Source organism: Paroedura picta, chromosome 4, assembly GCF_049243985.1.
Source record: "Paroedura picta isolate Pp20150507F chromosome 4, Ppicta_v3.0, whole genome shotgun sequence".
Classification (NCBI taxonomy): Eukaryota; Metazoa; Chordata; class Lepidosauria; order Squamata; family Gekkonidae; genus Paroedura; species Paroedura picta.
In genome coordinates this window covers 67,905,575-68,126,000 of record NC_135372.1, presented here as the reverse complement: position 1 = coordinate 68,126,000, position 220,426 = coordinate 67,905,575, and the positions used below count along the sequence as shown (strand labels likewise).

Below are 220,426 nucleotides of genomic sequence, written 5' to 3'. Positions count from 1 at the left end.
TATAGAAGCAGTAGCTAGACCATCTTATACCCTTATTCCCCCCCCAGGATGGGGATTGGAGGTGGGTTAGTTTAGACTATGTGTTTTTGCCGCATCTTGGTTATTTTGTTAATTATGGGTTTGGTGTTGTTGTGATTTTAATGTATGGGGTCTTTATTGTAATTCGCCTCGAGCCTCTTGGGGAGAGGTGAGTAACAAATCCAATAATAATAATAATAATAATAATAATAATAATAATAATAATAATAATAATACATTGAAATTTAAATTGGACAAAATGAAAATGGAAATCGCATCCAGTGGAGATGGCAGGGACTAAATCAACCTGGGATTGGAATAAAATTAAGCTGCCCATTCGTTCCAACTTCCGCGGGACACTCACACCTTCCAGGACATTGTACTGCGTCCCACCTGGGTCCTTTCAAGTCCCGCTTCCACCTTCTCTTGGCCATGACCCAGATGGAGCCCCCTCCCTGCCTCCCTGCCTGTTGGCTGTTGTGTGGGAAGGAGATATGGCTGCCAACTCCAGGTTGGAAAATTCTTGGACACTTGATAGGTGGAGCCTGGGAAGAGTGAGGCTTGAGGAGAAGAAGGACATCTGACAGGTATAACGCCAAACCAGCCATTTCCTCCATGAGAACTACTACTGCCAACCTCCAGGTGAGGGCTGGAGATCACCTGGAATTACAACTGCTCTCCAGATGACAGAAATCAATTCCCCTGGATAAAATGGCTGCCTTGAAGGATGAGTCTATGGCATTATACTTGCTGAGGTTGCTTCCCTCCCCAAGCTTCACAGCCCCAAGGGTCTACCCCCAAATCTCCAGGAAGCCTAAGAAAAATTGATCTTTGTAGCTAGAAAATCTATTGTGATTCCTGGAAAGTTGTCCCTGCCACTGCTACTGGGGGGGGGGAGCAGCTGGGTGCTTGGGAGCTCCACCATCACTACTGTTTTGGAGGGGGAGCAGGCAGGAGGCTGGGAGAGTGGTGGGGCAGAAAGCGAGAATGATGGGTTGGGGAAGGTAGAAAACCAAAGAGAATGATGAGGGGGCAGAAACAGAAAGGAAGTGACATGCCTGGAGGAGAGAATAATAAAAGGGGTAGCTGAAGGGAGAAAGAATGTGAGAGAGGTAGGGGTTGAGGGGAGGAAGCAAAGGTGGGGAAAATGAGATATCCTCCCTCAAGGTTTCTTGCAGGTCCCCACTTATATCCTTCTAATCCTTTGGATTTAGAAGGATGTAATTCTATCGAGGATTGCACTATTATTTCTGGTGAAACTTGAACCTTTGAGTGCAAGGTCCCTTCAACAGGTCCCTTTAATAGCACTCCTCTTCAACGTGTTGCAAGAGTTTGCAGTATTTCAACCCCATTTCATTACAGAGAATCCAAACATCTAAAATTAAGGCAAATGTTAATGAAATTAGTTTTGCATATCTTTCTAAAGGAGAATTGATTCACTTACTCACCTGGTTGGCAGCTAGTACTTTTTATTTAGAAGAAGAAATGAATTTACTTTACGTGTGGGGCAACTCTACAATGAGGTTGGATCAATCCATTTTCCTGGCAGTCAATGCTGCACAATGAGTTGCTAGATTGACAAAATTGCTCTAAGTTATTTAATATTCTGCATTCCAGCTTTCTGAAGCTTTGAACCATGTCATTTGCTCCAGTGGCTCATCAGTTCTTTGCTGAGTAATATTTCTCCTTAATTTTCTCTTTCACTCACATATCATCCATATGCCAGAAAAGCGGCACACTATGCTAATCTATTAATTGTTATCAAAATTCCTTACTTTGTTCTATAGGGTTGATCAGTAGGGATAAACCCCCTCCAAAATTGGACCAGCATTGTCTGTGTATGAACAGACACTATGGTGGACCAATCCATGTGCCAATCCAAAATGGCACCCCATGTTGCCACCATCACTGTCATATTAATAGTCTCTATTTTAAAAGCATCCACAGTTTACCTTAACAACTGCAATATCGTTCTGTCACTTGTTTCATTTGTGAGATCCTAAATCACTGCCTAGCTGCTGTGGTAAATTGGTGTAAAGAGAACAAATTGAAGCTAAACCCTGAAAAAACAGGGGTAATGCTAATTGGGGGAGGTAAAGATCTTGAAGCACATTGTGCTTCCCACTTTTAATGTTCAGCTGACCCTTACTGACTTGGCTAAGAGTCTTGGGGTTATACTAAATAAATACATAAATCATATGTATATGATGTTGATGAAATGGAAAGAGGAAAAGTAAATTGCTGAGATGCAAATTATTATGCCACTCATAACAATGGAATCCCCAGGACTCAATAGGGATATTGGTTTCTTATCTCAGTTCATGTGCTAACTTCATTCAGCTCTTATACCTGCATTCCTTGCAATCTCCTCTCCATTGTATTTCATTTGGGACAATGACACTGCATTGTGATGTAATGAAGTATGTAATATTATTTAGAATCTAACTCTCTGGTGTTAGGACAGGAGACTGAACTCAGCATGGCTTGTCACTTGTGGGGATGCTTCCAAGCTTGGGTGGGGATGGGTGGAGCTAGCGACAGGTCTCTTTTAATTACTACTTTTCACAATTGGGAAAGCATCTGTCATTAACTTTAATATTTTTATTCCTCTTATGTTTTTGAGAATGACAATTGAACCTGAAGGACTGTTGAACTCAATTTGTTACTCTAGCAAGGCATTATTTTATCTTCATTATGCTGCATATCTGTACTCTGATTATTCCTATTCCATTGTCTGAGGAAGTGTGCATGCACACAAAAGCTCACTCCTCGAATAAAACTTTGGTCTTAAAGGTGCCATTGGACTCAAATTTTGTTCTACTACTTCAGACCAACCGTCATCTGAATTTGTCAAATATCCATTATTTTTGCCCTTCCTTACTCCCTCGTTCTGTCACTTTCTTGGCCATCTTCATTCTCCTCTCTGTTGTTGTTTTTTTCTCCCTATGTACAGCAACTCCTCACACTTCATTTTCCTTTCCAATCACTCATCTCCTTCACTTGCCTCTTTTCTTCTACTTTCAGCTTTGCCTTTTTTGCAACAGGAAAGTGTGCCTCAAACCAGAGCTACATGAAAGCCCCTCCCTGCTCATTAGTTCCCAGCTTGTCTCCATAATTGTACCAGAATTGTGAATAAGCCCAGCCACACAAGACATAATAAAACATGGTGACCTGCCATGGTCCATTTTGAATGCATTCTAGCTTTGCCCGATGCTTTTGCCTTCTCCCCTAACAAAACTGGCCCAAGACATTTTTAGCGCCTGAACTGAAAATCTACACATGGTGCTATCCCTTTGTCAGCACAGGGATAAAATAAATACATTTTAAATATGCATGGATTAAACAGCCCAATTCTAAAACAGCAGACTAAAATGTGTTAACAGTGGGGAAACTCCCACTCAGTATTTATCTATGTTTGAAGTAGGGCTTGCATTCTGCAGGAGTGATTGTGAAGAAAGAACTGGGAAGGCTTAGTTATTCCATATCAATAAACACACAGGATCAAGAAAAAAGACTTGTTTAAACACTTCAGGGAATTACACAAAAGCTGATTTCAGAGAAAGATTTCCCCCAAAAAACTGATTAGAATGCAAATAGTGGAGAGTTTCGGTTTTATCAAATTAGGATACTGACAGCTTTATTTTAGGAAAAAGCATAAACATTTTTTTCAAACTATGCTTGTAATGAGAAAGAATGTACAGCATTTGCAGATATACAGCACTGTTTAAGTAGCTGTCTTATTTACACAAATTTTGCCTTCAGTACCAGAACTCCTTCTTAACACTCACCTTTTGCTTGCACAATGATGGAAGGACTCTTTGGAGTCAACGCTTTAGAACAGACTCAGTGGATAAGGCCAGCTTGACCCTGCTGAAAACATTCCCTCCTCCGACTCATGGGGAAGCTACATTCTAGAAAGGGACATACTACTTACTCTCTTGATAAGAACCAAGGGTCAAAACAGTCAAATCAATATGCAAAAATATAGTCAGTTTCTAAAAACTGCATGATCAATCAGGAAGTTGCAATCATTTTCTTTACCCCCATGCCATCAGAGGTAGGCGCTGACTGATCAAGATCAACTGAGGCTGTAGAAGATTCCATATGCTGGAACAAGAATGTGAACCATGGCTAAAGCTAACTTCTTGTGGTATTTTCCTTTTTTCTCCTTTCTTCTTGGGGTCTGCAGAAGAAGTGGAAGACTTTGAAAGAGGAAGACTTTCAAAGTGTGGGATGTGTATGAGGGACTGAATTCAACACCAAGACAGAGGGAGGGTTCTCAGCCAGCTTTGACAAAAGTGTCAACAATGAAGGCTCCACCATGTCATAGGGGGGAAGTGCCCAACCATGCCATTTCAAGTCAGAAAAACAGCATGGGCAGGGGGGGAGGAGGAGGCAGGAGCCCACAGTTTAGAGGAAGTGCCCTGGTATGCACTGCTTCAAGATGACAAGCATCCCAGGGGACACCTGTATTGTCTAGTTTGGCCCTGAGGCAAAAATCAAAGACCTGAGAGGGAAGCACAGCTATTTAGTGTGTCTGTGTTGAGGGAGGTGGGGGGTTGGCCTGCTCAAATCCTGAGAACCTAAAAAACATTGGAAAAGGATATTGTAAGGATTTCCAAACTGTTAAGTTAGATTTCCTAATTGTTTCCCACTCCTTTGATTTCTCAAGGGGCCCAACTTTTTAACACTAGTGAATAATTTTGAGTTCCTCTATACAAACTGCACTATTGGATTTTAATTTACAACTTATGCAATTATTTGCACATTAGTTCAGTGATTTAAGTGAACCAGAACAAAGGCTGAAAACCCATATAAAATTGTTTCTGGTTTAAAACCAAAACAAAATTTAATAGTAATACTGAAATCAAGTATCTGATTTAATTCTTCAACTATTGCAGTAAATACCTACAATAAGATTTTTAAAACACCAAAAGGAAATAGTTCATCAAGACAGCTATTTATAACACATTAGTGGTAATTTACCAGTACGAAAAGTGATGCAGCAACATAAAATTGACGTACTTCTAAACCTACTCTTCACTGTCATGATTAACTATAGAAACTATGAGAAACATGCCAATCAGTTCCTATTTTCTTAGCCCACATATTCCCTAGTTCAGTGGTCCCCAACCTTTATTAGGCTGGGGACCGGCAGGGCATCGGGCCGCGCCCGCGGGGACCGCGCCCGCGCGGGCCACGGCCACGCTTCGGGCCGCGCCCGCGGGCCGCGCCCGCGAGCCGCGCCCGCGCATCGAGCCGCGCCCCGGCCGCGCCCGCGATCCGCGCCCGTGGATCGGGCCGCGCCCGGAAGCCACGCCCGCGGATCGGGCCGCGCCCGCGAGCCATGCCCGCGGATCGGGCCGCGCCCGCGAGCCACGCCCGCGGATCAGGCCGCACCCGCGAGCCACGCCCGCGGATCGGGCCGCGCGGGCGCGGCCTGGACGGGCGCGGCCCGGCCCTGATTCCCTCTTCCCGCCCTCCCGCAGTAAGTAGCTTCCCGGGCCGCAAGCTTGCGGCCTGGGAAGTTTTTTACTGCGGGGGGGGCAGGGAGAGGGAGCTGCGGCCCAGCGCCATGGCCTCCGCGGCCCGGCACCGGGCCTATTTAACGCCAAGCGCAAGGCTCCTCAGCCTCTTCGTGCCGCAGCCAGCAGGACAGTGTGCTGTCTTGCTGTGCTTGAGAGTAGGCCTTGGGAGGCGCGGCTGGAGAGTAGCGGGCTTAAACGGCGGCTATTTTCAGGCATATTTAGGTGCCGCCGGTCTCGCTAGGGAAAGTTTTTTTAAAAACGCACTTTTTTCCTCAAGCGGTTAGGAGCGGCACGGAGATGCCTGGCCAGCGTGCTTCGGCCAAGAAGGGGGAGGCGGCCCAACGGGCTTCAGGGGATTCCCCCGGGCAGTCCCCTTCACCAGTTGGAAGCCGCTCCAACCAGAGGGTGGTTTCTGGGAGGCGGGCCAGTGCGTTCCGGGCGCGCGACGCCTGGGCCGGGGCAATGCCGGTTTCAAAGGCGAAGCCCAAGGTTGGGAACAAGTCAAAACCGGCCCGGGGTGGGGGTAGTGTGCCATCGAAGGCACGCACCCTGAAGGGCAGGCTGGCACCTAAGGGTGCGGATAGCGGGGCTAGGCCCAAGGAGCCTGGTAAACGGCTCGGGCTACATGCTCGCAGGGAGTCTGCCTCGCCAGTGGATACGAGTGCCTCTTCTAGCCCTGAGGTAGTGGGAGAAGGGCGTGGATCTAGGCGGGGGAGGCTGAGGGTGAGGAGGCTGGCTGGCACAGCTGGCAGCGGGTCCAGGCCCAAGGAGGCTAGAAAACGGCTCGGGCATCGGGTTCGCAGGGAATCTGCCTCGCCATCTGATAGGCCTAGCTCTGCCAGCTCTGACAATGGGGGTGGGGAGCAAGGAGCCAGGCGGGGAAGGCTGGGAACAGGAAAATCGAGATCTCCGCTTCGGCGCAAGAGATTGGGAGGTGGTGCAGGTGCGGTTGCACCTAGGGCTATTCCCCACGGGAATCGGGGGAAGAGCAGACCGGATAAGTCAAGGGGTGAGCGAAGTGGCAGGAAAAAATAGCCGTCATGGTAGACCTTCTTCATCTTCGCCCTCCTCGGGGCAGTCTAGCTCATCAAAACTGCCTGGGTATTGGGTAGGCTATTCTCGGGCGGTAGCCCATTTTGCTGCTGGGGGTCCTTCTCATTCAGCGGTGTCAGGTCAGAGCTCGTCACCATCGCTTAGTCAAGCGGGCAGTTCTGATTCTTTTGTAGTTCAGGATGAGTCGAAGCAGAAGGGGACGAGGCGTAGGAAGAAGGAGTCTGAGGCTTCAAAAAAGTGGCGACGTTCTTCCAAGAAAAGTCAGTCGTCTGGTGAGTCGTCCTCATGGGACGAGGGGAAGGACTCAATTCATGATGGCTGGTTTTGGATTGCAGGTGCTTTTGTACCAGGCCTTCCTCCATGGTTAGCAAATCGCAGAAAAGAAGCTAAACAGCTTCTCGATGAGGCTGGGATTAGCAAAAGTAGGAGGGAACCTCCTACAGGGTTTAAAACCGGCAAAGCACCACCAGGAGTGCATCTGCCACCAAGGATTCGCGAACGGGTCCTTGACGGTCATTTCGTAGATTTTTTCGAGCTGGCCGATGGGTATGCGAAAAGGGTGAACACAGGCAATCGGAGGGACAAGTTTAAACCCAAGCCTCAGTGCGAGAGGTCAATGCTCAACTGGATTAAGGGCTTTATTGAATTTCAGGGATTGATTTACGGGGCATACCCTGAGAGAGGATGGCACTTGAATCGCTATTTCAAACAAGTGGTCGGGGCATGGGAAACAGCGGGCAAGGAGGCTGCCATTGAGTATGACCGTGAGTTCAGAGAACTCGCCTCTCAAAATGCTTCCACCCGCTGGGATCTCAGGCTTCACGACGTGTGGATTGTGGAAGTTGATCCCAGTGTGAGACAGCGAAGGGACAGGGGAAAAACCAGCACTTCAGTACCGGCCAAAAAGTTGTCCGGTCTGGTGTGTTGGGATTTCAATAGGGGCAGCTGCAAGCACAGGCGGTGCCGATTTGAGCACCGTTGCAAATCTTGCGGTGGGAGCCATTCGGGAGCTAACTGCATGTCGGGTTCTGGGCAGCCCTTTCGTGGATCCTGGTCCTCTGGAAAGAAGGACAGATGATCGGGATCTGCAGCAAATTCCTCCAACAGCAAAGCAGCATAGATGCAAGGGGAATCTCGCCAGTTTGGCTCCTATACCCATCAAGCTGGGTCCCCTCCTTTGTTGGCTTAACAGTTACCCTGACAGAGCGGCCAGGGATTATTTAGCCAAGGGTTTTCTGGAAGGGTTTCGTATACCGTTCACCAGCCCTAGGGAGGCTACCATGTGCGGTAATCTAAAATCAGCGCAGGAGCTTCCGGAGGTTGTGGCAGCAAAGATCAGTAAAGAATGTCTAGCTGGTCGGGTGGCAGGCCCCTTTAAAAGCATGCCAATGAAGAACTTGAGGGTGTCCCCATTAGGAGTAGTGCCGAAAAAGACCCAAGGCCAATACAGGCTTATCCACCAGCTCATTTTTGGAGTGGGTGGTGCGGGTTAAAGGGGGGTTCACAAGTGTTTTCCATTTATTGGATGATTTCTTGATAGCAGGCCCTGGAGGTTCAGGTGTATGTGGGAGCAGACTATGTTTGCTTCAATGGGTGATGGATCAATTGGGTGTTCCTTTGGCCAATGAGAAGACAGAAGGCCCAGCCACTAGACTCACCTTTTGGGGTATTGAAATTGATTCGGTGGCTGGGACTTCCAGGCTGCCCTGGGACAAGTTGCTTACACTTAAGGAAATACTTAAAGGGTTGTTACAGAGAAAAAAATGTACGCTACGGGAATTACAAGTCGCCTTGGGCCACCTGAATTTTGCGTGTAAGGCTGTGGCTCCAGGCAGGGCTCTTTGTGCGCGCCTGGCGCACGCGACCAGAGGCATTCAAAAACCTTTTCATCACATACGGCTGACCAAGGAAATGAAGGCCGATATTAAAGTATGGGAAAACTTTTTGGAAAGCTTCAACGGTGTTGCCATTTGGCAGACACCTTATAAGCTTCGGGACATGCTCCAAGTACATTCGGACGCTGCCGGTAGCAGCGGCTTTGGAGTGTTTTTCCAAAATAGGTGGTGTGCCGAGCGATGGCCTGACAACTGGTCAGACGCCGTTCACAGGGATTTGACCATTTTGGAATTCTTCCCTATATTGGTGGCCATATAACTGTGGGGGCACGTTTTTTCTATCAAAAAGGTTTTATTTTGGTGTGACAACCAGGCCGTTGTTAGGATCCTGAATAGACAGACATCGAGGTCATGCGTTTGGTGTCATGCGTTTGGTGAGGCACATGGTTTTGGCGTGCTTGTCGCTTAATATATCCTTTTCAGCGCAGCATGTAGCGGGAGTAAAAAACGAGGTAGCCGACACCCTCTCTCGATTTCAGGTAGAGAGGTTTCATCGGCTCACCCCGGCGGCGAATCCACATCCAGACGCATGCCCCGGAGAGCTATGGAGTCTTGGTGACAAATAATCGTTGACAGGGTCTTATCATCCCTGGCGCCGTCGACTCGACGAGCATATGAAAGGGCAGCCTTTGGGTTTCTTGACTTTGCCAGGTGGGCTGGTCATCATTCTGCTTGGCCAATGGAGGAAGAATTGGCTTTGCATTACTTGGCCCATCTGAAAGAAAAAAAATTGTCGTGCAAAATATTGAAAGTGACTTTATCAGGGTTGTCATTCTGTAGTAAAGCACTGGGTAGTTGGGATCCTGGAACTTCCTTTTTAGCCAGAAGGGCAATAAAAGGATGGGGGCGGCAGAATCCCGGACTGGCCGATTCCAGAAGACCGATTACATCTTCCACTTTGGGTTCCATGTTCGGGATATTGCCAGGGATTTGTTTTTCTAAGTTTGAAGTTGCCCTGTTTAAGGCCGTATTTAGCCTGGCATTCCATGGCGCCTTTCGGATTGGGGAGATTGTGTCATCTTCAAGCGCGCCCTGGGGTTCGGGGGCACTGGCAGTTTCTGATGTTCACTTAGGTGACGGACGGATTTCCTGTTTCCTGCGGAGCTCAAAGTATGACCAGCGGGGCAGGGGTTCGTGGGTGGTGCTGGCGGCCATGGGGGATTCCCGTATTTGCCCATGCTATTGCTTGAGGCGCTATCTACAGTTTCGGCCAAATGTATCCGGCCCATTGTTCATTCATGCGGATGGGAAGTGTTTGTCCCGGTTCCAGTTTACAGCCATTATGCGTTCTTGTTTGACTAGCCTGGTCCTGCAGGCGAATGCATATGGCACTCATTCCTTCAGAATTGGAGCTGCTACAGAATCCCACATGATGGGCAGTTCCCCGAAAAAGATCAAGCAGCTGGGGAGGTAGAAGTCGGAGGCATACAGGAGTTATATTCGCCCAAAGCTTTGTGACTAACATATACTCTTTGCAGGTCTTCTTCCATCGAAGCCGGCAGTGCTGATAGTAGGGCACAGCATCCTGTATTGGGCTGGCCGATATGCCGCAAGATCGGGATGGGGGACTCACCTTGGTTTAGAGTCGGCGTGCCATATCATCTGGTCGGGACATCGGGGATTGCGATGGCAAGACGTGCTTCATGTGGTTTCCGATGAAGTTTATCGGCATGGAGCGCCTGACTTTCTCCTACTGCACGCAGGAGAGAATGACTTACCCGCAATGTCCGGACGGCACCTGGGCCTGAACATCAAGGCTGACTTACCTATTCTTCATCAACGGCTGCCGCGGACGAAACTGCTTTGGTCTGATATGTTAGATAGGCTTTCTTGGTGTTCAGCCAACAGGCTGGAAAGGGTCAACTGGGCCAAGCAAAAAGTCAACAAAGCAGCCTGTAAAGTTGTTATTGATTTGGGGGGGATGTTATTGTTCATCCTGACATTTCATTTCGTTTACCGTCCCTGTTCAGGAAGGATGGAGTACACCTTTCTGATTGGGGGTGTGATTTGTGGTTGTTCGATGTTAGGGCAGGGTTATGGAATAATTTGTTTCCTGAGGGTTGGCGGGAACGGGGCAGTGTTGCTCCCGTTCAGTGGCGTATGTCGGCCGGTAAGGAACCTGTTTGGCAGGGAGTCCCGTCTGCGTACGGGACTCCCGTCTGAAGGGGGTTTCCTTAACGAGGCCGGTCACGGAAAAGGCACAGCCTTCCTGGCTGGGGGGGCTAGGGGCCTGTGGCCAGGCAGCTGTAGATTCCAATGGAGGCGGACGCCCTTTGGTTCTCTATAGTTGCCTCCCTGCGGGGAGATACCGTGACGCAGTGTGACCCGCCCTCCCGGCTGGGAGTGTGGCGGGGACCCCGAGCGCCACGGTGGTGAATAAATTGCAGCCGGACAGCTGAATACGGTCAGGTTCCTTTCCCGGTCATAGGCCCACCCTCCGTTGAGGGTATGTTATAATAAAGGCTGCGGCCATTTTAATGCCAACAGGAGCAGTGCCTTCCTTTATAGTCACCGCCTGATAGTCAATCAAAGGCCAAGACTTACCTCGGGCCGCGGCTTGACACTGCGGCGGCGCTAGGAAGCCGCGTGCTCCTGTCGGGCTTCACAGCCCTGGTCACGTGGTGGGGGCCGAGCGCGGGCCTATTTAAGGCCGAGCGCAAGGCTCCTTGGCCTCTTCGTGCCGCAGCCAGCAGGACAGCAACCCTCTCTCCCGCCCTGTTTTATAATGCTTGTTTCTTGTTACTGATTTGTCGCAGCTGCGTATGTCGGCCAGTGAGGAACCTGTTTGGTTTGAGGGTATGTTATAATAAAGGCTGTGTCCATTTTAATGCCAACAGGAGCAGTGCCTTCCTTTATAGTCGCCACCTGATAGTCAATCCTTTCCCCCTTCCTTCCCTTGAATGTGACTAACCTATTTATTTACTTACAAAATTTATATCCTGCATTTCTTTCCTTTTAAGAGCCACCAAAGTTCTAACTAATTTCTGCTTCGGCAGCCAGTATGTCCTGTAATATTAAAACACAAATACTACGGTTGTACTTCTCCTGTGAACCAGGATTCTAACCAAGATTTAATCCAGGTCAGATATTTTATTTATATTCTTAACCTCCCCAGATAGTATAAAGCAGTTTATAGAAGAACAAATCTGGTAGTACAGTTATCATCACAAAAACAATTAAAATAAGCAGCAGCACTCCTAAAATCATTTTTAAAAACCACCAGCACACTCATCAGTAGTCACTAAAAAGCCTTGCATGATCTGCAGGAAGCAGCTAGGGAGTGCTGTGGACTTCCCTAGAAAGATGAGTCCATAAAATGAGGGGCCATAACTATAAAACTTTTATTGTTTGTTTTTTATTTATTCAAAAGAGAAGAAAATACATGTTTCATTTATATAACTATGTTAAGCCAATATGTCTTATATATTTTCCCAGTGTACCTATTGTTTCCCCGCTTAAATTTTATTATTTCCTTTGTTTACATATGCATCATATAAATAAATTATTTCTTTCCATCTCATTGTATCAATCAATATAGTTTAACATTGTTTACTAATTTGCTGCTAATTTCCTTTCTCCTTATGTATATACTCTGGGAATTTCTTTTTCACTGTCTGAAGAAGCGTGCATACACACGACAGCTCACACCTTGAATAAAATTTTGTTGTTCTTAAAGTTGCCATTGGACTCAAACTTTGTTTTGTTAGTTTTTTAAAGTAATCCTTTGCTGAAAGAGTAGTGTCTTAGAGTCTAGTCTCTGGGGGAAATTTGGCTGCTAACTGCTTTCTGCACTCCTACATTATTAACTGTAACCTTAAAAACTGATGGGCCCATCAAGTCTGTGTTGCACCTGTAAATAGTTTCTATCATGCCTTAAATCTTTGCTGGTCCTAGAGGCTGGAACCACACAGATGGGCAGAGGCAACCAAGGAGTCACAGGACCCAGGATCCCCACAATGACAAAATAGTTTAATAGAATCAATATCAAAACATATTTGTATTTATTTAATTGAAACATTTTATGGCTCCTTTCCACTTAATCAGGTCCCTAAGGCAGCAATCGTGAAAAACAGTAAAACAGTTAAACAATTAATAATATCATTATAATTATAAGAATAAATAAAATACAGGCAATTTGGGAGATATATATTATGGCAACACAATTATTCACCCCAACATTCTGTCCGCATTCTAGCACATGAAAATACCTTTATGGTTCCTTAGAACTATGATTGGTGAAATCTAAAACAGGGAGCCATCCGTTGCTATTATAACATTTCTGGTCATGAACTGGAGCATCACAGAAAAGAAACCGGAGAAGCAGAAATAATTATCATGCAAAGTATACTGTTCACATATTTTTGCCTTAAGTGACAGGCCGCACCTATTTTGCATTTTAACATTATTCCACATTCCCTCCTTCATTGATTTATTCCAACTAAACTTAGAGAGTTATACATTTGTGGTGCAGTGAGATGTTCCCCTAGAGAGAGACTCTAAGAATGCAGAAGAAAGACATCTGGCACAGGCATAGGAATTTATGTACCTAGATGGACTGGCAACAACAACAAAACCTTACAGCAGAGCGATCGTAGCTGGGATAAATTAAAATATGCAGAACTATGGCCCTGTTGGTTTTGCTAGATAGTTTTAGATTGATGGACAACAAAAACATTGGATGGTGTAAACCTGTTTTTGGAATTAGGTCCGGGTCTAGACATGGTAACTATAAATATTTGAAAGCATAGAGAGAGAATGCAACTTTTCCTCCACTGGTTCATACCTGGGACAGAAAACTTTAGAGTATTTCTAGTCATCGCGGGGACAGAGAGAAGCAGGGAGTAGGAGGCCAAACTGGTGTATTCCTCTCTGCTGTCTTAGAATATTTAACAGCACAGGAACCCTTCCAGAATACAACCCTAACAGTCATGGAAATGCATTAGCTAAGAAAGATTCTAGAACACCATTCATTCCACTGCTGAAGTCACCTTGAAATCCCATCATCTTAGTTTACCTTAGAAGGTAGCTAAAGGTAAATAAATAAACACAAGCATACAAGCTACAATAGTTTAGATACACAATGAATATGGGCCACCAAATCCTCTGCTATGTCTGAATATTTAAGGACAGCTAAAACCAATATGGACTGAGATGATGAAGAACAACTGACAGATTGACAACTACAATATTCATAGTAATGGGACAGATGGCCATGAGGATCATTCCATTCTTTTCAAGAAGGTATTTTAAAGCATTAATGACTGAGGAAATTAGCCATTTTGCTTGTATAATAGTCTATGGCTAAGGATTTAAAGGACAGCCAACAGTTTATCTTCATTTTTGAAAGATATCTCCTGTTGTTGGAGACAGGACATTATACCAAAACCATGTAGTCTAATATGGCAAATTGGCAATCACTATATTGATCTATCCATACGTCATTTGTATTGATTAGTTATCATACCTTTGGCCCCAAAACTTTGGGCCTGATTGATGTAGACTTTGAAAATGGAGAATTAAACTTGTCAAACCAGGAGAGGGAGGCATACAAGTGGAGGGAAGGAGTGTGATTAACTGGTAAATGTTCTCTGCAACGATGGAACTGAAGGATATTAAATATTGGTAGAGTTTTAATTTCCTGAAAGTTAACAGAGTGCCTTAGTACGGCTAGTAGGCACAGCAAGCTGAATGCATGTGGTGAGAAAACAACAAAGGTGGCACTTAACTAATATAGTAACTATTTATTAGAAAACTTAATTCAACATATTTAGAGGTAAAGAGAATCTAAATAGCGGGATGGAGAGAGATGCTTGGGGCATCTCTGCTCCATCATGTTGCTGGATAGAGGAATGGAGGAGAAGGGGAGGAAAGACTCATGAAACAGGGAATTGCCCTCTAGGGACAGGTCAGTGAGATCAGAGAGTGAGAGGTCAGTGTTCCTGTCTATCTCACTACCTCTATGGTTAACAGAGTTCCTGTTTGAGTCTCAAGTCAGGAGACATCACAGAGACAGCTGTTTCCAACAAGAACTGCCTACAATTTAAAGGGCAAACTTTCCATTCTGGAAGACAGGAATATATCTCTACATGTACCTAACTTAATGCTTGGTTCCAGAAAGTTGTATGGCTTTGTATTTCTGTTCATCAAGACAACCTTTAAAACAAAATTATCTGTCTTACAAAATAAGGAAAGTTTTGACCACAACTAAATAATAACAACAATTCTGCAATAGCTTCCACTCCAAGTGTGTGACATGTTAAAAACAGACTTCTTAACAACACAACACTTTACTACTTCATCCGTTTATGATATTTTATAACGGGGATATGTGGTATGGTGTCAACAATTACATGGGTGTTAATCTTGCTAAGTGGTATGCCTGTGCTAGCTATTCCCCTTAACACTACAGAATGGCTTTATGGCTCTGATTGGGAGGATAGGCAGAAAGAAAGAAGGGACCTGTGGGGGGGGAGGGCACAAGGAAGCAGAGTCATCTGAAGCTCAGCCCTGCAAAGATGGAGATCCTGTGGTTAGGTAGGAAGGGACCATGGGAGGAAACACCCCTGCCCATCCTGGATGGTGTGCAGCTCTTAGCAGTTCACTCCACCAGGAACCTTACAATGGAAGCCCAGGTCACAAAGGTTGGCATGTTACCACCATCAAGCTACAAGTGCCCTACCTGGACCCAGAGCACTTAGCCACATCAATCCATGCGACGGTCACCTCTAGACTGGACTTCTTATTCTTGATCCAGAAACTACAACTGGTACAGAACACAATGGCCAGGATTCTCACTAAGATATCATGGAGATCCCACATCTGGCCAGTACTCCAACAACTCAGCTGGCTCCCAGTTGGATTCCACATTAAGTTTAAGGTTTTGGTAATCCTCTTTAAGGCCATATACGTGGTCTGGGCCCAGTGTGTCTGAGAGACCGCCTCCATGCCTATACCCCCAAAAGAATCTTACGCTCTGCCACCTCCAACTGGCTGTGGATCCCTGGCCCCAGAGAAGTGCATCAGACCTCAACAAGGGCTAGAGCCTTCTTGGTCCTGGCCCCCACCTGGTGGAACAAGCTCCCTGAAGAGATCAGGGCCATGCCTGAACTTCCACGATTCTGCAGGGCCTGCAAAAGGGAGCTCCTCCACCAAGCATTTGCTTGAGGCCAACTGACTCAAACATCTACAGGTCTCTCCCCCTGCCCCCCCCCCCGGACTGAAAAAAGCAAACCCAGGGATTGTCAATGTTATTGTTTGGTTAAAATACTGTTTTAGTTGGCATGTTATGTCATGATTGTTATCTGTTATATTGCTATACGTTCTATGTAACTGTTCCACAACGTTTTATGTAAACCACCCAGGAAGGGCAGTATAAAAATCTAAATAAATAAAAATCTGGTGTGTGTGCAGTACAGTGGCTCCCTCAAGAGAACTGAGGAGGAGAATATCTGGCATGTGGAAAACAGAGAATACCGAAGGCAGTTCTAGCACAAGGCTCCCTCCCATGCTTGCTTGATCCTCCTTGATCCTCATGATCTTTGGAAACATTTCATAAACCATGTACTGGAAAGTGTTTGTGGATATATTTTTCTCCCTTAAATACCAATTTATTGAAGTGACAGGTCTAAGCCAGAACCCTGTGGCCTGGTAAAACACAAAGCGCAAACAAAACGTGACTGTTCCACTAACATCAGATGCAAAAACTCCATCTGGGGATCATTTCTGACTGCCCTCTGAAGTCATCAGGACAAACCTATGCTCACTTACTGAATGAACAGCTAGATTGGAGTCCAGTAGTGCAGGGATAGTTTAAGGATTCACAGGGCCTGTAGCATTAGAGTCAGTTTAAGGGGGGGGGGCTAGCAGAGTACCACTGCAGTGGGAGCAGCCAGACCCCCACACGCAGTGGAAAGGGATGTTACTCTGACTGTCAGAGGCACAAGGGAGGAGGAGACGGACTATGGCCCTGTTCCATGGGGGGAAGGCACTGCATGGCTCACGTTACACATGCTACATGGATAAACGGCCCTGCAGTAGTGCCTCAAAGACCAAGAAATTTTGAGGAGTAGGAGCTTTTGATCAAGTCTGACCAAGGAATCTTTACCTCTTAATTACTCATCTCCTGAAAAACTTGAGGGTCTCTTAAGATGCTACTGGACTTGAATATTGCTATTCTACTGAAGACCAACAGGGCAACCAGGTGTGCAGGTGAGAATGCCCAGGAAGAAGGCACAGCAACAAATCCTGTATTTCCCTAAAGCGCTTCCTTCTTAAACTTCGTGGCCGTCGAGGGTGCGTTGGGATTGGCAAGCACATCGGGTCGCCCCGTGAAGGAAAGCCAGCTATGTTTCTCCCGAACTAGAAGCTTTGCTTGAAGGCTGGGCCAGGGGCGCCACGTGTGCTTGCTTGCTGGTCCCTGGAGACACGCGTGTAAACAGGAGCGAGCTCGTGCGATTCGGAGTCACTCCTCCTCCTCCTCCTCCTCCTCCTCCTCCTTTCCCCGCTTCCTCGGCGTCTTTTCAGCAGCCACCCACTCCCCCCAGCAGCTCCCAGCTTGACTGGCAGTGCGCGGGCTGGGTGGGGAGGCTGGCTGCAGCTCGGAAGAGGAGGGGAAGGCGCTGGCTCTGCCCGCTCCCTCCGATCGCCTTTGCAAGGACGAGGACAAGAGCGGCGAGAGAGGCGGGGGCAGAGCTGGCGAGCTAGCGTGAGGCTCCTCATCGGGGAAGAAGCCCCAGCCCGCAGCCCCGGCCGCGCCGTCGCCCTCTCTCCGCCAGGCGGCATGAGCACCTGCGACGTCAAGGAGTACCTGGCCAAGAAGGACATCCCGCAGCTCTTTGAGGTAAAGGCTCTCGCCGACCGAGCGGTCCCTGCCGGCACGCGCCCCCCCCCCCCCCGGGCGGCGCAAGTTTGCATGCCCGAAGTCCGGCCATCCCCGGGGGGGCAGGGGGAAGGGCGCGGCTGGGGAAAGCGCCCCGGCAGTGGGGTCCTCGTCCGCCGCCTGCACCCGACCTCGCCCAGTCTCCCTCCGGGCACAGGGGGCGTCTTCGGGTCTGGCCCCTGTCCTCCGAGCCCCGAGCCAAAGGTGCCGTCCGCGGCACTGTCTCGCCGGACAACCCCGAAGCCCTTGCCGCTTGCCCCCGCTGGGCGAGAAGGGGCCAAGGGAGGGCGTCGGAGAATAGCTTCCCTCGCCGCCGGGCTTCTGTCCCCGAGCCTGGCTTTCGGGGTCTCGGCTGGCCACGTCGTGCCCCGGCATTTGGATCGCGGGGGCTGGACGCGCCTGGGGATTTGGTGGTCTGACCGCGGGAAGGAGCGGGACTGGCCCATGGCACGCACTCCGCCGCCGCTCGGACCAGCCGTCTCCCCCCCCCCCCACCCGAGCCTTGTTATCTGTGTGCCGGAGTGCATTTCTTGCTCAGCCTGGGGGTTGAAAAGATTTGTGTGGACATTCAGTTCAATCTTGATTTCCTTTGGCTTGGCGTGCCTGACGATGAGCAGTGTGCATTCCCAAAGACTTGTTTCCATGGTCAGGAGCCCAGTCAGGTGCTTGCCTTTGCCCACGTCGCATTTTGTCATCGACATTGTCTTCTTCTCTTAGGCGGGGAGGCTCAAAGCAAAAGCTTTTATTGGGGGTAACTGACTGCAAGGACCTATATGGGATCATGAAAGCAGCCGCTGTGATTCATCGCAAAGTTTAAATGGATTACTTATAGATAGAAATAGGAACAGTTTTGCCTGGTGGGTGGCAGGAATTATTCAGACAAATGCAAACGATTTTTGGCACCGGATAGTACAGTGTTTCTGGCAAACACTGTACAAATTATTTCAAGGTGTTTATCAAATTGTAACCCAGTTTACAGATTTAAAATGCTATTTAATTACACCGCAGTTTGGAATTCTACTTGTTGTCCTTGCAAGCATAGGTCATGGCTACTCCCATTTTAGACTGCAGTTTGAAGCAAGGGGTCCAGAACTTTCAAAGGAGGCCCTGTAGAATTGCTGCAAAAAATGGGGGGGATGTACTAAGGCAACTCAGATTGCGATTCAATAGAAGTCACATTTTCCTGTGTGTATATCTGCATATGCTTTGCATATATCTACTTATTTTGGAAATGCTTATTCTTCTAATAATGATTAATTTTCCTACTGTGTTACTGACACTTGAGGGCCCTAACCTTTGAGTACTCCGCTCAGCCACCACCACCCCTCTTCTGGGCCAGCTGTTTCATTAGGCCTTCTCAACAACTTTTAAGGCTATTTTCAAAGCTGTAAAGACTACAGACTTTTGGGGTGGGCACAGAAACCTTGGATAGTCACAGGCTGCCACAGTGAAGATTCTCTGCATGGCTTTAATCGCTGCTACCAATGCAAAGGCCTGCAGGATGGTGATGGAGTTTTCACATGAGGTGTTTCCTTTGCCCTTCCTGCATTGACACTCAAAGGCATAGTTGTCATTGCTATTATGATGACTCACCATCCCATTTTATTTCCCTTCACACATGCAGTATAGCACATCATCTGCATGTTTTCTGTCAACTGCCCTGAGCTGCATGGGATGGCGGTATATAAAGACAGACAGGCAGACAGACAGATAGAGATAGATGGATAGAAAGAATAAAGACTTAGGGGAGTCTCCCAAGTTTGCAGGAAGATCTTTTTAGTATCACTGTGGCTCCAATTTGCTAGGAGTGCCAATCCCCAAATGGGACCTGGGAATCCCCTGGAATTATAGGTAATCTCCTGAAGAAAATGGTTGCTGGACTTTAAGACAAAATGGAATTTATGGATGTAGTACATTATAAAAAAGTATAATTGCGGATTTATGACTATAGGTTATGATTTATGATTAATAAATGGAAATGAGAATGAATAGAAATTTTGAGTAGGAGACAATGATATTTTTTGTATACTCTTCAACAAATACAGTTGGAAGTTAGCATTGGCAAATGTAATATCATCTATTAACATGGTTTTCAAGATGGTTAAAGGTATTTTTATGAAATGGATTATAAATAAAATTTGAAACTATTAAAAAAAGAGAAGGAAATGGTTGCTTTGGAGGCTAGACGACATGGCATTATAGTACACTGGACTCCGTAGCATTATACAACACTCCCCGCACAAAGCACTGCCTACTCCTGGTTCCAGGTATTTCCCAATCCAGACCTGGCAACCCAGCAATTTGCAGCTATCAATAGGAGGCCACCTGTTACTATTAGATGCATAGACATGTTGAGTACATGATATGCTATAGTTAGTGCAAGAGTTAGTGCCTCATCATTTCGTTTGTACAAATGAGTAGGGATTTTGAATTTTAATGCTTCAGTTTAACCCATCTGAAGACTCTGTAGTTTGCAAGCTTATATGTACTTGCTTTTGTATAGTATTTGATATAAAGACAAAGTGTTGTGGACTGAAGAGTGAAATGGAAATTATGTAAAGTGATGATTGCCTTCTTACAAATAACACCATATTAAAAATGCAGTACTTTCCCATCTTTCATGGAACATGAAAAATGGAATATATGTATTATTAGTTAAAGTACTAATCATTAAACTATATTCAGGTTTGAATGAAAATAAAGCTCTATTTTATAGATAGTTCTGGTGCTCCACAAACATGAACTTTTAAAGCAGGCTTCTCTACTAGTACGTCAATACTCCTTTTTGCTTGTGTGGAGAAAAAAGCTGCTTTGGAAGGTGGACTCCTTCCATAGCATGATACCCCCTTGAGGACACTCTCTATACCAAATCCTGCCCATTTCTGGTTCTAACCCCAGAGACCCCAGGAATCTCAATCCAGAGATTGAGGCAACCTAGCTGCAATACGTTCACCATGGCTACCACCTGGAAACTATAGCATAGTTCATAAATTGCATTTAATATGGAACTCAAGGGTTAGAAACAGTCCAATCTCACTGTTTTGCATAGAGGCCAAGGATGAAAGGTGTTTTTCTTAGGAAAGTAATTTGTATGACAGATGTGTATGTTATCCTGGAACCTGTTCTCTGAGGAAGGACAATCCATTCATGGGAATCAAAAAGCTTTCTCTATTTTGTGGACTAGGGCAGGGGTAGTCAACCTGTGGTCCTCCAGATGTTCATGGACTACAATTCCCATGAGCCCCTGCCAGCAAATGCTGGCAGGGGCTCATGGGAATTGTAGTTCATGGACATCTGGAAAACCACAGGTTGACTACCCCTGGACTAAGGTGCAGGTAGAGGTCTGTAAGTGTAAGTGATAGTGTATTTACCAGAGACATTTATTTTCAACTTTGGTGTGTGTATGGGTGTTAAGGAACTCTGTAATATGCTGTGATAGCTTGCTGAACCCAAGTCTTCGCCATTTTTTAAAATAATACAAAATCCCTTGAAAATTAGAAGCTCAAAAATGGCTGCAAAGGAATGCTGTGTTTTAGTAAGTCACACTGTATCATTAGTAAGTCTTGTATACAAGATGTTTATGTTGTATACCTTAAATGTCTTAAATGATAATACCAGAAATTTGGATTTGTAATAAGGGTTTCATTAATCCTATTTAGTTTTCAGTTTTAATAGTCTGCAGCAGACTATAAATCATTTTGGGGCATTCTGTTTCAGAGTTTTATTAATGGATTAATGTGCTACAAACCTGATGATCCAATAGAATATCTGGAAGGATGTTTACAGAAAGTGAAGGAATTGGGAGGAGCAGAAAAAGTGAAATGGGACACTTTTGTCAGTCCAGAGAAAAGGACCCTGCCCCCACTTAATGGCAGCCAGTCAAGAAGGTCATTCTTCAGGAATGGTAAGATATTTTTATATTACTATTTCATGACTCACATTGGAATCAGATGAGTAGCTGAGGAGATGATTTCAGTTGGAAAGCCATTAGATGTTAATCTGTGTGAAGGTTTCATAGATCAGTAGTGTTGGAATTTATCTATGGAGGCAAGAAAAAAACATCAAGTATGATTAGCTTGCTCCCTTGTAGGAGATTAGCTTGCTCCCTTGTAAGTTCCATGCATCTTCAGTTGACTAACAGTGAGTGGTGTATAAATTTTACTCTTTTTAAAGTTTACATGAGCACTACAAAAACAGCATATTTAGTATAGATTAAATCAGAACTATCATATTGCCTGGAAATTCAGGACTGAGTCAAACGTATAGTTAATAATATAATATAATAATATATAATAACTAGCAAGAAAGCCCATTGCAACCAGGAATGCAATGGATGCTAGGACGCAGGGGACACCGGGAAGTATAGATCGCTGCGTGTCTCTCTCTGTCTTCCTCTCGCTGCGTGTCTCTCAGTGTGCCTCGCAGCAGGAGGCATAGCAGGTAATCAGGGCTCGTTCTTAGGAGGGAAGCAGGCAGGTCAGCAGCTTGGGGCAGCTCTCTCTGTGTCTCTCTCTACCTTCCTTGCAGCAGAAGCGATAGAAGGGAATGAGGGCTTGTGTTCAGTCTGGTAGGGCTCTGTGTGTCTCTCTTTGTCTCTGGCGTGTCTTGAGAGGAACCTGGCTAGCGTCCAAAGAGGGAGGGTAGAAGCTGTAGGGGCAGGGCCAATCAGGGTTCAGCCAGCATTGCTGACACATTCCACCCTCCAGGCTGTTTCACAAATATATAGAGGAACCATGGATAAGGATATGTAATATAGTTAGTAATACAGAATAGTATGTAATCGGTAGTAGTAAAAGGTAAAAGGTAAAGGTATCCCCTGTGCAAGCACCGGGTCATGTCTGACCCTTGGGGTGATGCCCTCTAGCATTTTCATTGCAGACTCAATACGGGGTGGTTTGCCAGTGCCTTCCCCAGTCATTACCGTTTACCCCTCAGCAAGCTGGGTACTCATTTTACCGACCTCAGAAGGATGGAAGGCTGAGTCAACCTTGAGCCGGCTGCTGGGATTGAACTCCCAGCCTCATGGGCAAAGCTGCTTTACCACTCTGCGCCACAAGAGGCTCTTAATCAGTAGTAGTAGTACAGAATAAATAGTAGAAGCTCTAGGATTAAATATAAATGTAAATTACCCAGAATTGTCTCTCCTGGACTCCATCTGAAGACTAAATCAAGCCTGTGGGTCATGTGCAGAGTCCTGCAAAGTTGCAGCCGCAGTGCTCTGGATGCTTGATAGGAAGATGGTGGGCATCATCCACCTCTGGAAGGAAATATTCAGCAATGTAAATAGTGGACATGGCAAACTGCTCACTCAAATTAATTATTATTTGCTTTAAGCAAGTGGCTAATTGCAAGTTTCATCTATTTAAATGTCTTGCTAGTGCCCATACATTTATAAAGGTTAACAATGTAACTGAAGTTTCTGTCCAGATAACATTATACTCAGTTAATAAGACTGTAATTTTGTCACATCTTGGAGTCTATTTTTGATTCAAGAAATATCAGAGGATTTTCAAAGAGCCACAGACATAACAAATGTCATGGTAGAAAAATGTCAGTTACAACTATATGACACACAATGACAACAGCAAGTACATACAATTTGACTTGGGATGTTGCATTGGTTCTTTCATAGTGTGTTCCTAAGTAAAGTTACTCCCATATAAACCCAGTTACTTCAGCTACATTAGAAGGCTGTAACAATGCTTAGAAATACACTGCAAATCTTTGGAAGCTTTGTTCTTTCCGTAGGTATAATAGTGGGAGAGATCACAGGGGAAACAGGCTGAGGTATTTGTAGGGGGGGAGAGAAGGAGGGTATGTGTGGTGGTTAGAAGAGGGACAGGGAACTGGGTACTCTCTGCCCAGGATCCCTCAAAACATGGAACCATGTTCCTCTTTCCTACTGGTGATCTGTAAACATATTGTAGTTGTAGACTGTTCTTGTGAATTATCCTCCAGGAAATTAGGTAGCTAAAGGTTTGCAGCTAAATATCTGGTTGGTTATTTCAAACAACATATAATTTCTCATTTTCTCTAGTACCTGCTCTTTTTTCTGCTCATTATCTCTCAGTTAGCCTTCTCACTTCATAATTTACCTTCTGGTATCCTGTTCTTCCTGACATTAATGAGGACCTTACCCTCTCTCTAGTTCCATCATAATTTCTTTTGGCAGCCCACTCCTTTTGGCTTTTTGACTTTTTGGTTCCTCTATCCCTCTTTCTGCCCTGCTTCTCCTTAGGATCTAAATAGACTAGAGATTGTATTTAGATTAACTGGAGTTTGATGAAAGGGCAACATAACATCTTTCTGAAACTATGTTGCTAACTCAGGTGTGGGCATTTGGGGAAGATCTGTAGACCGTGTCAGGAGATGGTAGGGTTTGGGGATATGTCAAACATACAAGTTCCTCTCTGTAGCCTAGAGATTCTGTGAGAGCTTCTGGAGAACTAACTGAAGGGTGGTAGCCCTATCTGAAGCTAGCCCAGCTTTTTCCTAGCTGTAGTGGTGTGGGGTAACATAAACTTCTTAGGACCATTTACATTTCCCAAAGCAACCAAAGATCTTTTAGCGGCATGCACATATCATTAGATACTATGCTACCACTGCACTGTACAATCATTTGCACCTGGTGGGGGATTGCCTTGTCCACTGGACAATAATACTGCAATATCCAACAACATGTGGATACAGCCCAAGTGACGTTTATGACAGCTCAACCATTCACTTCTCCAGCTACATATCACCACCGCTAAATTGCTTATTGAATTCCAGTATATGTGTATGTGTGTTTGTGTATAACTTTAAATATTTGTTGATAAAAATAAAAGCCCCTATAAGTATCAAGCAAACAGAGTCACATATAGACAGGTCTGAAATGAACTTCATTATTGATCCATTTAAAAGAGCTCTGGTTCTGATATTTCTTTTCTTATCGTTTTGCAGTGATGCCAGACAATCCCAACTTTCCTTATCGGCGGTATGATCGACTCCCTCCAATCCACCAGTTCTCTATAGAGAGTGACACTGATCTCTCAGAAACAGCTGAACTCATTGAGGAGTATGATGTCTTTGACCCTGCAAGGCCTCGACCTAAAATCATCCTTGTCATAGGTAGGAAGGCAGCCAGAGGTGGAGAAAATAACTAATTGTGATTGTATTGGATTAATTATAAAGAGAGAAATGATGAACTGCCAGAAATTGATATCTATGTATGCGATAATACTGAGACAGTTAAAAAGACATTAAAATCGGTTTTAAAAGCAGGAGATATTTAAAAACAGCAACAAACCAGGAGGGGCAGTAAGGGAATACCAGATGAAATAGGGAAAATGATGGGGGAAACCATCAGATCTCCCTGGGAAGAGGATGCCACATATCAAGACAGCCCTTTCTCAATCACCTATCTAGCCTCAGTTAATGGGGACACCCAAAGCAGGGCACCTGAAGATGAACGTGGGAATTCTTAGGATTGCATTGACAGATGGTACTGAAATATCATGTAGAAACTCTAGACCAGTGGTCCTCAACCTTTTTATCAACGGGGACCACTCAACGCCGGGGACCACTCACCGGGGACCACTCAACGCCTTTTACTGAGGCCCGGTGGGGGGGTGGTAGTTTACTCCTCTACTCTCAACCACTGCCCTAGCACTCTCTGATTGCTATGGTAATGTTTAAACATCCCTTCAAAATAAGATACAGACATGCCACAACAATGAAGTGTGTTGTAAAGGGCTGGGGGGATGAAGTAAAGGGCCGGGGGGGGGGGAGGCGTCCTTCGGGGCCCACCTCCAATTAGTTGGACCACATGTGTTCTGTGGCCCACAGAACGGGGATCGCTACTCTAGACAACTTCATGATATCTAGCACACTCATAATTTATATTTACTGAAATAAAAAAATGGGGGGAGTATGTAAGCCATGCTAATATCCTTGGAGGAATGGAGGATACAAATCAAGCACCAGCCTAACTTGCTTGAATACAAGCATCTTATTACAATAATGTAAATGTTTTCTAGTTCAGTTTATTACTATTCATTTAGCTCACTAGGATGACTATGAAGGACTAGGTGTAGTATATAGCTTGAAACTAAGAACACTGTTGAAACATACCATTGCAAACTGAGCCATGCCATTCTAAACAGAACTGGGGGCAAGAACAACTGAACTCAGAACACTGGCAGTGTCAGAACCAGTTTGGTTCTTTTAATTTATTGTGGATTTAATGTGTATCCTTCAACCTCCCCCCCCCCACCATCCTGCATAAGGTTAACACTACTGGTCTTTGAAAAGTAACAAACTGATGCGCTAATTGCCTTGCCTTCCTCTGGGGATTTGTAAATTGTGTTGGGACTCATTGATGCATTGGACTGTGAGAGCTTTGAAATCTCCAGTTCTCACCTGGAGATTCCTGCATCTACACACTGTCACAAATGATTTGTAAGAACAAACAGAATGTCCTCAGAATGCCTATGCTTTTGACCTATGCTTCATTATTGTTGTTAGATGTGTAGGTCAACTCCATTCTCACCTTCTCCATTCTCACCTCCTTCCCTCACTGTCCTTGGCCTCCCCCTGTTACCTCCCAGTTGCCTGGTTTGTTTTCTCTTTGAAGCATCCTGTATTAATTGGTTTCTCACGGGTGGGGTGAGGGAGTAGAAGGGCATATATGCTGTGTTTAATTTCCTGAACCCCAGATAAATCAAAGCTTGTGTTGAGTTAACTATCTTGCACTAGAATAACCCAATCTTTTGCTTAGTCAAAGACTGTGTTTTCTTGGCAACTGAAGAAACCTGACAGGCCGCACTATTTTGGAGCCAGTCATATTTACAACATTTGCTGCTTATTTATGTGATAGGCTGGTTTGGCATTTCAGTGACTGAAGACTGACTTTTAGCTCTGTTCTGTTTGCAGCCTCCTTTCTGTTAGATGGAACGGAGTGTTGTGCCAGCTTCTGATGTTTCACCTCTCTCATTATTAAATGGAATGAAAAATTAGCCAGCTTTTATAGCCTCAGTGACCTGCAAATTATGAAACTGTTCACAAGGGAGCCTGTGGATATTTTCCTACACTTTTCACTTTTAAACTACTGCAGTTTCAATGGATTGCAAGTGACACAGGGATAGATTAAGTCTTTATCTCCACAAGACATCTACCTTTCCCAGTTCCTTTGCTGGATTGTTGAGTTCTATTCTATACAGCTAGTAGTAGAGCACAGGATGAAGTTGCTGGTCTTTGAAGAACACTGTTTTCCTGCATTCTCAGGGAGATTTTGGCAGTCCAACATTGATGGTCAATAGTAAATCTGAGATTTTAATATGAGACCTTTTTGTTTGTTTACCTTTATCTTTAATAACAGGTGGCCCAGGAAGTGGGAAGGGAACCCAGAGTTTGAAAATAGCAGAACGTTATGGATTTGAGTACATCTCTGTTGGTGAATTGTTAAGAAAGAAGATCCACAACACAAGCAGTAATAGAAAATGGAGCCTGATTGCTAAAATAATCACCACGGGGGAATTGGCCCCACAGGTAAATCAGTACTGGGAAATTATATACCATGTTATTTTTGAGATTTGTTTACATATACTCTTAATATGTGCAGCTAAAATAATTGTTTTGTGTTTTTAAAAAATAAGGAAACAACTATTACCGAGATAAAGCAGAGATTAATGCAGATCCCCGATGAAGAAGGAATTGTTATTGATGGATTTCCAAGAGATGTGGCCCAGGCTCTTTCCTTTGAGGACCAAGTAAGAAATAGTTTTTTAGAATTCTTAGTTGTTTTGAATTTGTTGTGTTCTTCATGTTAAGACTCTGAACTCTAGAAAAACTGGCAGTGCTAGCTTAAGTGAAGTTGTCTACTAAAGTCAGTGAATTTAGAAGGGTGTGACTCAGCTGCTTAGGATGCCAAAGCAGATATAGCTATTAACTAAGCAATCAAAATGACTTTTAAATTAAAACAGGACAGTTGGCTGACAAAAGGTTATGATCTTGACATATATCTTGTCAATAGATTGATATTCATAGAATCATATAGTTGGAAGGGGCCATACAGGCCATCTAGTCCAACCCCCAGCTCAATGCAGGATCAGCCCAAAGCATCCTAAAGCATCCAAGAGAAGTGTGTATCCAACCTTTGCTTGAAGACTGCCAGTGAGGGGGAGCTCACCACCTCCTTAGACAGCCTATTCCACTGCTGAACTATGACTGTGAAAAATTGTGAAAATATTGTGGCATTGAAAGCAAATAGAGTTTGATCATATAGCCAGTCATTATAATATTTTATTGCTTCTGTTAAGAAATCCATCCCAAGCAATTTATGCTGTCAGACATCTTTTTGTAGTTTCTTGAGCAAAGACAATGGCTTTCCTGCTTGCAGAGTAGATTTCCTGGAGTGTGTCCTTCTTTTCAAGGGCTTTTGGCATAGGATGCTGACTTTGTTTATTCCAGAATAGAGATCACCTCTGAAGAAAGCCTTGAGTAATTTAGTGACATGACATTTGTTTAATGTAAAGTAATCCAAATGATTAAATTCATGTGATTGAAATTTATGTCACCTTCTGATCAAACACTGTAACAAGCTATAATGTTTTGTGAAAGCCACATGCAAACGTTAAATTTCAAAAGTGAGATTTTCTGCAATACTCTTCAAACAAATCATTTTAAAGTGCTCCATAATCACTAAAAATGTTAATAACCATTTTGAAGTAGACATTCCCACACTGATGTGTGTGCAAGATGGTAGTCTGATGAGGCAATTCAATTTTTGTTCTGTAATGGCATGTTTTTTGAGGGGTTGAAACAATTAAATATCTGTAAATCCAGCTCCATGACACCTCTTTTTCTTTGTCCTCATCCTTTGAACATAACACTTTCTCTTTATCTTCTACCGTTGAAGATAGAACTCACTCTTAGATTGTAATATTTGTATATATTCATATTTGGTTACCTAATCTAGGTTGTTGCTAAGGATCGAAAAATACATTCTGACAATTAGATAAGTTACAGCATACTTTAATGTCATTACCCTGATAACAATCATTGAATTTTTTAAATGATAAAATGGTAGGTTAGCTTCCCCACTCTTTCAGTAAATGCTTAGGAATAAAAGGAGATTTTTAAGAATTAGAAATAGGAGAAGAGTTGGTTTTTATATCCCACTTTTCAAAGTGGCTTACAATCGCCTTCCCTTCCTTTCCCCTCAACAGACATCCTGTGAGATAGGTGGGGCTGAGAGAGCTCTGATAGGACTGCTATGTGAGAACAGCTCTATTAGGACTGTGACTAGCTCAAGGTCACCTAGCAGGCTCCATGCAGAGGTGTGGGGAATAAAATCTGGCTTCCCAGATTAGAGACCCCTTCTCTTAACCAGTATAGCAACCTGGCTCTCAAACCTTTGTTAATGAAAAGTACAGAACCAGGGAATCTCAAGGAAACTTATACAAGAGAGGGGAGGGATGTACCTATACAGATTTTCCTTGTGTGGAGCAGAGCCCTACATCCCCTGAAATTTTAAATTTTGGTTTTTATGGTTATAATGTATTTTATTTTATGTGTTTTATCTATGTTGTAAGCCATCTTGAACTCTGTAAAGAAGAAATGAAGCTAATAAATGTTTTCAAATGCATTTGTGGACATAGAGGAGTGTAACTTTGATTAGGATCAAACTGTATATTTGCCAGGACCTTGGATCTAAAACAGAGGTTAAGTGCTTTATACACTAGAATATAAGTGGATATACTTGCCCCCAAGAATCACCTAGCTCCCTGACTTTTGAAACACAACTTTTTCACTGAGATTTGTTTAAAAGCTGCTCTGCCATATTTTTTATATTAAGTACCACCGAGTAATTCTGTTTTGGTTCAATGAAGCCTGTCTCTTCTAGACAGGTTTGGCTTTCCTCAGGAAGTTCCCCAGTATCTAACAAACCTAAAACATTCCTCCTGGAAGCAATTTCTTACCTACAGTTTGAGACTCCTAATCTGTGTATGACTAGTTGGCCTTGTGTGTGGTACTGGTAGCAGTTTATATGTGAATCAAAGTCTTCTGATTCTGGTAGCAGTTCTGAAAAAGTTATCTTTGAGGTTCTGGCTTTTAACTTTCTGCCTAGTGACCCAAGGATTTCCTCCAGGACCACATAACTATACTTCCCAATGACACTGGTGCCAACATGCACCATGATCCCTGACTCTTCCCCAGTGGACACCGTCCTCCTTGCTAATGTGGACCTTGTATGTACTTTTCAGGAAACTCAGACTACAGGAGTTCTCTCCCCCTTGGCCTCCATTGCTAAACTCCCTAGCTCCACTACCCTGTTAGAGCCCTGGGGTGTACGTCCTCAGGAAACCTTGTTTTATGAAGCCTAATCTCTAATACACTCTGGTTTTCAGCCGGAAGCCGGAAGCTCCACTCCCAGGAATTAAACAATAGCAGTTGGCTGACCCATCTCACTCAGTAGAATCCTAGCAGAACCATGTGCTACTAGACACTACTAGACTATATATTGAAAGATATGAGGAGATTTTCAGACAGGCACACTCAGAAACTTCTCAGGATCCATACATTCTCAATCAAATACACACATCCTGAATTTGAAGCTCAACGCCCCTTTTAGAAGTTGCTGTTAAAGACCATGGAATGCAAACTCTCAGGAAGCCAGTGTGCTTTCTACTGTAGAAGTAAAAAAGCACATTTGACAGATAAGTTAATTTAAGAAAGCCCGTGGACTCTTTGGCCTGTTTTAATCAGTCCATTTCCTAACTTCCAAAAGAAGATTGAATTTTCATTTTTTCCCTTCTTAAAACCTTTCAGATAAAATGAGGCCCCTTGTTCTCTAGTGAATACATTTCAGAGACTTAGCAAACACCAAAATATCTTTACATTCTAGACAGTCAGAGAAAAATGCTGAGAGAGAGGTCTGAATATGCTTGCCTGTCATTCAGGTGGAAAGCTATCTTCAGGGTTAGTATGTTAAAGATTATGCTTTCTAATGATATCCATCAGCTAGTAGCTTAAGTAGATGGGATGACTTTATTATTCAGTTTCTGTTCTTTTTGCTCATTTTCATACATTCCTTTCATATAGCAGGGGTTTTCAAACTGCCTTTGTATTGCATTTTAGTGGCTGGTTGCTAATGGATTTTTTCTGCAGTTTCAGTCAGACCCATGTTAGTAACCAGCTGCTAGAAGAATTTATCTACCTGTCCATACAAACCTACATGCATTGGGCTAGCAAAGCATGATAGAACCACGCTTTCTTATAGTTTGCACCCCTTCTTTGCGCTTCTGAATTGTTGTGGTGTGGTGTGTAAAATGTCTGCAGCGCTTCTGGCAATGCTGCTCACCTCCCCACCATTTTTTGCTGCACAATCTTCTTTGGAGGTTTTCATTTTAATGTTCTAAGTTGATCGTTATAGTACTAGAGCAATGTTTGTCGCACCAGTCACTGATGCATCCACAGCCCAATGAGCTGCTTCTTTTCTCTTTATTTTGAGTAACAACAGTCAATCTCATTTTGATCTCAGTGGTCACGTGATTTCAATGGGTACTCAACTTAGAACATTTTTTTTAAAAAACCCTCTGGGGAAAATTGCACAGCAAAAGTGGCAGATTTTGAAATGGCCATAGCACTTCAGAGAACTCATAAATGGAAGGAAATTTGCTACATGGCTCTTCTGTCCCTGAATTGCTTTACTTGAAATCAGGCCACCAATTAATAACATCTGGTTTATAATGCGAAAGCCCCCAGTATTACATGAATCATTTGGAACTAGTATAATAAATCTGTACATCATCATTGGCTTTAATTTTGTTTTGAGACAGGAATAATCAGAATAAATCATTGTAAAAGAAAGCCCTTTGTGGAGTACAAAGCAATAAGGTTATTTCGTAAAATAACAGATCCTAGAACTAATGGGAACAAACAAACAAGAACTTATTATCATTATTGAATTTTCTTGTCAGAAATTGCTGCAGGCAACACTGTAATAGGAGACATTTGTGAAACCTCCAGAAGGAAGAAGAGGCAGTCTGTCTATGGATGTACTCTAGTTTCCTAGTTTAACCTCTTAAGAACTAGCATGCTTCTTTAGCCATCCTTCATAAATCTGAATACCTCTCTGTTTAAGAAGCACATTTAAGAAGGACTAGATGCATCAGCAACCAACCATCCAATGCAAGACACAGTAGCTCCAAAGCAGCATTCATCAGTGCAAGCAGAGCCACCCTATTGATTCGTTTAGAGCAGTGGTCCCCAAGCCCCGGTCCGGGGACCAGAACCGGTCCGTGGATCAGTTGATACCCAGCCGCGGCTCTTCCTCGTCCTCCTCCCTGGCTGCTGCCTCGGGGGCTGCTCTGCCACTCTGTTGCCGGCTCACCTTTGATGCTCTCCAGTGGCCACCATGGCTGGGGCTTCCCCTCTGTGTGGCACTGCACAGCTGCTGCTGGCAGCGCCCCCCAGTGGGCAGCGGGAAGTCAGGGGCACCGGCAGGAAAGCAAGTGGAGCAGGGGCTCAGGCAGCAGCGACATCCCTCAGCAAAAGACTATCCCCCCCCCCCCCCCGGGCCTTAATAAAATTGTCAAACATTGACCGGTCCCTGGTGATAAAAAGGTTGGAGACCACTGGTTTAGAGTATTTGTAACCCATACTGTTAATCAGACAAACTACTGGGGTGAACAGAAGGTTGTTAATACCACCAGCCTATATGTACAAGGGCTTGTTGATCGCATTATATGTGTCCCCTGAATGGAATACTAGATAACCACCAATATGAAGTAGATTAGGCTGAATGAAAATACTGTTGGGGGTGGATACGAACCCAGGCAGAGGTGGATTTATATATATTAAGTAAACTGAGTAGTAGTGCCTCAAATTATGAGCGGCATCTAAATACAAAAAAAGCTCCTCAATAGTAAATTACCATTTTGGGGGGCAATGCTATGAGGCCTTTCAAATTTGATATAGTTTAGGGGCTTGCTGTGTTTAGTATTTAACCTTGGTGTCCTAGATCCTAGTCTGCCAGTCTAACCACTACATCACATGGGATCTCTTATCATCTAGTGCTGGGCTGGTTCTCACCTACATATTTATTGATGGCTGCCAAATATGGCAGTGAGATCAATCACTACATAGAGAATGTCTAAATTGACCCAAAGAATGCTTTTTAGTTTGATTAGTTCACATATTTTAGCTGTCAGTAATCAGGTGTAACCAAACAGTGAGAAACCAAGTTACCAGCTCACTGTCCCAGATCTCCATAATATAGAATCATAGAATCATAGAGTTGGAAGGGGCCATACAGGCCATCTAGTCCAACCCCCTGCTCAATGCAGGATCAGCCCAAAGCATCCTAAAGCAATATGAGGTGATCAGCTGTTCCATTTTTGGCAGGACAGTCCCGATTTTTAAAAATTTGTCCTGTGGCATTTTACGAAAGTCCCGATTTTTAGTCACCGTCCTTTCTACTGCTCGTGGGTAAGGAAGCCAAATCCTGGATGCGGAGTCCAACGGAAGCCTGCCTTGTACAAATCGGTTATAAAAAGCATTGCTTGCCAAACGGAGGCAAAACCCACCACTCTGCACAGTTGCTAGGGTGGCCTGTGCTGGGCCTCCCTTAGTAAAGGCAGAAAGCTGTGACCCCTTGTGAGAACAGAGGTGCCTTGTCATGCAGGCTGGGTGAAAGAATGAACAAAAGCAAGCCTTGATTGAGAATCTCATGAGACCTTGAAGGCCATGTGAAGGCGGGGCTTGCAGGCACACCCTGTGTGCTGCTAGGGCCATCCCTGGGGGAGCTATTGCGGTATTTCTTCCCTCGAGCCTTAGGCTGTGAGATGTTCTCGCGAAACTTGGGTACCTGGGTGCAGGGTTTGGGGACGTCCCTGTGAGGAGGAGAAGCCGGGCTTGGCTGCTCTTCATGGGGTGGCGCAAGACCCAGCTGAGGGCCTGGCTGAGGAGCCAGGCAACGTTGGTGACCCCAAGGTCAGTGTCAGCCCCTGAGTGGGCGGGGCCTCTCGTTTCCCCCTGCTGTGACGTCTGCGCTTGCACGTCGCTTCTTTTGCATCAATCTCCTAGTCCTCATGGGACCAAGGAAAAGGGGAGGGGGTAGCACCAGCATGCCCATGAAGGTTTACGCCTTGAATAACACCGTGTTCAAGGGAGTTGTGAGTGTCCTGCACAGTGGATGAGCGATAGGGTGGTGAGTGTCCTGCATAGTGCAGGGGGCATGTCTAGATGACCCAAGACTCTAGGTCCTATAGACCAAATTTTTAATCAAGAACCCCCGCCCCCGGTCAATGGTGTCCCGCTTTACCAATGTTAAAATCTGGCCACCTTAGCATAATTCATATATTCTTGTAGCTCTTCCTTTTCCTTCTCCCTAGTTCTAACGACACTGCTGATGTTCTGAATTGGTACTTGGAGTCAGAAATGGGATGGATGTGGGTGATCAAGCTGAAAATTCTGACAAGACAGATTCTTTGGGCAGGGTGAAAGAGAGACCAGGGACTTGAGATCTCTTGGATTGGATAATATGCATGTTGAAAGACAGGTTTGCAGCTTCAGAGTAAAGGTGTGCATTTGGCTAAACAGAGATGAAAAAAGACCTGTAAAATACCTGGTGTTTTTCAGATATTGTTTAAGCCAATTATCTGATCTGATGATTGGCTACTGGTATAGCTGAGCCCAAATAAAAGCTGGGGTTTGGGATTTTCAGCTATATCTATCAGCTAAGGCAGTGGGAGCTGCCCCAGCTGATCCTTTCAGGTTTGCATGTAGTGATGAAAGACCACCCCTGCTGTGCACAAATCCTGGGGACAGCTTCTGCAGTGGCACGGTTTAACCTGGCTGCAACAAAAGCCCTCCCTATGCTTTGAAACTTTTAAACCATGCTTCAGGAGAAGCCAAGGCAGCTCCAGTGTCAGGCTGTCTTTTAAAAATATATCTTACCCCCCCCCCCTCGCTTTCTTGAGTATATTGGACCCAACAGAATTTGGGATTTCAAAAAACACCAGATGAGGATTTTTTGGAAATACCGTTTTTTTCTGGGTACAATAGACCCAAACTGAAAAACTGGGGTTTGGGAGTGATGCTCCTCTACTTGGGAGTGATGCTTGACACAGCAGTAATCTTAGAAAGCCTGATTGCTCTGGTGGCTCAGAGTGTTTTTAATGATGTATCAGACATGCCCATTCCTGCCTCAGATCAGACAAACTGAGGTGACTAAGTTACCTCTTGACTAGACTGTTGCAATGTAGTGTAATCAGAGCTACTCTTTAAGAGTGTTTGGAGGGTGCAGCTAATATAAAATGCTGCAACTAGAATACTAGTTGGGACTCAGCTATTGGGAGCACATGACCTCACTATCACAGCAATTACACTGGCTAACAATCCGCTCCCAACTCCATTCAAGGTGTTGGATTTCACCCTTAAAACCCTACATGGTTTTGGATTGGAGTATCTTCTCCCATACGTTCCAGCCCAGGCAGATCTCAGGAAGAGGTCCTCCTGACTATCCCACCAATCAAAGAAGCTCACTTGATGGGTACACAGAGAGGCCCTTTTCAGTGGCAATTTCATGCTTATGGAACAAACTTCCCAGAGAGGTGTACCTGGCCCCCTCATTTTCTATCTTTAGGAGGAAGCTGAAATCACTTTTATTAGGATTCATTTAATGAAAGCATTTGATTAAATCATTTATAAATTGTGATTTTGAAATCTGGATTTCTGTCTTTTTACATAATTTATTTTATGTATTTCATCAATATTAATATTGCAAACCAGCTTGAGTTCTGTAAGGAAGAAAGGCAGCAAATGAATATTTTAAGTAAATTAAAGAAATATATTCTCTTGCTTTGATAACTCTGAGTGATTGTGTAGTTCGGTTTTTAAAGTATTGGAGATATGTTTTCTCATCCCGCTTTGAAGCAGTGTGAATTCTGAAAATTAACTAATTATAACTAATTGATTGCACAAACATTTTATATTTTAAAAACTGTATTAAACAATATTCCTATAACTAGGAAGAAAGCCCATTGCAAGCAGGAATGCAATGGGAGCTAGGACCCAGAGGACACCAGGAGATCGCTCTGTGTGTGTGTCTCTCCCTTTCCCCATGCGTCTCAGTGTGTCTTGCAGCAGGAGGCATAGCAAGCAATTAGAGCTCGTTCTTAGGAGGGAAGGAGGGCTGGTGTGCAGTGTGGGGCAGCTTTCTCTGTCTGTCTGTCTCCCCCCCCCCCCCGTTGCAGCAGGGGTGACTCTCTCTGTGTTGCTGTCAGCAGCTTGGGACAGCTCTTTCTGTGTTTCTCTCTGCCTCCCTTGCAGCAGGAGCAATAGGAGGGAATGAGGGCTCGTGTTCAGTCTGGCAAGGCTCTGTGTGCCTCTTTCTGTCACTGGCATGTCTGAGAGGAACATGGTTAGCATCCAGGAAGAGAGGGCGGGTGCTGTAGAAGCAGGGCCAATCAGGGTGCAGCCAACATTGCTGGCTGCACCCTGATTGGCCCTATTCCAACTTGGACAGCTGGACACGTCTCACTCCCCAGGCTGTTTCACAAATATATAAAGGAACCATGGATAAGGATTTGTATTATTATTATTATTTTTTACTAATCTTGACAATATGCTATTAGCACTATTTGATACTGGTAGCTATAGTGGGATTATCCCTGTGCTTTGAAGCTTATTTGATCTTCCTAAGGAAAATATCCGAGGTTTAAAGAACTGAAGACATGAGACTTATTTTAAATCAACTCACTGATTATGAGTTTTCTGAGGGGCAAAAATGTTATGCGAAATGTTAATCTTTGCTCAGCAAAATTTAATTTTTGCAGTAACTCCATTAATGCTATTGTTACTTCTGGAATAATTGTTCATATAAATAGAGTTAGAAGTGCTAAAGGAAATATAATACAACAGCAAGATGGATAGCAAGGTTAATTTCATTTTAAAAATGACAAAGCCAATGCTTAATTCATGTTGTTCACTTGGGAATGTGAAGCAGAGGGAGGAAAGTACTGATTTATTTAAATGCCTTATATTATTAAAGATAATATGAGATTTTTGGTGATCCCAGCAAGTATAAACTGGCCACTTCTCATCTAGTCTTTACAGAAACATAAGCATAGTGTGTCGGAAGTTATTCTAAATAAATTCACATTTTAATTATTTGATTATTTCATGATCTTCTCCACAGATCTGCACCCCAGATTTGGTAGTGTTTCTGTCCTGCTCAAATCAGCGACTGAAAGAACGGCTAATAAAACGTGCGGAGCAGCAGGGGAGGCCAGATGACAACCTCAAAGCTACACAGAGACGCCTTGTGAATTTTAAGCAGAATGCGGTTCCACTGGTTAAATATTTCCAGGAAAAGGGTCTGATCATGACTGTAAGTCTCCAATGAGCATATAAGCTTAGTAAACAGTGCTTGAATTCTACTGTGCCCCACAAAAAAAAAACACCCTGAAAATTTTGAGTCTTATGTTTACTCCTGATCCTATGATTCATCATCAGTTAGCTTAGCCTTTTTCAGTTTTGCCAAAGTCCTGTCTAGGCTGTCTGCTCAAAGATCAAGAAAGTTTGTTTCAAGGCTGCAGTGTCATTTATTTGAAAACTGACATATCCCTTGGGAAAGCATGTCTTCAGAATCTCAGAGAAAGTTTCCATTCCATTTCAGGGGTAGTGATTCATTGATCTTTAGTTGCAGTAAACTAACAAATATCCTGTTGAGTCACTCCGGATGTTTACTAAACCTGCCTGGTTAGCTTTTGCTCATATTTTAAAGTTATACCTTGCTTTGATGGAGAAATGCCATCCATTTACTGTTCTGGGGTACAAAATTATAGTTCAGTATGGTACACAGGAGCTTAGTTTAGCTGTTTTTACGAAGTTTTTTAACAGATGGCCTTTGTTAGGTTTGTAACAAGATACATATGAAGGTACCATTTCTGTTCCATGTGAATGACTACTACTATTTCCATGAAGGTAGTGGCATTTTTAACTGCCATTGTTTGGGAAATTAAGGTAGTCACAGGTATGGCTTTTACAAGGAAGTGCTCATTTACACAAACAGTGCATTCATTAACATATGACATGTCTGTTAGCCAAACTGTAACCCTGCATATTTTTAGGATGATCACATGAGGATTGTTGTTGTATAATCCTGTCTTCCCACTCTCTGTTATCAACAAGAAAACAACTCTGTATAGTTTGGGTAAAGAAAGAGATTATTTGAATTGCAATGGGACTACATACCATTTTGCAAACTTGAGTCACCCCCAATTTGCCGATAGTTTCCCTTACAGAGATTGGGCATGAGTTGGCATGAGTCAACTTTCTCCCCCTTTCCCAGAAACCTTAAGCAGTAAAGGTTGTGATTTGGCTGTTTACACAATTGAGTGCTTGAGCAAAGGACCTTAATCCCACTGTCCACCAGTGATCCTTTTCCCCCAGTATTTTTCTTCTAGTTCAAGTGATATCCCTGATAGATGCTTGATGGGAAAAAATACATTTCAAGCACCAGAGTAAGATATGGGAATTGGGCAGGGTTTAGTCCTTTTTTCTGTCTTTTATCCCTACTGTAGCAAATAGTTCTGGAGAGAGAAGGAGGATTGCTTATTTAAAACTTCTACATTAAATTACAGACACTTGGAGCTACCAGGTTCTAAATCTGCAGTTCTGTCACACGTAGATAATTTCTTTGTCATCACTGATCTCTTGCATCTCTTCTGGTTTCCCATGTGTCTCTGTGTGCCTGTGAAGCCTTAGCTTGTTTTCTTTTTGTTGTATGACTCAATCAATATTCCCCATCTGTCTCAGGGCAGGTGGGTTGCCTATTTCTGGGAGGAGGGAGAAAACCTTTGTTTCCTCCCCATTCCCTCCTGGCCTGTCTGCCAGCTCATACAAATGAAGTGTTTCTCTACCAGTGCCTGGAAAATTAAAAGCACTTAGAATAGCTGTCAAACTGAGAGGCTTGCACCTGCTTCCAAAATTTGGAAATAACTTTGATTGAATTAGGTATCTTTTCCAGCCAGATTTTGATTATTAAGTTTCCAACTTCAGATAACTAGTTTATAGTGCTGTAGAATATGCTTTGAATCGCAGAATGCATTGGATTAAATTGGTCCATTTTGCTAATTAGTATGAATCATGATTTTGCATTATTCTTGGAAAGGATAATGCAGTTTATATTCTAATGAAACTTCAAAGTGTGCTTGTCAAATATATTACTTATCTTTGACAATTATGGTATTAGAAAATGCAGTCACCAGTTTTCATTAAAAGAAAGGATCAGCAAGTATTGAACAGATACTATTTTATGTTTTGCAGCTACACAATCAGATGCAGCATTGCGGTACAAAGACGCCTTATTTAATATAGTCTTGAGAGAAGTGAAAAAATAGGTCATTTTGCAAGAAGAAAAGAATAATGGTGTCAATCCCAGGTGTAAAATCAGATTGAATTTAAGTCTCTAGTGTTAAATCAGATTCAATTTAAGTCTCTAGAATTCTAAAAAATGCAGAGCAAGCAGGTCAGCACAACACATTGACAAATTATTTCAAAAATCTTAGCATTATATCAACTACAGAAGACTTTAAACAACAAAATAAGATCGTTTGTATTAGAGTTTACAAAAGTTATATGCAACATTACATTATTTGTTTCAAAATACTTTACTGTTCTGCTATTAACTGCTTTACAAAATGCTTTATACTGTTTGAAATACAAGTTTAAAAGCCATTCCAAATAATATGCTTAAGTGTTACCTAATATTAGGGTTGCCATATACTCAATGGAGTCAGGACACCCTGTACCTCCACTGACACTCTGATAGACAACAGGAGAAAAAAAATTAAGCAACACACCATCTATGACAGCAAGACATCACTTCCAAGGAAAACCCAGAAGTGATATCATGTCTCCCTATGAATTACCAAAACCACACTGGTTTTAACATTGAGTTTCTGTCAATTCCTAACGGATGTGACATTACTTATAGGTTTTCCTGGAAGTGACATGATACCATTGTTGAAGTTCACCCCTTCTTGACCTTGCCCAAGAATGTGCCCACAGGTTCCTATTGAGTAAAGCCAAAGGAGCATAGCATGGGGACAGATCCAGCATCAGGTGACCCACCTGCCATTGAATAACTGCACTCTTCCAGCTTGTCTGCTGGGGAATAACAGTGTGGAATATTAAGACCCAGGGATCCATGTGGACATTGGCCTCTGCATAATCCCCTTACCACCTGAGGGAAGCCAGCTGGCAGCTAGGGTTAGGTGCTTCGGGCGCCGAAGCACCCAACCCTACTGGCGGCCCTGAAGCTGGGCATGTGGCTAGTGACTCCACTTACCCCTTAAGGGAGTCCCCAAACCTGGGAAAGTGAACACGTAGGCCTGGCCATAGTCTTTGCCAATATGAGTCCTTTTTGGACAGAAAGATCATTCTCACTGATTTGGATGATGACAGAATCTAGAGGGCCCTGCTGGAAAATCTGGTCCAAGATGTTTGCTAGGAGAGCTGGCCACCACATTAGTCTGTGCCTCAACCCAAATTAAGTCACTTCCCCAGCTTGACATTGAATCACAGGCACTTACCCAGAACACAATGCTGTGCCTGATGATCCACACCATTTTCCTTGAACCTACAGAAACCTACAGTGTCCCTGCACTGAAAGTATATGTAAGCATTGTAATGCCAAGAAGCATCAGGGGCTAATGGCCTGATCCGGTCAGGTGATAACCCTAGTTCCATACCAATGTGACAGCACTGATTGGAAAGGAGTGCATGCCAAAGTCCTCTTGGTAAAGGCCTAGGGCTGTGACACCGGCCCACATGACACTGATAAACTGGAATCAAGGCAGGCAAGAAATTTTAGCATATATCAGGAATGTACCGGGGGCAGCAGACCTCACTGCAGTATACTCGGTGATGCACCAGATGAGACAAGGTTGCCCAGTTGGGGCAGCATGCAAATGGATTCAAGATCCCTGACCCCGGGGATCCATTTTTGAACCTGAACAGATGAATATGAAGCTCATAGCTGTGTACTCAATTTTGAAATATCAAAGCATGGCTGCTGATTTCATGACGTGAAGCTGCCATGAGCTTACTGCACAGAAAAGCCCTGAAAAAGTCCAAAATCAGATACCTTAAAAGTGGGAAAGCCCAGAACCAGATAGCCTTAAAAGTTGGGGGAAACAACGAGGGAAAATGCCATATGAAGCCACACAATATCTCTAAAATTATAGGTTTTCATTCAACCGGCTCATAGGTTGAAGGCCTCCTCCATCCTTCAATGGCCCACTAGGCAAGGAATAAGCTGCAGGGGTCACAGGACCCTAGAGCTTTACAATGACCATTTTTGCACTGGAGGTTTCATGCTGTGCTGCAGGCTGGAGTTTTAATCATGGCAGGTTGCCCCACCTCTTTCTGTACCCACATGGGGGAGCATTTGGCCTGGTGCACCTCATCAACCCCCTATTTATGCTCCTGCATGGGAGCTGGAGCAGTGAAGTGCCCAGTGCATAAACGGTCAATAAAAGGAAATGGCTGACAAGTAGAGGTTTATAGTCCTGGGGGAGAGTCCATGTTCTCTGAGGCATGCAATGGAACCACAAGACTAATGACACAGGGACAGAAAAGGTGACAGCCTCCCCTACAGACTCAGCAAAAGGAAGGAAAGACTGGTGCCTCCACTAACAAAAACATCCCCCCCAATTTCTGGCTATGGGTCTGCTTAAAGTGGTTATACATGTGGAACAGAAGGAACAGGCACTGAATTGTTTATTATTGTGCTAGTGAAAGATCTAATAACTCTTTGTAAAAGCTACTTTGTTATATGATAAATGAGGTAATTATGTAATTTAAAAAATATAATTTAAATTAATAATAAATTATTATCCAGTCCTTCTCACCAATGGAAACCTAAAACTGCATTGTTCTCCTGCCCTCCATTTTTTTTTACAACTGCTTTGTGAGGTAGGTTTGGCTTACAGCTTCTCAATATTTTGTAATTGGATCCATATCCAGTGGCTGCCAATAGATGTGTTATTAGGACATTAACATTTAATATAAAATGTTTGTATTTATGTAAAGAAATCTGTGATAACATATGGCCCATAAGAGATCATAAGCTTGGTTTTGAAATAGTCTAACGCCTCTGTCTCTTCACAACTAAATTACTTGGGTTCCTTTTCTGTTATAAGTAATTATTTTGTGTAACAGTAATTGTATTTCACAAGCATTATCATCCTATATTATTAAGCTTTGATAACCCTTAAAGACAAAGTTATTCAAAGGATGAAGATACAGAAAGTCTTAGCCTGATTCTAAGAATTCTTTACCTTCAAGAAGGCCTATATAATTTGAGTCCCCAAGCAGAATACACACTACTAGCCACACACTGTGTCCTCCCTCTCTATTTGACTTCTTATCCTAGAATAGTCCACCATACATGGGTGGTGAGTTGCACTCAGCTTAGTGGGGAACAAAATTTACAGACTGGGTATACCATATTTAGTATCGTACATAAGATATAAGAGTTGTTTCGTATAAACTATTAAAATGATTATCAACTTGATGAGTGCTGCGTTCTTAGACAATATGAGTGAGAATTGTAGTGCTCCTTGTCTGCTACAAAAAGCTCACTTCACAAAAGCAACTTACCAGCCAGTTCATGTACTGGAAAAGAGCAATCCATAGACTTATAACTTCATGAACATCTGCCATGTTCTTACTTGTTTTAAAGACTGTTTCCAACAACCTGTGCTAAGACACAGTCATTAATACAAGCACTTGAAGCCCAGGATATGAGCCTTAGAGACATCCTAAGAAATGCCTTTCCAGTTTCAGTACGGCATCTGCTCATGTCACAGCATTTAGTTCATCTTTGTTATTTCCAGCGAGTTACTGAACCTGATGTGGTTAATTGCTTTTAGATGTTTCCAGCAAACATTCCATGTTCTTTAAAAAATAAAACTGATGCAGGGGTCTGCAAAAAACCCACATTTTATTTCAGTTTTTAAGACAACAAATTATATTTCTGAAAAATCCCAGTCAGAATACCAGTATTGTATTCAAATCTGTGACTTTTTGGAAATCCCATTTTTTTCAGGTCCAATAGACTTGAGAATTTTAAAATATATATATTTAAAAAACTAAGCTGATCCTAGGGCTGGCTTGGCTTCTCCCTGGAACTGGCTTGGCTTCTCCTGGTTTAAACCATGCTGCAGGAGAAGTTATCCCCAGGATCTGCATATAGCAGAGAGAGACTTCCCCTTTGCACACAGATCTGGCTGAGAGAGCTTCTGATATGGCTGATTTAAACTCAGCTGCAGCAGAACCTGTCCCCAGGATCTGCATGAAGCAGGAGGTCTTTCCCACCACACACAGGCCAGGCTAGGAGTATTTCTGCTGCAATCAGTTTAAACCACACTGCAGCAGAAGCTGTCCTTAGGATCAGTGTACTGTGTGGAGTTCTTTTGCTACCATATGCAGACCTGAGAGGATCAACTGGGGTGACGGGAGCTGAGAACTCTAATTTCCCACCACCTCAGCTGATCAGTATAACTAAATATCCCCAACATTTTGGCTTTTATTCGGGATCAGGACTCTGTAACTGGCTTCAATAATACCCGAAAAATACCAACACGTTATTTATCAGGTATTTTTCCAGCTCAGTTTAGCTGAATGGCCACCCTTAATTGTGTGTTTCCTCTGTGATCTGCTGGTACCACAGGCAAGAGTCATTTTCAGTGCACATAGCTGGCTCTCTTTCATTTAACATTGCCAGTTCCTCTGTTGAATCTTGGGCCCATTCCGCACAAGGTTCAATGTGGCAAATTGCTTTCGGAAAGAAAAAACTGAATTTTAAATAGTGGAATTCGTCGTAACGCATACCTGCCTTTGTAGTGGAATCCAGTTGCGTTTCAATTGTTTCCCACAGGTTTCCGGTCTCAGCGAAAATCGCTAGAAAGGAAGCGATTTTTTCCATGCTTTGTCCCGCCCTTGGCCGTCAATCAAACAAGCAGCCAATGGGCGGTTGTTACTATGCTCCAGAAAAGCCCCTTTGCCTTTAAGAACAGGTTTAAAAAAAAAAAGAAAAACACACGTTGCAACGAATATGCCTTGATTCCTTGATTCCTAACGTAGAGACCCATCTACCTGGCAGCTGGCCTGTGAGCTGTCGATTCATCGTTGCCACGCTCCCCCGAGTGAAAAAAAAATCCCCTCCCCATGCATGGGCGCAATTTTCGGCTGAAAATAAAGGGAACTTGCAAACGGGGCTGTGTTGTGCTTGCTGACTTGAGGCGAGCTTTAAAGCAGCTCTGTGGAGGGACTGCAGCCAGAGAAGCCTCGCTGGGTGAATGAAGGCTCGCCGGTTCGTTGCTCTCCGCTCGCTCTGAAAAAAAAAATGGCAATCGCTTTGCCAGAAGTTCAGAGGAGAGAGCCAGGGGGAGGGACTTTGCTGAAACCGCAACAATGGTAATGCACAGAACTTTTTCAAAACTGTTGCAGATTGTTTGCAAGAGTGTAGCGCTTTCCAGAGGGTGAATCCACTTTTTGGGATTTCCCTGGAAGCGCTACAACGAAGCGCTTTTAGCTGGACTATTTCAGGAGTGTGGCAGATTGTGTATGACGTCGTGCATAACTGCATATTAGTAGCGATTACAATTTGCCACACTCCTGCTACATTAAACTTGTGCGGAATGGACCTTGATATTCTGTCATTCTAATTTCCCCTGATAAAGTCACACCCCAAATTTCCAGGTATTATTCTCTTCAGACTCAGGGCAGTAGACATCATATTAAAAACACAACAAAGGTATAAAATATATAAATACTTACATAAATAATTAAAAATCTAAAAACAGTTCCATCTATTCTAGATTCCAGTGGCCAGCCAGAACAGAAAGGGCAGAGGAGTCTTATTGGCTCCAAATGATATATAGTTGGAGCTTTGATAGGAAGGCCAGCTCTATTCCGTGATGTTATAGGCCTCAACCATAGGCCTGGTGGAATAATCTATTTTACAAGCCCTGTGGAACCATTCAGCCATTTGGGATATCCTTCTACCAGGCTGGGGCCAGGGCCAGGAAGGCTGTAGCTCTAGTTGAGGCCAGTCTTGGGGGCAGGGACCCTAAGCAAACTTTACTAGCTTAATTGTAATTCTCGTTGGGGATATACAGGGAGGGACAGTCTTGCAGGTGAAATAGTCTCAGATCATTTAGGCTTTAAAGGTCATGACCAGGACCTTGAATCTGATTCAGTCTTCAGTCTGAAGCTAGTGCAGCTGGGAGAAAACAGGTGTATATGTGCCCTCCATAGTGTCCCCATAAGGATTCACAGAGCTGCATTCTAGACCACTTGGAGTTTCTGGAGCAACTTGAAGGGTAGCCCTGCACAGAGAGAGTTGTAATAATCTAGTCTAAAAGTGGCCATTGCATGGATCACAGCAGCTAGTTCAGGTGTTCAGGCACTAACTGTTGTGCCTAGTGGAGATGGTAAAAAGCTAGGCACACACCATTTGTGACTTGGGCCTCCGTAGACTACAAGGTATCCAGAGTATACCCAGACTCGGTTTCTGATGGTGTTAAGTAAACACCTTCAAGATTTGGGAATTATAGTGTCCCATTTAAGACATGGTGGCCCAGACAGAGGACCTCTGTCTTAGCTGGATTCAATTTCAGCTGACTCCACTTAAGACAATCTGCCACAGCCTCCAAACATCTGGCCAGAGAGTCTGGGAGTATCAACAGATGACCATCCATCAACAAATATAACTTTGTGTCATCAGCATACTGATGACACTCCAGCACTAAACTCCAGATCAATTGGGTGAGGGGATGCATGTAGATGTTAAATACCAAGGAGAGAACAGCAGCCTGTGGAACCCCATGCACCAGGACATGCCACTGGGAGGCTTTCTCCCCTAGTGTCACCCTGTGTCCCCAACCTTGGAGAACAGATTGCAGCCATTTAAGGGCTGTATATTGAACCCCAATGTCAACTAGGTATTGGGCATTTCTCAGTCCAGAGCTGCCAACCCTATATTCTGACTTTTGGTGTAAACTTCCAGCCAAAACTACCTACAATGACCTCCTCTGATCAGCAAAACTAGTCACAGATAAGAATGGAACCCATGTCTCTTCTTTAGGGTTACTCATTCTGCAGTTCTTGAATGCTTTGAAGTCTACATCAACACTGGAGCTGCAGGATAATGCACTGTCACTAGTTTTTTTTGTTAAATTGTAAATGTTATTTGGGAGGCTCTGGTTGGTTCTCTGTGTGCATTCTTTTTAGCAACTAATCAAATGAAGCTGAAACCAATCAGTCCATGAAACACAGTATTAAAATAAGATGTAAGAGAGGCAAGGGCTTTATTCATTAATGGGTGGATTTTAAAGGGCAAACTGAGGTGCATATTCATACTCCACAAGCTGCCTGTGTTATCTCATCTGTCTTTTTACCTATCTATATGAGACAATATAATGAAGTTCAGAGGAACAGACGGGTCTACTGCCAAGAAACTGGAAACTGAGCAGTCCAATTTTTTTTTCTTTTGGTCTATGGATATAAATGTTGAATAACAGGAAGAAAAAGAACTTTTGTAGTTATCTGCTAATTAGCATCAAACAAATTTATTTGCTGTCAGCTGTCACAAAAGAATTTCCAACAGAGAACAATTATGTAAGATTCTTGCCATGATGCCATAGAAAACGATTTAGTTCTTTGTATTTTTAGCAGATTTTTGTCATTTCTACTTTGTCTCCTTGCCCTTTTGAATTGTGCCACTTCCCTCCTACTGTTCCAGAGGCGTAACCATGTTAGTCTACCACAACAGCAACAACAAAACACATGGAACTTCTTGCAATTTAAAGACTAAAAACATTCGATCCCAGCATAAACTGAGTCCATTCTTTGCAATACTTTAAAATTGCAATACTTTAAAATTACAACATTTAAAAAGCAAAGCATCAACTAGAATAAAATTTTGTTAGTTGACAAGATGCCACAAGACTCCTGTTCATTTTCACTCTCATTGGTATTCTCAAGAGCAAGTCCTCTATTCCTATAAAGCATATTTTATATAAATCTTAGTAGTGAGATTGACACAAGCAATTATTAAATTCTGAAATTCTACTTTTTATGGCACTGTGTTAAACATATGTATGGTCTCCCTCCAAATATTTATTTTTATTTTTATTTTTCACATTTATATACCGCCCTCCCCAAAGGTTCAGATAGAAATAGATTGTAGTCTATACCTCTTCCCAATCTATAGACAACATCCCAAATTTCACTTGTTTTAATATTATGGATGCTTATTCCCAAAAGGCTATAACAAGGGCCTACCATCTCTCAACTCAGAAGAAAAACACACTCTCCTGGAGCTGAAGCAAAGTTTGAGGAGCAAATGGAATGGTATTGAACTGCTAAACTCCAAAAAGCAAGAAACATCCATACTTTTATACAGTTATTCATTTACTGATACTGGATCAAATAGCTTTTCTTAACATCTGATCCAATTCCAGTAGTTGGATAACTAGGCAAATGGATGGTTGTATATATCTCATTGTTGGAGGAAGATCACTAATTCCAGCCTAATTTGCTAGTTTAAACAAGACTCAGAAGCTCAAACTCAAAACTCAAAATACCTTTAATGGTATCATAAAAAAAAATTAAGAAAGATGGTTCATTGCGAGTCATATAATCCAATCCCCACAACACAGGAAATTCACAGCTAACCCCACTTCCCAGTGACCCCTGCTCTATGCGCAGAGAAAGGCAAAAATCATCTAGGATTGCTGGCCATTTTGGCCCAGAAGAAAATTCTTTCCTGACAGCAAAGAGCTGAGCACCAATTCATTCATTCCTGTTTTCTCCGCTCACAAACTGCGTAAATTTAGACCATAGGTTTTGCTGTTGGATATAGCCTCTGCTTGAAAGCTTCCAAAGAAGGAGATCTCAGTACCTCCCAAGCAAACCTGTTCCACTGAGGGACTGTTCTGTCATGTTAAATATGCTCAACTACTTCAACCTTTCCTCTAAGACTTGGTCTCCAGACCACTCACTATCTTCATTGTCCTCCTCTGGACACACTCCAGCTTGTCAACATCCTTCTTAGACTGTGATGCACAAAACTGAATACAATACTCCAAGTGAGGTCTAACCACGGCAGAGTAAAGTGATATATAATTTTGTGTTATCTGGACACCATACTTACATGGATGCAGCTCAAAATCACATTTGCCTTTTTAGTTATTGCCTCACACTGCTGACTCATGTTCAGTCAATGATCTACAAAAACCACTAGATCCTTTTCACAAGTACTAATGCCAAAACATGTCTTTCCATCCTCTAATCATGCTTTTTATTTTTCCTACCTAAATGCAGAAATTTGCATTTATCCCTGTTGAAATTCATTTTGTTAGTTTTAGATTAGTTTTCCAGCCTGTCAAGATCATCCTGTATGTTGACTTCAGCTGTATTTTGTAGCCCTCTCATTTTAGTAAAATGAATTTTTAATGAACTGTTCCTTTATCCAAGTCATTTATAAAGATGTTGAACTTGTCCAGGATAAGGTAGTTTTTAAACTAAGGTTCAGTTAGCTGATGATTATTCGAATTCTGGTTTTTTCAACAAATGCTGATTGTATTGCCTTCACCATGTAGCAGGAAAGGGCTGCTGGGCACAAGCCATGATTTCTGTATTCAGACATCTCATGAAACCATAGTTTAAACTAACTGTAATTAATAAAACTAACTTCAGACTATGAGTTCAGATCCTGGGTATAGTTTGAATGTGGCTTTTTACCCAATCCCAGTTCAAATGAATTCCTCCCATCTGCACTGAATTTGATTTGTATTTCAATTTTGGGCACTTTAAATTTTCCCTCTGCAACATGCATGATTGATCTGTGGTGACCCTACCTTTCCGCCACGATATCCTGGAGTGGATATAAGCCTCGATGTTTCAAAAAACTGCCATGAGTAAATGTGTAGCTCTCTGGTTTTTGCAAATTAACTTGCTGCCTCATGCCTCAAGCCTCCAACACTATAGCAAAGCAGTCTTCCTTGACTGGCCAGGGCATCAGTTCAAAGACTTCCTGGTTTCAAGGCTTGTCTTGAAGTGACTGTGCTTCAGAAGCCCTAACTTCTCTCAGCAGAGATTTCTCTTGGTTTTTCCCCCCTCCTCTGCTGTCTCTAATCCTCTTCCCCCCCCCTCCATTCAAGAAAAGAGGCTCCTGCTGAGCTTGCCCCCCCCCCAATTCTGAGCTTCCCTAATTGAGTGCAGTACACTTTCTGTTTCAATTGGCGGGGGGATAGAGGATGACCCAAGTTCAAATTGATCTGAATTCAGCAGGATCCACAATGGAATAAATAAAGTAAGTGCAGAAACAGCCTGGATTAAGACAGGCTGTGAGGGTGTGCTTTGAGAGGATAATAGAAAGAAATAAAACATATGACAAGAAAAGATGAGCAAGAGTCCAGTATGGGGACAGTTGATGAAAAACAGGTTCTAAGGATGAAGTTCCAGGGTTCAAAAGTAGGTAAAATCCAATTATTCCAACCAAAGAGTAGGGATATGGAAAGTGAATCAATTATAAGGTTTGGGTCCAAAAATCAGCTTATAAGAGGGTGGGTTTTATATACCTGTAATGTAATTATAATAATGATATCAACAGGGCAAGACTGGCTTCACTGAGATGGAATTGGATTAAGAATAGGAACTTGAAATCTTATTGGAGAGTTGGAAAATAACTGCTAAAGTCATCCTATGAGGGTAACTTGGATGTTGAGACTGGTGATGGAGTTATAAAATGAAGCTGAGATGCACTATAAAATGAAGTTGGGATGTTGGTGACATATTTTCAGGCTGATGATGTCTGAGGAAGGACAGGAGGTTCTGCTTATACCTTGCCACAAAGAGATAAGCTCAGAGTTAGTTCATTTTAAAAGGTTCAGCATGCACCTAGCTGTTTTCTCTTTGCATAACAAGCTTTAAAGTTGAACATGGTAGCATGCTGACTGACACAGTAACAAATTGTGTAGTCATTTCTATCATGAGGTTATCACCTAACACTGAAAACAAAAATGGTAATTCCAGTACCTGCTTCTACTCTGCATTGACATGACCTTCAACTTCAGGACTATTTTGTCACACTGATAAAGTGATAAAAGCATCAGTTATGCCATTTAGAAAAATCTCAGTGTTTGTAAAAGTTTACATAACCCCAAATCATGACATAGAAAATAGCATGCAAAGTATAAATTCCAGAGAGATAGCCATGTTAGTCTATTGCAGTAGTATTGTGGCACTTAAAGAACAACAGATTAATTGAAGTGTTAGTTTTCTAGGGTTAAAGTATACTTCATTTCTGGAGGCCTCACTTCAAGAAGGACGTCGATAAAATTGAAAGGGTACAGAGGAGAGCGACGAAGATGATCTGGGGCCAAGGGACCAAGCCCTATGAAGATAGGTTGAGGGACTTGGGAATGTTCAGCCTGGAGAAAAGGAGGTTGAGAGGGGACATGATAGCCCTCTTTAAATATTTGAAAGGTTGTCACTTGGAGGAGGGCAGGATGCTGTTTCTGCTGGCTGCAGAGGAGAGGACACGCAGTAATGGGTTTAAACTTCAAGTACAACGATATAGGCTAGATGTCAGGAAAAAGTTTTTCACAGTCAGAGTAGTTCAGCAGTGGAATAGGCTGCCTAAGGAGGTGGTGAGCTCCCCCTCACTGGAAGTCTTCAAGCAAAGGTTGGATACACACTTTTCTTGGATGCTTTAGGATGCTTAGGGCTGATCCTGCGTTGAGCCGGGGGTTGGACTAGATGGCCTGTATGGCCCCTTCCAACTCTATGATTCTATGATTCATGAAATGTTTGGATTTAAGCCTTATATATATATAGCACAGTATAGTGTGTAGCACTCCTATGCCAAATACAAAAGACATGTGTATCTACAACAGCTGATACATGAAAAATCATACATGTCTTACCCTGAGTCATATCACTGATTTATTAAGATCTGTATTACCTACTTGAACTAGCATAAAAACCATCTCTTCTGACAGTAGCTTTCCATGGTTTCAGTTAACAGTCTTTCGCATCACTTATTGCCTGATCCTTTTAAGGTTAAGGAAGCTAGCAGATCTAATAAAGTCTACTACTACAACCAAACCAATTGATCCATTCTGATTCAGCAATTTCTTTTGGGAGTCTCCCTTTGAAATTCTTCTGTTGAAAACTGGTAACTCTCAGTCTTGGAAGACTGAAATGTCCTACCCCAGGTTTCTTTATATTTCCAGTTAATTGAATGAACTTTTACTTCCTGTATCAGATTGGTCCACAATCTTAAATCTGTCGCAAATTTGGCTAGTTTATGCCCCACACAAACCCCCAAACATTACCCAGACCTTTTGTCCAGTTGGGTTCAGGGTTCAGGCCATTTAAACCCTCCATTTTGCTTTCCCCACCATTCCAAACAGAGGGAAGTAAAATGGAGGTTTTGGCTGGCAGCTATTTTGGCCTTACAGTGAACAAGCTATTTCAGGGATTGATTGCAGCCATTTCAGCTTCACAGTGGGGCATGAATACCTGTCTACTGTGAGGCTGAATTGGTTGCCAGCCATTATGGCACTCTGTTTCACTTAACCCCTACTTTTAAATGAATTAGAATGTTCTGGTTTGAGCCCATCCTTACTCTTTGCTTTTCTTGGTGTCGTCATGCAGTATTCATTTTTCTTCTTCAGCTGCTTGCTTAACTTTCAGGCATCTCATTCCTCTAAAAAGACAACCTGGCATCCCATAGGAAATATTACTACCCTACTTTTCTACCCATTAGGGACCCAAAGTGGCTTACATTGTTTTTCTGTTCCACATTTTATTGTCTCAGAAACCTAAAAAATTAGGTTAGGCTGAGAATGTGTGACTGGACCAAAGTCACTGAGCAACTTCCACAATAGACAGGGGATTGGAACTTGATCAGATCCTACTTTGATCAAAAGATGTTGCTTTTTTGAGAATATTTTTCTCTTCTCTTTTGTTTCACTTCCTTATTATAACCACTGTAAACCAATACAATTATTATTTTTTAAAAACCTCCAAAGTGAGGCCAGCTACAGAAAGAGAAGGTTTGCAGAAAATTGCAATAGAAGCAATAAAACTAAAAGTCTTATAATGCCAAGCTTTTGTGAGTTCACTGGATAAGCACAGATAACATCACTAGTGTTGCTTGTGATTGCCTATGTAATTCAAAATATGCATCACTGTGCTTTGATTTTAATTTAGATACAAGGAAATCCAGAATAATGTAAAACCTGAAAATTTAAAACAATAATCAATTTTAAAATAACAGTAGCAAAAACAAATAGACATGTGTATCAATGTAGTACTTTTGCTTCCAAAAATAACTGTTCTCATTTCATACCCCACTTTCCTATTGGTTTTGTCTGTCACTTAGCAAGCAGAATCTTAAATTGTTTAAGAGTAGAGTACTATTCAGACAATACTAAAACCGTTGAATGTCAGTAGTCCAAACTGTGTATAGTCAACATGACTATATAGATCTGTACACAGAGAGAATTAATTATACACAGTTTGGACTACTGATAGTCAGCAGTTTTAATATTGCCTGAATAGTACTCTTAAACAATTTAAGATTTTGCTTGCTAAGTGACAGACAAAACCAATAGGAAAGTGGGGTATGAAATGAGAACAGTTATTTTTGGAAGCAAAAGTACTACATTGATACATATGTCTATTTTTTCTTTGCTACTGTTATTTTGCTAAATGACCCAGGACTTCTAAACTTTTCTTACATTTGGTAGATCACAGTAGCTAAATTTATGCTCAGTATGAGACTACCTACTAGATATTCAGAATCTGTACACCGCCTGTGGCGCCGCGGGCGCCACGGACTAAATAATTCGTTAAGGGGCCTTGAGGTGGGCTTTGTCCGTGATGAGGAAGGGTCCGGATTGGACCCTTCCTCACGACAGACAATCGGAGGGACCAATCGGCAGGTGCGAAGCGCCTGCCGATTGGTCCCTCCGATTCCCAGCCCCAGCAACTGCGAGCCGCGCGCAGCGCGCCTCGCAGTTGCTCCCGGCCTGACGCGGCGAGAGGCGCAAAGCGCCTCTCACCGCGTCAGGCCGGACCCCAAGGGAGCCGCCGACGCAAACACAAGACTCCAGCCACCGAGAAGCTGGAGAGAAAAAAAAAACACCCCCAGAGGAGCCTTTCGCAGCTCCAAGCCGGCGCCCACGAGAGCCAGCAGACAAAAACAAACTCCTGTAGGAGCCCTTCGCAGCTCCAAGCCGGCGCCCAGGAGAGCCAGCAGAAAAAAAAACTCCTGTAGGAGCCCTTCGCAGCTCCAAGCCAGCACGCCCACGAGAGCCAGCAGAAAAACATTAACCCTGTGGGAGCCTTTCGCAGCTCCAAGCCGGCACGCCCACGAGAGCCAGCAGAAAAAAAAACTCCTGTAAGAGCCCTTCGCAGCTCTAAGCCGGCGTCCACGAGAGCCAGCAGAAAAAAAAAACCCTGTAGGAGCCTTTTGCAGCTCCAAGCCGGCACGCCCACGAGAGCCAGCAGAAAAAAAAACTCCTGTAAGAGCCCTTCGCAGCTCTAAGCCGGCGTCCACGAGAGCCAGCAGAAAAAAAAAACCCTGTGGGAGCCTTTCGCAGCTCCAAGCCGGCACGCCCACGAGAGCCAGCAGAAAAAAAAACTCCTGTAAGAGCCCTTCGCAGCTCTAAGCCGGCGTCCACGAGAGCCAGCAGAAAAACATTAACCCTGTAGGAGCCTTTCGCAGCTCCAAGCCGCCGCCCAGGAGACCCAGCAGAAAAAAAAACTCCTGTAGGAGCCTTTCGCAACTCCAAGCCGGCACGCCCAAGAGAGCCAGCAGAAAAACATTAACCCTGTAGGAGCCTTTCGCAGCTCCAAGCCGGCGCCCAGGAGAGCCAGCAGAAAAAAAAACTCCTGTAGGAGCCCTTCGCAGCTCCAAGCCAGCACGCCCACGAGAGCCAGCAGAAAAACATTAACCCTGTGGGAGCCTTTCGCAGCTCCAAGCCGGCACGCCCACGAGAGCCAGCAGAAAAAACAACTCCTGTAAGAGCCCTTCGCAGCTCTAAGCCGGCGTCCACGAGAGCCAGCAGAAAAAAAAACCCCTGTAGGAGCCCTTCGCAGCTCCAAGCCGCCGCCCAGGAGACCCAGCAGAAAAAAAAACTCCTGTAGGAGCCTTTCGCAACTCCAAGCCGGCACGCCCAAGAGAGCCAGCAGAAAAAAAAATCCCCTGGAGGAGCCTTTCGCCGCTTCAAGCCGGCGCCCTGGGAGCCCCGGCAGCCGCCCACAGCGCAGCTGCTGGGTGCTCCCTGCCCTCATGGCCCCAGAACACAATGGAGCCGCCGGGAAAGCCGCAGAAGAACAAAAAAATGCAGAGGAGACGCCGCCCGCCTCCTCTTTCAGGTAGCCTGTCCCTCGCTCTGTCCCTCGCCTGCCGCTCGCTCTGGTCCCCACCTGCTAGCGCCCATTGTCTTCTTCAAACAATGGGCTTTTTTACTAGTCTAATTATATTATGAAGGGAACTTGGATATGTCCAGAACACTCAGATTTCATTTAATTGCACTTATGCAAAGATTTGTGTTTGTATAGCAAGGGGGAGATTTTCTTTGTATTGAACCTCAGACTTTAGTTTGCTAAAAGAATATACTATTTGCATAACTGTATCCATAAATTATATGTTGTATTCCGCAAAAAAATGATAAGAGAAAACCCAGTACAGATTTCAGAAAGAATTAGGCTTCAGAATGATAAAATAGCCAGTTTTAGCTTCTAGTAAAAAAAAATAATATGGAAATCTGGTTCATTTTTTTTTAAAACAAGAAAAACAGATACGCAATGTCATTGGTAAGGCAAAGATAGCAAGAGAAGAGGGACTTTTCAAAGCCTCTATCCAGCTCAATCATGGCAGATTTTACACCTCTTTAATTAGATACAAGTTTTCATCCCCCACACAACTGGAACATTTACTAGGAACAAAAATAACATTACACAGGATCTAGCAATCTATGCAATCTTTTCATACAATTCTAAATTCCACTACATTTCATTCTACTACCTCATCCAGCTGCATATGTTGATCCAGATTTGGACACAGAACTCCTACATTGCCATAGTCATAATATAATCATAATGGACAAGTCATTTTGTGTTTTAAAGACAAAACTTATTTTTATCTTGGATCCTTGGGGCCATTTTGCACGGCTTCAAAATAGCACAATGGTTGCTAATTGAAAAGGCTACTAATTTGCCTTAACGCACGACGTCGCAGACAATCTGCAACACTCCTGAAACCAATCAGCAAAAAACGCTTCGTTGTAGCGCTTTTAGGGGAATCCAGAAAAGTGGATTCACCCTCCGGATAGCGATACACTCCTGCAACCAATCTGCAACACTAGCGCTAAAGACCTGTGCGTTACCATTGTTGCGGGTTCTTCAAAGTCCCTCCTCCTGAGCCTGTCCTCCAAACTTCCAGCGAAGCGATCGCCATTTTTTTTTCTCCGAGCGAGCGGGGATAAACGCACCAGCGAGCCTCTTTCTGTTTAGAGGCTTCCCTGGCTTCAGTCCTTCACCTTTAGTCACTAAGCACAAACCACATAAAAGCCCGTTTGCTGAAATAAAGTCCCTTTATTTTTTACACATTAATTCAGCCGAAAATCGGGCCCGTGAGAGGGGGGGGGGATTTTTTTTTATCACTCGAGGCAGCGTGCCAACGATCATACAATCAAACGACAGCTCACATTAGGCAGCTGGATGGGTCTCTCCGTTGCAACGAATCTACCTAGATTCGTTGCTATGGGTCTGTTTTTTTTTTTTTTTAAACCTTTCTTAAAGGGAAAGGGGCTGTTTGGGAGCATGCTAACGGCTGCCCATTGGCTGCTTGACGGCCAGGGGCGGGACGAGCTTGGCAATAGCGCTTCCTTTCTAGCGATTTCTGCCGAGACCGGAAGCCTGTGGGAAACGCTAAAAAACGCAACTGATTCCACTACAAAGGCAGGTATGCATAACGACGAATTCCACTATTTTAAATGGCGATTTTTCATTCCGCAAACAATTTGCAACAAAGATCCCCGTGCGTAAAGGCCCATAGTATTGGAGAAATTATGCTCGTTTCTAAAGAAACTATTCACTGTGCTGGAACACAGAAGCAGGTGTCATGGTGAACAGTGATCAGAAGAGTCACATCTGTCTGCCAAGGCATTGAGAGTGAAGCTAAACATGAGGGAGAACTCGGGGCTACTGCATGTTCACCCTTGCCATTTTAAAGTGATCTTAAAATGCTGCAAGGGCCTCAGCACGGAGTACTTTCCCGCTCCACCCATGCTTTTTCAAGGGCAAAATGGGGATGTGTGCAGACTCCCTGTGGCTCTTCTGGAACTTTAAAAGACATAGGGGATAGTACTCCATGCCACAGAAGCCCTTGTGTATTTTAAATTCATTTTAAAATAACGGTGATGATGAACTTGTGGCATCTGTGAGTTTTCCATCATCTTTAGTTTGGCTCCGAGTGAGCTTGTATGTCAGTTTATTTCTCATAATGGCCTATCATGTGTGTTTTAATGCTGTCTTTTTAATTGCTGTCCTGTCTCTAAGGTTACTAGTTCTGAAGATTTTGGGAATAGAGACAGGAGTGGATGGAATATGGAGGGCAAGGAAGGAAATGAAGCATAATGCTATGGGGTCTACCCTTCAAAGCAGCCACTTTCTCCAAGGGAACTGACCTCTGTTGCCTGAAGATGAGCTGTAAAATCAGGGGATACCCAGGTCCTACCTGGGGACTGGCATATCTACCTGCTCCAAAGCTCCCAATAGAGTTGGAAGAATTCAGTCAAAGCTACCTGTTCAGAGAACAGCCTAAGGGGACTTACCAGCAGTGGAGAGGCATAACCCAGCATTGCAGTGGTGCTGTTGGCAACAAAGTAGCATCACTCCTTGTGTGCACTGGTAGTGATGTCACTGCATCACCAGTTAAGTGAGAACACTTTGGTATTTGGTTAAAAACTGTACAGTAGTAAACATTATTACTTCGGTATTTGGGCAAAAACTCTATAGTTGTAGCCATTTTTACCATAGAGTTTTTTGCCCAAATACCAGAGAATCCAACACTGCTGGTAATGTCAGTGGAATGCCAGCCAGCCACCCTCCCACTGCCAGTAAGTTCCCTTGCTGTCCAAGATCATCATCGGCATAGGTGGGAATATCCTATCCTAGTGGGGCCTGATAGACGTAGAACAGCCCCTCACCCAAGACTTGCCATAGACAGGTCCCTTTGGGCCAAGAGGCATAATAACAGACTGAGCAATGGGAGGTGGGCTGACAACTTAGGTTTGCCAACCTCCGGGTGGCACTGGAAATCTCCCACTAATATAATTGATATCCAGACAAACAAGATTAGTTTCCCTGGAGAAAACATCTGCTTTGGAAGGTGGATTGTATGGCATTATACCTCCTGAAGTTCCTTCCTCCACCAACTTTATTCTCCCCACACTTCACTTCCAGAATCTCAGGTATTTCCCAACTCAAACACCACTGGGGGCCCTAGAGGAGTCCTTCTACCAGGAAGGGCGGGGGGGGGGATGTTGGCTCCATTAGGTTCCCTTGGGCTAAAAACAGGACTTTTTAGAAACACCCAGGAAGATGAGGCTTTGGGAGGGAACCCAAGCTGCGAATCCATTGGAACTGCCTTCTTTCAAGCTCTAAGACCTGGCCCCTGAATGTGGGAGGGTGTGGGACACTGGGATGCCCTGCCCCAGAATACCTTTTACAAGCTTGGTCAAGGAATGACCAAGGAGGAAGAGCCAGGCTTCTCCCTGGGCTACAGTTGAAAGGGAAAACTAAAAATAGATCTCTCTTCCTCCTGACATATCTGAGGCTGTTCTAGAGTTCAGCCAGAAAAAGGAGAATTTTTGAAGTGCCAGAGACCTAGAATCTGTCTCTGTGGTGGAGACAAAGTCCTACATGTAGGGTATGAAAGCCAAAGCCTTTTAATCCCTTTAACCCACTTAGTTATTGAAATCTACTTTTTATCTTATGTGTCATAATATGAGTCCATGGGGTCATTCAAGCTTTGATGATAATGGTTCATGTTAGATCAAAATGTCAATTGTGCAGTCCTTATACAGGGTTTGATGCATGATACATCCCTCTTAGATACCTGGTATGAAATAGCCGTCTTTGGCAGCGAGGTTTGATGGCTTTAGACGGCTCTCTTCTTCCGAAGTGGACAAGTTGCTGGGGTCGGTCAGGGCGACCACCTGCCCCCTTGATCCCTGTCCCTCTTGGCTTCTCAAGGGGAGCGGAGAGGGGATAGGAGGCCAACTCAGGGATATTATCAACCTTTCCCTGGGTTCCGGGGAATTCCCCGAGCGGCTGAAGGAGGTGGTGGTTCGCCCTCTCCTGAAAAAATCAACTCTGGACCCACAGGACCCTGCCAACTACCGCCCGGTGTCGCACCTAGCGTTCCTGGGCAAGGTGGTGGAAAGGGCTGCGGTGGACCAGCTCCTAGCTTTCTTGGATGAAACTTCGGCACTCAATCCATATCAGTCTGGCTTCCGCCCTGGCCACGGGGTGGAGACGGTGTTGGTCGCCCTGCTGGATGATCTCCGTCGCCAGCTGGATAAAGGCGGGTCAGCCGTGCTGGTCCTTCTGGATCTGTCGGCTGCTTTCGACATCGTGGACCATGAGATATTGGTCCACCGCCTCGCTGATATGGGGATACGGGGTACAGCCTTGTGCTGGATACGCTCCTTCCTCCAGAACCGGACCCAGAGGGTTGCAGTGGGGGGTGAGGTCTCGTGCCCTTATGGACTACCTTGTGGGGTCCCACAGGGCGCGGTCTCTCCCCCACACTATTTAACATCTTCATGCACCCTCTGGCCCAGCTGGTATGGAGTTTTGGGTTGGGCTGCCATCAGTACGCTGACGACACCCATCTCTATCTCCTCATGGACGGCCACCCAGACTCCCCCCCGGAACCATTCGCCAGATGTTTGGAAGCGGTGACAGAATGGTTTGAGCAGAAACGCCTGAAACTCAACCCCTCCAAGACGGAGGTCCTGTGGCTGGGAAGTAGGGGGCAGGAACAGGAAGCGCATTTACCCACCCTGGCAGGGGCGCATCTTACCATCGTGTCCCAGGCCAGAAACTTGGGTGTGACCATTGATGCCTCCCTGACTATGGAGGCGCAGGTCAGGAAAGTAGCCGGCCAGGCATTTTTCCATCTTCGCCAAGCTCGGCTACTAGCGCCCTACCTGTCCCCCGAACACCTGGCCACTGTGATCCATGCAACGGTCACCTCCAGATTAGATTTCTGTAACTCGCTCTACGCGGGCCTATCCCTGTCTCTGATCCGGAAACTCCAACTAGTACAAAATGCAGCTGCTAGGGTCCTCACCGGCACACCTTGGAGGGCCTACATCCAGCCTGTGCTGAGGCAGCTGCACTGGTTAGCAATTGCTGTCCGGATCCGGTTCAAGGTTCTGGTTCTAACCTTTAAGGCTTTACGCGGGCTGGGACCCACATACCTGAGGGACCGCCTAGTGCCGTATGCCCCCCGCAGGGCTCTGCGCTCTGCGAGTGAGAATCTTCTGGTCGTTCCTGGCCCTAGGGAAGCACGCCTAGCCTCGACCAGGGCCAGGGCCTTTTCGGTCCTGGCCCCCACCTGGTGGAATGAGCTGCGGGCCCTGCAGGACCCTTCAACGTCCCGCAGGGCCTGCAAGACAGAGCTCTTCCGCCAGGTCTATGGTTGAGGCTGGGGCTGCTGGGGTACATCGACTGCTCTCTCCCGGGCTTCTTGAACATCGTTCAAAGATCATGGCATCCGGCCCTCTAAATTCATGGCAAATAGATGGGGAAGAAATGGAGATAGTGACAGATTTTATTTTCCTGGGCTCCAAGATCACTGCAGATGGGGACTGCAGCAAAGAAATTAAAAGACGCTTGCTCCTGGGGAGGAAAGCTATGGCAAATCTAGACAGCATCCTAAAAAGCAGAGACATCACCCTGCCAACAAAAGTGCATTTAGTCAAGGCTATGGTATTCCCAGTTGCAATGTATGGCTGCGAAAGTTGGACCATAAGGAAGGCCGAGCGTCAAAGAATTGAGGCTTTTGAACTCTGGTGCTGGAGAAGACTCTTGCGAGTCCCTTGGACTGCAAGGCGAACAAACCGGTCAGTCCTAGAGGAGATCAGCCCTGACTGCTCTTTAGAAGGCCAGATCCTGAAGATGAAACTCAAATACTTTGGCCACCTCATGAGAAGGAAGGACTTCCTGGAGAAGAGCCTAATGCTGGGAGCGATCGAGGGCAAAAGAAGAAGGGGACGACAGAGAATGAGGTGGCTGGATGGAGTCACTGAAGCAGTAGGTGCAAACTTAAATGGACTCCAGGGAATGGTAGAGGACAGGAAGGCCTGGAGGATCATTGTCCATGGGGTCGCGATGGGTCGGACACGACTTCGCACATAACAACAACAACAATGGGAGTTTTAATGGGGTTTTTAAGACACTGTAACCCGCCACGAGCCATCTGGGAGTGGCGGGAAATAAAAATAATAATAATAATGGTGGGCTATGGCTTTGCCCTATCCCAGGCCAAGGTCTGTTCTCAGCCTTCTGATTATCTTATATTCTTCCTCAGCAACCATGTCAACTTGATATGGGTACTTTACCCATTTCTTTGGAAGATGTTAATTTAGAAGAAAAGGCACAGTTAAATATACAAGTCACATCCTTCCCCAGCAACAGAATAGGGAAGAGTGCACCCATTCTTTACATGCTGTACATTGTACATGCTGAGAAGGCTTTACAAAGAAATTCTTAGCAAATCTTCTTTCCCCTGAATTTCAGGAACAAATGCAAGATGACATTCCTTTTGATTTCTAGGCATTATATTTAAAGCTACATCATGGCTGTCAAACCACTGAGAAATTATGCAGTTTTCCACCTTTACAATAACAATGGTAAGAAATACTGTTTTAAATACTTCACTAGCATTTACTGCAAACTCCCCATACCTCTTTCCCTGTTTTTAATGCATAGGGGTGGGGAACAATATTCAGGGGCTTTCCGCACTCCTTCAAAATCGCACAATGGTTGCCAATTGAAAACGCTACTGATTTGCCATTATGCACAACGTCGTTGACAATCTGCCACACACCTGAAACCGATCCGCAAAAAGCGCTTCGTTGTAGCGCTTTCAGGGAAATCCCCAAAAGTGGATTCACTTTCCGGAAAGCGCTACACTCCTGCAACCAATCTGCAACACTAGCGGGAAAGTTCTGTGCATTACCATTGTTGTGGTTTCTACAAAGTCCCTCCCCCTGGCTCTCTCCTCTGATCTTCCGGCGAAGCGATCGCCATTTTTTTTTCTTCGAGCGAGCGGGGATCAACGCACCGGCGAGCCTCCGTTTAGAGGCTTCCCTGGCTTCAGTCCCTCCCCAGAGCTGTTTAGTCACTAAGCACAAACAACAGAGAAGCCCATTTGCTGATGTATTTTCCCTTTATTTTTCACACTGTTTTCGGCCGAAAATCGCACCCGTGAGGGGGGGGGGATTTTTTTTTCCACTCGGGAGGAGCGTGGCAACAATGAAACGGCAGCTCAAACACACCTGCAAGCTGGATGGGTCTCTCGGTTGCAACGAATCAACACAGATTCGTTGCAACGTGTGTGTGTGTGTGTGTTTTTTTTTAACTTTCTTAAAGGGAAAGGGGCTGTTTGGGAGCATGCTAACGGCCGCCCATTGGCTGCTTGGCAGCCAAAGGCGGGACGAGCTTGGCAATAGCGCTTCCTTTCTAGCGATTTTTGCCGAGACCGGAAGCCTGTGGGAAACGATACAAAACGCAACTGGATTCCACTATAAAGGCAGGTATGCATAATGACGAATTCCACTATTTTAAATAGCGATTTTTCGTTCAGCAAACAATTTGCTACAAGGATCCCGGTGCGGAAAGCCCCTCAGTATCTTGCCACTTTTCATTTATTTGAAAGTAAAATGTTAAGAGCATGCTTAATTTTCTAATTGTAAAATCAGTTAATAGGATTTGATGTGATTATACCCAATGTATATTTTTTAAGATAAATAAGAAAAAACTACTCACAACAGAGCATGATGGGACCCTTGGTTTACCAACTCCATGCAAATACAAAGGCTGGGGAACTTACATTGGTTGGATGTGAAGGAGCTTAAATGCCCTTCTGTGCCCCCAGCTTTGTTTTGAAACTAGAAATAAGCTAAGCTGGTTGAAAATAGTTTGGGGCATGGACAAGTGAAAACATCAAGTATGATAGGAATTTTTAACTTTTCTCTTTGGGAAAGACATATAACTTAAGAAGGGGAGGCAGAAGCTAAAAAGGCAGAACAAGAGTAACATAAAAATATTATAGCTTTCTATCAGCATAGGTTGTCTGCACAGATTGGGGGTTCCCCATTAATTTAAATTATTTTTAGTATAGTCTCAGAAATAAACATTTGGTGAAACTCATTAAATTAAAACTATAGGGAAACAAATCCAGTTTTCCAACTCCATTAATGCTTAAAATACCTATAATCTTACTGTATTTATTATTCAAAAACCAATATGACAGACTAGCTTAACTTGATTATTTGATGAAATAATATATTACTCAACTTGAATTAAATTATGTCCAATGTATTTGGGGACATCAAAAACAAACACTAAAAAACTTTATAAATTGTCTGGGTACCAGTTTCTAATTGGTTTGGATAAACAATGCCTGAATACAATTCCTATTTGCAATCAATATTTAATGTTATTTACTTCACTTGTACCCCACTATTTCCCCCAATGGGAACCCAAAGTGGCTTACAACATTCTCCCTTTCTCCATTTTATCCTCACAACAATTTGATAAGGCTGAGAATGTAATCCGGGGCATAAATGGATTTAAATCTGGTTATTTTACCATTGTTATCTTACCATTACACCATACTGAATCTCTGTTTCCAAAATTAAACTGCTTCACTTAAAAATATTTTATTATATATCTTAATTAAAATTGGTCTCTCTAAAAGGATACAATATGAAGAATGAATTTGATTATGCCATTCATTATAAGGATGTTTCCCAAATTACAGGTAGTAACAGATATTAATTTGTAGCAGAATGGCTAGCAATAACGTGTTTTAATTTTAAAAAGACTGTAGTTTCTTATGGAGAAGCATTGGCACATGAGCAATAGAGGCCAGTATGTTAGGTGCCTCACTTAAATTGCTTTGTAAGGCAAAATATTTCTGTGGCTTGTCGTAATACAACAACGTGATAATATGGTAAATCATTTTCAAATGTGCTCCCTATGTGATCATGCTTCAAACAATTATATGGTCATCTTAGCTAACCCCACAGAGACTTCAAGAAAAGTATTATATATTTTTATTCTGCTTCCTTTCTCTGTGGAGCTCCAAAGAGAGTGTGATTCTTCCCTCCTTCATTTTATTGTCACAACTTTTCCTGTAAGATGTCACAGGTAGTGTTCAAGTAAATGACTGGCCAGTTAACATCATGCCTGTGTGAGCATTTGAATCCAGTTCCCCAAAATCCTATTTCTCCATTATGTCCCACAGTCCTTGTGACTCTTTGGTTTGAAAGAACATATGTAAAATTTCCTAGAGGAATGCATATCTCTGGTCATTTGTGATGGTATTCTCTCTTGTTGCATTTTTTGTAGTCCTAGTTATAACTGAAATTACTGGTGACAAGTGAGGGATAATTACAGTGTTGAATTTTTAATTTATAAGGAACCTCTAACCAACTATTTCTCTGTTATTATTTTGGAGTAGGGAGGCTGAACCCATCACAGCTGTCTGACGGCATCTGGAAGCAATAACTAAACTCTGTTGGACCATATCAGATAGATTAAATCTGTCTTGCAAATAATTTACAGAATTAAATAGCTATATTTTTAACTAGGCTATCTGAAACTGTTACACATTTAGCCTTAAAACACCCAAACAAATAAACATTTTTATATTTGGTCGTCTGGTAGCAGTTTTTACTAGGTATAGACAATCAAACAATTAGCTAAGTAAAAGCCTGAATCAGTCTATTTGTTTTGAAGACTGGTTCTGCTACCTTAGTTGTTTATGTAGGGCCTTGCAGAAAGTTGAGTCTTGATCCCTAATGGTGCTAAGTTATGCTAAATTTTTTGATAGCATTTATACATTAATCATGCTTAATTAATCACAATTTCATTTATCAAATGGTAGATGAACCCACAAGAGGTTCAGCCATACTGGACTTAATACTGACCAACAGGCAAGAGTTGGTGGATGAAATGAAGGAGGTGGGGACCCTAGGGGGAAGTGACCATGTCCTCATAGAATTCCTTTTGAGATGGGGAGCCAAGGAAGCTTGTAGCCAGAAGTGGATGTTGGATTTTCGTAGGGCAAACTTTAATAAACTCAGAGACATGATGAGTGTCATACCATGGACGAGAATGCTGGAAGGGAAGGGAGCATGTAAAGGGTGGGCGCTACTCAAACAAGAGCTATTGCATGCTCAATCAATGACTATCCCAGAAAGACGAAAACACTGCAGGAGCTCTAAGAAGCCTATTTGGATGAACAGAGAACTTCAAGAGGAACTAAGAAAGAAAAGGAAAATGTTCAGGAAATGGAGGGAAGGACAGAGCTCTAAAGAAGAGTACCTACAGCTTACTAGGCACTGTAGATCAATCATCAGAAAGGCCAAAGCTGAGAGTGAGCTAAGATTGGCCGGGGAAGCCCATTGTAACAAGAAAAGATTTTTCAGTTATGTGAGGAGCAAACGTAAAGTAAAGGAGGCCATAGGCCCACTGTTGGGTGCGGATGGACAAACTCTAACGAAAGATGCAGAGAAAGCAGAAAGGCTTAGTGCCTATTTTACATCTGTTTTTTCCCACAGGTCAAAGTGTTTAGGCACATCTAGAGATGGCCATAGCCAAAGGATAGTGTCTGGGTGGTAGGTTAACATGGATAGAGAGGTTGTCGAGAGGCATTTAGCTGCACTGGATGAGTTCAAATCCCCTGGTCCGGAAGAAATGCACCCGAGAGTACTCAAAGAACTTTCCAGAGAACTTGCACAGCCCTTGTCCATCATCTTCGGAACCTCTTTAAGGACTGGAGATGTCCCGGAGGACTGGAAAAGAGCAAACGTTATTCTGATCTTCAAAAAAGGGAGGAAGGATGACCCAGGAAACTACAGACCAGTGAGTCTGACCTCTGTTGTGGGGAAGATAATGGAGCAGATATTAAAGGGAGCGATCTGCAAACATCTGGAGGACAATTTGGTGATCCAAGGAAGTCAGCATGGATTTGTCTCCAACAGGTCCTGCCAGACCAACCCAGTTTCCTTTTTTGACCAAGTAACAGGTTTGCTGGATCGGAGAAATTCGGTTGATGTCATTTACTTGGATTTTAGTAAAGCTTTTGACAAGGTTCCCCATGATGTTCTGATGGATAAGTTGAAGGACTGCAATCTGGATTTTCAGATAATTAGGTGGATAGGGAATTGGTTAGAGAACCGCACTCAAAGAGTTGTTGTCAATGGTGTTTCATCAGACTGGAGAGAGGTGAGTAGCGGGGTACCTCAGGGCTCGGTGCTCGGCCCGATACTTTTAAACATATTTATTAATGATCTAGATGAAGGGGTGGAGGGACTACTCATCAAGTTCGCAGATGACACCAAATTGGGAGGACTGGCAAATACTCCGGAAGATAGAGACAGAGTTCAACGAGATCTGAACACAATGGGAAAATGGGAAAATGAGAACAAGATGCAATTTAATAAAGATATAAGTGTAAGGTTCTGCATCTGGGTCAGAAAAATGAAAAGCATGCCTACTGGATGGGGGATACGCTTCTAGGTAGCACTGTGTGTGAGCGAGACCTTGGGGTACTTGTGGATTGTAAACTAAACATGAGCAGCAGTGTGATGCAGCGGTAAAAAAGGCAAATGCCCTTTTGGGCTGTATCAACAGGGGCATCACATCAAAATCACAAGATGTCATAGTCCCATTGTATACGGCACTGGTCAGACCACACCTGGAGTACTGTGTGCAGTTCTGGAGGCCTCACTTCAAGAAGGACGTCGATAAAATTGAAAGGGTACAGAGGAGAGCGACGAAGATGATCTGGGGCCAAGGGACCAAGCCCTATGAAGATAGGTTGAGGGACTTGGGAATGTTCAGCCTGGAGAAAAGGAGGTTGAGAGGGGACATAATAACCCTCTTTAAGTATTTGAAAGGTTGTCACTTGGAGGAGGGCAGGATGCTGTTTCTGCTGGCTGCAGAGGAGAGGACACGCAGTAATGGGTTTAAACTTCAAGTACAACGATATAGGCTAGATATCAGGAAAAAGTTTTTCACAGTCAGAGTAGTTCAGCAGTGGAATAGGCTGCCTAAGGAGGTGGTGAGCTCCCCCTCACTGGAAGTCTTCAAGCAAAGGTTGGATACACACTTTTCTTGGATGCTTTAGGATGCTTAGGGCTAATCCTGCGTTGAGCAGGGGGTTGGACTTGATGGCCTGTATGGCCCCTTCCAACTCTATGATTCTATGATTCATGCTAATTATGTTTATGCTTAGCAAAATGTCAGTCAATTAACATCTGAAGAAGGTTGATTTATAGTTTTAATTGACTTGGGGCAGGTTTAAGACCCTAATAATAAAGAGCCCTGTTAATCTCTCCTTTGCTTATTTAAAATACTAGCTTGACTGGTCTCAGGGCAAGCAGTGACATCAGAACTGCAAGTCTGAGCTGTCTCAGGCAGGCCCCCAGATATACTGGGGAGCTATACAAAAAGAAGTGGGAACTGAGATGATTCAAGTGAGTTTAGAGGAAGACTCGTGATGAAGCATCAAGACCATCTCATAAGACTCATGATTGCCTGTGAGATAGCAGTGAAAGTGACAAACAGAGAATAATTTGCCATTTCCATTGTATCCACTGGCTCTTGGCTGGCTCAATTATTTGAAATAATTCAGTCACTAACAACCCTGGAAGAAGGACAACCAGAATGTACTCAATTGGGAATTCTCTGTGAGGCATTTGTGAGCTTTTTTGCAGAAAAAATCTTGATACTCCACCACAACCTCCCCCCCCCCAATTATTGATACAGTGGATGAACTAGAGGCCCCTTGGCCATCTCTAAAGGGGGAAGTGGTATAACCACTATTGAAGAAACCGTTGCTCGATTCATGAGACCCCGTCAGCTACTGCCCAGTCTCACATGTAGAGTGCCACAGGGTGTGATTGCCTCCCTGATGTTATTCAACATCCTTATGCACCTTCTTGTTTAGCTGGTTTGGGGATATGCGCTTGGCTGCTATCAATAAGCAGATGATACCTGACTCTGTTAATGAGCAACCAGCCAGATTTACCCCCAGAGTCACTGGTCAGGTGTCTGGAGGCTGTGATGGGATAGTTCCAACAGAGTCGCCTGAAGCTCAACCCCATGAAGACGGAAGCCCTATAGTTAGGTAAGAAAGGACCAGATAAGGAAGTGTGCCTTTTCTGCCTGGATGGAGTAAATTAAGAGCTTTGTGCTCCATCAGGAATTGGGGTGTGATCTTTTATGCTTCCCTTACAATGAAGACACAGATCACAAATTTAGCTTGCTAGACATTCTACCATCTCAGACCGGTGAAGCTACTAATGCTCTACGTGGTTCAAGAAAAACTAGCCATAGTGAGCCATGTGATGGTCACCTCTAGATTAGATTACTGTAACTTGCTCTACATGTGTCTACCCTCGATTCTGACCCAGAAGTTACAGTTGGTACAAAATGAGGCTCCTTGGATCCTGATGAGGATCCCCTGGAGGGCCCATATTCAACCAGCCAGAGTGGTTCAGTATTACATCGGGTCTTCCTCTTTTCCCCCACCCATCCCATCCCCCACTAGATCCCTTCGGATTACCATCAGAAGACCCAAAAATCACATGCAAGATTATAGCAACCAGAATGAGATGGCGGAAGGGTGGGGTATTTTAGAATTTATAGATTTTTAACATTTTACTGTAGTTCATTATATTTTATGGAGAATTTAAATGATAAATTTTGTTGTAAATTGTCCCTGGCCTGCTTGTGGAGAGTCAAGAAATCAAATTATATATATCTATAAATAAATATACCCATGGGTATAAATATCGGGCTAAAATTGCCCTGTACATGTTTAACAATTAGCACTTCTAAATATCATAATATTTATATTTAAATATATTGTTATTATTAGGTGCGAAGTCATGTCCAACCCATCACGACCCCATGGACAATGATCCTCCAGGCCTTCCTGTCCTCTACCATTCCCTGGAGTCCATTTAAGTTTGCCCCTACTGCTTCAGTGACTCCATCCAGCCACCTCATTCTCTGTCGTCCCCTTCTTCTTTTGCCCTCAATCGCTCCCAGCATTATATATATGGATATACATATTCATACAAAATCTTACATTCATTTGGGGAAATTGATAGTCTTTTTTTGCCATCAAGTTACAACTGACTTATGGCAACCCCACAGGGTTTTAAAAGCATGAGATGTTCCAAGGTTGGTTGTCATTGTCTGCTTCTACATAGTGTTAAATGGTGCAAAATGCATAGTAGGATACCAGTTTCTGAAAGCTATACGCTGGAGTATAGCCCAGTCTATAATAATTTTTCCAAGTAACTTTGTGAATAATTTAATACAGTGCAAGTATACTGCCTGCATAGAAAAGACCGCTTGAATAATTCACAGCCTGGCCATTCCACAAAGTGGGGCCTACAACAGAGATGGCACATATGCAGGCAATATGGCCCAAGATAAGTTCCTGTATATGAACAGGATATCTTTGTCCAGCTTTTTGATGAAAGTTTCACAGGAAAGACAGAAGAACCTATGTATTACAGTCTTCCATCTTAAATCCTTTGCATTAGCAGAAGTCATTTTTTAAGCAATTAAAATGCAGTCAGAAACCAAACTGACAGCATGGCCATTCTCCTTCATTTATCACATATCTCCACTTGGCACCCATCAGCATGCAAACCTTCTCATTACTCCCATCTTAACCTCATGGCAAGAAGATTTTCAATTAAATAAGGTTTTCAATTGAAATAAGTGAGTTTCACTCTGTGGTTAGTTGATAAAAACTAGGCCAACAAACTTTAATTGACGTAATCAATATCTCAGCTAGAGTTGCGCAGTCCATTCCTGAGCACATTTTCTTGGAACTAAGTCCCATTGTGCTCTGGGGGACATACTTCCAAATAAACTGTACATCTATATATACCTTGAAACCGAGTCACATGCAGTTATTGTGCCCATTCATTTCCATTTGCTAAACTGAGCCTCTAATTCAGCTTCTCTCAACTTTTTTACCATTGAGAACCCCCTGAAACACCCTTCAGGCTTTGAGAAACCTCAGAAATGGTGCAATCATGCAGAATATGGTTGGGAAGCATAGCTGTATACACACTCACCTGGGGCCACTCCCCTTACCAGCCCTTCTAGGCCCATCTTTGGTCATTTTGGGAGGGGTGGGTCAACATGACCATATATGAAGAAGAAGAAGAAGAGTTGGTTCTTATATGCCGCTTTTCCCTACCCGAAGGAGGCTCAAAGCGGCTTACAGTCGCCTTCCCATTCCTCTCCCCACAACAGACACCCTGTGGGGTGGGTGAGGCTGAGAGAGCCCTGATATCACTGCTCGGTCAGAACAGCTTTATCAGTGCCGTGGCGAGCCCAAGGTCACCCAGCTGGTTGCATGTGGGGGAGCGCAGAATCGAACCTGGCATGCCAGATTACAAGTCCGCACTCCTAACCACTACACCAAACTGGCTCTCATATGGTCATATGTTGTTAAATATGTTGATAAATGTTAAAATACGTTAAAGTTAATTAACACCCACTCATTCAAGAAAGTCTTGCAGGGCTGTCAAGAAACCCCAGTGTTTCATGAAATACTGCTCTAATTGGAATGGCAGTAAGGCAACAAACCTCTGCACAACAGAAAACACTAAGATTTACTTCCAAGTAAACAACTGTGGAATTGAGCTGCTAGAGTGAGCAAATTTTACTCTGTGAGGATACAGACTTATTTATGTTTTGAAATAATTTATCTTGTTCAGTTGGAAACCTTAAAAAGGAAATATTTACAATAATTTTTCTGCTAATTATTAATGTCATACTTAAAAAGGAGCTCTGCAGGTCCAAAATTTGAAGTCCTGCATTGCCGTAACTTGCTCCCTAGAGACTGCGTTACAACACTTCAGTTTGTCAAAGTTCTGGTGATATACAAACGTTTTTTAAGTTTAAACAGGTAAAACAATTAAAACTGTGTGTTTAACAATTTTAGTAAAAAGATTCAATATGATCTGTTCACTTGGAGGTAGTTTCCAATAAGATTGGTGCGGTTTAGTTCTCAGTATGTTTACACAGGTTTGCAACCTTTCAATCCAGCTCTATAAGTAAATTTCACTTTGTCTAGTAGAACTTACTTACAAGAACTCATGCATGTGAACACAGCCCTAACATCTAATCCTCTCCACATGGGCTTGGGAGCAGGTTCCATACATATGGGGCTGTTAGTTTGGGCAATGTTACTGTCAGGTTTGTACAAGACTTTCCTTGCTCAGTTGTTGTTATTATTAATAATTATTAATTAATAATTGTTATTATTAATAAGATTTCTTACCTGCCACTTTCAGCACCCCAGCTCGTGGTGTGTTACAACATAAAAAATCCCACAACAATAAACCCCATTAAAACCACAAAACAATACAAAACCCCAACATGGTGGAAAAATAGTCCTGCCTACCACCCAGATGGTCACAGGGTGGTGTACTTCCTGATGGGAGGGCCCAGCCAGATCTCTCCATCTGCTTTACAATCTATTAATTTGTAATTCCAACCACAGTTTCTTGCTACTTTTTGATTATCATTTTCTTCAGGAATTGGTCATTTGTTTCTGAGTGACAAAAATCTTGATTCTTATTATTAAAGCATATGATCATTACTGTGTCATTGATTAGAGCACTTTATTGATTATAGTAATTCATTTTATCCTGCTAGCCTCTTGTTTGGTTGTAATATCAGGCTTTCAGTTTTGATCTCAAATTATAGCTACAAATGAAGGATGCACTTGTTAAGCATGCATTACAAGAGACCCTTCATTTCCAGTTAACAACAGGTTCGTCAGGATTTTCATTTGTACTTTGAATTGACCTAATGTTTAATATACAAAAGGACTGCAATTTCAGATGAAAGGCAATTACATTAAACTGGGAGTAGATTGTGTTAAATTCTATTATCGTATATACTCAGATAAGTGGATTAAATACCCAAATAGTTGTGAAAGAGCAAATATCTGCAAAATTAAAAAGATACATCAAGAGAATTAAATGAGAAAAATATTTTTAGAGTTTCCCCACAATATGTGATTAGACATCATTATGTCAAATACACCATGGCTGAAAAATGGCTTTTGTTAAAGCATACTTTCATATATAGTTGCCAGATTAAAGAATGATTATGAAAGCCACATTCAGGTATCATAATAACAACCTCCTTTCAAGCAATGCCTAACAGTACAATCACTCAGTCTAACCTATCTTGCAGGTTGTTGTGAAGACACTATAGGTAAGAATGATGTAAGCTGCTTTGTGTCCTCATAGACCGTTTATGCACTGGAGGTTTCATGCCAGGCTGCAAGCTGGAGTTTCAGTCGTGGCAAATTGCCCCCACACAGGGGAGCATTTGGCCCAGTGCACCTCATCTGCCCCCGATTTGTACTCATGCAAGAGAGCTGGGGCAGTGAAGTTCCCAGTGCATAAACGGTCATAGTGAAGAAAGATGGGATATAAATGAAGTAAATGGATAGTAAATTTAGCGAAAGATGGGGGACAGGTTGTTTGGAGATTGATAAGGAAAGAAGGAAGCAAGGAAAGTTGAGGATATGGAGTTGTCAGGAGGAGGGTAAGGGGAAGCAGTATGGAGAGGGGGATACTGGGGAAAGTTAAGCATCCCCTGAAAGTTATTTCAGGTTTCCCATTGTGCAGTAAATAAATTGTGCAACTGGGCCCTGCCTGGCAGCTGGCAACATGCATCTCGGCCAGACTTTTCCCATGGAGAGGTTGCCAGGGGAAGGAAAGCAGGGAAACTGAAGACAGGTAGGTTGGGTGGTGGGTGAGAAGGAGAAAAAGGAAGTAGTAAAAAGGGAGAGGCTATGGTGGCTTTCAGGAAAGGGAAATCCTACAGTAGATGGTCTGTATGGCCTCTGTGAAAGAGGAAATATTGGGAGGTGTCATCCACAATTCTTCACAAATCCCCTGCTTGTCTTTCTCTAGTATTATACACATTAAAATGTTCATATTGTACAACTCTAGCATTAGAAATGTATTAAGAATGCAGTCACTATTGTCAAACAAAACATATTCATTCCTCTTCAATAGTGATATCATAATTCATGAGGAAAAAACCCTGAACATGCCATGTATCAGTTAAAGCATTTGGATTTTAGAAGTATTGATCTGAATAGTGTAGTACTTCCAGTTGCACTTATAAGTAAATATTTCTAAGGGAAACAAATTTATGAGTGAATAATAAATGTTCCAAATGGTCATAGTGAAATAGTCTGTACAATTTTTGCCTCTTGATTTAGGTACCACATTTGGAAATATTAAAAGAATGCTACATATCAAACTAGTAAGGAATAAAAAATGGTGCAGGAATTTAAATTCATTTGAGTACTTAATCTGAGAATGGGAAATTATTCCTCTTGTGTTATAAAATACCATTAAAAACATTTGTGTGCCTTCCTACCTTAATGGAATTTTACAAAATCTTACATTCATTTGGGTGACTGGGCATATTAGAAAGTTCTGATGGAATTATATACACATGATGAAAGTAACATTATGCCCATACAATTTTGACTAATTGTTTTAGCAAGGTTTGTAGTTTAACACTTGGAACATCACAAAACTGAGTTATGTTTTGTCAGTTTGTATTCCTTCTCTAGCTTACAAAAAGTTAACAATTTCATCCAGAAAAATTCTACAGCTTAAGTTACCAGTTCCCACTCATTCTTGCTAGACATGTGCTGTCATTTCTGAATATTACAACTCAGGCTCTTCAAATAGATGCAGAAAGTTGTTATAATTGAAAGTTGTATCCTTCGTTTCTTCAGTATGATATATTATCAGTTTCTAGTATTACAAAAAAAATGTCATGTACCAAACCATGAATCAAATTGGTACCTGCTATTTCATATTAACAATCAGTACCGCAAACAACTATATTTATTTTCAGTTATCATGATTAAATTTGTTATGGCATTCAGCAAGTGTAATTTGCCTTTCCCACTTATGCCAACAATAATTTGGATTAGTATAAAATATTTAAGTTGCTTAACAATCCATAGTAATTATTCTTAATGAAAAATTTTTCCTCACATTTGTAAACCACCCATTATTTATATAAATTGGACTTTATGCATAGGTTTTACCTGGAAGAACAGGGATATAGATGGTCTGTGTCCTGCCATAAGTTCAACAAATTCCTCATGTGGTATCATGAGGATGCCAGGGATGCCAGACCCCCACTGGGGTTGGGGATATCCCTGCTTTGTCAGCTCCCCTTGTTTTAGAAATTTAATAAAACATGGGAATCCCCACAATCCTCCCACCCAGAACTTGCAGAGCAGTGTTTGTGGCTTTGCTGCAGATGCCACCCATTGCCATTGTGTGTGCCTGATCCTCCCACATGGAGCTCACAGAGGTGGTGTTTGTGAGAGGCGCAGTGAATGAACACCCACGATGGCAGCATGTGGTGTCTTGGCAGAGCTGCAAACTCCAGCTTTGCACATTTTGGGGGGAGGGGGGAGGAGCACATAATGATTACAGCTCTGCTGCAAACACCAGTTCTGCAAATTCTCATCTGGGGAAGCAGCCACATGGCTACCATAGAATTTTGCCCAAAAGTCAAAGCATCACCTCGCTTATGTCATTTCTGTGTGAGGTCATCTGGTCAGGGAACTCCCAACAATGCCCCCAGATCCCCCACCCACTTCCACCAGCAACCCTCGTCAGATCCAGTAAACCACAAGTGGAACTCAGTTCTTGAAACAGATCTTTCCTGCTGCAGATCACTATGCCCCTCAAAGTTGTTCTTGAAGTTTAGAGGCCTAGAGAATGAGGCACAGTGCAGGTTGTTGAAGCTCAACAGGAAAATCCATACAAGTAATCCACCACCTAAAGACATATTTTGAATCTATATCAATGTTTCACCTTAACTTCCATTAATGGTATCTGTGCTTTCCAGTACTGGCTAATGCCCCAACAATCCTTGTGGAAGGGAACTATCCCATATATTCTTCTCTACAGAAGAGCAAGAATTGTAGTACAGTCCCTTCCTTACTCTAGAAATACACATAGTTCAAAGATGTATTGTAATAAATATCACCAACATTAGGCCATTTTTTTAAAAATGGAGGGCATTGTTTCGAACAGAGTTTGCTGCCTCTTTGACAAAGCCAAACATAAAAGAACTGGGCTTCAGGGCTATATGAAGCTGCTCAGTGGCACATTAAGAAGAAAAGGCCTCTAAAAGCTAAATGAGCTCACAGTCACAGTTTAACAACCACTGTGAGCTCATTTAGATTTTAGAGGCCTTTTCTTCTTAACTGTTATATTTCAACAGTTGTATTTCTGTTGTATTTCAATCAAGTAACACCCTAGAGACCAACAAGATTTTGAGTCAGAGCTTGCCTTATCCAGGTATGAGCTTTGATCTTTGAAAGCTTATATCCCAGATACCTTGTTGGCCTCTAAGATCTAGTGGATTTGAATCCAGTTGTTCAATTGCAAACCAACATGGCTATCCTCTGAAACTGTCTTCACAGTTTAGAACTATTTACCATTTGGATTAATTGTTAAAGGAAAGCAATATCAGGAGGTTATGTCAGAATGAGCCAGTTGGAATCAAAACTGCTCCAAGCTCAGTAACTGAGCCAACCAAGGCACTTACAAATGTGCACTCAAAACACAGTCTCACCATTGCTTACATATAAGGAAATTTAGATTCAAGTGGATAGCCGGGTCGGTCTGAAGCATCATGACAAAACAAAATCAGAGTCCAGCGGCACGTTTAAGACCAACAAAGATTTATTCAGGGCATGAGCTTTCGAGTGCAAGCTACTCTACCTCAGACTTAAAAGTAACAGTCTGGCACAAGAAACAATCACTGTGCAACTGTGTCTGATTTAGCCTGGTTGTGTGGGCCACCACACAATTGAAAGGGCCTTTTCGCACGGGGATCTTTGTTGCAAATTGTTTGCGGAATGAAAAATCGCCATTTAAAATAGTGGAATTCGTCGTTATGCATACCTGCCTTTGTAGTGGAATCAGTTGCGTTTTTTAGCGTTTCCCACAGGCTTCCGGTCTCGGCAGAAATCACTAGAAAGGAAGCGCTATTGCCAAGCTCGTCCCGCCCCTGGCCGTCAAGCAGCCAATGGGCAGCCGTTAGTATGCTCCCAAACAGCCCCTTTCCGTTTAAGAAAGGTTTAAAAAAAAAAAAACAGACCCATAGCAACGAATCTAGGTAGATTCGTTGCTACGGAGAGACCCATCCAGCTGCCTAATGTGAGCTGTCGTTTGATTGTATGATTGTTGGCACGCTGCCTCGAGTGATAAAAAAAAAATCCCCCCCCCTCTCACGGGCCCGATTTTCGGGCTGAATTTATGTGTAAAAAATAAAGGGACTTTATTTCAGCAAACGGGCTTTTATGTGGTTTGTGCTTAGTGACTAAAGGTGAAAGACTGAAGCCAGGGAAGCCTCTAAACAGAAAGAGGCTCGCTGGTGCGTTTATCCCCGCTCGCTCGGAGAAAAAAAAATGGCGATCGCTTCGCCGGAAGTTTGGAGGAGAGAGCCAGGGGGAGGGACTTTGAAAAACCAGCAACAATGGTAACGCACAGGTCTTTAGCGCTACTGTTGCAGATTGGTTGCAGGAGTGTATCGCTATCCGGAGGGTGAATCCACTTTTCTGGATTCCCCTGAAAGCGCTACAATGAAGCGCTTTTTGCGGGTCGGTTTCAGGATTGTTGCAGATTGTCTACGACGTCGTGGGTTATGGCAAATTAGTAGCGTTTCCAATTAGCAACCATTGTGCTATTTTGAAGCCGTGCGAAATGGCCCAGAGTCTCAGCACTTGAGGTTGTCATGGAATTCAGCAAGACTTTTGCAGGGAGGGGTTGTCAGATTAACATGGTCAGCTCTTCTTCTATGTAATGCTTCATTCTGACAACTTTTGTTTATTACAGTTTCATTTATCCACACTTTCTGGTCACATACATTCCTTTTTGTCTGTAGCCCACCTTGAGTCACAATGAGAAAGAGGGGCTATAAAGTAAATAAGTAAGTAAATTTTTGCAGGAATAAATGTGTTGGTTTGTTTTAGTACAAACAATTAAATGGGTAAGGGATGGTTACCCATAAAGTATGTCACCTGTCAGCAACAGGAGGATATACAGTATTTGCTGGTGTATAAGACTATTTTCCCCCCTGAAAAACATGCCTCCAAGTGGGGGGGTCGTCCTATACGCCGGGTGCACTTCAGTTGGGATAGACATAGCTGCCCATAGTACTGTAATGTAATATAACAAACTCTATATTTTGAGTGGAAATGTTGGGGGGTCGTCTTATACGCCCAGTTGTCTTATACGCCGGCAAATACGGTAGTTGTTATAAAGGATAAGTTTAGTATTAGTTTAAGTGTGAAGTGAAGTGTGACATACTTTATGAATTGTCTATATTTTGTATGCAGCAATGAGTCAAATGATGATGCTATTTCACGAACTGTTATTTCATGTTTAACTGTGCTTCATGGATTTTACTGTAACTCCCCATAGAAGTCCCCTGGTGAGAGCTAGTGTCATGTAGTGGATAGTGACCTGGATTTTAATTAGGAAGACTTGAGTTCAAAGATCCAGTCAGCTATAAAATCTCCCAGTTGACCACAGTGTCTCAGCATAGCCTGCCTCAATAAGATGTTAAAATAAGCAATGAGGTTACTGTGCCATATGCCAACATAAGCTTCTTGGAGGAAAAGTAGGTTAGTGGTGGTAGAAAGTGCCACCAAGTCACAGCCAATTTATAGCAACCCCAGAGAGGTTTCCAAGGAATTATACATTCAGAGGTTGTTTGTCATTGCTTGCCTCTGCATAGCAACCCTAGTATTCCTTGGTCTCCCATCTAAATACCAGCCAGGGCCAACCTTGTTTATCTTCTGAGATCTGATGAGATCAAGCTAGCCTGGCCTATCCAAGTCAGGGCAAAGGGTAAGTTACAATTACAAGTATGAAAAATAACACGGTAGAATTATATTTCAGCATTTATATTTGGGGAAATAATACTGTGCATAATGAAGGGCAGTATTTTAGTGCTACTGCAACCGCAATATCAGTAAGACAAAACGGGAGATGCTGAACTGGTTTTCATGTAATTAAAAACTGAACAGCCTGAAGAGAAGAAGGTGTAAGATACAGAGAGAGGCCTGTTCAGTCTAGTAATGTGAGAAAGAACAGGCAGTACAGATGGTAGCAGTAGAAGGGTAACTGCAGTAAGCTCCAAGTTGAATGGAATGCTGTCATTTACTGCCATAAGCATGATACACTGTATGTCTTTTTACCCTTATTTCGCATTGGGTCTTTTTTGCATAAGCACAGCACTAATTAACTGTAGTACAACAGAAAAGTATGAAATAGGAAATACATGAAGAAATCACAGTTTGTTACTATTAAGTCTGCGGGTTCAGTGATCACAGAGTCCAATTCTTCAGAACAGCTCTTTTTATTTAGCAACTCCAGCATCAGACTACAACTACTGAACAGAGAAAACAGGCAAACTCATGCAATTTTATACCTTTCAGGCAGGCAGCTGCTGCCTCTGATTGGCACTAAGCAGAGCAATCGGATTGGCCCCTAAGCAGAGCAATCGGATTGGCTCTAGCACAGCGATCAGGTTCCTTTCATTGTTAGTTCCTTGGCTGGCTGGAGCCCTCATTTGCATCAGTGGCAAATTGCCTACAGACATAACAGTTACCTTTACATAAATTCATCTTACAGAAATATAGGGTTGGATCCGAGGGAATACTTTCCACTGATACAAGGAATTTCCATCAGGAGGCTGAAATCTCTTTTTCTCACTACTCTGCTGTAGCAGCTCAAAATCCCCTTAGAAATGCTACTCCAGAGGGCAGAGGACCTCCAGAAATAGCATGAAAGAGGAGATGGAGGTCTGTCGAGGCAGGAGGGAATAATCTAATTATAACCCCCCCCCCCCGATTTTCATCAGTGGAAATTTCCTGTGGGATCCAACCCCGTTGTGTTATTAGGTTTCAGATAAAATCTGCATGGCCCCAGCATAATTTCATTGGGCCTGGTCTAAACTTGTATCTCTCCCCACAAAAATTCTGTTTTTGAAATGGTATGTTATTTTAAAGGGTCCCTGGTTAAGTGCATCTGTCCTCCTGACATCTTGCTTGATCCTGTATTACACTATAACACATGAATTTTGCTTCAGATTATCTGACTGCCTTTTATTTTATTGCAGTTTGATGCTGATAGAGATGAAGAAGAAGTATTCCATGACATAAGCATGGCTGTTGACAATAAACTGCTTCCCCCCAAAGACCATGTGGCAGGTGGGTTAATGATTACAAAACCTTTGATAGGGTCTCTCTGGGTTACTTGAGAATTTCATGTTCTTGATATTCTAGAAAGTTAATGTTTAGACACAGTCATTCAGAGCAAGATCAATAAAACTGATTTATTCAGTACTATTGATGCAGTGCTATATGGAACATTGGATAGGGCCATGTTATGTGCCTCCAGCTTTATCTCACTTACCATGAATCTTCCTTCTTGGTAGTCTTGGGGTAAGGCAGTCTCTACATCTGGGAAGAAGCTCCTCCCTGGAGGCAGGCAGGTTTGCTCAAATTTTGCAATTCCTGGAGTAGTGGATCTTCTTTCCAAAGCTTCAGTTGGGACCTGAAGCAGTAGAATTCCCTCTCCAAATGGGAGTAAAACCAAAGACCTCTAACTAATAGTTGGAAAAAACAGCAAAACCATGAGGAGAAAAAACAAAATGGAGAACTCCCAGACAGCTTACCAGGGACACTAGGATCCAGAAGGAGAAACAGGAGAAGCCCTGGGTCATACTAGCAAACTTATTGTAGTCCAAGAGCCAAGCAAGAAATGAAATCCTACCCACACGGCCATAAACACGCATGCATGGCACTTTAGCGCATGCACGTTTGCGGCCGCGCATGGCGCAAACACGCATGTGCGGACCTGTTGCGCATGCACATTTGTGCATGGGCTGCCACTCATGCGCAACTCCCACATCACCCTCCCCCCCACTGGGACGCAGCCTAAAAAAGGTTGTGGACCACTGCTCTAACCCATCTACTAATGGTAGAGATTGAAACCCTGTGTCCTAGTGAAGTCTTCCCAAAGGAGACAAAAATGACTCAGTTTTATGAAAGGTCTTAACCTTGTTGAGGTAAAAGATCAATGGGCTCTTACAATCTAAACAGTACCACTCTGTTTCCTGTGGATGCTTAGGATTAGGGCAGAATGCAGAATCAGGTCTTCTGACTTATGAAAACAAATGCTGGATCTAGATGGAGAACTACCCTGCCCTTATGAAAGACACAGAGCTTTTTGTCCACTGAGAGAGCTATGAGTTTGGACAACCTCCTTGCTGAGGTGATACACACTAGAAAGATGGTGTTAAAGGTAATCCATTTGAGAAGGCAGATGGCCATTGGTTCAAGTGGAGCCTGTGAGATAGCTTTGAGCACTGTATTCAGGTAAGCCTGAACGGGATTAATCTGAGATGTACCCTGAGAAACCTTCTAACATGAGGGTTATAAGAGAAACTTCACCCCTTCTTAGTTCTCCTGAATGCAGAAATGGCTGCCATCTGTCTTTTCAGGGCTATTATCCAAAACTTGTAAGAAGGACAAGAGATCACCCATCTTGGCCAAAAAAGCTCTAACCTTTGATTGGAGTGCCATGGTGTTATTGTATACCCTTAGAGGACCCATATTCATCGGTGCTAAAACATCTGCACTGGTTACCTGTCTGCTTCTGGGTCAAGTTCAAGGTTTTTGTTTTAACCTTCAAGGCTATACATAGCCTGGGTCCTTCCTATCCGTGAGACTGTTTATCTGCTCATGCCCCCCCCGCAAAACACTTCGCTCTGTGGGTATGAATCTGTTGGTTGTACCGGGCCCTCGGGACATTTGCCTAGCCTCTATCAGGCCTGGTGGAATGAGTTTCCCAGAGAGCTGTGGGCCCTGACAGAGCTATCAATGTTCCGCAGGGCCTGTAAGACAGAGCTCTTCTGCCAGGTTTTTAGTTGAGGATGGGGAGGAAGAGCTGTCCTGGGATTTATGAACTAGAGGAAGGCACTGTGTTAGATTCACCTGGCTGTACCAGAGTACAGATGCAGTGGGGGTAGGTGGTCTACTGACTGGGATAGGGGAAGAATGTTTTCCGCCATCTGTTGAAGTTTTATTGTACTATTATTTTATTGGGGATTAATTGAAGGGGTTTTATGGAAATAGTTGTATTTTATTCTTTTAGTCTATTGTAAGTCACCTCGGGCCGAGTGGGGTATAAATTAGGGGTGGGGTATAATTTAAATTATAAATAAATATTAAATTATAAATTAAATTATAAATAAATATTAGCAGAAACTTTTGTAGAGGTTATAAAAGTATCAGTGACCTTATTGGAATACCCTATTTCCTTAAATTGATATCGCTCAACCTTGAGGCTGTGAGGCTTAGCCTCAGGATGGGAATATGAGGAACCCCTGAAGAGGATCTTTCCTGCTCAGGAGGCACCACAGCTCCATGGAAGACATCCTCAATAGGTCCTAGAACCAGGACCTCCATGGCCAAAACAGACCTATTAGTAGCACCTCTGCTTTCAGGTCTGTTACTCTCTGGATCATTCTTTGGATCAACTGAGTGTGAGTGTGAGCATACAGCAGTAAATCTAGCCTGGAGTTTCTGCCATGATGGCTTGTGGGTACCTTTATTTATTTATTTAGATTTCTATACCGCCCATTTCTTTGCAGCTCTGGGCAGTTTACACTGAACATTATATAACTTACATGGGATATTATACAGACTATAACATCAAAACAACTTTCAATAAAGCATCAAAAGATTACAAAACCACATTTATAATATAAATAACAATTAACAGTAACTTTGGGAGAGTCATGGGCAGGCGTCTGGGGGGACCAGCCTGTCGGCCTCAAGCGAATGCCTGGTGGAAGAGCTCCCTCTTGCAGGCCCTGCAGAACTGTGGAAGTTGCCCTTGAGACAATGCAAAGGACCTAGTGGTTGTGTTCTGTGGTAAAAGAATTCACCTCCACTTTGCCAAATTTAAGGCAGATCTGCTAGGTTTCCCTGTTCAGCTGTTCATGCTGATTGGTTGAGAGACCTCTGACTGAACTAGTCTGCTGGGGTGTTGTCCTTTCCTGCCATATGGACAGCCTTGAGAGACAACTGCATCAGTTATTTGGATTTGGTGCCTTCCTGGTGGTTGATGTATGACTTTGCAGTCATGTTGTCCATGTGGACAAGGATATCCTGCTAGTATATCTTGGAAGGATAGTAAGCTCAACCTTAGAATCATAGAATCATAGAGTTGGAAGGGGCCATACAGGCCATCTAGTCCAACCCCCTGCTCAACGCAGGATTAGCCCTAAGCATCCTAAAGCATCCAAGAAAAGTGTGTATCCAACCTTTGCTTGAAGACTTCCAGGGAGGGGGCGCTCACCACCTCCTTAGGCAGCCTATTCCACTGCTGAATGACTCTGACTGAGAAAAACTTTTTCCTGATATCTAGCCTATATCGTTGTACTTGAAGTTTAAACCCATTACTGCGTGTCCTTTCCTCTGCAGCCAGCAGAAACAGCATCCTGCCCTCCTCCAAGTGACAACCTTTCAAATACTTAAAGAGGGCTATCATGTCCCCTCTCAACCTCCTTTTCTCCAGGCTGAACATTCCCAAGTCCCTCAACCTATCTTCATAGGGCTTGGTCCCTTGGCCCCAGATCATCTTCGTCGCTCTCCTCTGTACCCTTTCAATTTTATCGATGTCCTTCTTGAAGTGAGGCCTCCAGAACTGCACACAGTACTCCAGGTGTGGTCTGACCAGTGCCATATACAATGGGACTATGACATCTTGTGATTTTGATGTGATGCCTCTGTTGATACAGCCCAAAATGGCATTTGCCTTTTTTACCGCTGCATCACACTGCCTGCTCATGTTTAGTTTACAATCCACAAGTACCCCAAGGTCTCGTTCACACACAGTGCTACCTAGAAGCGTATCCCCCATCCAGTAGGCATGCTTTTCATTTTTCTGACCCAGATGCAGAACTTTACACTTACCTTTATTAAATTGCATCTTGTTCTCATTTGCCCATTTTTCCATTGTGTTCAGATCTCGTTGAACTCTGTCTCTATCTTCCGGAGTATTTGCCAGTCCTCCCAATTTGGTGTCATCTGCAAACTTGATGAGTAGTCCCTCCACCCCCTCATCTAGATCATTAATAAATATGTTAAAAAGTACCGGGCCGAGCACCGAACCCTGAGGTACCCCGCTACTCACCTCTCTCCAGTCTGATGAAACACCATTGACAACAACTCTTTGAGTGCGGTTGTCTAACCAATTCCCTATCCACCTAACGATCTGAAAATCCAGATTGCAGTCCTTCAACTTATCCATCAGAACATCATGGGGAACCTTGTCAAAAGCTTTACTAAAATCCAAGTAAATGACATCAACCAAATTTCCCCGATCCAGCAAACCTGTTACTTGGTCAAAAAAGGAAACTAGGTTGGTCTGGCAGGACCTGTTGGAGACAAATCCATGCTGACTTCCTTGGATCACCAAATTGTCCTCCAGATGTTTGCAGATTGCTCCCTTTAATATCTGCTCCATTATCTTCCCCACAACAGAGGTCAGACTCACTGGTCTGTAGTTTCCCGGGTCATCCTTCCTCCCTTTTTTGAAGATCGGAATAACGTTTGCTCTTTTCCAGTCCTCCGGGACATCTCCAGTCCTTAAAGAGGTTCCGAAGATGATGGACAAGGGCTGTGCAAGTTCTCTGGAAAGTTCTTTGAGTACTCTCGGGTGCATTTCATCTGGACCAGGGGATTTGAACTCATCCAGTGCAGCTAAATGCCTCTCGACCACCTCTCTATCCATGTTAACCTGCCACCCAGACACTATCCTTTGGCTACAGCCATCTCTAGATGTGCCTAAACACTTTGACCTGTGGGAAAAAAACAGATGTAAAATAGGCACTAAGCCTTTCTGCTTTCTCTGCATCTTTCGTTAGAGTTTGTCCATCCGCACCCAACAGCGGGCCCATTGCCTCCTTTACTTTACGTTTGCTCCTCACGTAACTGAAAAATCTTTTCTTGTTACAATGGGCTTCCCTGGCCAATCTTAGCTCACTCTCAGCTTTGGCCTTTCTGATGATTGATCTACAGTGCCTAATAACCTGTAGGTACTCTTCTTTAGAGCTCTGTCCTTCCCTCCATTTCCTGAACATTTTCCTTTTCTTTCTTAGTTCCTCTTGAAGTTCTCTGTTCATCCAAATAGGCTTCTTAGAGCTCCTGCAGTGTTTTCGTATTTCTGGAATAGTCATTGATTGAGCATGCAATAGCTCTTGTTTGAGTAGCGCCCACCCTTCACATGCTCCCTTCCCTTCCAGCATTCTCGTCCATGGTATGACACTCATCATGTCTCTGAGTTTATTAAAGTTTGCCCTACGAAAATCCAACATCCGCGTCTGGCTACAAGCTTCCTTGGCTCCCAATCTCAAAAGGAATTCTATGAGGACATGGTCACTTCCCCCTAGGGTCCCCACCTCCTTCACCTCATCCACCAACCTTATTGCTCCAAGCTCTATAAAAATGATGCTGCAAGGAGACTTATCCTGAGACCAGGATTCTTGTGCCAGCCTCCCTTGGGTGTGGACCCCCCAAATGCTGAGAGTGGCTTCAAAGGCCATGATTTGTCTCTTGGATTCATTGAACGGAGTTCCTTCCAGAAATTTAGGAATCTTTATCCACCATTGAGGCTCCTGGATCAGAATCTGGAGAGCTCGATTAACTGGAACCATCTGTTGGCTATCCTGAAAGGGTAGGAGGAACCTTTGGAAACAGGCAAGGGTGAAACCTGGCCTACAGGACAACATCCTGACAAGAAAGCCATCCCCTAGAGCCTCACTGCTTGTGACCTCTGGGTGAGGAAAGGGAAGTACCTCTGAGCTAGAAACAAGCCTCACTAGGGTAATTATCTCTACTTGGGGCCTCTGCATGATTTCCTGGATCAAAGCCAGAATCTTCTGTTTTTCCTGGAATAGGGCAACTTTGTCTAGAGCTGGGAAATGGGGGAAGGACCCTCTGAGCTAGAGAAAAGCAAGTTTTGTCCCTTTTGATTAAGAAACCATGCATTTGTAAACAAGACACTTCATTGTACATCTGCCAACCCTTGTTAATAATAGTGACACTTAATTAGAATGTCATTAAGCTACAGGCAGATAGGGACACCATGGGTTCTCAGAGGTGGCAGCAATGAGACTAGGACCTTCATGAGCACCCCTAAGTCCTTCTTGAGATTACAGGCAAGAGCCTGGTACAGGAAATGAACCCCATTTTAGGAAAGTGCAGGAACCTCCAATGTGATTCCCAGATTAGGATGTGTAAGAGATCTATCAATATCAATCCCTTTCTGAATAGATGAGGTTATAGATTTAAGGGTTTCCATCCAGAACTTCTTCATTATGATTCTCTAGTTTAGCCATTTCAGAATTACAATGGCTCTCACATCCCTGTTCTTTTTTTGGGACTATGAATAAAACAGTAAATTGCCAAAGGCTTTTAGGCCTCTGCTTCTATTGCACCCGTGTTGAAGAGATGCTGAATCCCCTCAAGAAGATACAGTGATTTCTTTAGGTCTTGCAGGAATCTGTTGGAGATGTGAAGCTCAGTTCTAGAGAATAGGCATTTAAAACTGAATCCAGGACCCATTGATTGCCAACTCCCATTGAGCTGTGAAAAGCTGAAGATATTCCCCTAATTTTGATGAGTCTAAGCCGCTGTAGCAGTCATACTGAAGAGCTCTTTTTTTGGGTCCGCATGCATTCTGGCCTGTTGGTCTGTGAAAGAAGGAACTAGTGCCACCTTTTTGTTTGGGCTGCCATCTCCCTTTGGCAAGTCTTGATAGTCAGAATCCAGAGTTGTGCTTGGGGTCATGAAAGGAAGAGAAGCATTCTTTGGGCTTATGATCTTTCTTGTGCAAGGGCAAAGACCCCTTCTTGTCTTTATTCTCAAACAGATGTTTATCCATTCCTTCCCCAAAGAGATTAATGCTTTGAAGGGGGTGCTAGCCACCTGAGCTTCGGTCAATTGGGCCCACTTCCCAGTTGCAGTTCAAATGCCTAGCTGTCATGTTTGAGGCCATAGCTCTAGCTGACAACTGGAATACATCTAATGATGTGTTTGCAGAGAAGGCTGCAGAAAGGGCGATCTTCTTTAGATTATTCTTAAGTACCTTGGAGATATCACTACCTGCTGCCGAGAGATACTCCACAGTTTCTTACATTTAATTTAATTTCTTTAATTTATGAATGATGGGCATCAAAATTATTTTTGTTCTTATATGTTTAATACAATATAATATCATATACAAAGGATTCCTCCTCTCAATTGCTGAGGCATTGCTCAGAGATACTGGTAAAAGATGAGCTAGAAGGTGAGTGTCCCACTGGACTCTGTCCCCTGACTGGTGGAGTCTGATGCCATCTTGCCATTCCTTGTCTTATTTACTGTTACTTCTGGGATCCCACATCCAAGCTCTACCTGTAAGATTGGTTGTAGCTCTTTAATGGGAGAGGCTTCTTTCCACCTCCCTGTGGCTGCTCCAAGTTTAAGGTGGGGATTTCCCTCTTATTTCATAATAATCAGTAATTATATTCTTCCTCATTGTCGTTTCTGCCCATGTATTAAGGCAGTTGGTATTGGTAACAACTTGTCATAATATTCTTTAGATTAGGAATTCAATAAAAATGCAGTCTAAGCATATGTACTTAGAAGTAAGCCTATGGTAAGTGTTCCTAGGAGTGCATATGTTGTCTATCAAACAAATAAGAACAAAAATAAAACCATTATCGTTTTGATGAACATCAATATAAATTAGGTTGTTCTCTCCTTAATTCAGAATGATTTCATTAATATAGGGAGTGAAGGTGCTAACTGTTTTTATACATTTTAGCAGCCCATGTTCTATAAGTAAAATAAACATAAGAACAGCTAATATTTCTGTGGGACTTTTATGATATTTCAAACCTACACGTGACCAATTAAAGTATTCCTTAAGTGTTGCCAGTGGAAACACAGTATAAATTGCAAATAAAAGTGGTGCCATACAAGTATAATTAATCTTTGCTGTGGTCAGAAGTCTACATCATCTGTGCTAAAGCATGTTTGCAAACTGCATTAGCCAAGATAATATGAATATGGGAGAATGGGGCAGGAAGTACTGTTCAGGAAGGACTTTATGGAAGGAGAAGTATTTAATCTCTCCTGTATGCACTAGGTTTCACCTGCAAATTCCTTCACCAATGTTTTGTTTTCCACTAGCTGGGCTTGGTTTTAAGGTTCTTTTTAGCCAGGGTTGGAGAAAGAGAACATTTTAATAGAAATGGAGAGTAGAATCACCTTAAAATGTCTACTCAACACATTTGCTTGGGGAGAAAAACAAGAACTAGAATCCCAAGTGTTTCATTCAAATGATGCATTTCCTGACACATAAGTGGTTTAGAAAGCCTGCTTAATTAACTTGCTTCAAGGTAAAGCTGCTTCATTTGCTTTAAATTAATAACAGCTAAATTTAGAAAACTAAATGAGAGAATTAAACAGTGGACACCGAAGAAACAAAGTTTGCTATTTATTTTTCGTAAGAAAATGAAACAAGTTTCACTTTACACAACAGATGCCTGAGAAATATTCTAGATTCTTTCAGTGTATGTGTAGATGTTTCATCCAGGTATGTGTTATACACACCTGCCTATGTACAGGCGCATCATTGAAACCACTGAAAGGCTTTTAGCTTTCAAGCAACAGGATTTATGGCCAGTTTAAATCCTGCCCTGGATCTCATTTCAATCAACTACCACTGGCTTCTCATGAATCAGTGGATATTGATAGTTGAGAAATGACGTTTCAGAAGTGTCAGAGGTTCTTCCCACACTTTAAAGATCTGTGGAATCTTTGTTGTACAACTATATTAAAATATTTCATACGATTAAATACTAGACAGGCTCAACAAAGTCCAGAGTTTTAGTATTATTAGGTAGCCAAAGGAAGCCTAAAATAAGTACCTTGCATGGAATCATTGGTCAGGTTTCCCAACCCAGAAAGAACAGCTCCAGAACACTGCCAATGCAAGCTGTGATATCTTTCAGGTAGAAGATAGTTGGACATGGAAATGAGCCTGTTGGAAGTCTCACGTGGAATGTTTCTACAATTAACCTAGGCTTTGCCACAAAGCATTTAAAGCTAAGCTAGGTGGTTTATCTGTAGGAGTGGAGTTACACTGGAGCAGAAATACTGCCCTTTCTTATCCACTGTGCTTTTAATGCTAGTGATTCTTGTTATGAAAAAGTCTAAGTCAGGATGACAATACCAGAACTCTCTGATTTCCTTCCTAGATAGAGACTTTCCATGCATAAACATTTTGGAGCAATTATGTACTCTGATAATATTAACATGATGAACCAGATATAATTACTGGATTTTAAAGTGGCATCCACATTCTTTTTCTCTCCTCATTTCTCCAGTCTTATAATGAAAAAAATAAGGGTTTTAGAGCGTGCCAATGAGCGTGCCAATAACTTGGATGGCCCATCTCATAATATCTTGGAAGTCAAGCAGGGTTAGCCCTGGTTAGTATTTGAATGAGAGATCCCTAATTAAGTCCAGGGTTGTTATGAAGAGGCAAGCAATGGCAAACCACCTCTGTAAGTCTCTTTCCTTGAAAGTCCCATGAGGGTTGCCATAAATCAGGTGGGACTTGACAGCATGTTCGATCACCACCAAGGAGTTAGTCAAATATTCTGTCTCAAGCAGTTGCCCAGGGGAAAGCAGTGTGAATGATGCAAGTAAACCATAGTCCCAAGCATATAACTAGCCCACTGTTATAATTGTCTGGACAAAGAAAGAGCAGGGGAGAATGATACACATTTAAAAAAAATTACCTTGGCAATTAACACAACCCCTGTCGTAATTGTATCTCCCTCCCCCAGCCTTCTTTTTCAAGGAACTCTTTATTTTGGTAAATACAGTTAAATCCTTTCAAATAAATGTTGAGACAGGATCTCTAACCAGGAACATAACGTTCATATCTAAAATCACTTGAAACCTTTGAAACTATGAATGCATTGGTTGGTACAAGCTCTGCTTCTGTGAAGGTCCTTATGTTTAAGAACACATGCTGATATCAGTGAGAGTGTTATAAAAATACTGGATGTGCTTTGCTACACTTGAAGCACTATCTCTCTGGTTCAGAGAGAGAGAAAGAGGAGGAGAAAGAAACAGCTTCTAAAAATAACCTACAAATTACTTAAAAAAAACAATACTTGAGAGTTATTAGTTAGGAAATGTAACATTTGGACTAATGATTAATGGATTCATTCAGATGTTTTATGAAAAATATGTACGTATTTTCTGTTTAAGTACTAATTCTTGGATTAAGAATGTGGTCCCTTTTATCAGATTACAAAATTGTGACTGGTTATTATAAGCCAGAAAAAGGATCAAATAATATTTAATCTCATTGTTATTAAATCATTAATAGGAAAAGTATCCTGTGCTAGCATAATGGTACACAGGTACCATAATGCAGTGGTCCCTAACCCGCGGGCTGCGGCCCGGCGCCGGGCTGCGAAGGCCTCGGCGCCGGGCCGCAGCTCCTTCTTCCCTCCCCTCCTGAAGCGAGAAGCTCGCCAGGCCACGAGCAAATCGGCCACCAAAGCGGCCGATTAGCTTGCGGCCTGGCAAGCTTCTCACTTCGGGAGGGGGAGGGAAGAGAAGCTTGCCGAGAGAAGCTTGCCGAGCCGCAAGCTAATCGGCCGCTTTAGCTTTAGCGGCCGATTTGCTCGCGGCCTGGAGGGGCCGGGAGGGGAAGCCGCGGCTGCTGGCATGGCGGCGGCGCAAATGCGCGTGCGCGGACTGCTGCGCACACACATTTGCGCCACTGCCGGGCGCAAACGCACGTGCGCAGCAGTCCGCGCATGCACGTTTGTGCTGGGGCTGCCGCGCATGCGCGGGTCCCCGGGCCGCCCTCTCCACCCACAACTCCACAGCGGTCCGCGGCAAGCGGAAGCTTGCGGACCGCTGCCATAATGGTCTTCTATAAACCATACAAATTGTAAAGTCATAAGACAGAAAAAAATTATCTGTTTGAAGAACCCTTGAAATTTTACTCTGGAGACTTAAAGTACACTCTTATGAACAGTTATACTCCAGATCTTAGACTGGAGTAACTACATAGGATTGTACTGTTATCCAAAGTAATCCAAGGTTGGTAGTTAAAAGCTGCATGATCACACCCTTAAATTCTTGCTAATTTGAGCTATGAAGCTCAAAAGTACCAATTTCTAAAGCAGATAGACTTCTTCCTGCCAAAGACAGCAATATGTTTTTCCTCAAGGGCTTGATCACCACAGCACTATTATATTTCTGTGTCCACTAAATACTGTAATTTCTATCTGTGATATTACATAAGTTCCATTTCATTTTTCTATTTTAGGTCCATGTGAACTTGATCTTAATCTCATTGAGGGCTCTGAAGATATTGCAGATACAGAATTTGACTTTGAAGACCAGGTAATTTCTCTCTGTATGTCTCTGTCTCTTTAAGTCAATTGTTTTCCCCTCTGATTTTCTTTTTATAGGTTAACTGTAGACCTCTGTGCTGTGTCAGTCATATGATGGATTAAATTAATTATAAAACTATGTATCTTATATAGAGACTTTCTTCACTTTGTAGTTGAAATGTTTCAAGGGGTTTACTACAGTGGTCCCCAACCTTTTTATCACTGGGGACCACTCACCGGGGACCACTCAACGCCTTTTACTGAGGCCCGGTGGGGGGGGTAGTTTACTCCTCTACTCTCAACCACTGCCCTAACGCTCTCTGATCACTATGGTAATGTTTAAACATCCCTTCAAAATACAACAATGAACATAAGGAACATTTAATTTTCATGGAAATTTTAACTCATGACAATGACAAATCAATGGGAACCCTGAGTTTGTTTCTCTGCAACAAGATAGTCCCATCTGGGAGTGATGGGAGACAATGACACCCGAAGTGTGTTGTAAAGGGTTGGGGGGGGGGGGGGAGAAGGCGTCCTTCGGGGCCCACCTCCAATTAGTCGAAGGACCACATGTGGTCCGTGGCCCACAGGTTGGGGAACGCTAGTTTACTATATACTGCCCAGCTATAATATGTGGGCAATGGGATGCTTAGTGGTAGAACTCATACAGTTTCTAGCTTTCCTCTCTTCTCAGTCCAGGAGAACTTCAGAAGAGCCAAGGAGGCATTGCTTTTGCAACTGTAGGGAATGACCATTCAGAAGTAGCTGATTCCATTGCAAGCTTAGAATAGGAGCCCCTCACCGTAGTGCAACTCCTTTCCCGGTACCTCACAAGTGTTTTTTTAGAAAGTGTGCAGGATGAGGTCGCATTTTTGCTCAATAGGGCTTCTGAATAGCAAAGGAGATCTTAGTAGCCATACAGATTAAAAAAACATCTTCCCAAAAAGAGCTTTTGCCTGAAATGTTGAAGAATTACTAAAACTGTTTACGCACTGGAGGTTTCATGCCAGACTGCAGGCTGGAGTTTTAATCGTGGCAGGTTGCCCCATCATTTCCTGCACCCACACGGGGGAACATTTAGCCCAGTGTGTGTCATCTGCCCCTGATTTGTGCTCCTGCATGGGAGCTGGGGCAGTGAAGTTCCCAGTGCATAAACAGTCCATGAGAGTTATGCAGAACTTCACTCCTTGATTTTTAGTGGCTGGCTCTACCTCCAGTTAATATGTTGACAACAAGTAAGTGCTTTTGCTTTTCAGAATCAGGATCCAATACAAGGTCTTGAGGAAAGAGGCTTTCTTTTCAGTTTTTGCTTTAATTCGCAAACATAGGTTTGTGAATTTCACTGACACTTCATATTTAGAAGGCAGGAATATATAAAAGTCCCCCAAATCCTTGGTATCACTTCTCTTTTTAGAGTTATCTTCCTTTTTCTTGGGCAGGAATTACTTCTCTTCCCTAGAAGTTATATGCATTTTGGGCTTGAATGGAAATATTCTGTGACATTCTTCTCCTTCCAAACTGTCATTTCTTAACTGACACACTCCACTGAATTTCATTTTAACAGCCTGTCACTCAAAGGCTCTTGGACTCTGTGAGGCATTAACTGGTGATAGTCCATCACAACAGATAATAGGGCTACAGGGTACTGAAACGTTTCAGAGAAAAAATGTTTTGGTAAAGGGACTGAGTCTGTGGATTATGCTACTGTGCATATTACTGTCTGTTGATGTATTATCCTACTATGTAGTGTCTGCATAATTTAACAGGTCATGTTAATGCTTTCATTTTGATCTAGCTTTATTTCAGTTCTTTTTAGATTTCTGCTTGTTTTCAGATTTCTACAATTATAAACATTTAACTTTATTTATTGGGTTTCCCATCCTGTTGACTGTATTTCACCTCCTCTGTGTAATCTGCTCTGAGTCTCAGTAAGGAAGGTTGACTACAACTCACGTCATATCACATCATCACATAAATAAATAAAATCCAGGCATTGACCCACACAACAATAGTAAAGGCTAGGAATGCCAGCCTCCAGGTGGGACCTGGGGATTCCCCAGAGTTATAGAGGTCAGTTGCCCTGGAAAACATTGATGTATTTAAGGGTGGGCTGTAGGGTGTGGCATTGTAACCCATTGAAGTCCTTGTCCTTTCCAGGCTCCACCTCCAAATCTCCAAGATTTTTCCAACCTGGATCTGGCAACCCTACCCGCTCATGTCCTCCCTGTGACCAAAGGCACTTGGCAATTCTAGTAAGAGCCCTGTGTCTTAAATCAGTGGTCCCCAACCTTTTTTTGGCTGGGGACCGGCAGGGCGACGGCCACGCCCGCGCAGCGCGCATGCGTGGCGCGGCCCTGATTGCCTCTCCCCGCCCTCCCGCAGTAAGAAGCTTCCTGGGCCGCAAGCTTGCAGCCTGGGAAGTTTTTTACTGCGGGGGGGCGGGGAGAGGGAACTGCGGCCCGGCGCTCTGGCCTTCGCGGCCCAGCACCGGGCCGCAGACCACAGGTTGGGGACCACTGTCTTAAATGACAATGTGCTGCTACATATGCTGCACACAATAATACTGAGATCAAGGGAGAATAAAGGGAACTGTAATATTGGGAATAAGGATTATCATATCTCAGACAGTCATAATAATGTAAAGCACTAATTGTTAATAGGCCAATACTAGAAATCTACTGAAAGAATCAGTAAGTCCAAACATCTACAAATTATGCAAGTTATTCCACTTTGGGGGATATACAGTATTTAAAATCCCCCCCAACTGCAGATAAGTGATTAAAAATAAAATCTGTATCCTACATATTCAGTTAAGCATGCTATTAAATTTCCTGGTTTTATTTTGCAAGTCTGCTTTCATCTCTTTGTTCTTCCAGTTAGATCACTATTTTTTTTCCACATTAGTAGTTTTTCCTTAAATTTTCAGCTGCTCCCACTCAGAATTTCATTACCTTTTCAAACGTTTTTTTAATCTGTAAGAGATAATTTCACTCCCACACCCATCCAGCCCCGCTTTTCAAATCTATTCCCCCACGTCATGCTTAAAATTTGACCTTTAAATTTTGGTTTTTTTAGACCTTTATGAAGGATAATTTCACAGTAAGTATAAAAAAATTAAAATTACATTATTTCAGAAACTTGCTAAAGGAAATGTTATTCTGCTTATGAACACAGGAGATTCTCCCCTCTCCCACTGGTTACGAACTGCAGGTCTAAAAAGAAGATATTTAGCTATTTGAGAGAAGCTTTGCTTTCCTTGTATTTGTACACATTTCTTTTCTCATTTGTTCCCTTTGTCAAACAGCTTTAAGGTTTTGAAAACAATACCTTATTATAAAACATTATAAAACTGGTTCATTTATTTATTTATTGCCAGTCTCTGATTACATGACATAAAACAATACAATCAAATAGTATTTGATTGCAATAGGATTGTAATTACATGGATTAGAAACACAGCAAAGATGTTATCAGACATACTATGCAATGCAAACAAAAAAAGGAGGAATTACAAAATTAGAAAATAATGCAAAAAATATACTCAATCTTGTTTCCTTTATAAAAAAATGCCCACCTGAACCATTCTGTTTCATATAGTTTGTAGAGTGACAAGAATGTGGGAGCCTTCTCAATCAGAAAGTATGGTTAGCTATCTATCATACTTTTGCAGGGTGGCATCTTCAGAAGGCTTTGCTCAGATGAGTGAAGCTGTTGCACTGGAGCTTAGCAGGAGAGGCGGCCATGCTGTTATGAGAGTCCAAGGCCTTCAATAGCAGGACCATGTACATTGCATTAGCATAGTCTAATCTGAGGGGGAATGGGATAAGTGTATACAGCATAAACACTAATCCATTTTTCAAACTTCTTTTAGCCATAGGAGAATACTGTCACCTTTATTTCAAATGGGTAAAGAAAGAAAGTCCTAGACATGACATTATGTAGCAGCTCAGATGATTACTGATAGCACTAGGGATTTGACAAGTGGGAAAATGAAGTAAATATGATGATTGCATTTGGAAAAGGAAGTAGAAGGAAAAAGGCAAGAAACAGTTGTGTTGACTTACAGAAGTAGCTTCAAGTTAAACTGAATGTATTGCTTAAAGTTTCTGACAACCCTTTTAGTTTTAAGCATGGTACAATCAAAATAGATGGTTGCAAAACACATAATTATAAGCAAGAAGCACACAAGGGCTTGCCTGAAGCATTTCATTTTCTCCTTCCCTCACTACTTCCTCTTCCCTTCCCTTAGTCTCCATAGACTCTCATTTTCCATTCATCAGCTAGCCTGCCTTTACGTCCCGCTTTGTCTTCAGCTTCCCCCAGAAGCCACTATATAGGAAAATTATGCCACAGTTTTACAGAATTCTCCTGTCCATTTTATCCTAACAACAACCCTGCGAAGTTTAAGCTGAAAACGTGATTTTCCCTGCTTCTTTCTCTCCTTCCCATCCACCAAACATCCTACCCTTCATCTGCCCATCTTCAACCCTATTAATTTAATTTCCGCACAGTAGAGATCAAAGTACCTTACATCATCCTCTTCTCTTCCATTTTGTCCTGTGATCCTACTCTGTGAGATAGGATAGGCTGACAGTATGTAACTGAGAGTATGTGAGTGAGTCAAGTAAGTCTCTTGGTAACAAGTTGCCAGGCCTGGCCTTGATGAGTTGTCATTCAAATGTCAAAACAGCTCTGGAAAAGATCCTGCCCCTGCCCTTTACTGACAGAACCCAAACCTAGAAGGCTGGCAATACTGTTGTTGTTGCCTAGCAACACCCACCAGTGGGCATTCATTTTTTAAAGTTACAGGTATGGTTTCTATTATTAAACATTAAAAAAAAAAACATGTTAATCTTTTTAGATTTCAGGTTTTTCTGCAAACCTAGGGCTTTTTCATGTATGTAGAAAGCTTGGTCTTCTTTGCTTGTGGCTCCATTCTATGGCTTTATGTAGCCACAGATTTGGCTATGTTGAGAATTAGATATATTGATAATTAAAGCTATATGTCTGGCTAACAGTTTCCCAGAACAAAACTTCAGAATGAAGAGGAACAAAAGGGTGTTCTTGGAGCTATTACCATGTCCTCCCAATTGCTATTTGACTGATATCTACTGATTAGAATTTTAATCATTGAGGCATTTGATGACTAGCAGTTGTAGGTTGTTATTACTAATGTGATAGCTTTTAAACTTCATTATATTTTTTTACAAATGCTGTAAGGGCTATGTTTTATTACTATAGTTCTACTATGTTCTACTGTTATTTTTCTGTTTTTTTGCTGTTTGTTTTATTGTTCTATATGATTATTATAATTACTAGAAAATAAGCCCGCTGGAATCCAAATACAGCGGGGTCTAGGGAGGCTATGGAGATAGAGCTGGCAGCGGGGCCAGAGCACTTACCTGAGGCCAGGTGTTGGCCATCTGGTGAGGCGGCAGCGAGTAATCCTGGGTGTGTGCGTGTGCCAGGCAGGAAGCGGAGGCAGCCGGGCTGGAGGGCAGGAGAGAGCTGCTTCCTGGAGTCTTGAGCCGCTCAGCGTGGCTCCCCCGGTGCTGCTGGGCCAGCTTCGTCCGTCGGGTGGGCAGGGTGGGTGGAGGCTTCCGCTTACAGCTCCTTGGGGCAGCGGGCGAGCGGAGCGTTGTGCGGGCTGCACGGCTCCTCTTGCGCGGCTTCAGCAGGCTCCGGTGTCAGGTGGGCGAGGTGGCCGGCGGTGGCGCTCCCCCACGGGGCTCAGGCTGGCGATCCCGGCTCTGAGGGATAGTGGGCAAGCAGAGCGTTGTTCGGGCGGTGCAGCTCCTCGTGCGCAGTTTCGGCAGTCTTGGCCATCAGGTGGGCAGGGTGGCCGGCGGCGCCGCTCCCCCACGGTGCTAAGGCTGGCGGTCCTGGCTCCGTGCAGGCGGGGCGGGCGGCAGCTGCAGCGAGGCGGGGGCATCTTGTGGCGGCGGGTGGCGGCGCAGGCTGCTCCCGGCTGTGCGGGCTGGCGACGACCCGTCCCGTAGTTGGCAGCGGCATCTGGGCCCTCCAGATCTCGCGGGCAGGTGGCAACCTGCCCTATGGACGGCGAAGGACACTTATAGAAGGTGTCCCTCTATTCATCCCTCTATCCATTTATGCCGGTGGCTCCTCGGAGGTTTGTGTCGCGGCCATGAGGGCAGGGAGGCCCCAGGCCGGCGGCTTGATGCGTGGCGAGCCAGGTAATGGCGCTTGTAGTCTGTTTTTTGTTTTTTTATGTCGGTGGTTCCTTGGAGGTTTGTGTTGCGGCCATGAGGGCAGGGAGCCGCCAGGCCAGCGGCTTGACGGGCGGCGAGCCAGGTAATGGCGCTTGTCGGCTGTGTTCTTTTAAATTGCGGTGGCTCCTCGGAGGTTTAGTTGCGGCCATGAGGGCAGGGAGCCCCCAGGCCGGCGGCTTGATGCGGCGAGAGGCGCTTCGCACCTCTCAGCACGTCAGGCCGCCGGCCAGGGAGCCCCCAGCAGCCACGCACAGCGCGGCTGCCGGGGGCTCCCTGGCCGGCGGCCTGACGTGTCGGAGGTGCTTCGCGCCTCCAACGCATCAACCCGGTGGCAAAGAAGCAACTGCGAGCTGCGCTGCGCGCGGCTCGCAGTTGCTCGGGGCTGGGAATCGGAGGGGCCAATTGGCAGGCGCTTCGCGCCTACCGATTCGTCCCTCCGATTGTCTGTCATGAGGAAGGGTCCAATCTGGACCCTTCCTCATCCCGGACACATCCCTCCTCAGAACGCCTTACCGTTTTATTTAGTCCGTGGCGCTAGTGGCGCCACGGGCGGTGTTAAGATGTTGTAAACTGCCTCTTGAGCCTGTGTTCTGAGGTAGTACAAAAATACAGTGAACAAAACTATAAGACTTTATTTACAATCCTTGTGGTTTTTGTCAGTTGTTTTAGTGACATTTAGCTCTGTGTGTTGGACTTAACACACTTTGGTGAATATTTAGGTGGCAAGTACAATTGAAACATTTTAGTTAAGAGTAGGGTTACACCTTAATTTTACAATTCAAAAATAAATTTTAATCTGTTACCTTGTGCTTGTAAAGTAAATCTTTGATGGCCCCACCTTCCTGCTCTAACTCCTACACATACCCACTAAAAAGCAATTATGTGTGGATGTATCCTGGGAAACTGCCTGCTGAGGAGGATGAACTCACAGAAAGTGGAGAGCAGCCCTAGTATAACAAGAGCCAACCCATTATCCTATGAAGCAAGGGTCCTCCAAATGGTGCCTATGGATGCCATGATGCCTAATGACATCAATGCCCGCCAAATGTTTCTAGATACTGAGTGTGGCTAGATGGGTGTGGTAATTGCCCAGCAGGGCTTCGGTCTAGCTTTGGTGATCTAATTGGCCATGCAGATTTTTAGAAAGTAGCTTCAGCAGCAGCTACAGTCACAAATGCCTTCATTGTATGACTGAAAGTATACCATGTGCATTCCAGAAAATATTTTTAAATGATATGTTTATTTAAAAGATTTCCTATTAGAACATATGCCTGAATTTTTGAAAAGTTATAATGAATATTTTGGATAACCTCACTTCCTGACATATCGTGATTGGCTCACCCTCTTCTGGCAGCCATTTTGTGGTTGTACCCTCCATTCTGTGTCAGAATAACAAAGGCTCAAACAGGCTAGGAATCACTGCTTAAGTGGGTTAAGGGAACCTCCATACAACATTCTAGTTTAAGATACAATAAAGCACATTATAGCTGTAGCATTACTATATTAATTAATTAATTAATTAATGTGTTTATTACATTTGTATACTGCCCTCCCCTAAGGCTCAGAGCAGTTCACATGGACCTTGCTCATTGTCAGTTTCAAAATTTTCTCTGAAATAGATGCAGAATATGGGGATGTATTGTACCATGCAGAAGTCAGGTGGAGAAAAGTCCTCAAACGTTTTTTCCGTCTTCATCACGAAATCAATGTCTTTCTTAAGGAGAAAGGAAAAGGTCAAGAAGCACTTTCTGACCTGGAATGGATTTTTGATATGGCTTTCTTAACAGATATCACTGAGCATCTGAACACATTGAATCTAAGGTTGCAGGGAAAAGGAAAGCTTGTGTGTGACATGTTTACTGAACTGAAAGCTTTTGGAGCAAAACTAAAAAATTTTGTGAAGCAAGTTAGTGAACTTAACTTTTTGTGCTGCAATGGGCTAAAATTTGAGAAGGACAGGAATTTACAATTCAATGTAGAAAGACACATCAAAGCACTGAACCTATTGCAGGTGGGATTTCAGAACCGATTCACTGATTGTCATAGGCTTGGAAAGGAAATAAGAATGTTTCAGAATCCATTTGAAGTAGCACCAGAAGATGCAAGTAACTTTTTTTCAGATGGAAATAATTGATTTGCAAGCCAGTGATCATCTCAGAGACATTTACAAATAAAAGTCTGTTAGATTTCTATTCTGGTCTACCTGATATATTTATCAACCTAAAGACATTTGTTGCAGGAATGTTCACAGTCTTTGGCACCACATACATTTGTGAACAAACCTTTTCCAAGATGAAAATTGTGAAATTGAAATGTAGGTCAAGGCTTACATTTACATAACATTTTAAGAGTGTATGTCACAAACTTTGACTTGGACATCAATGCCTGGGCTAACAGAAAACAGCCACAAAATCACACTACTAGGTAAGCATATGTAGCTAAATAAAAGGATTCCACAGTAAAATATTGTTCAAAAATGGATTGCATTAAAGTTATCATTTCTTAAATTATCTCTGCATGTTTACTTTTGATTTAAATAAGTTGCTTAATAATTTTGTTACATTTTGGTTTAAGCTGTGGCCTTCTTTAGGCACTGGGCATGCTAATACAGCCCCCATGTGCAAAAGGATTGGGGACCCCTGGACTAGACTTTTCTTTCTCCAAGACTGAAGCAAACTTGATTAACAACAACTAAACCAGCAAGTTGACAGCTGCCACAGTAATTGCCAGCCAGCAGGTTATTTTCTCTGATTGTTTAGCCTTTCTCTCTTCCTTCCTATTCTTCACCCAGCTCACCCAGATCTTGCAAAGCAGTAGCAAGATAAAACAACCTTTCCCTCTTTTAATTACTCTGCCTCTTTTCCACATTTTTCTCACTCATTTCTGTCTCCCTTCATTGATTTTTCTTTATTCCCTCCCCCCAACACACACACACACACACCTTATTTTCACTTCTTGGTCTCAAAACTTTCTCAGCCATGTCCTGCTTGGTGACAGAATGTATTTAAGAGTATTATAGGAGCAAACCTTTGTTAACATTATGAACAGAAGGCACTGGGTTTGCTGGGAAATGTACACTGTATTGGTTCTGCAGGGCTTCCAATTCAACCCTGCTTGAACTATGATTATGTGTTTGATATCAACACATTGACCTGGCATTGCCACTGGGTTCTACTGGACGCCTTGTGATTGCACTGGTACTGCTGGGTACTCTGTACGTTGCATTGGTACTTCTGGGCTTACAAAAATGTCATCCCCCCAGCTTTCAGTGTCTGGTTTGAATAATAGTTTACAAAGGCAGACGCCTAGCTCTCTAAAATGCCTTGTGGTTGTTTGGGATAGTCAGCTGTAGGGTTCTCAAGGCAAAAGATATTCATTTTGCTATTATCTGCCTCCCTACTGGCCCTGCTTAGCTCCTGATATCTGATGAGATCAGTCTGTCCTGGGGCTATTCATGTCAGGGCTAGGCTGAGAGTCATGTGACTGGTCCAAGGTTACCCAGCAAGCTTCCTTGGCATGAGTGGGGGTTCAAACCTGAATTTGTAGATTCTAGTCTGACACTTCAATAGCTGTACCAGGCTGGCTCTCATGATTAAATAGCATGTTGGAATTTGATTTTCTTTTTGATGGCATAATATTATATACCAGTGGTCCTCAACCTTTCTATCACCGGGGACCACTCAACGCCGGGGACCACTCAACGCCTTTTACTGAGGCCCAGTGGGGGGGGGGTAGTTTACTCCTCTACTCTCAACCACTGCCCTAGCGCTCTCTATAAGATACAGACACGCCACAACAATGAAGTGTGTTGTAAAGGGCTGGGGGGGATGAAGTAAAGAGCCGGGGGGGGGGGGAGAAGGCGTCCTTCGGGGCCCACTTCCAATTAGTCGAAGGAGCACATGTGGTCCATGGCCCACAGGTTGGGGATCCCTATTATATGCAACATTAAAATAACTTTTAACTTTCTGTGGGGGGGGGGGTTTGCCATTATTATTATTCATTTTATTTCATGATCATTTCTGAAAATAATGTTTTCATATTGAGGACAGGCACTGACCTGCATAGCCCCAGCTTAGCATGATCACATCAGATCTCAAAAGCTAAGCAAGACTAACATGGAGGCAGGCAATGGCAAACAACCTTGAACATCTCTTACCCTGAAATCCCTACGATGTCACCATTATTATTTACTACTATTATTTATTAGATTTACAAACCCCTCCTAAATAGGCTCAGTTGTGATGGCAAAAAATAGAGAAGAGGGGTGTTGAAATTATCTGTCCATGACAGCAAATAGGTGAGGTATGCCTATTGGATTTATACTTCACTTTATGAAAAGCAGAGAGCTGGTGGAAGTTTTAAGGGGCAAGGTAATCATATAAAAATTGCAGTAACCATAGTAATGTAAATCCAAGAAGGATTTTTTCCCCACTGAGGTGGGATGTTTCCAAAGGCAAAGTCATGAGGTGTTGATCCATTTTGTCAGTTACAAGTTCTTTATTTTTATAGATAAAATGAACCAGATGCATCTAGCTGCATATGACTGTCCTTCCTACGCAACGCAGCAAATCACATGGTTGGCAGTACATTGACCTGTCTCCTTTGAAAACAGAAAGCCTTCTGAAGTTAAAGCATCTGTTACAATTTCAACCAGCTAATTAATAATAATAGTTGCTTTTGCCAGCTAGCTGAAAGTACTACATAGGATGGCTTTTGAGAAGCTGGCAATTAATTTAAAAACAAAACCATATATACAGATTCCTAATGATCTTTTACTGTTAGTGCATGTATAGTATGAATCCATGTGTCATGGACCAGCCAGCTCCAGCACAACAAAATGATCCAGAGGACTCCTCTGAGGAAGAGGCAGTCAGCAGTCCTGATGCAGTTACAGAGACATTGCAGGAGGGGAAAATCTCTAAGGAGCCAGACGTAAATCCGCAACTAAATATCAGTACAATGGCCCCTCAGCCCTGAGTTGGCAACAGATTCATCTGCTTGTTAGTTCACCTACACTGTCACCAGAGCCTCAGGAGAAGCGTTGAAGGAAGATAAAGAGAGAACTGCAAGACAGAAGGTGCAGTGTTCAATTGGCAATTCAACACCAACTCCACTTCAAAAATGAGAATGAGTGTTTGCAGGATCAGGGCTGTTGTGACACGTGCTCGGCATGCTGCATATAAGCAGCAAGCAAGGGAATGGCTGCATGAAAGCAACTTGTCTGTTTGCTACTGATCTTGCAGCTTACCGGCTGATTTCCTTGTGTTTGACCCTAGCCCGCATCTTTGACACTCTGCTTTCAGATTATCCCTTGAACTTGAAGCTGTGAGTTACATCTGATCAGTATCTGACCCTTGGAACTGTATTCTGATAAATGCTGACACTGAGAAGCTACCTCTGTCTGTCAGCTATGTATCTTCAATCAGGACACCATGCTTGCATGAGCAAGGGAAAATAATATTCCCTTTTGTTAAGTGCTTAGAAGATTGGGCCAAACACACACATAAAATGGGGAAACTGTTAAGAGATGGTCTCCTAATTAGCTGGATGAAATTAGCATAAAGGAGACAAAGTGAGAGGGAGTAACTGGAATTCTCCACCTTTGTATATGGTGGAGAACTGTGAAAATAAACCAGTATGATGTTTGACCAACAAGGCTTTTATGAAGGGAAAATAGGGAGCTGCTAAGGGAAAATAAGGGGGTTATGGGGAGGGTTTTTTAAAATTGTCATTGTTTTATTTTGGTTGTTGTGATCTTCCATGAGCCAGTTGTGCTGGGAAAAGCGAAATATAAATGTAATAAATAAAATAAATACAAAAACTATACTGGAAAACACATATAAGGTTAGCTAAGAAGAAACCAGGGAGAAGAGCAGAGATAGACCATTTATGCACTGGGAACTTCACTGCTCCAGCTCCTGCACAGGAGCACAAATCGGGCGTGGATGAGGTACACCAGGTCAAATGCTCCCCCATGTGGGTGCAGGAATAGGTGGGGCAACCTGCCATGACTAAAACTCCAGCCTGCAGCACAGCATGAAACCTTCAGTGCATAAACAGTCATAGCGATTTTTGGAAGGCAATGCTGACCAGTCCTGAAGATAGAGTTCCACGGATGCAACAGCTACATGACCAGCATTTCAGGGGGAGGAGAGTAGGAGTGTATGTATGGCACCCAGGACACATACACACTGGATGGGGACAGAATGTTATGCTTCAAGTCAAAAACAATGACTTGATGAGAGTTCTGGAGTTAATTATTTGGGAGAAACATGTTTTTACTGGGATTTGGACTATGGGTATTAATGGTTCTTGATGACCCTTTTGAGCAGGGGTAGTCAACCTGTGGTCCTCCAGATGTTCATGGACTACAATTCCCATGAGCCCCTGACAGCATTTTCATTTGCTGGCAGGGGCTCATGGGAATTGTAGTCCATGAGCATCTGGAGGACCACAGGTTGACTACCCCTGCTTTTGAGTACTGGCCAGGAAGGCTATCAAGTTTTGAGAAACTTGTGTTTGTTGCTAAATTAGGGCAACTGTATGCATGGGAAGTAAGACTTGGATTTGATGAGTTTAGTTGCAAGTTCCTGAGAAAATTATTGTCCTGAATTATGCATCTCCTGGGGATGGAAGAGTTCACTAGTAGGTTAGCTGCTCTTACTCACACGTTTTAAGCTATATGTCCAGACTTGTCTCTGGAGGTTTGTCCCTGACTAGCATCCATTTTATATTCTGCTGGGCCAGACAGTATATTTGAGCTCATGATTGGGCTGACATCTATTTCTGTGTCATTTTTGGCCAAGGCAGCATGTTGCATTTAATATTTGAAAATATATTGAAGAAAGGGTGTTTATGGTTTTCTGTCTATAAACTGCCCCCTCAATGAGAGGAGGAGTCTGACTGCTAACAAAACGGGACTGAAATGCTACCTGCTCACTGCAAGCTTATTGGGAGGGGGGAGCCAATATTTTGTGCTCAAAAGCTAAGGTAAAATCATTTTTGAGAGAGAGCAAATAAAACTACTTTAAGGTTTACTTTAATGTCTAAAAGTATTGTGACTCGACTAGAAACTTAATGCTTCTGACTTTAAATTTCACATTCATTATTCTAACCATGAGTTGTACCAAACATATCTCTGCTGAGAATATCAAGTGAAGAACGATGTATATCTAGATATCAGTGTATCATACATAGTATAGAAAGTAGATAAAATGCCTGTCAGGGAGATGGGGCCACAAGGGTTAGGTTTCCAAGCAACCATATTGCAGCTGAACAGCTGAAAGCTAGCAGAGATTTAGCAGAACTCTTTGGTAACCAAGTGAAACTAGAAACATCCATAAGTTAAACATGTTCTGTTTGAACAAGATCAGATAATGTCAGAAGCAATTGGCATAGTACTTGTAAGGTGAATCTCTATTTTTGGTTGCTTGTAAAATACATTTTCTTTTGCAGTGGTTTCAACCTTGAAGGCCAATTGAAAGTGTTCCTTACTAGAATGTATCCACAAAGTGAACAAGTATTGAGCTTTTGAAATACCTTCCTACAAGCAAGCTTGGCTTACTAAGCCATTATTTATAGTCATTAGTGAGGTCATAGTATTATTGAAAACATGAATCACACCAGTGATCCAGCTAGTCCAGAATCCAGTTTCACACAGTGGCCATCCAGTTCTGTAACTTGTTCTATGTGGTCCTCCCCTTTTCCCTACTCTGGATATTATAGCTGGTCCAAAATGCAGCAGATCATATATGCCCTGTGCTCAGGCAGCTGCATTGGCTTCCAGTGGAGTACTGGATTAGGTTCAAGGTGTTGGTATTGATCTTCAAGGCCATTTACAGTCCAGGCTTGGTGTATCTGAGGGACCACCTCCCCAAATACCCCCACAAGAGCATTATGCTCTACTGGTTCTAGCAGGTTAGTGATCCCTGGCCCAAAAGAAATTCACCTGGCCTCAACAGGGCCAGGGCCTTTTTGGTCCTTGCCCCTGCCGGATGGAATGATCTCCTAGAAATGACACAGGACATGTTAGAGCTCACTAAGTTCTGTAAAATGGGGCTCTTCCACCGGGTATTTCATTGAGGCCAGGCTATAAACATCACCAGAAGCCCACCCCCTCCCTCAGAGCACCCAAGAATATCCTAATCAGTCCGGAGACCGGTACCAGTCCGTAGATCAGTTGGTACCGGGCCACGGCTGCTCCTCATCCTCCTCCCCAGCTGCTGCCTCAGGGGCTGCCCTGCCACTCTGCCGCCAACTCACCTTTGGTGCTCTCCAGTGGCCTCCATGGCTGGGGCTCCCCCTGGGTGTGTCACTGTGCAGCTGCTGGCAGCACCCCCCAGTGAGTGGCGGGAAGTCAGGGGTGCCGGCAGGAAAGCAAGTGGAACAGCAGCTCAGGAGGTGGTGGTGACGTCTCTTGGCAAAAGACTACTCCCCCCGACCTCAGTAGAATTGTCAAGCGTTGACTGGTCCCCAGTGATAAAAAGGTTGGGGACCACTGTCCTGATGGACTGAACTTGTGAATGGAAGACCTTGACTGCTGTCTGTGATAGTTTAAATGGATTTTATTTACTACCTATGGCTTTTAAATTATTGTACACTGCTTGAGACAGCTGTGCCAAGAGAGGCAATCCTATAAATACAATCAATCAGTTAATCCAGAGGGCCAACAGCAGGACAGAAGTTGAGGCCTTCTCTGATTTTACATCCTGGCAGTAGGATCAGAGAGGGGCTGCTTCTAAATAAATATATTCTCTTTAATCAACATGGCTAGTAGCCACTGAAAGACCAATCCTCTGATGAATCTGTCTATCCCCCTTTCATAGCTGTCTATGACTACATCTTCCGACAGTTAATTCCACATTTTAATCAGTTACCGCATAAAACAATATTTCCTTTTGTCTGTCTTGAATTTACTGCCATCAGCTCCATTGGATGCCCTCGAGTTCTAATATTTTTGGAGAAGTAGAAAAAGATTCTTTTTATCAGTTCTCCCTAACCCATGCCTAATTTTTAAAATTTGTCATGTTGCCCCTTTTCTAAATTGAAAAGTCCCAGACTCCTCAGAAAGGCATGAAAGGGGCTAAAGTGGTGAGTGAATCTGTATGTCTCTTTTGTATGGGTCTGTCTAGATTAGCTCGAGAGAGAAGGATGTGGTGGGAGAGCAGGCTTAGTGCATTTTAGCTAATCTAAACACTGGCAATTGGCAAGATCCTGGAAGCTAGGAACTGGTATACAAAAGCTACTGATCAGAAATGGAGCAATGTGATGCCATTTCCCCCTTCCTTTTTTACTCTTGTTGCTCATTCAAACAGCAGTGGGCAACAGGAGCAAATCACGGGTAATGAAAGCAGGCAGCCTTCTCCCAACAAAACAGCAAGTTGCAAGAATGCCCAAACCAGGCTGGATAGGCAATTTAAAAGATAAATGTTTCTGAAATTTTTTAAGTGAACCTATGAAGCAACGGATGTCTAAATCTATCAATGCTGAGTCACTGGCCACTGGTGCAAAAGTGTGAACTGGAGACTATTTGGATGTGGTGCCTTCCTCATTCAAGGTGAGATGGGGGAGGTGGCACCCTGTCACATCCCAAAAAGATGGATGTGTCCCTGCCATCTGCCACTCCTCACATTTTTTTTCCTGAGGGTAAAATGGAAGAGAGATAAGATGCTTTGGGTTTCCATTGCTGATAAAAGGGAGTAGAAATGAAATAAATAAATAATAGATATAGCTGAAGATAAGGAAGAGAGAAAAGTTAGATTGGTGTGTGGATGGGAAGCACAAAAGGATGAGGATATGGGGGTTACTAGGAGGAAAGGAAAAGGAAAAGAAACAGAAGGTGATACAGGGGGAAATGAGGTCTTTTTGTAACAAGCATCATGCAACTGGATCATAGTTTTTCTGGGTAAAGGCTGCCAGAGTTAGGGAAGGAGGGAAAACTGAAGACAGAGGGACAAATAAAGATATGCTAGTTGGTGGGTGGGAAGGAAAGAAGGAGACAGGAAAAGTGTGGAGGCTACTGGGGCTGTCAGAGAAAGATAATAACTCCACTTGTTCAGTAGTTTACTTAATAGATAGTATACATGGGCATCTCATGTATACTATCTATTAAACAAACTATCTAGTGAACAAGTGGAGTTATTTTCTTTCTCTGACAGCCCCAGTAGCCTCCACACTTTTCCTGTCTCCTTCTTGTATACACTTGTTTAGTGTATTGCCATTATATTTTGAACACTCTTAGCATGGCTATTTTTGTTATAATGATCTCTTCCAGTATACATCCTAATGTGTTCTGTGTAGGGCACATGTGGCTGAGTACTCAAACTCATCTTCAAACAATTAGGATAAATTGTCTGAGTGACATCTCTATTAGAAATATTTCAGAAGCATAGATCTTTGTGCTCAGTACAATTAAAATTTTACCAAACAAACACATGGGAAGCCACCTGTGCTGAAGATAGCTGCCAAACAACAGATTTGAGGTGAGCATTCCATTTATATTCATGCCCAGTACAGTAGCTAACTCTTCTAACTTTTTTTTAAAAAGAAGAGATCAAATAATTTAAGAGAAATTCAAATGGCTGAACGCTGTGCAAGCTTAACAGAGAAATTAACAACAGGCTATTTATAGCCTGATCTTAAGTATGTTTACTTGAGAGTACCTCAGTGAGTTAAATTGAACTTGCTTCCTAATCCTAATTGTACTTCAGATTGCAGCTTTAATACTACACATACGAACTATGGATTTAATAGACAAAGAGAGAAGATCAGTGTAACGTAGCTTGCTGTGCTTTTCCCCACCTGCCTATCACTTGTCACAAAATTCCTCCTGTGAGGATTGGCAAAGCCTCATAATCAAAATGCAATGGCAATGTGTAATCAGTTAAAATTAGCTCTTTCTCCTATTTCTGCTTGTAGCTTGCGTCAGCGGAAGGAGGAGAAAGGAATTTTTATCTGATCACAGGTCATCACTATTTCCCTCATCCTGTGGCAAATTGAAGCTGTTTCAATCCTCAAATTAGTGTTTCAGGATAAACAGCAATTTCCTTGAAGAAGGGGAAAAGCCACTCTTTGGACACCTTTTGTGAACTCCTATGATGAATTCAGCCTTGCATTATGTAACTTCAACACACCTTTTTCAATAAAAAAAATACCAATGATTAAGATGATCAGGATTAAAAGAAAAGATGGGAAAAGACAATTCTTTCCCTAACTTGTACATATCATCCCCCCAAAAAAGCATAAACGGTTCCACAGGGCCTGCAAAAAGGAGCTCTTCCACCAGGCATTTGGCCGAGACCAAAGGGCCCCTGCTCCCCCCCCCCTCAGAATTCCACCAATAAGCCCTGGACCTGTTAGTACTACTATATTGTTATACTGTTATATTGTGCTGTTATTTGGTTACAATTATTAGTTATCAGTTATACATGTTCTACAGACTGTTTTATGTATTGTTCTTTGTTATGATGTAAACCGCCCTGAGCCTCCAGGGAGGGCAGTATATAAGTATGATAAATAAATAAAATAAATAAATAAAAAGTGAAACTTGTAAGGAAGTTACTTTGGCATGTGATTTAATGCTATTCATGCTTCCAGAAGCAACTTCTCTTGTTCAAAAAGCAGCATTTGAGTGATTATATATATTGTATTTAATGTCTGGTTGAGACCAAAGGATCCAATTCCAGCTTTGTGTCCAGTTAAGATTCCTTAATATGTATCATTATATATGATTTCTCCATAATTTTCATCACTTCCATTCAGGAAGGTATATGAAAGGTACCTTAATAATGTAAATACATATGTAAATAATGACATAGAATCTTTAACCGCTCCTGGCGGAGCGGAAGAAATAAAACAGTAAGGGCCCTGAGGGCAGGCCCTGTCCGGGATGAGGAAGGGTGCCGATAGGCCCCTTCCCCTTGACTGACAAGCAGAGGGCCCAATCGGGAGGCGCGAAGCGCAGCGCGGCTGCTGATTGGCTGCTTGCCCGGCCACAAACCAATTGGGAGGCGCAAAGCGCCTCCCAACCCGCCCCCCCCACCAGAGCTTCCCTTCGCTCCGGCGGCCATTACTTTGCTGGCCGCCGAGAGCGAAGGTAGGCTCCCTGGCCCCTGCCCCGAAAACGGCTCGCCTTTAAAACGCTGGCCAAGCCCCGGGGAAGGCGCTCCACGGCTCCTGGAGCCGCAGAGCGCCTTCCCCGGGGCTTGCCCAGCGTCTTAAAGCCCCGCCGCCGCCTTAAAAACGCTGGGCAAGCCCCGGGGAAGGCGCTCCACGGCTCCTGGAGCCGCGGAGCGCCTTCCCCGGGGCTTGCCCAGCGTCTTAAAGCCCCGCCGCCGCCTTAAAAACGCTGGGCAAGCCCCGGGGAAGGCGCTCCGTGGCTCCAGGAGCCGAGGAGCGCCTTCCCCGGGGCTTGGCCAGCGTCTTAAAGCCCCCCCTCGCCTTTACAACGCTCGCCAAGCCCCGGGGAAGGCGCTCCGCGGCTCCAGGAGCCGAGGAGCGCCTTCCCCGGGGCTTGGCCAGCATCTTAAAGCCCCCCCTCGCCTTTACAACGCTGGCCAAGCCCCGGGGAAGGCACTCTGTGGCTCCAGGAGCCGCGGAGCGCCTTCCCCAGGGCTTGGCCAGCGTCTTAAAGCCCTCCCCTCGCCTTTAAAATGCTCCCCAAGCCCTGGGGCCTGGGGAACATTTTGCTACATGAGCGTGAGGGGAAGCAAACCCTCCCCTAGGGCCCGCTGTATTTTTTTGACAGCGGGCTCTACTGCTAGTCATAGAATAGACCCCAATTCCATGTACTGATGCCCCCCTCCAAAAAAGAGAATCCCTGGCCAATCCAGCCTGGAGAAAATTTGCCTCCTGACCCCAAAATGGCAATCAGCATTTCCCTGGGTGTGCAAGAGAGGGCATATGATGATTGCATATGCATATTTTTTCATGTTATATTCTACGAAGCTATAGTTTACAAATGAAGGTTGGAGAAACATTGGAAACTATTCTTTGATAAATATGGTTACCTTTCTGAAATACTGGAGTCACTGAAATCCATGCTGCTGTGCAAGGGAAGTTGAATTTTCTCTTACGGATAACTTGTTGACTTGTTCTTTTCTTTTTCTATTTTATCTCTTTTTCTCTGCAGTAGTTTATAAGGTTATGACATAATACGTTTTGTTTCTGTGTTTGGGTATATGTTTATATGTATATATGTTAAAAATAAATCATCTATATATTGATTTCTCAAATGTGGCCCCTATCTGTAGAAATCTAAATCATTCAGACTGATAGTCCTGCAAACTTAGTGGACTTCCCAGATTTGAAGAAAAATCTGAAAACTTTAAAAAATACAATGGGGATTTAAATCACCTGCAAAAACACATTTGTTGTCTGTGTATCGGTTTATTAGATTGACAGACAAACAGAGATTCTGGCCCAGCCCAGGGAACTAAGGGAAGAGACAAAATATTCTTATTATATTCTGTTTTTAAAATGGCACATGAGAGGTTTTTGAAATTTCAAAATAAAGCATTTCATTTCACTTGGAGAATAAAAGGTCAAGTGGAATCAGGTAAGGATATATGAGGTAAACAGATAATAAAATTGAGGTAACTTCGTATTCATACAAACACTAGATAATTTCTAGTCAAAATTTTGAGGAAAGAGGCTTTCTTTTGAGTTTCTGCGTAAACACTCAAGCATAGGTTTCTGAGTTTCACACACATGATGTTTAGAAGGCAGGGACATACAACCAAGTTCCCAAAATCTTTCTTTGTACATTGATCAGTCATCTTTCTAGAAGCTATTTTCCTTTCACTTCCCTTTTTTTGGAAGGGTGGAGGAATGAAAGGAAGAGTTTAAATGGCTGCCAGCAATTTTAACTTAATAGTGGTTAGGTAGACTTGAAAGCAGGGGAGGGAGCAAAATGGACAACTGATTGGTTTAGCTGAATATGCCTGAATAAGAGCCCAAGGAAATCTGCTTTTATTCAGTTCAGCTGTACCAGTAGCCAAAATAGTGAATCTGTATTCAGTTTAGAAATACTCAAACATTTCCAGTAAGGTGTTTTCCCGGTATTTTCTTCAATTTAAGAAATATAAAATATTTTCTACTGCCTGCCTGAAACTCATGTGTGCAAATCTTTAAACAGCCCCGCAGCACAGTGCGCCACGGACTGAATAAAAGAGTAAGGGCTGTCTGGGAGGAGTTAGGGTGGGCCCTGTCCGGGATAAAAACTGGCTGCTTCGCCCGGCCAGGGAATCACCGCATAGACTGGACTGCCAGCCAATGAGGTGAGTCCTCTGGGGGGCCGCACCGCCTTCTCCCGGCCACTGGAGCGGCCTCGCTGCATCGCAGACTGCGGTGAGGCCGCTCCTGGGGCCAAGGGAAGACCGGCTCCTAGCGCCCATTTTATTACAAAATAAAATGGGCTTGATTTCTAGTCACTGAATAAAGCAGTTCCTAGCATTTGTGCCCTTTTCCTACTTCAAATCTCCTTTGTGCAAGTGGCTATGTGCACACAACTCCCATCATATCCTGTATCTTACATTTGCAATGACTGCTGGTACAAATAAGGATCTATATCTCTCTACATATCAGAGCTCTGATGTTTATATTTTCCCTCCTCCTTTGATCAGGTGAAACCTTGGCAAGGAAAGGGGCATTGTCAAGATAAAAATCCTTTATAAATATACTGTATGGGGTTTTTGCCAACAGTTGCTGCCCTAGTTTTAGGAATGTTATATGGTTAACAGAAATCTATTGGAGCTTGTGAACAATCTGTTCATGTTATGTTACCATGGAAACTAGTATATTAAACACCACAAAAATAGATTCTAAATACAAAAACATAGTTTTCCTTGGAAGCATGCTGCCTTTACCATTATTTGTCCATCACAGTTTTATAGGTTTATCTGTGGTATTTTCTTTGAGGTACTACTGATATGTTTGAGTTTTCCACTTGGCTCTTATTTGATAATTCCTTCTCTCTGGGATCAGTTTCTGGTAGATGTTGGGGATGTCAGGTGTTCTTATTCATACCAGCTTTTGACTAATTGGCCACTGAACAGTTTTGTGTTTGAATGAACTCAGAACATTTGTAAACTGAGTCATCCGATTTTGGACTGTTATCATTCATGACATAGTTAGTACATTAATTGTTATAATTTTATTTTTAATATGATAATAACTCTGATATTCATTTCCATAAAGCACTTTGTCAATTAGGAAAAACAGTCCTAAATTCTTTTTAAATGAATAAACAATTTAAAAAATGTATCTACAGAGTTAAGTAATCTTTATCATTGCAAAGGCTCTCTTCTCCACGGACAAACCTATATCTCACTAGTCACAATAACACATGAAAGTTCTGAACATGAGGCTAGCCTACACCACATGGGTATTTTCCATATACCCCTTCCCCCAGTTCAACAGGAACATTGGTATGAATAGCGTCTACATTGTCTTTGCTATTTAATGTGATAGAAACATTGGTATGTTGTCAATATAATAGTGAAATCCAGTAGCACCTTTAAGACCAACAAAGATTTATTCATTGAATAAATTTATTCATTGAGTTTATTGATTAAATCTTTGTTGGCCTTAAAGGTGCTACTGGATTCTGATTTTATTGTGCTACTTCAGACCAACACAGCTACCCATTTGAATATAACAGTGAATCATAGAATTTTGCTACAATAGCTACACTGGAAAGTTAATGCGTGACTATTTTATTTTTTTCATTTGAAAGCTGTCCCATAGGATTTGCCATAGGATGTACCATAGGAGTCAATTCTCAAACAACAAGGCCCCAGGCATTGACATCATACCCATGGAATTGCTGAGATGTGTCAAAACTTATTACTTTTGAAGCCCTAAGCAATCTTGATGATCTGCCTTTCCTCATATATTTTAGAATATTTTCCTCACTAACAGATCATTGAACTTTTTCTCTCTATAGAAAGCCACACAGTATAGAAACTGTCATATCTTCTTTATTTCCTATACAGATGGTAATGTCCATAATGCTAGCCATGATATCATGAGTTAACCTAAAAGCCGCTACAGCAAGTCCAGCTGCTTAGGTAGAGAAGGTATTAGTCAATTGGCTGGGCAGTACACCAAGAGAATTCCTAATCTATTGCACATACTCAAAAAGAGATTAAAAAGCTAGAAATTGGGGCTTTGACTGACAAAATATCTGGAGAAGGTAATGAACGTGTGGTAGATTGTGGCGACTCCAGACCCCAGGCACCAAGTCTAATCTGATGCTCTATTAAGAATGCTAGTTTAAATATGGGCTAGATTTATTTATTTATTATATTTCTCAACATCTATCTCATGCAAACACATCTCGATGTTGCATTCCAAATTAGTCTTTTACCCAGGGTGACATCCAGGATGTTTACCATGGACTGATTTAGCATTCAGCAGCAGCACTTTTCAGATCCAGTGATTTACCAACATGACTAACCAAGTCATACTGGCTGAGAGACAGACTGGCATGCTTCAGAGCCACTCTGATGCCTCCCCCTTCCTATCATTTGGCCTAAATCTCCCACCACCATACCTCTTCCTATCTGTAACTAAACAAAAGCAAACAATCCACACCCATAATATCCTACAGCTCATCCCTTGCTATCCCCTTTCTTGGCTGAAAATACTCACTGTCTGTAGTCAACTTTAACCTGATCAAAACAAGTTATTACAGAATACTGTCATCCCCAAACCCTTTTTAATGGATAAATAGGGGGGAATCGCTCACTGCAACACAATAACCTGTTATTCCTTACATTTCTGGTGTTGTTACTATAGCATACATCTTCATATGACCCAATGTATGAACTGGATGCAGAGCAGAAGCAAAGAGACAATAAAGGAGGCCAGTATAAATCAACAAGGGTTAGGAAAACAGATCAACGTGAAGATCTGATTTAGACCACCAGAGAATAGGACTATGCTGAGATTTTGGTTTAGGGCTCAGAGAGTGCCCATTTCCAGCCTTCCTATATTTCTCTCTTAGGAAAAATCAGATCGAGAAATACATTGGAGTTTCAAGAAATACAATTCTCTGACCTGCTTAAATGAATGGGAACCATATGTTTGATACACATTTGACACAGAAGTCATACAATTCTTGATCTCAGAAGAAATAACATCTATTTGTCTAAGGCTACCATAATCTTTAAAAAACGAGTGATTTCTAGATTCAAACCAAGACAGTTTGACTGGCAAGAAGTCCAGTGCAGGCTGTTACATACTCCTTATTATGAGCAGCAAGAAGTTCAAGGGCACTGCTCTGGCTGGTTTAAAAACTGAATACTAGAAATGTGTATAACATGACGATAGATTGTTAATGCATATTTTTGCAATAGCGGGAGGGGGGAGGTGGACCCATTTGCTGCACAGAACTGCTAATATGGCCGCCAATGTCTACACAAACGACACCATCATAGGACTGCAAATCAGTGAAACTGATAGGGCTCTGAATAAGACTGAAAACATGGCTTAAAACTGCCATGCAAATCAGTCTTAAGCACAAAGAAGAGATTAGAAGGCTACAGCAATATAAGACAGAACTACAGCTCAAGGTGAAAGACCAGAAAACCACAGTCACAGTAATTATTTATGATTTTGTGAGTTTGCAGAATTACTGAATGAACCAGATCTAAAAGTCTTCTTATCAAGATTTATGTATTTAGAAGATAGAGTATATCTCACAAAAGGAAGGGTGCACAGAATTGGCCATGTAAATATTAGCAGTGAATCCAAGCCAAGAGACATCATACCAAAATTTATTCATCATACGTCTAACAAAGTGGTTCTTAGCCTCACTTCCCTTCCAGAACATTGCAGTTTTAATATGTTAAAGAGACTTCCCCTGATACTGAACATATGAGAAACAATGAAATCTATTTCAGAGAAACTGGCATCAGTAAGTAATAATTACATCTGGGAGTTTCCATTCAACCTGAATGGAAATTACCATGGGGAAAAAAATCTAAACCAAGGACGCACAGAAATTATCCACAGATGCCCTTCTAGTAATTTTATTGCCTTTAAAATAAGGTTTTTAAAACTCTACAGAAAGCTAAATCTAGAAAACAAAACAAAATAGCCACTATATCAATAATAAGATTTTAATAAAACAGCTAATACCTGGAAGATTGTGAAGAGGACAAATCAGATAATCTGGCATACCTGCAGGAAGTCTCTCCAAACAGAACATAAAAAATATTCTTGACAAAAACATTGGAAGGATAGAATACTAAAATACATTTTTATCCTCTTTTATTTTGAGACACTAATTTTTGTTAGTGAAATTAGCAACTGATCACAGTTAGTAAAATTAGCAACTTTAATATCTAGCATGAGCTTCAATAAGCGTATTGTCCATTGCCCTTTATAATGCCAGGATGGGAGTGGAGGCTGGGGTTCTAATTCTCTCAACCATGAATATTTAGGTCAAGTAGACATGATCGTTTCTCATATAACACAGACAAAACAATTTCCATAAACTGGAAATTCCATCAACAACCCTGATTAAAAGGTCTATATTACATCTGTCTTAAAGAAAACCAACTGATGTACTTCTATTACAAGAAACACATTTGAAAAAACAACTCCCTCCCAGTTCTAAAACCCACTTTGATCAGCCAGTGCAAACTGGCTTAATTTCCCCAGCCCCAGAGAAATATGTTTGGCCTCAACCATGCCAGTTTATAATTACTAAACAATGAAATTTCTGAAACTCTTACAAGTGAAATCTGTATACTAATAGTGACATGTGACTCCCATCTTCAGATACTTAACGTTATGGATCAGGGCCACACTGATGGTAAACAGATTTTCCTACAAATGGGGGACTCCCAAAGTTTAAAGAAAAATCTTAACTCAAAATAAAATACATGGGGGGGGGGAGGTTCCTCCCAAATACAATTGTGTTGACTGTGTATGTATGGATTATATACTTAGGGAGCCACTCCAGCTTAGGAAGACACTGGCAACTGCTTTGGGCCTGCAGGCAGCAGATGTTGGCAGGCACTATGGGCCCGGGTGTAGGAGAGGAGGACACAGAGGAGAATACCGGAAACCACCACAAGCCCAAACTTGGCAGAGGAGGACACTAACAGCAGGGCTCGGTGGTAGGGTCTGAAGCCTTGCCAGGCTCAGCAATTGGAGAGAATGTGAGATATCCCCCCACAAATCCCACAGGGGCCCCAACTTGTATAATACTATTTTAACTGCAAAGTGACTCTAACACCAGTTTAGCACACATTCAAAGTGGTTATAAGAAGCAACTGTGTCACAATGGCGATTCAAAAAGTAGAGAGGAAAAGGAAAACCCACCAGAAATAAACCCACCAGAAATAATGCACAAAGGCTCAAGAATAAAAAGTCTACTAATTATTCCAAAAAAGAAAGAATTTAATTGGAAGGTCATTATAGGTTTGCCAGGTTGTGTAGTTTGGTAGTCTTAATTCCAGACGTTTCACCAGTAAATGTGGCTGGCATCTTCAGAGATAGGACATGGCCAGATGGAAATTGCTCTGTGCCAAAATGTTAAATGTGTGAACAATTGCTGGGCATTTTATTTATTTCTGGAGGGAAGGGGGAATCGCATTCCTGTCTTCCTGGGAGTCTACCGGGAGATGTATTGGAGCTAGAAAGTGCTTTTCCTGTGTCTGGGTGGAGTTCATTAGCAAGTCCACTAGGAAGTGATTTTCCTTTGTCTGAGTGGAGCCACAGGACCAAAGGATTTTTATTATTATTAAAAATCAGTTGGGTCTGCAAGGTTACATAGTAATTGCATCTACAAAAGTGATACAGATCATGTATATTCTGCACATGCCGTGGAATATCAAAATCATTTTCATCGTAGACAAAACGTTTCCCAGTGAAATGAAATGAACCCTTAGCTAAAGTGAGAGGATTGCACAGAGCTTACATATGTGAGAAGATAGTTTTAGTTTTTCTGCTGTTCAGTGCTATAATTATCATTATATTGTCTAAATGCACATAGACAAACAGCAAACAGTGTTCATAGATGGCTATATTGGGTTATGGTCAAGGAACATCCAATTTAATTTTGCACCTGGCCAAATCACTATGAACCCTTAGGCAGCCCTCCAGCTGTTTCCTAACTTAATCATCTTCACATTGTGATTGTCAAGAGCAGAGCAACACAAAATAGGCTGCCTCTTGGTTCAGGGGAGGAGATAAGTTCCTCAAGGAGAAGCAAATACAATGTTAGCAGCACGGCTGACCTAGAAACTGAAGATTGGGGGGGGGGGGGGTTGCACACTGACTGTTTTGGCTGTACATGAATATACATGCTAGAAATTTAGTTTTCAGAAAGACAGGATAAAAATGTTTAAAATGATTAAATAATCTTTCCCAATGTGTCAATTTAACAGGGATATGACCAATCAAATCTTTCCGGACCTGAGAATGTGGAAGGTAAGTTTCTTTCAGATTCCTTACACATTCCACCAGATATCTGAAGAATTGTCTTTGTGTGTGTGTGTGTGTAGCCTATATACATGCTATAACTTGTAGCCATGCAGTCCAATCCAGAGGTCCAGGAAAGCTCCAGTGTACACACACAGCTTGAGTGCCTTGACTGCTGCATTGATTTCTAGAGAGATCTGCATGTGCATGCAAATCTGCTGTTTTCATAAACATAAAGAAAGAAGTTTTTAGATTAAGAGAGAGTGGGCAAGTGAATTCTCATAAAGATACTACTGGATCAAAGCTGTGTAAAACCAGCCAATTCATATTATAGTAGGACTATAGGAAATGCTGTTCCTTCACACATGAGGACTCCAGGAGTTACAAAAGGCCATATTAAAGTTCTCTTTAATGTTTTCTTCGTTATTCAGTTTATGCGGGAAGTGCTGTCACGTAAATCATGTCATGGTCTACTTGCATATTGCTTTGGACTACTCATGTTACTCGATGTTATGGGAAAGAAGGGCTCTGAGACTTCCAGCATTATTTGAGAAAGGAGCCCACAAGCAGGATACAGGTGAAGGCATGGAAATGGACTACATGTTCTTAGTAAGCATAAAATATTACACCACAGTATTCTGGTGTTACCACAGAGTACGCCACAAAAAAATTAATGTCAGTGATGGTTTGCAGGGAGGTTTGGAGGAAATAGCCCAGCCTCCTTACCAATGAGTATCGCAGAAGGGGGAAGAGGTGATGGCAACCCTTCCAGTGGGCAGTGGTGACAAGAGCTGCCAGGCTATGGCTGCAGCACCTAGCCGATGCAAAGATAATGGGTGTTTAGTGGAAGATAGTACCAGCAAATGATGTTGTGAGAATGCACATGTTCTGTATTCACTCAGTAGCTGTACACCTGCACAGTGCTACAGGGGTGGAAGTATCCACTCTGTCACCATCTCCCAACACTTGCCAGTAAGAGTAACTCTTCTCTGTCCCCATTTCACAGCAGTCAGTGCTGAGTTGAGCTCTGGGATGTTCCTCTTAACCCACCCTATAAACTGCTGCAGCAGCAATGCACTACTTTGTTTTTCAGTTAATGTAATGAACCCCATGAGTGCAATCTTTAACCCTCCCCCCGCTCCGGAGGAGCGGGAGGAATAAAGGAGTAAGGGCAAGTGGGGAGGAGTTAGGGCGGGCCCTGTCCGGGATAAAAACTCGGAGGGCCCAATCAGGAGCCGCGAAGCGGCTCCTGATTGGGCCCTCCGAGTGTCACTCGAGGGCCAAGCAGCCAATGGGGAGCCGCGCAAAGCACGGCTCCCCATTGGCTGGTTGGCCCAGCCTCGCCTGGGCCGGCCGGGGAGTTGTCGCTCAGAGGAAGAAGCCTTCCCCAGCGGTAAGTCCTCCGGCCGGCTTCCCCTCGCCCAGAGAGCCTTCTGCCGGGCCCTGGGGCAGGCTTACCTGCCCTTGGGCCCGCCAGAAGGCCACAAAGCCCACTCCCAAAGTCCCGAGCCTTCTGCCAGGCCCTGGGGCAGCCGAGCCTGCCCCTGGGCCCGGCAGTAGGCCGCAAAGCCCGCCGCCCCCGTCCCAAGCCTTCTGCCGGGCCCTGGGGCAGCCGAGCCTGCCCCTGGGCCCGGCAGTAGGCCGCAAAGCCCGCCGCACCCGTCCCGAGCCTTCTGCCGGGCCCTGGGGCAGCCGAGCCTGCCCCTGGGCCCGGCAGTAGGCCGCAAAGCCCGCCGCCCCCGTCCCGAGCCTTCTGCCGGGCCCTGGGGCAGCCGAGCCTGCCCCTGGGCCCGGCAGTAGGCCGCAAAGCCCTCCGCCCCCGTCCCGAGCCTTCTGCCGGGCCCTGGGGCAGCCGAGCCTGCCCCTGGGCCCAGCAGAAGGTCCCAAGGCCACCTACCTTACTCTGTTCCTCCCTTCCTCCCAGCATTCCCTTTCTCCTTCCCTTCCTCCCAGCATTCCCTTTCTCCTTCCCTTCCTCCCAGCATTCCCTTTCTCCTTCCCTTCCTCCCAGCATTCCTTTTGTTTTTCCCTTTCTCCCTTCTTCCCTCTCTTCCATCTGTCTCTTTCTGGCTACCTGTTTCTCTCCCTCTTCTTCTGTCTCTATCTTCCTCCCTTTCTTTCTGTCTCTCTTTCTCCTTTTCCTCCTTCCTTCACCCCATCCCTCCACCCATCCATCATGCTAGGGCCCGCTGTATTTTGCCCACAGCGGGCTTAATATCTAGTACACCCATAAACCTCATATCTCCCTCATAACTGACTATGAAATTTGCATCAATTATTTCTGTGGACTTTGTGCTTTACCTAAATAATACTGAGGGCCTGAATAAATGATACATTGTCTTCCCTTGATGTTTGTCAAGGATCATGCTTGTGGGGAGGAGCAGACTAGAAATTAAATTATAAATAAATGCTAAGAATTATTTTCCATCACTATTTGTGTAATCCATAGATATGTACATGTTTCTGCAATAAGCAACTCATGGGGGCTCTTTTAGGCCCAGAAAATGACACTGGAAGGGGTTAAGTTCTCCCTCCCCATATACTGCAGTCTCGATCCGTGTCTGGTAATTAAATTATGAGCCCAGAATTCCCAGTAAACATCTAGTTGACAGGACTCTTTAGGGTGCTTTAGGATGCTTTGGGCTGATCCTGCGTTGAGCAGGGGGTTGGACTAGATGGCCTCTATGGCCCCTTCCAACTCTATGATTCTATGATTCTGTGACTCCAGAGAGATTGGGAGGAGGGCATGAGGACAGTGTATTATGTAGTTGAACAGCTGGATTTGAGTTCGGTAGTAGAGACCAACATGATTTTGGGGGTATCAGCATTTGAGAGATACATCAGATGCATATAATGTAATTAGATCCCAGCTATTCAAATCTATGGGGTTGTTGATCTATTTATATAGCACCTTGTGCATAGCAGGACACTTCTACCACCCCTGGATTTCTACCTGATTCTTGCATTGGAGGTGGGGAGAGGGGCCACTGGTTAAGGGGGAAAGCTCCATTTTGTATGAATTTCTGCTAACACATTATTTTATTTTAAAGACTAATCTTTTGAAGGTGATTGTGTAACTTAGTTATATAAGCAGTTAAGCTTTTACCAGCATTTTTTTAAATTTAGATATTTCAAAAGACCTGAAGAAATCAAAAATCATTTTCATACTTGGTAAGTAAGAACTTAAGAAATAATTATCCTATAGTAACTAGTGCACAAATGTTCTATTATGGGTGATGCTTGTTAATGATTTGTTTCCTCAGTCTTTTTATGGTTCATAGGCCATTGGGAAACAGAAAAACACTATGCTAGTGTTAATTGCCTACATAAAATCTCAGGATACATAATTTGTCCTACAAATATTTACAGTTTAAGTAAGGGTTAGCTTCAGAGAAGATTATAGAGATGATATTCCCTTGATTCATATTTTCATTGCAGAGAACAGAAACTCGGCAACAGATACAGAAGTTCTTTGGGTAACCCCCCCCCCCAACAGCTTCTTTTGCTCACCTAGCAGTTTTTTAATCAAACAACCCAGGTTTCAAGAAATCCAAGTGTTCCTGTACATGAAATTGGCAATGGGAAACATGTGAACCAAAGTTTCAATCAGATTAACTCACCAATGACAAAATCTATCATTGGATAGAATGCTCATGCATTTTCCTGTTAGTAGCACTGATGAGACCATGTTAAATCTGGGTATAAACTGCACAGAGCTTTTATTCCAATCTCAGGTCACTTCAGTCCCTGCTGTCTACACAGAATGTGATTTCTGTTTTGATTTGGGGCGATTTAAATTTTCCTTCTGCAACAAGCAGGATTGACCCTACCTTTATTGTGCGATATCTTAGAGTGCTTTTAACTCTCAATATTTTAAGATTCGGATTGAGAAAGCAGGCTGTTTTGAATCTGGGCTCTGCTCCGTGGTAGAGAACCCCTGATTGGCCAAAGCTGTCTTAAAGGAGAAGCCCCTAATTTCTCTCAACTTCTGTCAGTCTTGGATTTTTTTTTCTTGCTCCTCTGCCCTCTTCAATCCTCTCCTCCCCCCTCAATCCAATTACAACCCCCTTTGGTCATCATCTCAGGGGTCATGCCTAGCCCGAAATAGCTCAGTTAGCTGTCTCTAGGGCAGGGATAGTCAACCTGTGGCCCTCCAGATGTTCATGGACTACAATTCCCTTGAGCCCCTGCCAGCAAACACTGGCAGGGGCTCATGGGAATTGTAGTCCATAGAGATCTAGAGGACCACAGGTTGACTACCCCTGCTCTAGGGGACACTTGTGACCCCTTACTTTGTGGAATACGCTCTTGGATGACATCCATGTCTTACCAGACATGATTCCACAAGGCATACAAGGCTAAATTTGTTGCCAATTTGGTGTAGTGGTTAGGAGTGCAGACTTCTGATCTGGCATTCTGAGTTCGATTCTGCACTCCCCCACATGCAACCAGCTGGGTGACCTTGGGCTCACCACAGCACTGATAAAACTGTTCTGACCAATCAGTGATATGAGGGCTCTCTCAGCCTCACCCACTCCACAGGGTGTCTGTTGTGGGGAGAGGGATGGGAAGGTGACTGTAAGCCACTTTGAGCCTCCTTCGGGTAGGGAAAAGTGGCATATAAGAACCAACTCTTCTTCTTCTTCTTCTTCTAAATTGTTGAGGTTGGCCTTTGGAGGGGAATCCGCATATGTATTTGTTTTTATTTGTGATATTTTAATAGTGTGATATTTTAATGTTAATCTTTGATATTTTCCATTTGTTTTTGTGTTATTTTTACCTGATTATATGGTTTTAATGCTGTAAGTCACCACAAGACCCTTTGAGTGAGCGATGACTTAAAAATAATTTTGCCCTTTTTTGCTGTCAAGTCACAGCTGTAGAGTTATCAAAGCAAGAGATGTTTATCCTTGCCTCTGTGTACTGACCCATGATTAGCTATGGCTAACCCTGCTTAGCTTCCAATATACAAAGAGCTCAACTAACCTGGGGTATCCCAACTGGGGCATATGACTATAGAATTACTTTTATAAGATATAGAACCTAACAGGCTTCTTTCTCAACCAGAACTTGTCAGTGTGGTATTTAAAAGACATCATATGTTCTCTGTATTGAAGCTTTCCCACCATAGAGCCTTGTTTTGTTGTCAACTAAGGAAATGCTGAGTCTGCCACATCTCATGCATATGAAAGTCTTGAGAAAATTTGTTGCTATGGCAATCAGTAACATATCACACAGAAGATGTGTGTTATTTCCTATTCATAACACCTGAAGTCTATGTAATACAGAAGAAATTGTCAAGCATTTGTTACAGCAATTCAATGTATCCCTCAGAATGGAATAAAATTATTTTACTGAGACCACGCTTCAGAGTAGAAGCATTCAAGCAAGAGTTGGACAAAAATAAACAAACCCAACAACACGAAACCATTCTGGCTTGTACCTCTTTCAGATAACAGTAGAATTTCACATTAAGTGCATGTTAAAGCATGAATTTCACTGTAAGCCCTTGGAATGACACTAAACAAATACTAAACTGCAGTAGCGTGTACTTTACCTGTTTGGTGATGCTCATTATTTTACTTCTTTTTGGTACAGTCTCTCTGAAAAAAACCAAACAAAGTTATCATAAATTTGACCTTTTTAATTTTGGCAACTGATTTGGGGAATACTTATGACATATGTTGTCACTAGCTTCAAAGCCCGTTCCTAAGAACAGGCCTCGAAAGTGTCCCCTTCTCTGGCCCCTGGCTAGGCAGCTTAAGGTGGCTTTGGGCAGCAGCCAAGTCAAGTGGAGCGGGGGCTGGGCAGCTCATTAGCAGGGCCGGAACAGAGCTCCTTAGCAGGCAGTCAGCAGGCTGGGAGGCCCTCATCAGCAGGCCCAGCCTAGCAGGGCAAGAGGCCCTCGTTAGCACACCGTGCTTAGCAGGCCAAGAGGCTCTCATTAGCAAGCCCTCCACCATGACCCTTTTCCCAAGACCTCTCCCCTTACCTGCTGCTGGCTCCAGGCCCTGTGGCATCTGAGAGCAAAGAGGCTAGAGTCCAGGGACGGAGGGCAGGAGCTGCAGGGGCAGGGCCAATCAGGGCAAAGCTGGCTACACCCTGATTGGCCCTATTCGAACTTGGAAAGCCGGACACCTCCCACCCCCTAGGCTGTTTCACAAATATATAGAGGAACAACAATGGATAAGGATTATAGCTATATCCACACTGTTGTTTTGCATCAATTTGGATTCTAAACTGGAATAGTATCTGTTGGACTATCATTCTCCAATTGACCACCATCCAATTTCCCCCCCCCCTTTGCTCTGACGCTACATGCCTTATTACAATCTTTCCAGCAGTCCATGTAGGTTAGCATATCATCTGTATGGAAAGGTTCCAAACCCACTGGCACCATTTTGCTGTCATTGTCCTCAGCTTAAAAAAAACAAAACAAAACAAAAAACACCACAACCACTATATTTTTTAAAGGCCAGCAACAAGTCCTCTGATAGCATGGGGAGAAATGATGGCAAACAAAAGGTGTGTAGGAAACCATATGGCTGGCTACTCAGTTGCTGCTGTGAATGCACCTTCATTTATAGCAACAATGAGCCCACAACAGTGTATCGTGGCAGCATTCTGGATGCAGTCTATGACTACTAACTCTACCAACACATTGCCGGAATTTTTTAGGATGCTCTAAGTGCTTCACATGCCAATGCCAAGCAATCCTAAGCGTTACTACTATGGCAAATAACACACAAAACATTGCTTTCCTTGTAGTTTCAAAATTCTAAAATAAAATAGATATATAAAATATCTATTTTGGATTGTGATTTTCGATAGACTCCATAAATGGTATAACACAACATTTGTTTTTGGATTTTATATTTACCATATAAGTTTTTAAGCAAGATTAATAGTAAGAGAAATTACCTTTCTCTTACTGACATTTTAAAAGGTACAGTTTAATTAAAGACATAATAATAGAACTTATGGTTTTATTAAAAAATGCTGCTACAAAGAGATATTTAAAAACTAAGCTTCTAAAAACACTATTTCTTTCCCCAGATATTTTCTGCAAAGGAAAAAATGGGCTAATTAAAAGATTTAAGGATTCGGCAGTAATTAACTGGGGGGGAGCCCAGGAGAGAGCTCAATTAGGCAATTATACTGCTGTCCTTATGAAAAACAAAGCCAGAAAAAAATAGAAGTTTAAGGTAATAATACAGACAAAAAATCTTGCAGATTGTATATTTTGCTAGATTATGACAAGTATAGCAGAGAGGGACAATGCTTTGCTTTTAAATTATTGATTTAGCTGTTTACTTGATTTTTCTTCCCAACAGGGACCTAAAAGCAGCTTACAATATAATTTCTCCATTTTAGCCTAAGAACAACTCTGTGCAGTGGGTTAAAGAGAATGAATGGCCCATGGTCACCTATCAAGCTTGGCAGAAAGAGGATTTTAACCCGGTTCTCCCAGCGCACCTATGAATAAATCACATGCCATTTATCTGTAGATTGTGAGGGATAGTTCCTTTTGCATTGTAAAGTAATGTCAGAGGAAGCTTGGTTTAGAGATTACATGCATGCTTTCAGAGTCCAATTGCCCTTCTCTTTATTCTTTAAAGTTATAGTCCCCTTGACAATTTCAGCGACCACAAGAGTGAAGTAGAGGAGTTCAGTGGTTATGTGTTCTCTGAGCCCAATTCCCCATTCCCTTTTAGAATACTAATAACACACAACAGCCATGAAACAAGGTTGCTGAAAGCTTTGTGTGGGTATTTGATAGAATCGCATTTTAAAGTTTAAAACATTTCTGGGGAGAAATTAATTTAATTTGTTTGCAGTTGAATTAAAGAGATGGTTGAAAAGGAGCCCCCATAAAGGTATTATGAACGTTATATTAAGAACTTTTTTTAAAAATTAAAAAAAACCCAACCCTGAAATGGGTTTTCCGTCAAGCCTAGCTGTTTGCCTGAGAGAACAGGTTTTTGGGAGATGGATTTGTTCAGAAGATGTTCTTTCCCTTCCCTTAGTGATCAAGAGATGAATCAAGCAGTCAATAGTGACTCACTGTCAGATGTCTTGTTTAAATAGTCCATTAAAGGCCAACCACAGAAAGAACATGGCAAAGGATACTGCATAGAACTCCACTGCTTTATATATTCATGAAGGGAAAGCATTCCTGAAGAGAAGAAAATTGCCTGTGGCTTTAGACTCGTTACCCTTTAAAAATTATAAAAGCACTAGAGGCAAAGCCCATTGCACCCAGAAATACAACAGATGCTAGCACATATACCTGCACTGTGACCGTCCTGGGTTCTGGTCCTCCCCTCTACTCTCCACTTCCCACTCCCTGTGTGCTCCAGCTGCCCTAGCCTGGGACACGCAGGGTTACAAGCACGGTTACAAAGCTGCCCTAGCCTGGGACACGCAGGGTTACAAGCACGGTTACAAAGTCAAGCAAGTTCAAAGCGCGTACCAGAGAGTAGTCAAAAGTCCAGTCCGGGTCTTTTCAGGAATTGCTAGTGGATGAAGTCCAAAGGAGAACTGAAAGAGTTGTCATTTATCTTTACCAAGGTTAAGCCGGGAATCTGTGGAGCATTCGATCAAAGTGTAGTCTAGTTGGGTGAAGCAGGGTCAAGCCGGGAGTCAGTCAAACAGAGCTTCGCCGAAGCGTCAGGGAGCAGGAAACCACTCAAGGCAACGTGTGGACATGTGCACAAAGTTGCAGCCACACTGAGAAGCATTTCGGCTGTGCTTAAGAACAAGCTGAGCTGTCACACCAAGTGGCTGCACCTGGCACTCAGCCTTCCTCCGATGAATGAGCCCCACCTGAGCCCAACCCAGCCTGTTGCTGTAGTCTAAGCCGAGCACTTTACCTGCGTGTTGCCAACGTTGTCCTCCTGCATTCCCTCCGGCGCTCTGGAGATGAGTCTGGGCTGTTCAGGGGTGTTGCTGCAGGCTGAGGTAATGCTGATGCAGAGGGCATGGTGCTTGTCTGGCTAGGACCTGATTGTGGCTTCCTATCGGGACTTGCCTCTCTAAGCAGCACCCTGCTGCTTTTCTCCAGCTCCTCCACTTCTTCCTCCGAGGGAGCTGGCAGAATGAGCTCAGGCAATGGTGCAGAGGCACCCTCTGGAGATGGGGCCATGACACCATTCCCCCTCCCAGGGCCCCCCTCCGCAGGGTCAGGTCCTGGCTTGGCGGGGTAGTGGCAATGAAAGTCCCTGACCAATGCTGGAGCATGTATGCTGTCTGCGGGTTCCGAGGTGCGTTCTTCGGGTCCGTATCCCTCCCAGTCTACCAAATACTGAAGGGCGCCCTGACGCAGCCAGGGGTCTAAGATTTGCCGGACCTCGTATTCCTCTTCTCCTTCAACCGACATAGGAGTGGGAGGGGTTGACAAGGCCGGCCAGGAGCTATCTGGCAGAGCGGGTTGCAATAATGAGCGGTGGAACACTGGGTGCATACGATAGGTGCAGGGTAGGCATAGACAGAACGCCACAGGGTTGACCTGTTTGGTCACTTTGAATGGCCCTATGAAGCGAGCATCCAGCTTCTTGGACGGTCAACTGGTCTTGATGTGCCGGGTTGACAGCCAAACTTTGTCACCGACAGCTATAGGTGCCCCCGTGATCCGGTGTGCTTGGGTCTTGTACCGGTCTTGTGCCTCCTGGAGCGTGTCTCTCAACACCTGGTGTTGCGCTTGCAACTCGTCCAGATCAGCGGCTGCCCGGGCAACGGTTGGTGGCACAATGGCATCTGGCAGGAACCGGGGATGATATCCATAGACGGCATGGAACGGGGTCATCTGGGTAGATGTATGGGTCACATTGTTATAAGCGAATCGGCCAATGGGAGCCAACGTGACCAGTCATCCTGTTGATAACCGACATAGCACCATAGGTACTGCTCTATAATCCCATTGACTCTCTCGGTCTGGGGGTGATGTGCGCTGGAGAGGCTAGACTTGGTTCTGAGGGCGGTATGCAGCTCACGCTAGAAGCGGGAGGAGAAATGTACGCCACGATTTGTTACTATGCGATCTGGGAGGCCATGGAGCTTGAAGATGTGGGCGATGAACAGACGAGCTGTCTCCCGAGTCTTTGGCAACCCTCGGCATGGGATAAGGTGCGTCATTTTGGAAAAGCGGTCCACCACTACCAGAATGGTGGTGTTCCCTTTTGAGGCAGGCAGGTCGGTTACAAAGTCCATTGTGAGTTCCCGCCAGGGTCCAGAGGGTGGAGGCAGTGGTTGTAATAGTCCTGTGGGCTTACCGGGTGCGCATTTGGCCTGTCTACAAATCGGACAGGAGGCCACGTATCTTTCCACATCTGCCTTTACTCGGGGCCACCAGAAATATCGGGCTACCAGTTGCAAGGTCTTGTACTGGCCCAAGTGTCCGGCTGCTGGGTCATTGTGGGTTGCCTTTAGAACTTGGGTGCGAAGGTCAGCGGTTGGGAGTACTACACGATCCCGATGGTGTAAGAGACCCCGCTGGATGTGGTACTCTGATTGTTCCTCAGGGTGTTCCTGGAGCCTCTGCATCCGCTCCTGAATCCATGGATCTTCAGCCTGTCGATCCTGGATCCTGCAGCTCAAGCCGGTCTGGCAGGACGGCAAAAAACAAAACAGGTAATAGTGGAGGAGCCGGTGTGACTTCAGTGTCCGAATGATACTGGGGTGGTCTGGAGAGAGCATCCGGTCTCTTATTCTGGCTTTCGGGGATATACTCATCCGGAAATCAAAGTGGGCAAAGAAGAGAGCCCATCGGATCTGGCGCTGATTCAGGTAGCGAGTAGACTGGAGGTACTCTAAATTCCGGTGGTCAGTGCGTACCTGAACAGGGTATTTAGCTCCTTCTAGGTGGTGGTGTCAGGTCTCAAAAGCTGTCTTAATGGCCAACAGCTCCCGTTCCCAGATGGTATAGTTCCTTTCTGCAGGGGTAAATTGTCTGGAGTAGTAAGCGCAAGGCCTTGGTGTACCATCTTCTGTACCGGGTTGCAGGAGTACGGCCCCCAGGGCGGAGCTCAAAGCGTCTGCCTCTAACACCGGCTGGCCCAAATCACCTTTTGAGCGTCCCCAAAGGCTTCGTTGATTTTAGCTACAAAAGTCTGGAAGTTAGCCAGCTCGGGGGCATCTGAAATTAACAGTGGTGTAGCCCACCAGGCAGCTGGCCCTTTAAGCAGGCTGATGGTAAAGCTGACCTTGGCCTGCTCCATAGGAAACTCCCGGGGCCGGGAAGAAATAAACATCTTTACCTGAGCCAGGAATGTGGTGAAGGTCTCCCTGCTTCCCTCATATTTTTCTGGACCGTTGAGAGGGCAGGAGGGCAGAGCAGCTTGGGTGGCGGCTCCAGCTGCTTGCTGCAGTCCCAACACGTCAGTGGTGAGCTGCTGCACTCTGGTTTCCAGGGCTTGGATCTGCCCGTTCAAATCAGCCACCTGTTGTTCTAGCAGCTAATTGCGGGCAGCCAAGTTGGCTGCTGTAGCTGGGTCCATCCTGGCTGGAGCTGCTGGCTCTGAATTCCAGCCACAAAGTGTGCTGCCCTAGCCTGGCACACGCAGGGTTAGTGCAAGGACAAGCACGGTTACAAAGTCAAGCAAGTTCAAAGCGCGTACCAGAGAGTAGTCAAAAGTCCAGTCCGGTCTTATCAGGAATTGCTAGTGGATGAAGTCCAAAGGAGAACCGAAAGAGTTGTTGTTGATCTTTATCAAGGACAAGCCAGGAATCTGTGGAGCATTCGATCAAAGTGTAGTCTAGTCGGGTGAAGCAGGGTCAAGCTGGGAGTCAGTCAAACAGAGCTTCGCCGAAGCGTCGGTGAGCAGGAAACCAGTCAAGGCAACGGGTGGACACGTGCACAAAGTTGCAGCCACACTGGGAAGCACTTCAGCTGTGCTTAAGAACAAGCTGAGCTGTCACACCAAGTGGCTGCACCTGGCACTCAGCCTTCCTCCGATGAATGAGCCCCACCTGAGCCCAACCCAGCCTGTTGCTGTAGTCTAAGCCGAGCACTTTACCTGTGTGTTGCCAACGTTGTCCTCCTGCATTCCCTCCGGTGCTCTGGAGATGAGTCTGGGCTGTTCAGGGGTGTTGCTGCAGGCTGAGGTAATGCTGGTGCAGAGGGCATGGTGCTTGTCTGGCTGGGACCTGCTCCCTATCGGGACTTGCCTCTCTAAGCAGCACCCTGCTGCTTTGCTCCAGCTCCTCCACTTCTTCCTCTGAGGGAGCTGGCAGAATGAGCTCAGGCAGTGGTGCAGAGGCACCCTCTGGGGCCATGATACCCTGCTTGATAATTAGATCCAGTGTGGTGGCATGGTCTAATCTCAAGAGCTGGGTTTGATTCTTGACTCATCCTTCATATTCAGCCAGCTGGGTTGCCAAATTCTAGGTGGGGGCCTGGAAGATGAAAGAGAGAATGACAGGATGGAAGAGAGAGAAAGAGAAAGAAAGAAGGGAAGGGGAGGGGAGGGAGGAGGTAATGAATGCATCTGTTCTCCTGGAGAAAACAGCTGCTTTGAAGATGCACTGACCCTCCAACCCTCACCCTCAAACAACAGTGTCTACACAGGTCCCCACTGTCCCTACCTTCCCATCCAACTCTACATCTTCCAAAGGCCAGATGGGAAGGCCACAGGGGGGGGGCTGCCTCCTTCCTGCACCTTCCTCCACATATCCCAAGGGCCAGGCTGGATACAGAAGGCACAGAGGAGCTACCTCTTTCTCACCAACCCCCATATTTTTTAAAGATGCAGGACACAGGCACAGGATTTGAATTATAAAGTATCATTTTGCCAGTAATTGGGGGTCACTCAATATACACAAAAATCCTGATAACAAAATCAGTTACCAACTGTCTCTGCATATCCACTCTTGTAACATAATACTGTTACAAGAGTTAATATCATCAGAGGCTGATTCTGAAGCACAATATATGTAACCTATGCCCTTTTGCTGTTTGAGACATCAAATATAAGAATAATGAAAAAATGCCATTATTTAGAAACCATTGGAAGCAGTCTCCCAGGACACTGTACTAATACCCTAAAAGTCATCATTACTCAACAAAAAAAATTCAAAAGAAGGCTCCAACATTAAATTAGAATTCGAAATATTGAATTAGAATTCATCAAGAAACATGAGGCTGGGGGAGTCTACAGCTATTAAAAATATTAAACTGCTTAGCAAAAGTAGGGGGACTGTAATTATCAAATTCTGCCATTGTGAACAATCACTGTACTTTTCTTGATTACATCTCACCTTATGACTTTTAGACTCTGTTGTTCAGAAATCCACCCTCTACTATGTGTTTGCATGTAAGCATGTACCAACCGAGATCTACCTCATGCCTCTGAGGAAGTCAGTTTGAGCTGATTGAAGTTATATTAGAATAAAAATCGATAGTCTTTCGAATGCTGCAGGACCTGGCCTCCTCCATCCCCTGCTGCAATCAGGGCTACTAAGAGCCACCCCAGATAAAGATTCCATCTGCCCCCTCCCCTATGACCCTGATCCAAATATTATAAGAAAACAAATCACTTGGTTGGCTGTTACCATATATGTATAATAATGTCCAGCTGTCTGTCCATTTGTGGCAGGTTTAACTCATCAGAAAATAAAACTAGAAATCTCAACCTTGGTAACCAGCTTCAGAATGATCATGGGACTTCCAGGGTCGACAATAAAAGGAAGTGGAATATCTTGGCCCAGGTTATCTCCGGACCCCACATGCTATTTGCACTGGAAGCTAAGCTTGTTATCATGGTCTAAGTTTCAAACTAGTTTCTGGAAAAGCCAAGTTCAGATATATATTTTGGGGGGAGGAGGGTTGTCTCAAAGTGTTACCTTTCCAATCAGTGCAACATCAAATCTTACGCTTTCCCTCCCAGAATGTTTTGGAAAGGAAACTGAGGAGGAGAGTGTAGTGAAAGGCTCTCCCAAAATTTACCCAGATCTCTCATGTCTCCTATTTTTGCCAATGGAGAGAATTGACAATGCAAAATTGATGCAATCAACCATCTCTTATAGCAAAAAGACAATTCCTTTACACCAAAGATTCTCTGGGATTTACCTGATTTTCCTCACAGTTCCCATTGGATTGGGTAGTTATCCTGGGCGTCAAGCCAGTGAGCAGGTTCATGAAGAGCAGAAGGATCAAGGTAGAACATAAACAACAGTAGCAGAGTATCTATAGCCTGAGGAATTTTTGCTATTCATAGGCCTGGCGGAAGCTTATTTTTATGTTCCCGTGTTACATCACAGATCTCTTAGATTCTGCTGTAGAAATAAGCATTACCAATTTGGCCTTGTGTCAGCAAACTAACAGTTTACAGTGCTAGACCTGAAGAAACCATCCATTTTGTGGACAACCTACTCAAGAGATCAATATTGGAAACATAAGCAGTCCAGGACATGGAATTAACACGGTTTCATGGTCAGTAAGGGAAAAGTCACCCAACTTCATTGTAAACTATTTTTCATGTAGAAGTCCTAATAGATTCCACCACAGGAACACTGTTTCATCAAAAGATGTGGGGGACACACAATATAATCAGAGCTTCTGGTCAGGTGACATCACCTAGGCCCATTATGCACGGCCGCCGAACCAGCGATTTCGGGTCACATGGAAAACGTGGACAGGGAAGATGCGACGCACACCGCTTATGCACGGGACGGGGCACAACGGCGGCAAAACCCAGAGTAACCGATTATGCACGCGGTGATCGGGCGCCGCTTCTGGTTGCGCCCAGGTCACCTGGAAGCTGCGCTTTCTTCTGCGTTTCGCTAACGCGGCTTTTTCGGCAGCATGCACCGAAGCTGCAGCCAGTTGCAGCCGGCACCGTGCGTTATCGGTGATTTTAGTCACCGCCATTCCACCCCGAATGTGCGTTATTCCCCCCGTGCATAATGGGTCCTAGAAGTGCAGGCAGATATTTCTGCCAAAAGTCCAAGAACTAATTATCACATGCACTGGTGTGATTTCACCAGCTCTGTTAGTTTGGGAGCTTATTTGCTGTTACTAATGTTCTTTGCTTTTAATTGTAATGTTTATAAGACATCTTAGAATATCAGTTCTCCAATCCAAAGAAAAGGGACAGAAAAAAGATACTATAGGCTGGCAAAAAACTAAATGTCTGCCTATCCCTTACTGTCACATCAGAGTGAATTAAGCCAGCCGGCTTCAAATCCAACTCACTTCTACCTCCACCCCCAAAGTTTCCAGTTATTTCCCAACCCAGAGCTGCCAACCCTAATAGTAGGATAAATACGAGCTAATTGGATTAAAATGTTTAACTGTGAGTTTGGAATATAGAACTTATTTCACATCCTTTTTTACTTTCCACTTGTGCTCCTTCTTGAAAAGATAAAGGATATATACAATAGCAAAAATTATACATTTACTTTGAGATATTGGGGGTCGGGGGAACACCCGAATTCCAGTGCTGTAACTGAGTTTTAGTACTTATTTTATCATTCAGTGGCAAGGTATTTTGAATAACTAAGTTGCAAGTTATTACTGCGGCAGAAGGAACAAAAATATCCTTCCATTAGATATTGCTTCTTGATTATCTAGCTCTGCGGTTTTTGTAACAAAAAGGCACCCAGCCTTTCTATAAAGTCAGGCACTGGGTAGCAATTAGCTGTCCTTTTCCTGCTAGTCTCCATTACTTATTTGGCTACTTAAAATTATTGGTTTTCTGCTATAATACATCTCTCTAAGACAGTAATGGGCAGCATTAACAATTGTACTTGACCACTACATATAGTCTCTGTGGCCATGATTGATTGGGAGATGAACAGTAGGGTGGGAGTTTGCATGTTGTCACCAGAAAATATGCAAAAAGCTTTCTTTTGCTAGAGCCATGCAAAGTTGGCCTATGCAAAAAAAAAATTCTCAGAATACCTTTTAGATAAATGTCTCTTCCGGTGGAAGAATGGATCTATTCCAGGAAACCTCTCTTCTTGCCACCAGTTTTGCTTAGTGTTAAAGAGCTGTTTCATTGGAGATGGGGCGCCTGCGTTGTGTGCCTGCTGGCGCTCCAATGCCCACATCTCCCCTCCCCCCCGCTGCACGGTGCTGGCTGTGTCGGGAGTGACCAGCCGCTTTTGGCACCAAAGCGCCCAACCCTAGGTTCTTCATTACCTACCTAAATAGGATGTTATAAGCACCATAAGGATAGGGCTGCCATGGTGAAGGTGAATTCTGTTAAATTCATATAAAAGCAAGATATTGAAGAGGCATTTCAGATTTTTTGTGTGATTGTTTCTAACCTTATAAGGCATGCATACATTACTATTCTGAAAAACCTCAACAGCCTGAAAGCACCCATTAATTTACAAAATTGGTCATATGGTGGCCATTTTTACATGTGACAAGCAAGTGCACTTTATTAAGCATGCATGAAGGGAAGGCTTATGAAAGCACCTCATCCGCTAACTAGCCTGTGGCAATTACCCTGCACTTTTTTCTTCCTGCCCACTAAATTCTTAAGTTTTCATCATAGTGTAATCATTAGTTGAAGTCAGAGGGCTGGCTCCCACAAACCACAAATAGAACAAAAATAGTACACAAGTGCATGAAATAAAGTTCCCATGGTGCTATATCATTTTTTTGTTTCTCTAGTGCAAGGTATAAACAAGTCCTTCTGTGAATGGCAATGATTTTTTGCATGAGGAAGGGATCCTTTGGGTTCAACCTATCATTTTTAACCTCTATATCAGAACCTTCTGGCACATCATTCCTAGCATTTCCCAACACTTAACCTCATATGCAGCCCTTAATATTCCCCACCTCTTGCCTCCTGAAAAGAAAAACATTGCAATAATCTTTCAATAAAAAAGCAAGTTATTTATCAGTTCTGCATAATGGGTCACTGAATTTATAAAAATTAGTTCATATGATTAGAATAATTGTGCTAATAAAATGTTTGGAAAATCCAGGAACATTCAATTCTCCCCTTTTGTTTACCATGATCAATACTTTAATGTTTAAGTTGGTCAGCTTGGCTCCATCATATTTAAAGACTTTTCTTTATGTCTAAAGGTGGACCCGGATCTGGCAAAGGGACCCAGTGCAAGAAATTAGCACAAAAATATGGATTCACTCACCTGTCCACAGAAAACCTCTTCCGGCATGAGATGTCATCATTGTCAGAAAGAAGTAAAACTATAAATGATATAATGGGAAGCGGTGAAGTCATACCAGGGGTAAGCTTCCAAGAGGAAGATGGTCCCTTAGTGTAGCTGTTTGTTAAAAAGGAAGAAAGAAAGAAGCAGAGAAGATTTGGGGTAGAGAAAAAATTCAGCTTTTTGAAAGGGGTTATCAAAGACAACCTGAACAAGTCTTATCTCGACAGCATATCCCAGAAAAGTATACAGTAGGAACCAATGATTCCTTTAAAAAACACCAAAGCTGTACACATGTATGTTGTTAATCTTTATGTTGCTGGTAATGTTGAGTCCTACTCCTTTAAAAAAACTCTGCCACAGGCTCCACCCCAGTTTTGTCACCTTTCCACTTTCCTACTCCTTCAGGGATATCCACAGCAAAATGTTCTGGGATAAAATGTGGTTTAGTGATGATAACTTCTAAACCAATGGCTAACAGCTGATACATGAGGTAAAGTTGATAGAAAGAGCAGCTTTTAAAAAGAGAACAAGAATGTTGTTCAGTGTACAAGAACAAGAATGAGGTCACTGTAACAATTGACATGACAGAGAAGAGTTTATAAACGGTACATGTAAAAAACAAACCTCCTTCCTGTCGCATCTAAACAAACACTTTTTCATAAATTATATGTTTCAAGTAACCACAGCAAACCCTGCTGTAGTTCAGATAGTATACAAGGAAATCTGTATTCCTCTAAACTGGTCCCCCTCCCCTCAACTGTCATTACTTACATTAATTGTCTCTACTTGTCTCTGCTTCTCAGCCCTTGGCTGCTATAGCTTTGTTAGAGCTCTAAGTTATTAGCTTCAGTGTTGCAGATTGATTTTTCTTCTTCTCGTCTTCCCAGTACTATATAGGTTTTGCTTTGTTTTGTTCTAACATACAAGTTATTTTAGAGGACTCTTCCAATAATTATTCTGCAAAAAGTAACCCTTAGTAAACAAGTAAACTGCCCTGATCCTCATGGGAGGGTGGTATATAAATATAATAAATAAATAGTTTGTATCCTCTTTAGCCTAGTGGTAAATCTAGCTTTGACCGTACAAAGTAGATAATTTAAAAAGTCAATAGACTGGTCTTGCATGTATCACTGTTAAACATTTCCCCACCTGTACAGAGGTTTGGGATTAGAAGCAGCAGGTAATAGTTGGGGAGCAGTCAATTATAGGTAATGATGGAAACAGTTATGACTTGAGCAGCTGTTCAGGGCAGGATGATATGAGGGAATGGAATCCAGGTCACTCAATAAAGCAACTTAACTTTCAGAACAACATTATTTATTTTCTTCAATTAAGGATATTGTTATGGAACTCCTGAAAGAAGCTATGGATGCCAATTTAGGAGACACGAAGGGTTTCCTGATTGATGGTTATCCCCTGGAAATCAAGCAAGCAGAAGAGTTTGAGAACCAGGTGAGCTTTGTCATAATTAAAAATTCCAATTGCAACTCTGCTTGATAGCAGAGTTGACAACTCTTTTTTTTTTCCTGACTGGGCTTCTCTGTCTTTAACATCTGCATGACTGGTAGAATTTCATCTGTTAAATTAGTTCTTCTCAGCATGCAGGTGCCTGGATGGAAAAGGCTTTACTTGCAGAATTTTTAATATCGTTTAATACTACAGATCTTTTTCTCAACACAAAGGTATCCAGGGTGGTGTATGTATAAATAATGCAATTATTGGAAAGTAGTGCATTGCTGGATGAATGATACAGAATAGATAATGCAAATGATTTCATACCCAAAACATGTACTTGTTATTCAGTTGTAAACCACACAGGAATCCTGCCAGAAAAAAAAATGCCATCCCCAGTTAACTGTGAAAAACATAGAGGGAACAAAAGAATCCCACCTTTATATACAAGTCAGGAACTGTAGATGTTAAGCAGCAGAAGAATATGCTAAATATTAAAATTAAAAAAAATTATGTTCATATTTAAAATAAAAAAACATCAACATTAGTCTCACAGTATTGAACAAATCCAGAATATATTGACACAAGGATAAATGACCTCATACAAAAAAACCCAGATGCATTTCAACTTCTCTTGGGGTCTTCCTCAGTGGTCTGATATTTAAATGTGCCTGCGTAATGTAGTAATTACATTCTACAAGAAACATGGGAATGTCCTCAGGCTGAGAGAGGCCTATAGCAAGGGTGGAATTTTGGAGAATAAATTTTTTCATGGGGGCTCCAAGAGAGATATATTTGGACTAATTTTATAAGTGTGGGAGCCTCTTCCTTTATATTTTTTACCACCTTATAGTCCCTATTACTACATTATTTAAATTTCAATATCAGACCCCAAGAGAGGTTGAAACACATTTAGTTTTTTGTATCTGGTCATTTACCCATGTGTCAATATGTTCTGGATTTGTGCAATACTGTGAGACTAATATGGATGTTTTAAAATTTTTAAATGTGCACATGAAGGATAATATTTGTATTTTAATATTTAGCATATCCCCAGTTGACTGACAAACACAGACTTTCAGGTTATACTTCTGAATTGCTAATTAAAATATTTAATTTGCATATTATATCTGGTCTTTTTTCAAGGACATGCCAGGCAAGTGTCCACTTGGCTCAAAAGTTTTATATATTCCCCAAGGTACTGCTTAGGAAACTCTGGTAGCTGCTTGGGAAACTGTTGCTTGCCTCCCTATGAAAGCAGATATCTGATACTTAGTATTTACATAGCACTTTCAGTGCTACAATATCTCTACAGTTATGATGGTTGTTCATTTAGTCTGAGGAAGAGTGCTTGCACTCAAAAGCTCACACTTTGAATAAATCTTTGTTGGTCTTAAAGATGCTATTGGACTCTATTTTTGTAGTGTTACAAATGTTTTGCACATATTATCTTGTAAAGCTGGTAGGCCAGTCAGTATAATCTCCATATTGTACGGGGGTTGGGGAGTTATAACAAAGAGACGCGCTGTAAATTCGTGACATATGAGTGTACCTTAATTGAATTTGCTCCCAAACTGAAATTGCTTGTGCATACCACTGCAACACCCATTATATATCTTGCTAATTTCCCTCTCTCCGTTATGACGCAACTAAATTTTAAAATGTTGCAACGATTTAACACGTTTTCAGCTTACACAATGACAGGCCATTTGGGAGATTAGAGTGGGGTGTCAATCAAAGCAAAGAAATAATGACAGTGAGCTCAATGTGTTAAAGCCTAATTTTTGGTACACTGGTGCCTCCCTGTGTATGCAGTGAATTACCATCTTTTTTTGTGCAATGCTACATTGTTTAATGAGGGATTTCCTTAATGCTGATTCAGAAGTTTAATGTTTGCAGGGGCAAGGGTCATTCCTGCATCTGCAGTGCCAAGAAAAATAGTGTCAATTAGTAGTACTTATATCTGACTTACTTTTAAGTCTAATTCAGAACCAATGTTCACATTTTGTCCTGTAGTAAATCTGCTAAAAAGTTGCACCCATATGACTTCTTCATCCAATAACTATAACCCAAATGTAGAATTAGATTTAGAGCCAGCTTGGTGTAGTGGATAGGAATGTGGACTTGGCGAGCCGGGTTTGATTCCCCGCTCCCCCACATGAAGCCAACTGGGTGACCATGGGCTCGCCATAGCACTGATAAAGCTGTTCTGATTGAGCAGTAATATCAGGGCTCTGTCAGCCTCACCTACCTCGCAGGGTGTCTGTTGTGGGGAGAGGAAAGGGAAAGCAATTGTAAGCCACTTTGAGATTTCTTCAGGTAAAGTGGCATATAGGAACCAACTCCTATTATTTTATTATTTTGTTTCCTGTTCTGCTTGTCTCCCCAACAGGGCCAAACTTACAAACATAAAATTTAAATGAACAGGAAACAGAAACACATGCTAACTTCATCTTGGGCTAGTCCTGGATCCACTGGCACTTGAGTGTATGTGTGTTTGACACCTTTTGACTCTCCTCCTTGTAGCAATGCTAAAATTAATCCTGCCCTCTTAAGGAACCAGGCGTGGGGGGAGAGGTAGGAGAATTGTAAGGATCCAGTAGACTGAGGGACTAAAGATGCACTGTTTAGAGAAAGAATTTAGGAGGCAAAAAAAGGAATAAGGATGAAAAGAAATTTAACAAAGTCAACCCCTACTCTGAAGCTGCTTTCCCTGATGAGGCAAAAAAGAAACTGGAGGGTGACTCCCACTCTGGAGAAAGGAAGGTGGAAGAAAGTTGTTCCTGCCTTATCCTCCACCTCCTCAAGATATCCTCCACCTCTCCCTAACTAGATAGCAAAAGTTAAGGTACATGTGTTTAGAAAGCACAGGGCGCATCAGCTTGCAGGTATTTTTAACCACTCCTGCGGTATTAAATAAAAGGGTAAGGCCACCTGGGGAGGAGTTAGGGCAGGCCCTGTCCAGGATAAAAACTCAAAGCGGCTCCTGATTGGGCCCTCCAAGAGTCCATCCAGAGCCAAGCAGCCAATGGGGAGGCGCGCAAAGCGCCTTCCTATTGGCCCCTCACCAGGACAGACCAAAATTCCATTCACCCAGCCCAGTCTGGCTGCCAGTCTGCTCCTGACCACCACAGGGAGAGGAGGTCAGCAGGGCTGCCAAGGGGGATGAGGCTTGGACAGGCTGCGCCAGCCCTTTTTGCCCCAAGGCTGTCCTGTCATGTCCAACTGTAAATTGCCTCAGAACCCTGACAGAGCTGGCAGGAGGCTGCAGAGTGCTCCCCCTCCTCCCCTCCAGGTCTGCTGCGAAGGAACCTCTGACAGGGCCCTGAATGAGGAAAGGAGCCCTTTCCAAGAGCAACGCAGGGGAGCCTGAGGGCCTTCCTTTTGAGGGGGGGGGGACTTTCCCCTTCTGCCAAACAGTTGCCTGACAGGGAGGCCACAGAAAAGCCCCTTCTCACTTAAAATAGTGAGGTTAGACACTGCCCAGAGGTTAGACACAGCCAAGCCATGTGTCTTTCTTCTTTGCAACTCTCTGCAGATTTGAGGCCACTGCACAGCGTTATTCTGCAGAGGAAACTGGCTCTTTTGTCTCCTGTTTCATCTGCACAACAACCCTGTGCAGTAGGCCTCAAGTCTTTCAATTCAACAACAACCTGTGTGGGAAGCCTTAAATGTTTCTTCTCTATCACAACCCTGTCCAAAGTAGCCCTTTCTGCCTGGGGAGCTGATCTTTATACTCTGCAGGTAATTCCAGGAGCTTTATACTCTGCAGGTAATTCCAGGAGCTCTCCAGGCCACACCTGTAGGTTGGCTACCCCTGGGTTGGAAATATTCCTGGAGGTTTGGAGGTGGGACTTCAAAATCATACAATGCCTTAGCCTTCAAATTAGCCATTTTTGCCTGCAGTTGGTAGGGAGTGGTGCAGGAGTGTCCCTCCAGTCCTATGGGTTATGGCCAGCCCTTACCAGCAGCTGTTTGTATTCTGGGGCGTAGACAGGCAGACCAGCGTCAGTCCTGTGAGTCTGGAAAGTGTAGGAAGATCTAAATAAATATTTACAGCCTGAAACTGTAAATAGAGAACAAGTAAATGTCTGGAGACACATAATAACTGAAATGACTTATTGGCCTGGCAAATAAAAAAGAACAGTATAAAAAACCTTACTAAGGTCAAGACTGCTGTGCACAGAGAGTCTTCCTCTTAGGGTTGCCAGCTTCCCTGTGAGGCTCACTACCCCACCTCCCTCATGTGGAGTCTGCTATGGGGAGAGAAAGGGAAGACAATTGGAAAATGCTTTGAGACAACTGAGGCCTGCTGAGTCACTGCAGCCCATTCCCAGTTCTCTCAGATCTCTCACAACCCCACATATCTCACAGGTTGACTATTGTGGAGAGACTAATGGAAAAGGTGTTTGTAAACCACTTTGAGACTCCTTTGGGTAGTAAGCAATATGGTACAAAATCCGTTCTTCTAAGGAGCAACCATGAAAGAAGCATGTGGGCACATAACATTTTACCAACAGTGAAAACATGGGAGATAGAAGGAACAGGGTGGACACCTGTGTACTGTGACTACCCCATGTGTATTAGGGCAGAGGGGCATTTCGGTGAATGTGGCCTAATTCACACAAGAAGGGAAATGATGCAGAACTGGGAGGAACTGGTTGCCATGTAATCTTCCCCTAAGAAGAGTCTCCAGTTTTCCCTTCACATACCGTATTTGCCGGCGTATAAGACGACTGGGTGTATAAGACCCCCCAACATTTCCACTCAAAATATAGTTTGTTACATTACATTAAAGTACTATGGGCTCCTATGGGCAGCTATGTCTATCCCAACTGAAGTGCACCCAGCGTATAAGATGACCCCCCCCCCACTTGGAGGCATGTTTTTCAGGGTGGAAAAGTAGTCTTATACGCCAGCAAATACTGTATCTGAGGACATGGCTCTGGAAAGCTCATCTGTAATCACTATGCCAAAATTCCCAAAGGTCAGTCCTCTCCCACATTCAATGAACATTCCACACCACAGGTTCTTGACACCCATATCTCCACACCCATGCCCTCATTTACCACCATGTCATCACAACCTCCCACACAACACACACATTCAACCCCATGCCCTTACAGACTGGATAACTCCTCCCCTTCCTCTTCCCACTGCCAAGCTCTAGCGCCCATTGTATTCTTGGATACAACAGGCTTTGCCCCTAGTATTGTATATATTTGCAATAAAGGCATTTATAGCTTTAGAATCCCATAAATATGTCAAATGTTGCAATTTTATATTTTAAATAAGTTGTAAATGATGCATTTTATGTTGTTAAAGCAGTAAAATTAGTTTAGGCTTAATAGAACAGTGAATATTGCATATACCATATATACTCGCATATAAGTCGACCCGCATATGAGCTGAGGCACCTAATTTTACCACAAAATCTGGGCAAACTTATTGACTCTCATATAAGCCAAGGGTGGGAAATACAGCAGCTACTGGTACATTTACATTCATTGAGGCACCAGTAGGTCAAATGTTTTTGAACATTTATTTCAAAGAAAAACAGTAAACTAGCTCTGTAAGTGCAAAAGAGGACCAGCAAACCAGAGCAGAACAACAGTACCCAAAGTTGCCAACCTACTACAAGTACAATAGCTACCAAACGGGGAGAATGGACAACTCTAACTACAACTGCAGTCCCCCCCCCAGAACAAAACACTGAAATACAGAATTGTAAAACTCAACACTGAAAGAAAGAACTGTAAAAATCAACTTTTAAAAGAAACACAAGCCCAAGAAAAGGCAAACAATGCAGCCCCTCAGAAAAAAGAAGAAATAAACACTAGGAGAAATAGTAAATTCCAAAGCATCCCCAAAACCCACCCCACCCCACCCCACCCACAGAAACCAAAAGAATACTTTGGAAGAAGTGAAGACAAAAGGAAAAAAAAAGATCAGTCCCTCAGTCAAACTGTTGCTGACCTACAAGCAGCCATAGCAAGCTGCAGCTTGCAAGAGGTTTGCAAAAGTAATGTAACGATTGGCTGGCTGGAAGCAGGCTGTTATTTCAATTACCATATATACCCACATATAAGCTGAGGAAGACTTTTTCAGTGTAAATACTGTGCTAAAAAGCTCGGTTTATACACGGGTATATACAGGATTTCAATTTCTCACGTGTTCAGCGCCCCCCCCCCTTCAGAGGGGTGGAAATGTAGTTTTTTTCCCATGGCTTCAAAATTTCCAGAAATGTTATATCTCTATCCTAGCCTCACTCAGGTTTTAATACCTTTAAAAAGAAATGGAAATAAAACCTTGGTTTAGCTATATTTCTGGCAGAGATGTTCCCAAACATCCCTTCCCTGCTAAAAGGGGGGGGGGGAATCAGTAGGATTTTGGACACTTAATTTGATGTTGGCATGTAGCTATCTTATAGAAGTATCTTTTAAGATAACAAGCATTGAGTTTTATGCCCCACTTTTCACTACCAAAGGAATCTCAAAGCAACTTACAATCACCTTCCCTTCCTCTCCCCACAACAGGCACACTGTGAGTTAGGTGGGGCTGAGAGCTCTTTTAGGACTGTTCTGTGACTAGGCCAATGTCACCCAGCTGGCTGCATATGGAGGAGCCGGGAATCAAACCCAGCTCTCCAGATTAGAAGCCACTGCTCTAACCATTACACCAAGCTGGCTCTCCTGCAGGATCCATGCACACAAAAGCATGGCTGAATCACACAGACACACCCAAGTCTACAGTAAACTACTGCATCATATACATACTTACCTATGGTGCCAGAATATAATAAATAACCTTGATACAATTTTGTGTGGCTTCCAGGTTTGCCTCTGATGCTAGAATATAGAACAGTACCTCTGTAGGAGAGGTTCATATAGAAATGGAGTCTTGCAATTATCTCAGACCTAGACCATTTGGGGAATTACAGGCAGGAACCATTACCTTGAAATGAGCTACAAAAGCTACTGACTTTTCAACATAATGTGATTTGCTTCCTGTAGCTACTGTCGGCCAAGAACTAGATAATATATTAATCACTCACCCCTCTCATGTTCATTGGAGTCCTCTCTTTTACAGAAGCACTGCCAGTGTTGTAAACCTGTTGTAAACATCTGGATTCAAATTAAAAACCATATACTAGAATCAAGGGCATCCAATGAAACTGATGGGGAGTAGGTTCAGGATGTACAAAAGGAAATACTACTTTGCACAAAGTAATTAAAATGTGGAATTCACTGCCAGAAGATGTAGTGTTGGCTACAAGAATAAAAAGCTTGGAGGATAAATCTATCAATGGCTACTAACAGTGGAGACTGAAGGCAACTTTCATATTCAAATTCACTAAGTCTCTGAATCCCAAAGACAGAAAGAAGCATCAGGGGAAGGCCTCAGAGATACTGGTTGACTACTGTTTGAGACTGGATGATGGACTATTGGTCTGATACAGCAGAGCTCTTCTTATATTCTTGAACTCAAGCTCTCTAGTTTAACAGTATGATTGTGACGAAACTACTTATATTCTCAACACAAAATGATACTGAGGAAAACTCGCATTTCCTGCATGAATTCAGGGTCAAGGAATCTTGGTGGGGATTGATGACTTGTTCCTAGCTCAGAGTGAACACTTGAGCAGGGATGGTACATCCTGGTGAAATAGCAAACACCTAAACCTTCTGTTACTTTTCTTTATATCACTGAGACTAGTTTTTCTGGGTGAACCATGCCAAAACACAGGAAAAGAAGGAACTGAAATGAGGATGCCTTCAGAACACCTGTGTCATTACACAAGGGGTTCAATTTTGTAATTTAGTCTAACGGTCATCCTTTACATGAGTATGCTACACTCTGCTGCTTATCAGTCGTACTGTAGCATTCTTATTTGCCCAACGGCACATTATGAACTAAGAAATGGTAGGGCCAGGTGCACCCTCTGGGGAGTTCTTATATTTGACAAGAAGCACTCAAAGTTGGGGGAAACCCATGAAAAACCCTTGAGCTATGTTTTTCTTGCATTTATTCAGATTGCAGTGCCATCCTTGGTGCTCTGCATGGACTGTTCCTCTAAGACAATGAGCAGTCGTCTGCTGGAACAAAGTCAAAGCAACCAGTGCCTCAAAGACAATGCTGAAGTCATTAAGCAGCGAATTGAAAATTACTACCAGACATCTGAGCCTGTGATTACGTATTACGAAAACAAAATTCCAGTGTTTAAGGTAAATTGTGCTGTCATGTTGGACCACTATTTTTTCATCCTATTCACGTAAAGGGTTTTTTTTATAGCTGTTATAACAAAATTACTGTGCTAATTTTATTGCCAATTTTATGGCTATTATGGGTGTTGGCAAAACCTCAAAGATAAGCCTGCAAGATACTTATTCTCAACCTCTAAACCATGATTGAAACCAACTAGTCAGAACATACAAGCAGCAGCCTTGTGACCCCAGTGGTTGCATTTAGATGTTCTGACAAATGGTGCAATGAGGTGTGGGTGGGAATGAACACAGTTTATTACCTTGGCCCTATGTTTCCCCTCCCGCCTCTCTGCAGCTCTCTTACACAGAGCTTGATGAATTCCTGATCTGATCTAAGTTCAACTTGTCAACATTCTGTGCAGGAAATTTAGCAATCTGGAGCTCAGGTACTCCCCACAAACCTGGACTGTAACCTGGGAGTTTACTATGTTGCAACTGTGATAAACTGCAAGTAAATCAACTAGTTTGCTAAGAACCTTCTTTTAGACAGCATAGCAAATTGGACCTTGATGAAACCAAATGCTTTTAGTCAAGCTTGGTGCACAAGAGAGCATGGGACAAGAGGGGAACATGCAGACATTTGTACTGTGACATCTGGATGCATCTGAAGCCTATGTGATGTGTGGATATTTCCTCAGATACTGTTGAGTATAATGTGTAGATACAATTCCCTTATGCTGCTGAAATTCCATTTGAAACAGCAGATAGTCAGAGGTGAAATATTCTATCAGTGTGGGTGAGAATCCTTGGGAGAATGGTTCTTTCTAGTTTTGACAGACCAAAATAGTCTAATAACTAAGGTCTGTTTCCCATTATTTTGCTTTTCTAGTGCAGAAAGTGTGTGTCTGGCGCAAGAAAGTGTGCTGAGTGATTTTGGGGCAGTCCCATGCACTCAGACTAACGTACCTCACAGGGTTGTTGTCAGGATAAAATGGAAGAAGGGAGAACAATGTAAGCCACTTTAGATCCCCACTGGGAAAAAGATAGGGCATAAATAAAAAATCTTTAATCCGCTCCTGCGGAGCGGATTAAATAAAAGAGTAAGGTCTCCTGGGGAGGAGTTAGGGCGGGACCCATCCAGGATAAAAACTCGGAGGGCCCAATCAGGAGCTGCAAAGCGGCTCCTGATTGGGCCCTCCGAATGTCCATCCAGGGCCAAGCCACCAATGGGGCCCAGCCTCGCCTTGGCCCGGCCTCGCCTGGCTGCCAGAGGACTCCCCGCGACGAAGGACAAGCAACCTTACAACACTGTGAGTCCTCATGGCGGCCTCGCCCTAGGGAAAGGCGAGTCCTCATGGCTGCCTTGCCTCATGGCGGCCCTCACCCTAGAGAAAGGAGCAGGGACATCGCGTCAAAGACGCGGCATCCCTGCTCCTTTCCTGCCCCCCACAAATGCTCCAGGACAATCCCTACTACCTCCCTCGCCCCACAGACCCCTTCCCGCCACACTGCCGCTTCCTATACTATACACACACACACACACACACACAGCCCTATGGGACTACTCTCCCTTGCCCCCAAGGCCCCTTCCCACATCGCCACTGCTCCGTCCACTACACAAACATACACACACACACACACACACACACACTCCCACCCACGCATCGAACAATCAACCCCCCTCGCCCCTCAGACCCTTCCCCGCCATGCCGCCAGACACCGACTGACACATTGTCCATCCCGCTCTGCGACTGTCCTCGCCCTTCCCACCCTCACCCCAACCCTCCCTTTCCCCCCTAATCGCTGATCGCCGCTCACACCGTGCCTCCTTACCTTTTCCTTCTCCACCTCCCCTTCCCAGACATACCTCCGGCGCTGCAGCTAGGCCGTGCAGCCTGCGCGGCCCCAGCCATGGCCCTAGACTGAGCCAGGCATGCGTGGATTCTCGCGCATACCTGATTCCCCTGCCCAGCCCCCTGCCCCAGTACTGCCCCACCCCCCTCCCCCACACATGCGTGCCCTGCCGCGCATGCGTTTCCCCCCTCTCCGTCGCCCGCGCCACACCCCCACCAAGTCGCAGGAGTCGCCGCGCCGCCACAGCAGGTATGGATCCCCCCGCAAACACCAAGTGCCCGTACGTGCGCACCTGCCCGCCACCGGACCGACCTGTCCCCACCCACCGCCCTCTATCCACCCTTCCCTCGTGCCGCCGGCCGCCCTCCCCGACCCTCTATTCCCTTGCCCATTTTTACAAATGGGCTTTATTTCTAGTAAGAAAATAAAAAAGTAAAAGTAGCATGAAGCCCTTGGACATGGCATCCTCTGTACAAAGTACTTCTGTAGACATGGAGAAGCTGCCAAATGTTGTGTCTCCCTCTGCACAGACACAGACCACAATAAAGAGTTACCTAATCCTCAGGAGCAGCTTTGGGGAGAAGCATGGGGACAGGGGAGTACTATGGAAAAGTGGCTAGAAAATCCCACTGTGTGTGTTGTTGTTCTTTGTATCTTGGCCCATAATACGTGCAATTATCTAGATGCAGTTTTTGTGCCTTCTAAAAGTACGATTTAAATCAGTTCCCATTTTAGCATGTCTTAAAGGGGCTTCATTTTCCCTTCCAAATATTGTTCAAATTCTTAACATACTCAGTTGACTTTATTCCATTTAACTAAAAACACTAACCAATGGAAGAAGACACAAACAGTACTCATTTTGCAGACTATGTAGTCAAAAATAACCACCAGAAAAATTCTAACCTTTGAATGAACCTATATATATGAAACTCAAAGACTGGAGAATTTAAATAACAGCTATAGCATGATGTTTTTCAATCTGTATAGGACATATAATCACTGCATTTCAAACAAGCAGGCTAGGAAACTAGGACAGTTTTGCTTTTATCACAACTAAAAAGGGTTTATTTATGAACAAGCTACTCAGAAAGCCAAAAACATGAAAATCAAACTCTCATATTGCAAGACCTTTTCAGTTCAACAAAAGTCCAATATTTCATACTTCAACGTATTCAGCAGGAAAAAGTGAAAAGGTTTCTGATCAATATGTCACACACAGATAAAATTACCCCATAGTTTTCATACTGATGTTTAATACACCACCACTTAACTTGTTTTATCAAAAGTAGAGCCAAGATCAAAGATGGGGGGTGGGAGACTCACTGCAATTAGGAATGAAATCTAGGGGGGGGGGAATCTCACTGTAATTAGGAAGACATTTATTGGAAGAACTCCATCAGCAGCACTTAAAGTGTAAACTATCTTCAGAGACAGGCTTCGGGATCTATATAGCAAATCAAAACCCTTCAGAAAAGTGTATGGTGCATGTAGCTTTATAGAGTACAGTCACCAACAGCTGGCATATAGGCAGAACATGCTTCTGGTTGCAGGCAGGCTGTTAACAAGTAAACAAGACAATTGTAAATCTGCCAGCATTACAGTTAGTTTTCTCACCCTGGAATTTTACAGATGTTTCCGATGAGCATTTTCAGAACTGAAGTCAGGGATCGGGATAAATTTACAGTCTGCACTATCCCCTTTTATTTTCCTACACATCTAGAGAACATGCAATTTGATTTCAGCCTGTAACATGGTAGCCATACATAATTTGGCAAATTATGTTATCAGAACGGTTTCCCTGTTTAAATTTCTGACTTTAGCTTTTTTTTCTTTTCAATAGATAAATGCAGAAGGGGGACCAGAAGAGGTATTCCTTGAAGTATGTTCCTCAGTCAATATTTTTCTGAAACAGGAAGAAACAGCATCATCTCTTTCATTTAACACACAGTAACTGCAGTTCTCTTTCTCACACAAACACACACTCAGCACGATGGTCCTTGGAAAATGCTGTGCGAAGCAACCGCTGCTGACTTGGAAGATATCTGGAATCAGTGCATGTTGTCAGCGTTCAGGGGGGAGGAGAATTATTTTGTACAGTACAGTAACTGCGCACGTGTTGTATGCTATAATACACTTTGTACTTTTCACTGGGTAAAACCAGCAGCTCTGATTTGTATGAACTGCATCTTGTTCTTTAATATCATCAGACATATTACACAGCCAGCATTGAGCTCCTAAGACAGCTCCTCATCAGCAGAATTGACTACTCCTGCAATTGTTCCTGCAAACAAATAATTCAATTTTGAAGCTCTTTAAGCTTGCTCTTTATTCATAACGTTTGAAAAAACATTTGTTTTCGGCCAATCTATCTTATTGGTGGAACATGCCTGTTGTTACAGCACAATCATTAACAAAAAGCAGTGAAAGTTCAGTGATTCTTAGAAAAGCACAATAAATATGTTACATAACAATCAAATTGAATATGAAGCAATTAGCACCACACATGATACCAGTATCTGTTGCTGTTGCTGCCAAACGGGGTCAAAATGTTTTACGCATGTATGGTATTTGGAATACCATGTGGGATAGAAATATTTATTTCCTTGTAAAACCTCCAGCCTCAAATTTCGCTGTGTAAACACATGCTAATTATGATCCTATTTGAGTGTTTAAAACATGCTAAATATATGACAGCCACATATCTAAAGGGAGGAATGTAATCTATTTGTATGTTGGTTATTATATGTTTGACAAGTAAACAAGACAATTGTAAATCTCAATTTTACATCTTAAGCAGTTATTTCTCATTGCCTAATGCCTAATATTAAGTTAAAAGTGTGACATCGTTTAATTTAGATGCATGTATTTAACAATCTACAGTTCCATTCCTTTTGAGCAAACACACATGAAATCATTTTACTTGCATCAAGCCAACTAAAATATTGAGGGCTTTGTGTGTGCATCAGCATTCAAAGCATATTTGTGTTCTTAGAAAGTGACTGTTTTCCTCCAGGACTATTTACCATTGCAGTTTGCATGAATGATCTTTGTCAACAGTATCTATGAGCACATAAGGAAGATTTGTATTTTTCAGGTTACTTTTCTTGTAATGAAAATGTAATACAAAATAAAACATATGTACAAATACTCAGGGGCTAGTTATTTTTATTCCATACATTTAATATCATCTTAAGCACAATAAAAAAATCAAGCTTTTAATTTTTTTTCAGCTTGCTTGAAACTTGAACAGTAAGCAGTTCACTAGCTACTGAAAACACTATGAAATTTTCTCTGCATTTGTGAATGCTTCCCTGCCACAGTTTCTGCAAACAACACCCTATTTCAATCTAACAAAATGTCATGAATAAACCAGTTATGATGAAGTGGTTTTAAACACATGAACTGTTCTATAATCTTTTCCCTAATTAAAGGTTTGGAAAAAGGTTTGCCAAGATGGCCCAATGCTTTCTATCAGTCTCATATCATTAACACATGAGATTTGCAGGTATTTTTCTAAGTATCTGCAGCCAGTCTTTATAAAACCTAATGTCAAACATTTAGTAAGATAACACTTGGAGTCCAGTGGCACTTTTAAGACCAACAAAGTTTATCCAAGGTATACGTTTTTGTGTGCAAGCGCATCTCAGATACTATGAAATAGGAGTTATCAGTAGACACTTATAGTGTGAGCAGTAAATAAACACACAGCATAATGAAAACATTTAACAAATTCCAGAATCAGACAGGAATAACAAGCCTAATTTATAACATTTTCATTTGTTTGGGTTAAATTTGAGGGGAAAACCTAGGGAAGGAAATAATTTATTAAATAACGCATAATGCCAGTCACACTAAAAAGATACAGAAAGGAAAAAGATAAAAAAGATTTGTACAAGATAAGAAGGATAAAAAAAGATTTGTACAAGATAAGAAGGAAATATGTCAAAATGGGAAGTTAATGGGCAGATGTACTTTAATTGTGAAAGGCTGAGAGCAATTAGCTGAGACCATGCCCTTAGGCTCCATCCGGCTCTTCTCAAGCATGGAGGCATCTTTACAGCATCATCTTATTTGGTGGTTGGCCATGCACAGCCATCTCCCCTTGACCCCGGATCAGAGGAGGACATATCAATCTACCATTCCAAATTATATTACATTGATTGAAGACTTCAACTTCTGGGATATTCAATGGGTGATCTCAAAGTTAATGATTTGTTATAAAGGAACTTCAAGAACAGACTGGAAAGTTGCAAGTTGCAAGCAACAGCTTGGTCGCTTATGCAGAGTTCTTCGCTCTGTGGGTATGAATCAACTGTTTGTCCCGGGCCCCTGGAACGTTCTCCTAGCCTCAACCCGGGCCAGGGTCTTTTTAGTAGAATGAGCTCCCAGAAGAGCTGAGGGCCCTGCCGGAGTTGTCAACTTTCCGCAGGGTATGCAAGATGGAGCTCTTCCACCAGGCATATGGTTGAGGCCAGGGCAGAGTCCCAGTATTCCAACTAAAGATCCCCCCCCCCCCAATCTATCAGAACTCCTCCCACTCTCTCCGGAAGAGAACTTGGCCTCTGGCTGAACAGGATGGAATAGGATTGGGCAGAATGGATGTTACTTCTGCCTTGCAGTTGTTGTAAATTAGGGGAATTTTATTGGGGTTTTATTGTATTTTAATGTTTTACTATGTGAACAGCTGCGAGACCAACTGGGGAGTGTCGGTATATAAATTTAAAAATAAATAAGTTATTACAACACTCAGAACAATGGAATCCCCGGGACTCAACAGGGATATTGATTTATCTCACTACATATGCTAACCACATTCAGTCCTTACTATCTGGATTCTTAACAATCCCCTAGAAGGGGGATAGAAGATTGTTATATAATGTACTTGATAGTATAATGAAATGTAATTTGGAATGGTAGATTGATATGTCCTTCTCTGTTCTGGGGACAAGGGGAAATGGCTTTGCCTAGCCAACTGCCTCACTTCAAAGAAGAAGCTGTAAAGATGCCGCCTTGCTTGAGAGCAGACAGATGGAGCATAAGGGCAGGATCTCAGATAATTGCTCTCAGCATTCCAAATTAAAATTACCTCTGCCCATTTTGACATATTTATTTCCTTCACTATGCTTTCCCCTGGAATTGAACCCTAACAAATGGTAACTTTATAAACCAAGCTTGTTATTTCTGTTTGAGTCTGTTAAACATTTTCATTATGCTATATGTTAATTTACTGCTCACACTTTACTTATAAGTATGGACTGGTAGCTCCCATTTCATCATACCTGAGAAAGTGTGTGTGCACACAAAAGCTTATTCCTTGAAGAAAACTTGGTTGGTCTTAAAGGTGCCACTGGACTCCAACTTGGTTCAGCTGCTTCACACCCACATGGCTGCCCACCTGAATTTAGTAAAATATTCTGAGCACACATGATTAAGCCACCCATCTTCTCTAATATTGTTTGAGTGGATCTGTTAATGGGTTAGAAGGAATATCTATGCAACCTTGGTGCAATTGTTAAAATATACCCTATCTAGGACTACAGCACAAGGAGGGGCCACTGTCTCATTGGCTACCGTGGATTTGGAGACAGCTCAAACTATGTAAAGCAAATCTCATCCCCACAATTTCACATGGATGCTCCTTAAAAAACACTACACAATTATATAACCTCATAATGAAAATAATTCTTGGGGGGGCTCTTTCCTACAAAGCACCAGCTCTATTCCCCTTCCCTTTTTTCGCATTTCTCCCAGAGATAATACTCTCACACCAGGTGTGTTTGTATGGATTGCTTTCATGTTATGTTTACTTGTAAGTCCTCAAAAATACATAGCCATATTTTTCTAAAATTGACATTTAACAGTAAGATGGAAAAAAAATATCTGCATGATAGTGATTTTGCTCCCCCAAAGCTATTCTATTTTGCTTTCATAAAAGAGAAACGTGAAATACATCAGGTGTATTCTTTTACATTGTATTTTTTTTTGGTTTATTAAATTTCTCGAAGAATGAGATATGCTTACAGACGATGTATTATACTGCTCAGTCATTTAGAAATGATACTGCATCATCTACCAAATATATTAAAAATGTTTAAACTCCTCTAACAAAAAGTGATTTCACTTGAACAAACACTGTGAAAATTAACATTACAATTAAAAACTGAAATTAAAACAATCAATGCACCAGCCAATTCTTTGTTAGTTACTGCTGAGGTTTAAGTTCAACACTTAGACTAAGATATTGTGAAACTTCAAGTTTTTGTTTAAGCAAATGGAAATCTAATACATTTGAAATGGTCAGCATTTCAGAAATAACAAGTAATACATGTCATCATCATGATATATTAATTAAAAATATATCACAGATATTTCAAAGCTTCTTAATCATTGCCATTTTTAGGCTAGTAAAGCATACCCAAATTCCTGTTGTCTGGGAGGTAGGGCAGAATAGCATTTGTAAAAACAAGGAAACTCACACCATGATCATGAACAAATTGCATGAAAGTTTTCTTGATTTCAGCTTTACATACTCCCATGAAATTGCTGTAATCCAGAGATATTTTAGCTGTGACATGCAATCACGAGAGCTGCCCCCATCATCCCAGTAGAGGAAGCGGTTCTATGTGAAGATTGCTCTTAGGTGTACAGTCCCTCCAAAGTAGCAACATGCATTTTGGGGTTATGAATTGGGTAGATGTGTAGACTGGGTAGGTGTGATAGGAACAATGTACTGGAGACTAATCCTGGAAGAGGGTAAGCAAACAGAGCAGAAGAAAAATCACAAGGATACACATAGCCCCAATGTCAGGTACCCACTAGTCTTATGAACCAAAAAGTATGCTCCATTTTAATTTTGGTTCAAAAGTCAAACCTTCTCAGAAAAAAAGTCACAGTAAACATTCCATATATAAACAGACTGTATCCACATAGTTTATTTCTCACAGTTCTCCTGACAATTGAACATTATTTAAGAACATACTGTATACACAGATAAGAAGAAACATACAAAATGTTTTAAATGATGCACAACAAAATCCAGCAGTATAAAAGAACGCATGTGAACCCTTGCTCACTGCTCAAGCTAAATTTAATCACTTGTTTAAATAGTAATAAAAATACAATCTCTCATGGATCTTGTGCATACTACAAAAGAGGAAAATTATTACCATATATGATTTATATTAGGCAGTTTTCTTTGATGAGTTGTATCACCAACTCCAAATACAGAGGCAGAAGGCTGTGTATTTTCCTTTATAAGAGTTATTAATGTTGGGTTATTAAAGACTTTACACAGTTACTACCACTGGCACTTTTCACCATATTTTTGTACACATCACATGGTCATCTTATATAACATTACATTTAAAAATATATCTGCGTGACAATTTTATAATAATTCACACACCATGAGCCGGGTAAGGAAGCAATGCCACCCTCGCCTCCTGTAGTGCTTCACTGTTGGTAAATAAAGTTTATTGTGGTGAAAAGGAAAAGAAAAAAAAAGTAAAGAAGTGTCAATGTGATTAAGCAGCTCCAATTTAATACAGGCCTGTTACCGACCGTCACAGGGACAGTGATTGTTTTAATATGACCTAGAAGCAAACACTGTCGTCGGCTAAAACCTCGCCTTAAAAAGTCAGTTTCTGTGCTGAAAACTATTTCACAACAAAACTGCAAACTACTAAACTGTTTTTAATGTAAGTACTTCATCATTTCTGCATCTCCTAGTAGCCAAGTTCTTACCACCTTTGGAACTGACTATCTTTAATGTGCGATTTCATTTCTGGCCACTTTTTTAAAAAACAAACTCCTCTCTTTAGATTCACCACCTAAAAAATGACTAATGTGGTGAAAGAAAAACCTCCCCAGTAAAACCTCCCGCACACTAGGAATGTTCAGCCTCTGTTCAGTGATCTAGAATCATGACAGAGATCAGAGAGCAACAGTGTGATGAGGGTACTTGGGAAGCTCTCATACTGTGAGTGACATTCCACAGGAAAGCAAGTGTCTTTCCGAGGTGGGCACTGAATCAGCAACAATGCCACTGTTGGTTTTCAAAGAGGATCCTAAGCTTTCAAACTGCCATTTGCTTCCCATGTCATCTATTTGCAGGAAAGTAGTTGGGGTCAAGGTAATTATAACTGGCACCTTGGGACATGCAGTAGTCTCTATCTAAGAACATCTCTGATCTGTAAATAGGCTCCAAATGGTGATTTTCCTTGTGATTCTCTGTTTCATGGAGACTGAAAGAAAAAAGGGAGAAATAATTATTTTTCAAATATAGGGGTTTTTAAATTAGTATCATCACACAGAGAATATATTTTTAAAATAGACAGGAAACAATTCTTGTCATGTACTATTGTGTTTACGTACTATATCTAAACATGTATTTTCTCTGCACAAGATTGTTATTGCTATTTCATACACATAAGAATTTTATCATATTCCTTTTAGAAGCAGAGTAGTTAGATGGCCTTTTGATTTGTACTGGAGATATTCTGAACATATGAAAAGAATTGACACTGTGATTAGACCTTACTGAAGCCAAGCAGGCTGCCAGTTACAGTCATCCATGCATGATGCTTACCAGTCAGAACAAGAATCACAGAAATCCACAGACATTTCTGAAGGACAGTCTTGGCAGTGCCACCGAATTCCTTGGATAGGTTCTGTTCCACAGTTATCACACTGGGGAGGGGGGGGAGATAGCAACAGAACTACTGTCAAGAAAAGATTTTCAGATGTAGATGAGAACAAAGAATGAAAGCCTGTGTGCTAAGGTTTTTTTCTCCTCTTCAACTCCCTAACATTTCTGCCTCGTTTCTCTTATCTCACAGGAGCAAGTGTGGTGTAGTGGTTAAAGAGTGTTGGATTCTAACCTAGAGAAACGAGTTTGATTTCCCAGCCAGTGGGCTGATCTTGGGCTAGTCACAGTTCTCTCAGAGCTGTTCTCGCAGGGTTATTTTTTTAGAGGTCTCTCTGTCCCACCTACCTCACAGCGTGACTATTTGGGGAAGGGAAACATGTTTTCGTCAAGCTGCTTTGGGACTGTTTTGGGAAGTGAAAATTGGGGTATAAAAAACAGCTCTTCTTCAGCAAATCTTCTTTAACACCTGAATCAGGTGGGTCTGTGAATGTCCCCCCCCCCAAAAAAAAAGGTAATAGGGAGGTGTTATTGGTTATTGCTTCTTGAGGGTTCTAGAGGCAGCCTGCCCTGGAAGAATTGCCCTCCCCCTGGGTCATGGCCTATGGTTGGAGGCTCAGATATCCTCTGGGACATGTAGCTTGTTTTATGAGCTTTGGTTGATATACCAGCTATGGTCATTCCTCTAAAAGCATGATCTACCCATGGTGATCCATGTTCCAATCACAATCAAATAAGATTAAAGTAATGCCTTTCATGTGGAGCTACCTTTAAAAATGGTCTGGAAACTTACTTGGTTGGGACCAGGATAACTGAAGGACCATATTCTTCCATTCCACCCAGGCTGCCAGTTTACTTCTCAAGCCCTCTTCTTTGTGCTTACCAGAGGTGAGGCAGGTGGCATCTAGAGATATGCTATTTTCTGTGGTAGCATCTTGACTTTGGAATGCCCTCCCTCTGAAGGCCCTTGACTACTTACTTTTAGGTGCTGAAACTTGACAGGTCTTTTTACCCTTGCATTTAATTAAGAATTTTATTTTTCCAATTGAGGTCAATTGTAAGAGTATTTTATTTACTTTAAGGATATGTTATGCTGTTTATGTCTCTGGGCTTGTTTTCAACAGTTTGTTTTAATAGTGTTAAATTATTATTTTAAATTGTAAACTACCTCAAGCAGAACTCAGTTGATGCAGCATAGAATTGTTTTAAGTAAATAGTCAAACAAAAGGTCCTTCAGGCATTTATTGACTGAATACCCCTTCAATAAACTTGAAGAATTCTTCTTGGATTTCATGGGCTTTCAAACAGGAGCATTTATTTGAGTCACATATCCTACCCATGCTCAGGGAAGCTCAGGACCACATACTAGGTCCTCTCCAATGTTATCACCACAGCTCTATGAAGTAGGTTTGGCTGAAGGGCTGTCTGGCTCAGGATCATGCAATGAGCTTTATGGCAAAATGGCTATTTGAACTCAGCCTTCCAAAGCTCTAGACGAATCATCTAACCACAAAGACCCATTATGCACGGGGGGAATAACGCACATTCGGGGTGGAATGGCGGCGACTAAAATAACCGATAACGCACGGTGCCGGCTGCAACCGGCCGCAGCTTTGGTGCATGCCGTCGAAAAAGCCGCGTTAGCAAAATACGGAAGAAAGCGCAGCTTCCAGGTGACCGGGACGCAACCAGAAGCGGCGCCGGGATTGCCGCGTGCATAATCAGTTACTCTGGGTTTTGCCGCCGTCGCACCCCGTCCCATGCATAACCAGCGTGCTTCGTGTTTTCCCCCTCCGTGTTTTCCATGTGACCCGAAATCACTGTTTCAGCGGCCGTGCATAATGGGCCTATGTGATGTTCAAAAATTTCAAATGGAAGTTCTTCTAATATGAAAAGCCTCATGCCATTTACAGTCGGGTTCAGATCCTTATAAATCTAAGCCTGAGCCAAGGCCTACATTACTCTGTCCAATAGGGAACTGTGTGCATATATTGAAAGCCTCTAAACCAGATCACCCACTTCAAGGCATACAGAAAACATGCCCTCCCCTCACTATGCTTTCAAGACCCCATGCAGGCAAGAAGGGGACTGCACTTGCATGATGTTCTTCTACTGTCATGGGAGATATGGGGGGGGGGGCGCTACCCTTCCTCAACCCTGGTGTAGGGAGCAGATGTCCTACGTGGCAAGTAATCAAAACAAGGAGTATCATATTATTTGGAAACGTACAATTGAGAATTTTATAAAGAAAATTTGCAGGAAGATAAAGAACAAGCAAAGTGACTTAAGTAAGAACTGTAACATCTCATATCAGAACATAGGCAAAACAACATTTATTTATTTATTTATATACATACACACACACACACACAGGCATAACAACATTTATTTATTTATTTATACACACACACACACACCGCCCTCCCCGGGGGTTCAGGGAGAAATAATGTGACTGTGTGATATGTTTACATCATATGAATGATCAAAAAATAACCATAATGTAATTTGGACTGACAGTTCAATAATCTCTTTGAACAAGCAAAGTTGCTGAATCACTGAAGGAACCTTTATTGGAATCAGTAACACTATAGCCTAGGAGAAATATACAAGCTGGATAGGGAGAAATAAAAGCTGTTTTTATACCCCGCTTTTCACTATCCAAAGGAATCTCAAAGCAGCTTACAATCACCTTCCCTTTCCTCTCCCCACAGTAGAAACCTTGTGAGGTAGGTGGGGCTAAGAGAGCTCTGACAAAACTGCTATGGCCCATTACGCACGGTGATTTTGGGTCACATGGAAAACGCGGAGGGGAAAGAAGCGAAGCAAACCGCTTATGCACAGGACGGGCCGCAACGGCGGCAAAACCCAGAGTAACCGATTATGCATGCAGCGACCCCGGCGCCGCTTCTGGTTGTGTCCCGGTCACCCAGAAGCTGCGCGTTTCGCTAACGCGGCTTTTTCGGTGGCATGCACCAAATCTGTGGCCGGTTGCAGCCGGCACTGTGCGTTATCGATGATTTTAGTGGCCGCCATTCCACCCCGAATGTGCATTATTCCCCCCGTGCATAATGGGTCCATGTGAGAACAGCTCTAACAGGACTGTAACTAGCCCAAGGTCACCCAACTGGCTGCATGTGAAGGAATGGGGAATCAAACCTGGCTCACCGGATGAGAGGCTGCAGTTCTTAACCACTACACCAAGATGGTTCTCCCATCATCTATCAAAGTGAAACAATAAAGGCAGTGAGTGGACTGGAAAACTGAAGAGCCAAAGGGGATGGGCTCTCCCTGAGATTCTTTGCAGTGTTGTATAAATTTTAATTTATATGATGTAGATATCTAAGACCTCATAAATCACAACCTGGGGCATTTGTGCTATAGTTTACTCATATTTGCTGATATTTGGTGGGTCAAAGATGTGGCGTTCCAGACTGCACTTACCTTGAAGCCTATGTGCTGCACAAAGCCACTTTCCGCATGCATTTGCTGAAGCTTTGCTTTCTTCAATTTTTTAAGTTTAAGCAGCTCTTTGTATTCTGGTAATTCTCGATATGCTACAGGAATACTTTCTTCATCCTGTTATTTTTTTAAAGATAGATTAAAATATGGTTAAAATAAAACCAGTTCTAACACTTATGGTAAATAGGCTCCACAAATTAATATCTGATGTCTCAAACTGTCATAGAAAAAACTATTTGTTTTCTGCCTCTTGCTATGGTATCATTGAATACAGCAGTATTTGGTCATGGATGCTGAAAATAGAATAGTAAAGTGTATTCCAATATATTGTAATTACAGTATAAATTGTATTGGGTTTGTTTCTTTCTGAACGAAAAACAATAGGTGTCAGGGGAAATTTTTATTTTTAATGAACCATGGTCTGACCACTATATACTCAAGGCAAGAATTAATATGCCCCCCTCCCCCGAGACAAACACATGCTCTGTTGAGGTTGTGATGGAAGCTTGGAATATAAAACTCCTTGAAGCAGTTGACAAGATTGCTTCTCATCAACTCTTTTGCTCTTGAGGTGGAAGCCAGCCCTGTGGCTCACTGGGACTCAGGGTGATATAACAAGTGTCAGAGAGCATCTTAAAAGACATTGGCAAAAAAAACAAAAACCTCATGCTGAATTTGACAGCCCAATGCAAGACTTATGGAGTAGTGTGACAGTAACAAACAAATGCTATTTCTCTGTAGCCATCACATCAGCCAGTAAAGCATCTCAGCATTTGCTGCCTTCTAACCCTGAGCCTTAATTGTCTCAAGAGCTGACTAGGGATATGCACTTGGATATAACCTAGTTGGGTATCTGAAAACTACCTTATCAGTATTTTTCAGGTATATTCAAGTCTTCCTAATTTATCTTGGATATCAAAAAGAGGTCTTTAAAAATCCTGGAAATATTTAGAATCAACTGGAAATATTGGGAGAGAAAGCTTGTTTCTTTCTCCCCCCCCCCCTTTGTTTCTGTGTCACCAAAGGTTTGGTATCAGCCTGTTGGGATACTTTAGATAAGATTTTGTCAGTTTCGAGTGTTGGAGTGCTAGAATAGGTTTGTGTAAGGTTCACATGTTTTGCGGGTAGATTCGGGAACCTAGAAGCCTTTGTGTAGATACAGAACTTAGGTTATTGTGTGGTGCCAGTCCCCCTGTATTCCTGTGAGCAATTCATTTTTTTCCAGGCCACATCTCAGCCCTAATCTGCCATTAAGGAAGTGTCTTGTTTACTATACTGCATAGTCCCTTTAGAATCAAGTAGTGAGACTGGTTAGATCTTGGATCAAATGTTGAAATTCTGTAAATGAAACACGGCTAGGATAAAGGCCCCAAGTTCTAGGAGAATGATGCTCTGAATATAGTCTTAACTGTTCCATGATCCTTTGACATGACCTGATGAAGACCAAGCACCTCATATGGGTGGGGGTATCTGTAGTTACTGAAAACACTCCCTGAATTGTACCAGGGAGAGGTGCACAGAAAAGACAGGAGGCAGGTCTCTAACCTTGAGATAAACCATATTCACAGGAGAAAAGTCTAGGAGAACCTCTTGCCCAAAATATATACTGCTTTTCTGCTGAATGATCAATTAGGGATGGGAAAAATTAGGGATATAAAAACTGGTACATGTCCTGACAAAAGAAAGGGTGGGGGTCTCCAGTCCAAACTGATAATCTCATCATGGGTTGGCTCCACAAAAGTAGCCAATGTAGTAAGAATTATATGTTGTGTTAACCATGATTGAACCCTAAAGAACAATCTCAGGGTGGCCCATGGACTATTTGGAGGTGCTGAATGAGGTCTATGAGAACTCTATGTATTTGGCTTGTATGTGTACTTGTCATACTATGGACTCAAATCTTTTTAGTATCTGAGGCTTCTGGGAGTGTGGGCTGTAAGTCTGTTCATCAAAATAAAGAATAACATCTCACTGCTTCTAGCAGTATAAGGGACCTGGATCAATGCCAACAAACTGTTGAGAAGGCTCGTCTGAGCCTCTTGCTCAGAAAGTACATTTTCCTCAGACTAGGTGTTTGATACCTTCTGGCTGCTGCAGCTAACACCCTTGCCCATTGAACCATGCTTATCACAGCGATTGAAGAACCTTGAATTTGTGTCAGAAACATCAAACCAAGTTGATTTCATAGAAGAGCCTACCATCATGGTCATTATGAACTTTTCTATCCTATTCAGTGAACGTTTGAGCTTCCCATTAGTTGACTCTATGATCATGTTCAAATAACCAGTAGTCTGAGAGGGAGAAAAGTCTATATAAATGATCGGGATGTTGTGATTGAATGTTCACTGAATGGTGGTATAAATGCTGAAAAATTGCTTGCACCTGGATGCAACTTGAAAAGCAAGCTTAATATGATGGTTGAAATGGTTTAGAACAGGATGAGAGAAGACAAATTTCCTATAAGCTATGAAATAGTATTTATTCCTTGACCATGCTTGAATTTTCTATACTGCTGTACAAATTCTCAATCATCTACTTGGAATGCCATGCTATAAAACATACCGATGTATCTTCTTCAACTGTATTGCCCATGTGGCTGTGAAAACTAGACCTGTCATCATCTTCATCCATATACACAGGGGGTTCATGGGATGTCATGAAAGTTGAGGGCTTGAAGAGATGTTTGTTCAGAGGATGTTGACGTCTACTTGAAGACTGCAAACAGAATATATATATATATATATATATATATATATATATATATATATATATATATATATATATATATATATATATATATATATATATATATATATATATGTCAAATAATAACAAGAAACCATCAGCAATGTTTGCACTTTGAAGACCAAGCTGCACACTTTTTTTTTACTTATTTACTTCTTTTATAATAAATGGTAAAAGCAGTTTCTAATTTGAAAACATTTTCTAAGTGTCAGATACGGTACAGATACATTTTGAAAACAGGAATTATGTTCAAATTATGTAGGAAAAGGTTAATTCTAAACAATGGCTTCCAGTTTGCAAATTTGCCCTGGCCCTTGTCAGTCAAGAACAGAGATTTACTGTGATAACTGAACAAACCTTTATATGCTAAAATCTACATGCCTTTTATATTACAGAATTTGAACCTGCTACATAAAGCTACCAAGGCATTCAGGAATTTGGTTTTGCTCTCCTTACACACATGTAAAGATCCAAAGAAACATTACTTATTTTTTCAAGTAAGGGCACAGAACTTTCCAGACTCAATGTCATTCTGTAGGAAATGGAAACTAAATATCCATGTTCAGTTTACAGCACAGAATCACTAGTAAAATCCAAAATAAAAAGCTGCTTTAACGTAATATATTTGATAATGTATTTGATATGAGATTATAGATTCATTTTCAAAAGATTATATGTAGCCTTTATAATGCATACACTATTTAAATAAGATCATTTTTCAAAGGATTGTTAACAAATGAAAAAATATTGCAAATCCCAGATATTGTTCAGGATTTAGAATGGACCTTCCAAAATGACTCCATGTAGTATCTTTCTAAAGCCATATAGCCTTTATATTCTTAATCGTTCATCAGAAAATACTCTGGAAAAGCATTAGTATTTTACAGAAAAGTATATTTAGTATTGAGTTTCTGTGTGCTAACTTTTCAGATTAGCCTTCTGACCCATGCAATTAGCTTTCAAAAATCTCAGGAATGTTTTGTGCTTATTACAGATGCATCTTGTAATTTACATTACCTTTGCCCATCTCCCTCTCTGCTGCAGCCTCCTGTAATCTTCAAAAAGTTACTCTTGAGGATCTAGGGCAAGGGTAGCCAAATTGTGGCTCTCCAGATGTCCATGGACTACAATTATCATGAGCCCCTGTCAGCATGATCTGGGGGCTTACATTCGCGCAAGTAGAGCAAGTAGGTGACCCAAGTGTACAAGTAAGTGGCCAAGTTCACCCTGTGAACATTGTAGACAAGCAGGAATCTGAACTCAGATCTCCCTAATCACAGAATCATAGAGTTGGAAGGGGTCATACAGGCCATCTAGTCCAACCCCCTGCTCAACGCAGGATCAGCCCTAAGCATCCTAAAGCATCCAAGAAAAGTGTGTATCCAACCTTTGCTTGAAGACTGCCAGTGAGGGGGAGCTCACCACCTCCTTAGTCCAAGTCTAATACTAGTCCAAGTCTTCAAATACTGTATTACACTAGCTATTCCAAGCTTCTGTGCTAAACAACATGAAATTATACACATATTATGGACACAAAACTCATGGAGGCTAAAACCAGGATGAAAAAGACATACCTACAAGCATGAAATGCTTACAGAGATCAAGGTGCATTCTTTTAGTCAATATGCCACCACTGCTAATACTTTCTAGTCACAAATAAGTTATCACATTAAAATGAATATAAATGAACTTGTTTATAGACAGATGTTTCAGCATAATTGTAAAGAACAGGTGGCTGACTGTACTTCGACTGGTGTACCACAAGTTTTGAATGTAACAACCAATCAGGAATAAATGTTAGAATACTAACAAGGAGGGAGAAAACTGGGAGCTGTCAGTTCTAACAGTTGCTTTTCAGGGAAATAAAACTGTCTGCTGAGATCAGTGGGTCAGGAGGTCTGGCTCAAAGAGAGCTGGCTGGTTAATTGCTAAGAATGTGAAAGAAAAATTATCTTAATTGGAAGAATGTCTATCTTCAAAGAAAAGTAGACTATTTTCCACAGTATTGCTATGGCTACAATGTCTAGCTGATTTGATTAACTCTTAAAATTGGTTCTGTCATTAAACAGTTGGCAGTCAGAACTGGCGGTAGCTCCAAGCTCTGAAGTGATGGTGGTATAAAAGTGCCATGAAGTCACAGCCAATTTATGGTGATCCTGTTGTTTTTTCAAAGCAAGAGAAGTTTAGGTGCTTTGCCATTGCCTGCCTCTGTGTAGTAACTCTGGACTTCCTTGGTGGTCTTCCATCCAAATACTAGCTAGGGCTGACCCTACTTAGTTCCCAAGACTGGGCTAGTAAGTCCTTTCAAAACACTATTTCTCTGAGAAAGAACACATTTCCTTCAGCATTTTGAAGCTGCTATGTTGTTAGAGCACCATCAGACAACTGCTGCTTTAAACATGAGAAGTTAAAACATTACTGAGGAAATAAGCACATTTTCACCTTTTGTACTCCTGTTCCTCAGCAATCAATATTACATCAACCTGCGTAACAATGTACATACAAGACATAACTATTGTACTAAGGGCTAGGTCACATTATTTAATACACACTGAAAGGCAGACATTTAACACACACTGATAGACAGACAAATGTTCCTGAAAACATATATCTTCAAGCAAAACACAATAATGCAACTTTGTGTACCTTTTTGGAGTACAAATACAAGTTTGGAGTTCTGCCTGGAACTGGAATACCAGCTTTAGTAAGTTTTATGAAATACTTTTGCACTCTGCTGGCAACCTGGAATTTGAAAAACAAGCAAATATATAAATGATTATTATATTTGAACTACAACTATTCCAAAATACAAATCTAGATTTTTATTAAAAGGAGAGAGAGATGTTATCATCTTTAAAAAATACACACACAAGGGGGGATCTTTAAGGCTTTGCAGGGACTGGTGTAGTTTCCTCTCATTTCTTGTTTCCCTTTCCTGAAAGCTCTCATGGCCTCTCCCCTTCTCCTGCTTCCTTCTCACCCAAGTATCAACATACCTTTGTGTGGTCCTGACTTCCCTCTCCCAGCAGCCTTTCCCTGAGAAAACTCTGTGAGTTGCCTGGTGACATTATTGCCTTGGATCATTACTTCAAAAATATGGCAAAAATAACTGATACTTGAATAGTTGTTAAAATAAATATTCTCCTCAAACTCCTTTTTACAAATACTACTCTAGCATTTACATTGTGGAACAGCTTTATTACTGTTAGAAAAAAAAGATAAGGAAGCCCCGGGAGGCTATTACATATTGGAATGTTACACATGAGCCAATGTTATTGGTTTTCCTTGGACATCACGAAGGACACATGGTACTCCTAAAACAGCCATTTTGGAAAGACAATTGGTATATTTGAAAAAATTGGATGTAGTATTCAAATTATGAGATATGTTCCAAATCCATCTTTATTTACACTACATAAATTCTCTGGTATTAGAACTAACTTTAAATCAAGAAGGACAACTGGAATGTTCCTGAATCAAGGCTAGAAATGGTTTAACATATATTTTTATTCTAGAAAGAGTCTGAAACCTTCTAATAATACACATACAGATTAATTTTTGGCCACTGATTCTTACAGATTAGTCACTCTGAAGGATGCATCTTCTACACAATATTAGTGATGAAATAATTTAATTAATGGAGAAATGTGTTTGCTGTAGAATTTGTTCCCTAACAATATTGCAGTCATGTAACAGCTTTACAGTGGGCTTTTTACATGAGAATATAATTTCAATTTCAGACAGATTATTCATTTCCAGGTTATGCTCGAAAACTGGCACAAAAAGGCAGATTACCACCATATGCATTGTAATATTTTGGGCAAAAATACAAGAAATGATCATAGACTTACGTGGAATTCTGTTGTTAAAATAATCAAAATCCTAGTTAAAGATTAGATTCAAGTGGGTAGCTCTGTTGGTCTGAAGTAGCACAATAAAAATAGAGTCTGATTACACCTTTAAGATCAACAAAGATTTATTCAAGGTGTGAGCTTTTGAGTACATGCACTCTTCCTCAGACTAAGTGCCTCACTTGAAAGCTCTTCCTCAGACTAAGTGCCTGCAGTTGAAAGATCTAAAGCTTTTTGTTCTAGTAAAAGATTGTACGGATTGGACATTACTTGAAAAGAAGAAGAAGGCGGGTGTTACCTGCTTTGCAGTTCTATTTCCAAGTTCATCTGCAATCTTCTGCCACCGCCGAGACTCTATCTCCTCTGGAGGATACTTCAAGAGCAATTGTTCAAGTTTTTTCTAAAACAATCAATAAAGAAGGATATAAAAATCAAACAATCTTTCAAAGATCTCTTTCGGTTCATCATTAAAGATGAACCCCGATATCCAAAACAAACTATTACAAGACTGTACTACTATCATTTAATAGCATTGTACTGAACGTATTTATTGCTACTTTATTACAGCTTCCCATTACCTGTTCTTCTATAGTCCACAGCTGGTTAAACGTTTCAGGTTTGGTCTCATCGCAAAGTCGTCCTCTAATCATCTGCTTAAATAAACACAGAAAAGAGTTTACGAAATAACCTGGTATTTATTCCTCCTCCACCACCACCACCAGAATAAGACTAAGAATACTTGTTACCTGTCCTTTCTCTACAAACTCAGGGCAGCCTACATTAAACAGTATAACACAATCCTTACCGTAAGTTCCTCTTTATAATTGGGAAAGTGCCATGTAGGCGGTCCTGTCCAGGTCGGAAAGGGCCATACGGCCAGCCCTGTCCGGGTCACTGGGCTAAGCACCCGCCTCCAGGAGCCGACCAAAAGCTGCTTGCCCAGCCTCAAAGCCAGAAGGCTCCTGGCAGCCGAGGGGGGTGCTTCGCCGGCTCCCGCCATTCCCCGTGCTCAGACCACCTGCGCTGGCAAACTGCCACCTTCCCAGGTGAGTGTGCAGTGGCCTGCCCTTTCCAGCACTGCTTGCCCCGCAAACTGCTTGCGCCGTGTTGTGCAAGCGGCCTGAGACCTTCGCCAGCCAAGCCGCGCTGCCCGGGGACTGTGGCCTCCTGGAGGGCCCTTTCCCTCCCTGCTGGGCCTCCCAAAGTAACTTGCTGCATCCTCGACGTGGCGTCAGCCCTTCCCCACCCAAGCCACGCTGCCCGGGGACCACGGCCTCCAGGAGGGAGCTTTCCCTCCCTCCTCGCTCCGCCAACAGCTTTTGCCACCTCCTTGCCGCGTCGTCAGCCCTTTTGCCACCAAGCCGTACCACCCGAAGAGCATGCCCTCCAGCCCCCGCCATTCTCTTCCTGATTCACCCACAGCCCTTACAAGGCCCATTTTCACAAATGAGCTTTTCTGCTAGTAAAATACAAAACTACAAAAATATTGTCTAAAATTAATAATTAAAAAACAGCTAAACAGTTCTGCCCTTTAATACGTGTTTCTAATCTTTTAGTGGCAGAAGGGGGAAGAGGGCAGAAAGATTTTAATAATCCCAGGTGGATAAATGGGGCTTTTCAACAGGGAGACCAGTTTTAATAATAGGTATTTATTGGGCCTCATCCACAGGCCTGGTGGAACAGCTCTAATTTACAAGCCCTGCAGAACTGTCTGAGGTCTCACAGGGCTCTGATCTCACTTGGGAGTGTATTCCACCATGCTGGATTCAGGGCTCAAAAGGCCCTAGCTCTGGTTGAGGCCAGTTTAATTTATCTGGAGCCAGGGATCCTAAGCAGATTCTCCTGGCTCAATCTTAATGCCCTTTGGGTGTTAGATGGAAAGAGACAGTCCCATAGGTATGATCCAACAGTTTATGGTACGTCCCCTGTGCTTACAAGCAAGAATCTATGAGCAGAAGCCTATGTGATATCCAATAAAACTGAGTATTAATAATCACTGACAAAGGTGCAGGAAAATCGACAGAATACCTGGGATACCGTTTTGATCGTTGATCACATTTAAGAAATGGAAAATATTTAGAAAATTTATTTAGTCTACAGATTTCCAAGATCTTTAAGGGCTTTAAAGGTTGCCCTGCATTTGATTCAGTCTTCAATCTGGAGCCAGTGCAGCTGAAAGAACATGTCATATCTTGTGCCCTCCATGATGTCCCTGAAAGGATTTGTGCAGATGTATTCTGGACTAGTTAAGAATTTCCAGAGTAGCTTCATGCCTTGTGTAGCACGAGTTGCAATAATTTAATCTGGAGGTTTTAAATGCATGGATCTCAATGGCTAGGTTGGATATCAATGATAGGGCATTAGTTGTCATGCCTGATGGAAATGATAGAATGCCAAGCCAGCAACATTCATGACCTGGGCCTCCATAGACAAAGAGGGATCCAGAATCACATCCAGACTCTTGACCGTTCCTGATGATGTTAACTGTCAAATGTCAGGAGTTGTAGTCGGCCCTCTAGTATGCTGGATTCAGATTCAGCAGACTCCACTTAGCCAATCTGCCATGGCTCCCAAACATCTGGTCAGAGTGTCTGTGGGAGTTGATGGATGGATGTTCATTAGCAGATATAGGTGAGTGTCATCATCATGTTGGTGACACCCCAGCCCAGAACAGATCAGCTGGACAAGGGGGGGAGGGCATGTAGATGTTAAATAACACTGGTGAGAGAACAGCTCCCTGTGGCATGCTGCATATCAAAGCATATTGCTGGAAGGCTCTCTCCCCTAGTGTCACCTTCTTTCCCCAGCCTTGGGAAGAAAGACTGCAGATATTTAAGGGCCCACACCCACTAGGCTTTGGGCTAAAAGCCCATGGTCTAGTAGTAACAGCAGTGACAACCACTGGAATGGATCAAGAGTTGATGTTTCCTCCAGAAAGCTCCGTAGCTCTGTAGGTGTTCAGCGACTGCCCACTCAATCACGATGTAACCCTCCACAAATATTGAAGTCTAATGTATTGAATATTTTAGTGTGTAGGTATTCAAGCACTAAAGCTTTGTTTACATGCATTTTTGCAGATGAAAATATCTACCTGTGGACGGTTGTTTGTTGAAGCTTCTGGACAATCACTAAAAGGCAATACAGAGTATGAAGTGGCTTCTCCATCCTTTCTGTGATCCAAAGGGCTTTTTGGTCTTGTAGGTAAACCCACTAAACATAACAGAAGTCATAGTACATTGTTATACAGTTTTCTATATTTTTTTCTTTAATAACAAGTGGCAGCATTTATGTAGAACTTTCTGTGCTCAAATTGTTTATTAGTTTAGTTTATTAAGTTTTTAGACCACTGACCCAACAAGCACCCTCCTAACAAGCTAAATATAAAATACAAATTACAATTGATAAAATTACAGTTAAAATTAATTTAAATCAACAGTGACAGATTAAAAAAACAATACATTGTAGCATAAGTATTATCTTAGAATCCATAAAACGGTCCTGTAAAGTACATCACTATTGTTGTTACCATCATATTTGACATTTGAGGTTAACGCTGCATTGAGAGAATAAGAGAGATGGATAGGGATGATAATGAACCAATTCATGAGCCAAATTTCGGCATGAACTTGGCCTGGTTCATAGCACCTGAACATTTACTGGACTTTTGTCTGATTTAGTTCAGGTGTTGGGAATATTTAAATCTAACAGCTCAGTGCATCTGCCCATCAATGTTAGGTTTAAAATGACTGTGAGCCATTTAACCTATCAGTTTCTATGGCTCACAGTCATCTCAGTCTAACAGCTGATGGGTGCACCCACCCTGCTGTTAAGATGAAATAGCTGCCAGCCATTGCAACCTAACAGCTTGGTGAGTCTGCCAGTCAGCTGTTAGGTTTAAACAGCTGTGAGATGTCTGTTTCACTCACTGCTCCCCACTTCCAAACAGGGGGAAATGAAATTGCTAGGTTAAATTACTGTCAGCCATTGAACCCTTTCCATGCGATTCACCCCTTCTCCCAACTGTGGCTTGCCACAGCTGGGAGGAGATCCAAATTGGCTGATTTGGTTGTAATCCCGGTTAAATTTGGTTCACCATTTAGAGGCTACCCCAAATCGGAATTTTTAGGCTTGTGTCCATCTTTAATCATGGGTAAAAAATAGCAGTTGCTATCTTTGCAAGCCTGCAGGTTTGGGAAGGCTTAATCAAGTTCCAAATGGCTGTGGTTTCCTACCTGACTATAATACTAAACCTAGGTTCAATCCAAGAAGTCCAATTTTGGATGGGAAAAACTCCAGTTCAGTCAGGCACTTTTTTCCAAGGTCAAAACAAACTGTCACTTGACAAAAGGTTTCCAAAACCCAGATGCCTTCAATCACTCTGCACAAAGGAGTGATTGGGAAGAGTTTGATCACAATCACAAGTTATATTTATGCCCATCACAGACAATCTTCTCTTTTTCCATGATGTAGAAATATTTTGCCAAAGTAGATTGCTTTATGAATTTATGGCAGAAATGAGGCTTGAATTGAGGACCTCCAGGATCACAGCTACTTCTCTTAACTACTATGCTTCACTAAGACTTAATTACCTTTATCAAAAATAAGCTTTGCTCGTCTACTGTTACGTTTTCGGTTCCTGAACTCTCTCTCAAAATTCCCAAGGCTTGTTGTATATTGGTCCCATGATATCTCTGGCAGTTGAACAACTCTCTGTGGATATGGAAGCCCTATATCAATCTGAAAGAATGCAAACAAGAACAACAATGTAAACACAAAGCACCATTTCAAATTATACAATACAAAGCCACAGAATCTTGGACCTATTTTAAGGTAATAACAGATCTTAAGGCATGCTGTCGCTTATCAACACATTTTATAAGGAACTTTTCCAGGAGTAATACACAGCAGAGCATATAAAATATGATGGAGAACAGATGGAAGCAGCTTACTGGAATCAATACTCAAAAGGAGTGAAAGCCAGAATTCACAGTTTTCTTCTCAGATGAAGAACTTCTTCAGCTGAGGAAATTAAATATATGTGGATATTTTTCTAACATATTCATTTGATGACCTTATAATAGTCATTCATTTATAGTTACCAACAATCTCCCTAAATTTATCTGATATCGCAATAAATTTAAAAAAAATCTGTGGACTGCTTTGAAATTGACATTATTGCTTTCCAAAGGTTGGCTGATGCAGTCAATTACCAGTTCTCAGTGCTACAATATTTAACATATTTGTATACATTCAGAGAATACAATCCCTTATTGTATACAGTATGAGTTACTGAGTCCCAGTTCAAACATTCAGCTATGGGAAGTACTAAAATAGTATGGTAAAGGAACGTGATACTACCCACTTTCCAAACATTCTTTCAGTGTACGAATGGCCCTCTGTAAGGAAAATGCCTATTCAGACTGCTCCTTTATCACACTATTTCAGTGCTACAGTCTAGCAATCTATATAAACCGGAACTAATATTTAAGGAATCTGATTATATATGAATAAACACAGATGCATTAACTGCCTAGTCTGCAGGAACCTAGCAACTGAAGAAGTAATGTTAAGCCTGATGAATGGCCTCTTCTACTCTTCAGTCATCCATCAATAACTTCTGAGAACAGCGTGAGCTCACACCAATCACTGAAGATGCTGAGGAAATCAGCAGTGGGTCTGGGTCTAGGAAATCATCCCACATTTTGGTTAATCTGGCAGTAGAAGCAGCTTCTACAATTGCTGCTGCTGATCAGAAAAGATTCAGGATGGTGTCTGGAAAATCAGCTCCAAACTGTAAGTTGAGGGGAAAGATTAAGCAAAACAAGGCCCTGAAACTTTCCATACTACTACTTATCTAACAAAGCCATTTAACATAATGTTAATGCACAGCTTTGAATAAACTGTATATTTGTGATGCTGGGGACATGACCTCAGATTCAAGAAGCCCTAGAGATCTGGATATTAGAGACTAGATACTACTCTCTACCCTAGTTCTACTATCTATAGATACTTTTCTGCAGGAGATGAATTACTAGTTATTAAACATCTCTCATGACTGCTTAATAATTCCTCTTGCAATACCTTCTTTTGGAGTTTTTCCACAAATCCAATGGGATCTTTCAGTGCTTCTCTCTGGTGTCTCCCTAAACTCTCAAGATCTTGAACTGCTTGAGTACGCTGAGCCTCGAGTACCGCAATCGTCTGTAACAGTCTCTGATAACTACAGAGACAAAGGGAAACAACTCACTACAGATTTCTATTCACAATAACCACAAAAGGAAAAAACCCCTCAGCACCAGCTCATAGAATACCCAGCACACTTATCCGATAAAGTCAAGCAAAATATGTAATTGGCACAAGAATGGGTATATTTAAGAAAGTCAACAGAATGTGTGTCAGAAGCTTCTTTCATTTTAACTTGTAGCATTCCCCATGTATTAGAAAGATAATTAAATAAGAAGTCATACTATTAGTTTCTCATGTTGCTGAATATGTTTCTAACTACCTGCCACAATATACAATGCATCCACCACACTGGACCGATATCACTGACACCTAGCAAAGGAAAAAAAGCAACTGAGGTACTCATATATACTTCTTAAGCAGGCAGATTAACTGAAATTTGTAGCTATGCTATTACATGGTGTTCCACGTATGCTTTTGGCAAAAATCACTGGTACTATATTATCATTGAGTCAGTCACTATTGGCAATATTTTGGCCTTTTCAAATGGCTAAGGCAATGAACTATGCATTATAAGCAAATATGTAAACCAAAGACCCAATATTTTGTTATTAAGATGTAGTATCAGAAGGCTGTGATTTCTGACTAGATGAACAATTCAAGGAGTGATGCTCAACCCTTTATCTGCTTATTATTTTGCTCAAAACTGCTCATACACATAACATTTCAGAAATATATTTGCAAAGAACCAAAACAAGTATATGTATGTGATTTTGTGTATAACAACAGCCCGCAAGAAAATTGTTAAGTAACCTGATCCACTTCAGGTTGCTTTACACAAAAGCAGTAGTTAAGGTTAGGGGTGATCAGAAGGTTTTCTACCAAGTTTTTCAATTTGGCTATACTGGACCTGGAAAAAAAAATCAGAATACCCAGGATTTTTCAGAAAGCCAGAATTTTTTTTTAAAACCAATAAACCAAAAAAGAAAAATACTGGTTAAAAAGAGAGAGACCACCAATGCAAAGCTGTGCTAGTGGGGAACTGTCAGGTCTCTGCAGCACAGCAGATCCTGCTTGGGCTGCATTTCCCTGTAGCCCTGCCTAAATTGGGCTGCAGGAGAAGCCAGCAAAGATGTGTTGGCTGGAAGCTCGCTGCTGGACAAGCTAATCTTGACTTCTCCTGCAGCCCAGTTTAAACCTGGATGCATGAGAGGCCAGCCCCGAGCTGAGCCAGCAGGAACCCTCTGCTCCCCATTGACACAGCTGATTCTCAGGGTTTCTTCTGTAGCCTTTATTTTTATTTATTTATTTATTACATTCATATACCACCCTCCCTGGAGGCTCAGGGAGGTTTACATAAAATGTAGCAAATGATACAAGATACAATCCATAACATATAACCATAACATCAATACTATTAACTGATAATTGTAACAGTGCAACAGGTCCAGAAGCAGAACGCATTGACGGATTCTGGGAGGAAGGGGAGCAGGGGCCCTGCAGATGTTGGTTACGCTGAGTCTCAATCAAACGCCTGGTGGAAGAGCTCTCTTTTGCAGGCCCTGCGGAACTGTTTTAGCTCCGTCAGGGCCCTGATCTCCTCCGGGAACTCATTCCACCAGGTGGGGGCCAGGACAGAGAAGGCTCTGGCCCTGGTTGAGGCCAGACAGGCTTCTTTAGGGCCAGGGATCATTAGCCAGTTGGTGGTGGCAGAGCACAGAGCTCTTTGAGGGGCATAGGTAAGGAGGTGGTCCTTCAGATACACTGGGCCCTGACCACATATGGCCTTAAAGGTAATTACCAGAACCTTTAGCCTGATCCAGAATTCAACTGGCAACCACTGGAGTTGGTGGAGATTGGGCCGGATGTGGGAACTACAGTAGAAACCTGACAAACAGTAGAGAGACGGGAGCTCCCACCTCTCTCTTGTTTTTGGAGCTACCCAGTAATATCTAAAAAATATCTGGATCTCCCCCCTCAGTTTCCCCCAAAAACATGGATATATTTGGAATGCTGAAATATACCTGATAAATACCAATAAGGTACTTTGGAGTATATTTTTGGTGTGGGTGAGTTCGAATACACACCTGTAGCTGAAGCTTCATTATACTTTACATCTAGCTTGCCCCAGTGTTTGCCATTTGTGTTGAAATATATTTATACTAAAAGTTCTTCTTTTTTTTTAAGTTTAAAACCCAACTGTACATTTCTAACCAACCACATTTAATTATAGTTTTCCCCTGCATAAAGCAAAGGAAAGGGGGGATAGAAAAGAAAGATCAGTTCTGCATGGATCAAATGGAGGATATGCTTGTTTCTAGTCTACACATACACAGAATTGAGCTGGATACATGTCAGGTGAAGCCCATGTTTCCTCTTGGATAACCTGTGTCTCCCACAAGCCTATTATACAAACATTAGCTTTAGTTTATCATTTCTTGTACTTTTTTTGCCTCTCGATTTCGCTCCCCCTTTTTTCAGAGTAGGACAAAACCAAGGCTTATTTAAGCATGTGCAAAAAAGAAAAGGATCCATATTTTAAAAATAGATAAGTTGTAGATATGCAAATAGATTAGGAGTTGTAGTTCTTCTCAATAATATTCCCTTCCATACTTATCACATCAACAAATAAAGGAGGGAAAGGATAACACAAAGAAGGCTAATAAAAGGAAGCGGTCCTTCCTGAATAGTATCAGTAGTCCACATTTTGAACATAAATTCACTGCCTCATTAGACAGAAGTTAAAGAATAACCCATATGCCCCAACAAAGTTGCCAGGTCTTTCCTGGCAATCAGCATAGGATGGTAGGTGATTTAGCAGGAGCAGGGAGGCCTATTCAACATCCAATGATGTGTCCAGGTTATTACTCATGTGACCTGGAAGTGACATCCAGGACATTAGGGCAAAACTCTGGTATTTGGAAAAAACCTTCTATGGCTTCTACCATAGTTTTTGCCCAAATACCATTGTGCCACCCAATGTCCTGGATGTGATGGTGTCACTCCTGGATCACATGCATAGTGATGTAGACATGTCACTGCACATGTATCTCCCTCTTTTGGGGGGTAAGTTCCCCCCACCAGCAACTAGCTGATCGACAGCAGGGAGAAGAAACCTGGCAGTAGGGGACTCCCATTTCCATTGAGGAAGGATCTGGCAATGCTAGCCCCATCTGAACAATTACTAAGTTAATTAATTTCTTTGGAAAGCTTTACAAAAGAATTTCTTTTTAATTCTGAAATAAATATAATCTAATAATATGAAAATAGTATTAATACAGGCAAACTGAGAATGACACAACCTGAAGGGGAGGCAGAAAAATGAGGGGAGGCAGATAGAAGGTGAGAGACTGGCAGATGGGCCGTATGTGGGGAAACTCTCCACAACAGAATTTCTTAAAAATACATGACTTTTGTTTAGCTACAGCAAGTGCTTTTGTAAAGACCACTATCTCCAGGATGATCATTGTTTTTCTGAAAAAGCTTCACAAGACAAGCCATGTATTCACATTCACATGCAAAAGGCAGTAGGCTTTTATACCTAATGGGAACATGACACTCCTATGCAGACCACACTGATAATGAAGCAACAAAGATATTTAGATATGTATACCCCTTGCTAAGTTTGTTTTATCCAACTAACAGATTTTAATGAGAATGTATTAAAATTTCATAGATGCATAATACAAACTCAACAAGGATTATATATTTACAGGAAAAAAATATTTTGCTGCTAATTGATAAAGAATAAAAAATATTAAGAACCTCTCAGGATACTTATGAATCAGTGTTGTTTCAACTAAAAACTGTTTAAGGAGTAATGTTATTTCTAATTGTGTTATTTACATTATTGTTGTTGTTGTATTTATTTATGTTATATATTAATTTGTTCCATGTATACCCCATGTTGTGGAAGGCACTGGCAAACCACCACATATTGAGTCTGCCATGAAAACGCTAGAGGGCGTCACCCCAAGGGTTCAGACATGACTCGGTGCTTGCACAGGGGATACCTTTACCTTTTATACCCCATGTTGTATGTAAAGTGCCCTGAACCATATGGAAGGGTGGTATAGAAATCAAATAAATAAACTAAAAATAAATAAATAATCTAATTTGTGAGAAATTCACTGACAAATGAATGGGTTGCCCAGTAATGGCGAACAGAGATGGGCACAAACTGATTTATGAGCCACATTTTGGCATGAACTTTGTCTGGTTCAGAGCCCCTGACACATGTTCAAGTAAGCCACCTTCCTCAAACATTTACTGGACTTTTCTTCTGTTTGCTGTTCAGGCTATTTAAACCTAACAGTTGAGCAGAAAGGGTCAGCAACTGGCCCATAAAATGGCTGTGAGCCACTGAACTGATTAGTTTGAAGTGAGAGAAGCAAAACTGACTGATGAAATGGCTACCAGCCATCTCAGTCTGACAGATGCCAGGTACATCTGCCTCGCTGTTAGGTTCCAAATGGGGGAAAGCAAAACAGGCTGTTGAAATGGCTGCCAGCTATTTTAGCCTAAGAGCTGATGGGCATACCTGCCTCACTGTTAGGCTGAAATGGTTGCGAGCCATTTCACTGGTCAGTTTCGCTTCTCCCTGCAGCCAGGAGAAAGGCTGTTCCAAACTGGTTGGTTTGGAGCATTTTGAGTTTGGTTTGGGGGACACCTGGAACCAAACTGGAATTTTCAGGCAATCCACCTGTGAAGTGATGGCAGCAACTGCCAGGCCACCAGCATGTCAAACAGCTTATGCCTATCTGGTAAAAAGCAGACAAAGAAAGCTATATGCCTAGTCTAACACAGCAACAACAGTTCCATTTTGCTGACAAAAATATCAAGCATTGTTGTTAAGCAGGATTCTAAATCTTGAAAAGAAAAATGTAGGGCTGCACTTGGATTCATCATGGGAGTTACAAGTTCAGTTGAAAAGGCTCGATCCATTTCTAGATAACACACAATCACCAAGAAATCTGAGATTACTGTAGATATCCATATCGCATTCCATATTTTCGGACAGTCATCCAACCTTTAAGAATAACTTTTAAGGCACAGTGGACAACATTACACAAGATTCCGGAAAAAGAATTCCAAAGGCAGACCTCCACTTGTAGTTCTCTGTATCATGCCCAATAATTTCATGAAATCACATTATGATGACTGTATGCTCTCTTTCTGTGGTCTGGTAATATCACCATGACATAACATATTGTAAGTTTTTACCTTTAAACATTTCATAATCTTAACGAGATCTTGAAAGCTATCACAAATATTTGGTAACCATTTACTTCAGTATAATGATAATTTATATTTATCTCTCTTCCAGAAAAATGCACATACCTATTTTTATAAAGCAACTAGGTAATTATTCTACTGCACATCAAAATAATTTGTGTGACAAAAATTTACAGAATCTATCCTGAGCCATCTGGCAAAATTGCTTTTAAATAACTCATGCACTTAAGTGATTTTACATACATGCCTAGAATCAATCTAGACACTTCTAAATGAATACCAATTAATAAAAAATAATTTGTATGTTTCATAACGTTCAAAGATTGTAGAAATTTGAATGTGGCATCAAAGCTTGACCATTATGGAGTGACTACACTCCATTAGTATCATATGGTATAAAGACTGCAAATAGGTAACAGTTAGTCTGTTGCAACAACAAAAAAATCACACAGTAATTAATCACACAGTAATTAGCAACTTAAAGACTATCAAAATTGAGTACAGCATGAGCTTCCATCAGCCAGAGTTCTCTTTTTCAGTGTACAACAAATAGTCCTGATTTTATATACAGCAGGGGTATTATAAAGAGAGGCTACTATAAAATAAAATTCAATTAAAAAAGTCATCTGTTCATGATAGTTGAGAGACTTCTAAAAAAAACAAAGGCAAATGCACATCAGGTCTAATGGAGATGAGAGAGTGTAACAGATTTAGCATTTGTAAAGGTAGGATATGCAATATGTTAGCAGATATATAGTGAGTTAGGGATCCAAGGTCTCTATTAAGCCTTGGAACAGTGCATTGTCTTAAATGTGTTTAATTCAACACTTTCATGCTGGATCCTTTCTGTGAAGCTCTTCTGAAAGAGAACAGGAACTTTTAAGATCAGCACAGAATGTTCTAGAAATAACATGTTACCCCACTGATTTCTGAACATTATGATTTGTAATGTCAGATTTGTATCCAGTTATTCTTTTACACTGGGATTGTCATGTTTCTCCAATATAGAAAGGACACTGTTAACATATGATGACATATATGAAGTTGAGTTGAACCCAAGATATTGTTGCTTATGTTCCAGGATCCTGATATAATATGTCCTGAGAATATGTGAACTTGAAGTAATTAAACAGCATCACTTACAACATAATCACACACTCACTATGGCACAGTTCTGCTATTTCAGTAGGATTCCTTGGAAGTTTCAAAAAAGCTGTTTCAGTCCAATGAACCCCTCTAAAATGAGGTCAGGCTTCATAAAAGAAGGGGGGGGGAAACAATTTCCAAAACTATGCTGCTTTTGTCCAATGTCCCATGGTTAATTATTTCTCAGTTTTTTTAGTTGCCTCCTACAGAAAAGCTGAACTTCTTCCCTCCTTAGTGTGTCTTGAATGCAACATAGTTTACAGCATTATTAAACTGTCCTCTGCGCCTGTTCAGGAGTGGAATTTAGTGGCTCCCTTGCCATTCTGCAACTACACCAATCAACAGTCCCTGATATGCCCATGGAATCTCACTAAAAGCTGTGAAGACCTGGAACTCAATTTCTCTGCCAGTTCATACCTCCCTAGCAAATAAACTCTGGGTTGCATCCTCAGCAGGAAGACTGTCTTGTACCAGACCAGTTACCTCATTCTCTGGGCATGTAGATGCTTGCCCTGGAATCATCCACATAGCCAAAACAATTAAAGCATTCTAGGATTCATCTAAAAATGCTAACTGGTATGTAAAAGAATGTCAAGTCTGAGGATATATGTTAATCAAAAAAAATTCCTGTCTTTGTGTAACATTTATTTATTAAAAAGAAAAGTTCATATAAATTAAGAATAATCACTATTGTGGGAAATATTAAAACAATAACAGCAACTATAGCCAATGAAGACTAAGGAATGTGGATTCTTGTTTACTAAATGGACTTATTCTTGAATAATCTTTAAATAGGACAGGGTCCTATTAAATAAAAGAGTAAGGCCACCTGGGGAGGAGTTAGGGCGGGCCCTGTCCAGGATAAAAACTCAGAGGGCCCAATCAGGAGCCGCGAAGCGGCTCCTGATTGGGCCCTCCGAGTGTCCATCCAGGGCCAAGCAGCCAATGGGGAGGCGTGCAAAGTGCCTTCCTATTGACCCCTCACCAGGACAGACCAAAATTCCATTCACCCAGCCCAATCTGGCTGCCAGTCTGCTCCTGACCACCAAAGGGAGAGGAGGTCAGTAGAGCTGCCAAGGGGGATGAGAACAGAGGCTTGGACAGGCTGTGCCAGCCCTTTTCACCCCAAGGCTGTCCTGACTGTCATGTCCAACTGCAAATGGCCTCAGAACCCTGACAGAGCTGGCAGGAGGCTGCAGAGTGCTCCCCCTCCCCCCTTCAGGCCTGCTGCAAAGGAGCCTCTGACAGGCCCTGACTGAGGGGAGGAGGCCTTTCCAAGAGTAACACAGGGGAGCCTGAGGGGCTTCCTTTTGAGGGGGGGGACTTTCCCCTTCTGCCAAACAGTTGCCTGACAGGGAGGCCACAGAAAAGCCCCTTCTCACTTAAAAAACTGTTCTGGCCGGGGGTTAGACACAGCCAAGCCATGTGTCTTTCTTCTTTGCAACTCTCTGCAGATTTGAGGCCACTGCACAGCGTTATTCTGCAGAGGAAGCTGGCTCTTTTGTCTCCTGTTTCATCTGCACAACAACCCTGTGCAGTAGGCCTCAAGTCTTTCAATTCAACAACAACCTGTGTGGGAAGCCTTAAATGTTTCTTCTCTACCACAACCCTGTCCAAAGTAGCCCTTTCTGCCTGGGGAGCTGATCTTTATACTCTGCAGGTGAGCTGTAATTCAAGGAGCTCTCCAGGCCACACCTGTAGGTTGGCTACCCCTGGGTTGGAAATATTCCTGGAGGTTTGGAGGTGGGACTTCAAAATCGTACAATGCCTCAGAGTCCAGCCTTCAAATGAGCCGTTTTTGCCTGCAGTTGGTAGGGAGTGGTGCAGGAGTGTCCCTCCTGGCCTATGGATTATGGCCAGCCCTTATCAGCAACTGTTTGTATTCTGGGGCACAGACAGGCAGACCAGCATCAGTCCTGTGAGTCTGGAAAGTGCAGGAAGATCTAAATAAATATTTACAGCCTGAAACTAAATAGAGAACAAGTAAATGTCTGGAGACACATCTTCACTGAAATAGTAACTGGCAAATAACCTTGGCCTGGCTAATAAAAAAACAGTATTAAAAACCTTACTAAGGTCAAGACTGCTGTGCACAGACAGTCTTCCTCTTAGGGTTGCCAGCTTCCCTGTGAGGCTCTCTACCCCACCTCCCTCATGGGGATTCTGTTATGGGGAGAGAAGGGGAAGATGATTGGAAAATGCTTTGAGACACCTGAGGCCTGCTGGGTCACTGCGGCCCATTCCCAGTTCTCTCAGATCTCTCACAACCCTACATACCTCACAGGTTGACTATAGTGGAGAGACGAATGGAAAAGGTGTTTGTAAACCGCTTTGAGACTCCTTTGGGTAGTAAGCAATAGGGTACAAAAATCCGTTCTTCTAAGGAGAAACCATGAAAGAAGCATGTGGGCACATAACATTTTACCAACAGTGAAAATATGGGAGACAGAAGGAACAGGGTGGATACCTGTGTACTGTGACTACCCTATGTGTATTAGGGCAGAGGGGCATTTCGGTGAATGTGGCCTAATTCACACAAGAAGGGAAATGACGCAGAACTGGGGGGAATTGGTTGCCATGTAATCTTCCCCTAAGAACAGTCTCCAGTCTGATTTTCCCTTCACATATCTGAGGACATGGCTCTGGAAAGCTCATCTGTAACCACTATGCCACAATTCCCAAAGGTCAGTTCTCTAACCCATATCTCCACACCCATGGCCTCATTTGCCACTATGCCACCACAACCTCCCACACAACACACATGACAACCCCATGCCCTTACAGACTGGACAACTCCTCCCCTTCATCTTCCCACTGCCAAGCTCTAGCGCCCGTTGTATTCTTGGAGACAACGGGCTTTGCCCCTAGTCTGTAATAAAATCCTCAGGTACACTATACTGAAAGTAGACACAATAATTAGGGGAAACTCACTGAAAATATACTGAGTTTTAAAATATTCTCCAAATTGTCACCCCTTTTTGTTGTTTACAATGACAATTTTATATTGTGGTTTCTATACTTTTATATATTAAATAATTGTATACATTATAGTCTATTTTATGTATTAAAATATTTATATTTCACATTCCCTCATGGCTGGGTGTGTTACATATCACACTTTAAAACACGGAGAATAAAATAAAACACAAATAATCCTCATGCCTAAAAATAGCTGCAGTCTATACTCCATTAAAAGTTGTGGCAAATAAAATGGTCTTGTAAACATTTAAAGAGATGATATCCCCTAGCAACATTTCCTGAAGAAGCCTGAGAGCAGGAGCTACAATAAAAAAGGCATCAGTTCTTGTTAATGCCAATCATTAGCATCTTAAATTGAACTCTAAAACAATCAGGGAGCCAATGTAGTTGTTTTAGAATGGCGAATCCTCGCTGTCATCTATTCCATGTCAATAATTGGCGTGCTGGAACCAGTTGCATATTTTGGGTTGTCTTCAAAAGCAACCCATCATTACAACAAACCAGCCATAAGTTTAACAGAAATTGATTAGTTTGAACAGCTCTGACAAACCAAACGCAGCTGATAGAAGGTACTCTTTATTGCATGTTCACCCTGCACTTTCTCCAAGGAACTGAGAAGGATAAACATAATTTTACCATTTTATCCTCACAGCAACTTTGTGAGGTACTTACAGAAAGCTTGTCCAGCTCAAGGGCCTCCAGTGAGCTTCAAGGCTGAGTGGCGTTTATGTCTCCCTGTTCCTAATTAGATACTCCAATTATACAACCACCCTGGTTTTCCTTGATCTCATCATCCTTGCTAATCTTACCTTTAGGTGAAGTTTTAAGATCAGTAATTAATATTGTTTTTAACCTCTCCCCACTAGATAGAAATAGAGTTTTCTTAAGAGGATTCTAGAGTACTATCATTTGTATAGTGTCATCACAAGAACGTTTAATTACGTTTTGTTTTGTAGGTGGCTATACATGCAGATAGGACACAGAAGGAAGACTGTATCCTCTGGTGATATTTCTGATAAGGTATCTAAGGAGGCAAGGAAGAAATACAAAAAAGCTGTACATTCACCTCAGTTGACTTGGGCAGCAGGTGAGTCATTCACACTTTTTTACACACATTTCTCAAAAGAAATCTGTTACACAGCCAGACACATCTAAATCTGAACTAGGAAACTATCAAGCAGCACTAATGGGAAATGGTTACAATATATTTTCACATCACCTAACATAATCAAATATGAACTTTTTATAAATGTATGTTTAGAAGCAACATTACCTTTGTATCTATATCTAGCAAGCGGCTCAAAATTTCTGGAGGTCAATGAGGATCCCTTAAACTGAATCAAAACAGTCATTTATCTAATAAATGAAGCACAAGACTAAACAAGCTTTCTGAAAACTAGTTCATAACTAGTCTTAGTACATCTTGGGTGTACCAGCTACCAGACTCCTTCCACAAAGCTTCCAAATAGAATGAATAGAAAGACATTCCACTGAGCACTGCTACAAATAGATATGCCCCAGCAACTGATACTTTACTGAAAGGCATATAAGCAGGGTTAAATCTCCATATATGTCATTGTATGTTTTAACAGATACAGTTTTAATAGATTCTTTAAATCAATGGGCATGGGCTCGCAGATCCTATTTTGAAAAGCAGTCCGTCTAGGCAGCAGCATTTCAGCACTGTCAACTGCAGCTTTAAAAGGCAACCAATTGAGGATTTCTTCATCTTTGGATCATTTCCATACAGGATCTTCCTCATGGGGCCGGCTACAAATACAGACTGTGGCATGCCCTGTCATGCAACGTGTGGGGCACATGTATTCCAAAATTTATTGGGACAAGTTTTGACCTTTATTTATAATTTTGTTACAACAGACTAATATAGCTAACAATTTAGTTCTTATGGAACACTGTTTTCATTTCTAAGTAAATATTTATAAAATTATCTTCACTCAAATCCTTATATCTTCACAACACTGAGAAATCCAAATTGTTAACTGCCTCTGTGGACCAGAATACTGTAATTGTGGCATAGCTCAAGCAATGTTTTAAGTCTCCATCTGAGAAAGTGCCCATGGCTCTACCTCCAGTCCAGGCAGTTGCTCATGCATCTCAAAAGAAATGATCAATTGCTATCTTTTCCAAGCTGCAAGAAAATTACTATGCTCAAGCACGTTACTCCAACTGTGGCTTCTTTATGTTTAACAAATCCTTATCTTATTCCAAGAAAATTCCTTTTTCACCACTGGGAAGGCTTTCAGCTGAACATTGTGGCATTAATTCAAAGACAGGAAATTATAGTTCTAAAAGTAGAAATGGAAATACATACAGCTATCCTTTTGGAGTGGCTAAAATAGAAGACCTGTCAAATAAGTTACTAATTCGGTTCCAAAGGCAGCAGAGTTGCAGTTGAGATTACATAAAACACACCATTATCAGCATGGATGAGCAATCCCTCATTCCAATGAAGATTTTCTTTAAGAACACAAAGGAGATTTTAGTACATGCATTTGAGTTTCTTTATATTGGGGGGGGGGCGTTGGAAGTACAGAAACATTTTCCCGGAAAGTGGGGGCTCAGCTCAGCTGTGCATGTGATGCACTGTTAGTGGTTTATATCCTGTAACTCCACTAAGTCTGAATATATCCTCCAATGGAAGTGTCTGCTCCTTCAGCATGTGTGCCATATCCATTAGAGCAGTGGTCCCCAACCTTTTTATCACTGGGGACTGGTCAACGCTTAACAATTTTACTGAGGCCCGGTGGGGGGTAGTCTTTTGCAGAGGGACGTCGCCGTCACTACCTGAGCCCCTGCTCCACTTGCTTTCCCGCCGACACCCCTGACTTCCTGCCGCCTGCTGGGGGGTGCTGCCAGCAGCAGCTGCACAGTGCCACACTGAGGGGGAACCCCAGCTATGGCGGCCATTGGAGAGCACCAAAGGAGAGCCAGTGGCAGAGCAGCTCCTGAGGCAGCAGCCTGGGAGAAGGGTGAGGAGCCACGGTCCGGTACCGACTGCATTAGAGAAAGACTCCTTAGGCTGACATAAGACATCAAATCAAACTTTGCTGCATAACAGGATGTAAACCCTGAGTAAAATTTAAATCACTAAATATTTTCTTTTACAGTTGGTGTTCATCACAGGAGTAGCTGACACAGCTGTTTACATTGATACCACTGGCTTAATTCACCCTGAAATGTTAATCAACACATACCCAATGAGTATCTGTAATCTAGGTCACTGTTTTGGAAATGCTTGATGTCAATACATACAGATTTCCATACTCTCACTAGAAAATGACAATAACATAAATGGAATCAAGATGCTCCTTAACATATAGTCTTGTACAGATATATAAGAAAACAGCATTAAGGATCCTACAGATATATAGGAAAAGAGCATTAAGGATTCTTGCTTACTCTGAATAGGAATGTTTTCAGAAATTTCACAAGGGGCGTAAGGGAATGCCTAGACTTTGCAGAGCAGCAGAGTAACTGAAATGCCTCAATAACTCTCATGAATAAACAAAGAGACCAACATTCTATCTAAAACAACTTCATAGATAAAACCCTTTGAGAACAAGTGGGAAAATGACCTTGATTGAGTTACTATGGCTATGGACATTTGCAGACAAAATATTTAGTCACACATTTAAGAGAACTTCTTATTCAGTGGTAGTTGTGGAGGTAATTTAGATTTACCTCATAAGAAAGCCTCAAAGTTGCTATCACTTTTTAAAATGTCCTCACAAAGCTTACATTTCTGTGGATACTACAAATTTCACAATCACTGGATTCCATCATACATGAACACAGAGCATTGATCCATCTAGTTCAATACCCAGTCTATGCTGATTGGTAGAAATTCTCCATGTTCTCTGAAAGGAAGATGTCTTTCTCTACCACCTGTACTCAAAGATCCTTCAACTGAACATGTCATGAACTGATCACAGAGATATGGTTCCTCCTTTCAAAGTACACAGAAGCATTTTGGAACAACAACCTCTCAATAATTCAGGTAAACTAAAAACATAGCTCAACATGATTATCAGAGCTATAAACACCCACCCTGATTATATTTTTAATGTTTTGTCTTTAAACCAACGTTAACATTTTATGTACTTTTTAGCCTAAATAATATAAGTACCAGAAAACCTTATTTTGGTCTAAATGTAGATGATAACCATATGTATGCCAGTTGTTAATTGCCACTGTATACTAAAACAACTCTTGCATAAAAATGAAAGTAATGCTGGAGGATGGGCCAAATTACAAGACATTGCTAACCTTATCTGAACTACTTCAGTGCTCATGAACTTAAAACCTTGCTGATATATGTTGCAAAAACAGGACAAAGAGAGGACAAAGAAGAGTTAAGCATGGGTAGAAAACATGATAAAAATAAAGGAGAAATATCAAAATGTTTTTCATTCCAAATTGCTAGGTGGTAAATTAAGATACCTGTAATTTTTGTGAGGATAAGTAATTGGTAAAAAAAATATGAGTTTTAAACTTTTGGGGACAGGATCAGGAAGCGCGCCTCCCATGCCTGGATGGTGTACAATTAACATCTACACCAGTGGTCAGGAACTTGGGAGCTCAGGTCACAAAAGTAGCCCAGATGGCTTTTTTCCATCTTTGCCAGGCACGGCTACTAGCATCCTATTTGTCCTTGGAACACCTAGCCACTGTGATCCATGCAACGGTCCCTTCCAGACTAGACTACTGTAACTCGCTCTGCGGAGGCCTACCCTTGACTTTGATCCGGAAGTTACAGCTGGTGCAAAATGCGGCGGCTAGGGTCTTCACTAGGACATCTTGGAGGGCCCATATTTAGCCAGCACTTAGTCACCTGCATTGGCTACCAGTATGTTTCCGGGTCAAGTTTAAGGTGTTGGTATTAACCTTTAAGGCCATATGCGGCCTGGGTCCTGCTTATCTGCGGGACCGCTTGGTTGCTTATGTCCCCCGCAGGGCCCTTCGCTCTGCGAGTATGAATCTACTGGTTGTCCCAGGCCCCCAAGATGTTCGCCTGGCCTCGACCCGGGCCAGGGCCTTTTCCGTCCTGGCCTCAACCTGGTGGAATGAGCTCCTGGAGGAGCTAAGGGCTCTGCCGGAATTACCAGCTTTCCGTAGGGCCTGCAAGACGGAGCTCTTCCACCAGGCATATGGTTGAGGCCAAGGCAGAGCCCGGCATACGGCCAGGCATATGGTTGAGGCCATCTTGGATCTCTTAGATCCATTGGCCAACATTATGAGCTCTGACTGAACAGGTGTGGGTTATAGGATTAGAACACCATCACTGTTATTACTGCCTATCATATAATGGGAACTTATGGGGTTTTATTGTGATTTTAATGTTTTATTGTGAACCGTCGTGAGACCTCCTGGCAAACGGCAATATACAAGTTTAAATAATAAATAAATATTTTGTGGACTTGCAAAACTGCTATACACCAAGTATTTAAAAGGTCTGATCTTGCTTCTATCCAGAACTAGCTTAACTTCATAGAAGCTAGCATGTCTTGTTAATCTTTTGGAACTCTTCCAAGAGAGAGAGAAAAATTAAACTGTAGAGAGAGAAAAATTAATGCTTAACAGAGAGAAAAATTAAACTGTAGTGGATTACTGTCACTGCATCAGGTTAATTTCTTATAGTTGCAAGATTCCCCTATACACTAGCAGGGGACTAAGGGAGGGGAGGGTTACAGTCTCCAGACTGGAAAACTCCTGGAGATTTGGAGGTGGAGGCTGGGAAGGACAGGAACTTCATTGGGGGAACAATACCATTGAGTCCACCCTCCCAAGCATCCATTTCCTTCAGGGGATCTGATATCAGCCATATGAAAATAACCTGTAATTCCAGGGGAACCCCAGGTTCCACCTGGCGACTGGCATCCCTATAATTTCTACAATATGTCGTCAAGACCCAGAGCCAGTAATACACTCAATATAAAACATCTGCAGTTTTGGTTCACTGTGGCACAAAGGATTCAACTGAGTATAAAAATCACATCTACCTTAAAGATTAATTGTTATGATTATTTTTATTCACAATAAAGCAATTTTACCTGTTATTAAATACTTTGGCTATTCAGTGTGCACTGAAGTCCAGTGACAAGATGTCTACGAATTCACTACAAATAATATGTAAGGGGCCTTTTGTGAGGAAACATGCAAGGTTCCTGCAATTCACAAAGCTTTCCAGCTTGCTTCTGTGAAAATAATAAGCTTTTTGCTTGTACAAATGTACATATAAGCCAGCTGATGAGATAATAATTTGTTATGTTCAAGTAAGGCTACCAAAATATGACAGCATTAGAGGAACATTAAATCCATCTAACATAGACATTTAGAAACAAAGATCAAAATAACTACTATGAAAGATGTATAGACTCAGTTCATCATCAATATGGTATTACTGCCCTAATCACTAATCAGTTTATACACTCTGCTATGTACACTAGTACCACTATGTAGTAGAAAGAATACATTTCATTTACTTTCATATTGCTTAACTTAAAAATTCTTTCCCAAAAGCTGTACTAGAACTTGAATTGAAAATATTCAAGCCATGATTTATTTTTCAAAATGAAACGCTGTTAAGTGATTTAGACAATTTACAGCTGAAGATTTCTCAATATATGCTATAAACTATATGCTGCTCTAATTATAAAACATGACAGAAGCCTTGCTGCATAGAATCCCATTATTCAAACCCATTATTCAAATAAGACTAGGGCAGAAACTATGAGTTTTAGTAATAAACAAAAGCAGAATCCATGGTTACCATAGTTACACATACTCTTTGTTGTGTTTCAATGCCACATGATCTGATTCAAAGAAATACACATCAGGCTCTTCCTCATCATCCTCTACAGCATGAAGATTGGCACTCTCTTTGGCAGATGGTAAGGATCCAGTAACAAGTCTAGTCTCTGAAGGTGGTTTACTTAGTCTTTCATCTACACAGTCCCCAGAGTCACAAACTCTCTCTTTCTCACTCTGAATATTTTCTGTGTTTATAGTAGATCCATTGAAATTAGTAATACTTGGTTCTACATTTTTCCCAGGGCCACTATGATTGATTTCTTCAAGCTGTCCATTTTCTCTACATGGAGAATTATTTTTAGTAGGACTACCTTTGGCTGAGCCTACCCTCCATGGTGATGTTCTCAGAGTATATCTGTGTTCTTGAGGATCTGATGCTGATGTAATTTGGGTTGACTCACAGTCCAACACAGAATCTGCTGGTTCAGGTTCACCTGAGACTGCTGTACTATCAAGACAGTTGTCCAATTTGTTGGTATTTTCAGCAGACTGTTCCTTTGAGGCACTACTATCCCCCACCACATCTACTTCCTCCTCAGAATCCCTTAATAAAGATGACTGGATTTCAGAAAAGGACCCTGTACCCGTACCTGACTCATGTGCCTGATTAGCAGGTTCCTCAGGCAAAGAGTTGTTTAATTGTTTGTGGTCCTCTAATTGTAACTGTTCTTGTGAGTTTGTGCAAGGCACACTGTGGTCTACAAAACTGTCCTCCTTACTTCTGTTAGGAAAAAATGAAGGATGGGCCAATGAGTTGCCATTTTCTGCTACAGAGTTTTCCTTGGATGAACAGGAACCAGCATTGTGCTGTACAGTATTCCCATCAGGCTGACAGTCACACTTGATGGCATCCGAGTCTCTCCCATCAACCCCATTGACAGTCTGACAGCCTACGAGTTCTTCAGATACTGAACTGTTACACCTTTCTGTACAAATGTTTACTTTTTTAATTTCCCTTTTATCACTATTGTCCAATATAAGATATCGACAAGCTCGTTTAGTCCCTGGAGAGACTGCAACATTGTCCGATATTGAGCTTTTGCGCTCCAATCGTTCCTTTCCTGCTTTAGAGGGCAGTACTTCTTCTGAACTATTTTGTGCCTCTGAGCGTAGACAGCGCTTAACTCGCTTTAAAACTGGTGAGACAGGTTCCACTTGCTTCTTCTCGCAGTTCTCCACAATCTGACGGTCAACACTATCCTTTTCCGAAGTAGACAGTCCTCTCTTTCTAGGGCTTACCCATAACTCCCTAGAACTTTGCTGCTTTATATCATTTGTTCGTCCACTGTTACTTCCCTTCTGTGTCTGCAGAGATTCTGGTTTCTTCTTTGGAGATCTAGATCGTACTTGTGGAAGAGAAGAGACTTCGTCTGGGTGTGCGATGCTACGATTTCTTAAAGTTCTGCCACAAAAATTTTCATCCAAACCATTTAACCCCACTGTTGATCTTGTGACACGAGTAGATCGAGAAGCAGCCATACTATGGCAAATCCCTAAAGTATGTTCCTCATGATCCACTCATTCGGAAACCTTCAAAGAAATAAACAAGACAATGAGAAAAAGCATAATCTATAGCAGAAATCAGGCTATCATTTATATTGTACTATTTAATGGGGATTACTATTATTGTGGCTATCTTATTCTAATATCAGGATAATAATCAATATTTTAATGTACTCTGACAATGCTAAATGCATCACTATAAACACTGTTTACCAAAAAATGAACTACTCTTAAATGAAAATTTTTGTACAATGAAATTAAAACACAGCTAAGCAGAGACATAACATTTTTATAACTGTACATAAGCTTTAATGAAGTAAAACAAGGCCACCTGGACTTCCAATGCATTAAATGATGCTACAAAGTTCCTATGAAACTTCTAAAACAATTTATAATTCAAAATTTAAATCCTTACATCTATCTAACAGCTATACCTAAATCAGGGTTTTGCCAAAGGCAGACATGTTGGTAAGTTCTCCATGGACTTTAAGGCAAGATTCATGTAACTTTTTCCCAGCACTATTAGCATACAACATACAGATTGTCATCTCCTACAGTGAAAGTAATAAAAGTTGACATAATGTTGGGCGGAACCCTAGCAGGAGTGGAAGGCACTTCTGCTCATGTAATTAAGATTTTTACCACCATGTGTTCTTAAGTAATTGTTTTGGAATATTTTATTGGTATTTTAATGGAATTTTGTTATGGGGTTTTATCATTTGTTACCCACCATGAGCCAGTTACCATGAGTGGTGGGATATAAATTTAAATATAAAATAAATAAATAAATAACTGGGGGGAGCATTTCCATTGATCCCCCAGTCTAACTACAGTGCTGGATACAGACTGTCATGTGGGGGCAAAGGTGTAGGAGCATTGAGAGAAGGCGAAACCATCAAGCAACCAAAACTTCACTTCCAACAACTCAGGTGAGTACCCATCAATACTTTAAAGGGTCTAGAATCACCAATGGAAAGTGCCCAACTATTTGATAAAATGAGAGCAACAAAAATATACAAATAAATTGTGTCAAAGATCATATAGCCATAGCTCGTTCATATTTAGCATCAGTTTTTTTAAACCCTGCTATAGCATCCCTCTTGCCTGTCTGAATGCTGAAAGTATCCTGAAGGATATTTCCACCTCCCTTTTTCCACTTGGAATCTCTTAACCAAGTACTCAGGGATCTCCTAAAGCTGCAAGACATTTGCCTTTTGTAAAAGATGTTTACAGGCAACATACATCCTTCTCCAGTATGGGAGCCTCAATTAGAAAGAACCTCATCAGATATTGTACCCATTTCCATATAATTACAGGAAGGACTAGCGCAAAATAAAAAAAGGTTCAGTTTCTAGCCCTTTTTGGAAAGGTTCCAACTGCATATTTCTCCTTATAACCCCAAATATAACAAAGGGCCTGGTGACGAAACAAAAAAATAAAGCTAGGGCCTAGTATATTGTTGCAACAGGGTGTTATAACCAACACTTCAAGAATATAGCTATTACTAGTCTTATTTTAAATTCTGGAAAAAAGCCTTCTGGCAGAGAGAGAGAGAGAGAGAGAGAGAGAGAGAGAGAGAGAGAGAGAGAGAGAGAGAGAGAGAGAGAGAGAGAGAGAGAGCAATTATAAGGGCTACATAAATAATCATCACTGTACAGAAGCAGCAATGGTCCCAATCATGACACATTGCACCCACTATAATAAATCTTGCAATGAAAATCTTCTATGCTAGTTGGTTCTCTTTTGTATGTACCTTCAACCAGAGGGGAACCATCCTAGTGAATTTTGGGTGGATCATGGATGATCAAATCAAAATCAGCATTAAAGCTGTTAGTCAAAACACTGAAAACAATAAAGTACTTTAAATTTACCCAAACATCTTCATTCAAGGTCCACTCATCCATATTTTAAATAGCGCTAGTTCAGACGTGTACTGACTACCTCCCTGCAGACATTATCATCAATCTCATAAGAACTAACACATGCACGAACAGAAGTTTGGACTTATTGAAAGTGTTCCTTCTACTGGGAAGCAATAAGAATTTCCTAACTGGTAATTCTTCATCCCAGTTTGGGAGGCAGAACTCATCTCCTGTGACTGAGACTTCTGACAGTAATTTCGAAGAAGCTAGAAGATTTAAAGGAAGAACTATGCATATGCAGCTCTAGATAGACAGATGTCAAAGGTTATAGCTTAGAAATGAATGCAAGGAGACATTATCATAAATTCAGTATGTATGATTCCAATCTCAAGAAAAAAAGTTTTCCTCTCCTGAGGACATTACAAAGCACTCTCAGCATCTGAGGATGAGGAACACATATAGTAATGTTCCATTCTCACTGTAAGGCATCCTGACTAATGGGATGTTACAACTTAGTGTCCCCATCCAAGGTAGGATCAGATCACTACACAATCACAGGATTAGGACTCCTCAACCAAAGACTGTAATGGATGAGGCAATATCAACTTAATGTCAAATAACAATGTTAATGCCGCAGCCTTGCAGTTGTATGAATTTAATAGGCAACAAACAACTGATTCCCAGAAAGGGGAGGTTCCTATGCTATGTGATCATCTGAAGTGCCTAACCTGTCTTTCTTTGTTTTTTTTTATTTTAGAAAGAACAACAGAGCTCCCGTTTTTTTATTTTAGATAGAACAACATAGCAGAAGGCAGAATCCAATTTAGATTGAAAGATTAGTCAATTCTTAAGATGGTTTTGTCTTTGTGTTTTTCATATTGATCTGGATTCAACAGAGTTGATCAATTCAGTGATTAAAACTTAAGTGATATCTCTCTGATAAGCTCTGATTCCCTCAGCTGCCAGATCCTAAAGTTAACCTCTGATAGTGATGAAACTTAGCACACATAAACAGCATTGCTTCACAATATGTATCCCCAGATGACCTGATGAGATTTGGAAGCTCAGTGAAGGAGCTCCGGAAATGATTCTACCAGATGGATGCTGCACTAGATGGTGATATAACTGTGCATTCTAGAGCTGTCCATCTATTCAAATATTTCAAGAGAACTCATTGTAGATCCCTATATTTGGAGAGCCTGCCATCCCTAACTGAGAATGGCCTTTGCTCATCTAAGATTTCAGTCTTTACCAGCGGTTGGTTCTGCCATCTACCCCCTTATCTGAATGCACGTATATGTGATAAGAGGAGTGATTGAGGACCTTGTGCATTATGTAATGGATTCCTCCCTTTATGGTGAACCAAGAGGCAAGTATATTGAAAGAATACTTCCTACTACCTCAGGTCTTTCCAAAATTGAAAGTCTGATTTTTCTATTATCAGACAATGATACCTATGTCACAGCAGAGTTGCATTGTTTGCCCTCACTATAAAAAAGATAAGATCCGAACAGCATGATTAGGTTGGAGATTTAGCGATTATGATTTGCTATACAGTATTTATGTTATATCACATAGGAATGTATTCGATAATGTTTACACCTCTTTCCTCATGATTCCATGTGTTTTATCTTCAAATCTTGATTGTGTGCATTTTACATTTGATTGGAATGGCCTCTGGCCGATCAATAAGCTGAAAACTGTATACATCTACCTGTAAGCATTCTAGACATAGTAACTAGGATAAAAAAAATATCTGGAGCCTGTTATTCAGTGCAGATGACTACAATCCACTATGAGCATTCTAGACCTCTGACAGATGGTCTGGAAATCAGGCACTTTAAGTGGCTATTTCACCTAAATTGATGGCTGACCCAGACAACCTGCACACCAATATTTGTGCTGGTATGCAATACAAAAATTATAATACATGATATTCAGATCAGGAGCAGGGAGCAGATAAAGACTGCTGGATCTGGTTCCCTCTGCCTGTTCATACATGTCTCTATCATCTGCTCTCACAAACACGATTTGACATCTATGTAAAAGCAGACCAATGGTAACCAAATAATACCCAATTCCAGTCCATTTACACTGTGATCTTGTTCTTTCCACAGAGAAAATGACTGAGAAAAAGTGAAATAGGGACTTAAATTCTGTGTTTGTAAGCAACTGTTCCTTCACAAAAGAACAGTGAGTATGTAAAATGTTGACAAGACATAGCTGACTTATGGTGACCCCAGCAGGGGGCTTTCAAAGCATGTTAGAAACAGAAGTGGATTGAAATTGCCTTCATCTGCTAAGCAATCTCCCTTCCAAATATCAATTTTGCCTAGATTCCAAGTTCTGACAATCCAGTCCAATTTAGGAATAAGATATAAGCATATTAAAGCATCAATAAAATTTAATTATTCTAAGTAAAATTTCCTTTAGCATCAGAACCAGGAGATATTGGATATTTAAATACCACTAGCATGTAAAGCACAGGACTTGCTCCATGGGAAAAACAACAATTTTGCTCAAAGCAAATACTTTGCATGAGACCCTTACATGGAGGAAAATCAAACTGCCAGGTGTCCTGAGTAACCTAGTGTCTCTGTATTAACAGCCCTCTTGATCAAATCTAGTCTAGTTCTACAATAATGACCAAAGACGGAAAGCAGACAGTGTGATAAAATAATGCTGAGAAACTATCCAACAGCCTCCAGCACCCAAGAATATTATCAGCTCTGAACAGCCAGGACTATCTTCCAGAACAGCAGCATGTTAATCATATGGAGAAAATGAAGCATTACAGCTTTAAAATAAAGATAAAGATGTAGATTTTATACTAGATTAAACATTTAATTATTATATTATTTCTCGATCCTCAGATGCACAGAGAAAGCCCTATATTACCATTCAAGCACAAACCTAAACTGATGGAAAAACTTCTTTTTTTAAAAAAAATGACTGTTTTAAAGTTACATGTGGATACAAGTGTTAGGATTCCATGTTATTTATTTATGGGAAATAGACAATATTTATACTTTATTCTAATTTTCAGTTTGCTCAACCTTCTGTTTTTTTGTTTTTGTTCCCTTTTTGTCTTCCTGCAGCATCAGTTCACACCAGGAGATACTGACCTTCAAATAGGTGGGGAATCCACAACATGAATAGGATTGAGGGCAATAAAGAACCATCTTAAATTGAACCCAGAAACAGATAGACAGCCAAGGAAGGTCTTGGCAATTCTGCAGCTCAGGGTAATATTCAAGGACTGGGCTCTAAAATCACTGGGGGCACACCCAAACAAACCACTACACAGCTGAAGATGCTGCATGTACTGAGGCCCAACCAGGGGCAGACTGGAAGACAAAAACAGCCCTGGTAAGTAACTCCAGCGGCACCCCTGCAAGACAGAGGGGAAATTAAGTAGTACACAAGCTATCATAGATCATTTGCTGTTGAGGCAGCCTGAGAAAGTGATGAAGTAGTGGGAAGCATATGCTGCATGGTGTTTGACTCCCTGAGCTGCCCTTACCCAAGACTACTCCTGCAGACAGCCAACACAAAAATCCCAAGCTGGAAACAACAGTGGCTAGCTTCAGACAACAGATGTGGTTTTACACTCTAAACCATAATTATAATGGTTTTAGATAGGCAGTTCTTCTTTCCCTTTAGTTCTCTAAATAGACAAGGGTACAAAGACTTATTTTCTTTATGGGCAGCTCAACACATTACACATTACAGTAATCTAGACTCAAGGCTACCATAGAATGAATCAGTGTGGCTGGACTGTCTAAATTTAGGAAGTGATAAATGCAGTTTTTTTAAAACGTGGTTTTCACAGCCAAATACAGTCTGTCAAAGCAAGATCCAACAGATTCAAATTAGCCATTGTAGTTCACTCTAGTATGTCAGCCTTTCCAACTGTCATTACCTATACTGTACCAGGATTCACCTTGAAATCCCTCAGCTTCTTGACCATAGATACCAGCAAACAGCCCACAGCAGAAGTAAGAGCTTCTGGAGGCCTGTTTAAAGCAGAGCTCAACAAACCCAGGTGCCAGGTTGCAGCTGCTAGATTTCTTGTATGCACCAAAATCCTTCTTGCAGCCCTGCTTCCCACATTCAGAAGGTAGAGAAACAGCGTCAACAAGAGGGCAGAGCATGCAGGGGGAATACGGATATGTGTGTGCACATGCAGAGAGCAAGATAAAGAGAGGGATTGGGGCTCCCTTTTTAGAATCCTTGTTCCCAGCATGACAAGAGAGTCTCCGGAGAGGGCGGTATATAAATATAATAAATAAATAAACAGCCTAGATCCCCTATGATGATTAAAGTCGAAGTCAGCATGGCATGCTTCTCAGGACACCGATTAAGAACCATTAGGACTAGGTCATAAAGGACCCTCTCCTCTTCTCTTTGCTTTTTAATATCCACTCGGATTAACAGATGCAAAGAACTGGAAAGCTTGACTGCTGATCTGTGCTATTTTGGTCCGTATTTATAAAAAGAACTGCATGGCTTTGTTTACATTTTTAAATATAATTTTACAGAAAAAAATAATTTAATTTTCCAGAAAAATTTCTACCTTTTTATACTGATGCTATGAAAAACCGCCCACTGCCAGCTAGAAGTCTATTGGCTCCATGGCAAACTGAAGTTAAATACATGGTATAATTAACCGGCCAAAGAGAAAAATGCAGCCTCTTTCTCCTTTCATTGCTAAGCACAAGCAATAGAAATAAATGGAACATGACATCAGATCTTGTTGTCATTCCAGTGCCTACCACTAAAAGGCTAGATTTAGTACATATTTATGTTAAAATATACCTGCCCATCCTTCTAAAATATTCTAAAGATAAAAACAAAAATCATTAAGACTTTAAGCAACAAATTCACTTCTGGGCTGGGTTCAATTAACTGCAAATGGAACAAATTCACAAAACACGTCTCCCTACAACCTCTGTGCTTTCTGAAAAGCTGCTCTTAAGGGTCAGAGGATCCTCAGAAACAGAATGAGGTGAGATGTCAGGAGGAGGGACCCAAGATTTTTTACAAATGAAGCAAGAGTTCACATAAGAGACTGGAAGCAAGGAATATTTCTGTGATCCCTCTGATGCACTCCTGCCCATGCTATATCCGTTGTTCCCAAGCAGTTACAAGCGCTCAAGGGAGAGCACATGAGGTTGCAGGGGAGAGAGAGATCCATTTAATGAACTAGAACCGTTTGTAGTTCTACAAGCCGGAAACATTAATTAAAACAAGAAACATCAGAGTCAGAAGAAAGTTAACCACATCCACTCATTTAGTGGCACAGGCTGGGCAATTTAACAATGAGCACAATCATCGTTCTTTAGGATAGGTAGTCCAAAGATTTGGGTATCATCCCACAAAATGTTCTCCTGGGGGCTGGCATTGATAGCATTCCCCAAGGATATGTATTATGCAGCAAAGTTATCTTAGTGAGTTTGGAACATATGAACTTATACTTACCACACCTTTGGTCTATAAAAGCCTATCCTGACTTCAGTATCTCAGGCAAAAGGTCATTCACATCAGAGGCCACGAACTGAAACTGGAGCTTTCTGCATACAAAGCAGATGCTGCTCTACTGAGACACAATTCCTTCCAAGTGCACATAAAAGGAAGCACTCCTGCAGGATGATCTTTCAACTCTGTTTAGGGCTTTAACATATAAACAGCACCTTGAGTGGGTTCAGAAGGTAAAAGTCAGTGTCTTGTTTCTTTCCTCTTTAACTAGGACTGGCTGCAAGATTTCATGGGTGAAGCATATCACACCCAAGGAAGATAACCCCAATGTCTGACAGTTCTGGAAACCAAGACAGTAATCAGTTTCCTCCACAGCTTTACACTTGTTCTGAACTTTGAACATAGCTAGATAAGGACAAAATGCTCCCCTTCCCCAATTTTCCACTCAAATTAACAAGTGGGGGAGATTGGGGTGCCAGGTTTGAAATGATTTATGAAAGGAAACACTGAAACCACATCCTTTGCTTTGTTCCTGGACCATCACTGGAGGACAGCTGAACTCCAGAGTTTATAACACAGTCCATACGATATGTGAACTAGGGAATATTTCCAGATAGCTTATTATTATGCTTCATTTCTAGTTACTGTTTTTGCTTGAGTTCTTGTTTTTTTTTAAATTCGTACTGCAGTTATTGCTACCCCACCACTCCATCATCTCTCTTTATAGATAAACTTCTTTTTAACAGGAGTAAGGTGTTGCTATGTTTTCTTTTTGAGCTTTCTGCACACATCCAGGAGACCAGCATAGCTACAACAGGAAGTAAGGAAAGTGTTAAGCTTTTGTTCCAAGCACATTAATGCTCCCTCAACCTAATTGGTGCTTAATAAGACTGCTATCCAAGGTCCTGAACGAGCAAACAGGTGGCAGCTTGCTGCTCCTGATGACAGCAAGCCCCCTTTTAATTTCTTTATTCTTTGGTGGTTCCAGATTCCTTTACCCCTACTTTTCCAAAATAATGGCACACTCATACATCACCCCACCAAACTCAGCCAATACAATTAAGCAAGAAAAGTGTCACAGGCCTTCAAGCCAAAACTTTTCCTAGGCATACCTGTACATAAGACCTCGTGCTTTTGAAAACACGAACAGCTGAATGTTTAGATAAGATAAGGGATCCTACAAGGAAGCAAAGCTATTGACAGTCTTTTCTGAACAAAAACAATTGTACACACTTCTGAGGCACTCTTGGTTCTCTGGATCAGAATTTAATGTCAATACAAGAACATCTAGATATATTTACTAATGTTATTGTTTATAGACTGTAACTCGCTCTACGCAGGCCTGCCCTTAGCCTTGACCCGGAAACTACAGCTGGTCCAAAACGCAGTGGCCAGGATCCTCACAGCAACACCGTGGAAGTCCCACATCCGGCCCATTCTCCACCAACTGCAGTGGTTGCCAGTTGAATTCCGGATCAGACTAAAGGTCCTGGTAATTACCTTCAAGGCCATTCGCGGTCAGGGCCCAGTGTACCTGAGGGACCGCCTCCCTGCCTATGCCCCCAAAAGAGCTCTGCGCTCCACCGCCACAAACCAGCTAATGGTCCCTGGCCCTAAAGAAGTCCGCCTGGTCTCGACCAGGGCCAGAGCATTCTCTGTCCTAGCCCCCACCTGATGGAACGAGCTTCCGGAGGAGATCAGGGCCCTGACGGAGCTTAAACAGTTCCGCAGGGCCTGCAAAAAGGAGCTCCTCCGCCAGGCATTTGGTTGAGACCAGGCACAACCAATAGCGAATGAAGGGCCCCCGCTGCCCCCCTGCTCCCCCCCTCTACCCCCTTCCTCCCAGAACTCCCCCAGAGTGCTCTGGACCTGTTGTGGTATTGCACTGTTCCATCGTTATATTATTTTATTATATTGTTATACTGTTACATTATTCTGCTACATGGTTACAACCACTGTTATTAATTACTGCATGTTTTAACAAAGACTGTTTCATGTATCGTTGACTAGTTTTAATGTAAACCGCCCTGAGCCTTCGGGGAGGGCGGTATATAAATCTAAATAAATAAATAAATAATAACTAAATAATTAAATATATTCTGGGGTGCTAATGTCCTGATGCATCATGAGGGTTACATAAGGATTAATGCATCATGAAGATCAAAACTAATGAAAGAAAATGATTCATTTTTGCTTATTAGCGAATGGTACACAAAAACATTTAAAAAATTCTAAATATTTCCCTGCCATTGGAAAAGCAAATAGAATATAAACTTTTTTCTTAGATCTAGTACATGCCAATGTTGCTCCACTAATCTTATCAGTCACCACTGCTAATGTCTATGATGTATGTAAGATATCTTATTAATGAGATTTACGTTTCATTTAACAAGGAAACTGTAAAGAGTAGCAGAGTAAGAAACACCCCATTTATTTACTATGCATGAGATAATGAAACCATGAAAGTTTCCATCTTCTTCTGCTTGCAAACAGAGTAAGTGGATGGAAAAGTCTTTGAAGAGATATAATACTTATGAAATGTAGATTTTAATGTATTGATTAAAATTTCTTTAAAATCTTTTAAGTCTGCTTTATAACAACATAGGCACATATTTCCATATGTGGCAGTTACAAAAATACATATATTTTGGGATGTGATACATGATCTGATTAAAAATTTTGACATTAAATTCAACTCTTGATAAAAAAATAGCTTTGTTAAATTTAGTTACAGATGAAAACAAAAATTCCACATTAATCAGTTTTTCTTATTTGCCACGAGTTCCGAGAATGAAGAAAAGCTGGGCTACACCTAGCAATGTGCTAGCAGAACAAAAGGGAGGAAATGCCAGGTGATAAGTGATTGGTGTATTATAATACAAAGTTCTTACACATTTCATTGTGCAGGCACTGTCAGGGGAAACCAGAGAATTCACCTAGTACTAGGCCTGCCCACAACAATTCCATTTAGTGATTTCTCTGATATCTCCCCCCCCCCGAAGCCTGCATGGCAAAATGTGTAGGGGCTTTGTATGATAATACTCCAATCACCTAGCATTTTTTCCTCTTTTGTTCTGCAGCCATGAGTTCCATCATATTTTAGCACTGGAAACCCACGAGAATTACAACTGATGTAAGTATTTGTGGAATACAGCTTAGTCAGAAAAAATAAACCATCACATTAAATTAGCTAAATTGAATGCTGATTCTTTCTAGGCTGTATAGAATTTATTTATAAATATTGTCTGTCTACAGTTGAAAACTCATAATCCTTCATCCAGGACAGTGAGGAAAGGGCTCGTGGTAAGTGTAGTTCATGAACACCTAGAGAGTCACAGATTGGCCACCACTGATCTAAAACTAGTAACTTAAGGAAATTTTAATAAGTAATGCAATTTTAATTAGTAATGCATATAAAGTTTACAAAGCTACAAAAACATCCAGATAAAATTGTAAAACAAATGATATAATAACAGTAAATATTTCATTTAAATGTTTTGTATTCATTTTTTTTGTTTTTCCCTGCCTGCTACGTGCTGTTAATGTGTGATTATATGTGTCTGTTGTGTGATTGCAAAAACATTTCAACACTAAAAAATAAGATTTACTTTAAAAGAAAATCTGAAGTTAGTGGAAACAGTGTCCACACTTATAATCACAATTAATAGGTAAAAGATTCATTGGAAAACTGTTTTTAAGTCACCATGCCATGTATTATAATTACAGGTTTCCTACTAGGTTTAGAAGGCAAGCAAGCCATCACAAGCAAAATGCCATCCTTTATATCACTTCCATGTCGTCCCCCCGCCCCGGGAAAAGGTACACATAGGGAAAATTGAAACATATACAATACTTATTGTCTTACTGAGGCTAATTTTACTGTTTTAACATTAAAGGCATCATTTACAACTTACGTGACATATACATTTACAATATTTTACATGCTTTAAAGTTATAAGTGCCTAGGTTTTCTACAAACTTACAAATATACCAAGTACCTGAGAGAAAACTGCAAGCTAATGCACCATATGTTACTTTAGTACCCAGTTGGAAGATGGCCACTGGAGGTATGGTGGGGGATTAAAACTTTGTTTTTTGTGTTTCAAGCTTTGGTTCCATTCCTAGTTTACATACATAATTTCAATGGCCTAATTACTATACAACTGTCTGTTTTTTTTAATTCTATGCTGTAAAACTATCAATACAGTCGCAAACTGTTATCACTAGGGACCAATCCTGTTGCATTCAGGAATACAACAAAGGAAAGAAAGAATCTATCCAATGGATTAATTAAAGATCAAAAGTTTAAGAGTCTTTGTTATCTCTTTTTTAGATTTCTAGCTCTGCTTTTATAGACTTCTAGTGCACTGTCCAGGGAGCTTCAGGGAGCCTGTGAACCAAGTGTAAAAAAATGATTTGTCCCTGTGATTTTCATACTGTTAATTTGAAAACTATCTTCATGTAAAAATTTTAAAAACCCTTAATGGCAAATGATGCTATTAAGGCACAATTTCACTCCAAACAAGTATAGGATGGTATGGGATACTATTATACATGGTGAGATAATGTACAATCATCTTCATCTTTATATTATGACTTCGTTTCCTGCTGACAGAAATGAAAGAAAACGTAATCTGCCATTAGGATTATAGACATGTGTCTTTGTTTATATCAGGTCACAATGAATTTTAAGGCAAAAACCTAGACAGCTTGGTCTAGTGGTTAGGAACGCCAACTTCTAATCTGGCAAGCTGGGTTTGATTCCCCATTCCTCCACATGCAGCCTGCAGGGTGACCTTGCTACAGCACTGATAAAGCTGTTCTGACCGAGCAGCAGTACCAGGGCTCTCTCAGCCTCACCCACCTCACAGGGTAACTGTTGTGAAGAAAGGAAAGGCCATTGTAAGCTACTTTGAGATGCCTTCGGGTAGAGAAAAGTAGCATATAAGAACCAACTCTTCTTTTCAAATTATTATTGTAATTTTTTTATTCCAGTCTATTTGTTATATTATTTAATATCTATATCTATGGATACATTGAGTTAGGTGGACAAAGAAAGAGCAAATACTTACATTGTAATATAAAGTAATCAAAGTTAATTTGTGCCAGTTAGCTGATCAGGCAGATATACATCGTCATCATATCACATTAAAACCTGATTGTCCTTCTGACAACTTGCTGAACCCGATTGGCCCTCACTGGGGAACATCCTCCCAATAGGATGGTGGCAGTTCCTGACTGAGGGCCCATCCCTACTCTGCAGGAGTGAGGGTGCAAGGGAGGAGGGCAAAGGGGCTCTTGCAGAGTGCAGTGGCCCAGCTGAGCAGTTGGGTGATGCAGTGATGGAAGCTTGGGCTAGCTGGAAGGAAGATGTTGATGGCTGGGCATTCCCCCCCACACACTGACCTTTCCATCTCCCAAGAAGAGGTGGCAGGCGGCTAGAGGCAGGCTGGATCTCTAGCTGGGCTCTTTCCGCAGCACCCCCCCCCCAGTCAGGATCATAGGCTGTACTGACATGGACTGGCAGTACAGCAGTGAAACAGAGCTGCGCATAGGGCGGGGGTCTGTGGACTGAAAACAGGGGAAGACACAGCAGGGAGAGTTCAATGTTTGGAGGGGGGAGATAGCGTGATTAAATATCACAAAACAGCAGGCGGGAAGTGTCCTGCCATTTTGGCCACTGTGTGGAAATGGCCAGTGAGTTACAGCAATCTCCCTTATTGCCAAGTGGCACTTTTAGAAGGATTTGTTCATATGAACAAACTTTTGCAGAGAAGCATAGTGGGGAAAAGTAGTCCTTCCAATATGAGGGTTCAAAGCCATTTGGGGTTTTGTAGGTGATACCCAGGAAAGGCAGCATGGTATAGTCCAATCTTGTCAGAAACCCGAAGCTAAGCAGGGTCAGCCATGGACCCATTATGCACGGGGGGAATAACGCACATTCGGGGTGGAATGGCGGCAACTAAAATCACTGATAACGCACGGTGCCGGCTGCAACCGGCCGCAGCTTCGGTGCATGCCGCCGAAAAAGCAGCGTTAGCGAAACGCAGAAGAAAGCACAGCTTCCGGGTGACCGGGGCTCAACCAGAAGCGGCGCCCGGATCGCCGCGTGCATAATCGGTTACTCTGGGTTTTGCCGCCATCGCGCCCCATCCCGTGCATAACCGGTGTGCGTCGCGTCTTCCCCCTCTGCATTTTCCATGTGACCCGAAATCGCTGGTTCAGCGGCTGTGCATAATGGGCCATGGTCAGTACTTAAGACTGAAGAAAGATTGCAGAGGAAGGCAATGGCAAACCACTTCTGTTTCTCACAATGAAAGTTCATTGCCATAACTTGGCTGTGACTTGACAAAACTTTACTTACTACACACACATACACATGATACCCAGAACCTGGAAATTAACTTGAAGTAACAACAGAGTGGTAATTACAGCCAGGTTACCTGAGTAAAGAAAAGGGGCCATTTTTCAAAATAATTAAGGCTTCTAATATGCCTATTTTTGAAGTTGTATTAATCTGCTTCTTCAGTTATAGCACTGGATTCAGTTGTCTCTAGGCTCTTAACTACAGATTACAGTCTACTGCCAGTTAAGATATATCTGCCCTGAGCCTTCAGGGAAGGGTGGAATATAAATAAATGCTAGGCTGGGTCAGACAAATGGCCAGACCCCTAAAATGCAATTGTGTGTGTTAAAAAGCTGTTATCCTATGCACACTTGCCTGAAGATAAACCCCACTAAGCTAAATATATTTCTGAGTAAATATACAGATAGTCAGATTGAAACTAATGCTTCTTGGCAGAAATCAGTTGCAAAATTGACTTATTACAAAAAAAACCCCTCTCCATTATTACCTGCTAAAAACAGAGACAAAAAGGGGTTTTAAAGAGAAACTGAAATCTCTCATTGTCCATCATCTTTACTGTCTGAGAAAGTATAACTACAAAAGGGAAGCCCAAAACTGCTTTTAAGACACAAAAAACCTTAATGTGAACATAAAATTAAAAATCACTGCAAGACTTAAGCTGTGATACCCGTAAAGCCAGAATTCAGCAAATACCTTTACCTTAACAAAAACTCACCAGGATTAAAAACATTCTCCACATTGGCAAGCTTGTAAGTGCGTTTGTGGAACTCTGTATATGGTTAAAAACTTTTTATCTACTATGAGGGGAACAAAATACATGATTTAAGTGAATTCAGATGTATGGAGCCACATGGTACCTAATTAATACCTTATAAGACAGGCATACAACTGTCAGTAGTTTCCAGTCATGTAGTTAATCTCAGTACTGGAATGTATCCACAATTGCTCAAAAATTTGAGGAAACAGTAGTAACTGAGTTTAATTAAATGGTTCAATAGCATAGTACTGCTTTATGAAGTTCTTAAATTGCTTTCCCTAGCCTGTCTCTGCACCACAGCTCCAATTACCACAGGTTGCAGACAATATATACCCATCAGTATCACAGTGATCTCTTGTTGTGAATATCCAGAGAGCAAATAGTTGATCCCTGTCAGGCACAAAAAGCAGATCCAGATGGTTAACTAGACTGAATCAGCATGACAGTTCCTATGTTAGTATAAAATGTGCAAGACCAACACTAAACTTAATTTGCTCCTCAGTATACAAAAAATATGAAGTTGTAAGAGCTCAGGGGGAATCTGGCTAGAGTGAAACAAACAATATTTATTTATTTTACTTCATGTCAGTCTACTGGCCACCTATCAGTTACTTGGTTCAATTCAAGGCATTGATTATCAATTACAAAGCCCCTCAGTTTTGGACCATCATATCTGAAGACCCACTTCTCCTGTTATATTCTGCTGAAACAGCTCCACACATTAGAGTAAAGCCTTCTGAAAGGTACACCATGCAAATGGGTAAGTCTGACAACTGTCTGTACATGTGCGTTCTTTGTTGTTGCTGCCATTTTGTGGACGGGCCTGTAAAAAGAGGTCAAGAAGGCTCCCACACTTCTGTCACTCACAAAAGTACACAGAAGAAAATTATTCATGAGGATATTTCAATAAAGGGAAGAAGACTGTTGTATAATTGAATGTGGGCACTTTTATAAAAGTCAGAATTGTAGCATATACTTTTACTGTATTAATTATTTTACCCTTATACAATTGTCAACTTCTATATTTCTACCTTTTTGCATGGTTTATGCTATATCATCTCAAAGTTTTTTTGCATTGTTTCTAATTGTCCAGTTGGAGAGATCCACGGTGTGGATCCTCCCTCCAATGTGCCTGCTTATTGAAGGGGGGCTGAATGGGGCTTACCTAACCATTCCCAGCTACTGTGGCAGCCAAACAAGAGCCTCTGGACCTCCTGACAACTGGGCCAATTTCCACACTGCTACAGGCTCCAGTGGAGGTAGAGGAAGCAGCAGAATTGAAGGAGCCCTGGGAGATGGTGACAGACAGCAGGTGAGGCCTGACTGGGCTGAGGAAGGAGGAGGCAAAGCCTCGAGGCCAGGCAGGCCCATGGGCTGAGCAGCAGCCCAGGGTATCTCCAGGGAAATACTGCTGGAGGGTAGGAGAACTCTCCAATCAGGAGGAAAAGGGCCTGCCGCGCATGCGTGTTTGCGCTGGTGGCCGTGCCCCCCCCCCTGCAAAAAGACGTTTGCTGGGCTGCAAGCTAATCAGCCGCTTTGGCGGCCGATTTGCTTGCAGCCTGGGAAGTTTCTCACTGCGGGGGGGGGGGCGGGGAGAGGGAACCGCGGCCTGGCATCGGGCCACAGCTCAGTGGTTGAGGACCACTGGTCTATAGTAGACCCCCAGAATAACAGCATTCTCATTTCCTGCTCCTTTTATATTTACCCAAATACACTCAACTGAACTTTCATGCTCAGGTACCTATATTTCTTCACAAGTATAAAGATTCTTAACATATATTGCTACACCTCCCCCCTTCCTTACTCGTCTGTCCCTTATGAATAGATTATAGCCCTCAATTCTAGTATTCCAATTGTATTATCCCACCAAGTTTCAGTGATTCCTATTAGGTCATAGTCCCCTTCCTCTATTCGGACTACTAGTTCCTCCTGCTTGTTTCCCATATCCTGTGCATTAGTGTAGAGACATTGCAATCCATCCTTTATGTGCCCCAAGGTTTTGGTTTTTGAACTTTCTTGTAAATTAGTAGTTTCCTGCTTATGTGCCGTTCCCTGTAGATTTGCAACCTTCTCATCTTCAGTTCCTGCCATCATACCAGGTTCTGAGTTTACATCTCGCTCTCCCTTTGGATTTAGTTTAAAGCCCTCTTCACCAGGTGTGCAAGGGTTCTCCCAAAAATACTTTTTCCGTCCCTTATGAGGTGCATGCCATCTCCTGATAGTAGCCCCTCATATTAACATTGTAGACCATGATCCAGAAATCCAAACTTTCCTGACAACCCCAGTGATGTAGCCAGTCATTTACTGGCATGATTTTTTAAATTTCTTCCTTAGCCACAGCCGCTTACAGGAAAAACTGATGAAAGCACAACCTTTCCCCCCAGATCCACAAAGTCTTTCTTAATACATTCCATGCTGTACTGGGCAGTATAATTTTTTTCTACATGGATGAGAAGGAAGAAGTGGGCTTGATGAGTCTGTCCATCTGTTCTGTAACACCCTTGATGCACCAGGTAGGCAGCAGACCTCTCGAGGCAACGTTTGGTCTACAAACTTCAGCCGCTACACCTCTCAGCAGGGAATCCCCAATTACCAATACCCATTTCTTTGTACCCTTGGGAACAGGCCTAGAACTCACACTTGTGGAGGCCTGTGAAGTGTTTCCTGGTCTTCCTGGGGTTTTGGGAATTGCTCATGCTCCTGTTCCTGAATCAACATCCTCAGGCAGAACCTGGATCCAATTGCTGAGCATCAGTGGGGCAGACCTTCTCCTTATTCTTCTACTCCTATGCATAACACCCTTCCATTCATTACCCTCCTGTGTTCGGTACTCCTGTATTTGTTTTGATGCCTTTCCCTCCTCCTGCACTTGCTCCCTCAAGTGTGCTTCATGAGTTCTGTCCAAGAACTCTTCACCCTCCTTTGTATGTTGCAGTGCATTCAAGCGTTCCTCTAATCCCCGTAGCTTCCCCTCCAGCAGAGCTACTAATTTATACTTGCTGCAAGTGTAAAAGCCATCCCCCCAAGGTAAGAAAACATGCCACATGTCATTACATCAGCTCCTTCGGTCATCATGCCACTTTGATTAATCCGAAATGCTCCTGCCCTTCACTACATCCTTTGGCTTGATCCTCCAGCAAAAAGCCAACAGCCAAGTGTCCTTTAGCTCTTGCCATTTGGCTCCTTACAGAATCTTCTGGCTTGACCCGGAACCTGAGTCCACAGGCCCACTCAGAAGAGGACAGAGCTAGCACTCAAGCCCTGATATGTCACTTTCTTCTTCTTCCAACTCTAAATACTGCTGCCTCTAGCAAGCAAGAGCCTTTTATAGCAAAAGCCCACTCAGTAGAGGGCACAATGCCTCAGCTTCCAGCCTCCAAAGTAGCCATTTTTGCATGCAGAGCTGATCATTATAATATAGAGATGAGCAGTGATCAAGAGACGATGGTAGACGCTTGCAGACTGTGATTGGGGTAGAATGGTGCAGATATGTCCCTCCTGGGATATGGGCTTTGGCCAGCCCTTACCAGCAACTTTTTAAATTCTGGGGCACAGACAGACAGACCAACATCAGTCCTGCGAGTCTGGAAAGTGCAGGAAGATCTAAATAAAGAATATTTATAGCCTGAAACTGTAAATAGTGAACAAATAAATGGCTGGAGACATGGGAACTGAAGTGACATTTTTAAAACTTGACTTGGTAAATAAACAGCATTTTCCAGGAACGTCCTATGAACTCAAAGGCATAAGTGGCCCAGAATTTCAAGTGGAGTTGGCTTTCCAAGGAAGTAGACAGTGGGAGAAACTAGGTGATCCACTTTTATTAGGCAGATTCAGAGTACCTTTTATTAGGTGATGACTTGGCCTTGTGGACAACAACAGGGACTTTATAGTCTGGAGATGAGCAGCAATTCCAGAAGATCTCCAGGCCCCACCTGGAGGTTGGCTGTCCCTGATCTGAGCATATTCCTTGAAGCCTAGAATTGGGACCTTAAAATGTGTAATGCCCCCACAGCCATCTAGCACCCCCTGACCTATTTCAGCTCAAGAAAACATTGCAGAGAGGAGGTCAGGTTGCCAGATTGGTGAAGGTTCATGTTCTGGAATTCTACACAATCTAGTCTAGGTGTACATAAACCTGACTATGGTGCTATGCTGTGCACAGAGAGACCTCCTCTTAAAGTTGCCATCTTCCAAGTCTACCCCACTGCCCTCACGGGGAGCCTGCTATGGGGAAAGGAAGGGAAAGCTAATAGAAACTGGTTGAGACACCTGAGGCCTGCTGGGTGTCTGCAGCCCATTCCCAGTTCTCTCAGACCTCTTACAGCCCCACAGCCCTCACACATCTACTGTGGAGAGACAAAGGGTAAACTGCTTTGAGACTCCTTTGGGTAGTAAACAGCAGGGAACAAAAATCCAGCTATTCTTCTAAGAAGCAATCGTGAAAGAAGCATGTGGGCACATAACATTTGATTAACAGTAAAAAAAAATTGTGACTGAAGGAACAGGGTGGACACCTGTGTACTGTGACTACCCCATGTGGATCAGGGCAGGAGGATAGTTTGGTGCCTGTGGCCTAATTCACACAAGAAGGGAAATGATGGAACGCAGAACTGGAAGGAATTGGTTGCCATGTAATCTCCCCCTAAGAGTCTCCAGTCTTATTTTCCCTTCACATATCTGAAGACATGGCTATGGAAAGCTCATCTGTAACCACTATGCCACAATTCCCAAAGGTCCTCTCCCACACTCAACAAATATTCCAAACCACAGGCTCTTGACACCCATCTCGCAACACCCATGCCCTCATTTGGCACCACACCACCACAACCTCCCACACAACACACACCTTCAACCCCATGCCCTTAAAGACTAGACAAGTCCTCGCCTTCCTCTTCCCACTGCCAAGCTCTAGTGCCCGTTGTATTCCTGGATACAATGGGCTTTGACCCTAGTTATTATTATTATAATAATTATAAAGCAGTTGTTTGTCTTAATATATAAACATGTTCGTTGTCCTACGTACTTTGACTCCAGAATGATTCAGTCCAAATAAACTTCTGTTTACTATTGAATTTGATTTCTACTTTCAATGTTTAATAATCAATACTTAACTTATCTGCAAATACCCAAATCTGTGAGTCAGGGCAGAAATTTTTTGGAAAACCAAAAGAAACTTTGAAGTTGGCAGAAAAAAATGATATGTAATAGATTACAACTCTCAAGTTTGGGTATATGTGCAAATTTTGTTATATACAATGAAGATACTTATTCCATAAATTTGTATGTTCCATAAATATGTTAACTGTAACATACAACAGCATATATAATATGCAATAGCAACCCTGTTACAAAAATCATAATGATGCCAGAAACTTTTACATATAACTTATTAATATAAGCAATTGATATTGTTATTGTTTATTGTAAGCTACTGTTTTTATTGGGGTTGTTTTATTGACTGTATTAGTTTAATGATTGTGAGGTGCTGTTCTGGGAGTGGTGGTATAGAAATCCAATCAATCAATCAATTGATGTATTTTATGTTGTTCAGTTAGTAAAAGAATCAGGTTTGATAGAAATATAGAATATATATTTTCCCTCCCCTCCAATTTCCATTTCTTTAAAAAGGGGGACAGTTTTTTGCTATGGCTTCAAAATTTTACATCTCTATCCAAGTATATGAATCAGACTGTAAAGAGAGCAACTGAGATAAAGAACTAGTCATGGCCCCATACTAAAACTTGCTGTGCCAGCAAATAAGCAACAGTCTGGGATGAATTATATTTACTGATTTATCAGCATACTAGGAAAAAAGCCCATTTCTAAAAATGGGCATAACGTAGGCATAGGGCAAGGTCCTCCTACCTTCTAGCTTGGCTGGCAGCTGCTGGGGGCAGACGGGTAAGCGGAGTGGCTTGGAGGGGGGGTGGGGCGGGCGTCGGGGAAGGGAAACACGCATGCTCGGGAGTCCGGGATTGGTCCCTCCGATTCCCAGCCCCAGCAACTGTGAGCCGCGCACAGCGCGGCTCGCAGTTGCTCCCGGCCTGGCCGCCACCCGAGGGAGCCCCCGGCAGTCGCGCGAAGCGTGGCTGCCGGGGGCTCCCTGCCTGGCGGCCTGGCACGGCGAGAGGCGCAAAGCGCCTCTCGCCGCGTGAGGCCGCCGCCGCCGCAAGAACACCGCCAAACAAGCCGCTGACCAGCCCGCCGCCGCAGACCAAGCCAGCCACCGACGACGAGGAAACACACCCACCCACAGTAAGTGCCTAGCGCCTGCTGCATTTAGCTGCAGCGGGCTTGATTACTAGTAAAACCATAAAGGTGCAGGAAGGAAGGGATTAACACTGAAATTTAAAAAAAACAGAACGCAAAAGCCATTCAATAAACAACAAACAAGTTTATGATATATACAACTTGATACATACAGTGACAGCTTCTCCCCAGGACCACACACTTATACTGCAATTCTCATCCCTTTATTTAAAAAATGCCCTCAGCTGAATAACAGAAACACAGGAGCCTTCCTGACCTCTTCTGGCAGGCCATTCCTCATGGTAGGAGCCACATGAGAATGCACATGAACAAGCAGTTGCCTATCCTACTCATTTGCAGAGTGACAAAATCATATGGCACAGCTCAGAAGAGCAAAGATATTACAGCACATCATAGACACAGTCTTGATGGTTTGCTGGTCCAATGTTATTAAGGGCTTTGTAGGTAATAACTAATAACTTGAACCTGGTAACTTATTTGTTGTTGTTAGGTGCAAAGTCGTGTCCGACCCATTGCGACCCCATGGACAATGATTCTCCAGGCCTTCCTGTCCTCTACCATTCCCCGGAGTCTATTTAAGTTTGCACCCACTGCTTCAGTGACTCCATCGAGCCACCTCATTCTCTGTCATCCCCTTCTTCTTTTGCCCTCGATCGCTTCCAGCATTAGGCTCTTCTCCAGGGAGTCCTTCCTTCTCATGAGGTGGCCAAAGTATTTGAGTTTCATCTTCAGGATCTGGCCTTCTAAGGAGCAGTCAGGGCTGATCTCCTCTAGGACTGACCGGTTTGTTTGCCTTGCAGTCCAAGGGACTCGTAGGAGTCTTCTCCAACACCAGAGTTCAAAAGCCTCAATTCTTTGACGCTTGGCCTTTCTTATGGTCCAACTTTCGCAGCCGTACATTGCAACTGGGAATACCATAGCCTTGACTAAATGCACTTTTGTTCGCAGGGTGAGGTCTCTGCTTTTTAGGATGCTGTCTAGATTTGCCATAGCTTTCCTCCCCAGGAGCAAGCATTTTTTAATTTCTTTGCTGCAGTCTCCATCTGCAGTGATCTTGGAGCCCAGGAAAATAAAATCTGTCATTATCTCCATTTCTTCCCCATCTATTTGCTAGGAATTCAGAGGGCCGGGTGCCATGATCTTTGTTTTCTTGATGTTGAGTTTCAAGCCAACTTTTGCACTCTCCTCCTTCACCCGCATCAACAGGCTCTTTAGTTCCTCTTCACTTTCTGCCATTAGTGGGGTATCATCTGCATATCTAAGGTTGTTGATATTTCTCCCTGCAATCTTGATCCCCATTTGTGACTCCTTTAATCCCGCCTTTCTCATGATGTGCTCCGCATACAAGTTAAATACGCAAGGCGACAGTATACAGCCTTGCCGAGCTCCTTTCTCAATTTTGAACCAATCAGTGATTCCATGCTCGGTTCTCACTGTTGCTTCTTGACCTGCATATAAGTTTCTCAAGAGACAAATAAGATGCTCTGGTATTCCCATCTCTTTAAGAACTTGCCACAATTTGTTGTGTTCCACACAATCAAAGGCTTTAGCATAGTCAATGAAGCAGAAGTAGATGTTCTTCTGGTACTCCCTAGCTTTCTCCATGATCCAGCGTATGTTGGCAATTTGATCTCTAGTTCCTCTGCCTCTTCAAAATCCTGCCTGTACTTCTGGAAGTTCTCTGTCCACATATTGCTGGAGCCTAGCTTGTAAAATTTTGAGCATAACTTTGCTAGCATGAGAAATGAGTGCAATGATGCGGTAGTTTGAACATTCTTTGGCATTGCCCTTCTTTGGGATTGGAATGTAAACTGACCTTTTCCAATCCTGTGGCCATTGTTGAGTTTTCCAAATTTGCTGGCATATTGAGTGTAGCACTTTTACTGCATCGTCTTTTAAGATTTTGAATAGTTCAACTGGAATGCTGTCACCACTACTAGCTTTATTGTTGCTCAGACTTCCTAAGGCCCATTTGACTTCACATTCCAGGATGTCTGGCTCCAGGTCAGTAACTTATTAGTAACCAACAAAGTGACTGTAGATTGGTACTGAAATTTCTGAGCTCACTTTAAGGGTAGACTCTTGAGTTTACTGTAGAATAGATCGAAGTGGTCAGAAAGGCTAGCTCAAGATAGGGAGCCATCTTCTATACTAAATAGTTTTTTGCAGCTGCATTAATGTAAATCTTAGTTTTATTAAGTCAGTGAGAGTCAGGTGGATTTCACCAAATATATTTCAAGAGCTCATCCTTCCTAATAAGCATCAATTCTGTCTTATCAAAATTCAGTTTCAATGTGTTCACCTTAGCTATTCCAACACAGCACTAAGGCAGTGGCTCAGAATTTCTATATCGTCCCTGAGAGATCTGGATAAAGATATTAATAAACAGTGTTGCATTAACCTGTAACTCTTCTTCATCTAGTTGTTTCTGTGCAGGCACGCATGCTGGCCAGCTGCCGGAAGATTTTTAGCTAACCTAGTAAAAGAACAAGAACGCCTCCCCACCTTGGAGCTGTTTGGGCCATTTTCCCGCCTAATGGTTATGTGCTTGGGGAAAGGGCCCCTCTCCCTCTTTCAGTTTCCCTTGGCCAATGTATGAGCTGACAAATACAGAGTTAAGAAGCTCAGGATAGAGTAAGAGGGAGAGATGTGTGCAACTAGATGAACAAGAGTTATATGTTAAGTGCCACACTATTTTAATCTACATTGTTTTGTGCAATCCAATGTCAGAGACTAGGGAACTGATTTACAAGGCAGTGGGGTGAGTAAATTGCTGGAAAACTTAAAGTAGAACTGCTGTTCCTGCTGATATCTCCCTTCTTATCTTAACATACACAGAACAGCACTTAATAAAAAATATCTGCAGACTATCATGTTGCTGCCTTTCAAATTACTTGTTCTCTTTAAATTAAATAATAGGGCGCATTTTACATCTAATATGTGTAGCCATCTTCCCACCTACTAGGGCATGAAGGTAGAGATTGCCACTAGATGAATTTTAACAGAAGATACTGATAAACCTGCTCTCTTTAATGACAGCAAATAATCAAAAGCCAGTGACAGTGGACAATTAGTAAAAGAAAACTCTTCCAACCAAAGGGTAAAGCATTTCCATTTGTATGAATAGGGTAGCCTAGTCAAAGGCCTGCAAGCATTGACAAAAACTGACCTTAGCGACTCAGAGAAAGGTTGCTCTTTGGGATTATCAACCAGGCAGTCAGGTAGAGATTCTACACCTCTGGGTGGGAAGTGCCATGTACAATCAATACATGTGAAGCCTGAGATAGATGGATAAACACACTGTATGACCTGCGTAGTAGACCTGCAACCAAACCAGAAGGGGGTGATTACAATGCAGTGGGAGTTGTCTGACTAGTTTGGCTACTACTCGCACTATCAAGGGGATGGGAGGGAAAGTTCAATTGATTTCAAATTTGTTGAAAGGCATACCACAAAGTAGATCTAGACCTGCTCCTGGGCTTGGTATTGAGGCTTGCTACAAATCAATCCACCATAGGGAAGCTCCACTGTGCAAAGATAGGAGAGATACTATCCTGGCGTATGGACCATTCATGTGAGGGCTCCCCTAATGTGTTAGTGAGTTTGCTTTGATGTTTTCCAAACCAGCAATATGGATGGCCTGAAGGGATGCCTGATTCATAATTGCCCATTCCCAACTGGCAGTGGCTTGTTGAACGAAGGAAGGGAAGTTGTCTCCCCCCCCCTTTTTTTAATATAAAAAATATGGTTGTGGTGTTGTCCATCTGACTTTGGACTACACTCCCATGTAGAAGAGCTGCAAAGGAGTTACGGGCAAAACAAATAGCTCTCAGTTCTAAGAGGTTAATATGTAGACTATGTGTATCTCTCTCACATCAATCCCCACACTGAGCACCCCAACCTGACCTAAGGAATCAAAGTCCACCATCTTAACTCCTTGGTTCTGAAAATGAACTGTGTGATTAAAAACCCATATCAACCAGTTCTATAGAGGTCACATCCTGAAGTGGACAAAGAGGACCACAAAGATGGTGGAAGCCGTTAGGTCTAAGATACTCATTATAGTAATAGCCTTTTGAAAATGATTGGAAATCTAGTTGACCAGACTTTTTTGATGTGGCAAGAAAATTCATGCTGATCTAACCAATATCCAATAAACTTGCTGAGAGGAAACCAGGTTTGATTTTTTCCAATTAATTCATAAACCCAACTTTTGAAATATCCCCACAGCTAATGACAATTGAGTCTGTAATTCAAACTTAGAGGGGGCAGTCTGTTGAGAGAGGGCGAAATCAAAGCTTAAATGATAAATCATAATAAATAGCAAATAATCCAGTAAGGGAAGATGGAGCACACATGAAGTCTTAAGATGTGTGACTACTGCTACCATAGATTTAGTAAAAACTTGAGGCACAGTGGCCAATCCAGAAGGAAGACTGTATAATCATATGGAAATCCTTTAAATAAAAAATCTAAATATCTCCTATGCTCAGGATGGAGATGTGAAAAATGTGTCTTGGAGGTCTGAAACACTGAGCCAATCTCCTGGACTGAGCAATTTCAAAAGCAAGCTCAAGAAAACCATTCTCAATTTATGAATTCTTAGGAAGAAACTGAGACCCCTTAGATCCAAAATAGGGTGTAAGTCACCATCTTTTTGTATTAACCAGGAAAAACCTTAAATAACAACCAAACACAGGATCATTGGGACTTAAAACCTGAAATACGTTTTTTCTAATAGTGCATTTGCTCTGAAAACAACTTGGTCAAAATATTATCAATGTTCTGATATGCTGTTGTTAAAGGTGGTACTTGAGCAACTCAAGATGGCAGCCCCTTTTGATAATGGTCAAAATTCAGGAATTTGAGGTAATTTTAAGCCATTCTGGGGAAAACGTTAACTAACCATCCCAAAGAGTGGGTCAACTGCTGATAGAAAGCAAATTTGGAGGAATCCTTTGAAAGCTATTCAGTAAGACATGCTTGACTCTCAAGCTACATCTATGCCAAGCATATTGGGGAGGCTGGGAGGAAGATCTTTGCTGACAATACTGATATTCCAGTTGTTGATATGCATGCTGAAAGCCATGGTAAGAAGGTCGAAATCTCGAGTAGTATTTGGGCTTGTAGGAAGAAACTTGAGTCTGCATTAACCGAAATGAAGGGGCCATCTGACGATTTTTAACTTAATCTATTGGAGAAACGTAGAGGAGAACAAAGAAGAGCCCTCAAAAGGTACGTTCTACCCAAAAGTAGGTATCTCTGGAAGGAAAGGTGTCAACTATTGACAATTATGCCTCCTCAGTAATATGGAGGAAACCATAGTGAATACTAAAGCATAAATTTGCATGTCTGTCAGCATTCAACTGTTGCTTATATAAGGGCTTCTGATTGGATAACTTTGGCCAAAGACTTTTTGCTGTCAGTAAGCTGTCCTAGATCTTCTCCCTTAAAAAGAATTGGTAAACTGAAATAATAGCTCAGTAATTTGTTATCCTGAGGTTTAAGATTGACGAGAGTAAGTTCTGAGGCTCAATGCCTTCATGAGCAGGAGTTGACTATTAACCCATTCTTCACTTAGCCTGCATCTGCAGGGAGGTGATGGTATATAAAACTATAAAACCAATAATTAATTTTAAAATAAAGTATCCTGACCAGATTGCCCCACTTTTGGAGGGACATCTGGGGGCACCTGGCAAATTGTACTTATGTTGCAAGTAAAAAATATATATATTACAATACTATTTTTGCGTTTCATGTGTTCTATGAACATTTTTGTTGCTCCATATAGACCAGATTTTTAATCAAGACCCCCCCCCCCCAGTCAATGGTGTCCCGCTTTACCAATGTTAAAATCTGGTCACTTTACTATAAATGAAGATGAGGCAGGATTGATAAAAAGGAAGAGACAGTAACTAACTATATGGGATTGCACAGAACAATGACAGTGAACAATCTACTTCAAAACCACACATGATTTCTCCTAAAGGGTTTATAAAGATATTAAATAACATGGGGGAATAGGACTGAGTCCTGTGGAACATCACTGGAGGTATTCCACATAGATGACAACTAATCTCCAACAGCAACTCTGTGAACTCATTCCATAAAGAAAAATTTATACCAATCCAAAGCACTTTCTTAATCCCTATTCTTACCTCCAGGCATTGCTGCAAGATAGCATGGTTAATAGTATAAATGCATATATGTGTAATAAATGACATCTTAATTTAAAAGATCTATGGAGAGTGTAAACAAAATAAAGAATGGGGAGTGTGGTGCTGAAGACTTCACCTAACTTCCACCCTACTGATTGGTTTCACAGAGCTGCAAATATAGCTGTGATTTAATAGAACTTAAACTATTCATTTAATTGTACTTAAATAGCAGAAATAGAACTAGTGTGGTATACCAATTAGCATACTAGACTAGGATCTGGAAGATACCGGTTCAAATCCTTATTCTCTCAAAGAAGTTTGCTAAGCAGCCAGATACATTCAATCTAACTTCCTCACAGGGTTGTACAAATAAAAATGAAGAGGGACAGAGAGATGTAAGCTACTTCAGAGAGAAAGGTAAGGTATAAATAAAATAAACAAAGAAACATCAAGATGGGTAGCTAAGTTAGTCTGTTTGTAGTAGAAAAGTGATAGAGTCCAGTAACACCCAAAATCTAACAAATTTGTAGCAGTAAAAAAGAGCAAGAGCCCTGGTATCTGAAGTGAGCAGTGACTTACAAAACCTCATACCCTGCCACAAATTTTGTTAGTCTTTAAGGTGCTAATGTACTAAGAAAGTTACTTTAATATAAACAAGGAACTCTTTAAACTGAGATTTGCTATTATAAGATTTGGCTTATTGAACCATAGTCTTCAGAATGCCTCATTCTTGTTAATATACGATACTTAGTATTTCCTAAGACTGTATATTAGGAGAAAGAATACTATTTTTATATTCCCATATATAAATTTAGTGTAAAGGACTAACCCAACAGCAGCCTGCTATAGCACAAGACACAAAAATCTAATATAATCATTGATACAACAAAGCTACACTAAATTCTGAATGGGGAAAAAACTCGAGAAACTAGAGACCCAATCTGTACAGCACAAACTGGGTGGCTGTACAGGTAAGATGAAAAAAGGAAGCATATTGTGTACTATGTTTCAGGGGTACCTAACTCAAGTTTAAAAGGGGCAATTGCATTCACATATTAGCAAATCAAATACAAAAAGTTGTCAAGGAAGGCACTGGTAGTGGAGTATATTGGGAAAAACAAGTGGCCACAACTATGTTTTCAGGCACAACCAACAGTTTTTTTTTAATTTTGTAGTATTCTGCTTGTGTTACCTTCTTTCAAAATACCCTGCAATAGGTGGATAAAAAGAAATTGGAGCCAACTGGCATATTAAGGCCCAGTAATTTATTAAAGAGCAGAGCACCTGAGATTCACTGGGCACAGAAAAGGCTAAACTTGAGAACTTGGGGGGGGGGTGCTCTCTGAACGATAGAAATGCACAACGTAGGAAGTTGCAATGCAGAGGAACTGCGTGGTCCCGACTGGACACTTTGCAGCATAGCACGGAGGGAGCATTCGCGAGGGCTTTCTTCATAGGGGACGGTGCCAAGGGTGGTGGCAGGACGGGATGAATTCGAATCCTGGGACTGGAGAGCAAAGCCGGTGACAACAGGGGGCGCCACAGATCCATACGGGGGACTGTGGAGGGGGCGGCGTAGAGCCGCAGGGCAGAGTTAGGACTGGGGGGAGGGGAAAAGCCCGACGCACGCAAAACTCTCTCAAGTCCAACTCCCTCTGAGGTCCAGCCTCGCGCGTCGACGGAAAAAGAGGCTGGCTCTAAAGAATCTCCCTCTCACCGAGACACCCCTACCCCCCTCCGCTCGCTCCCTCCCCTCCCGGTATGCCCGTTACCCATTACCCATCACTCTCAGCGCAGCGCCGCCATCCTGCCTCCGGCCAACTCCCACGGGAAGGGAACTGACCTCGCGAGAACTCCCACTTCACCCCTCCCGCTCCTCCCGGGAACCAACATGGCGGCAGCGGCGCGCACGTGTCCCAGATACACAACAGCACCCGCAAAGGCTCGTGCGTGCTCGTGCACGTGAAGGGTGGGAACCGAGGGAGGCGATGATGACACCATCACGCACGCGCACGACCCCCCTCCCCCCTTGCTCCGTTGAACTGCAGGGATTCGAACAAGGCGCGCGAGCCATCTCCCGCACGCGCTGGTCACATGGGGCTATAATACCGCTCGCCTTCTCTCTCCCCCCCCCCCGCCTTCCTTCCCTCGCGCAAACTCAGCACCATCCGGGTTCTTTATCTGGTTTAGCTTTACTTCTCCCCCACCTCCCTCGCCCCCGAGAAAGGAGGCCTGACCTGGTTGCTGGGAGACGAAGAACTCAGTCCGTTGAGACCGAAGCCATGGCTTCCTTCCCCCTTTGCTCTCCAGCAGCCGCCCCAGACCCCCGCGGTGTGCCTCCCCTCCCCCACCACCCAGCGCCTGCCTGGCTCCTCGGCGCCGCGCTGCAGCTCCTCTTCCGCTTCCTTCCCCTCCCCCCCCCCCCCCCCCGTGCAGCGAGCAAGTGGGGGCCGCTCCCTGCAGCTCCGCCTGCTGGTTAGACAAGACGGCGGCTGGCAGGAGGGTGAGACCGACGAGCCCGTGGACCGGCCCCGCCGCCGAGCCTACGGAGAGAGTTTCGGTCCGGCGAGTGAAGAAGAGCGCGCCAGCCAACCCGCGTGCGTTTGCGTCTATGGGAAGGCTGTGCAAACTGCCTTTGCTTGAAGAACACGACGCCTTGCGCACGATAATCCTAACCACGCGACTCCAGCTTGAATTCCTTGCCTCTCCCGGACGACCGAATGAGAGATGTTCGGCTTCCGACGGCCAGAGGAGCTGCAGCAGCAGCCCGGGTCTGGTCAATGGGCAGGTGCCCAAGTGCATTTAACACGACTCATTCCGCCGCCGCCGCCCCCCCTCCCCCCGCCGCGTACATCTAAAGTGACGGAAACAGCATAAAGCGGGATAGATGAAGAGAAATTCGTTTTAAAAGCAGCTGTCTACAAAATAGCTTGTATTATTCATTTTATTAGTATAATTTATAGTCTGCTTTCACTTGGACTCAAGGCGGATTACAGAGAGTGGGTCATTATAGTCAGCGGAATGAAACAACTTGTTCAATAATCCTTTAAATACTAAAAACTGTAATTTATGATACTTCTATTAATTCGTGAAGACGGTAGTTCAAAGTTATTTTACTAGTGGGACCTGAAGAAACTAGAAATAGGGCCCGCATTTAAGCGTAGCCTCTAGCACTAGGGAATTACAACTGAACCGCACATCACGGAGTTTAGCTGCCCTGGAGGATAGATACTGCAGTCTCAGAGGGTGAACTCTACGACAACATACCCCTACTGAACACCCTCAAACTGTCACCCCCAGGCTTTATCTCCAAACCTTCAGGTGCTTGCAGCCTCAAAAAAGTTGGGGATTCATTTTAGAAAGTAGGCAGGGTCCATGACTGGGTGGGAATTTTTATTCTGAAGTCGTTTGGCAGCAGTTGGCACCAGAGCACAAGGAATGTTCACTGCATAACTTAAGGTAACTTCTATATATACATACAAGAAAATATTTTTAACCAACATACTCATTTTTTAAAATGTGGCACCCTATTAAACAGGTTATGTCTGAGACATTTAATAGTCCCTATCAGATTATGCATTATTATGAATTTCCATGTGGTTTCTTGCCTGTTCTCCCAGTTCTGGTCACCTCGGCAGAGTGTCCACCTTCCTCCTTTTGCAGCCAGGCCCAATCCTTGGCCAATGACTGGCACCAAAGAAAACATGGCTTAAATAGATTGAGGAAGACTTTAGAAACCAGCGATTGACTATCCATATGGCCAAAACTACTGCCACCAATTGCTAAGAGCACAGATGCATTATTCCGATATATTGTGGCTGGCACTGCCTCCCATGGTAGCCATTTCTGTAGTTGTTTGTGCCTCCTGCAGCAATCACTGTTAGGATTAGAAGTACTCACAGGCTCAATCTAATTGTTGGTACAGTACCAGGATAACAGTGGGGAAACAAAGAGCAAGTAGAGAATAGTGTATATAGTACAGACTTCACATACTTGATCTCAGTAATCTTTACAATACCTCTACAAAGGTTATTTATTACGTATTTATTACGTTTCTATACCGCTGCTCCCAGCTCAGCCGTTAACCACATACTGTGTGGTGGGGACAATGCACTAAAAACACCTAGTGAATAGCACAGATAAGAGTTGAACCAGGCACTTTCTAGTTCATTCTCTTGATACAGTGTAATAGTTAAGAGCATATTCTAATCTGACATGCCAGGTTTGACTCCCCACTCCTCCACATGCAGCCAGCTGGGTGACCTTGGGCTAGTCACAGTGATGTTAGAGTGGTTCTCAGAGCAGTTCTATCAGAGATCTCTCAGCCCCACTTAACCTCACAGGGTACCTATTGTGGGAAGAGGAAAGGAAGGCTGCTTTGAGACTCCTTCAGGTAGTGAAAAGGGGTATAAAACCCTTATTTTGGCGACTGCTCTATACCAAGTAAATTAATCCAGACTGATTTAATATATGAACTTATGATTGGATCTACCATAAATCAGAGGATAACCATTTAAACAGCAGATTCAAGCTTTTATTCAAGAGGAATTAAAATTACTAATTAGCTGAATTAATAACCTTTAGAATTTTGGCAGTTCTTAAAGCCACTCTGTTGATTTTAAACAGACTTGCCCAAGTTGAAAGAATGCAAAACATTAGTCTGTGCAACATTCACATTCTTCGTTAATATCCACTTGAACAGAAAGTGGAGGGAGACAGAATATGTTGCTATGGTAACTAAGGCATTTTACTTTTAAGGCAATATATACAGAAAAGGTACACAGAATAGGCAACGTACTCAACTTTCTCAGGAGAAATCAGTAACCTATTCAAGAAAATTGCATTGGGTTTGGGAAATCCTGAATAAATTGGGGGAGGGCTGTTGGGCAAGAATAAGTATCCTTTCCCCCATAGTCCTTTACATAATCTATAATACTTTTATCTTGAAAAAATGGTACAAGGTCTACTAAATTAATAATCTAGACTGAAGCCTCTTAAGCAAAGGTTGCATGGCTTGCTTATACTTAGATCATCAGCATTTACATACTAATTCCCTACATTTGTAATAGTTAAAATTTTCAAAGTTTGATCTGTAAATAAACTAAATGCTAAAATAGGGTTTATTTTTTAAAAAATGCACATGGGACCTACAAAAATATGCTAGATTCTGCATACAAAAATGGCTTAAAAGAATCCCCAGTCTTCAGCATTGCCATGTTATATGTCCAAAACACAGAACATGCAAATAAATGCTTCCTGTGAGAACAGATTTAGTTCAGCTGAGGGACAGGAATGGGATTCAGCCCACCTTAAAACATATATGCCACTTTCTTTCTCCCCTCTTCTGAAATAAATGGCCACTCACTTATATGCACAGCAGTACAGCAATATGCACAGCAATGTCACCATTTGCTGGGTTGGGTGGACTGCTGTTGACCCAGTAGTTGATCTAGGGATTGATCATATGGGCATTAGAGTGAAAAGGTAAATTTGCTAAACAATGGATACCACATTGATCTACCCTAACTACTATGCCATCCCCATTATTATGGAAAGTAAGGCTTTTAAAAACAAACATTTGTTAAGAAAGCCAGGGTTCACGAACACATTTAAACATACTCATTCACATTCTGTTCACTACAGTTTACCTTACAACTTTACTAATCCTGAATATAGTGCTGTCGATAGATATACTTGTCACTGCTACACTATAGCCATCTGCACAGATGTACCTCTAGCGTGGCTGTAGTATGGTCATCCTCAGACTAACACATGGAATTCACTGCTGTAGGAATTGGTGACAGCTACAAGCATAGACAGCAGCAAGAGCGGGTTGGATAAATATATGGAGCTGAAGTTCATGAGTGGCTGTTATCAGTATATAGATGGACCATTATGTCTGAAAAGATGCTCCGTGTGCTTGGATAGTGGCAACAATGGGAGGGGTTCTGGCCCCTCTCGTAGCCCTTCTGATGGCACGTGGGTTTTGACAGAAGGTTGGACTAGATGAGGCCATTGGCTTGATCTAACATGGCTTCTCTTATATTCTTAAGAAAAGCCCTAAGTCAGCGACACTGTTAAGGGCAAGCCTTGTAAGTTCTTAAAAGAACACATAAGGATTACAAAGTAGACATTTAGAGATGCACCAAAACTTCAGTTAATCCTCACAAACCTTTCAAACATACACATGCATCATGGCAAGTGTTTTGCTAGCACTTAATAGCTAACAACTGAAAATTATTCTCATTCAGAAATTTTTATTTTCTCCCCCCCCCCTTTTTTTTTGTCCTCTTGTTGCAGGCCT

General features: G+C 42.4%; 2 protein-coding genes across 7 annotated transcripts; one reads left to right on the top strand and one right to left on the bottom strand.

Annotated features, from left to right (window-relative positions):
- Positions 1-17,005: 17,005 nt before the first annotated feature.
- AK5 (adenylate kinase 5) lies at positions 17,006-147,798 on the top strand. Its single transcript, XM_077333291.1, has 14 exons — positions 17,006-17,333; positions 21,090-21,276; positions 24,315-24,482; positions 26,731-26,900; positions 27,008-27,121; positions 36,556-36,747; positions 77,988-78,078; positions 89,285-89,361; positions 115,984-116,026; positions 119,144-119,188; positions 133,056-133,219; positions 134,477-134,593; positions 142,627-142,818; positions 146,492-147,798. Exons 1-14 carry the CDS (start codon positions 17,274-17,276, stop codon positions 146,600-146,602), a joined length of 1,731 nt encoding a protein of 576 aa, XP_077189406.1. The 5' UTR covers positions 17,006-17,273; the 3' UTR covers positions 146,603-147,798.
- A 2,809-nt stretch (positions 147,799-150,607) lies between these two features.
- On the bottom strand, positions 150,608-216,509 carry ZZZ3 (zinc finger ZZ-type containing 3). Of its 6 annotated transcripts, none has more exons than XM_077333285.1 (13): positions 216,360-216,380; positions 211,134-211,286; positions 185,699-187,254; positions 169,432-169,570; positions 167,940-168,087; positions 166,442-166,560; positions 163,929-164,003; positions 163,649-163,750; positions 162,146-162,241; positions 159,317-159,469; positions 156,737-156,871; positions 153,239-153,339; positions 150,608-152,894 (listed from the first exon to the last, which is right to left on the bottom strand). In XM_077333285.1, exons 3-13 carry the CDS (start codon positions 187,201-187,203, stop codon positions 152,750-152,752), a joined length of 2,718 nt encoding a protein of 905 aa, XP_077189400.1. In that variant the 5' UTR covers positions 187,204-187,254; positions 211,134-211,286; positions 216,360-216,380; the 3' UTR covers positions 150,608-152,749. The 6 variants fall into 6 exon arrangements, with proteins under 6 accessions (XP_077189400.1, XP_077189399.1, XP_077189397.1 ...); XM_077333284.1 differs by lacking the exon at positions 216,360-216,380 and adding an exon at positions 215,902-215,987; XM_077333282.1 differs by lacking the exon at positions 211,134-211,286 and having other exon boundaries at positions 216,360-216,509.
- Between the last annotated feature and the right edge of the window lie 3,917 nt (positions 216,510-220,426).

Bases quoted from the DNA above. Each gene is read 5' to 3' on its own strand.
- AK5 (XM_077333291.1), top strand. From the start codon at position 17,274: ATGAGCACCTGCGACGTCAAGGAGTACCTGGCCAAGAAGGACATCCCG. The intron at 17,334-21,089 runs GTAAAGGCTCTC...ATTCTGTTTCAG, and splicing joins ACATCCCGCAGCTCTTTGAG to AGTTTTATTAATGGATTAAT. The intron at 78,079-89,284 runs GTGGGTTAATGA...TTTCTATTTTAG, and splicing joins CCCCAAAGACCATGTGGCAG to GTCCATGTGAACTTGATCTT.
- ZZZ3 (XM_077333282.1), bottom strand. From the start codon at position 187,203: ATGGCTGCTTCTCGATCTACTCGTGTCACAAGATCAACAGTGGGGTTA. The intron at 168,088-169,431 runs GTATTGCAAGAG...GCATTCTTTCAG, and splicing joins TGGAAAAACTCCAAAAGAAG to ATTGATATAGGGCTTCCATA. The intron at 164,004-166,441 runs GTAGATATTTTC...TGTTTATTTAAG, and splicing joins CAACAAACAACCGTCCACAG to CAGATGATTAGAGGACGACT.